General features: G+C 43.2%; 4 protein-coding genes and 1 pseudogene across 8 annotated transcripts; 1 reads left to right on the top strand and 4 right to left on the bottom strand.

Moving 5' to 3' along the window:
- The first annotated feature begins 21,739 nt into the window (after positions 1–21,739).
- LOC115169544 (CCN family member 1-like) lies at positions 21,740–25,271 on the top strand (annotated as a pseudogene).
- Positions 25,272–32,412: 7,141 nt separating this feature from the next.
- LOC115169543 (outer dense fiber protein 2) lies at positions 32,413–51,462 on the bottom strand. 4 transcript variants are annotated; one of them, XM_029725255.1, is made up of 17 exons: positions 51,264–51,462; positions 50,515–50,666; positions 50,281–50,410; positions 50,004–50,135; positions 49,697–49,771; positions 49,086–49,157; positions 47,565–47,681; positions 47,000–47,185; positions 41,443–41,552; positions 41,138–41,273; positions 39,657–39,767; positions 39,420–39,524; positions 36,349–36,507; positions 35,641–35,741; positions 35,210–35,372; positions 34,550–34,675; positions 32,413–32,827 (listed from the first exon to the last, which is right to left on the bottom strand). In XM_029725255.1, the coding sequence occupies exons 2-17, from the start codon at positions 50,637–50,639 to the stop codon at positions 32,648–32,650; spliced, it is 2,028 nt and encodes a 675-aa protein (XP_029581115.1). In that variant the 5' UTR covers positions 50,640–50,666; positions 51,264–51,462; the 3' UTR covers positions 32,413–32,647. The 4 variants fall into 4 exon arrangements, with proteins under 4 accessions (XP_029581115.1, XP_029581117.1, XP_029581116.1 ...); XM_029725257.1 differs by having other exon boundaries at positions 50,515–50,662; XM_029725256.1 differs by having other exon boundaries at positions 50,515–50,643.
- Positions 51,463–95,291: 43,829 nt separating this feature from the next.
- LOC115169542 (phospholipid phosphatase 3-like) lies at positions 95,292–115,820 on the bottom strand. The gene is made up of 6 exons (XM_029725253.1): positions 115,320–115,820; positions 103,186–103,343; positions 99,884–100,164; positions 99,579–99,636; positions 99,287–99,463; positions 95,292–96,920 (listed from the first exon to the last, which is right to left on the bottom strand). The coding sequence occupies exons 1-6, from the start codon at positions 115,459–115,461 to the stop codon at positions 96,792–96,794; spliced, it is 945 nt and encodes a 314-aa protein (XP_029581113.1). The 5' UTR covers positions 115,462–115,820; the 3' UTR covers positions 95,292–96,791.
- A 14,812-nt stretch (positions 115,821–130,632) lies between these two features.
- Positions 130,633–137,855, bottom strand: c8b (complement component 8, beta polypeptide). Its single transcript, XM_029725252.1, has 12 exons — positions 137,695–137,855; positions 136,801–136,948; positions 136,274–136,427; positions 135,827–135,968; positions 135,562–135,694; positions 133,989–134,186; positions 133,484–133,724; positions 133,208–133,336; positions 132,901–133,064; positions 131,186–131,339; positions 130,978–131,046; positions 130,633–130,840 (listed from the first exon to the last, which is right to left on the bottom strand). Exons 1-12 carry the CDS (start codon positions 137,775–137,777, stop codon positions 130,686–130,688), a joined length of 1,770 nt encoding a protein of 589 aa, XP_029581112.1. The 5' UTR covers positions 137,778–137,855; the 3' UTR covers positions 130,633–130,685.
- Positions 137,856–139,733: 1,878 nt separating this feature from the next.
- LOC115169539 (disabled homolog 1) lies at positions 139,734–203,450 on the bottom strand. Of its 2 annotated transcripts, XM_029725250.1 has the most exons (15): positions 203,027–203,450; positions 166,286–168,126; positions 156,563–156,702; positions 155,088–155,186; positions 150,189–150,320; positions 149,759–149,878; positions 148,982–149,020; positions 147,900–147,965; positions 146,764–146,832; positions 144,182–144,229; positions 142,630–143,446; positions 142,095–142,222; positions 141,313–141,422; positions 140,750–140,812; positions 139,734–140,718 (listed from the first exon to the last, which is right to left on the bottom strand). In XM_029725250.1, exons 2-13 carry the CDS (start codon positions 166,374–166,376, stop codon positions 141,330–141,332), a joined length of 1,842 nt encoding a protein of 613 aa, XP_029581110.1. In that variant the 5' UTR covers positions 166,377–168,126; positions 203,027–203,450; the 3' UTR covers positions 139,734–140,718; positions 140,750–140,812; positions 141,313–141,329. The 2 variants fall into 2 exon arrangements, with proteins under 2 accessions (XP_029581110.1, XP_029581111.1); XM_029725251.1 differs by lacking the exons at positions 146,764–146,832; positions 147,900–147,965.
- Between the last annotated feature and the right edge of the window lie 70,106 nt (positions 203,451–273,556).

The raw sequence follows: 273,556 nt of genomic DNA, 5'->3' as shown, positions 1-273,556 counted from the left end.
TTTGAGGGGAAAATGGGTTGCAACTCAGTATTAGGAATGTGTTCCTAATGTTTGTATACTCAGTGTATATTAGTACTGGTATCTTTATTGTAGAGTAGTCTGCTGCACCTTGCAATATTGCAGTCATCACGTCACCATTATACTTCTACTTATGTATTGCATAATCATGTGTAATACATGCATAATGAATTAAGTCTTAGTTAATGTGGTTAATAAATGTATATTTACTCCTGTTGGGTTCAGTTGCTGAGAGGGTGTCTGCCTTTATTAATGTTGATGTAGTTAGGATGACACAGAGTGCCTGAGGTCTAATATCAAAAATGCTGCTCTACATGTTATGAGGAGATTCTACATTTTCTGAGGCTATCCTAGGGCTATGAGAACACGTCTAGGCTATGTATATTTCTAATTTGCCTTGGCAACCTGAAAACACATGTCATATTGAATAAGGAATCATGTAGAAGAGATCATTTGTGTTCAAGTATCCATTACAGTACATAACGAAAAAGTGATAGAATTGTTTACTATAGGGCCCACAAAGAGTGGGTAAGGTACAGCCCTGACCAGGTTAAAGTAAGCCAACAAGAGCAAGTATTGGCGGAGGACGGTGAAGTTTCCTCTACTCTTATTGCCAGGTTAACCGCTTTGCATGAGAAGGCAAACATAACATTCCAGAAGGCAAAAAATACATTCAAAATTGGTACAACTTGTGCCTTCTCAGTTTTCAGTTTAATCATGATATTACAGGACTCCTTTGAAGACTGATTGCTTCCCTGAAGTTATTGTTGTTATGCTTGTTGGGTCATACTGTGCCCTGAAATGTAAAAATGGTGTTGTTTAGGAGGAGTGCAAGGGCGAATTGAGTTATTGCACACACGGACTTCACAGAGTAGGTGTTCCCTAATGGAAATACGCAAATACATGCTAGGACGCGCCAATAGACTCACGCTAGCTCGTGCTTGGCTCTGCCCAGCTCCTTGCTTGTTCTGCATGCTAGGATTAATTTACTCCCATTGGAAACAACAGACCATGGTCTATCTTGGGTTAGTTATAAAAAGTATTTGGTTGAGCCATTCCGATAGTGAAAATGAATGGGGAAAGAGTAGTGGTTTGGGATAAACGCTGATTTTTATTTCTTTTAATTAACCTTTATTTAAACGCTGAAAATAAGGTCTGAGGTTAACACAGGCTTAGGAGATCTTATACATTTTGTTCTATGACATGTCAGTCAGTTAACATGACCTTTATGAATTATGAAGCCTTTATATGCATGTGAGGTTAGCTGATGAAGATTATCTCATAGAACAAAACGTATAAGATCTCCTAAGCCTGTGTTTACCAGAAACCTTATTTTTGGCGTTTATATATATATATATATTTTTTTTTAAATACAAAAACTCAATTCATTTTCCCATAAGCTTTGCCCAATGAACCATGGCGGAGTTAGCCTACAAAAGGACGCCATTACTATTGATCTCTATTGCTTCAAGTAGGCCTATAGATAATCTACAATTAAATAATTAAACAATTCAAATAATTAAACTTGACGTAGCAAGTTAAGCGACGTTGCCATAGACCTAATATGTTGACCTTTAGGTTATTGGTTAGGCTACATTGAAATGCGTGAGCTTTTAGATATAAGCCTAATAGATATGAACATTTAAGCGGCTCAGATGTAGCCAAATGGCTTAATTATAGGTAGGTCTATTGATTGTACATACAGTGCCTTCAGAAAGTATTCACACCCCTTTACTTTTTCCAAATGTTGTTGTGTTACAGCCTGCATTTAAAATGGATTAAAGAGAATTGTATTGTCACTGGCCTACACACAATACCCCATAATGTCAAAGTGGAATTATGTTTTTAGAAATGTTTACAAATGAATTAAAAATGAAACGCTGAAATGTCTTGAGTCGATACGTATTCAACCCAATAAAACTTGAAACTTATTAAAACTCTAGGTACAGTAAAGGCCTGTACAGTAAGTCCCAGATGCTTAGGTATGAGAATGTGTTCCTCCATGACATGACAGCAGTAGGAACAGTCCAGGCAATGGTTATAAAACGTGAACAAAATCAACTCCCTCGAAACACAGCTAGTTCTCTTCTCCCTGTTAGGAAACAGCCAAAAGACCGGACTGTATTGTGATTAGCAGCATGTGTTTAGCAGCAGGTCATACAGTGTTTAATGCCGAGTCAGCAATGGGGAATGTCAGATGAACACTATGTTCCTGTTCTGAATGCCCATGGCATGCAGCGAAAGGAAAGGGACCCAAATTGAGGAAACAAATGTATAGAAATTGTGTAAGAACTGGATTTGCAATCACATCTTGAAAATGGACGCAAAGCCACTACAGACATTCCTGTGTACCTCATAAAACCTGTCAGTCAGACCCATAAAAACATACAGTATGTTCAAACCATCTTCTCACTAGATGTACTACTTACTCTACAACATTAATAAATCATGTGCCTTTTGGTGGGATACTAAACTTATTTTGCAAAGGCGTATCTACCAATTACACAGTGAATATCCTAAAAGAAAATGGAATTGATTGACTTCAATCCTGTTTACGAAACACACAACACAGAAAAATGACAGTCACACAGAGACAGTGTGTGTGGGGGGGGGGGGTTACAGGTACAATATTAATGTCAATTTACACAGTTTATACCACATGTATATTCATAGGCTGACACTAAACAAATTAAATAATAATAATAATAATAATAATAATAATACATACATACATACATACATACATACATACATACATACATACATACATACATACATACATACATACATACATACATACATACATACATACATACATACATACATACATACATACATACAGAGAAATGATCATATTGATCACACAGGATTTTGTAATTATACCTTTGTTAGGTAAAGAAATGAGAAACAAAAAGTGGTGGGCTTACACTCCCGACTCCCCATCCAATTCCTCCAAGCCCAACATGTCTCAGTCTAATACCCCCGCATCCTCCCCCCACCCGGATCCACCCCTTCCCACCCCACCTAGCAACACGGGTTGGTTGTCAGTCCCCACCCCCCCATATCACTATATACCCACCTGGCCCCCACACCCTCTACCTCCTAAACAGCCATGGTTTCTTATCAACTGAGGATACTTTTACATCCACCCTCCTGCCCCCCTGTCCTGGCGACTAGAGAAAACCCTCCTCATACCACCCCTTCCCTTTGGGAAAGAAAGTGAAAAAAGTAAATATATACAGTGCATTTGGTAAGTATTCAGACGCCTTGACTTTTTCCACATTTTGTTATGTTACAGCCTTATTCTAAAATTGATTAAATCGTTTTTTTCCTCTCATCAATATGCATAATATACCCCATAATCACAAAGCAAAAACAGGTTTTTAGAAATGTTTGCAAATGTATTAAAAATAAAAACCTTAAATGGCACATTTACATAAGTATTCAGACCCTTTACTCAGTACATTTACATTTACATTTAAGTCATTTAGCAGACGCTCTTATCCAGAGCGACTTACAAATTGGTGCATTCACCTTATGATATCCAGTGGAACAACCACTTTAAAATAGTGCATCTAAATCTTTTAGGGGGGGGGGGATTAGAAGGATTACTTTATCCTATCCTAGGTATTCCTTAAAGAGGTGGGGTTTCAGGTGTCTCCGGAAGGTGGTGATTGATTCCGCTGTCCTGGCGTCGTGAGGGAGCTTGTTCCACCATAGGGGTGCCAGAGCAGCGAACAGTTTTGACTGGGCTGAGTACTTTGCTGAAGCACCTTTGGAAGCGATTACAGCCTCAAGTCTTCTTGGGTATGACGCTACAATCTTGGCACACTTGTATTTGGGGAGTTTGTCCCATTCTTCTCTGCATATCCTCTCAAGCTCTGTCAGGTTGGATGGGAGAGCATTGCTACATGTTCGATCGGGTTCAGGTCCGGGCTCTGGCTTGGCCACTCAAGGACATTCAGAGACTTGTCCCGAAGCCGCTCCTGCATTGGCTTGGCCGTGTGCTTAGGGTCGTTGTCCTGTTGGAAGGTGAAACTTCGCCCCCAGTCTGAGGTCCTGAGCGCTCTGGAGCAAGTTTTCATCAAGGATCTCTCTGTAATTTGCTCCGTTCATCTTTCCCTCGATCCTGACTAGTCTCCCAGTCCCTGCCGCTGAAAAACATCCCCACAGCATGATGCTGCCACCACCATGCTTCACCGTAGGTATGGTATTGGCCAGGTGATGAGCGGTGCGTGGTTTCCTCCAGATGTGGCACTTGTCATATAGGCCAAAGAGTTCAATCTTGGTTTCATCAGACCAGAGAATCTTGTTTTTCATGGTCTGAGAGTATTTTATGTGCCTTTTGGCAAACTCCAAGAGGGCTGTCATGTGCCTTTTACTGAGGAGTGGCTTCCATCTGGCCACTCTACCATAAAGACCTGATTGGTTGAGTGCTGCAGAAATGGTGGTTCTTCTGGAAGGTTCTCTCATCTCCACAGAGGAACTCTGGAGCTCTGTCAGAGTGACCATCGGGATCTTGGTCACCTCCCTGACCAAGGCCCTTCTCCACCTATTGCTCAGTTTGGCTGGGCAGCCAGCTCCATGAAGTCTTGGTGGTTCCAAACTTCTTCCATTTAAGAATGATGGAGGCCACTGTGTTCTTGGGGATCTTCAATGCTGCAGAAATGTTTTGGTACCCTTCCCCAGATATGTGCCTCGACACAATCCTGTCTCGGAGCTCTACGGACAATTCCTTCGACATCATGGCTTGGTTTTTGCTCTGACATGCACTGTCAACTGTGGGACCTTCTGTAGAAAGTTGTGTGCCTTTCCTAATAATGTCCAATCAATTGAATTTACCAAAGGAGGACTTTAATCAAGTTGTAGAAACATCTCAAGGATGATCAATAGAAATAGGATGCACCTGAGCTCAATTTCGAGTCTCATAGCAAAGGGTCTGACTTATGTAAATACATTTTATACATTTGCAAAAATGTAATCTATTTTAGAATAAGGTTGTAACCTAAGGAACTGTGGAAAAAGTGAAGGGGTCTGAATCCTTTCTGAATGCACTGCACATGAAGTGGGTAAAACAGTATGTAATAATATTTAAGTGACCACTGTTATATTATTACTGTTTTGACCAGTGTTACATGTCTATGTACCTAGGCAGCAGCCTCTAAGGTGCAGGGTTGAGTAACCGGGTGGTCGCCGGCAAGTGACAGTGACGAAAGTTCAGGGCAGGGTACTGGGCGGAGGCCGGCTAGTGGTGACTATTTAACAGTCTGATGGCCTTGAGATGGAAGCTGTTTTTCAGTCTCTCGTCCCAACTTTGATGCGTAGGGGTGAACAGGCTGTGGCTTGGGTGGCTAAGGTCCTTGATGATCTTTTTGACCTTCCTGTGACACCGGTGCTATAGATGTCCTGGAGGGCAGGCAGTGTACCCCCATTGGAGAGCACTGCGGTTGCGGACGATGCATTTCCCGTACCAGGCGGTGATACAGCCCGACAGGATGCTCTCAATGGTGCATCTGTAAAAGTTTGTGAGGGTCTTGGGGGCCAAGCTGAATTTCTTCAGCCTCCTGAGTTTGGAGAGGCGCATTTGCATCTTCTTCACCACTGTCTGTGTGGGTCAACCATTTCAGATTGTCAGTGATGTGTACGCTGAGGAACTTTAAGCTTTTCACCTTCTCCAATGCGGCCCAATTGATGTGGATGGGGGCGTGCTCCCTCTGCTGTCTCCTGAAGTCCACAATCAGCTCCTTCAGTTTGTTTACGTTGAGGGAGAGGTTATTTTCCTGGCACCAATCCTCCAGGGCCCTCACCTCCTCCCTGTAGTCTTTCTTGTCATTGTTGGGAATCAGGCCTACCACTGTGTCGTCTGCAAACTTGATGATTGAGTTGGAGACATGCGTGGCCACGCAGTCATGGGTGAATAGGGAGTACAGGAGGGGGCTGAGCACGCACCCTTGTGGGGCTCCTGTGTTGAGGATTAGCGTAGTGGAGGTGTTGTTGCCTACCTTCACCACCTGGGGAGGCCCGTCATGAAGTCCAGTACTCAGTTGCACAGGGCAGGGTTTAGATCCAGGTTCATAGACTAATGCTGAGCTATAGTCTATGAACAACATTCTTACATAGGTATTCCTCTTGTCCAGATGGGAGAGGGCAGTGTGGTGGCGATTGCGTCTTCCGTGGCTCTATTGCAGTGGGTCTAGGTTGTCGGGTAAGGTGGAGGTGATATGGTCCTTAACTAACTTCTCAAAGCACTTCATGATGACACTAGTGAGTGCTACGGGGCGATAGTCATTTATACTGAATACAAATATAAACGCAACATGCAACAACTTCAATGATTTTATTGACTTACAGTTCATAAGGAAATCAGTCAATTTAAATAAATTCATTAGGCCCGAATATATGGATTTCACATGACAGGGCTTAGGCACAGCCATGGGTGGGCCGGGGAGGATATAGGCCCACCAACATGGGAGCCAGGCCCACCCACTAGGGAGCTAGGCCTGCCAATCAGAATTAGTTTTACCCCACAAAGGGACTTTATTACAGACATAAAGACTCTTTAGTTTCATCAGCTATCCGTGTGGCTGGTCTCGGATGATCCCGCAGGTGAAGAAGCCGGATGTGGAGGTCTTGAGCTGGCGTGGTTACTTGTGGTCTGAAGTTTAGAGGCCGATTGGACATACTGCCAATTGACTTTGGAGGCGGCTTATGGTAGCGAAATTAACATTCAATTCTCTGGCAACAGCACTGGTGGACATTCCTGCATTCAGCATGCCTTTTGCACACTCCTTCAAAACTTTACACATCTGTGGCATTGTGTTGTGTGACAAAACTGTACATTTTAGAGTGGTCTTTTATTATCCCCAGCACAATGTACACCTGTGTAATGATCATGCTGTTTAATCAGCTTACTGATATGCCACACCTGTCAGGTGGATGGATTATCTTGGCAAAGGAGAAATGCTCACTATCATTTCTGCACAACATTTGAGAGAAATAAGCTTTTTGTGCATACAGAACATTTCTGGGAACTTTCATTTCAGCTCATGAAACATGGGACCAACACTTTACATGTTGCGTTTATATTTTTGTTCGGTATAGTTCAGTTACCTTCGCTTTCTTGGGTACAGGAACAATGGTGGATATTTTGAAGCAAGTGGGGACAGAAGACTGGGATAGGGAGAGATTGAATATGTAAGTAAACACTCCAGCAAGCCGGTCTGCACATGCTCTGAGGACGCGGCTAGGGATGCGTTCTGGGCCAGCAGCCTTGCGAGGGTTAACATGCTTAAAGGTCTAATTCACGTCGGCCACAGAGAACAAGAGCTCACAGTCCTCGGAAACGACGGTTGCCCATGACACTGTGTTTTCCTCAAAGCGGGCGAAGGAGGTGTTTAGCTTGTCCAGTAGCAAGACGTCCATGTTTCCGGCTGGTTTTCCCTTTATAATTCATGATTGTCTGAAGTCCCTGCCACATACGTCTCGCGCTTGAGCTGTTGAATTGTGAATCTTTGTCTCTGTATTGACATTTTGCCTGTTTGATTGCAGTACGGAGGACATAACGACTGTTTGGACTCAACCATATTCCGAGTCACCTTGTGGTTAAACATGGTGTTTGCTCTTTCAGTTTTGACCAAATGCTGCCATCTATCCACAGTTTTTGGTTTGGATAGATTTGAATTGTCATGGTGGGAATAACATCCCCTATGCACTTCCTGATAAACTCAGCCACTGTGTCAGTGTATACGTCAATGTTATTCTCAGAGGCAACCCAGAACATATCCCAGTCATGTGTTCGTGAGTTAATTTCACCATACCAGTCAAACCCCCAGTCCAATCCTGATCCAGCCACCTGTTGAATCTGTTCATTCCTATACTTACAACATGTGCTAAGTTAAGATATTATACTGAATGAAATCAACCAGACTCAGTGGTAAACTTCAACATGTCTTTACTCCATCACTGTCCGTGTAACAAACCCCACATTCCTTTACTGTCGTGGTGACGTCATATCAGCACGTCACATCAATACACGACATCCCCCCCTCACTTGGATATGAACTTCAATGTCAACCTGACTTACACAACACTGATTCTTTACCTGTATAGCAACCTTTGTGTTACCAATAAACAAACTGAAATCTGTTCAATGTCTTATTATTTCTGTTATCCTAAAGGACTTTTCTTTTTAAGCTTACTTCTAAGCAAAACAAAAGAGTATTATTATTAATATATTTTTTTTTAGGGTAACAAAACCTGCACCTTTTTCACAACATAACTCAAACAGTCAGTCTTCGCATTAGTCCTTTGTACTTGTCATTTTTGAGTTTATACTGGTTTGCTTTACCCCTTGCAGAACAGGATAATTATTTAATGACAAAGTCTGTTAACTTTAATTTGTCTGTGAGGCCTGACTGGCTTGGGTGTCCGTGGTCTTTGTGGTGATCCCTCACAGATAGTCTCTGGTTTGGACTCTATGTCTAGTCTCAGAGTAGGATTGTTCCACAGTCTCTTTCAGTTGTGTGGTGTGCTTTGGTTGTGTATCTGGCTCCTCAATTGTATACCTCTTTACGAATGTTGTATAACTTGAATACCTGGCTGCGGTTGGAGATTGAACAACCACATTGTTTCCTTCTTTATTGATCACAGCGTGTGGTATCTTGTTGAAAGTTGTTGTGAACTTGTCTGTTTTGTCCTGTTTTAGGAGAACCTGGTCTCCGATGTCCACGTCAGAGTGTTTGGCTCTGCTATGGTTGTAGATCTTGGATTTCCCTTTCTGCTCAACATCATAGTGTCTCCAGGTCACTCTGGTGTAGCTACAGTTGTGGTCGGAAGTTTACATACACGTAGGTTGGAGTCATTAAAACTCATTTTTCAACCACTCCACAAATGTCTTGTTAACAAACTATAGTTTTGACAAGTCGGTTAGGACATCTACTTTGTGCATGACACAAGTCATTTTTCCAACAATTGTTTACAGACAGATTATTTCACGTATAATTCACTGTATCACAATTCCAGTGGGTCAGAAGTTTACATACACTAAGTTGACTGTGCCTTTAAACAGCTTGGAAAATTCCAGAAAATGATTTCATGGCTTTGGGAAGCTTCTGATGGGCTGATTGACATCATTTGAGTCAATTGGAGGTGTACCTGTGGATGTATTTCAAGGCCTACCTTCAAACTCAGTTCCTCTTTGCTTGACATCATGGGAAAATCAAAAGAAATCAGCCAAGACCTCAGAAAAAAAGTTGTAGACCTCCACAAGTCTGGTTCATCCTTGGGAGCAATTTCCAAACGCCTGAAGATACCACATTCATCTGTACAAACAATAGTACGCAAGCATAAACACCATGGGACCACGCAGCCGTCATACCACTCAGGAAGGAGATGCGTTCTGTCTCCTAGAGATGAACGTACTTTGGTGCGAAAAGTGCAAATCAATCCCAGAACAACAGCAAAGGACCTTGTGAAGATGCTGGAGGAAACGGGTACAAAAGTATCTATATCCACAGTAAAACGAGTCCTATATCGACATAACCTGAAAGGCCGCTCAGCAAGGAAGAAGCCACTGCTCCAAAACCACCATAAACAAGCCAGACTACGGTTTGCAACTGCACATGGGGACAAAGATTGTACTTTTTGGAGAAATGTCCTCTGGTCTGATGAAACAAAAATAGAACTGTTTTGTTATGTTTGGAGGAAAAAGGGGGAGTCTTGCAAGCCGAAGAACACCATCCCAACTGTGAAGCACGGGGGTGGCAGCATCATGTTGTGGGAGTGCTTTACTGCAGGGACTGGTGCACTTCACAAAATAGATGGCATCATGAGGATGGAAAATTATGTGGATATATTGAAGCAACATCTCAAGACATCAGTCAGGAAGTTAAAGCTTGGTCGCAAATGGGTCTTCCAAATGGACAATGACCTCAAAGTTGTGGCAAAATGGCTTAAGGACAACAAAGTCAAGGTAATGGAGTGGCCATCACAAAGCCCTGACCTCAATCACATAGAACATTTGTGGGCAGAACTGAAAAAGTGTCTGCGAGCAAAGAGGCCTACAAACCTGACCCAGTTACACCAGCTCTGTCAAGAGGAATGGGCCAAAATTCACCCAACTTATTGTGGGAAGCTTGTGGAAGGCTACCTGAAACGTTTGACCCAAGTTAAACAATTTAAAGGCAATGCTACCAAATACTAATTGAGTGTATGTAAACTTCTGACCCACTGGGAATGTGATGAAATAAATAAAAGCTGAAACAAATCATTCTCTCTGCTATTATTCTGACATTTCACATTCTTAAAATAAAGTGGTGATCCTAACTGACCTAAGACAGGGCATTTTTACTAGGATTAAATGTCAGGAATTGTGAAAAACTGAGTTTGAATGTATTTGGCTAAGGTGTATGTAAACTTCCGACTTCAACTGTATATCCAGATGCGAGTGCACAGCTTTGAGCGAGGACTGTAAAAATTCTTCTAACGTCTTATGATCAGGGATTAGATCAAATTCCCTGCCATATACAAAAGGGTGAAGACTTTCACAAGCCCAAACCAATGCAAGGGCATCATGCTCAGTTTGTGAATATTTTCGTTCACACTGACAGACTCCTGCTCACATAACAGACTGGAACCATTTCTCTGTGTTGTTCTTGCACGAGCACAGTTCCTAGGACCACAGGTCCTGCATCTGCTATTACTTTTGTGGGAGTGTCTTTGTCAAAGTACGCGAGTGTCCCGGCTTCAGACAGTTTCTCTTTTAATGTCTGAAATGCCTTCTGTTTCAGTCCGAAGTGGAATGTTGTGTCCTTCTTGGTCAATTTCCGCAGAGGCTCTGAGAGTGTAGAGAACTGGGGAACGAACCTACTGCTGTAGCCCACTGAGCCTAGAAAGCTAGGAACCTCTGATGCCGTCTCAGGCTGCCTGGTCTCAACCACTGCTCTCACTGTTTCAGCTATTGGCCCAATGCCCTTCTGTGAGAGTAACATGCCCATAAACACCAATTTGTCTATGTTGAACTGACATTTCTTTGAGTTGAGAGTCAGCCCACAGTTCTCCAGCCTATTGAGGACAGCATGTAGCCTCTGGTAATGGGTCTCCTTGTCTGGGGCAGGGACGATGATGTCATCCGATATGTTCTCCACCCCCTTGATGCCTGCCAGTGCTGTTGCGATTTCATGTTAATACTGCTCGCTCGCCGATTAAACTCCAAATATGAGTCTTTTACATCTGTATATCCCATTATGCACTGAAAACCTTGTTATGCCTCCCGACTTTGGTGTTGGCTCCAATTGATGATAGCCGCATTTAAGATCCAGTTTACTGAACATGACAGACCAATTCATTCCTTGCAAAAATTCATCTACTGTGGGGATTTGGTACCTGCCACGTATGATTGCTGTGTTCACTTGTCTCATGTCCAGACTCGCGTACTTTTCGCGACACTCGTGTACATGTCCAGTCTTGTGTCACCGTCCGGTTTTGGCACTACCACTACCGGATTCACCCATGGTGTGGCACCATCCACTCTCTCCATTAAGTTTTGTAGTTCCTCTATCTTTTTCTCCATAGCTTCTCTCAGGTGGTATGGTTTACGCCTAAGTGCCTGTGCTACTGGTGTCACATTTTTATCAACATGCAGGTTGATCTGCTTTGTGTTTAGCTTAACCAACCCTCCAAACAACTTGGGGTATTGCTGATTTATCTGTGTTTTTACATTTGTCACTGCTGCTATGTCATCACCCACTTTTAGCACACCCAATTTGATGGCAGTCTCTTTACCTAGCAACGGTTACCTTACAATTAACTAAGCCTGTGTGCTGCGCTTGCCTGTCTTTATTTGGCATGTGAAAAACCATTTTACTGGTAATGACTCGCTTGATGAGTATGCATATAGCTTTTTATCAGTCAGTGATGAACACCACCTGAGTTCTTTGGCTTTCAACATTTCCCATGTGCTCTCATCTACTATGTTACTCGTGGCTCCAGAGTCAATTAACGTGAATACATTGACCCCTCCCACTGAGGACGTGATCCTGTCTGAGTTACTGTTCTCATTTACCACAAATGCATAGTCTCGGTTTTGTTCCTCTGAAATAACATATTTCACAGTCTGTTTCGAGTAACCTTTGGTTGTCACGGCTGTCGAAAGGAGAAGAGGACCAAAGTGCAGCATATGTGTGTCGTTCCACATTTTATTTATACTGTGAAACTATGCAATACATAAATACACTGAATGAAAAAAAAAACGTGACGCAGGGATGAACACATACACAACTCAAAATTAATCACCCACAAAACCCAGGTGGAAAAACCCCTACTTAAGTATGATTCCCAATTAGAGACAACGAGGACCAGCTGCCTCTAATTGGAGATCATCCCAAACAAAACCCCAACATAGAAATACAAAACTAGAACCTAAACATAGAAAATAGAAAACATAGAGAAAAAAAACCCTGTCACGCCCTGACCTACTCTACCATAGAAAATAACATCTTTCCATGGTCAGGACGTGACAGTACCCCCCCCAAAGGTGCGGACTCCGACCGCACCTAGCCAAAACAACAACAACACCCCCCCACCCCCCCAAAAAAGGGAGAGCAGGGTGGGGAACTTGTCTATGGCAGCTCTGGTGCAGTACCCAGAACCCTATCATCCAGCAGATCCTCCCACAGAGGAGGCGGCTCCGGTTCGGGGCGTAACCCCCGCTCCGCCCGCTGATCCCTCTGCTTCAGTACCACTGGACCGTGGATCGTCATCGGAGGAACCGGACTGTAGATCATCGCCGGAGGTTCCGGGCTGCAGGCCGCCGCCGGAGGTTCCGGGCTGCAGGCCGCCGCCGGAGGTTCCGGGCTGCAGGCCGCCGCCGGAGGTTCCGGGCTGCAGGCCGTCTCCGGAGGTTCCGGGCTGCAGGCCGTCTCCGGAGGCTCCGGGCTGCAGGCCGTCTCAGGAGGTTCCGGGCTGTAGGCCGTCTCAGGAGGTTCCGGGCTGCAGGCCGTCTCAGGAGGTTCCGGGCTGCAGGCCGTCTCAGGAGGTTCCGGGCTGTAGAACGTCGCCAGAAGCTCTGGACTGGGAACTGTCGCTGGACGCCAGACTAGTAACACGCACCTCAGGGCGAGTGCGGGGAGCAGGAACAGGACACCCTGGACTGGGCAGGCGCACTGGAGGCCTGATGTGTGGGCGTGGCACAGGTGGCGCCAGACTGGTGACACGCACCTCAGGGCAAGTGCGAGGTGCAGGCACAGGACGTACCAGGCTGGATAGACTCACTGGAGGCCGGGTACGTGGGGCAGGCACATGATATACTGGGCCGTGGAGGCGCACCGGAGGTCTCGAACGTATAGCTGGCACAACCCGTCCTGGCTGGATGCTTACTTTCGCCTAGCAAACGCGGGGAGCTGGCACAGGACGAACTGGGCTGTGAACACGCACTGGCGACACAGTGCGCCGCGCCGGCGCAGGATATCCTGGACTGAGAAGGCGAACTGGAGACCAGGAGCGCTGAGCTGGCACCACCCTTCCTGGCTGAATGCTCAACCTAGCACGACAAATGCGGGGCGCGGGCACAGATCGCACCGGGCTGTGAATGCGCACTGGCGACACAGTGCGCATCACCGCATAACACGGTGCTTGCTTCTTCACTCGCTCCCCATGGTAAGCACGGGGAGTTGGCTCAGGTCTGACCACCCTGACTCTGCCAATCTCCCCATGTGCCCCCCCCAAAAAATGTTTTGGGCCTGCCTCTCGCACTTGCCTCGTGGTTGGTATAATGCCTCGTAGTATCGCCGCTCCGCGCTTGCTGCCTCGATTTCTTCTTTCGGACGGCAATACTCCCCAGCCTGACTCCAGGGTCCTTTCCCGTCCAGAATTTCATCCCAAGTCCATTCCTGTTTCTCCTGGGCACGCTGCTTGGTCCTTTGGTGGTGGGTGATTCAGTCATGCCTGTCGAAAGGAGAAGAGGACCAAAGTGCAGCGTGTGTGTCATTCCACATTTTATTTATACTGTGAAACTATGCAATACATAAATACACTGAATGAAAAAACAACAAACTGTGACGCAGAGATTAACACATACACAACTCAAAATTAATCACCCACAAAACCCAGGTGGAAAAACCCCTACTTAAGTATGATCTCCAATTAGAGACAACGAGGCCTCTAATTGGAGATCATCCCAAACAAAATCCCAACATAAAAATACAAAACTAGAACCTAAACATAGAAAATAGAAAACATAGGGAAAAAAACCCTGTCACGCCCTGACCTACTCTACCATAGAAAATAACATCTTTATATGGTCAGGACGTGACATTGGTCTTGCACATTTTTGCAAAATTGTCCTTCCCATTACATTTCTTGCAGGTCTGCCCACGTGCTGGACAAGCAGGGTCCTTTGCAAAATTATCTGTATGTCCACAACAATATCACACCTTCTCTGATTTGTCTTTTCCTTCCGCATTCTGTTTCCGCCTCTTTTTGTGATATTTACCCTCCTTTTTGAAAACATCTTTAGCATCTGTACTCACATGCATTGCGGACATTTGCACTTCAATTCTTTCACATTGTGCTACTAGCTCTAGTGACCGCGCTAATGTTAGCCCAGCGCCCTCCTCCAGTAGTTTTCTGCGCACATATTCCGTATTACACTTGCTCAGTATAGCATCTCTTTATCTCCAGTGAAGACACAGTCTTTAGCTGCTTGTCTAAGACGAGTAACAAATTGCTAAACTTCTCAGCAGTTTTCTGTGTCAGTTGATAAAAGGTCTGTCTCGCGAACACTGTGTTCACCTGTGGCAGGAAGTATGCATTTAACGCAGCCACAGCCCTGACGTTGTCCGTTGGTTCTCCGGTGTCCTGCACATCTGTCCCAGCATGATGTACAAAGCTCTCTTCCGTTGTTTTGTAACTGCATCAACTTCACCGGGTAGTATTAATCCTTTACCATCCATGAACAGCACAAACGCCATCAACCACCTTGTCCAGCGTGGACCAAGCGTAGCACGCTCACTGTAGCAGTCAAACTTTGGTAGTGTTTTCCATCTTGACGACACAAACTCACTTTTCAGATTGAACTATAATTTTCAAACGTTATCCTCGTCGCCATTGTTCAATCCTATACTAACAACTTGTGCTAAGTACTGAATGAAATCAACCAGACTCAGTGGTAAACTTCAACATGTCTTTACTCCATCACTGTCCGTGTAACAAACCCCACATTTCTTTACTGATTTTGGTGACTTCCTATATCGGTACGTCACATCAATACACTAATCCACTGGTCAAAACCCACAGTATATCAGCTTTTACTTATTACCTAACATGGTTCCATAAAAATCATTCAACAATGCGTGGGAAGTGGGGCTATGTAGGAAAAAGTTCTACTCAAAACCACAAATTCAGCAATTTTATTGTTCAGAGCTTTGTGACGCATGCTCCTCAAATATTAGGTCTGCCGTTCAGCTGTTGGCCTGGATTTGACTCGACTGACCCATATGCACTCTCAAGTTAGACAAGGACTAAATGAAAAGGTATGCCAGTCTGTTTTGCTAAGTTCCCTACTCACGCAAGTCATCCTGAAGTAAAGGACAGGAATGAAGGGTGGAAAGTATTTTCCCACCTCATAATTGCTGTTGTTCTTTGATGTGGGTATAAGGGTATATTTCCAAAGGCACCTGCCAGGTTCATCCTGAATGGAATGTTCCTTCAGGCATTCCTCAAGTACATTCTGGAATGTCCTTAGTCTTCTCTCAATCCGGACTCACTCTGGCTGAACAAAGAATTCCAGGAGGGGTCAAACATTCCAAACTCTCTTAGCCAAAGTACTCCTCTTGTTTAGAAAGACATTTGGGTTAGACATACATTTACTAATCCATCCACACCCAGATGGGTGACTGACAGGCATTTCAAATATGACTAGAGATAATAATAATAATAGTAATAATAACTTTTCAATTCAAATAAAAATCATTTAAAAACAAAGAAAAAAACAGTAGGAAGGAGAATGAAAATAAAAGATCTGAGATATAAGATGGGGCTAAACCAGGCCTTAAATGTGATTAATAACATTTTGAAATCTATTCTAAAGGGGACTGGTAGCCAGTGTAGAGAAGCTAAATAGGTGTGATATGGTTAAGTTTTCTGGTGCCGAGCTGCAGCATTTTGAACTAACTGTAGACGACGGAGTGATTTATGACTGAGACATATTCAAAGAGTTACGGTAATATAGATGGGAGGAAATAAAAACACATATAACTTTCTCTAGATCAGTGACTGAAATAAAATACATGACTAGATATATTTCTTGAATGTTAAAAGCAGGACTTGGCTTCTTTACATGCAGCTCAAGGTTTAGGTCAAAGTCAACGAAATCACCAAGGTTTCTGGCCATAGACTTTACATTGGTGGACAAATGACCAAGATTATTCACAATCTGGGTTCTAGCAAGGTGGGGGCCAAATAAAATAAAAACAACTCTGATTTATTATAATTGAGCTCGAAAACTTGTGAAGGCTAGCTAAGCTAGCTTGGTCACTGAGTCTGATCGGTAAATAAAGCTGTGTGTCATCCGCATAGCAGTGAAACTGAATGTTATGCTTGCGGATGATGTCACCAAGGGGAAGCAAGTACAGGGAAAAAGGATGGGGCCAAGAATTGACCCCTGAGGGACACCATAGTGAATAGGTGCTGGGGACGATACTGAATCACCCATGCTCACTGAGAAACACCAGCCACATGAATATGACCTAAACCAGTCAAGGGCAATGCTGGAGATTCCCAACCACCTCTCCAGTCGGTCAACGAGGATGTTATGATCAATAGTATCAAATGCGGCACTGAGAACCAAAATAACTAGAATAGAGCATTCACTGGCATCAGCAGCCAACATGAGGTGATTACTGTCTTTCAATAAAGCAGTTTCCGTACTGTGAAGTTTACAGAAGCCTGACTGGAATTTTTCCGAATACGTTGTTTATATTCAAATAAGCCACCAATTGCTTGAAAACAACTTTTTCAAAAAAATGAAGTTTTGAGATAGTGCCTTCAGAAGCCAGCAGCATACCACCCTGCATCCCAGTGCTGGCCTGCTTCTGTAACTAAGCAGGGTTGGTACTGGTCGGTCCCTGGATGGGAGACCAGACGCTGCTGGAAGTGGTGTTGGAGGGCCAGTAGGAGGCCCTTTCCTCTGGTCTAAAAAAATATCCCAATGATTGGGGTAAACTTTTTTTGCTATTTTTATTTAACCTGTATTTCACTAGGCAAGTCAGTTAAGAACAAATTCTTATTTACAATGATGGCCTAAACTGGCCAAACCCGGACGACACTGGGCCAATTGTGCGCCGCCCTATGGGACTCCCAATCACTGCCTGGATTCTAACCAGGGTGTCTGTAGTGACGCCTCTAGCACTGAGATGCAGTGCCTTAGACCACTGCACCACTCGGGTGCCCTGTGTAGCGTGCTGTCTTTCAGATGGGACGTGACTCTCTGTGGTCACTAAAGATCCCGTGGCACTTATTGTAAGAGTAGGGGTGTTAACCCTGGTGTCCTGGCTAAATTCACAATCTTGACCTCATACCATCACAGTCACCTAATCATCCCCAGCTTAAAATTGGCTCATTCATCCTCCTCTTCCCTGTAACTATTCCCCAGGTCGTTGCTGTGAATGTGTTCTCAGTCAACTTACCTGGTTAAAGAAACAATTATTCCACATATTGTTATGTTACAGCAAGGTGAGACTCTGGCAGACAGTTTATTATTGGTTTTAACTGGTACCACTGAGTCTAAAGTAGCCTAACATATGTCATTAAAACTGTTCAGCAACTCATCGGCGTGACGACAAAGAACAAGAACATCAGTAGAGGATACTGAAAGCCATAAATGTTCTAGCAGTTGTGGAGTTAAGGATGCGAGGGCGAGTGGTGACAGATATTTGTAGGAGGAGGAGAAAGCATATTAATAGTTCTAAGCCCTTAGATCGCAATATCTATTTACTAAGTGAACATATGGAATTGTTTTAAGATGGTCGCAAAATTGATCCTTTAGCCACTTGATTTTGAATTTTAGGACCCCATACGTATAAAAACAAAAAATAGTTGATGAAACATTGAATTTGGCCTTTGCTGCTTTAGCCCATCGAAATGCATTGAATAACACATTCATAAATGGCAAAACGGAAAGTCCAAAAATAAATAACAAGGAACAAGGTTTTGAACTGTCTGTCCTATATCTGAGATAAGTAAACGGAGTATTATTATACTGATGTACAGCCCGGTACTGGGTTGGTTACCTTCAGATGACTCTCCTGAAGCTTGTGTGCGTCATAGAGCAGAACAATCGACACCTTTGTGTTCATGAGCGTCTCCTCTGTCGATATTGGTGTCATATGGTTCAGTCCCAACGGTCGGTTTTGTGAGAAGACCTCTTCGAAATGAAGACGTTCAAGATAGAGAGTTCAGACAACTGCCATAAAGCTTGTGGATGTCATAGAGCCAAACACCCGTGAGAGTCTCCCCTTTCGATATTGGTGACATACTAATTTGTAGCTCACACAGTTCTGGTTTTACAGACAATTTTGTGACTATTTTCTTGTCCGGATCCTCTCATGTGTAGAAAAAGGCAGCTTTCACAAGCCCCATGTTATGAAATAGGCGCAAACTTTATATTGGCAGAAAGAGTGGATTGAGCTGCAGCCACTACAGTAAGGCTCCAGCATAATCCAACACATAATCACACAGGTGTGTCAATCAACTCTAGGTTTTTTTTTTTTTACTATACTGAGATGGTCATAGACACACACATCAATAGTTTACAAGTTATCAGCATTCAGACCATAGGACAGCACGAGATCAAGAGTATAGCCTTTGTTGTGTATAGGCCCTGTGGCATGTAGAATAAAGTTAAAGGACTCTAACAGGTTAAGAAACTCCCCAACAAGTGCATTATTTGGATAACACACATTGTTTAGATCTCCAAGAATAATAAGCCTGTCATATTTAGCATAGCAAAAGATAGCAGGTCAGAGAATTCTGCAATGAACAAACTATTTTGTTTAGGAGGCCAGTACACTAAAATATACAAAGTGGGCTGTTTCTTGTTCAAGCTAAAGATAAGGCTCTAATACTAGGAATATTTGACACATGACACAGTGCATTTCAAAAGTATTCAGACCCATTCCTTTTTTCCACATTTTAAAATTGATTAAATTATTTTTTACCCCTCATCAATCTACACACCATACCCCATAATCAAAGTGAAAACAGTTTTTTGAAATGTTTACAAATGCATTAAAAATAAAAAACAGATACCTTATTTACATAAGTATTCAGACCCTTTGCTATGAGACTCTAAATTGAGCTCAGGTACATCCTGTTTCCATTGATCATCCTTGAGATGTTTCAACAACTTGATTGGACTCCACCTGTGGTAAATTCAATTGATTGGACTTGATTTGGAAAGGCCCACACCTGTCTATATAAGGACCCAGAGTTGACAATGCATGTCAGAGCAAAAACCAACTAGAGCTCTGAGACAGGATTCTGTCGAGGCATAGATCTGGGGAAGGGTAACAAAAAATGTCTGCGGTATTGAAAGTCCCCAAGAACACAATGGCCTCCATCATTCTTTAATGGGAGAAGTTTGGAACCACCAAGACTCTTCCTAGAGCTGGCCGCTGTACAATCAGGGGAGAAGGGCCTTGGTCAAGGAGGTTACAAAGAACCCGAGGGTCACTCTGACAGAGCTCTACAGTTCGTCTGCGGACAAGGACCTTCCAGAAGGACCACCATCTCTGCAGCACTCCACCAATCAGGCCTTTATGGTAGAGTGGCCAGATGGAAGCCACTCCTCAGTACAAGGCACATGACAGCCCCCTATGAGTTTGCCAAAAGGCACCTAAAGACTCTCAGACCATAAGAAACAAGATTCTCTGGTCTGATGAAACCAAGATTGAACTCTTTGTCCTGAATGCCAAGCATCACATCTGGAGGAGACCTGGCACCATCCCTACGGTGAAGCATGGTGGTGGCAGCATCATACTGTAGGGATGTCTTCCAGTAGCCGGGACTGGGAGACTAGTCAGGATCGAGGCAAAGATGAACGGAGCAAAGTACAGAAAGAGCCTTGATAAAAACATGTTCCAGAGCGCCCAGGACCTCAGACTGGGGCAACGACCCTAAGCACACAGCCAAGACAATGCAGGAGTGGCTTCGGGACAAGTCTCTGAATGTCCTTGAGTGGCCCAGCCAGAGCCTGGACTTGAACGTGATCAAACATCTCTGGAGAGACCTGAAAATAGCTGTGCAGCGACGCTCCCCATCCAACCTGACAGCTTGAGAGGATCTGCAGAGAAGAATGGGACACAAATACAGGTGTGCCAAGCTTGTGGCGTCATGCCCAAGAAGAGTCGAGGCTGTAATCGCTGCCAAAAGTGCTTCAACAAAGTACTGAGTAAAGAGTTTGAATAAAGTTTTTTTATTTTTAATATATTTGCACCAAAAAAACAGTTTTTTATTTGTTAATAATATGGGGTATGTTAATTGATGACGGAAAAAAACGATTTCATCCATTTTAGAATAAGGCTGTAACTTAATATATTTTTGAAAACGTCTAGGGGCCTGAATACTTTCCGAAGGCACTTGTCTCTATGAATGACGGCTACCCCACCACCTTAGCCAGACGGCCTGAATTTCTGTAGATAAGAAAAGGCTGGAGGAGTAGTTTCATTTAGAGAACTAAAATCCTTTGGTTTAATTCAGGTTTCAGTAAGCATGTCATTGGAAATAATAAGATCATTGAACAACTTATTATTTAGATTACATTACATTTACTAAACCGATCTTGACAAGAATAGCTTGCCAGATTAACAGAGGTATTCAGTGGAGTTAGAGGAACATAAATTAGGTTACTTACATTAACCGCACTACGGGACATAGTATGCTGTCTAGGTTGCTAATTATGACAGGGAGGACTGGAGCACTACCAGACCAAGACAGCAATAATAAGGGAATTCATTTAAAAACAAACACTGACCATAGCTTGAGGGCAATATTCTAAACACCTGGGCTGGCCTGATCCTAGGGAGACAGATTTTTTTCCATTCAGTTAGCCATAGAAATATGTAGCTCATCTTTTAATGTTTAGGCTTACTTTCTGCCTAGCTCTCTAAGGAAATGGTTCGAGTGCTGAGCCATTACATTTAGCACCTCCCAGGGCATTGCATAGTCTCATAGTGTCATCTGATGAGCTGTTTACATCATGAACATGAACAAATAAAAAGTATCAGTTCCCCAGGGATCACAGATATCTTTATACAGGTACTTTGATACTAATTGTGCATTTATTCCTCTTCATTATCTTTCTATTATTTTTCTTTCTGCATTGTTGGGAAGTGCCCAAGCGTTTCACTGTTAGTCTACACCATGTTGTTTACAAGGCATGTGACAATTACAATTTGGGCCCCACTTTAGGACAGGAAAGACAACACATAAATATCTTAAAATAAATAGCCTAGTTTCCGACATGAAATAGCCTATAACATGGTCATGGAATCCCTGTAAGAATGAAAGTAGACAGGGTGGTATTAGGCTTGAATGGAGAAAGCATTGGGAGACATTTCTCGCATAGTTTTGGAACGGTTCACCCGTCAGCTAAAGCACACGTCAGATCTCTTCCGGATATAAAAGAGGAGAGGGGGACACCAGAGAACCCAGTAAGTCAGTAGGTAGTTTACATTGCGCATTCCGTGTTTAAACGCGTGGGACTGACCAATCTAAATTAGCCTCTTATCTTTACTAAAGTTGTATCAATACTATGTCAATAGACATGAAGATTTTGGCGCTTTCCTTTGTTGTTTTCCTCTATTGGAGTTTAAATTCGGTAAGGAAACATATAGCCTAATTTATGAATTCATTATCATTCATAGCCTACAAGAATATGCGTGATTGATTGGAGGGTGGGTGGTGCTTGATGGCGATTAGGATCGTCACCCCCATCCTACAGTCTAATATTTTTTCGGAGAAATCACAAATGCAGTCAACATTTCTCTTATAACATGTTTCTGGTATTTTAGGCATCAGCATCTTGTCCCTCCGAATGTTCGTGTCCTCGTGAGGTAGGCCTACCCAGGTGCGCACCAGGAATCAGCCTTGTGCCAGACGGCTGTGGATGCTGCAAAGTTTGCGCGCGGCAGCTCAATGAAGACTGCAGCAAGACAGAGCCATGCGACCACGTCAAGGGACTGGAGTGCAATCTTGGGGCTGCTTATGGCACAGCTAAAGGCATCTGTCGTGGTATGATAAAGTTGTATAGGAAACAATAATTCTGATACCCTGCTGTGGTCATTGATAGTCTATAACTTCTACAAATCTAACTCCTATGGGTTTGGATGTAGAGATGTATTTTTTTTTTACTTGTTTATTACAACGTTTTAAATGAGGCATTATGCTTTTGGTTTATTTACGGAGCATTCTCTATAATTATAATATTACACTTGACTAGGGTTGCAAAGCTACCGGTAATTTACCAACGTTAGCAGAATCTTCAGTGATGGTGGTAATTAACAGGTAATATTCTCGAATAACTTATAAAATATATATTCATATATAGCATTCATTTTTATATCTGTGTCCATAGTGTCGATGTTTCTAGTGGATAGACCATATGGTTTAAGAGAAAATAGCCTAATTAATGAAAAAAGCATCTAATCAACAATGTCATTATATTTTACTTAACTTTGCAACTAATGACTATTTTCACAACTGCCACAAATTTGGTGCCAAAACAAAGACATATTAAAATAAATACAATTGTGTAAAAATTATATTTTATGCTGAAACCCTCATTAAACACCAATGGTATTCACTAAGTTGATGGTTTATATTTAGGATAATGTTTTACAGCTTTGTCATTCTAATTTATATTTAAAAATCTTATTTTATTATTTGATATATTATACATGTAATAAGACTACACAGAGAGCCAGAGATAATTACAGACACCTGTGATAATCTGAAGTACCCAAAAAGGCCACTCGATCTCATCTGATAAAATTCCCCAAAATACTTGAAAGTTAACACAATTCTGGTTATTTTACTGGTAAACTTCGAAAGTTTCCAGTAATATACCCTGCATTTGTAACCCTGCGCTTGACTCACATAGTAACAGTCTCCCCATCTGCTTCTCCTAACAGCCAAAACAGATGGAAGACCCTGCGAGTACAACAGCAAGATCTACCAGAATGGAGAGAGCTTCCTTTCCAACTGCAAGCACCAGTGTACGTGCATGGATGGTGCCGTGGGGTGTATGCCCCTGTGTCCCCAGCAGCTCTCCCTGACCAAACTGGGCTGTGCCAAACCCAAGCTGGTCAAAGTGCCTGGTTGCTACTGTGAGGAGCTAGTCTGCCCTGAGGAGGGGAACGTGTTGGGCTCAGCCTCAGCAGACAAGGTCAGAAAAGATGGCCGCAAGGATAAACATTCCGAAGATCACCTCACGAACAAGAACGAGCTGGTGTCTGTTGTCAGAGGAGGACTCAAGTCTTTACCTGGTGAGTCAATTGAACTCTGTTTATTCCAGTGATTCGGTTAGTGGATTTATTGAGCGCCAATAGATGTTCAGCCTCAGTTAACATCCAGACGGAGTTTAAATGGAAAATCCATTCATCAACAATCTATGTATCATCCAGGGGTTTAACCAGAAATTCGTTGGGGGTGGGCCTGCAGAAATTTGGATGGGCCAAGTAGTATTTTTGTAAAAATAATGTATCATTGTTTTTCTTTTGCTCAATCTGATTGGGTGGGCCTGGCTACCCAGTGGGTGGGCTTGTGTCCACCCAGGCCCACCCGTGCCTTTGCCCCTGTTATCATCTCACATTAGATTTAAACCAGTAGAGGATGCTGAGGGGAGAACGGCTCATAGTAACGGCTGGAACGGAGTGAATGGAACGGCATCAAACCATGTGTTTGATGTATTTGTTTCCATTCAACTTATTCTGTTCCAGCCAATACCACACGCTTGTCCTCCTCAATTAAGGTGCCACCAACCTCCTGTGATTTAAACTCATGTCCAATTTGCTTGAAGTTTTGTGGGACCTGGCCTCCGTTGCACATTGAATAATTGTCTGGCCATCTTTCCCCCACAGCTTTCAGGGGTAAGCCTGAGAGTCGCCTGATGTCCAAGGGGAACAAGAGGTGTGTGACTCAGACCACAGCCTGGTCCCCCTGTGCTAAGTCCTGTGGCACAGGAGTATCCTCCCGGCTCACCAACAACAACAGCCAGTGCAAGCTGGTGAAGGAGACTCGTCTCTGTGAGGTCCGCCTTGCTCCCAGTCAGCCTACTCCAGCCTCAAGGTACACATCACATCAAACCGACAATGCCATGCCATTACCTGGGTGACGCTGAATCATAAGGACATGTATGTCTAGTCCATCGACATTCTGATCACACATTGTTCTTCTTCTCCTCTCACCAACAGAAGGGTAAGAAGTGCAGTCGTATTGAAAAGGCCAGCCCTCCATTGAAACTGACCTACGCAGATTGTGAGCAGTGTGAATAAGTTCCGTCCCAGGTACTGTGATTCCTGTCTGGACGGGCGCTGCTGCACCTCTCAGCAGACCCAGACTATGACGGTCAGCTTCAAGGACGGAGACACCTTCAGCAAGGATGTTATAGTCAGAGTCCTGTTCATGTGACTTTAACTGTTCCCATAGCAACAAGAGGCCCTGTGTGTTCTACAGGCTCTCCAATGATATCCGCAAGTCCAGAGACTCTGGGGGAAGTGAAGGTTGAGGGAATAAAAGTGTGGGAGATGAGAGAGTTAGGTTAACTCCATATGTGCACCGTTATGCCGGAGACATTTATTCAGAGGATTTTTTTTAATGAATTGCTTCGTAATACTGGAGCGTTATTGGTTGCTTCGATATGGAGCATTATGCTATGTTGAAATATTTCACTTCACTGACAACTTATGTTTTGTTTATTCAAACAAGGCATGAGATGCACTAGAGTTTTGAATGCATGCCTCTGTTTTTGTGTATCTGTAAAAAAAAAAGGTACATTCAACATGAAAACATTGAAAAGACAGTGTAGCTTCTTTGTGGCATCTACTAAAATTGTTCATTTTTAATATCACAATATTAGTCATATTTATCTATAGCATTTTTACGTTTTATTAAGATATGATAGGCCATAATGGAAAATTATATTTGAGCATTTATTTTGTTTTATGTATGTTATTAATAAAATATATGTATGTATGGAACCTGATGCTCTGTCGTGAATGAGTAGATATCACAGAATCCTATTATGGCGCCGGAAGAGATAGCTACCGTTTCCCCGACTTTTAACCAATTGTGCATGTTTTTTCTGCGTTATTTGTAACTTATTTTGTACATAATGTTTCTGCCACCGTCTCTTATGACCGAAAAGAGCTTCAGGATATCAGAACAGAGATTTCTCGCCTCGTACTGGACGAAGATTTTTACTTTAACGAGTCGGACGCAAAGGATTTACTTCAGACGTTGGATAAGGCCCAAATCCCCGTCATTCGCATTAAGAAGAGATGGAGATATAGGGGTCGTAGGTTGGGGTGCCTTGTAAGAATCCGACGGCGAGTGGGTAACCCGCCTCTACCATCAGTCCTATTAGCCAACATGCAATAACTGGATAATAAACGTGATGAGCTCCGATCAAGACTATCCTACCAACGGGACATTAAAAACTGTAATATCTTATGCTTCACTGAGTCGTGGCTGAACGACGACATGGATAACATACAGCTGGCTGGGTTTTCCGTGCATCGGCAAGATAGAACAGCTGCCTCCGGTAAGACAAGGGGTGGCGGTCTGTGTCTATTTGTCAATAACAGCTGGTGCACGAAATCAAATATTAATGAAGTCTCAAGGTTTGCTAGCCTGAGGTTGAGTATCTCATGATAAGCTGTAGACCACACTATTTACCAAGAGAGTTTTCATCTATATTTTAGCTCTCTAATTTCCACCACAAACTGATGCTGGCACGAAGACTGCGCTCAACGAGCTGTATAAGGCCATAAGCAAACATGGAAATGTTCATCCAGAGGCGGTGCTCCTAGTGGCCGGGGACTTTAATACAGGAAACTTAAATCCATTTTACCCCATTTCTACCAGCATGTTACATGTGCAACCGGGAAAAAAACTCTATATCGCCTTTACTCCACACACAGAGACGTGTACAAAGCTCTCCCTCGCCCTCCATTTGGCAAATCTGACCATAACTCTATCCTCCTCATTCCTGCTAACAAGCAAAAACTAAAGCAGGAATTACCAGTGACTCACTCAATACGGAAGTGGTCAGATGACGCAGATGCTAAGTTTCAGGACTGTTTTGCTAGCACAGACAGGAATATGTTCAGGGATTCTTCCGATGGCACTGTGGAGTAGACCACATTGGTCACTGGCTTCATCAATAAGTGCATCAATGACATCGTCCCACAGTGACCGTATGTACCCAAACCAGAAGCCATGGATTACTTGCAACATCTGGACTGAGCTAAATGCCGCTTTCAAGAAGCGGGACTCTAACCCAGACGCTTATAAGAAATCCCGCTATGTCCTCCGACGAACCATCAAACAGGCAAAGAGTGAATAAAGGTCTAAGATTGAATCCTACCACACTGGCTCTGACGCTCGTCGGATGTGGTAGGGATTGCAAACTATTATGGATTACAAAGGGAAGCACAGCCGTGAGCTTCCCAGTGACACGAGCCTACCAGATGAGCTAAATTACTTCTATGCTCACTTCGTGGCAAGTAACACTGAAACATGCATGAGAGCATCAGCTGTTCCAGACGACTGTGTGATCATGCTCTCCGTAACCGATGTGAGTAACACCTTTAAACAGGTCAACATTCACAAGGCGCAGGGCCAGACAGATTACCAGGACGTGTACTCCGAGCATGCGCTGACTAACTGGCAAGTGTCTTCACTGACATTTTCAACCTGTCCCTGACTGAGTCTGTAATACCAACACGCAGACCACCATAGTCCCTGTGCCCAAGAACACCAAGGTAACCTGCCTAAATGACTACCGACCTGTTGCACTCATGTCTGTTATCATGAAATGCTTTGAAATGCTGGTCATGGCTCACATCAACACCATTATCCCAGAAATCCTAGACCCACTCTAATTTGCATACAGCCCCAACAGATCCAGAGATGACGCAATCTCGATTGCACTCCACACTGCCCTTTCCCATCTGGACAAAAGGAACACCAACGTGAGAATGCTATTCATTGACTACAACTCAGCATTCAACACCATAGTTCCCACAAAGCTCATCACTAAGCTAAGGACCCTGGGATTAAACACCTCTCTCTGCAAGTGGATCATAGACTTCCTAACGGGCCGCCTCCCAGGTGGTAAGGGTTGGTAACAACACATCTGCCACGCTGATCCTCAAAACAGGGGTCCCTCAGGGGTTTGTGCTCAGTCCCCTCCTGTACTCCTTGTTCACCCATGACTGCATGGCCAAGCACGACTCCAACACAATCATTAAATTTGCCGATGACACAACAGTGGTAGGCCTGCTCACCGACAATGATGAAACAGCCTATAGGGAAGAGGTCAGAGACCTGGCAGTGTGGTGCCAGGATAACAACCTCTACCACAATGTGATCAAGACAAAGGAGATGATCATGGACTACAGGAAAAGGAGGGCCGAGCACGCCCGCATTCTCATCAAAGGGGCTGTAGTGGAGCAGGTTGAGAGCTTCAAGTTCCTTGGTGTCCACATCACCAACGAACTGTCATGGTCCAAACACACCAAGACAGTTGTGAAGAGGGTACGACAAAGCCTATTCGCCCTCAGGAGACTGAAAAGATTTGGCATGGGCCCTCAGATCCTCAAAAAGTTCTACAGCTGCACCATCGAGAGCATCCTGACTGGTTGCATCACCGCCTGGTATGGCAACTTCTCGGCCGCCGACTGCCAGGCGCTACAGAGGGTAGTGCATATGGCCCAGTACATCACTGGGACCGAGCTTCCTGCTATCCAGTACCTCTATACCAGGCGATGTCAGAAGGCGTCCCTAAAAATTGCCAAAGACTATAGCCACCCAAGTCACAGACTGTTCTCTCTGCTACTGCACGGCCAGCTGTACCGGAGCGTCAAGTCTAGGTCCAAAAGGCTTCTACCCTCAGGCCATAAGACTCCTGAACATCTAACCAAATGGCTACACGGACTATTTGCATTGACCCCCGCACCCCATTTTTACGCTGCTGCTACTCTCTATTTATTATCTATGCATAGTCACTTTACCTCTACCTACATGTACACATTACCTCAATTACCTCGACTAACCGGTGCCCCCGCACATTGACTCTGTACCGGTTCCCTCTGTATATTGCCTCGTTACTGTTATTTTATTGTAGGTCTTTAATTTTTTTTCTTCTATTTTCTTATTTTTTCATTTATTTATTGTTTTCTTCAGTTTATTTAGTAAATACTTTCTTAACACTTATCATTTTCTTAAAACTGCATTGCTGGTTAAGGGCTTGTAAGTAAGCATTACACTGTAAGGCCTACACCTGTTGTATTCGGCGCATGTGACAAATACAACGTGATTTGATCAAAGTGGTTTAGTGTTTGGTACCCGTTGGACAGTAGCTCTAACTTAGTTCTATTGGCATGGATTTCCCTAGTTTAATCTATCCTCTATCCAGTTATTTTAGAATATGGTCCCCAACAGCTTGTATGACTCCATACTTAGGCAAGGGATACCTGCCCTGCTGTGTTTCTGGCTGACCCACTTCTGAGGGGATCTAGATTTGAATGGATGGATCAAATGTGTACATTTCTTTCATTTAGTAGTTTGTGTTGGTAAATCACATAGTACCATCTAATCCAGCTCCTACATTACACTCAGTGTCCACAAACATCAAACCCTCATAAAACCTCTGTATACATCCATGACTGACATCAAGTCTATTTTCATACAGCAGGTGTCTATAAACAGATATGTGGGTCAGAATCCAACTGCTGAGGAGACTGGTAGGCACATAAGATGAGGGACTGCCAAACCTGATGTACTGTGTGTGTGTGTGTGTGTGTGTGTGTGTGTGTGTGTGTGTGTGTGTGTGTGTGTGTGTGTACAATACCTTCCCTTCTGCTCAACATGTCAGGCATCACCATGAAAGCGAGAATATATTCCAGTAAATAGATGAGTGTGTGTGTGTGTGTGTGTGTGTGTGTGTGTGTGTGTGTGTGTGTGTGTGTGTGTGTGTGTGTGTGAGTGAGAGATGCATTCACCCAAGCATGACTTACAGTATAAAATAAACAAGTTCTGACTTGGACTGGGGGGGGGGGATTAGGGCATTGACGCACACAGAAGTGAAATACGTCCATCTTGTGTCTGAGGAGTACAATGGAGCTTTGTCTGTGAACACTTGAGGAGGGATGCCTGCTTTGTGGAAGAGGTCCACATCTGAGCTTTGCAGAATTCCATACTCTTCCTTGGACAGCCTCCAAGGTCTATTTCAAGTTCACGTCTACTGATTCTAACAGCATATTCATTAGCTAAGAGCCGACTAGTGAGGTTTTGGTCAATTTAATTTCAATCAATTCAAAAAGAAAACAAATTGGAATTTCATATTTATTTCCTAATTTGAAATGGAACTGACCCCAACCCTGTGAGGCAGAGAACTTGACTGGCATTAGTAGCCTCTTCCCTATACCCTAGGGTTTAATGAGTTTACATAATATCAACTCACCGCCAGACAAATCCAGGCAGGATTATGACTCAAACCAACATTTAACAGTCCCATAATCATGACTTAACCAAACGGTGGCCCAGTACACCGGGTATTCTGTACAACTAATCAATTGCAGTTTTTCTTCTCTTCTTGGTCAAGGCAGTCAAAGCGTAAGCATTGACGTGTTTCCGATACTCACCACAAAACCTCTTCTGTGAATGCTGTAAAAGAGAGGTTTGAAACACAGATCCAGGATTTCTAAATTACAGCCAGAGACCGGAGAGACTGTAATTTAGAAATCCTGGATCTGTGCCTTTAACGATGAATGGCAAAGACGAATAGAATGAAGTCATCATCACACACTTTGGTCCAACTTATGACTTCCAGCTAATACACCCTAACAAAGAATGTATGGCTATCTAATAGTCAGTGAAAGGCAACACGGTGATTAGGGCCAGTGGGAATGGCACTGTCCATCTCTGACTGTCACAAAGAGGAACAAATGTTCCTGGATGTCATCACACATGTCAAGTCAAGCTTACGTAACAAAGCAATGAGATGTGCCAAGGTTCCTGTTGGTAGGCCAGTCTAGTTGAGTGCAAGTTACTAAAACTGGAGGCCTTTCAGTATACCCCAAAAACCTCTACAACTCAATATCCTGGTTCACATAAACACATCAAAAGTGAAACAGAAAGAGGCCAAGAGGGGAAGTAAAGAAGCATCCTGTGATTTACGTTGCTGCTACATTTTTTTATTTTTTTTATTGTCTTTTACATACAGTACCAGTCAAAAGTTTGGATATACCTACTTATTCAAGGGCTTTTCTTTATTTTCACTATTTTCTACATTGTAAAATAATAGTGAAGACATCAACACTATGGAATAACACATGGAATCATGTAGTAACCAAAAAAGTGTTCATATATTTTAGATTTTAGATTCTTCAAAGTAGCCACCCTATGCCGTTTCTTTTTGGGATAGCTATGCTTCTCGTCTCTCCCTGTGGAATTGTCAGCTGACGTTCCTGAGTATGTTAAACATGGAGATGTCATCATGACAGCCTTGATGACAGCTTTTCACACTCTTGGCATTCTCTCAACCAGCTTCACCTGGAATGCTTTTCCAACAGTCTTGAAGGAGTTCCCACATATGCTGAGCACTTATTGGCTGCTTTTCCTTCACTCTGCGGTCCAACTCATCCCAAACCATTTCAATTGGGTTGAGGTCGGGTGATTGTGGAGGCCAGGTCATCTGATGCAGCACTCTGATGCAATCATTCTCCTTCTTGGTCAAATAGCCCTTCCACAGCCTTGGTGTGTGTTGGGTCATTGTTCTGTTGAAAAAAATGATAGTCCCACTAACCGCAAACCAGATGGGATGGCGTATCACTGCAGAATGCTGTGGTAGCCATGCTGGTTAAGTGTGCCTTGAATTATAAATAAATCACAGTGTCACCAGCAAAGCACCCCAACACCATCACACCTCCTCCTCCATGCTACACCGTCGGAACCACACATGCGGAGATCATCCGTTCACCTACTCTGCGTCTCACAAAGACAGCGGTTGGAACCAAAAATCTCAAATTTGGACTCAGACCAAAGGACAGATTTCCACCGGTCTAATGTCCATTGCTCGTGTTTCTTGGCCCAAGCAAGTCACTTCTTATTGGTGTCCTTTAGTAGTAGTTTCTTTGCAGCAATTCGACCATGAAGGCCTGATACATGCAGGCTCCTCCGAACAGTTGATGTTGGGCTGTGTCTGTTTCTTGAACTCTGAAGCATTTATTTGGGCTGCAATCGGAGGTGGAGTTAACTCTAATGAACTTACCCTCTGCAGCAGAAGTAACTCTGGGTCTTCCTTCCCTGTGGCGGTCCTCATGAGAGCCAGTTTCATCATAGCGCTTGGTTTTTGCGACTGCATTTGAAGAGACTTTCAAAGTTTTGACATTTTCCATATTGACTGACCTTCATGTCTTAAAGTAATGATGGACAGTAGTTTCTCTTTACTTATTTGAGCTGTTCTTGCCATAATATGGACTTGGCCTTTTACCAAATAGGGCTCTTTTGTATACCACCCCTACCTTGGCACACCACAACTGATTGGCTCAAACGCATTAAGGAAAGAAATTCCACAAATTAAGTTAAGGTTTACTTGTTAATTGAAATGCATTCCAGCTGACTACCTCATGAAGCTGGTTGAGAGAATTCCAAGAGTGTGCAAAGCAGTCATCAAGGCAAAGGGTAGCTACTTTAAAGAATCTCAAATCTCAAATATATTTTTATTTAACACTTTTTTGGTTACTACATGACTCCATGTGTGTTATTTCATAGTTTTGATGTCTTCACTATTATTCTACAATGTAGAAAATAGTAAATACATCTGGAGATCCTGTGATGAAACCAGGCCTGACAACTGAAGCAACTGTACCTTGTTTTCAGATGTTGGCATTACATCAGATTGCATAACGTTAGGAGGAGAGGAAACAAAGTGTTGACAGACTACTCCTGAGCAAAACCCTGGATACAGTGAAATCCCAAACAGGCCATGAAACTGGCTCTCAGAGGCTCCCACATCCTGCACAGCACGAAGAGTGATATACAAACTTAAGACTAGAGAAAAACACATTGGCTGTGGCGGTTCTGTCATTTGATTCTGTGATGAAAACAGTCTGTACAATATGCCATTATAAACTTTATTGAAATTCTATTCATAAATGGACAAAAAAAGTATTAGCTGATCTATATAAACATTTACATGGACTTCTTTATCGAACATAAAATGTATATGTACCGATTCATTGCTTCTCCAAAAACACATTATTCTTAAATAATGCTCATATATTGTACATGATTGAACCAACAACACACATTACACATAACATACCGCAAAACACACATACCAGAGTAATCATCATTTTAAAAAGTAGGACGATCCAAAACTAGACGGTGCCTGTGGTAGTCCCTCGTCAAACATGGTGGCGTAAGAGTTTTTGAGGAAGTCTACGTAGTTCTGAATGCTCTGTTTGTGGCTTTTTGACTGGTCCAGGCTGAGCTGCAGGTCCTTTAGACGCACCTCAAACTGCTTCTCAGCCTGCAGAGCAAACACAACCAATCAATCTCTTTATTGTCCAAATTTGGACATTTGTAGTGCAGTCAAGGTAAAAACAACAGTCTGATAAAATATGCTCATACACATAGGACAATAAGGCTTCACGCTCAAACTCAAAACGACAGTTATTACTATCAACACTTTCAACATGATTTCATTCATCAAGGAATCAATCCATTGACCTGACAAATGTACAGTATGTACTACTATGCTTTAAAATAGTAAACTGGTCTGATTCATTGCGTATTGTATGGCACCAAAAAAAGTAATGTACTGTGTTCTCATTAGCTTTGAGGGATATGGGGGAAAATGTCACATGGTTTGCAGTAGGCTATCGTAGCTACAATATCCCCACTCTACACACAATACCCTGTAATGACAAAGTGAAAGCATGTTTTATGAAATTTTTGCAAATGTACTCAAAATGAAATCCCATTTACATAAGTATTCACACCCCTGAGTCAATACTTGTAAATATTGGTTGTTGATCATTACTAGAGAACCATTTTCAGGTCTTGCCATACATTTTTTACTTAAATCTACTTGAAAATCTAACTCGGGCACTCAGGAACATTCACTGTCTTCTTGGTAAGCAACTCCTTTGTAGATTTGGCCTTGTGTTTTATGTTATTGTCCTGCTGAAATGTGAATTCACCTCCCAGTGTCTGGTGGAAAGCAGACTGAAACAGGTTTTTGCCTGTGCTTAGCTCCATTCCGTTTCTTTTTATCCTGAAAAACTCCCCAGTCCTTAACGATTACAATAACATGATGCAGCCACCACTATGCTTGATAATATGGAGAGTGGTACTCATTAATGTGTTGTATTGGATTTTCCCCAAACATAACACTTTGTGTTCAGGACAAAAAGTGTATTGCTTTGCCACATACGTTTTTGCAGTATTACTTTAGTGCCGTGTTGCAAACAGGATGCATGTTTTGGAATCTTTTTATTCTGTACAGACTTCCTTCTTTTCACTCTGTCAATTAGCTTAGCATTGTGGAGTAACTACAATGTTGTTGATCCATCCTCAGTTTTCCCCTATCACAGCCATTAAACTCAAACTGTTTTAAAGTCACCATTGGCCTCATGGTGAAATCACTGAGCAGTTTCCTTCCTCTCTGGCATCCGAATTAGGAAGGAAGCCTGTATCTTTGTAGTGACTGGGTGTATTGATACACCATCCAAAGTGGAATTAATAACTTCACCATGCTCAAAATGATATTCAATGTCTGCTTTTTTTAAAAACTTTTTACCAATCTACCAATAGGTGCCCTTCTTTGTGAGGCATTGGAAATCCTCCCTGGTCTTTGGTTGAATCTGTGTTTGAAATTCACTGCTCGACTGAGGGACCTCACAGATAATTGTATGTGTGCGGTACAAAAAAAAAATTGTTAAAAACTATTATTACAGAGTCCATGCAACTTATTATGGGACTTGGTAAAGCCCATTTCTACTCCTTAATTTATTTAGGCTTGCCATAAAAAAGAGGTTCAATACTTACTCAAGACATTTCAGCCTTTCATTTTATTTGTAAAAATGTCGAAAAACATAATTCCACTGACAATATGGGGTATTGTGTGTAGGCTAGTCACAAAAAAACTTAATACACTTTAAATTCGTCTGTAACGCAACAAAATGTGGTAAAAGTCAAGGGATGTGAATTCTTTCTGAAGGCACTGTATGTGATTGTGTCTGGTACTTACTGACTGCTTGCTTTGTTTCATATGTTTCAGCTCATTCTCTCTTCTGCTCTTCTCAGCCTCCAGCTCCAGGATTCTGGTCTGAAGGGAACTTTCTCTGGAGACGGCTTTGTCTTTTACTTTGGAAACCTTGGCATGACAGAAATAAAGATGATGAGATGTGTCAAAAAGAAAAACCACACAATCGACAGAAACTCATCCCCTAATAAACACCATCTTCAATTCGCTTCCGTGCCTTTCCATTCCCGTCGGGGAACATTGGTTCCACTTAATATGAACCTTTATTCTGAGCATTTGAATTTGCTTCTATATACACATACAACAGATTTGAATAAAATCATATGCTGAGTGTATGAGCATTAAATACTGTCCACATGCACACATTAAATATCCTATCCAGGAGCTATCATACAGTAACCTAGGGGTTAAAGCAAAAAATGATCCCATGACGGAAACTTAGGCCGATCTCAGATACATAGTCAGGGGCCAGGTTAACCTGCATAATGAACATCATGCTTTTAAGGAAATAGGATCATTTTGTACATGTTTTAAACTCCAAGTTTGACCAATTCCAGTCCTTTTCAATATATATATATATATATATATTTTTTTATTTACGAGGAAAATCCGTCGCAGTGACGGAGAACTTTAACCCCCGAGTACCTGTTGCCTGACATCGGCCACTGCTGCCTCCAGTTGTCTGTTGAGAGCCTGGCAGTCTGCTGAGCGCTGTTCTAGCTGCCTGCTGCTGTAGTGTAGCGCCTCCTCCTGTCCTGCCAGCCTACGGACCAGCTCCTGGTTCTCCCCATGAAGCTCCTCCATCTGCCTGGGATACATCATCGCCAATACATAAGGAACACATTCATAACACATTCGTAACCCATACCCAGTCATAAGCAGTGCATTAACGTTTCAGAACATTTCAGAATTCACCCAGGGCAGGCTTAAAAACGTATAAAAAAAACAATACAATATATGTTCAATGTCACTAATGTACTTTGACATGAGAAGTACAGAGGAATCTAGTTTGAAAACCAAAAAGCAAATGGAAGAAGGTATTAATTCTTTCAAAAGAGAAAGTAATAAAATGTTACTTTTGAAGAGCATCCAATTTTTGCCGTAGCTGTGAGTTGGCTTCATGGATAGACTCCTTCATGTCCATCGACGACCTCATCTTCTCCCCTTGTCTCTCCACCTGGACGCACAATAATCATACCGTGTGGTTAGGCAAAGAAAATGTAGCTGGACTATGACTCCATGATATCATAGATGCTGAATGTATGTTCAGTTGAATAGTCTTGACTAAATGGGGACTTGAACGTGGGTTCAAACATATACAGTACAACACCAGAAAGAGTTGCACCATGCAATTACTGAAATTACATTGGCTTATCAAGTCATCAACACAGCACACAACACTGTGCAACGGTGATATGAGCAACATTCAAAAAGGCAAGCGTTGATTGAACAGTGCTGAAACATCCATAGAAGCACATTTTAAAACAGTTTAAGGTGACCATCACAGCTTTACGAACACACAAACTACAAAAGGGGCACGTAAGGGCTTTCGACCTAACTTTATTTTACTGCAATCCAAGTACATCCAATCACAAACCTCAACACCAACTCAAAGCAGGACCGGGGGATGCACTATAATAACATTGAGATATAATTCTAATAGTATAGTGGGAAACCATACATAGGGTTTGACTGACATCTGGTGGTAGATACTGTGCTTCACCACCTCAGTGCTTACTTATCCATCTACAAAATGACATTTGGTCTTACTGCTATACGCACACCTTAACCTGCAGTTGTCTAATGGCCTCTGCCTTGTCTGCACATCTCTTCTCTGAGCGCCTCAGGTTGTCCTGGCACTCCGCCAGACTCTGCTCCGCGGTGCTCAGTAACTCGGGGTACTCTTCCAGCTCCCTCACGCGCCCCTCCAGCTCCAGCCTCACCTGGGGTCCCGGGGGAGGGGCGTGCAGGCCGGCAAGGCAGGGGAGCAGAGAAATGTTAATGACTGATTGGCTGCACCTCTCTAAGTAGCTTTCACCGACTGGACCCTGACTGGTTACTGAAGCATAGGTAATGTATGCGGAAGCAGGGCATGGCCATTCACCACTGATGTGGGGTTTTTTTTTCCTCAGAGAGAATCTTTTGAAGGCTTTCAGCAAAATGTGGTTTAATCAGAAGCAGCAGTTAAGTTCCAGCCCTGTTAAACTGACGTGTCGATAGTTGAACCATAGTTAGGATGCAGACTAGGGAACCTCAGTGATCACTGAATTCTAAATGACAGCATACGTTGGTTTTTACGCCGAGGATAAATGTGAAGCTGTACACAGTGCACTTTGAAATTGTTAACAGCATAGGCAAAGCCTTTAGGAAGCAATGCGTGGGTACCAGAAAGACCAGAAACAACTACAAACGTTAGTAAACAAATATCAAAACACACAGGATATCACATTCATTTGAATTTTACTGAACCAAGTAGTGTTTGTGTTTCAAACTATTTCAAGCAATTTGATATTCTATTCTGTTGAGTGAGCCCTCTCTGCTTTCATTTTGAAGGACGCAAACCAATTTAAAGAGATACTTCGGGATTTTTGGCAACGAGGCCCTTTATCTACTTCCCTAGAGTCAGATGAACTTGTAGATACCATTTTTATGTCTCGGTGTCCAGTATGAAGGAAGTTAGAGGTAGTGTTGCGAGCCAATGCTAGCTAGCTTTAGCGCAATGACTGGAAGTCTATGGTTATCTACTAGCATGCCAGCTCATTGCCAAAATCCAGAATTATCCCTTTAAGACAAAGCTGCTGCTACTCTCGGTTTATCATATACAGTGAGGGAAAAAAGTATTTGATCCCCTGCTGATTTTGTACGTTTGCCTACTGACAAAGAAATGATCAGTCTATAATTTTAATGGTAGGTTTATTTGAACAGTGAGAGAGACTAACAACAAAAAAATCCAGAAAAACGCATGTCAAAAATGTTATAAATTGATTTGCATTTTAATGAGGGAAATAAGTATTTGACCCCCTCTCAATCAGAAAGATTTCTGGCTCCCAGGTGTCTTTTATACAGGTAACGAGCTGAGATTAGGAGCACACTCTTAAAGGGAGTGCTCCTAATCTCAGTTTGTTACCTGTATAAAAGACACCTGTCCACAGAAGCAATCAATCAATTAGATTCTAAACTCTCCACCATGGCCAAGACCAAAGAGCTCTCTAAGAATGTCAGGGACAAGATTGTAGACCTACACAAGGCTGGAATGGGCTACAAGACCATCGCCAAGCAGCTTGGTGAGAAGGTGACAACAGTTGGTGCGATTATTCACAAATGGAAGAAACACAAAAGAACTGTCAATATCCCTCGGCCTGGGGCTCCATGCAAGATCTCACCTCGTGGAGTTGCAATGATCATGAGAACTGTGAGGAATCAGCCCAGAACTACACGGGAGGATCTTGTCAATGATCTCAAGGCAGCTGGGACCATAGTCACCAAGAAAACAATTGGTAACACACTACGCCATGAAGGACTGAAATCCTGCAGCGCCCGCAAGGTCCCCCTGCTCAAAGAAAGTACATATACATGACTGTCTGAAGTTTGCCAATGAACATCTGAATGATTCAGAGGACAACTGGGTGAAAGTGTTGTGGTCAGATGAGACCAAAATGGAGCTCTTTGGCATCAACTCAACTCGCCGTGTTTGGAGGAGGAGGAATGCTGCCTATGACCCCAAGAACACCATCTCCACTGTCAAACATGGAGGTGGAAACATTATGCTTTGGGGTGTTTTTCTGCTAAGGGAACAGGACAACTTCACCGCATCAAAGGGACGATGGACAGGGCCATGTACCGTCAAATCTTGGGTGAGAACATCCTTCCCTCAGCCAGGGCATTGAAAATGGGTCGTGGATGGGTATTCCAGCATGACAATGACCCAAAACACACGGCCAAGGCAACAAAGGAGTGGCTCAAGAAGAAGCACATTAAGGTCCTGGAGTGGCCTAGCCAGTCTCCAGACCTTAACCCCATAGAAAATCTGTGGAGGGAGCTGAAGGTTCGAGTTGCCAAACGTCAGCCTCAAAACCTTAATGACTTGGAGAAGATCTGCAAAGAGGAGTGGGCCAAAATCCCTCCTGAGATGTGTGCAAACCTGGTGGCCATCTACAAGAAACGTCTGACCTCTGTGATTGCCAACAAGGGTTTTGCCACCAAGTACTAAGTCATGTTTTGCAGAGGGGTCAAATACTTATTTCCCTCATTAAAATGCAAATCATTTTATAACATTTTTGACATGCTTTTTTCTGGATTTTTTTGTTGTTATTCTGTCGCAGACTGTTCAACTTAACCTACTATTAAAATTATAGACTGATCATTTCTTTGTCAGTGGGCAAACGTACAAAATCAGCAGGGGATCAAATACTTTTTTTCCCTCACTGTATGCATAGTCACTTTAACTATACATTCATGTACATACTACCTCAATTGGCCCGACCAACCAGTGCCCCCGCACATTGACTAACCGGGCTATCTGCATTGTGTCCCGCCACCCACCACCCCCTCTTTTACGCTACTGCTACTCTCTGTTTATCAGATATGCATAGTCAATTTAACCATATCCGCATGTACATACTACCTCAATCAGCCTGACTAACCGGTGCCTGTATGTAGCCTCGCTACTGTTATTTTTCACTGTCTTTTTACTGTTGTTTTTATTTCTTTACTTACCTATTGTTCACCTAATACCTTTTTTGCACTTTTGGTTAGAGTTTGTAAGTAAGCATTTCACTGCAAGGTCTACACCTGTTGTATTCGGCGCACGTGACAAAGAAACTTCGATTTTAATGTAGCCACAAGAAGACTTTACCTTCTTCACTTCCGCATCTCTTCCTTCTCTGATGTTCTCTGCTTCCCTCAGAAAACTCTCCAACTTTATTTTCAGATCCTCCACCTCCACTTGAAGCTCTGCCACCTGAGAGATGTGAGGCAATAAGAGGTGAATAAAACAGACAGCCGCTGCCTTACCTTTTAGTCTCTCAATACATTTGTATCGGATTTAGTAAGTATGGGAACTTGGAAGTGTGGTGGGGCGCCGGATCCATGCCTGACTCTGATACTGTTCTGCTTGGTCTTTCCTCTCCTGTGAGACGGTGCTCTCCTCTTTCAGCGCTGCTTTAGAATGGACCAGCTGCAGCTCCAACTCAACGATGGACGCCTGGAACCAGAGATAAATACACAAAATAGAATCCTGAACATGGTGGGAACAAACCACATACTAATAATCATACATACACTCCCCCTCCATATGTGTTCGGACAGTGAAGCTGACATTTTAAAATGTGGCTCTGGGTTCCAGCATTTTAGACTTGAGATCAGGCGACATTTTATTTGAGTGTATTCTCATACATATCTGTTTTACTGTTTGGAAATGGAAGCACTTTATGTATCTAGTCCCCCCATTTGAAGAAGTCGTAAGTATTTGGACAAATTCCCGTGATGAATTTACTAAAGTGATCAAAGGTGTAGTATTTGGTCCGGCATTCCTGCCACACAATGACTATGTCAAGCTTGTGAGACTGTTGTAGTTGTGTTTTAGATCATGTTTTGCCTAATAGGAACTGCATGATGAGTAATTCCATCTAAGTGAGTAGGTAAGATGTTACTGAACACATGTAAATGAATCCTGATAATGCCGTGATTAAGAAAAATCAAGAATGAATCATGAATAATGATGAGTGAGAAGGTCACAACAAAACATGCTAACCATGCTAACCTCTCATCATTACCAATAACAGGGAAGGTTAGCATTTTCAGAGGGTATGCTATTTCTACCTCTGTAAGCCTTACTACTCATGATTATTCACCGATTCATTCATGATTATCCATGATCATAGTAGCATGCACATTCATGTAGAAGTGTTCAGAAACATCTTCTATTCTTACCTTCACCATTCAGTTCCTATTGGGTAAAATATAACCCGAAACACAACCAAAACAAACTGCAAATGCATGCAACAAGTTTGTAGTCACAAGCTTGATGTAGTCAATGAGAGCAAGGAATATGGGACCAAACACTAAACTTTTTACTACACTATATGTGAATTTGTCCAAATACTTATGACTTCTTCAAATGGGTGGACTAGACATATAAAGTGTTTTCAATTCTAAATGGTAAAACATACATGAAAAAACACTCAAATAAAAAAGGTGAGATTCTGTACTGTCGCCTCATATGAAACATTTGATCAAAAATCCAAAATGCAAATGTAAAATGCAAAATGCAAATGTAAAATGTTAGCGTCACTGTCCAAATACATATAGAGGGGAGTGAATAAACATATCATCATGTATTAAGGTGGGAAGAAATTTGACATGCTAGAATAAACAGAAAAGGTACACAAATGAAAAAGCAGTAGAGGTAGGTTTGTTATCTAAGCAATTAGATGTAATAGTTTACATTTGTTTCCAGATGTGGTAGTTTAGATAATTTGGGGCTAATCTATGGCTCAAGGTGAAGTAAATCAATCGTTTTTGGTTGGTGCACACACAACTTAAAAGGTCTATATTGGTGTTTAATTGTCCTACCTTGAGGGTTGCGTTCTCAAGGCCAATGTCTCCGTTTTCAGCGTTGAGTTTTTCCACTTTTAGCAGTAAGACCTCGTTTGCAGCAGTGAATTCCTCCCTCTTCTTCTGTAGCTTTGCAGTAATGTCTGCTATTTGGCTGTAACGAAACATCAATAAGCAATTGCCACTTGCCCACTTCTACTTTCTGTGAGGAGAAAATCTGAAAAGCTTTAAAAATTAAAAGAACAACATTGATTGCCTCAAAGACCTGGATTAACAATATGCCAGGCTTTTTTGTGTCCAGGTCAAAATGAGAAACGACATACCCTTTCAGGAGTCCTATCTGTGCATCAAGTAGAATTCTCGCGTTTGTCTTCTGCTCCTGTTGTCTCCTCCATGTGTCCCTCTCTGAACAAGCCTCCGCCAGCTGAACATCCTACATGTCATCATGCCACATAACAGAAATCAGTTTGCTGTCACTGGCAAGGAACAACGGAATACCTGGGTCGCGTTCAGTAGGGAACACCGTAGCAAAAGTTAAAAAAAGCCTTCCATCTTCATTTTGTATATGGTAGCAGTTGCCAGACGCACCGGTTTGAGTGTGTCAAGAACTACAACACTGCTGGGTTTTTCATGCTCAACAGTTTCCCTTGTGTATCAAGAATGGTCCACCACCCAAAGGACATCCAGACAACTTGACAACTGTGGGAAGCATTGGAGTCAACATGGGCCAGCATCCCTGTGGAATGCTTTTCACACCTTATAGAGTCCATGCCCCGACGAATTGAGGCTGTTTTGAGGGCAAAAGGGAAGGTGTTCCTAATGTTTTGTACACTCAGTGTATAACAAACAATCAGAAAATACAACGTCTACAGATCGATCAGGAAGAACACAACTTAGCAATGTACGCAGACAATGTGAGGCTCTACTGAGCAAACCTACCAGTCAGTTCCCACCGCTACGGATGAAGTACAACAAGTGTCGTATCTCAGTACAGACTAAATACAGTGAAATCAGACAGAATGACGGTAGATCAACCAATATCCCAAGACATCAAAACTAAGTTTAAACTTAAATGGGATCAAAATAAACTGAAATACCAAGATCTGATGAAACTATATCAGTATAACTTAGGAACACTGGTAACTCAGCATAAACAGGACCTACAAAGATGGAAATTAGTACCTTTAACAATAAACAGGAAGAATTGAAAACTATTCAAATTAACGTTCTCCTTAGATGTGTATTCCTGTTCCAGAATCAAACCAATAACTATTACTCCAAACACTTTTAAACGGTGGGACACATTCCTGAGGAAATTCATCTGGGGAGCAAGAAAAGCCTGTGTCAAACTTACAACAATCAAACATACAACAAGCAGGGGGACTAGGCCGACCAACTAAAATCAATTATTGTATGGATGAACCCAGCATCAACCGCTAAATGGAGACAGACGGAAATCCAACAAATGACAAAACCAAAAGGTGCTACTATATTTATGAAAACAATCAACACACACACTAGGAAGATTGAAAAATACCTGTATAAATAACATAAAGGTCTGGACAAAGAACACCAAAACAAAAAGCATCCAAACAGACCTGTTCTACCTGCAAGAAATTGTAATGGCCAGAGACTTTAAACCAAGTATAATTGGTGATACATTTAAATGATGGGCTGAAAAAAGACTGACCAGGTATCAGATGTTCACAGATAAGGGGATAGATACATTTGAGAATCTATCAAAAAAGTACAACCTTCAGAACTGTTTTACAAGTAAGAAGTTCTTACTAAAGCAGTGGCACCTAAGAAAACTCTTAATGATATACAGTGCCTTCAGAAAGTATTCAGAACCCTTGACTTTTTCCACATTTTGTTACGTTACAGCCTTATTCTAAAAATTATTAAATAGTTTTTTTCTCTCAATCTACACACAATACCCCATAATGACAAAGCTAATATGCTAATTTATATATATATATATATATATATATATATATATATATATATATATATATATATATATATATATATATATATATATATATATATATATATATATATATATATAAACTGAAATATTAAATGTACATAAGTATTCAGACCCTTTACTCAGTAATTTGTTGAAGCATCTTTGGCAGTGATTACAGCATCGAGTCTCCTTGACCAAGGCCCTTCTCCCCCGACTGCTCAGTTTTCCTAGGCGGCCAGCTCTAGGTGGTTCCAAAAGAGTCTTGGTGGTTCCAAACTTCTTCCATTTAAGAATGATGGAGGCCACTGTGTTCTTGGGGACCTTCAATGCTGGAAGAAATATTTTGGTACCCATCTGTTCCTCGACACAATCCTGTCTCGGAGCACTACGGACAATTCCTTCGACTTTATGGCTTGGTTTTTGCTCTGACATGCACTGTCAACTGTGGGACCTTATATAGACAGGTGTGTGCCTTTCCAAATCATGTCCAATCAATTTAAATTTACCACAGGTGGACTCTAATGAAGTTGTAGAAACGTCTAAAAGATGTTCAATGGAAACAGGATGCACCTGAGGTCAATTTCGAGTCTCATAGCAAAGGGTCTGAATACTTATGTAAATAAGGTATCTGTTTTTAATTTTTAATACATTTGCAAACATTTCTAAAAACCTGTTTTCGCTTTGTCATTATGGCGTATTGTGTGTGGATTGCTTCGATTTTTTATTTATTTATTTTAGGGATGCACGATATATCGGTAAGCATTTTGGAATCGGCCGACATTAGCTAGAAATGCCAAATCGGCATGGGCCCGATGTCTAGTTTAACGCCGATGTGCAAAACCGATGTCAAAGCTGATGTGCCTACCTACAGTGGTTCTTCCTGTAAAAGTTGCGACATACTGCAGCACACTTTGCAGTCTGCCTCAGAATTCTATGCCACGTTAGATAAGTGTCAGCCATTGTTGCCATTAATGCTAGTTAGACCACCACAGGGCATCTTCGAGAAGCATTACACTTTTTGTATATTGGCTGTACTAGAGAATTTAAAACCTTTTTTTGTAAGAACATAGTATATGGGATTGATTTGAAGAAATGTAGCTTAATTACTTGGATTAATATTATGGTGTTTCTATTCCTAGAAAAACGAAAAATATGATGATGTACAATGTGACCTGTCAGGAGAAGGCTATTAAGAGCAAAATAATCCTAACATTTCCACACCCTAATTGTAGGCTAACAAAAACCCAAATGGAGATTCAGTTAAAATAAAAAAAACTCATGATTTATCAAGACCAGTCCCTGTGCTTGTCTCAGAGCAGCGCAAAACGGTGCTGAAATAGTTGACCACACGCGGGTAGGCTATTGCTTTGTTGGGGCAAATCTGGTTTTAGAGTACTTAAGCATCGAATACATTGCAAGTTTGCCCATTTTGGCCTTTAGTGTACACTTTACAATAGGACAAATATATGATTTAATTAGAACATTTTTAGTTGTTGTTGAAAACAATGCATTTGGTGGACTCGGTAAGATGGACTCACTGATGGTTGAAGATGATGAGCGATCGGTAAAAGGCAATCAACATCGCTCTAATCACATCACAGAAGGTAGTTGAATAAACTTCTGTGGACTATGTGTATATACACTACCGTTCAAAAGTTTGGGGTCACTTAGATTTGTTTTTGAAAGAAAAGCACATTTGTGGTCCATTAAAATAACATCAAATTGATCAGAAATACAGTGTAGACATTGTTAATGTTGTAAATGACTATTGTAGCTGGAAACGGCAGATTTTTTTATGGAATATCTACATAGGCGTACAGAGGCCCATTATCAGCAACCATCACTCCTGTGTTCCAATGGCACGTTGTGTTAGCTAATCCAAGTTTTTAATTTTAAAAGGCTAATTGATCCTTAGAAAACCCTTTTGCAATGTTAGCACAGCTGAAAACTGTTGTCCTGATTAAAGAAGCAATAAAACTGGCCTTTAGACTAGTTGAGTATCTGGAGCATCAGCATTTGTGGGTTCAATTACAGGCTCAAAATGGCCAGAAACAAAGGACTTTCTTCAGAAACTCGTCAGTCTATTCTTGTTATGAGAAATTAAGGCTATTCCATGCGAGAAATTGCCAAGAAACTGAAGTAAGCGCGCACCACCGCATACTAACTAGCCATTTCACATCGGTTACACTGACATAATTGCAAAAGGGTTTTCTAATGATCAATTAGCCTTTTAAAATGAACAACTTGGATTAGCTAACACAACGTGCCATTGGAACACAGGAGTGAAGGTTGCTGATAATGGGCCTCTGTACGCCTATGTAGATAATCATATATATTTTTTTAAATCAGCCGTTTCCAGCTACAATAGTCATTTACAACATTAACAATGTCTACACTGTATTTATGATCAATTTGATGTTATTTTAATGGACAAAAAAACGTGCTTTTCTTTCAAAAACAAGGACATTTCTAAGTGACCCCAAACTTTTGAATTGTAGTGTACGCAAATGCCAACAAAATAACTTTTTGGTCAGTGTGTGTGTCTCAAGTATTTAACTGTACTATAATACTTAAAAGGCTGCTAAAATTTGAAATATCGGTATCGGGTTTTTTGGCAAGGAAAATATCAGATATCGGTATCAGGCAAAAATGTCATATCGGTGCATCCCTAATTTAATCAATTGTAGAATAAGGCTGTAACGTAACAAAATGTGGAAAAAGTCAAGGGGTCTGAAAACCTTCCGAAGGCACTCTACATCCTTTAATTAGATATATAGCAAAGACATTAAGAAAGTAAATGCCAAGAATGTGCTGGGGCACAAAATTATCGAAGAAGAAACAAAAGATGAGAATGTTACAGTGAAAACCAATTGGGAAGACAAGCTGCAAATAGTAATAACCGCAGAGGACTGGGAGGACATATCTAGAAGAACAAGTCCAAGACAACTAACTCTCTACTCTGTAGGGAATACTCTTGGAAAATTCAGTCAAGATGTTTCATAACTCCTATAATACAACAACAATACAACTGTGACATCACACCAAATTGCTGGCATAACCGTGGGGAGAGCAAGGCTAATCACATCCACATACTATATTCCTGCCCAGTCCTCAATCATTTCTGGACCGAAGTATATAAAGTACTGGATGATACGCTTGAACACTCATGTTCTCTAAATCCAGAACACATGTTCCTAGGGAGAACCCCTCATACACTGGTCCTCCAATATGATAAGTACCTTTTCAGAATTCTGAGAATAACAGCACTTAAACAGATTACTAGAAACTGGCTTAAACCCCTGGCACCACAAATAAGCAATTGGAAAGAAACAATTAATGAAATCTATAGTGTGGTAAATGATAACTCATAGAATAAGAAACCAAATGACTATTTGAGATACGATGGGAAGAAGTATAGAAAACGGACATTATATTGTCAAATATTTATAGATAAAATGTATAGATAAAATTGTATAGATAAAATGTACATGTTTTAAACAGACGGGTGTGGGTGGACACGTGTGTGTGTGTGTACCGGTGGATGTGTGTGACAATGGGTGCATGTATGCGACTGTAGAAATGCAAATGTGTGTATGCATGTGTGGGTGTGTGTCCGCGTGCCATTATATCATTTTATGAAGTGCTGATTGTTGGCCTGTTTAGGTGAATTATTACCTTTTCAGGTTGGGGGGGTGGGGGGGGGGTAAATGTGTATATCCTTGTTGTGATTCTGTTGTGATCTATAACCAATAAATAAAAAGTATTACAAAAATACAATTAAAAAAGCTGTGGTATTATTGGCAAAAGTTCATGTAGTTTCTCCTGGTTTCAAAACATGTTCTCCAGCCTGAACAGAACCCTGGTGAAGAGAAAATGATGACCACCAAACCGACTCCCAACATTACCCATACCTTCTCCCTCAGCTGAGTGTAACATTTATCCACAGCAGCTTCGAACCTCTCGGCCCTCTGTTTTTGGGCACGGGTGGCCTTCTTCAGGCCCTCTTTCTCCTGTTCTGCCTTCTCAGACACACTGGAGATCTCCCCCCTCAGACCATCTATCTCCAGCTTCTGCTCAGTCAGCTGCCTCTCCAAACCCTGGGAGAAAGAAAGACAGGGAACAAACACTGACTGTTTAAGCTTTCAACATATCTAAATACTTATCTCTAGCCTGGTGAAAACAAATAGGATTTCACTCATGGACAACGTCCGTCTTGAATGGGTTGTAGAAGACTATTGCCCACTATTCTTTGTGAAACAGAAATGTCTACTTTTTGCTGTCTTCCTTCCCAACTGTCCCAGACATCACACACACAGGCTGGAAGCATAATACTGACCGCAAACTACGTCCATTACTTTACCTGTGTCTTATTCCACAGACAGAAGGGTTAAGGCTTAGAAATACACCTTTCCCAACTCGGACAATATAGTGATTGATTGACTGACTAATAGACTGATGCCTGAACTTGTGCGTTACCCGGAGCTGCGCGGTGAGACGGTTGTTGTCGGCCTCTTTGCTGTGTAGCTGGCCCTGCAGGTGAGCACGTGTGGTCTCCACAGACTTGGTGGCATGGACCGCATTCTCTGTGTTCTCCTGTGGAGCATCAAAGCAGAAAGAGATGGTGTGAGGGCACTGCTTTTGTACAGTATGATTTATACCTTTGTCAATGTGTTTTATCATGCACAAAATGCAGTCACATCCAAAATGATTGGCACGCTTGATGAAGATGAGCAAAAAACACTGTATACAATAAATACAAAGACCGAGATACTATATTTATTGTATGCTCATATAACATTTTTATTATATTATTTTACATTAATAGAATTGCTTGCAAGGATAAGGGTGGTTGGCCCTTTTCTATAATGTCTTATGATATTGAAGAACACATTGGGAGGGATCTTAGACCAACCATTCCTTCATATAGAATCTTTCCAGTTCCTCGATATCCTTCAGTCTGCGCTTATGAACTGCCTTCAATTCAAACCACAGGTTTTCAATGAAAAATGTCCATTGCAAAATGTTGATTTTGTGGTAAGAGAGGCAACCAGGTTTTTGGCTAAAATGACCTACTACTTGGTAGAGTTCATGATGCCGTTGACAAGGGCCCCAGAACCACTGGAAGCAAAACAGCCCCATAACATCAAAGATCCACCACCATATCTTACAGAAGGTATGAGGTTATTTTCTGCATATGCATCCTTCTTTAGAGGCCAAACCCACCACCGGTGTGCGAGTCCAAAGAGCTTTATTTTTGTCTGACCATAACACTGCTTCCAATCCAAGTGCCAATGACGTTTAGCAAACTCCAGGCATTTACATTTGTTGGTTTCTCTCAATGAAGGCTCTTTTTATGGCAACCCTTCCAGACTATTGGCATGGAGGTGGTGTCTAATTGTAGATTTGGAGACTTTGTGACTCCACAATGCGTTCTGTAATTCTCCAACACTGGCCCTTGGACTTCTTTTGCCTCCCGAACCATCTTCCCCACTGAGCGTGGGGACAAGATGCACTTGGGTCCTCTAGAAGGCAAATTTACCACTGTTCCAGTAGTTTTAAACTTCTTAATTGTTGCCCTAATAGTGATATCTTAGTTTTTCCAGTAGTTTTTTTGTACCTATTGCCTGATTGCAATACTTTTTCTCTTTTCATTTGTGAGTGCTTTGCCTGTCCCCTTGGTGATGGATGACAAATGGATTTTACATGTGTGTTACCTAATTTTTATACCCCAGTGAAACAGGAAGCCATGAAAGGCCACAATACAGTTCCTTAAGCTGAGATTGACTTAAAAAGTAGAACGTTAATGCATATGATAATTATTTATTTTTTGTATTGTATTGCAATTGTATAAAATAATATAATTTCCCAATTTTTTGGAGCATAAAATATAGCTCGGTATTATTTATTTTATACAGTAATTTTTGCTAATCTTTATCAAGGGTGTCAATAATTTCAGATGTGACTGTATTTCACGTGAAATTAAAGGCCAAAGCTTACCATTTCTTTCTTCCGCAAACTCATCAGTTCATCCACCATTTTTTCTTTATCATTCAAATTTCTTTTCAAATGCTGGTGAAAAAACAACAAAAACATTTTATCTTACTCACAGTACAACTGTAAAATGACAAATGTGTATAGTGAACAGGAGCAGATGCTTTTCTATCCCAAGTGTCTTACAAAGTTAGCACACAAGTTCAGTACATGTGGCCCACGCAGGTTTGAATCAAATCCCCAACCTTAATCTAGCTAGCACCATGTTTCAACCCAGTGAGCCATCTGAACTACTGCACTGAATTACCCTACCCTCTAGACGGCAGGTAGCCCAGCAGTTAAGAGCGTTGGGCCAGTAACCGAAAGGTTGCTGGTTACAATCCCCGAGCCGACTAGGTGAAAAATCTGTCCTTGAGCAAGGCACTTAACCCTAATTGCTCCTGTAAATCGCTCTGGATAAGAGTGTCTGCTAAATGACTAAAATGTAAAATGTATATCATGTTGGCAGACCATATAAAATCTTCAGCCTTGGCACAGCTGTCAACTTTTCAGTGTTTAAATACAGGTCTGGAGTGTCTGCAGTTCTCTTTTTTTTACCCAAATGAGGAGCAATTTACCAGATTATCACACTCAGCCTGCGTAAGCTTCTTTAGTAAGAGATCAATGTGTTTGTCCGTCTCCATTCGAGATGCCTAATAAAAAGGAGACAAAAAGAGGTAGTCAAATCATGTTATTTCAAGCAACAGTTAAAAAGACAAAGTTGCAGTTGACTTTAGTCCACAAGTACAGTTTAATGCATTATGTTGCTGTTATAATGCATTGTAAAACTTGTCATAAGCATGACCCCCTTATAAATTGCCACCTGACAGTCCTCCAAAGTAGTAGTCATTAGCCATCAGATTCTAACTGGTTGATAAAACCAACCTCTGCATCCTGCAGGTCTTTGAGTTGCTGTCGAACAGACTTGTTAATCCCTTTAAAAACCTCCAACTTCTCCAGCAGAAGGCCTCTCTGCCTTGACATCCGCCGGTTATCAGAGGCAGAGTGTCTCGAGTCCTTTATAATAGAAGGATGAATTCAATTCGGCTTTGGACACATTAACAATTGTTAACGAATTAAATATTTTTGATGTCATGTTGTGCATCTCAAAATAAAAGACAGGTACACCGTAAGCACATCAATTACAAAGGACGTCACATACGGCAAAATCATCCTCCAGAGTCTCCTTGAACGACATGAGCTGTACGGCTGCAGAGTTGGCCGCTGCTTCTGCATCCATCAATGTTTTCATCAGGGGACTTTTGCCCCCGGTGGCGCCATAGTCTCCATAACTAAGTATAACGACAAAAGAGAGAAGATTAGAAATCAGTTGGATCCACACTGAAAGCTGTTTGTGGGCTAGTGTGTGTGTGTGTGTGTGTCTCATGGACCTCACCAGTTACTCTCCATCTCTGGGGTTTTGGTGTAGACACTGCTGCGTATCCTGCTCCCTCTCCCAGGCTCTGAGAAGCCGTCAAGATCATCATCTAGAGAGTCCTGGAAGGGATCCTCAGAAGACATGGCTCTGGTGGATCACTGGTGGACTGGCTATATGGTTAGGCTTATAGGACTACTTTTCCATGACTGCTTGCCTATAACAATCCCATTCTTATTTTCTAATAAAATACACTAGACAACTGTAATGGCAAGCAAATTACGAAAAATATTGGTGCATAGACAGCATACGATAAGATAGACACAGACAACATCAGTGTACAATATAATGCACGTATTGCTACAGTAGAATTGTATTTAACTAACCGGTCCAAGGCAACATTTAACTGTTTCATTTGTCTCAATCAATGACTAGCTATTTATTCTAATACTATGTATTGTCAGGCTACAAACAGTGCGTGTTCTTTTTACCATTAGCTTCTAGCTGAGCTGATCCATTCTGACCTTCACATCAGAGTTAAAGAACAGTAGCTAGATAACGTTAGCAACACAACCTTTGGTATCTACAGTATGCTAGCAAGCGGAACAGAACAAGTTCAAGTTAGCTACTGTACCTAGCTAATTTGGCCAGGTAGTTAGAATTGCGAAGATGGAATGCAAATTCAAACCCAAGACACATATCCTATCATCAAGAAGTATCTAGCTAAATTGGTATGGTGAGATTTCGAATTAAATGTTTGTTTTTTTTACCTTCATTCACTACCGTGCCTTTTGTTTTGTGCTACTGCTATTCAACAGCTGATGCTCTCTGTTGAAAACTGTTGTCACTAGTTACCACAGCCACAGAGTGGCTAAATCGTAAAAATGTATGAAAATAAAAATTAGCTTTTTGGTGTTAATTTAAATTTAGGGTTAGGCATACAGTTAGCAGTGTGGTTAGGTTTAAAATCAGATTTTAATAAGATACATTGTCGAAATAGGTGGAGTTTATGACTTTCTGTTTGTGGTAATTAGTGACGACCGTAAGAAACGAATGGCGTTCGTTGCATCCATTGGTTGATTTGAGTCCCGCCTACTTGTTCTGCGATTCATGATTGGCTAGGGCATTGGACGTATGGACGTAACGTAAACAAACCCAACAAGACTAGAGCGTGATTGTTGTTAGCAAACCAAATGAACGTTGGAGGTTGATTTAACCCATCCACATGGATTTTCTGTGTTAAAATATTTCGAGTCAAACCGAATGAAAGCTGCACGGGATTCAAATGCTAGTACTCAGTTTGAGTACTCTGTGCTAGTACAGCGAAGTCAAGTGGCATCCAAGTTTGGAGGGGACCATAGAGGACTCATCTTTGTATAGGTGCCGTAATAAGGTCCATAACAGCATGGGCAGCGCCATTGAGGCTCTCTCCATTTTGAAGTAGTCCATTTTCTTCACGATTGGCTGAACCCTCCTGATGACCTGGTTGAACATGACTCCAACAGGGTCACCAGGAGGGATCAGTCAATGAAGTTGGAAGTTCCACCCAGTTGACTACATTAAAATGGTGGAAGCCGTCAATGGTAGTCTGGGTACTAGTCTTATTAGCTAACATCCCACTCCTGCCATTTGCCAAAGTAAATGGCCTTTATGTAATCACAACATTCGATATGCAGCTGGATTTATGGTGCAGTTTCTGATTAGTAGCTAGAAATAACATTAATATATTCCATTCCAACGTTATGGAACATAGGGTGTAAAGCAAATTTGGCGCAATATAGAATCAGAATTTTAAGAATGACAACAAACAATACCGTTACGTTACCTGCTGCGGTCATTCCCTTGTGAGATGGTAGTGTCAGTGTAAAATAATAGTCCCAACACCTTACCACTGCTACACCTGGCTATCAGCGGAGCCTTGTCTGACAGCGAAACAGTTAATTCAGACTCATTTACTTCCTTTTTAAAAAACATAGCTGATATGGCTGACTTGTTTAAACAAATGTGGTTTCTACTGACAATTGAGTAGTGGTGGGAAAAGTACCCAATTGTCATACTTGAGTAAAAGTAAAGATACATTAATAGATAATGACTCAAGTAAAAGTGAATGTCACCCCGTAAAATACTATTTGAGTAAAAGTCCAAAAGTATTTGGTTTAAAATATACTTAAGTGTCAAAAGTAAATGTAATTGCTAAAATATACTTAATTATCAAAAGTAAAAGTTAAAGTATAAATCACTTCACATTCCTTATATTAAGCAAACCAGACAGCACCATTTTCTTTTTTTTAAGGATATCCAGGGGCACACTCCAACACTCAGACATAATTTACAAATTAAGCATTTGTGTTTAGTGAGTCTGCCAGATCAGAGGCAGTAGGGTGACCAGGGATGTTCTCTTGATAAGTGTGTGAATTGGACCAGTTTCCTGTCTTGTTAAGCATTCAAAATGTAACGAGTACTTTTGGGTGTCAGGGGAACTGTATGGAGTAGTAAGTACATTATTTTGTAAAAATATATAAATAGTAAAGTACAGATACCCCAAAAAACTACTTAAGTTGTACTTTAAAGTATTTTTACTTGAATACTTTACACCACTGCAATTGAGATGTACAAACTATGGCATAAGGGAACGACGAGCGGATAAGAGGCAATCCGTAATTTCGATTAAGACATTAATGAGCGAGCTAGGACGGACAGTGTCAATATAACCATTCACTTTTGAAATGTACAGCGACAGAATTCAGAACATGGGCCGTTCTTACAGTATTCTCCCTGTACACCAAGTCAGAACCGTAGGATAAATAATGGGGGCAAATAAGCAGACAATGAAAGCTCTTACATTATTCGTTGATTACATTTCTCTAAAACAGGCTATAGGCTACACGTGCACATGCACCAACAAATCAGAACAGTAGGCGAAATTAAGAGGGGAAAAGGGACCAAATTATTAGCGTGAGGCTCATGGGCTACTAACAGCTTACTACACAACATACACTTAGTATTACTTTCTTAGCTACAGTATACACATCTCCCTGGCATATTACATAATTTATGCAGCAGCATACAAGACATTTTTGGACTCACCTTGTTGTGCTGTGCTCACTTCCTTCCAAACCACTCATTGTTGAATTTGAGATTTCCAAATTGTTGTGTAATGTTTATGTCCAATGGCCGATGAGCACTGATACGTTTTATCTATCGATCTAATTATTTATCTTCATATGACAAGGATTGAAAAGGATTTGCCAGTTTGACATCATTTTATCTGTGGTCAATGACCTTGAGACTTCTTGGATGGGCACTTCAAATCAATTCATCATCAAATCAAATTGTATTGGTCACATAGACATGGTTAACAGATGTTAATGCGAGTGTAGCGAAATCCTTGTGCTTCTAGTTTCGACAGTGCAGTAATATCTAACAGGTAATCTAACAATTTCACAACAACTACCTAATACACACAAATGTAAAGGGATGGAATGAGAATATGTACATTTCAATATATGGATGAGTGATGGCCGAGCGGCATAGGCAAAATGCAATAGATGGTATAAAATACAGTTTATACATATGAGATGAGTAATGCAAGATATGTAAACATTATTAAAGTGGCATTTTTTAAAGTGACTAGTGATCCATTTATTAAAGTAGCTAATGATTTGACTCTGTATGTAGGCAGCAGCCTCTCTGTGTTAGTGATGGCTGTTTAACAGTCTGATGGCCTTGAGATAGAAGCTTTTCAGTCTCTCGGTCCCAGCTTTCATGCACCTGTACTGACCTTGTCTTCTGGATGGCAGCGGGGTGAACAGGCAGTGGCTTGGGTGGTTGTTGTCCTTGATGAATTGTTTGGCCTTCCTGTGACATCGGGTGCTGTAGGTGTCCTGGAGGGCAGGTAGGTTGCCCCTGGTGATGCATTGTGCAGACTGCACCACCCTCTGGAGAGCCCTGCGGTTGAGGGCGGTGCAGTTGTCGTACCAGGCGGTGATACAGCCCGACAGGATCCTCTCAATTGTGCATCTGTAAAAGTTTGTGAGGGTTTAAAGGAAGCCAAATTTCTTCAGCCTCCTAAGGTTGAAGAGGCACTGTTGCGCCTTCTTCACCACACTGTCTGTGTGGGTGGATCATTTCAGTTTGACCGTGATGTGTACGCCGAGGAACTTAAAATGTTCCACCTTCTCCACTACTGTCCCGTCGATGTGGATAGGGGGGTGCTCCCTCTGCTATTTCCTGAAGTCCACGATCATCTCCTTTGTTTTGTTGACGTTGAGTGAGAGGTTGTTTTCCTGACACCACACTCTGAGTGCCCTCACCTCCTCCGTGTAGGCTGTCTTGTCGTTGTTGGTAATCAAGCCCACTACTGTTGTGTCATCTGCAAACTTAATGATTGAGTTGGAGGCATGCATAGCCGTGCAGTCATGGGTGAACAGAGAGTACAGAAGGGGGCTGAGCACGCACCCTTGTGGGGCCCCAGTGTTGAGGATCAGCGAAGTGGAGATGTTGTTTCCTACCTTCACCACCTGGGGGCGGTTTGTCAGAAAGTCCAGGACCCAAATGCACAGGGCGGGGTTGAGACCCAGGGCCTCAAGCTTAATGATGAGCTTTGAGGGTACTATGGTGTTGAATGGTGAGCTGTAGTCAATAAACAGCATTCTTACATAGGTATTCCTCTTGCCCAGATGGGATAGGGCAGTGTGCAGTGTGATGGCGATTGCATCGTCTGTGGACCTGTTGGTGCGGTATGCAAACTGAAGTGGGTCTAGGGTGGCAGGTAAGTTGGAGGTGATTTGATCCTTTACTAGTCTCTCAAAGCACTTCATGATGACAGAAGTGAGTGCTACGGGGCAATAGTCATTTAGTTAAGTTATCTTTGCTTTCTTGGGTACAGGAACAATGGTGGCCATCTTGAAGCATGTGGGGACAGCAGAGTAAGGTAGGGAGCGATTGAATATGTCCGTAAACACACCAGCCAGCTGGTCTGTGCATGCTCTTAGGACGTAGCTAGGGGTGCCATCTGGGCCAGCAGCCTTGCGAGGGTTAACACATTTAAATATCTTACGTCGGCCACGGAGAAGGAGAGGGGGGGTCCGCAGACCTTGGTAGCGGGCCGCGTCGATGGCACTGTATTATCCTCAAAGCGGGCAAAGAAGGTGTTTAGTTTGTCTGGAAGCAAGGCGTCGGTGTCCGTGACGTGGCTGGTTTTCTTTTTGTAGTCTGTAATTGCCTGTAGACCCTGCCACATACGTCTCATGTCTGGGCCATTGAATTGTGACTCCACTTTGTCCCTATACCGACATTTCGCATGTTTGATGGCCTTGCGGAGGGAATAACTACACTGTAGAAGGGAGGGCGGGGTAGGGCCTTGTATGCATTGCGGAAGTTAGAGTAGCAGTGGCCCAGTGTATTTCCTGCATGCGTGCTACAGTCAATGTGCTGATAGAATTTAGGTAGCCTTGTTCTCAAATTGGCTTTGTTAGAATCCCCAGCTACAATAAAAGCAGCTCAGGATATTTGGTTTCCAGTTTAGATAGAGTCCAGTGAAGTTCCTTGAGGACCATCGTGGTATCTGCTAGGGGGGGGGGGGATATACACGGCTGTGACTATAATCTAAGAGAATTCTCTTGGGAGCTAATGTGGTCGGCATTTGATTGTAAGGAATTCTAGGTCAGGTGAACAAAAATACTTGAGTTCATGTATGTTGTTATGATTACACCATGAATCATGAAGCATACACCTCCACCCTTCTTCTTCTCAGAGAGATGTTTATTTCTGTTGGTGCGATGCATGAAGAAACCCGGTGGCTGTACCGACTCTGACAACATATCCCGAGAGAGCCATGTTACCGTGAGCCAGAGAATGTTACAATCTCTGATGTCTCTCTGGAAGGCAACCCTTGCCCTAATTTCGTCCACCTTGTTGGCTAGAGACTGGACATTGGGGAATAATATACTCGGAAGCGGTGGGTGGTGTGCACGCCTCCGAAGTCTGACCAGGAGGCCGCTCCATCTACCCCTTCTGTGGCTACATTGTTTTGGGTCAGCCTCTGGGATTAGATCCAATGTCCTGGGTGGTTGTCCGAACAAAGGATCCGCTTCGGGAAGGTCGTATTCCTGGTCGTAATGTTGGTAAGTTGATGTTGCTCCTATATCCAATAGTTATTCCCAGATGTAAACTCAGCAAAAAACTTAACATGTGTAAATATTTGTATGAACATAACAAGATTCAACAACTGAGGCATAAACTGAACAAGTTCCACAGACATGTGACTAACAGAAATGGGATAATGTGTCCCTGAACAAAGGGGGGTGGGGGGGGGGGGGTCGGGTCAAAATCAAAAGTAACAGTCAGTATCTGGTGTGGCCACCAGCTGCATTAAGTACTGCAGTGCATCTCTTCCTCATGGAGTGCACCATATTTGCCAGTTATTGCTGTGAGATGTTACCCCACTCTTCCACAAAGGCACCTGCAAGTTCCCGGACATTTTTGGGGGGAATGGCCCTAGCCCTCACCCACCGATCCAACAGGTCCCAGACGTGCTCAATGGGATTGAGATCCGGGCTCTTTGCTGGCCATGGCAGAACACGGACATTCCTGATTGCAGGAAATCACGCATAGAACGAGCAGTATGGCTGGTGGCATTGTCATGCTGGAGGGTCATGTCAGGATGAGCCTGCAGGAAGGGTACCACATGAGGTAGGAGGATGTCTTCCCTGTAATGCACAGCGTTGAGATTGCCTGCAATGACAAGAAGCTCAGTCCGATGATGCTGTGACACACCGCCCCAGACCATGACGGACCCTCCACCTCCAAATCGATCCCGCACCAGGGTTTTGTTCAGGCTGGAGAACATGTTTTGAAACCAGGAGAAACTACATGAAGTTTTCCAATAATACCACAGCTTTTTTAATAGTATTTTTGTAATACTTTTTATTTATTGGTTATAGATCACAACAGAATCACAAGTGTCACGTCCTGACCAGTATAGAGGATTATTTGTTATTGTAGTTTGGTCAGGACGTGGCAGAGGGTAGTTAGTTTATGTATTCCGGGGTTTGGGGTTTCTTTTCTATGTTTGTGTTTCTATGGGTTTTCTATCTGTTCTGTTTCTATGTTAGTTAATTGGGGTATGGACTCTCAATTGAAGGCAGGTGTTTTCTAGTTGCCTTTGATTGGGAGTCCTATATATTAGGGTGTGTTTGGTCTTGTTTTTTGTGGGTAGTTGTTTTAGCAGTGCTATACGTGTGTAGCCTGCTATACTGTTCCTGGCGGTCATTGTTTTCTTGTTTTGTTCGTGGTGTTCACATTATAATAAATTATGATGAGCACGCAATCCGCTGCATATTGGTCCACTTTGTCCGACAGCGATTTCAACATATCTTCTGACGAAGAGGAACGTGACAGAACTACCCACCTTAAAAGGACCAAGCAGCGGAGGAAATCTGGTGAGGACCGGGGAACACGGCTGGTAAGGGAGCCCGAGAGGCAGCCCCAATAATTTTTTTGGGGGGGCACAAGGGTAGTTTGGCTGGGTGAGGATGGAGCCCCAGGCCAGCTCCCCGTACCCTTTTTGGGCAGAGACCTACTGGACAGGTCCCGTGCTTTGGGGTGATGGGTGCTGTGGCGAGGTCCGGTATTTTCAGGCCGGTACGCGCAGTACCAGCGCCCCGCATGTGCCAGGGGAAAGTGGGCATCCAGCCAGTAGGGGTGATGCCAGTCCTGCGCTCGAGACCGCCAGTGCGCCTCTACGGTCCAGTGTTTCCCGCTACACGCACTAGCCTTGAGGTGCGTGTCTCCAGGCTGGCACGTCCAGTACCAGCCCCACGCATCAGGCTTCTAGTGCGTCAGCCCAGCCTCGCCAGTCTGGAGCCGCCAGAGCCGCCCGCCAGTCTGGAGCCGCCAGAGCCGCCCGCCAGTCTGGAGCCGCCAGAGCCGCCCGCCAGTCTGGAGCCGCCAGAGCTGCCCGCCAGTCTGGAGCCGCCAGAGCCGCCCGCCAGCCGGGCGCAGCAGGAATCGCCCGCCAGCCGGGCGCAGTCAGGGTCGCCCACCAGTCCTCCGACGCGGCCAGGGGCGCCACCTAAGTGGGCGACGCCGAGGGTGGAGCGGAGTCCACGTCCCGCACCTGACACGTCCCGCACCAATATAGATGGGTTGGGGAGGGGGGGTGTAGCACAGGTGCCGTCGTTGACGGCAGCCACCCTCCCTTCCCTCCCTTTAGTTTAGGGGGATTTTCTGTTTGTTTTGGGGGATTACTGGGTTTTGTGTAAGGTGCATCCGGGGTCTGCACCTTTGGGGGGGGGGGTACTGTCACGTCCTGACCAGTATAGAGGATTAGTTTGGTCAGGACGTGGCAGAGGGTAGTTAGTTTATGTATTCCGGGGTTTGGGGTTTCTTTTCTATGTTTGTGTTTCTATGGGTTTTCTATCTGTTCTGTTTCTATGTTAGTTAATTGGGGTATGGACTCTCAATTGAAGGCAGGTGTTTTCTAGTTGCCTTTGATTGGGAGTCCTATATATTAGGGTGTGTTTGGTCTTGTTTTTTGTGGGTAGTTGTTTTAGCAGTGCTATACGTGTGTAGCCTGCTATACTGTTCCTGGCGGTCATTGTTTTCTTGTTTAGTTCGTGGTGTTCACATTATGATGAGCACGCAATCCGCTGCATATTGGTCCACTTTGTCCGACAGCGATTTCAACATATCTTCTGACGAAGAGGAACGTGACAACAAGAGATATACATGCACCCATACTCACACACATCCACCGGCACACACACAGACACGTGTCCACGACACCCGTCTGTTTAAAACATGTACATTTTATCTCCTGTTAGGGCCTATAAATATTTGACAATATAATGTCTGTTTTCTATACTTCTTCCCATCGTATCTCAAATAGTAATTTGGTTTCTTATTCTATGAGTTATCATTTACCATACTATAGATTTCATTAATTGTTTCTTTCCAATTGCTTATTTGTGGTGCCAGGGATTTAAGCCAGTTTCTAGTAATCTGTTTAAGTGCTGTTATTCTCAGAATTCTGAAAAGGTACATATTGGAGGACCAGTGTATGAGGGGTTCTCCCTAGGAACATGTGTTCTGGATTTAGAGAACATGAGTGTTCAAGCGTATCATCCAGTACTTTATATACTTCGGTCCAGAAATGATTGAGGACTGGGCAGGAATATAGTATGTGGATGTGATTAGCCTTGCTCTCCCCACGGTTATGCCAGCAATTTGGTGTGATGTCACAGTTGTATTGCTGTTATATTATAGGAGTTATGAAACATCTTGACTGAATTTTCCAAGAGTATTCCCTACAGAGTAGAGAGTTAGTTGTCTTGGACTTGTTCTTCTAGATATGTCCTCCCAGTCCTCTGCGGTTGTTACTATTTGCAGCTCGTCTTCCCAATTGGTTTTCACTGTAACATTCTCATCTTTTGTTTTTTCTTCGATAATTTTGTGCCCCAGCACATTCTTGGCATTTACTTTCTTAGATGTCTTTGCTATATATCTAATTAAAGGATGTACAGTGCCTTCGGAAGGTTTTCAGACCCCTTGACTTTTTCCACATTTTGTTACGTTACAGCCTTATTCTACAATTGATTAAATTAGGGATGCACCGATATGACATTTTTGCCTGATACCGATATCTGATATTTTCCTTGCCAAAAAACCCGATACCGATATTTCAAATTTAGTAGCCTTTTAAGTATTATAGTACAGTTAAATATTTGAGACACACACACACTGACCAAAAAGTTATTTTGTTGGCATTTGCGTACACTACCGTTCAAAAGTTTGGGGTCACTAAGATGTGTCCTTGTTTTTGAAAGAAAAGCACATCTTAAGTCCATTAAAATAACATGAAGTTGATCAGAAATACAGTGTAGACATTGTTAATGTTGTAAATGACTATTGTAGCTGGAAACGGCTGATTTTTTTATGGAATATCTACATAGGCGTACAGAGGCCCATTATCAGCAACCATCACTCCTGTGTTCCAATGGCACGTTGTGTTAGCTAATCCAAGTTGATCATTTTAAAAGGCTAATTGATCATTAGAAAACCCTTTTGCAATTATGTTAGCACAGCTGAAAACTGTTGTCCTGATTAAAGAAGCAATAAAACTGGCCTTCTTTAGAACTTTCTGCTGAAACTTGTCAGTCTGTTCTTGTTCTGAGAAATGAAGGCTATTCCATGTGAGAAATTGACAAGAAACTGAAGATCTCGAACAACCCTGTGTACTACTCCCTTCACAGAACAGCGCAAACTGACTCTAACCAGAATAGAGAGAGGAGTGGGAGGCCCCAGTGCAGTTCTGAGCAAGAGGACAAGTACATTAGAGTGTCTAATTTGAGAAACAGTCCCAACGTCAACAGTGAAGAGGTGACTCCGGGATGCTGGCCTTCTAGGTAGAGTTGCAAAGAAAAAGCCGTATCTCAGACTGGCCAATACATTTTTTTTATTAAGATGGGCAAAAGAACAAAGGCATTGGACAGAGGAACTCTGCCTAGATTGCCATCATCCCAGAGTCGCCTCTTCACAGACCCGTCTTTTACGATGCTGCTACTCTCGGCTTATTATCTATGGATAGTCACTTTAACTCTACCTACATGTACATATTACCTCAATTACCTCGACTAACCGCTGCCCCCGCACATTGACTCTGTACCGGTACCCCCTGTATATAGCCTTGTTATTGTTATTTTCGTGCTGCTCTTTAATTATTTGTTACTTGTCTTTTTTTTATGTTTTACTTATCTATTTTTTACTGAACACTTATTTTTCTTAAAACTGCATTGTTGGTTAAGGGCTTGTAAGTAAGCATTTCACTGTAAGGTCTACACCTGTTGTATTCAGCGCATGTCACAAATACAATTTGATTTGATTTGATAAATCTGAGCTGATATGGCACTATAAGGCTGTGACTGGATGGTTCCATTGTAACTAATGATAAGCTGTTCCAAGACCTGGAAAACCATGACTGGCCCAGGGATGTATGACATCCAGGACTTCACTGAGAACCGGGAGAAGAAGCCATGCACTGTGAGATGTGTGACAGCAGTAAGGTTTAATGACTTCATGAAGGTACTGCGGGATCCTACCACTAGAGAGAGACACATACTCATATACAAGGCATTGTTTACCTCTGTGAAAGGAGGCATGTGATCATTGGGAATCAAATTTTAATCAATCAACTAATAAAATATTTACAGTATTTAGTACCCTTTTACTAGAACATTTGCAAGATTGGGGAGTAACGGATTACAACAAACCGGTGACTGAAATCGTTACATTACCAGCAAAAATATTGTAATCAGATTACAGATACTTTTGAAAAACTAGATGATTACTTCGAGGATTACTTTTAAATTCAGAAAAACAATCTTTGACACTTCAAATCAGCTTTGAAAAAAGGCGTAAGTTTATGTTTGTTCCACCTGAGCGAGTCTGACCCCAAGTCAGTAACCACTATGATGACACACGAAATGTGTTTGATGCGTCTCAGGAAAGAGCAGGAATAGGCTTTTGTAGGCTACAGTCCAAGCTATGTCTTCCAATTGTGCAACTGCTGTCGGCATCCAAAGATTATCCAACTTGAATAAACGCTTGGAGGTAAGGATGACAGCAGTGGTGTAGTCTACGGTGATATGGATATCTCTTATTACTGATATCTACATAGCACATTGATGTGAATCACACTCCTGCTTTCTCATTTAGCTATTTCGGCCTTACGGATTGTGGTTTGTTGTTGATGGCTGATCACGAATCTAAATGTGTATTTGAACCCAATAATGGTTCAATTCAAGAAGTTTAAGCTGCCTTTCAATCATTGTTTTTGAAACCAGTGGACAGCCAGTGAAAAATGCACCACTTCTTAATGCGGAACCAAGCCTATGGAATACAATTGGGGCTTTTTCTTTTCTTCTTTAGTAGTGCTCAAAGCATGCCATTCCATGAGCGCAGCATTTATTTTTCAACTCGAATCAATGAGCCCAATCAGTCCTCCATGACAACAAAATAATAAACAACAGAGTAGGGCTGGCTAATAAGTCCTTAGTTTTGGGGTCATGCTCAGGTAAAACAATTTGGCTAATCTATACTTCCATATTTCAAAGTCCTATTTTTGAAGATCAAGGGGTATAACATTTATTGGAATGACTGGAATTTTTTATGTAAAGATATCATTTAACCATATTATTATATGTATTAGAAAGTGATGGGTTAAAAGAAGTCTACATAACCATAAAGTAACATTTAACATCCATATATGGCCAGCTATGTAAACTTTAACATTGATTTATCCTGCAATAGATGTCGTTCAATTGGTAACATACATTTTGGTCTTCTTCTAATGCCTCTTAAAAGGAAAGTCATCTAAAAGTAACGGAATGTAATCAGATTACATTACTGAGTTTGGGTAATCCAAAAGTTACGTTACTGATGACAATTTTGGACAGGTAACTAGTAACTGATTACATTTAGAAAGTAACCTACCCAACCCTGAACATTTGTCAAGTGCTTTACAGTAACCCAGCCTAGACCCCAAAGGAGCAAGCAGTAGCACAGTGGCATGGAAAAACTCCCTAGAAGAAAACTTGAGAGGAACCAGTTTCCGTTTGCTCCACTGGTAAGAAGATTGTTGATTATTATACACTGCTCAAAAAAATAAAGGGAACACTAAAATAACACATCCTAGATCTGAATGAATTAAATAATCTTATGAAATACTTTTTTCTTTACATAGTTGAATGTGCTGACATCAAAATCACACAAAAATAATCAATGGAAATCCAATTTATCAACCCATGGAGTCACACTCAAAATTAAAGTGGAAAACCACACTACAGGCTGATCCAACTTTGATGTAATGTCCTTAAAACAAGTCAAAATGAGGCTCAGTAGTGTTTGTGGCCTCCACGTGCCTGTATGACCTCCCTACAACGCCTGGGCATGCTCCTGATGAGGTGGCGGATAGTCTCCTGAGGGATCTCCTCCCAGACCTGGACTAAAGCATCCACCAACTCCTGGACAGTCTGTGGTGCAACGTGGCGAATTTGCCAATCTTGGTGTTCTCTGGCAAATGCCAAACGTCCTGCACGGTGTTGGGCTGTAAGCACAACCCCCACCTGTGGACGTCGGGCCCTCATACCACCCTCATGGAGTCTGTTTCTGACCGTTTGAGCAGACACATGCACATTTGTGGCCTGCTGGAGGTCATTTTGCAGGGCTCTGGCAGTGCTCCTCCTGCTCCTCCTTGCACAAAGGCGGAGGTAGCGGTCCTGCTGCTGGGTTGTTGCCCTCCTACGGCCTCCTCCACGTCTCCTGATGTACTGGCCTGTTTCCTGGTAGCGCCTCCATGCTCTGGACACTACACTAACAGACACAGCAAACCTTCCTGCCACAGCTCGCATTGATGTGCCATCCTGGATGAGCTGCACTACCTGAGCCACTTGTGTGGGTTGTAGACTCCGTCTCATGCTACCACTAGAGTGAAAGCACCGCCAGCTTTCAAAAGTGACCAAAACATCAGCCAGGAAGTATAGGAACTGAGAAGTGGTCTATGGTTACCACCTGCAGAACCACTCCTTTATTGGGGGTGTCTTGCTAATTGCCTATAATGTCCACCTGTTGTCTATTCCATTTGCACAACAGCATGTGAAATTTATTGACAATCAGTGTTGCTTCCTAAGTGGACAGTTTGATTTCACAGAAGTGTGATTGACTTGGAGTTACATTGTGTAGTTTAAGTGTTCCCTTTATTTTTTTGAGCAGTATAGTAATGCTATTACTGCAATTTCTCAATTGACAGAAGCAGACTACTCCAGGCCCAGGGGCTTATGGGAATGGGAGCATCCCGTCTTGGCTGCTGGATGAGAGGGGGAGGAAGCCGATTGGCTCCTGTCCACGATGGACTGGAATGCTTCCTGGAGCTCATAGTGATCAGTTAGTAGTCCCAAAAAACAATACTTACAGTTGAAGTCGGAAGTTTACATACATTTCGGTTGGAGTCATTAAAACTTGTTTTTCAACCACTCCACAAATATCTTGTTAACAAACTATAGTTTTGGCAAGTCGGTTAGGACATCTACTTTGTGCATGACACAAGTAATTTTTCCAACAATTGTTTACAGACAGATTATTTCACTTATAATTTACTGTATCACAATTCCAGTGGGTCAGAAGTTTACATACACTAAGTTGACTGTGCCTTTAAACAGCTTGGAAAATTCCAGAAAATTATGTCATGGCTTTGGGAAGCTTCGGATAGGCTAATTGACATCATTTGAGTCAATTGGAGGTGTACCTGTGGATGTATTTCAAGACCTACCTTCAAACTCAGTGCCTCTTTGCTTGACATCATGGGAAAATCAAAAGAAATCAGCCAAGACCGCAGATTTGGTTTTTAAACCTCCACAAGTCTGGTTCATCCTTGGGAGCAATTTCCAAATGCGTGAAGGTACCATGTTCATCTGTACAAACAATAGTACGCAAGTATAAACACCATGGGACCACGCAGCCGTCATACCGCTCAGAAAGGAGATGCGTTCTGTCTCCTAGAGATGAACGTACTTTGGTGCAAAAAGTGCAAATCAATCCCAGAACAACAGCAAAGGACCTTGTGAAAATGCTGGAGGAAACAGGTACAAAAGTATCTATATCCACAGTAAAACGAGTCCTATATCAACATAGCCTGAAAGGCCGCTCAGCAAGGAGGAAGCCACTGCTTCAAAAACACCATAAATAAGCCAGACTACGGTTTGCAACTGTACATGGGGACAAAGATCATACTTTTTGGAGAAATGTCCTCTGGTCTGATGAAACAAAAATAGAACTGTTTCGTTATGTTTGGAGGAAAAAGGGTAGGCTTGCAAGCCGAAGAACACCATCCCAACCGTGAAGCATGGGGGTGGCAGCATCATGTTGTGGGGGTGCTTTGCTGCACGAGTGACTGGTGCACTTCACAAAATAGATGGCATCATGAGGATGGAAAATGATGTGGATATATTGAAGCAACATCTCAAGACATCAGTCAGGAAGTTAAAGCTTGGTCGCAAATGGGTCTTCCAAATGGATAATGACCCCAAGCATACTTCCAAAGTTGTGGCAAAATGGCTTAAGGACAACAAAGTCAAGGTATTGGAGTGGCCATCACAAAGCCCTGAACTCAATCCCATAGAACATTTGTGGGCAGAACTGAAAAAGTGTGTGCGAGCAAGGAGGCCTACAAACCTGACTCAGTTACACCAGCTCTGTCAGGAGGAATGGGCCAAAATTCACCCAATTTATTGTGGGAAGCTTGTGGAAGGCTACCCGAAACATTTAACCCAAGTTAAACAATTTAAAGGCAATGCTACCAAATACTAATTGAGTGTATGTAAACTTCTGACCCACTGGGAATGTGATGAAAGAAATAAAAGCTGAAACAAATCATTCTCTGTACTATTATTCTGACATTTCACATTCTTAAAATAAAGTGGTGATCCTAACTGACCTAAAACAGGGCATTTTTACTAGGATTAAATGTCAGGAATTGTGAAACTGAGTTTAAATGTATTTGGCTAAGGTGTATGTAAACTTCCAACTTCAACTGTATATGATTAGCTACACACAGGGGAGGCATAACTTAAGAATTAATTAAATAATGTTATTGATCCCTATAACAGGACATATGGTTGTTTGACTTTTCCCTCTCTCTGTGTCCAGGATTCTGGTTTATGCCCTGGCACCTAGAACCTTCACTGAGGTGCTCCTCAGTAAGCAAGGACCCTATGACCTCTTCACTGGCCGACGAGAAAAGCCAATCACCTTCAGATATTTTGCTGCCCCGGTAACTGCACTATTAATTAAATTAAATTAAGATTGCAGTCAGAGTGCATTATAACTGCAGTTAGAGTGCAGTGTAACTGCCGTTAGAGTGCAGTCTAACTGCAGTTATACTGCAGTGTACTGCAGTTATACTGCAGTGTACTGCAGTTATAATGTACTCTGACTGCAATATTTTTTCGTAAGGTTAAATACACTACAGTTATTCTGCAATTACTGCATCCAAAATACCACAGTCAACTGCAGTTACTGCACTTTTACTGCAGTTTCAAAACTGCAATCTTTTTTTGTAAGGGGAGATTTTATGTAAATGAGAATAACCCCTTGTAAAAAAAAAGGTTAAATGAAGAAATATAAATGAGAAATAAGAACTGTCAGATTTGGATAATTGAGATTTCAAAGTGTGTCATCCTGACCCACTGTGAAGATTGATAATAGATTTTTTTCCATCATGAACGTTTAAATGATCCTTTTTGTGCTACATTATGTTCAACCATTTTCTTTCCTTTCTGATAAGCAGTTGAAAAAGGAAATTGGATGATACACAATTAGCTATGCACTTTAAGGCATGTTTGATGTGTAATTCAACCTAACACCCTGCTTGCATCCCTGCCTTAAGGACATCCTTTCACATGCTATTTCTGAATAACTGGGTTATTTTGCTTCCTTCCTGCCCTAGAAAAAAGCAAATCTGAATCTGGGTACATTCGTCAAGCCGGCTAAGGTCTTGTATGAGGGCCTTCTGCGGCCAGAGAAAAGACACTCCGGCACGATTGGCACTGTGGACCACTGCCCTTCCCTCCCTACCGAACGTATATATGTGGGTTCCCTGCCCCAATACCCCCGCCAAGAGGTCAGTACTACGGTTTAATAGAGGTAACCGGGTTACAGAGATTTACATAGATTTCCCGCCCCCCGGGATAAATACAGTGCCTTTAGAAACGATATATACCCTTTGACTTATTTCACATTTTGTTGAGTTAAAGCCTGAATTCAAAATGGATGAAATAGATTGTTTTTCTCACCCATTTACACACAATACTCCATAATGACAAAGTGAAAACAAGCTTTTAGAGATTTTTGCAAATTTATTAAAAATGAAATATAGAAATATACAATTTACATAAATATTCACACCCCTGAGTCAATACCTTGTAGAATACCTTGGGTATGTCTGTATTAGCTTTGCACATCTGGATTTGGGCATTTTCTCCCATTCTTCCTTGCTGATTTTCTCAAGCTCTGTTAAATCTTTCTACAGATTTCCAATGGGATTCACATCTGGGCATTGGCTGGGCCATTCAAGGACTTTCACATTCTTATTCGGACACCATTCCAGCGTTGTTTTGGCTGTACGCTTTGGGTCATTGTCCTGTTGGAATGTAAATCTTCGCCCCATTTTAAGGTCGTTTGCATCAAGGATTTGCCTGTATTTGGTTCCATTCATTGTTCCCTCGATCCTTACCAGTCTCCCAGTCCCTGCTGCTGAAAAGCATCCCCATAGCATGATGCTGCCACCATTCTTCACAGTAGACATGGTGTTAGATGGATGATGAGCTGTGCCTGTTTTTTTTCCAGACATAGCGCTTTGAATTCAGGCCAAAGAGTTAAATTTTTTATCTCATCAGACCACACAATCTTTTGCCTTATGCTCTGAGTCTTTCATGTGCGTTTTTGCAAACTCCAGGCATGCTGTCATGTGCCTTTTTCTTAGGAGTGGCTTCAGTCTGGCCACTCTCCCATAAAGCCCAGATTGGTGAAGTGCTGTAGAGACTGTTGTCCTTCTGGCAGGTTCTCCCATCTCAGCCAAATAACTATGTAGTTATGTCAGTGGTCATTGGGTTCTTGGTTACCTCCCTGACCAAGGTCCTTCTTGCCCGGTTGTTCAGTTTGGTCGGACGGCCAGCTCTAGGCAGAGTCTGGTTAGTTCCTTATTTTTTAAATGTCCCAATGATGGAGACCACTGTGCTCTTGAAATTGTTTCATACCCTTCCTAAGATATACAGTATGCTTCATCACAATTCTATCTCAGAGATCTACGGACAGTTCCTTGGACTTCATGGTATAGTTTCTGCCTTGACATGCGCTTTCAACTGTGGGACCTTATATAGACAGGTGTGTTTCTTTATAAATCATGTCCAATCAATTGCATTTACCACAGGTGGACTCCCATCAAGGATTATCAAAGGAAAGAGCTCAATTTGGAGTGTCATAGCAAAGGGGTGTGAATACTTATGTAAATTAGATATTTCTGCATTTCATTTTCAATACAATATCAAACATTTCTAAAAAAATGTTTTCACTTTGTCATTATTGGGTATTGTGTGTGCTAGCTGTGCCACTAGAGATCCTGATTCGAGTCCAGGCTCTGTCGTAGCCGGCCGCGACCGGGAGACCCATGGGGTGGCACACAATTGGCCCAACGTCGTCTGAGTTAGGGGAGGGTTTGGCCGGCAGGGATGTCCTTGTCCCATCGCACTCTAGCGACTCCTGTGGCGGGCCAGGTGCATGCACGCTGACACGGTTGCCAGGTGTACGGTGTTTCCTCTGACACATTGGTGTGGCTGGCTTCTGGGTTAAGCGGGCATTGTGTCAAGAAGCAGTGCAGCTTGGTTGGGTCGTGTTTCGGGGGACGCACGGCTCTCGAGCTAGTCAGCATGGGAGTTGCAGCGATGAGACAAGACTGTAACTACCAATTGGACACCATGAAATTGGGAAGAAAAAGGGGTAAAAAAAGGCAAGGGCTGTAGCTTTCAAATGATATGTTATTTTCTGACCCAACATTGTTTTTGGAGGGGGGGGGCCCTCAAACTCGCCGGACCATGTACAGGTTCCAAAACAACAAACAACAATTACATGATATGGTATGGATATGAGGAAGCACTGTGCTTCCCTGTTTATTGACTTATTGAAGGCTTTAGATACTGTTGACCACTCTTTATTGATTCAAAGATTGTCTGCAATTGGTATGGGTCAGGCGTCATGTAATCTGTTTGAAAATTACTTGACAGACAGGGCACAATCTGTTTTTCTTGATATAGTGTTTTTCTTGATCAAGGTTTCCTTGATATTACGAGAGGTGTCCCATAGGGATCGATTTTAAGCCCTGTACTTTTTACTGTCTATAAACAATGTGGATCTTTCTGCATTTTCTTCTTTACATACACCTGTATTAGTGGAGGCTCCAGAGGGGAGGACGGCTCATAATAAAGGCTGTCAGATAGAGCCAATGGAATGGTATCAAATACATCAAAGATGTGGTTTCCATGTGGTTGATACCACTCCATTGACTCCATTCCAGCCATTATTAGGAGCCGTCCTCCGCTCAGCAGCTCCCACTGACCTGTGTGCAAATGAAACTGTTGTGTATGCTATTGCACCCATGGTTGACCTGGGCTCGGTTTCCCGATAGCGACGGAACTTAGGCTCACAAGTGTTTTAACAATGCAGCTTTCCTACAACGGCCAAAGATGTAACATGCCTTTCCCGAAACATCACATAGAGTACGTTCGTTGAGGCCTGTGTTGATATTGATAGGATCTACATCTTACCTTAACATTAGAATTATTCCACAATACTGATCACGGATCAGCACCTAGACAGATATCATCACCCATGGCTACAAATATTGAGGCGGCTTATTCTAATGCTTACCCCATAAGATTTGGCACGTTACACGTCATGAAATATATGAATGCAAAAATTATAGACAGAAGGCTAACGTACAAATAGCTATATAAAACTAAATTGAATTACTGTGAAATTGATTTCAATCAGTGGAGGCTCCTCAGAGGAGGAAGGGGAGGACCATCCTTCTCAGTGAATTTCTGAAAAATGGAAATAGTGAAACATTAAAAAAGTGATCCTTTTTAGATTAAACTATACTAAATATATTCAAGTCACCAAATAATTTAGTAAAACACACTGTTTTGCAATGAAGGTCTACAGTAGCCTCAACAGCACTCTGTAGGGTAGCACCATGGGTTACCCGGAGGACAGCTAGTTTCCATCCTTCTCTGGATACATTGACTTCAAACCTAAGAGGCTCATGGTTATCATCCCCTTCCATTCACTTACACAGTAAATATGACAACTTCTGGAGGATGTCCTCCAACCTATCAGAGCTCTTGCAGCATGAACGGACATGTTGTCCACCAAATCAAAGGATCAGAGAATGAATCTAGTACTGAATGCACAAGCTACATCTAGCTAGCACTACAGTGCATAAAATGTGATGAGTATGGAGGATGGCTTTCACTTCAGCAGTAATAAATTTATGAACTTTTTTGAGGAAAAGATCATGATCATTAGAAAGCAAATTACGGACTCCTCTTTAAATCTGGGTATTCCTCCAGGGCTTCATTGTCCAGAGTCTGCACAACTCTGCCAGGACCTTGGCTCAAGGGAGATACTAAAGTGTTTTAGTACTATATCTCTTGACACAATGATGAAAATAATCATGGCCTCCAAACCCTCAAGCTGCATACTGGACCCTATTCCAACTAAACTACTGAAAGAGCTGCTTCCTGTGCTTGGCCCTCCTATGTTGAACATAATAAACGGCTCTCTATCCACCGGATGTGTACCAAGCTCACTAAAAGTGGCAGTAATAAAGCCTCTCTTGAAAAAGCCGAATCTTGACCCAGAAATTATAAAAAACTATCGGCCTATATCGAATCTTCCATTCCACTCAAAAATTTTAGAAAAAGTTGTTGCGCAGCAACTCACTGCCTTCCTGAAGACAAACAATGTATACGAAACGCTTCAGTCTGGTTTTAGACCCCATCATAGCACTGAGACTGCACTTGTGAAGGTGGTAAATGACCTTTTAATGACGTCAGACCGAGGCTCTGCATCTGTCCTCGTGCTCCTAGATCTTAGTGCCGCTTTTGATACCATCGATCACCACATTCTTTTGGAGAGATTGGAAACCCAAATTGGTCTACATGGACAAGTTCTGGCCTGGTTTAGATCTTATCTGTCGGAAAGATATCAGTTTGTCTCTGTGAATGGTTCGTCCTCTGACAAATCAATTGTAAATTTCGGTGTTCCTCAAGGTTCCGTTCTAGGACCACTATTGTTTTCACTATATATTTTACCTCTTGGGGATGTCATTCGAAAACATAATGTTAAATTTCACTGCTATGCGGACGACACACAGCTGTACATTTCAATGAAACATGGTGAAGCCCCAAAATTGCCCTCGCTAGAAGCCTGTGTTTCAGACATAAGGAAGTGGATGGCTGCAAATTTTCTACTTTTAAACTCGGACAAAACAGAGATGCTTGTCCTAGGTCCCAAGAAACAAAGAGATCTTCTGTTGAATCTGACAATTAATCTGGATGGTTGTACAGTCGTCTCAAATAAAACTGTGAAGGACCTCGGCGTTACTCTGGACCCTGATCTCTCTTTTGAAGAACATATCAAGACTGCTTCAAGGACAGCTTTTTTCCATCTACGTAACATTGCAAAAATCAGAAACTTTCTGTCCAAAAATGACGCAGAAAAATTAATCCATGCTTTTGTTACTTCTAGGCTCGACTACTGCAATGCTCTACTTTCCGGCTACCCGGATAAAGCACTAAACAAACTTCAGTTAGTGCTAAATACGGCTGCTAGAATCCTGACTAGAACCAAAAAATTTGATCATATTACTCCAGTGCTAGCTTCCCTACACTGGCTTCCTGTTAAGGCAAGGGCTGATTTCAAGGTTTTACTGCTAACCTACAAAGCATTACATGGGCTTGCTCCTACCTATCTTTCCGATTTGGTCCTGCCGTACATACCTACACGTACGCTACGGTCACAAGACGCAGGCCTCCTAATTGTCCCTAGAATTTCTAAGCAAACGGCTGGAGGTAGGGCTTTCTCCTATAGAGCTCCATTTTTATGGAATGGTCTGCCTACCCATGTGAGAGACGCAGACTCAGTCTCAACCTTTAAGTCTTTACTGAAGACTTATCTCTTCAGTAGGTCCTATGATTAAGTATAGTCTGGCCCAGGAGTGTGAAGGTGAACGGAAAGGCTGGAGCAACGAACCGCCCTTGCTGTCTCTGCCTTGTCGGTTCCCCTCTTCCCACTGGGATTCTCTGCATCTAACCCTTTTACAGGGGCTGAGTCACTGACTTACTGGTGTTCTTCCATGCCGTCCATGGGAGGGGTGCGTCACTTGACGGGGCTAGGGTCAGTCTGTTACATCTGGAGTATTCTCTTGTCTTATCCGGTGTCCTGTGTGAATGTAAATATGCTCTCTCTAATTCTCTCTTTCTTTCTTTCTTTCTCTCGGAGGACCTGAGCCCTAGGACTACCTGGCATGATGACTCCTTGCTGTCCCCAGTCCACCTGGCCATGCTGCTGCTCCAGTTTCAACTGTTCTGCCTGCGGCTACGGAACCCTGACCTGTTCACCGGACGTGCTTGTTGCACCCTCGACAATTACTATGATTATTATTATTTGACCATGCTGGTCATTTACGAACATTTTAACATCTTGACCATGTTCTGTTATAATATCCACCCGGCACAGCCAGAAGAGGACTGGCCACCCCTCATAGCCTGGTTCCTCTCTAGGTTTCTTCCTAGGTTTTTGGCCTTTCTCAGGAGTTTTTCCTAGGGAGTTTTTCCCAGCCACCGTGCTTCTTTCACATGCATTGCTTGCTGTTTGGGGTTTTAGGCTGGGTTTCTGTACAGCACTTTGAGATTTCAGCTGATGTACAAAGGGCTATATAAATAAATTTGATTTGATTTGATTTGAGTTGACTCAAAGAGAGAGAAAGACAATAGTTGAACAGTTTGGAACAAATTCATTTCTTTAACAGTGAAGGCGACGCAAGAGAGTGAGAGAGATAACTAGTTATATTTCTAATCAGCATTCTAAAAAAAATCCCCAACAAAATCCAACTGTTTAAATTAGATATCTGTTTTTTTTCATGGGCTGCATCTCAATTCACCTTATCCACCGATGTCGGCCTTCCGCATCTGTGGTGGAAGGTGGCAGAGCTACTGCGGTGTTTTTCAGTCCAGGAGACATCCCGAATATCAGTCTTCTCATGAAAACGTCTGTAGCGCTGCAAACTAATATGACCCCTCTATGGAAAGATGAGACTCTCACGAACAGGAGGGTGTTCTCCATTTTCCTCTACAACTCACAGGCATCACGGGACCCGTCTGAAGTCAGTACCACCAATCTGCCAACTTCTGTCAGTAGCGTCCGAACAGTTCGGGCTACACACTAATGACCCCACCGTTGAAAGGTGAGACTCGCACGAACACTCACGAACACATGCTTGTCAGTTGTTTTGCTCTAGGATGCCCACAAACCTCATAATTCTCGTCTGAAGGTAGCCTGGTACCAGTTAAAACATTTTATAAAGTACCAGTCAAAAAAAAAATTTGTTTACTATTTTCTACATTGTAGAATAATAGTGAAGACATCAAAACTATGAAATAACACATATGGAATCATATAAAAGTGTTGAACTTGAGATTCTTCAAAGTAGCCACCCTTTGCCTTGATGACAGCTTTGCACACTCTTGGCATTTTCTCCACCAGCTTAATGAGGTAGTCACTTGGAATGCGTTTCAATTAACCTGTTAGGGTTGGTGGGCAGTATTTACACTGCCGGATAAAAAACGTACCCGATTTAATCTGGTTACTACTCCTGCCCAGTAACTAGAATATGCATATCATTATTGGCTTTGGATAGAAAACACCCTAAAGTTTCTAAAACTGTTTGAATGGTGTCTGTGAGTATAACAGAACTCATATGGCAGGCAAAAACCTGAGAAGATTTCATGCAGGAAGTGGCCTGTCTGACAAGGTGTTGTTGTTCTTGCCTCTGTTTATTGAAGACTCAGGATCTTAGCTGTAACGTGACACTTCCTACGGCTCCCATAGGCTCTCAGAGCCCGGGAAAAAGCTGAACGATATCGAGGCAGCCTCTGGCTGAAACACATTATCGCCTTTGCCAAGTGGCCGATCAGAGGACAAAGGGCTTAGGCGCGTGCCCGAGTCGACCCCATGCTGTATTTTCTTTCGTCTGTTTACCTAATTGCAGATTCCCGGTCGGAATATTATCGCTTTTTTACGAGAAAAATGGCATAAAAATTGATTTTAAACAGCGGTTGACATGCTTCGAAGTACGGTAATGAAATATTTAGAAATCTTTTGTCACGAAATGCGCCGTGCGCGTGACCCTTATTTACCATTCGGATAGTGTCTTGAACGCACGAACAAAACGCCGCTGTTGGAACATAACTATGGATTATTTGGGACCAAACCAACATTTGTTATTGAAGTAGAAGTCCTGGGAGTGCATTCTGACGAAGAACAGGAAAGGTAATCAAACTTTTCTAATAGTAAATCGGAGTTTGGTGAAGGCTAAACTTGCTGGGTGTCTAAATAGCTAGCCCTGTGATGCCTGGCTATCTACTTAGAATATTGCAAAATGTGCTTTCACCGAAAAGCTATTTTAAAATCGGACATATCGAGTGCATAGAGGAGTTCTGTATCTATAATTCTTAAAATAATTGTTATGCTTTTTGTGAACGTTTATCGTGAGTAATTTAGTAAATTGTTAGTAGATTCGCCGGAAGTTTGCGGGGGGTATGCTAGTTCTGAACGTCACATGCTAATGTAAAAAGCTGGTTTTTGATATAAATATGAACTTGATTGAACAAAACATGCATGTATTGTATAACATAATGTCCTAGGTGTGTCATCTAATGAAGATCATCAAAGGTTAGTGCTGCATTTAGCTGTCTTCTGGGTTTTTGTGACATTATATGCTAGCTTGAAAAATGGGTGTCTGATTATTTCTGGCTGGGTACTCTGCTGACATAATCTAATGTTTCGCTTTCGTTGTAAAGCCTTTTTGAAATCGGATAGTGTGGTTAGATTAACGAGAGTCTTGTCTTTAAAATGCTGTAAAATAGTCATATGTTTGAGAAATTGAAGTAATAGCATTTCTAAGGTATTTGAATATCGCGCCACAGAATTCAACTGGCTGTTACGTAGGTGCGACGATTTGGTGCCACCTGCCCTAGAGAGGTTAACAGGTGTGCCTTGTTAAAAGTTAATTTGTGGATTTTCTTTCCTTCTTAATGCGTTTGAGACAATCATTTGTGTTGTGACAAGGTATGGTTGGTATACAGAAGATAGCCCTAATTGGTAAAATACCAAATCCATATTATGGCAAGAACAGCTCAATGAAGCAAAGAAAAACGACAGTTCATCATTACTTTAAGACATGAAGGTCAGTCAATTCGGAAAATGTAAAGAACTTTTGAAGTTTCTTCAAGTGCAGTCGCAAAAACCATCAAGCGCTATGATGAAACTAGCTCTCATGTGGACCGTCACAAGCAAGGAAGACCCAGAGTTACCTCTGGTGTAAAGGATATTTTCATTAGAGGTAACTGCACCTCAGATTGCAGCCCAAATAAATGTTTCACAGAGTTCAAGTAACAGACACATCTCAACATCAACTGTTCAGAGACTGTGTGTATCAGGCATTCATGATCAAATTGCTGCAAAGAAACCACTACTAAAGGACACCAATAATAATAAGAGACTTGCTTGGGCCAAGAAACACGAGCAATGGACATTAGACCTGTTGAAATCTGTCGTTTGGTCTGATGAGTCCAAATTTGAGATTTTTGGTTCCAACCGCTGTGTTTTTGTGAGATGCAGAGTAGGTGAACGGATGATCTCTGCATGAGTAGTTCCCACCGGGAAGAATGGAGGAGGAGGTGTGATGGTGTGGGGGTGCTTTGCTGGTGATACTGTCAGTGATTTATTTAGAAGTCAAAGCACACTTAACCAGCATGGCTACCACAGCAATACGCCATCCCATCATATTTTGATTTGACACTTTTTTGGTTACTACGTGGCTCCATATGTGTTATTTCATAGTTGTAGAAAATTGTAAAAATAAATAAAAACCCTTGAATGTGTAGGTGTGTCCAAACTTTTGACTGGTACTGTATATATTGTATGAAAGTAGTTTAGTGCCCAAAAAAATAGGTTCAATATAGGACATACACTTCAAAACAAACTTCCTTTTGATACATTTTTTACTGTCTGTTTTGCCATGTACTGTATGCATATATTTTCATGTGATTTGAAGCATAACACCAATGTATGTTCAACAAAGGCTTTCTTTCTGTAAAACAATGAAGATTGAAGGTCCAAAGGTGAAGATTGAAGGTTTCCCAAAACCACCGTTACTGAAGTTGCTGTTGAAAATGCTCGTTATTTAACGACTGCCTCAGACCACTCGAAGAACAGATAAGTGCATCGTCAGTAGCTTTATTGCACTTCCGTATCACTTTATACACAGACGATCTCTCCTAAACACAAAATCAATATGTTTATCTGTCTTTCTGTGAATGCTGATAACTTCAGAACAAATGTGACAGTGACAACAAATACAAAGTTGCCCATTTCTTTGCATAACAAGCAAAGAATATAAAGACGCTTCAAACTAAAACTGAGATGACTGTATTAAAAACATAAATACAGTGCAGGCGACATATCCCTATATATTTGAATAATACTGTAATCAGTGGCGGTCGGTGCCATTTAAGATGAGGGAGGACTATCATTTTTTTCATGAGCATGGCCTTATTTTTATTACAGCGTATTGGATATCCTTCATTCATATTCCATTCACCCAGCTCAATGTAACATCAACAGGTTTAGGCTACTACATGATATTCAAATGTTCCTATACTCATCATTAGTTTGCTACAACCTAGGCTAAGAATGGTGACACACAGTGGCACATTCAAAACTGCATTGCACACTCTTGCCTGCATCTAGCTGATCTAGGGTGTAATCATTAGTCCAACAGTTGCAAACAAGAGTTTCTATTGGACAACGTCAGGTATGTTTATCCCTGTTTCGTTTGCTTCCGTTTAAGAAAGGTTTTTCAACAGATTCAGCAGAATGAATATACCCCTGATCACACAAACACAGTTCACCTTCATAGCAGCCACATACGTACAAACACCATGATCACTTTGCTCGTTGTATGATTCCTTCTCTCATCTATGCGCTCTCCTCCTCTCACCTTTTCCCTTCACCTGTGGACTTCAGTGCACAACACATCAGCTGTCTGTGACCAGGCTAAAAAACCTTTCCAAGCCAAACCTTCATATCATAACCGCTAACTGCTACACACAGCCTACACCGTTGCCACAATATTAGCTAACGTCATAGTCAACAGAGTTACTAGATCTAACGCATTAGTAAGCCCACTACAATCATGCAGTACAGTCAGCAAGCAGTTACACCAGCGGCAATAAATGAATACACCCAAAAGCTTACCTTGACTTGGAAGAGTTCCAGTGTTGGATAGCCATAGCCAGCTAGCTAACATAGCATCCCTCTCTGTTTGAGCCGGGTGTTTGAGTAGGCTAAACTAGCTAGCGAATTGTCTTTCTCTCTCTTTGAGTTAACTACTCACCACATTTTATACACTACAGTGCTAGCTAGCTGTAGCTTATGCTTTCAGTACTAGATTAATTCTCTGATCCTTTGATTTCATGGACAACATGTCAGTTCACGCTGCAATAGCTCTGATAGTTTGGAGGATAATGATCAAATCAAATCAAATCAAATTTATTTATATAGCCCTTCGTACATCAGCTGAAATCTCAAAGTGCTGTACAGAAACCCAGCCTAAAACCCCAAACAGCAAGCAATGCATGTGAAAGAAGCACGGTGGCTGGGAAAAACTCCCTAGGAAAAACTCCTGAGAAAGGCCAAAAACCTAGGAAGAAACCTAGAGAGGAACCAGGCTATGAGGGGTGGCCAGTCCTCTTCTGGCTGTGCCGGGTGGATATTATAACAGAACATGGTCAAGATGTTAAAATGTTCGTAAATGACCAGCATGGTCAAATAATAATAATCATAGTAATTGTCGAGGGTGCAACAAGCACGTCCGGTGAACAGGTCAGGGTTCCGTAGCCGCAGGCAGAACAGTTGAAACTGGAGCAGCAGCATGGCCAGGTGGACTGGGGACAGCAAGGAGTCATCATGCCAGGTAGTCCTGAGGCATGGTCCTAGGGCTCAGGTCCTCCGAGAGAAAGAAAGAAAGAGAGAAAGAGAGAATTAGAGAGAGCATATTTACATTCACACAGGACACCGGATAAGACAAGAGAATACTCCAGATGTAACAGACTGACCCTAGCCCCCCGACACATAAACTACTGCAGCATAAATACTGGAGGCTGAGACAGGAGGGATCAGAAGACACTGTGGCCCCATCCGATGATACCCCCGGACAGGGCCAAACAGGCAGGATATAACCCCACCCACTTTGCCAAAGCACAGCCCCCACACCACTAGAGGGATATCTACAACCACCAACTTACCGTCCGAAGACAAGGCCGAGTATAGCCCACAAAGATCTCCGCCACGGCACAACCCAAGGGGGGGGCGCCAACCCAGACAGGAAGACCACGTCAGTGGCTCAACCTACTCAAGTGACGCACCCCTCCCATGGACGGCATGGAAGAACACCAGTAAGTCAGTGACTCAGCCCCTGTAAAAGGGTTAGAGGCAGAGAATCCCAGTGGGAAGAGGGGAACCGACAAGGCAGAGACAGCAAGGGCGGTTCGTTGCTCCAGCCTTTCCGTTCACCTTCACACTCCTGGGCCAGACTATACTTAATCATAGGACCTACTAAAGAGATAAGTCTTCAGTAAAGACTTAAAGGTTGAGACTGAGTCTGCGTCTCTCACATGGGTAGGCAGACCATTCCATAAAAATGGAGCTCTATAGGAGAAAGTACTACCTCCAGCCGTTTGCTTAGAAATTCTAGGGACAATTAGGAGGCCTGCGTCTTGTGACCGTAGCGTACGTGTAGGTATGTACGGCAGGACCAAATCGGAAAGATAGGTAGGAGCAAGCCCATGTAATGCTTTGTAGGTTAGCAGTAAAACCTTGAAATCAGCCCTTGCCTTAACAGGAAGCCAGTGTAGGGAGGCTAGCACTGGAGTAATATGATCAAATTTTTTGGTTCTAGTCAGGATTCTAGCAGCCGTATTTAGCACTAACTGAAGTTTGTTTAGTGCTTTATCCGGGTAGCCGGAAAGTAGAGCATTGCAGTAGTCGAGCCTAGAAGTAACAAAAGCATGGATTAATTTTTCTGCGTCATTTTTGGACAGAAAGTTTCTGATTTTTGCAATGTTACGTAGATGGAAAAAAGCTGTCCTTGAAGCAGTCTTGATATGTTCTTCAAAAGAGAGATCAGGGTCCAGAGTAACACCGAGGTCCTTCACAGTTTTATTTGAGACGACTGTACAACCATCCAGATTAATTGTCAGATTCAACAGAAGATCTCTTTGTTTCTTGGGACCTAGGACAAGCATCTCTGTTTTGTCCGAGTTTAAAAGTAGAACATTTGCAGCCATCCACTTCCTTATGTCTGAAACACAGGCTTCTAGCGAGGGCAATTTTGGGGCTTCACCATGTTTCATTGAAATGTACAGCTGTGTGTCGTCCGCATAGCAGTGAAATTTAACATTATGTTTTCGAATGACATCCCCAAGAGGTAAAATATATAGTGAAAACAATAGTGGTCCTAGAACGGAACCTTGAGGAACACCGAAATTTACAATTGATTTGTCAGAGGACGAACCATTCACAGAGACAAACTGATATCTTTCCGACAGATAAGATCTAAACCAGGCCAGCACTTGTCCATGTAGACCAATTTGGGTTTCCAATCTCTCCAAAAGAATGTGGTGATCGATGGTATCAAAAGCGGCACTAAGATCTAGGAGCATGAGGACAGATGCAGAGCCTCGGTCTGACGTCATTAAAAGGTCATTTACCACCTTCACAAGTGCAGTCTCAGTGCTATGATGGGGTCTAAAACCAGACTGAAGCGTTTCGTATACATTGTTTGTCTTCAGGAAGGCAGTGAGTTGCTGCGCAACAACTTTTTCTAAAATTTTTGAGAGGAATGGAAGATTCGATATAGGCCGATAGTTTTTTTATAATTTCTGGGTCAAGATTCGGCTTTTTCAAGAGAGGCTTCATTACTGCCACTTTTAGTGAGCTTGGTACACATCCGGTGGATAGAGAGCCGTTTATTATGTTCAACATAGGAGGGCCAAGCACATGATGATGATAATTACTGTGTAAGTCTATAGAAGGTTTTGTATTGAAGTCAATGTACTCAGAGGTATACCATGGTGCTACCCTACAGAGTGCTGTTAAGGCTACTGTAGACCTTCATTGCAAAACATTGTTTTAATCAGTTATTTGGTGACGTGAATATACAGTGCATTTGGAAAGTATTCAGACCCCTTGACTTTTTCTACATTTTGTTATGTTACAGCCTTATTCTAAAATGGATTAATTAAAAAATGTTCCTCATGAATCTAAACACAATACCCCATAATGACAAAGCGAAAACAGTTTTTTTTAAATGTTTGCAATTTTATTACAAATAATAAACATTATTTTCCACAGAGCACCTTATTTACACAAGTATTCAGACCCTTTGCTATGAGATTCGAAATGGAGCTCAGGTGCATCCTGTTTCCATTGATCATCCTTGAGATGTTTTTACAAATTGTTGACAGTGTATGTCAGAGCAAAAACAAAGCCAGGAGGTCTAAGAATTATCCACAGAGCTCCGAGACAGGATTGTGTCGAGGCACAGATTTGGGGAAGGGTCTGCAGCATTGAAGGTCCCCAAGAACAGACTCTTCCTAGAGCTGGACACCCGGCCAAACTGAGCAATCAGGGGATAAGGGCCTTGGTCAGGGAGATGACCATGATCCCGATGGGCACTCTGACAGAGCTCCAAAGTATCCCTCTGTGGAGATGGTAGAACCTTCCAGAAGGACCACCATCTCTGCAGCACTCCACCAATCAGGCCTTTTATGGTAGTGTCCAGGCGGAAGCCAATCCTCAGTAAAAGGCACGACAGCCCGCTTGGAGTTTGCCAAAAGGCACCTAAAGGACTCTCAGACCATGAGAAACAAGCTTTTCTGGTCTGATGAAACCAAGATTGAACTCTTTGGCCTGAATGCCAAGCATCACGTCTAGAGGAAACTTGGCACCATCTCTACGGTGAAGCCTGGTGGTGGCAGCATCATGCTGTGGGGATTTTTTTCATCGCCAGGGACTGGGAGACTAGTCAGGATTGTGGGAAAGATGAACGGAGCAAAGTACAGAGATCCTTGATGAAAACCTGCTCCAGTGCGCACAGGACCTCAGACTGGGATGAAGGTTCACCTTCCATCAGGACAACGACCCTAATCACACAGCCAAGACAACGCAGGAGTGGCTTCAGGACAGGTCTCTGGATGTCCTGGAGTGGCACACCCAAAACCCGGAATTGAAACCGATCGAACATCTCTGGAGAGACCTGAAAATAGCTGTGCAGAAACGTTCCCCATCCAACCTGACAGAGCTTGAGAGGATCTGCAGAGAAGAATGGGAGAAACTCCCCAAATACAGGTGTGCAAAGCTTGTAGCGTCATACCCAAGAAGGCTCGAGGCTGTAATCGCTGCCAAAGGTGCTTCAACAAAGTACTAAGTAAAGGGTCTGAATACTTCTGTAACATTTTTTTTATAAATTTGCAAAACAAATCTAAAAACAATTTTTTTCTGATAGGGTATTATTTTGTGTAGATTGAGGTTAATAAAAAAAATAAAAAAGACATTTAAGAATAAGGCTGTAACGTAACCAAATGTGGAAAAAGTCAAGGGGTCTGAAAACTTTCCCGAATGCACTGTATTTAGTGTCGTTTTATCTTAAAATTATAACTTTTTTAATGTCTCACTATTTACATTTTTTCTGAAATTCACTGAGGAGGATGTTCCTCCCCTTTCTCCTTTGAGGGGCCTCCACTGATAGATTTTTGAACATTCATTTGATATTGGAGTTATAGGCAATATTACTGTATGTAACAGAAATATGGATCTCTCTCCCTCATAAAAATACTGTTACTTTTGATACTTATTTGTTGACCTGTGGTAAGTTCGTCTTGAATTTTACCCCACTTCGACATCATCTGTAACCATTCGGCCCATGCTGACACATGTTAAATCCCAATCGTATGTGATCTTACAGGGAGAGTCTGAAACCCATCAATGTTCCCCCACATACGGTGTCCTATTATCAGCCTCCAGGTGAGGTTTTGGCCAGCGCAGCTCCACACTCCTCAGGTTGAGGAATAAGGAAAACAGAGTTCGATGACTACTTGAGGGCGTACAGCAACGTGTTGACACAACATTCTTCAAAGATTGAGAGAAAAAGGAGGTTAGTCAGGAGTGGAGCTAGTGGATATACAAATGAGGTTACTAGTGCTACAGGGGGCAGTAAAATATTAGCCTCTCCTTAGGGTCAGCATTACATGAGGTAGATGGTGTCCAATAAAATATTGCACACAGAAAAGGTTATGTTGATTTTTTTACGACTCCGGCAGCTGACTTCAACTTTAAGGGAAATCGTTAAGTTAAACAAACAGCAGAAATGCGGTCTAGATGTGGATGTCATTGAAAGGCCACCATTATAAGCAGATAAGGTTTTACTATAGCTGTCAGTGCAATTGACTGTGATTTATTATTTATGAATCATAAAATGGGTGTGTGGGTTATTTGGGGAGTAACCCTGGTTTTCTGCCAACCCAGTTGAGGCATGAAGCAGTGAACTGCTCTGAGAAATGGACATGCAATAAAACCACAACCAGAAAGACTCTGTTGAGTCCAAGATGATGATGTCAAAGCATGGCGTTTAAGTTTATGTGTTTGCGACCGGTGAGTCGAGGGTCAGAAAAACACTGTGTTACAAAATAGGCCACTGGGCAAGGCAAGGAAGGAAATCCTCCTGGGTCACAGGATTTGTGGAAGGGCCTCGACCACTGAGGTATGAACTTGCAAACAAAAGCCAGTTGGGGGTGGGTGAGGGAGCTTTATGGACTTTTATAGCACAGAATTAGTCAAGAAAACATTTAAACTCTACGGGCAGTTTAAGTTTCTTGAAGAAAAAATAAAAACTCAAGTGTTGAGGTCTCAACATATCCATGTCAGAAACTACAGTATCCACAAGGAATTTGAGAATTGCTCAATTCTCCTCAGGGGAAGTTTGGTACACAACTTTAACTGAGGCATAATGGGGAAAGAGGGGAAAATTCAGAGGAGGAAATCAGCAAGGAAAAGCGTTGTTTATACATACTGTAGCTCTGCCTCATGCATATTTATTTGGATGACTCAGGCCAGGGATATACAGCTGGTTTCAGTCAGGAGCCTACAGAGAGATTTAAGTGATAGTAAAAACTTCATGGATTACGTGTAGAGAGAACCTCACATTTGTAATTGTGTTGCGTTTTGGGTCTTTTGCTGTATCATACCATAAAGAGCAGTGGAGCCAGCTGATAGACACTCCCCAAACAAGATAATTGAGAGGCGAGGTGAGATATGAAAAAGAAGACATGCACTTGTAAATATTTACAGTGGAGCGTACCCAAGATATACCCAAGTCCTCCTGAATCTCTAACCAGACATGAGTGCAAGAGCAAAACAATAACCCAAAGATAGCATGACCATTTTTGGGTTATCATCAGTTTTGCAACAACATTAATGTTAGCCCACCATCTATTCTAGAGCCTTTGATGAGATCTGATGATGTCATGGACAAAGGCATAAAACTATAATGACCGTGCGCCTTTAAAACAACCATCATTCAGATAGACGGCACCATAACAGAATCCTTTTGCATCATTGTTGTTGGTTAAATAGAAGGACCCCAACCAGAGAGACGGTACTCCGTATCGGCTGCCTGATAGGAAAGCCTTAAGGATCACTCCTCCATGTCAGGCCACAATAAGGGCCATGAATGCAGATTCTAAGCACATTAACATTCCTGATGAAATAAACCCAGGGAATATAATTCCGTATGAGATATCTCCAGTCCAGTCCAAAGCCCAAGGTTAGGCGCTAGGGCCAGGGGTGAATTCAGATTGCAGACAGACATTGCAGATATAAATGTAACAAATATAATCAACTCACAATGCCATATTCATCTTCAGACAAACTTATATGTTCGACGCAATGCATTTCTATTTGAATGTTCTGTAACATTGGACTCTCCTGAACAGGCCCCAGGTCTCCCAGCACTGCATGCCACAGCCAGGACCAGCTTGATGGTTTTCTCTCTCTTGCATTTTGGACTCTGTGTCCCTGGATAAAAATGGATAGCTAATCACCATGATGTAGCAGTACACAGAGGGTAAGAACATCCCTATTTTCTCTGGACCGTTAGACAATAGCATTAGCAAACCCCTGCAGTTTGAGATGCAGAGGGTGCAGAGGAGAGCATTGACAGAATTCCGCTGGATCAGATAGGGATTCTGAATTCTGATAGTACAGCTTGGTCCTCCAGCTTAGTCCTCTCTAGATAGGAGGACATCTCTTGTCTTTCAGCAGCCAAATCCCCCCCATCTCCCTATGAATCACACATTCCTGGTGGTGCAAGTCAGTGCCATGGGACCTCTCATGTTTCACAGAGGAGCTCCATGATGAATAGATGAAATATGGCCATAGATGATTGGTCTTTCCCCTCGGCCCTATAAAGTTTGCGTGTGTGTGTTTGAGCTTTATAATATTTGATAATACTCCAGGGGCTCATTGCCTAGGGAACAGTGTTACAGCTTGCTGAATGATGCTGCAGAGAAAAGTGAATGAGGTCACATACCTCTGGGCGTTAGCCAAGAAAAAACAATGTTTCAGTAGAGAATGAGAGTGGTACAGTGGTACTTGAAACTAAAGGTAATCTAAACACTGAAGATTTTTTCTCTGTCTTTTCCTTTCCCATTTGTCTGTCTCAGGTCTCTTGTTTCACCCCACTCTGTGCTCTGGTTTCAGGTTCAGAACATGACGGGCCCAACCAGGGGTCATGGTCTCCAAATGTTTAGGGTCTACCAGTCTTCATTAAATAGTCGAGGACGTTATTTCAGTTGTTTCTGATCATGTGGCACAGACTTTTGTAACATTCAAACCTTGTTGTGTACTGAATTCTACATCTGTTGGTGTTTTACTCTCCCTTTGTTTTCTGCTTTGTTAAAGACATTGTTCCCCCACAACGTTCTAAAGAAACCCACACTGACATACCGATCGATGTGTAACTGGAGTCACTGACAACGCACATCAGCCTCTCTATCTCAGATGCTGTATGTAGGCTCAACCTGGTCTCAGAGCATTTTGTATTATTCTATATGTAAATACAAAACACTCTATTTGGTATGATATGTTAAGAATTACAATTTGTATTATATGTTACGAATTTGCAAAACGTACAATATAATACACATTTGCAAAACGTATGATATGTTTTGAATTCTAGCTTGGTGGCTAGCTGGATAACGTTAGCTAGGCTAGAGGTTAGGGTTAGGGGTTAGGCTTAATGTTATGCTTAAGTTTAGGAGTTAGGTTAAAGGTTTAAAGTTAGGGTTAGGGTTAGGGGCAGGGTTAGCTAACAAGTAGTTGCAAAGTAGCTAAAAAGTAGGAAATAGCTTAACTTCTTTGGGATAGGGGGTGGTATTTTGACGTCCGGATGAAAAGCGTGCCCAAAGTAAACTGCCTGCTACTCAGGCCCAGAAGCTAGGATATGCATATATAATAATTGGTCGATTTGGATAGAAAACACTCTAAAGTTTCTAAAACTGTTAAAATAATGTCTGTGAGTATAACAGAACTGAAATGGCAGGCAAAACCCCGAGGACAAACCATCCCAAAAAAAAAACATTTTCATCCTACCACTGATTTCAGTGGCTGGCACTTTTATAATAGGGCGAAATCTTGTCCAATTGCAGTTCCTAGGGCTTCCACTAGATGTAGAAAGAGTTTCAGGTTGGTTTTAGAAAAATTAGCCAGAAATTGTAGATTTTCTAGGTGGCTCCCATTTTGGCTGTAGTGTTTCCAAGCGCGTGAATGAGAGCGCATTCTTTGGTATTTTTCTCCGGTAAAGACAATAACGATTCTCCATCTTAAATGTTATAGTTTATTTGCGTATTAGGGTACCTATTGTTTGATTATAAACGTTGATTGACTTGTTTGGATAAGTTTATTGGTAACGTTTGGGATTAATTTTGAATGCATTTTGAAGGAGGGAAACCGAGTGGATTATTGACTGAAGCGCGCCAGCTAAACTGAGTTTTTAATGGATATAAAGAAGGACATTATCGAACAAAAGTACCATTTGTAATGTAACTGGGACCTTTTGGAGTGCCAACAGAAGAAGATATTCAAAGGTAAGGCATATATTATATCGCTATTTCTGACTTTCGTGTCGCAACTCCCTGGTTGAAAATGATTTGTTATGCATTTGTGTGCTGGGCGCTGTCCTCAGATCATCGCATGGTTTGCTTTCGCCGTAAAGCCTTTTTGAAATCTGACATGGCGGCTGGGTTAACAACAAGTTAAGCTTTATTTTGATGTATTGCACTTGTGATTTCATGAGTTTAATATTTATAGTAATTTAATTTGAATTTGGCGCTCTGCAATTTCACTGGAAATTGTCGCAATGGGACGGTAGTGTCCCACTAATCCGCAAGAAGTTAAGTTGCTAATTAGCTAAAATTATAAAGTTGTCTGTGATGAGATTTGAACTCGCAACATTTGGGTTGCTAGACATTTGCATTATACGCCCACCCGTCTATCCGGACCAACCACCCTACTTTCATTTTTGCCTTAAGTTGCTAACTATTTGTCTTATGTAACCATACCAAACATGACATATCATACTACTTTGTTTTTCGGGTTTGTTTACTATGTTACGTTTAGTCTATGAGACCAAGCTAGTAGGCTATATACAGTTGAAGTCGGAAGTTTACATACACTTAGGTTGGAATCATTAAAACTCGTTTTTCAACCACTCCACAAATGTCTTGTTAACAAACTATAGTTTTGGCAAATCGGTTAGGACATCTACTTTGTGCATGACACAAGTAATTTTTCCAACAATTGTTTACAGACAGATTTCACTTATAATTCACTGTATCACAATTCCAGTGGGTCAGAAGTTCACATACACTAAGTTGACTGTGCTTCTAAACAGCTTGGAAAATTCCAGAAAAAAATGTAATGGCTTTAGAAGCTTCTGATAGGCTAATTGACATAATTTGAGTTAATTGGAGGTGTACCTGTGGATGTATTCCAAGGCCTATCTTCAAACTCAGTGCCTCTTTGTTTGACATCATGGGGAAATCAAAAGAAATCAGTCCTCAGAAAAAAAGACCACAAGGCTGGTTCATTCTTGGGAGCAATTTCCAAATGCCTGAAGGTACCACGTTCATCTGTACAAACAATATTATGCAAGTATAAACAGCATGAGACCACACAGCTGCCATACCGCTCAGGAAGGAGCCGCGTTCTGTCTCCTAGAGATGAACGTACTATGGTGCGAAAAGTGCAAATCAATCCCAGAACAACAGCAAAGGACCTTGTGAAAATGCTGGAGGAAACAGGTAGAAAAGTATCTATGTCCACAGTAAAACGAGTCCTATATTGACATAACCTGAAGGGCCGCTCAGCAAAGAAGAAGTCACTGCTCCAAAACTGCCATAAAAAAGCCAGACTACGGTTTGATGAAACAAAAATAGAACTCTTTGGCCATAATGACCATCGTTATGCAAGCCGAAGAACACCATCCCAACCGTGAAGCACGGGGGTGGCAACATCATGTTGTGGGGGTGCTTTGCTGCTGGAGGGACTGGTGAACTTCACAAAATAGATGGCATCATGAGGCAGGTTATTATGTGGATATATTGAAGCAACATCTCAAGACATCAGTCAGGAAGTTAAAGCTTGGTCGCAAATGGCTCTTCCAAATGGACAATGACCCAAGCATACTTACAAAGTTGTGGCAAAATGGCTTAAGGACAACAAAGTCAAGGTATTGGAGTGGCCATCTCAAAGCCTTGAACTCAGTCCTATAGAAAATTTGTGGGCAGAACTGAAAAAGCATGTGCGAGCAAGGAGGTCTACAAACCTGACTCAGTTACACCAGCTCTGTCAGGAGGAATGGGACAAAATTCACCCAACTTGTTGTGGGAAGCTTGTGGAAGGCTACCAGAAACGTTTGACCCAAGTTTAAACATTTTAAAGGCAATGCTACCAAATACTAATTGAGTGTATGTAAACTTCTGACCCACTGGGAATGTGATGAAAGAAATAAAAGCTGAAATAAATCATTCTCTCTACTATTATTCTGACATTTCACATTCTTAAAATAAAGTGGTGATCCTAACTGACCTAAAACAGGGAATTTTTACTAGGATTAAATGTCGGGAATTGTGAAAATCTGAGTTTAAATGTACTTGGCTAAGGTGTATGTAAACTTCTGACTTCAACTGTATATGGGATGGATCACTGGGATGGTAAGATAGATAAACCACCCAGTGAAGTGACCAACGTACGTGAGGTCCCTTCTGTCAGTGTCTGTGAATGGCAGGCCGGTGTCAGGTGACCATACGGAGAACATCAGAGTTCGCTGTTTGATGAAGTCAATGTTTGTGTTCAGTCAGCAATATATTCTTCTTGGCTTCTACTCTTGGGGATTCTTCACACACATATGGAGGTAATTTGGGATTTGGGTTTAGAAGTCTCCTAGAGGGGCTAGGGGGAGATTTGTGTCTCTGGAAGGTTGAGAGGAGTACTGTATGAAATAGTTTCAAAAGGTTTAGAATGAAATGTTACAGTATACATAGTGAAAGCCTATGTAGCTGTTACTAAATGACTAGACTGCATCATCCAATGAAGGGAAAAGTACAACACTGACCAGCACGTATAATAATGTATCTACTGACAATTATACAGTCACGATGACTGTATAGAAACCAATGGTGGTCTGGATGGTGACAACCCACCAGGATACATCTGTAGCCAAGCTGTGACATGTGCTTAGTTGGTTTTAGTCACAGTGGTGATTAGTGACAGACAAACCATATGTGGCAGACGGTTGAGCGGTGCAGTGTACATTAAACTAGACCTATGGACAGCTCCACTCCCAATATCCTCCAAGTATGGTAAACAGTGTAAAGAAAGTTTACCATTACAATCAAACCATCCTGATCATGGTTATTCTTCGCTCTCATTGTACTTTTGGCAGTTTGGCTTTTGAGTAGTGGCCTGGGTTAACAATGGGCCTGGAGGGTTCAGATTGAAATGTAGAACAGATATGATTGTCTGTCATGTAGCCTTCTTAAGTTTTTGAGTTAATGCCTAAACTTAACCCGAACCTTACACATTTGGAGTTAATGCCAAAAACGTGACCTTAAACACTTAGAAATTTGACGTTTGGAAGAACTTCAAAAATGTGATGTATGAGAAAAATGGATGAACGTCTAATTCTGATGTGACTGTGAGAGCTGGTTGGACTTACAGCTGTGGCCCTCAAACCGCAAGTCCTCCTTGATTTAGAGCTTTAGGACGGCACAAATGGATAATCATGCTGTGCATGGGAGTGAGTGCATAGATAGAGGCAATGTGTGTGTTTGTACTGTACGTGTGTGTGTGTGCATGTGCGTGTGTAGATCTGTGAGGGACAGTAAAGACTCTTACATAACCACTTGATCCTTGATTCTCCTCACCCACGTGCCCAGTGTGTGTTCCAGACCTTTCAAATAAAACATATAACGAGGAACAAATGCTCTTGTTAAAACAAGAAGGTTATGAAGATGGAAAGAAGTGTAAAGTGTGTGTGTGTGTGTGTGTCATGTGTGTGAGAACACACACATGATGGTTGGTGTCTCATGGGTGAAGGCCTGTGATTCGTGCCAAGTGAAGGACATGTTTAGTAAAGACCCATGTTGTAATGAGGCTGTGTGTGTGCGTGTCTGCGTGCGGTCGCGCACCGTGCCTGAGCGAGTGTGTGTGTGGGTGCGCCTCATTTCCTATCAACCCCCAATCTGTCAGGGAAAGGAGGGATGGAGGAATGACTTCGCAGGTTAACGTTTAATGGGATGAGACTTGTCCTTCAGGTAGAGCTGAGCGATTTCCTCTGCGAAGCCAAAAGTTTGTTATGCTCACTATCAGTGGACATGTTACTTCTAATGGTTGCCATGTGTTTTTCCACATTCTACGTTTATAAGACCTCAGATCAAAAACACAGCCAAAACAACAGCTCAAGTGTTGTAAAAACCAGATCAGAAAAAATGTAGCAGAGCCCCCTCAGCAAATCTCCTCATTTGTTTGTGTGATAAAAACAAGCTACTTCAGTCATTTTAATTGATAACATTTCTCATTTGGTTCAATGTTGACGTTTCTAGAGCAGAGAGGGCCCTTTTGAATAAACAAACGAGAAAAAGAACATTTTGGAACATGACTTAAGGACAACCACAACAGTTCCACAGAGTTAACTGCATGTGAAGAATGCAGTAAGGGCAACACACAACACAAAAATGTAATCCAACACATAATAAGGGTTCAATTGCTGTGGGAAAATAAAAGCAACAGATTTATGTTTAAAGACCACATCTAAGAGATATCAGTATTAGTATGCAGTACTGGTGATGAAGAAATCATTCTTTCTCTCAATTTAAAAAAAAGAAGAGAATTCTCTCAATGAATTCCAAATGAGAATTCCCGGTAATGGCATGTCTGTCGTTGCAATATATCGGTCTAAAGAGCACTTTGTATACAACCTCAAGCCAAACATTTCATTCCCGATCGTTGCAACACATACATTTTATAAGAAAACCTTCACCAAAAAAGGCTTTTATTTACCATAACTGAAACAATAAAAACAATTGGTCAAAAAAAGGAAAACCTTTACCATACAACCTCAAGCCAAACATTTCACTCCAAATCATTTCAACACATACATGTTTCTCAAACTGGCACACAGAATGATTTCTGAAACATCTATAAAGGCCTTATAAAGTTGTAGATTGAACTTTACAAGTTGTAGATTGCTCAAAGTAGGACTCGTATAAAACCTTTATCATCTGACCCCAACCAAGGGGTGCGAGAATGCTTCCCATCTCATTTCTGAATATCTATTAGACTTGGCCACTGTCTTCATCAGACAAGGACATTTCTTCATGGAGAAATAGAGTCCAGACTTACTGTACATTTCTTCAGAATCTTCCTCTAACTATTATGACTGCTATGGCAGTCCTTCAAAAAAAATCTAAGATAAACATATGGCCATGTTGTGCGTCAATAGTGTTTTCAACTCTCAGAAGTAAAAACTCCATGTTTGGTTTGTGAAACTTTCACCGGCGTTGTTTATCGGAGGACAAAACACGCTTTGAGGTTTTCAGACGCTGTTAGTGCTCAGGCCTCTCCGTCCTCTGGTGTGCCAAGTATCTACTCAGGAGGATGATGGGAGGGTAAATACCGTAACTGGCAAGAGGATAAAAATTCCAGACCATGTACACACCAGACTTCTTTAGGGAGTTCTCTCTTTGATACGGGCTTGCTAGACAACGCACAAATCAGGAAATAGTTGTGGTTGAGTCATAACTAGAGTAAGCACGTTTTCCAGCTTATAGACTCCTTGCTGACACACTGTCAAATCTACAGTTACAGCTTTTTCTCTCAGACATATACAGTACTGTGCAAAAGTTATAGCCAGGTGTGAAAAAATGCTGTGAAGTAAGAACGCTTTCAAAAATAGAAAGACAAATCTAAATCAAATCCATATTTGGTGTGACTACACTTTGCCTTCAAAACAGCATCAATTCTTGTAGGTACACTTGCACAAAGTCAGGGATTTTGTAGGCATATAGTCAGGTGAATGATTAAACAATTTTACCAAACAGGTGCTAATGATCATCCATCCAATATGTAGGTTGAAACACAATCATTAACTGAAACAGAAACAGCTGTGTAGGAGGAATAAAACTGGGTGAGGAACAGCCAAACTCAGCTAACAAGGTGAGGTTGCTGAAGACCGTTTACTGTCAAAAGTCATACACCATGGCAAGACTGAGCACAGCAACAAGACACAAGGTAGTTATACTGCATCAGCAAGGTCTCTCCCAGGCTGAAATTTCAAGGCAGACGGGTTTCCAGGTGTGCTGTCCAAGCTCTTTTGAAGAAGCACAAAGAAATGGGCAATGTTGAGGACCGTAGAGGCAGTGGTCAGCCAAGGAAACTTACTGCAGCAGATGAAAGACACATCACACTTACTTCCCTTTGCAATTGGAAGATGCCCAGGAGTGCCATCAGCTCAGAATTGGCAGAAAACAGTGGGACCCTGGTACACCCATCTACTGTCCGGAGAAGTCTGGTCAGAAGTGGCCTTCATGGAAGACTTGCAGCCAAAAAGCCATACCTCCGACGTGGAAACAAGGCCAAGCGACTCAACTATGCACGAAAACACAGGAACTGGGGGTGCAGAAAAATGGCAGCACGTGCTCTGGACTGATGAGTCAAATTTTGAAATATCTGGCTGTAGCAGAAGGCAGTTTGTTCGCCGAAGGGCTGGACAGCAGTACACGAATGAGTGTCTCCAGGCAACAGTGAAGCATGGTGGAGGTTCCTTGCAAGTTTGGGTCTACATTTCTGCAAATGGAGTTGGGGATTTGGTCAGAATTAATGGTCTCCTCAATGATGAAAAGTACAGGCTGATACTTATCCATCATGCAATACCATCAGAGAGGCATCTGATTGGCCCCACATGTATTCTGCAGAATGACAACGACCCCAAACATACAGCGAAAGACATTAAGAACTATCTTCAGCGTAAAGAAGAACAAGGAGTCCTGGAAGTGATGGTTTGGCCCCCACAGAGCCCTGATCTCAACATCATCGAGTCTGTCTGGGATCACATGAAGAGAGAGAAGCACCTGAGGCTGCCTAAATCCATAGACGAACTGTGGTTAGTTCTCCAAGATGTTTGGGCCAACCTACCCGCCGAGTTCCTTCAAAAACTGTGTGCAAGAATTGATGCTGTTTTGAAGGCAAAGGGTGGTCACACCAAATATTGATTTGATGTAGATTTTTCTTCTGTTCACTCACTTTGCATTTTGTTAATTGATAAATATAAACTATTAACATGTCTATTTTTGAAAGCATTCTTACTTTACATTCTTACTTTATTTTTTCACACCTGCCTAAAACTTTTGCACAGTAGTGTATATACAGTCCCAGTCAAAGGTTTGGACACACATACTCATTCAAGGGTTTTTCTTTATTTTTACTATTTTCAACATTGTAGAATAATAGTGAAGACGTCAAAACTATGAAATAACACATATGGAATCATGTAGTAACCAAAAAAGTGTTAAACAAATCAAAATACAGTACAAGTTAAACGTTTGGAAACACCTACTCATTCCAGGTTTTTTTTATTAAATTTTTTTTCTACATTGTACAATAATAGTGAAGACATCAAAATGATGAAATAACACATATGGAATCATGTAGTAACCAAAAAAGTGTTAAACGGCTTTGCACACCCATGGCATTCTCACAACCAGTTGTCACCTGAAATACATTTCATTTAACAGGTGTGCCTTGTTAACAGTTAATTTGTGTAATTTCTTTCCTTCTTAATGCGTTGGAGCCAATCAGTTGTGTTGTGACAAGGTAGGGGTGGTATACAGAAGAAGGGCACCCTAAAAATTACTTTTCACTATTCATGATTCAATCAGGATTATCCGTAATCATGTTAGCATCCACATTAATGTAGAAGTGCTTATAAACATATTCTATTCTTATTTACATTATAAGTGACTCCAAAATGACACAATACATTATTTAGCATTAACATCTATTGGGCACAAAATAATCTGAAACACAACCAAAACAAACAACAAATGCATCCAACAAATATATAGAGTCATATCCTTGATGTAGTCATTGCATGTTATGAATATGCGACCAATTCTTAACTTTTTACTACATTAATACAAATATAAGTGAATTTGTCCCAATATCTTTGGTCCCCTAAAGTTGGGTGACTATGTACACAAAGTGCTGTAATTTCTAAACGGTTCACCCGATATGCATGGAAATACCCTCAAATAAAATCTGACAGTCTGCACTTTAACCTCATAGTCATTGCATAATTGCACTCACTGTCGCAATAATTTTGGAATAATTTTGGAACGCACTGTACATTATTCATCCATTTACCATGTTAAATGTGGGAATTGTCAACCTTGATAAAGATGAGCAAAAATGACTGCTCTATTTTAATGTCATCAACAAATGTTAACGACTGGAGTTTGCTAAACGGCATTGGCACTTGGATTGGAACCGGTGCATTGGTCAGATGACATGAAAATAGAGCTCTTAGGCCACGGACAGCAGTCATGGGTTTGGCATCGAAATGAGAATGCATAATCACAAAAGAACCCCATACCTACTGTAAAATATGGTAGTGGATCTTTGATATTATGGGCATATTTTGCTTCCTCTGGTCCTGGGTCCTTTGTTAAGGTCAACGGCATCATGAACTTTACCCAGTACCAGGACATTAAGCCCAAAACCTGGTGAAAGTTGGGATTTTTCAGCCACTCTGAACCTATGACCAGAAACACATGAACCTGTTTCTCATTTGAGTATGGATTCTTGAAAGATTGAATACTAGCATATGGAACAATCTACAGATGAGGCATTTTTTTCAATTAATAGGAATTGTAACATGGAGCTCTATCAGCCCAGCAAAGGGCTAGTCTTCCAAGAGTCACATTCTCATATGGGAATGTACTAATTTGCCACTGGGGCATACTCACCAAGTATGTTCTATATTATTCCAGTATACCACTCGGGATATGGGTTAAAACCTGGAATGCACACTATTTCCCCTTCAGGAAGTAAAGCACGGAACGGAACTCCACCATAGAGTCTAGAACCTACGCCCAGATCTCACCTTCGCACGCAAAGTCAGAGAGAGAGCTGCTCAGCTTCATTATCAACTGCCTGTCATTTTTTTATTTTATCCAGTCAAAGTTTTATTTTGTCCCAGTCAAAGTGAGGAAGGACACAAAAAAAAGCACAAACACTTTTAAAATAATTAGTTTTTATTATTACAAAGCACATCATCTATAATATATTTACAGTATATGGCTTATATTTTCATTGTACAATATACAAAAAAAAAGGACAATACAAAAATAAGGTATTTTAATATAAAGCTGTCTTCTTGAAAGCTATTTCACAAAAGTTTGAATACTCACAACACAAATTGTCATTTCACTGAATGACTTTTGTCAATCACTGCTTATTTAAGCAGCACTTACACAATTACACAGGTATCGACACGTCAACATTCATAGTGGATATTTCATGAAAACGTAGGTAAATGATATTGTACATAATTCTATGATACAAAAATGTTCTTTACATTACAAAAATAAAACAGATATTGCTGTTTGGTTGCAAGGACATGGTAGGACAGAGCATACTATAGTGTCACAGGGAAGGGGTTCTTTTATCTGAAGTTGGCACAGTTTATGTGAATCACTAGAAAATGTATCACACAGCTAGTCTATGAAAGTATAATTCCACAGATTTCCTGTTTTTAATATAAACGTCTGTTGAAGCAGCCTTACGTTTCCACACACACACACACACACACACACACACACACACACACACACACACACACACACACACACAGTATAGACATGACATTCAGATACTTGCACACTGACAGACACATACATACACACACATGCACACACACTCTGACCTAATACTTGTGATCAGTCATCTGGCATACACAGTCACTTCATTACAGGGCTCAGTGGAGGCTCGTCCCAACCAGCAAAAAGAGGCCCAAATCCCTCCCTCTGTAGTCTCCATCTACAGTGTATATATTTCTATACAAACTACATTTCAGGAGACCTAAAAGCTGGTTTTAATACAAAGCTTTACAGAAAAGCTTCACTTCAGTCATTCAAGTGGTGACAATTAAATTAAATATTGAGTTTGAATATAGTGCTATAGCTCGAACTTATAACGAAGGTTATTTATAAAAGAAAAAACATCCTTCCTGTAATCAAGGAATTTGTTCCTGTTCATGAGTTTGTATCTCATATGCACAAAGTATGTGTGTGATGGTATTATTAGCCAGTCTCCATGGTGCCTGAAGCCAAGCAGACATTATCACGTTCCACAGCTGTTCGTTTCCTTCTCTCCTTCCTTCGTGATTCTGTCTGTCAATCTTCCTTGTCTGCAGGTCCAGATAAAGTTACTCTGCAAAGCACCAGGTTTGATATAGAGACCTTGGGTAATTAAAGCAAAATATGAATTCTCTCCCCACACTCTTCCACATTCACATGTCAGATGAGATGGTGAGAAACATGGATGTTGCTGGCTGTTCAAACGGCGTGTGTGTGTGTTGTTTGTGTCTCTTCTCTTCTTTCCAAAGTAAGTTCTCCATAGCTCATTATTTCTCTGTGCGTTGCAGACATGTCAGTCTTGCTGCTTTGGTTGTTTAACATATCCAGTACAGACCAGTAGGTGAAATAAGGGATATTTAAAACCTAGAGTGGTCTCTACTATGCCATGGTGATGTGGTTGCTCCTCTCTCTGATGTCTGCCGTGGGGTTGTTGGGGTTCTTTAATGGTGTCACTGGTAGAGCTGAACTTCTGCCTTTGGGCTTGAACAGGTCAGATACGAAAAACACCTGAGGGATTGGAAAGAAGAAGAAAAAAAAGGTCAATATCGTCAATAATAAATTATATAGTAAAAACCGGTCAGACATGTTAATGATACAGACTGCATAACTGCATTATACATGCAGTACTATACCATGTTTTACAGCGCTTTCGTAAAGTATTCAGACCCCGTGACTTTTTCAATATTTTGTAATTCTAAAATTTATTAAATAAATAAAAAAATCCTCATCAATCTAGACACAATACCCCACAATAACAAAGGGAAAACTGATTTTTTGAAATCTTTGCAAATGTATTCAAAATAAAAAACTGAAAGAACTAATTTACATAAGTATTCAGTATGTTGCCACCCCCGTGCTTCACGGTTGGGATGGTCTTCTTGGGCTTGCAAGAATCCCCCCTTTTCCTCCAAACATAACGATGGTTATTATGGCCAAAGAGTTCTATTTTTGTTTCATCAGACCAGAGGACATTTCTCCAAAAAGTACTATCTTTGTCCCCATGTGCAGTTGCAAACCGTAGTCTGTCTTTTCTTATCGCGGTTTTGGAGCAGTGGCTTCTTCCTTGCTGAGCGGCCTTTCAGGTTATGTCGATATAGGACTCGTTTTACTGTGGATATAGATACTTTTGTACCTGTTTCATCCAGCATCTTCACAAGGTCCTTTGCTGTGGTCTGGGATTGATTTGTACTTTTCGACCAAAAGTACGTTAATCTCTAGGAGACAGAACGCATCCCCTTCCTGAGCGGTATGACGGCTGCGTGGTCCCATGGTGTTTATACTTGCGTACTATTGTTTGAACAGATGAACGTGGTACCTTCAGGCGTTTGGAAATTGCTCCCAAGAATGGACCTTTTTTCTGAGGTCTTGACTGATTTCTTTTGATTTTCCCATGATGTCAAGTGCCTTGAAGGTAGGCCTTGAAATACATCCACAGGTACACCTCCAATTGACTCAAATTATGTCAATTAGCCTATCAGAAGCTTCTAAAGCCATGACATAATTTTCTGGAATTTTCCAAGCTGTTTAAAGGCACAGTCAACTTAGTGTATGTAAACTTCTGACCCACTGGAATTGTGATACAGTGAATTATAAGTGAAATAATCTGTCTGTAAACAATTGTTGGAAAAATCACTTGTGTCATGCACAAAGTAGATGTCCTAACCGACTTGTCAAAACTATAGTTTGTTAACAAGAAATTTGTGAAGTGGTTGAAAAATGAGTTTTAATGACTCCAACCTACGTGTATGTAAACTTCCGACTTCAACTGTAAAGTCCCACAGTTGACAGTGCATGTCAGAGCAAAAACCAAGCCATGAGGTCGAAAGAATAGTCCGTAGACCTCCGAGACAGGATTGTGTCGAGGCACAGATCTGGGGAAGGGTACCAAACAACTTCTGCAGCATTGAAGGTCCCAAAGAACACAATGGCCTCCATCATTCTTAAATGGAAGAAGTTTGGAACCACCAAGACTGCCCGCCTGGCCAAACTGTGCAATCGGTGGAGAAGGGCCGTGGTGAGGGAGGTGACCAAGAACCCAATGGTCATTCTGACAGAGCTCCAGAGTTCCTCTGTGGAGATAGGAGAACCTTCCAGAAGGACAACCATCTCCGCAGCATTCCACCAATCAGGTCTTTATGGTAGAGTGGCCAGACGGAAGCCACACCTAAGTAAAAGGCACATGACAGCTTAAAGTTTGCAAAAAGGCACCTAAAGGACTCTCAGACCATGGGAAACAAGATTCTCTGGTCTGATGAAACCAAGATTTAACTGAATGCCAAGTGTCACGTCTGGAGGAAACCTGGCACTATCCCTAAGGTGAAGTATGGTGGTGACAGCATCATACTGTGGGGATGTTTGTCAGCGACAGGGACTGGGAGACCAGTCAGGATTGTGGGAAAGAAGAACGGAGCAAAGTATAGAGAGATCCTTGATGACAATCTGCTCCAGAGGAGCTCAGGACCTCAGATTGGGGCGAAGGTTCACCTTACAACAGGACAATGACCCTAAGCACACAGCCAAGACAATGCAGGAGCGGCTTCGGGACAAGTCTCTGAATGTCCTTGAGTGGCCCCAGCCAGAGCCTGGACTTGAGCCCAATCGAACATCTCTGGAGAGACCTGAAAATAGCTGTGCAGTGACGCTGCTGTAGATTGATGAGGGGGGAAAAAAATGTAATACATTTTAAAATAAGGCTGTAACGTAACAAAATGTGGAAAAAGTCAAGGGGTCTGAATACTTTCCAAATGCACTGTATATGCAGTACTATATCATCCTATCTAGTAAATCATAGCTATTGTACATACTATGCATTAAATGCAGTAAAGTACTATGTAGTTATGGGGACATAGTAAAGACTAAGTCCAAATACTCACTATGCTGTAGGCCACCAGGGCTCCCTGTGCGAAGCCAGCCAGGACGTCGGTGGGATGGTGCTTGTGGTCGGAGACGCGGGACAGGCCGGTGTAGAAGGACATCATGATGAGGGTGAACTGGGTCAGGGGGCGCAGGAGACGGGCTCCACGCCATGTGAACCTGGACTGCAGGTAGAACTGGGAGATTGGGAGAGATGGGTAATGAATCAACACAGGGCGACAGCTAGAGTGTGTGTGTGTGTGTGTGTGTGTGTGTGTGTGTGTGAGGTTAAGACACATAACTGTAACTCACCACCAAATACAGCATGGTGTACATGGAAAAGGACGCATGGCCAGAGAAGAACGACTTCCTGAAAAGGGGAAATACAATGTTGTTACTATAGCAATTAGAAGATTACTGCACAGGTAAGACCAATGCAATGCCTTTCGCCTGGATATTGAACAAAGCATTCACTTTGTATGAAATCAAATATCTGGTACCACTTCAAATGAAACATAACTTATAGGCTACGTTTCTTTATAGAGCATTCATAAAGTCTTCATAAACACCACATAGATGCTTCACAATCACAATGGAGTAATCTCAGAGTAATGTACCTGGCTTCCTGGACTTTGCTCTCGGGTCCATTACACTGGTAGTCTGTGATGTAGCCCAAAGAACAGTTGATGGTGGACCAGTCGGGCCTACACACGTCCAGGAAGTGGGGTCGCATGCGGCCCACCGATACCTTGGCAATGTCCGTGAACGATTGACTGACGGCGCAGCCAAAGATGAACACGCCCACCTGCTTGTAGAGGGCGGAGATGTAGGGGTTCCCTACGAAGGACTTAGAGCCCTCGTTCAGGTAGTAGATCATGTAGCTCTCACCAATGATGATCTGATGGGGGAAGGAACAAGGAGAGGATACAGTCATGTCATCTACAGCACAAAGATGGGCACTGTGGCAGTCAAATGATGATTGGTGGAACCGGAGTCTACAGCGGCCATCTTTACAGATGACATGACTATATCTCTTAGAGATGATGATCTGGCAAGAGGGATAAAGGAGAGGTTACAGTCATGCAGAAGCAGAAATGCACATCTCTATATGTACTGTATATATGGCTCAGTAGTCATGTCATCTACAAGGATGGCCACTGAAATTATATTGTTACTGTTATGTAGTTCCTAATTACTGTCAGAGTAAATATCAGTACTTCATTGTTATTATGTCTCATTTCAACAAAACTGAACTGCTTATTCATTTCCTTAATGATAGAGTATCAGACATCTGGTTTTCCAATATATATTTGGAATTCAGTTAAACACATCAGTAAAACAGCAGAGACTGATCAGAGAGTATAGAGCGACAATACTAGGAGTAATCAGAGTATAATATTACAACGATACTATGAGCTGAGGGAAAAAATACTTACATCAAAGATTTTCAAATATTTGACTCTATTTTGGTTAGCACCACTAATATCAAAGACAAATTGCATAACGTTCAGTGTAGCTATGTTGAGGGTGAGGGTGAGTGAGTATGTGAGTTGTGGAAAGCACATGCAGAGGTTTTCAGTAAGTGGGTAAATAAACAAACGTATAAAACCGATGATTGACGTGCCGGACATACTTAGGGCCGGGGGACGTGGACCGGACTCCAATAACTCGCTACAGCTGTTCAAGCTCGAATGCCTTTCCCTTCCCCACCCCCCTCTAGTCCACCTCCTGGCCACAGATAAATGGGAGAGAGGGAGTGAGTGAGGAGAGAAGGAGAAAGAGCTGGAGGTTTTATAGAGGGAGGGAGTGAGAAGAAGAGGGAGGGAGAGTGAAGAGAGGGAGGGAGAAAAAGAGTGAGGGAGAGGAGGGAGAGAAGGAGGGAGCGACGGAGGGAGTCAATGGGGAGAGACAAAGAGAGAGGGGCAGAGTGAGAGAGGGAGGAAAAGAGCCAGGGAGAAATGAGAGGGAATGAAAAGGGAGAGAGAAAGGGAGGGACAGCGAGGGGGAGGGCAGGGGCAGTACTTCTGGTTTCAACCGGGAGAAACGCTGAGCTAGGCGACATGTCAGATTTTTTGGTGGCCAGACTCTGCCAGAGCAGACACACATTGGGGGCACGTTTGTTTTCCACCGCGCCAGCTCACTCGTTTTCGCAGGGCTCTGATTTCACAAGGGGATGTCTGGGTGTTTTCTTGTTAGCATCTCGGTTTCATTGAGAAATTCTTGTCAGGGCAGAAAAACGTCTCATTTCGATAAAAACACGTTTGGGGGAAGGTCCTATAGGGAGATTGAACAAGCTGATAACATGTATGTTTTTCTTTTTTCATTTCTCTCTCGCCACCATGGAGCCCTTTAGAGCCTGGTTGATCCAACCCAGCTGCTTCATGGGAGAGAAAAGAACACATCTGTTTCTCATTGTGTAAGAACTGAGAATATATCAACTCTGTGAATGAATGAAACGGCTTTGTATTAACTTTGTGTAACTGTTAAAGTTGTAACCTCAGAGATATTCAAAGGGGGGAAGAGGTTGTCTCGTGCCTTGTCTCATAAATGTCTAGTCGTCACACAAATTATACAATTATAAAATGTTAACTCCATCACTCCCAGAGTTGTTTTTTTTGTTGTTGCAGAGATTTATTTTAAGACCCTTGGTCTATGGGGAAACATGGAATTTAGCGTCACATTCAGAAGAAGAAAAATGGGCCTATAGCTCTTCTCCTGTGCCATCCACCACATTTATAGCCCTGTGAATTACAGTGTTTGTAATCGTCAAGTCAATAATTAATATATTGGCTTCATTGATATGTTGGCTTTATGTTGACAAAAGTCATATTGAATTGTGTTTGGTTGACAATGCAACCCAATCTCAACATTTAAAGAAGATGTATCTATTGATTGGATAGTTTAATCTCAGGCACTGGCTTAATCCTATTCTTTAACTATTATTTTTGGTTTAGTTGGAGCTAACAATCAAACATGTAATTTGTTAACTTGTCTACAAGTTAATAATCAATTTACTATATTGCAAAAGTGATATTGAATCGTGTTTGGTGTGCAATGCAACCAAATATCAACATTTAAAGGAAATGTATCTTTTGTGCCATTGACTTAGTCTGGCTTTAGTTCCAAGTTCTCAAGAAATGTATAATTGATATGTTGGCTTTTCCGTCTCCATCTCAACCAAAAATCTAAGTTAAAGTATATGACTAAATCAAATCACTTTATTTAGTCTACATAACTTAGATTTTGAAAAATATATGGCAAATATAAATCCAAAATGGATAGTGTTAAGATATAGATGGGAGGGGATGAATGGAGCTGAAGGGTGGGACTAATAACAACAAAATAACCAATGTAAAACATACAGGGTCTGTAAAATGTATATAGGTTCAGAAATGTTGTGATATAGCACAGTTACAAATAGAAATCAAACTGGATGGACATCAGAAATAGAGGAAGGCTAGGACTAAAAACAAAATATAACTATTGTAAAATAGATTGTGTCTGTAAAATGTGTATAGTATGTATAGTATAGTATAGTATAGTATGTATGGTTAATAGCATAGTGATAACACATTAGGAATTCAACAAACTTCTGGCTGTCTTTTTGAGTGGGTGAATAAAATCTCACTGATCAACGTCTCAACCAAATATTACCCAAATGCCCATGTTGAAATGACGCCCAGTGGGAACCCCACAACTGCCAGGACAGTGGGCAGCGTGCTGTATCATTTAGTAGACACACAGTACAGTAAGTGTTGATGGTGCTGCACATTGCTGAGGTGGAAAGTGAGATGAACATAGCCTGAATCACAGATCTGTTTGTGCTGCCTTGCCAACTCCTATGGCAACTCATATACATATGAGTTGGCAAGACAGCGTAAACTGATCTGGGACTAATTCGTGAGGTATAGTGACTTACAGAAAGGATGGTGATAAGAATGCCAGCAGCAGAAAGCACAGCGTCGCTTATGGTGTCTCCGTGTTTGGCCGGGTACTTGATGGACTCATCGTTGCAGTAAAAGCCTCGGCGGTAGGGCTGTACAGCACTAGTTTCTATGATCAGGAAAGGCAGGCCGGCTATGTACACACAGCAGTGGTGAGGCAGAGAGAGAGAGAGAGAGAGAGAGAGGGAGAGGGATAGATGAAGAGAGAGAGATAGAGGAGAGAGGGTCAATAAGGGGCTCCTAAAGGAGTGTCCACAGGTAGATGGCACAGCGATGGCTGGACAGGGAACATGGGGGTCTCACTTTTCACTCACATCTTTCCAGACTTGTTGTCTTAACTCAGATAGTTCTCAACCTAAAACCAATTACTAGGAAATAGTGGTTTAGGTCTCAATTCAGTATTGATGAGCCGAGTAGGAGTTAATTTTGTACCAATAGGGTTTGTATACTAGCCTTGGTGCCTGTCTGTTTCTGATTTCCCACAACTCCTTTGTGGTTGTCATACCAACGTGTTTGGAAAATGTTTATAGACAGACCGACACCAAGGCTAATCCCATACTACTTCTAGGTTCATGAATGCAATCAATTGAATATAGATCACCAACTGCTACATTTGTGAGGTGGCCTCGGCATATAGCCACATTCAGTGAATCTCTGGATGGAGTGAATCAGAGTCCCCTGGATGCGTTTCCTGTCCCTCCTGCTGCTGAACCATACTAAAGATTTATGGAGATGATGGGCACAGGGAACCCCACAACTACCAGGACAGCGGTGGGCAGAGTGCTGTTCTTATAGGACAGGCTGATTCTGCTGTCATTGCAGAACAAGCCCCTCCGCAGGGGTGTGATGGGAAACTTGTGCAGAAAGACGGCAAGGAGCATCACTGCATGTAATCTGTAATCTGCCCAAGTAATCTGACTGGCATACAAACATACACACATCGCAAACACAACCTGTATTGCTGCAGTTAACCCACAACACCCACACACAGCTCTGGCAAGAACAAACAAACAAACACAGAAAGACACCCACACACTTACCTGGGGCGCTTACCTGGAAGGTGACTGTTATGCAGTTCTCATCATAACAACATTGATAAACACTCTCGTCACACAAATCTGAGCTGATAACATGTTACATTCATGTAATATCATGATACAGTGCTCAAAATGTATCATGTACCTGTAGCATGTTCAGTTTGAGGAAAATATGTAGGCTACAGCAAATAATCTACCGAATATCCATTGAAGTGATACAGCCTCTATTTTTTACTATCAGATAACATTGATGTCCATAATATATCTGCAGTAATTGTGGAATGAGAGTGTTTCATCGTATTACTTACCCACCAGTGGTGTGATTGGCTATAATATTCGCCTATTGATATCTCCCGCCGGAGCGGCATCTGTTGTCAAAATGGTGTTCTGACTTTGTGACTGTGTTATCTAGTGGAAATCGCTCTGTCATTTCCTGATTGCTAAAATGTTAACCTTTTCAGTTTATGCACTGAATAGTGTAGGGAATCAGAATTTTAGCAACCAGGATATGACAGAGCCCTTTCCACTAGATAAAACAGCCACAAAGTCAGAAGAGCTTTCCCATTTTGACAACAGGTGCCACCCCGGCAGGAGAAATCAATAGGTGAGTAGTACTGTGAAACACTATCATTCCACTATTACTGCAGATATATTATGGACATTTTCTGAAATCACAATGCAAAAATACAATTTGAATCGTATGCGTAGCAACTTTACAGGGAAAATTTCTGCTCAAAAGCTATATTTTGGTCTTTTTTTCATTAGTCCACTGTTGGTATAGTCCCAAAAGGTTTTGCATGTAAGCAGTGAAGTTTTCAAGATATTGGACTTTCAGGAAGCAGTGTCACTGGCCATATCATCAAGATGATGAAAAATGACTTGACTGCTGACATCCTTACATTTTGGGACTGTATCAACAGTCCCAAAATGAGGAAAAATATATATATATTGTTTTTGGAGTGGATATTCCCTTTTATGACAGCAACTCCCGAAAAATCGAATAAACAAAATGAAGTGCACTGACTTGGCAGCCAAGAAAGGGGAAAATCGATCATTGTTAGAATCTGTATCGTCCATCATACTATGAATAACCAACGTCAAACGGGGGCAGCTAGTACTAAAAAGGCTGAATGGTATCCATCGCAGATAACTGATGTGGAAGGCTGAGACAAATGTGACTGAAAGGTGTTTTTGTCCAATCGAATTAGTGTATTTCACCACTTTTAGAGGTAAAACCACTTATCTAAAAAAATAACAACAAACATATTGCATGAGAAAATATAATGCAGGCCAAGAGGACCAGTCATTTCCCTGAACTGGAGAGGAACTTTTACAGATGAAGGGGAAAAGTAGTACCCAGGAGAGGACTCTCCAAACCCTTGACAGAATTGGAAAGCTTACTCTCTCGATCACATCCAAGTGGACCTTTAACTGATGTTTGAAGCTTTGAAGTGAACCCCTTGAATTATTTTGAAATGTATGAATACAAAGAAAGTCAAACATTTGATCTCTCTCTCTCTCTCATCCATCCCTACCCCCTTTTCTCTCTGGGTAAAGGCAGAGGATGGGGTGAGGGTTGGGCGGAAGAGGTCAAACTGGGGGTGCTGGCCTGGGTCCTGGGTACTGCAGAGCTGAGGCAGGGGGTTTGATGTCTTCAAACCCAAATGTCAACACACGCCTTAGTGTGTTTGGCTCCCCTCGCCCTGCTCCCCTGCTCCAAGCTGCCTGGGCTTTGAAATCCCAGCTGGGAGAGGCTCATGTTACAGGCCAGTCTTTCTGCCTGATGGGAACCCCAGACCAGACCCTAAACACTCCTCCACTGGCCTCCCTCCCTCCCTCTCTCCCTCAAATCCAAGATTCATCAGTATTCACATTATTACCATTACTGTTTTTACTATTTATATTCAAGCCATTTGAAGCTTGGGGTTTTCAGCGGTGTTAGAGCTCTAGTAGAGAGAAAACACACTTTAAGTACCGCCCGATCTTAACTGTGTGATCTGTCAGGCTTTTTCATTGCCCTTATGATGGGAGGGAATCAGCAGGCATTTCTCTCACAGCACAGTGCTTGGCAGCTTAGGGCTGCTGCTTGCTGATGTAGGGCAATGGAAAGAAAAGAGGGCCCTGGCCGCTGGGCTCAACACTGCTATGAATGTGAAAAGCATTAATCCCGGTGTTTTGACCTCCCTGGCTGCCTTTATGCACATTAACAGATCCAAGACTCAGGCGGGCCGGAGAGTACAAAAGAGAGGAAGTTAAATACAAGTAAAAGATGTCTGACTCTCTCTCTCTCTGAGCTCATTAAGGAGCAGAAACGCCACAGTCGGGTCCTGACCCCGAAACAGGTGACAGGAACAAACATGGAGTGAGTCATTTAAGATGTTACCAAGTCTGTTCTTCCCATGTTTCAGCTGTGTTGTCTTGCCTCCGAGGCCCTCCACACACCCCCATGCCACCAGACAGTGCAGAATCAGCATTCTTCAAGGCATCTTGGGATTTCCCGTCTTCCTCCCTTCCCGCTTCGCACAAGCGAGGGGAAAACCAGTGCCCCACTAGTTGCCAACAACAACATCAGCCAAGAGGCATACGTCTAATGTATTAGCTACACTGACGCAAAGAAAACATAAAGCACTCCCTAATTGAAAATGGCATGAGTGAGCATGTAGGATTTTATTTTACCAATATCAACAGGGTGGTTTATTTCCCATTTGGCTTTTCTATCATCGTAGCGATCCCTATAAAGCCCCAGTAAGGTATAACCAAACAACTTCCTGGAAGTGAGGAGTTAGTACTCAAACACAGGTCTGCTTTGCTTCCTCTCATGGAAACATTGGAAGCGAGAAACATTTACCTTGAGCTTATTGGATTATAACAATTCTTAAGCACGCCCATAGGATTAATTAGAGAGTTTCAGTTTGGGCATTCAATTCCACTATGGAAAACACAATCAATGTTTGGGACAGGCAAATGGCAGCTTGCATTGAATGAATTAAATTCCAGCATATTTTGGGGCATTTCACATAACACCAGTTGCTGTAGCTAAAATAAACAGATACACATTTTCCACTTGCTGCCATTACTCTCCCACTGGCATAGAAATGTAGACTGCATGTGTGAGGGAGTTGTGCTGCTGTATACACAGATGCAGTTGTGTTTTTACTTGTACCCTTGTGTGCATGGCAGTCAAGAGCCCCCACACAAACTACTCCCTGTCTGTCTGTCTCGTCGTGGTGGGGTGCAGTGGCCAAACCCTATTCCTATGCTCTCCTAGTTCCACAGGCTACTGAGAGAGAGGAGAAGAGGGGAAAAGATCACATTTGCGTTGAATTGTGGTTTGCCAAAAATATTGGTGAAACGCTTAAAGAATCTGAGCTCCATGTAGTCTCAACATGTTACCGATTAAATAAAACAATAAAAAGCCAAAATAGACATCCCTGTAAAAGTGTTTTTTCCCCCCATTTGTCTCATTGAATAGTTAGTGATGTTTAACAGTCACGGTATAGCTGATTAAGCCCCCTTGAGCTTTCTGATGAGCTACGGCCAGGCAGCAGCAAATGGGGACATTATAAGGTGATTAGAAAACGTAAAACCCCACCTGCAACAACTTACTGTTCAACTAACCCCATTTAGCTACACACTTAACCCAGGGTTCAGCCTTGCACTGGGCCAGTGTTGGCCAAAACACAGTTGATTCAGTTCAATCTACAGGGAATAAAGCTAAAGTTTGGTTACACTTTATAATAGCCAAGTACCTCAACTCCACAATGATTTCATCCATGTATTTGAGCGCAGACTAGACTTTTTTTTATTAACCTCTGACTCCTTCGAGTCGCTATGCAGTCGAAACATAAAAAATTGTAATTCTTAAATCCTTACCGTGTACCTATGTTTGTCCTTTGTTGTTGCGTGCCTTTCTTTGTTTATTGAAATCCATACATTTTAATAAAACGTTAATCAAATACAACTACAGACTGTTTCCTCATTGCTGTTGCTATAAGATGCTCTAAGATGTGCCAATTGAATCTCAACAAAGAAACAGTCTGTAGATTACCTTTTTTTTGTATGGGATGACAGGCCGTCATTGTAAATAAGAATTTGTTCTTAATTGACTCCCCTGGATAAAAAAAAGGTTAAATAAAAAAATAGTGACTCGAACGACTAAAAAACTCTAGCCTGCACTCAACTCCGTGGATGAAATCATTGTGGAGTTGAGGCACTTGGCAAACTTTATAATAATTTTGAATGAATAAGCCATTATAAATACTTTACAAATGCTTTATAAATTATACTTGTTAATTAATAGGATTATGAAGTGTTACCTAAAGTCCTGCCTGTTTAAAGTAATGCTATTTTGGCTATGATAGTCTTGGGGTATTCAAACACTGAGAGCAGGTCTGGACTCCGGCCTGGTCCTATAGTGTATGTATGACAATAATATGACAACAATAAAAGTGTTGGTTACAGCACATACAGTATGGGACCAGGCCAGAACCTTATTGAGATCTAAATATAAAACTCTGGATAGGCTGCTGAGATTTGGGTCTGTAATCGTAAACTGTCTCAGAGTATTAGTGCTGATCTAGGATCAGGTCCCTCATGTCCGTATAATCTTATTCATTATCATCTAAAATGCAAAACTGATCTTATATCAGCACTCGTACTCTGAGACACTTTATGAATACGGGCCCTGATTGTAAGCTGAGAGGAAAGTCCTTCTGGTCTGGAGATGTTGGAACTCCAGTCAGAGTCACAGTGAGAATGGAAGCTGGCCAGTAATTGCAAGTGTGCTTCCACCATTTCCTCCTTGCGGTCCCTCCCCTCAAACCACATCTTTAGACAGCTAAACACTGTTGGTTTGTTGACAGGCGTTTTCTGTGGGCAGGTACAAACACAGAGTGGGCAAAACTTACCCTCCTCCTCGTAAGAAAAAATATATATATTCCCGCATTTGCAGGGCAATAGCGAGAAGGAGAAGTTTGTTGACAGAACCTCTACTGACCCGTGATAACCTTATCAGAGACTATTTCAAACAAACAGTTGTGAGGTAAGAAGTGGCCATAGATGTCCCATTGGACACAGTCAACTCAAGTCAGTGACCCTGTAGAACTTGAATACATACGTCTTCACCCCAGACTAGTAAATTCCACCTCTTTTCCACCTTCATCTATTATACATTTCAACAGGTCAAAGGATTAATACTTTCAAACTGTGAAGGGATAAAAAAATGACTGGTCTCTGAAATACATACAAAATCATATCACATGTTATTATTTATTTGTCACATACACTAAGGCGGTGTATGTGTAGGGGGCCTCCTGAGTGGCGCAGCAGTCGAAGGCACTGCATTGCAGTGCTAGAGGTGTCACAACAGACCCGGGTTTGATCCCGGGCTCTATCACAACCAGCCGTGATCGGGAGTCCCATAGGGCGGCGCACAATTGTCCCAGCGTCTTCCGTGTTAGGGGAGGGTTTGGCTGAGGGGGCTTTACAAGTAGGCCGTCATTGTAAATAAGAATTTTGTTCTTAACTGACTTTTTTTTCTCCACATTTTAAAACAGTACATTTATATTTTCCAACGGGGCTATACATTTGGGTGAGGTTTTTTTCTCGCCTGAGTAGCCTCTCTTCACTGCCAAAAACCAAATTTAAACATCTAGTGTTCAGTGAAATAACAACACAATGTCAAATACAGGTAGCCTAGTCAAATAATTAACATCCAATCACATTAACCGGTACTCTCTCGCGGGAATTCCACTAACGGTCCGTATGTAGCCAAACGTAGCTGCTGCTCATTCCATTTGCTCGAAAATTGATAAATGGTTAAACAAAGTAAGGCCTGCGTCCATAGAGACACATACCAGCTCTACTGGTAATACTGCTACTACCAGCAGTACTACACCTGTCTACAACACAAGTTGTTCTGCTTCCACGAGCACATCCAATGCTAGCATCAGTAATTCTACATTTGTTGTTAGCCCAGATAGCATGGACACTGACAGTTGTGAATATGATGCAGTCGAAGAGCTACTGCCCCTTACCCGGGAAAGCACCGAACAACAGACAGGGACGTTGGACAACCGAAGAGGTGCAAACATGATGAGAACTAAGATTAAATCGTACTACACAGTCTCTGACGCTTGTCGGATGTGGCAGGGCTTGCAAACATTACAGACTACAAAGGGAAGCACAGCCAAGAGCTGCCCAGTGACACGAGCCTACCAGATGAGCTAAACTACTTCTATGCTCGCTTCGAGGCAAATAACACTGAAACATGCATGAGAGCATCAGCTGTTCCAGAAGACTGTAATCACGCTCTCCGCAGCCGATGTGAGTAAGACCTTTAAACAGGTCAACATTCGCAAGGCCGGCGGGCCAGACAGATTTCCAGGATGTGTACTGCGAGCATGCGCTGACCAACTGGCAAGTGTCTTCACTGACATTTTCAACCTCTCCCTGTCCGAGTATGTAATACCAATATGTTTCAAGCAGACCACCATATTGCCTGTGCCCAAGAACACAAAGGTAACCTGCCTAAATGACTACTGACCCATAGCACTCACGTCTGTAGCCGTGAAGTGCTTTGAAAGGCTGGTCATGGCTCACATCAACACTATTATCCCAGAAACCCTAGATGCACTCCAATTTGCATACCGCCCCAACAGATCCACAGATGATGCAATCTCTATTGCACTCCACACTGCCCTATTCCCACCTGGACAAAAGGAACACCTATGTGAGAATGCTATTCATTGACTTTAGCTCAGCGTTCAACACCATAGTGCCCTCAAAGCTCATCAATAAGCTAAGGACCCTTGGACTAAACACCTCCCTCTGCAACTGGATCCTGGACTTCTTGCCGGGCCACCCCCAGGTGGTAAGGGAGGTAACAACGCATCCGCCATGCTGATCCTCAACACAAGGGCCCCTCAGGGCTGCATGCTCAGTCCCCTCCTGTACTCCCTGTTCACTCATGACTGCACGGCCAGGCACGAGTCCAACACCATCATTACATTTGCCGATGACACAACAGTGGTAGGCCTGATCACCGACAACAACAACGACGAGACAGCCTATAGGGAGGAGGTCCGAGACCTGGCCATGTGGTGCCAAGACAACAACCTCTCCCTCAACGTGATCAAGACAAAGGAGATGATTGTGGACTACAGGAAAAAGAGGACCAAGCACGCCCCCATTCTCATCGATGGGGAAGCAGTGGAGCAGGTTGAGAGCTTCCAGTTCCTTGGTGTCCACATCACCAACAAACTAACATGGTCCAAGCACACCAAGACAGTTGTGAAGAGCATGACAAAACCTATTCCCCCTCAGGAGATTGAAAAGATTTGGCATGGGTCCTGAGATCCTCAAAAGGTTCTACAGCTGCACCATCGAGAGCATCCTGACTGGTTGCATCACTGCCTGGTATGGCAACTGCTCGGCCTCTGACCGCAAGGCACTACAGAGGGTAGTGCGAATGGCCCAGTATATCACTGGAGCCAAGCTTCCTGCCATCCAGGACCTCTATACCAGGCGGTGTCAGAGGAAGGCCCTAAAAATTGTCAAAGACTCCAGCCACCCTAGTCATATACTGTTCTCTCTGCTACCACACGGCAAGTGGTACCGGACTGCCAAGTCTAGGTCCAAGAGGCTTCTAAACAGCTTCTACCCCCAAGCCATAAGAATCCTGAATATCTAATCAAATGGCTACCCAGACTATTTGCATTGCCCCCCTCTTTACACCGCTGGTACTCTCAATAACTCTACCAACATTTACATACTACCTCAACTAATCGGTGCCCCCGCACATTGACTCTGTACCGGTACCCCCATGTATATAGTCTCACTATTGTTGTTTTACTGTTGCTCTTTAATTACTTGTTACTTTTATCTCTTATTCTTATCCGTATTTTTTTAAATTGCATTGTTGGTTGGGGGCTCGTATGTAAGCATTTCACTGAGAGAAGAGCTTAATACCTGTTGTATTCGGCGCATGTGACTAATAAACATTTGAATTGATTTGAGCTACATTGATTTGGGGTTCACTTATATTGGGAGTAGTGACTTTCTTCAGCCACAGTGTGTTATATGTGCAAAAGTACTATCTCATAACTCAAAGAAACCTTCACTCTTGCGCAGACATTCAGAAACAAAACATGCCAATTTGAAAAATAAGCCACAGGAGTTTTTTGAGCCAGAATTAAGACGACTTTCGAGTAGTAAGACATTTATAAAAGCAACAGATACCATTAATAAGAAGGGGCTAGAAGTGTCTTATATGGTGAGCTACCGAGTGGCTAGGACAGGCAAGCCCCATACTATTGTGGAGGACTTAATTCTTCCTGCTGCTGCGGATATGGCTTGGACAATGCTGGGGGAAAAGGCCCAAAAAACTATACAGACAATGACTTCATCAAACAACACTGTTTCACGACGCATCAGTGACATGGCAGGAGATGTTTTGAAACAATTACTGCTTCGCATACAAGCCAGTGAATTCTATGCGTTACAGCTGTTTGAGCCAACAGACATGGCGGGCCTGGCACAGCTCCTACTAAATGTCCGTTACGTTTATGGGGGGTCAATTAAGGAAGACATCCTCTTCTGCAAACCACTAGAAACCAGGACAACAGGTGAGGATATTTTTAAAGTACTGGACAGCTTTGTGACATCAGATGGACTTTGGTGGTCAAGATGTGCTGGTATCTGTACTGATGGCGCAAAAGCCATGACAGGGAAAAATAATGGAGTGGTAATGCGCGTGCAAGCAGTTGCTCCCGACGCCACTTGGGTACACTGCAGCATCCACTGAGAGACTCTTGCTGCCAAGGGAATGCCTGACAGCTTGAAAGACGTTTTGAACACTACAGTGAAAATGATTAACTTTGTTAAAGCAAGGCCCCTGAACTCTCGTGTATTTTCTGCATTATACAGCGACCATGTAGTGCTTTTACAACATACAGAAGTGCTCTGGTTATCAAGGGGCAAAGTATTGACACATTTTTTTAAATTGAGAGACGAACTTAAAGTTTTCTTTACTGACCATAATTTTCACTTGTTTGACCGCTTGCATGATGACGAGTTTCTCACACGTCTGGCCTATCTGGGTGATGTTTTTCCTCGCCTGAATTATCTGAATCTAGGATTACAGGTACTCTCCGCAACTATATTCAATGTGCGGGGCAAAATTGAGGCTATGATTAAGAATTTGGAGCTCTTACAGGTCTTTCCATCATTGTATGATTGTTTGTGTACAAATGAACTCAAGCTTACAGACCATGTCAAATGTGATATAGCAAAGCACCTGAGTGAGCTGGGTGCGCAATTACGCAGGTACTGTCCCGAAACAGATGACACTAACAACTGGATTCATTATCTCTTTCATGCCCTGCTTCCAGTCCACTTACTAATAAATAAAGTGCAAAATTATCGATTATTATTATATTATTATTTGTGCCTGGTCCTATAAGAGCTCTTTGTCACTTCCCACGAGCCGGGTTGTGACAAAAACTCACACTCATTCTTATGTTTAATAAATGTATCGTATAGTGTGTGTGTGGCAGGCTCACAATGATGGCAAAAAACATTTCAGAGTGCGCTGACCCTGGTGCTAGAGGGGGCACACAGCTGGAGGTTGAATGTTTGAAGGGATACGGGACTATAAAACGTTTGGGAACCACTGCTGTATATCATCACAATATATAATGTAGTTGTGTTAAGTCACCAGCAGACCAAAGACTATTAGACCTTGGACCAGAATACTTATTAGGGTCTTTGAGTTTGAAGTCTTTCTTGGAATGACTGATTCAGTCACCTTTGAAACTATTTGACAGTTCACCGCCCTAGTGTTTCTGAGTCTGGTGAGGAATCACTCACTCTAAGCTCAGTCAAAGAGTGAGAGAAACAGAAATAGAGAAATAGAAAGAGAGACACACAGAGAGAGAGAGAGAGAGAGAGAGAGAGAGAGAGAGAGAAAGAGAGAGGCAGAAAGAGAGAGAGATTCAGAGAGAGAGATTCAGAGAGAGAGAGAAAGAGAGAGAGAGACAGAGAGAGACAAAGAGAGAGAGACAGAGAGACAAAGAGAGAGAGACAAAGAGAGAGAGAGAGAGAGAGAGAGAGAGAGAGAGAGAGAGAGACAAAGAGAGAGAGAGAGAGAGAGAGAGAGAGAGAGAGAGAGAGAGAGAGAGAGAGAGAGAGAGAGAGAGAGATGCTACTCAGTACATTAGCTGAACATATGGCTGACCTTCTCACCACTTTCCTTTAATTACACACACACACACACCACACTCACATATACACACACCAAATATATTATGCCAGATGTCACTTCAAGAGAATTCCTGGTTTGATTGCCAGTGTGGGATGTGAGACATTATGGAAAATATTAAAACAGGCCAAATGAGTGCAACAGGAATGGGCGGACACCAAAGAAATATAGCCCTCTTGGAGCAATTGATCAATTGGCTTTTCCCCTTTGCCAGCAGAATATACTGCTGTACTGTGGGCGTGGGGCTTCACTGGGAACTCTGGCAAAATACTGTCATGATAAATCCTTGTCTTTCTGAGGAGGAACATCTTTTCAACTATTTTTGCTGTCTTGTATTAAAAATGGACGAAGGGGAAATGGAACCAGGAGTCAACAGAAAATGACAATAAAAAGAAGAAAACAAAGAAATGTGAAAGGAAATGAAACAAACCCTTAAATCACCTTTATGTTGACTGACATTGCTCTGATATTGGATTGTTTGGATTAATTATTATTATTATTACACTGACATTTGCATGAGTAGTTTCTGCCTTTGACATAATGATAGCATAAACACTCTAGCTCATCAATGATGATAATACATAAACCAACAAGTCATATAACATTATGATGCTGTGTTAATCAACATGAATAAAATAATAAACAAAAACACAATACAGCAAACATACCATAACAGATAACCAGATTTTATGCAAATGTGAAACGGTGGACTATTTATATAAGAAAAATGTACTGCAATGTCAGACAATGTGACCTAATAATATAGCCGAATTTCTTGTCATATGTATAGAATGAAAAGGCCCGAAACACTCACCTAAAAACAAGCAGAAGAGATCCACACCGACCAGGAACTTTTTCCTGCTGTTGTCTTTACTGTTGTTGTTATTCAGGGAAGAACTTCCTCCGTTCCTTGTCTCTGGTGCCATTGTCTTCTCATATATTAAACAGCGTTGCATTTATAGGCCACTTCAATTATTTTCCGAATAAAACAAGTAAAGAGTGGCGAAGTTGCAGCTGCAGTCGCGTTAAATTCTCGTAAATTGAACTCGAAAGCGAAGCAGAGTGAGTTCTATAGTTAGTTTACCATCAGCTGAGGGATGATTCTGAATATTTTCCCATATATTGTGCTGATAAATTCAATTGAGATGTGACGATTGCCTTTAAGTTAACTGCAAGGGTTTATTTCGTTCCCGTGTATTCTGCTCACTCACCCTGTGACTTTCGTTGTTGACTGTTGAGCTATTTCTAAGTTACTCCTAATAATCATTGAGGAGCACCGAAGTTTAGTTGCGCTCCCACCTCCCGTGTCCGCCTCCTAAAGACCCACCTCCCCCTATAGTCCGGGGCCTTAGCTTTGAAAAAAATTATGAAACTATAAGGAGGCGGATACAAGCATGACATTTGGTAGAGATGCTCTTTGGGATGTTGAAATTGATACTAGAAGCAGGGGCGGTCCTGGGGGGAGGGGGGGGGGGCAGTGCCCCTGTGACAACAATTATGGACCCCCTTGTGGCCCCCCTAAATGTGGAGTATGAAATAATTTTTACATAACTAATTTTTGCTATCGTTCTTTTTTTACATCTGTTATTAGACAGTGGCAACGCTGAACACTAATGATTATGAACATGGTCTTTTGCCTGCTAATGCTTGCAATGCAGTGAAGAAAACGATATGACAACAATAACGTCTAATGTAACTGACCCCAGCTTGCCCCCCCCAGTTGAAATGGTCTAGAACCGCCCCTGACTAGAAGGGGTGGCCAAAACATTGGGGCATGGCACTCCTTTTATTTTATTTTTCTACATAATCCAATATGGCCACCAAAACAGAATCAGGTTTTGGAAAGGTGATATTACTGTTGGATTTTTGTTGCGATATATAATAATAAAAATATTGTGTATTTGTGAGTAGTGGACCAGCCTTTTACAATATTCCATGATATTTCATAAGCAATCAGCCTAAAGTGGCAGAAATGTCCTGGAAACACCAGCAATCAATCTGTAAGCTAAACCACTCAAATTGTGTTGAACTACATGAATCACCCCAACAAATGTATTTAAAAAGGTTAAAAACACCATGTTATCAAGCTTACAAATTGTCAACACACCCTAGGAGTTACATTGTGTAGCTCATTTATTGAGAACATGGGTAATTTACTCTGAATATGACCTACAATTTATGTAATTTCATCTTGATATGAAACCATTATGCTGATTTGGAAAGGTGATATTACTGTTTATGTTTGTTGCCATATATAATACATATATAGTATATTTGTGAGTGGTGGACCAGTCTTCAACAATATGCCATGATATTTCATAAGCAACCTGCCTGAAGTGGCAAAAAACGTCCTGCCTGAAGTGGCAGAATTGGCCGGGAAACAACAGAAATCTACCTGTAAACCACTCGAATGACCTTAAAAACATGGTCTCAAGCTTAGAAATTGCCAACACATACTAGGAGTTACATTATGTAGCTAATTTATTGAGACCATGGGCAACAATAGTCAACATATAATATTTATTGTAGCTAGCTACCCAGCTAACAAAAGGAAGTCCTGAGGGAAAATGGTAAGGGACCAACAGGGAACGTTGCGCCAAGATGTCCCCTATTAGTTGGGAAGCTAGCTGGGAAATTCCAACCATTTTGTAAATACCAATACTAGCCTACATTACATAGCTAGCTATCTAGCTAGCAACTAACCAAACATTCACCCAATGGAAAATGTTGCTAGTTCCAACCTGTGGGAAATAAGCTTTTAATACCTAAAGTAGATCAACCTGCTGGGCTAGCTGGCAATCTAAACAAAACATTTTCTTCACTCCTGGCCATAACCCTGTGATGGCTTTCAACAAACCACTGTTTGCTCTTGCAAAGTTTGGTGGACTGCACATAGAGATGGGCCTAAGGCACACAATAGGAAAGCTTGTGGATGGCTCAGATTGGACAGCTGCCTTGTGTGATGCTGGGGTGACAACGTCAGGGACAGCAGACTCATTCTTGAAGGTAGCACACTTGACTAAAACCAGGGAAAGTCATCAAGTTACTTTGCCTTCATTGTCAAAACTCCTTTAAGATGCTTGGCTGTTGGAGTCCACATGCACTTCTTTTGTTACATGGAAAGTTTCAAGTTTTAATGTCACATGCACAAGAACAGTGAAATGTTTCTTGTGAGCTCTAAACCCAACATTGCAAAGCTTACATTTCCTTCTCATTTAACTTCTCAAAGTATTGCCATACAGGACTTTGCTGCTGTTGCTTGACTTTCTCTGCAATTTTTTCAAAGTTAATGACGATGAGGTAGTGGGGGAGAGTCGACTCCAAAATAATTGATTCCTCGACTCCTTGCACGTCGACTTCCGGTGTCGACTTCCATTTCTGAGTGTCAAGATGTAATTCCGCAAGCAATCGACTCCTAAGATTCAGTATTTTTGTAATGGAGACTGATTATTTGCCTACTTCCGAGAACACAAACAATCATCTGTCATAGGGAGCTAGCGAGGGACGGAGAGAGAGGGGAGGGGCACAATATAGGCAGGTCATCCACCAGGCAGGCAGTCAGAATCGTGCACTGTATCTCATAATGGAATGCTCTATCTTGCAATTTCTTGGCTTGCAATGTCTCGCAACTTCAGTAAAGCGGGGCCTATCATAAATGAATAGGCTAAGATATTCTACACACAACAGACTGAAGACTGAACACACACACGCATTGTTAGTGAAGAGAAAGAGCAGGAGAGACAGCGTGAGGAAGAGAGAGGAGTGGGCAGGCAGAAAGAATGTCTTTCTAATCTGTTTCTCGCAATGTCTTGTCTTGTATGCCTCACAAATTCACCAAAGCAGCCTAAAGTTCGCCCCTTCCTCTCTAGATTTATTAAAATGACTTAGGCCGAACTCTATGTGCAGTCCATCAATTACTATATACCGTCTATTACCGTCTTGTTAAGCAATAACAAGGAAAAAAATGTTTTCTGATAATTGTACTGTTTTTAAAATTTTGTGGGGGAAAAGGGATTTTTCGGTTCTGGACTTTTCTTAACGTTAAGGATCCCAACTTCGTTTAAACGTTTGAATGTTTAAACATTCACACCCCTAGTGGAAAAGAACACATCCATCCATCAGAACATTAACACCAGGCCCCCAGGGTCCGATCTGGAGTGTAAAGTCATGAGCTCTGCTGAGCTCTGCTGGTCGGCTACTGCGTAGCAACCTAGTGGTGCCAAAATCCCTGGTCTGCCCTAGAAAGACCATGTAAATTACAATAACCAGAACGCCCCCCCCCCCAACCAAAAAAAAATCACGTGGGGATTGAAAAGTTCAATCCCCACTGTGAATACTTTTAAAGTTCACTACAAATTGAGATACTTAATTAAATAGTGATCCATTCGGACTACAACAGTTGTCATCACACAGACCACTCATGGGCCGGCAGGCTAGAAGGGGGATCCCGCCCTCATGTACTCTCTTTGCACGTGCACCAAAGGGGGTGTAGTGTGTTATCTAGATGAGAGCACGAAGTCAACGAGCCTGTGGTTGACTCGCTCAGGCAGGATGCAAACGACTACATTGACCATCATTCTATGATCCTGATTCCTGCATACAAGAAAAAACTAAAGTAGGAAGCACCACTTACTCGGTCAATAAAAAAGGGGTCAGATGAAGCAGATGCTAAGCTACAGGACTGCTTTGCTAGCACAGACTGGAATTATGTTCCGAGATTCTTCCGATATAATTGAGGAGTACACCACATCAGTCACTGGCTTCATCAATAAGTGCATCGATGATGTCATCCCCACAGTGACTGTACGTACATACCCCAACCAGAAGCCATGGATTACAGGCAACATCCGCACTGAGCTAAAGGGTAAGGCTGCCGCTTTCAAGGAGCGGAACTCTAACCTGGAAGCTTAAGGAAATCCCGCTATGCCCTTCAATGAACCATCAAATAGGCAAAGCGTCAATACAGGACTAAGATCGAATCGTACTACCCCCGGCTCCGACGCTCGTCGGGTGTGGCAGGGCTTGCAAATTATGACAGACTACAATGGGAAGCACAGCCACGAGCTGCCCAGTGATGAGTTTACCAGATGAGCTAAATTACTTCTATGCTCGCTTCGAGGCAAGTAACACTGAAACATGCGTGAGAGCATCAGCTGTTCCAGACGACTGTGTGATCACGCTCTCCGTAACCGATGTGAGTAAGACCTTCAAACAGGTCAACATTCACATTCACCGCAGGGCCAGACAGATTACCAGGATGTGTACTCCGAGCATTCGTTGACCAACTGTCAAGTGTCTTCATTGACAATTTTCAACCTCTCCCTGTCTGAGTCTGTAATACCAACATGTTTCAAGCAGACCACCATAGTCCCTGTGCCCAAGAACACTAAGGTAACCTGCCTAAATGACTAATGACCCGTAGCGCTCATTTCTGTAGCCATGAAGTGCTTTGAAAGGCTGGTCATGGCTCACATCAACACCATTATCCCAGAAACCCTAGACCCACTCCAATTTGCATACTGCACCATCAGATCCACAGATGCACTCCACACTGCTCTTTCACACCTGGACAAAAGAAACACCTATGTGAGAATGCTATTCATTGACTACAGCTCAGCGTTCAACACCATAGTGCCCTCAAAGCTCATCACTAAGCACCTCCCTCTGCAACTGGATCCTGGACTTCCTGACGTGCTGCCCCCAGGTGGTAAGGGTAGGTAACAACACATCCACCATGCTGATCCTCAACAAGGGGCCCCTCAGGGGTGAGTGTTCAGTCCACTCCTGTACTCCCTGTTCACCCAGGCACCATCATTAAGTTTGCTGATGGCACAATAGTAGTAGGCCTGATCACCGACAACGATGAGACTGCCTATAGGGAGGACGTCAGAGACCTGGCCATATGGTTCCAGGACAACACCCTCTCCCTCAACGTGATCAAGACAAAGGAGATGATTGTGGAATACAGGAAAAGGAGGACTGAGCACAAGGCAAGGCACTACAGAGGGTAGAGTGTACCGCCCAGTACATCACTGGGGCCAAGCTTCCTGCCATCCAGGACCTATAGGAATATGTGGATGACGTCAGGGATATCACTATCTACTAGTTTTAATGTCTAGTATTAACACTAAAACCGTTGGGCCTTGAGGAACCCCCCTTCGAGCTAATGAGCAGTCATTCTGACTGCAATATTCTAACAGTGTAATAAATACATTTCATATATGCTATTGCAAAAATAATAATGTGTTTGTGTTTATTAAGGTCTTATGTAACATTAGAATACGAATAAAAAATATATTTCAAATAACACAATAGCATTTTCATTAGTTTATGTTACTATAGGCTAAGTAAAAAGTAAACATAAAATAAATACAAATGCAATCAATTTTATTCGTGAAGTGCCTTTGTTATAACTATGAAACAGAAAGCATATGTGTTGGAAGGTGAAAACAGCTTCTTATACAGCGACAAAATAAAATACCCCAAACATGAAGACGCACCGTCAGCAAGACGCGTGTCGGATGTCACATAAACAACGAAAGTTGGTGAGCGCGTTGCCGATGTTGTTTTTTGCTTGATATGTAGGGCCTGCTCTCTCAGGGATACGTTATGTGATGATAATCGGCCCATAGCATTGTCACCGGCTTGATTATTCAAACAGTGCCATCCCTTCCACTCTCCTGTCTCACAGCGCACCGGCGCAGTGAGCACCGCCATTTTTGCTCTCAGGCCTCTGAAGTGTAGGCTCAGGCTGAGGCTCAGAATCAGAAGAATAGCCATCAGAGATGTCAAGATTCATTTGTACCCCACCATCTGAATCATTTTCATTCAGATTTTGTAGCAACGCTAATACAGCGCATCCATTTGTCTTGGTCTTCTTGCCATTGTAAATTATGCACACTCAATGTGCACTCCAAGTAGGCCAGAGTAGACTGATAAAACTGCTTGGATTCGGTGGACTGATATACAATATTGAGATTATAATTAATATAGATCTATACAATAGAATGGCCCGCCCTGTTCTTCATTGACCATTAATGATTACATAATTATGCATCGTTCACTTCTCCTTGCTCATCAACTCACCCATTCTCCCCCTTTCTCCCATATCATACTTTTATATGTTTAAATTTGGGTTTTTCCACATTTTGTTACATTACAGCATAATTCTAAAATTGATTCAAATGTTTTTCCCCCTCATCAATCTACACACAATACGCCATAATGACAAAGCAAAAATAGGATTTTATAAAAAAATGTCAAAATCTATTTCAAATAAAAAACTGAAAAATAGACATTAACATAAGTATTCACACCATTTACTCAGTACTTTGTTGAAGCATCTTTGGCAGTGATTACAGCCTCAAGTCTTCTTGGGTATGACGGTACAAGGTTGGCACACCTGTATTTGGGGAGTTTCTCCCATTCTTCTCTGCAGATCCTCTCAAGCTCTGTCAGGTTGGATGGGGAGCATAGTAGTACAGCTATTTCAGCTCTCCAGAGATGTTCGATCGGGTTCTAGTCCAGGCTCTGGCTGGGCTACTCAAGGACATTCAGAGACTTGTTCCAAAGCCACTCCTGTATTGTCTTGGCTGTGTGCTTAAGGTCGTTGTCCTTTTGTAAGGTGAACCTTCACCCCAGTCTGAGGTCTTGAGTGCTCTGGAGCAGGTTACCATCAAGGATCTCTCCCTACTTTGCTCCGTTCATCTTTCCCACAATCTTGACTAGTCTCCCAGTCCCTGCCTCTGAAAAACATCCCCACAGCATGATGCTGCCACCTCCATGCTTCACTATAGGGATGGTGCCAGGTTTCTTCCAGTCGTGACACTTGGCATTCAGGCCAAAGAGTTCAATCTTGGTTTCATCAGTCCAGAAAATCTTGGGTCAGTGTCCAACGGCCTGGGCTGGGCAGAGGGATTCTGACTAGTGGCCTGACACTGGGCTTGGTGAGGCAGATGGGGATCCAGGGGCAGCTCAGGTAAGTAGCATTCCCGTGTCTCACAGAGCCTTGAGGGCTTGAAGAGTAAGGCCATTAGGGTTGGAGGTCGAGGAGGTGCAGCTAAGTGTTCCACAGGCTCATTCCTTGCACAATGGGGCACAGTTGAGGTGTACGGCCTTAGGCAGTTGTAGTGGATTACTTGGGTCTCGGTAGTCTGGTCCAGCAGGTACCTGATCCTGTAGGTTACACCAGGATCCTCTTCTGTAGATCCAATGCACTCAGTGTGGTGAAAGCTTGTGACGTGCTGTCATAGGGCTGTTAAGCCACACAAGGTCTCCTGGTTTGTAGGGGATGTGCCTGACATTTTTGTCGTAGTTGTGTTTTTGTTGTGAGTGAGCATGTTCTCTCACTTCTCGACCATGTGTCAAAAAGAAGGGGCTGAAACCAGTTGTAGAGTGAGTGCTGCTGTTGTAGGCCAGGGCAACTTGGTTGAGTGACTCGTCCACTCACCAGGCTGTTGGGGCAGTGTCTTGGCCAGCTGATTGATAAGTGTCCTATTAAATCTTTCCACCACCCCATCACATTGTGGATGATAGGGGCTGGTCCTGGGGCCTCATTTATAAAACGGGCTTACGATCAAGTTTGATCTTAAGTATGACTTACGCAGAAAAGTAGGTATTTATAAAACCTTACTTTGACGTGGAAATTATCTTCTCTCTAACCTACACAGAGTCTAGACTTAACGTAAGTGATTTTCCTGCTGGTTATGTAGGGGTATTGCCGTTTGGGATGCACATGCGTCCAAGCCTGTGGTGAACTTTACATTAGCTTTATGAACTATTTGTTAGGAATTATCAATTAAAGGTGTGAGGAATTAATTGCCAGACAAGGTGTTTTGAATTAAAAACAGGATACAATGTTCTATGAATAGTGTGTCAAATTAGAAAAAAGTAACCATGGCTGTTCTTGCGTTATTGGAAGACATTGAAAACCATGCTTTTAGAAGGGAGAGAGTTTTCAGAGACCGGAATGACTTTTTTGTGCATGATGATCCATGGCTTATAAATCGCTATCGTCTCCCAATAAATGTTCTGTTAGATTAATGTGCGGATTTAGCCCCTAATCTGGAAAGGAAGACACGCTGTAATCATGCCATACCCGTATCTGTCCAAGTACTGTCCACTCTGGGTTTCCTCGCTACTGGGACATTCCAGAGGGAAATGAGGGACAGGTCGGGTATATCAGAGCCATCATCCAGCTGCATCCTGCCACAAGTGATCGAGGCGATTCTACACGTATTGTCCACGAGATACATTAGTTTCGCATTTACAGCCGACGAACAGGCGCGCGTCAAAGCCGAGTTTGTCTGCTCATTTAATTTCCCAGGGGTCATAGGTGCAGCTGACTGCACGCATATTGCCATATGCGCACCGTCTGTAGATTAACATGTATATGTTAACAGGAAGAATTTCCATTCACTGCATGTTCAGATCATCTGCAATGACCGTATGCAACTACTCAATGTATGCTCCAAGTGGCCAGGGTCTATGCACGACTCATTCATTCTGCACCACAGCAGAGTAGACCTGCATCTAAAAGCTGGTGAGGATGGAGGTGGGTGGCTTCTCTGTGAGTTATTTTTTTCAGTGTATAATAGCCTATTAACCGTGCAAAATAATGTAACACAACGGTTTTACCCTATTAGGTGACCGGGGCTATCCACGGAAAACATGGCTTCTCACTCCCTTTGCCGATCCCCAAACAGCAGAGAAAATGCGGTTGTCAGAGCAAGGTCGGTTGTGGTGAAGGGCAGGTGTCGTCAATTTTAAGGTAATTTGAGATTTATAGATCACAGGTGCGTAAGTTACAAATGGGCTTCTTAGAAACTGCGTAAGAAAGGTTTTTTATGCTCAGTAAATGACGCCCCATGTCTTTTTAACTCCCAGCAACTGGCAAAGACTCGGACAATGTCAGCCTTGAACTGACGTTCTTGGTCAGTGTGCAATGTCTCTGGTATGCCGTGTTCCCTGACAAAGTTCTCGAAAAGACACTTGGCCACAGTTGTAGGGCGCTAGTCTTTCATGGCGTAGAGGTTGATGTACTTAGAAAAGTAATCCTATACCACAAGCACATATCTGTTGCCTTGGCTGGTGATCGGCAGTTCCAGAATGACAGCCGCAACTTTCTGAAATGGCTTGGTTGCTACCACTGTCTTCATAGGTGCTTTTAGGTGTAGTGTAGGAGCCCTCCTGGTGTCACATGGGATGCACTGCTTACACCATTCCCGTATGTCATACAACATGAAAGGCCAGTAGGGAGTTGGTGAGCATGTTGCAAGACCTTGTCAGCTGACAGATGGCCTGCCAAAGGGTTACAGTGAAGGAGTTGGAGTACATCTTCCAGTATGGATTGAGGCACAATGACCTGATAGATGACTGACTTTGAGGCAGGGTGGTAGATTTTTCAGCAGAGCTGACCATCGTTGAATATCAGTCTATGGAATTCGTGTCAGAGTGCTTTCTATGCTGGCCTGCGATGATTCATCTGCCAATGAGGCGGTTTCTGACCTTTTGTTCTCCAACTTCAGCCAGGATGGTGTCCTGCTGCTGCTCTTCCCATAGGTCCTATCCCGTATTGGAGATTTTGTGGACAAAGATAGAGGAAGCTTCCACCTGAGGTGTATCCGGTACTTGGCGGTACTCTGGAGAGGCAGGACGGTACTGGCGGTCGTTCAGGTGAGTAGTAGGCTTGTGATGGATGTTGAGCTTGACGGCTGCTGAGAAGCCACATACTCCTCTTGCAGAATTATTGGATGGGATGGAGGTCCTGTTGGCCTAGAAGCCCAAACGTTCTGTGAGGTTCTGTTTTTCCCCCTGTAGCTGGCGTACCTCATTCATCAGGCCATTCACAGTGAGCGTCAGCAGTTCCACAGCATGAAGGAACTTCTCATTTGTGTCATTAGAACGAACCATAGCAACCTGGTCTGGGGCCGGTGCCACTGATGGGTTCTCAGCATGTAGTTGGAGAGCTGCACGTGCTCTTTCACAACGACTTGCGACGAGCAGGGCCTCTGATCCATTTTCAGGAATTTTCACCTGCAAGGTAAGGTCCAATCCGGCCACAAAGCAGCAAAACTTCTCCCCTTCTTGTGCTTTGTGGTCATAGTCTGGGAAGGCCTCCAGAACCAGACAAGTGATGTCAGCACTGTACACATCCAAGCTCTCACCAGGCTTCCTAGGGTGAGCATTCACAAATGTCTGAAAGAATGGAAGAGTGCCTGGGGCCAAAGACTTCCTTCCATTTGGTCTTGACAACAGTGTAGGTCTTCTGAACGATTGGTGAAAGGCTGTCCCAATAAAGGAATGCTGCATCAGCTAAGCGTGTGGGTAATACTGATGCTAGCACAGGGTCCAACTCCACATCTGGCAGATTGTACATAGCTTGTACAGCCACTTCAAGGTGACGAGACCAGCTAGCAAATGACTCAGTGCCATCTCCCTGAAAAGCAGGTGGTAGGTTAATTTTCAGGGGCCCTGAGAGGTGTTGTGGGGCTACAGAGTCATTAGCATTGTCCAAAGGTCCAGCTCCATTAGCATTGGCCCAAGATTCAGGATCATTGTTAGCATTGTTCAAAGATTCAGTTTCCGAGTCAGACATGCTGTTCCAAGAAATTAGCAAAAAGTTGCAAAAGTGATTTTGTTTGGGGGGGTGGTTTTGTGTTTTTGCTGGTTATTTTTCCATGGACATTGTGGATACCTTCACCAGCTAGCACTAAGATAAAGTACTTGTCTGGACAGCTGGTAAGAGATAGCTATTTGCTTTTTCTGAGAGATTTTGAGGATGACTGGAGTTTTTGTCACTTTTGCCACATTCCAATAAATACCATCGGTGTAAAGTACTTAAGTAAAAATACTTGAAAGTACTACTTAAGTAGTTTTTTGGGATATCTGTACTTTACTTTACTATTTATATTTTTGACAACTTTTACTTTTACTTCACTACATTCCTGAAGAAAATTATGTACTTTTTACTCCATACATTTTCCCAGACACCCAAAAGTAAAGTACTTGTTGCATTTTGAATGCTTAGCAGGACAGGACAATTATCTAATGCACACACTTATCAAGAAAACATCCCTGGTCATCCCTACTGCCTCTGATCTGGCGGACTCACTAAACACAAGCTTCGTTTGTAAATTATGTCTGAGTGTTGGAGCGTGCCCCTGGCTATCTGTAAAAAAATTAAAATAATATCAAATATGCTTAATATCAAATAAAATAAAATAAAAAAATGGTCACATGCGCCAAATACAACAGGTGTCGACCTTACCTTGAAATGCTTACTTACAAGCCCTTAACCAACAATGCAGTTCAAGAAATAGAGTTAATAAAATATTTACTAAATAAACTAAAGTAAAAAAAATCGAATCAATCTAAAAGTAATACAATACATAACAATAACGAGGCTATATACAGGGGGTACCGGTACCGAGTCAATGTGCGGGGATACAGGTTGGTTGAGGTAATTTGTAAAGTGACTATGCATGGGGGGGGGGGGCAATGTAAATAGCCCGGGTGGCCATTTGATTCAGCTGTCTTATGGCTTGGGGGTAGACACTGTTAAGGAGCCTTTTGGTCCTCGACTTGGCGCTCCGGCACGTAAGGAATTTGAAAGGATTTATACTTTTACTTTTGATACTTAAGTACATTTTAGCAATTATATTTACCTTGATACCTAAGTATATTTAAAAGCAAAAACTTTTAGACTTTTACTCAAGTAGGATTTTCTTGGGTTACTTTCACTTTTACTTGAGTTTCTATCAAGGTATCTTTACTTTTACTCAAGTATGAAAATTGTGTACTTTTTTCACCACTGATAAATATCGAGGGTGTGATTCTGGTGACATGACGATCTATGCTTGACTGCCGTTTGACTGCCGCAGATACATAATAATCTCATCATGTAAACTAAACAACCGGCACAGCATACCCACACTGTATCTGCGAGCTATTGGCTAGAGGGCAGGTCTCAAGACCAGAGTAGGCACATTTGCTATTTATCTCAACAGTTTTTGTGCCAAAACTATCAGTAGAGTTGAAAATGCATTGGAAACACATTTAACTTTAGATTTTTATTCGGTATATCAAAATTTAAGCGAAAAAGTACATTTTGTGTGCCGTACCTCATCACACAGTGATTTTTTTATCCGCAACAAGTCCTTTCGGTGGAAACATACCACTGATGGGAAAATGCACATATAGAATATTTGCTTGAAATTCTGGTGCCAATTGGATGGAAACCTAGGGTGGGGACTCATCTTTGTATCTGTGCTGTTATAGCATCTGTGACAGCATGGGCAGCACCATTGACGATATCTCGATGGTGCTTCTTCACAGTTGGCTGATCCTCCCCCTGATGACCTGTTTGGACATGACTCCAACCGGGTCATCAGGAGGGATCAGCCAATGAAGTTGGAAGTCCCAGCCAGTTGACTACATAAAATGTGTTGTCACTAGTTACCACAGCTAAAGATTCAAATGTGTCTATTTCATAAAAATTCATGAAAACTAAAATGTGCTTTTTTAAAAACTTTTAAAACAACAGTCGGACATCTTGGACGCAGTCACCAGTTCTTATTATACCTGTGGTTTGCATACGCCGTTTCATGGTTGCCTCCATCTTGCTAGTTACGGTTTTACTTCGACTACTCCACCTGTGCACTATTAATGAGCAGGGGCGCAAGGAACAATGGCATTACAAGCATGAGCAGCAGGAGGCTTTTGGGCATTCTGCCAGTGTTGCAGGGAAGTGGCTCTGCTTGGCTGCAACTAGTTGTGGGTGGGGGAAAAATCTGTTTTTGCACTACCACTACCATCTGTTTTTGCACTACCACCAGTGGGGAGGGGAAATCTGCAGGCACCACAGTGACCACAACCGCAAGAAACATGAAAAGTAATGTTATGCGTGCAGCTGTATGCAAGTAACTTGTTGAGGACCAGGGGTTGAATCCAGTTCAGTGAACAGAACCGAAAACATTAAATAACAGGAATGAAAGTGATCCATACTGTTCCTGAACAGAACCGTTATTTCAAAGGCATTGGGAACCTGTTAATAACGTTATTTTACGTTCCAGGCATTTATTTCTAGTCCCACAAAAAAAACGCAACCAAGAGCCTATGCAAAGCCCACACTCTGTCACTCAGAAACGTATTCCGGTGTCTGCCTGCAAGCTGGAAATCTTTGCCTGTACGTGTTTAGGGTACCTGCCCCACCCCCCTCCGAAGCATAGGCTACTGTACTGACATTACAAGGGTGATTCAGAAGATGGGGAGAGAGATTTTGAATTAGCTAGAGAAGAATGGATTAACATTTTTAATGCTAGTTTACTTCCCTGGGCAAGCGTCCCACCCTAGTCAACAGCCAGTGGAATCGCGTGGCGCGAAATACAAATACCTCAAAAATGCTATAACTTAAATTTCTCAAACATATGACTATTTTACACCATTTTAATGAGATAAATGTAAAAAAACTGTTGATTTCACAGGTAAACAACAGATGAAGACTAACAGTGAAATGCTAACTTACAGGCCCTTCCCAACAATGCAGAGATAAAGTAATAGAAAAGTAAAACACGTCATAAAAGTAATAATAAATACACAATGAGTAATGATAACTTTTAGTTTCTATGTACGTCACCAACCTCAAGCCAAGCGTACAATCTGTTGAGTCGTATGTCTCCAAATGTTTAATGTGGTTTTCATGTGGGTTTGTGTGTGTGTGTCTGTGTGTGACGCTGCTTGTCCTTCTTGGCCTTCTCCAGCTCCTCATACCGCTTGATGTCGTAGATGAGTGTGAAGAGGTCATGCAAGTCATTATCAGGGGCTCTGCCTGCCAGGGAGGGAGGAAGGAAGGGAGGGAGGGATGTGAAGGAAAGGGAGCACACACCTTCATCATCTTCCAGATGAGACACACGTAGTTCACAAACACTTGTGTCGCAATCCCAACTGTGGTATTCCTCCTTCCCAGAGGCGTAGTCGAAGGCCCGGTGGTAGTCAAAGGCCTGGGTATCCTTGGCGATATCGGAGATCTCATCCACCGAGTGGTGATGCAGCAGAACTTGAACACACAGGGAGGAAGTGACATAAGTTAGAGTTAGGAAGTGATGTAGTAGATCTGAGAAACAGGGACGAGGAAGTGACAGGTCAGGACGAGGAAATGGACCATACAAAATGGAGGGGGCTTGGAGACCCATGTTGGATACTGTAGGGTTAAGGTCCTGATTTTATAGTTTAGTTAGATCCGGGAGTTTTTTCAGACATGTGACCTGTCTAGGAAAATTCCTGACTCTACTCTATACATTTCTATGAATTTCATGAATTCTTGAAATACTGTTTTGTTTCAAAATAAGGGAGTGAACTGGGAGTTCACGGTAAGTAGGCAAGCAGACTTCGATGACCAGCCTGATGGGACAAGTGTTCAACGCTCCTACCCATCCCTGGAGTTGGCCGCGGCACTCAGGGTTAAGCAGAGGTCAGGGGTCATCAACAGTCATGATAAGTGGGAACAACAGGATGCATCTGACACACACAGACACACAGAATAAAAGTGGTTATTGTTTGTGCTGCACACACACACACACACACACACACACACAATAACAGTACTTACAGTTAACCGGGGCAGCTCTAGCAGGGCAGACATTTGAAGAACTGACTTGTTAGAAAGGTGGCATCCTATGACAGTGCCACATTGAAGGTCACTGAGCTCTTCAGTAAGGACATTCTACTGGAGTTGCTGGGGCGCGTGGTCTACCTGTCAGTCAGGAAATAAGACACGCAGACGGTGATGTGATAACCCCCGGCCAGACAGGGGCTCCGTCTGCCTTGGCTCCTCCTCTCAGAACCAACGCTGCTGATGTCATAAGAAAAACGGGACGCAATAGGTTTAAGCACTACAGCAGGAAGTGGGAGTCAATACCAATGATGTATGTTTAAGGGGTAAAGAATGATACCAAATCTGTCTTCTGATCTGATGAGAAAGACGAAAATGTTTGTGTTTAGAAAGAAAAACAAAATCATTCTCTGTTATGCTTGATCACCTCGGTTTTTCTCAATTGGCTTACACACATTTGTGTAATAGATCATTTTGGTCATAAGAGAGTCAAGAATGCAAACATATCACAGGCACATTTCCAAGGGTGACATGAATTATCTTTATTTCAATCAAGATTCCGGGACAATATCAGAAACAATCAGTAGTTTCCATCTGGAGTCCTCTGCAGGCTATGCCTCCGCTGCTAGGTGCAGGGTTGTTACACTGACGGCTCCGTGTCTTAGACCGCTCCGTGCAGGGTGACCACGAACCCCAGCAGCTCCAGCTGCCGTCTATGCCTATATCTATTTGGGACAAAGCTCAAAAGGTTAAACCTCCCCAATAGCATGGAAATGGCAATATTGTGGAAATGAAATAGAGATGTCAAAGCTACAGGTGAAGGCTTTATCGTGTAGGTTTGTGTTTTTATTAAGAGAATGACCTGGTCGTTGGGTGATCTCACAACCCAGTCCACTGTAGCCAGATGGACACACACACTCACACCTGGTGCCTGAGGGGGGAGAGGAAGACATAATCCTCATCATCACTATCATCATCATTATCATCTTTCATAGTTTCATAAATCTACAAAGTATAGCTGGATCGGGGAGGAAGTCATTTAATCAGGGGGCTGGAGGGAGGGTGTTTACCTTTGAGAACAGCCAGTCCGTTGTTGTGGCAGGGGGCACAGCGGCAAGAGCTGTTCTCCTCCAGGTATTCAGCCAGGGCTCTCCTCAGGTTCTTTTTCAGGGAGTTAGCGCTGGAGAAGTCTCTGGCGGTCACCAGTTCATATAGTGGCCGCGTCTGTCACACAGACAACAACAACAATACTTTAACATCATCACAACCAGCTCAGGGCTGGAGTCTGACAGACTGGTAGAGGACACCTATAGAGGAACCTTTGGGAAATGTGAATGACAGAGAGTGAGAGAGAGTGAGAGAGAGTGAGAGAGAGAGAGTGAGAGAGTGAGAGAGTAAGAGAGAGAGAGAGAGAGAGAGAGAGAGAGGGTGAGAGAGAGAGAGAGAGAGAGAGAGATGAAGAGAGAGAGAGATGAAGAGAGAGATGAAGAGAGATAGGGAAGGAGATGAAGAGTAAAATAGGGAGTGAGATAAATAGAAAGGACAAGTCCCAGCTTACTAAAGAGAAGTGAAAGAGAATAGAACAAAAATACTAAATTGTACTATAGAATACTACAGTACTTTCTATAGAATTCTGTAGAAAACTATACTACACACTGTAGTATACCTCAATCATGTGTAGTACTTAATATATCATTTTGTAGTATATTGTACTATACTAAATACTACATTATACTACAGATTGCAAAAACAAAACAGTAAATACTACAGTATTGTCCGCAAAACACTATAGTACGCAAAAACACAACAGTAAATACTATAGTAATGTCTGTAAAAACACTACAGTAATTACTGTAGTATATACTACACTACAGTATTACATTTGCATATACCCTGTCCATTCCCCTCCCCATAACCCAACTTGTGCCACCCGTAAGTGAAAAAACGAAGTATAGACAATATACTGTGTTCCCTACAGGTTATAAAAAAGAGTAGAAGCTCTGAACTATCCATTTAGACCTCAGTTCTACCTACCTACTTACTTACTTACCTATCTATCTACTTACAAGTTATGGAACATTTTCTCTTTCAGTATTTTGTCCAGTACTTTTCTTTAAGGAAAAAAACCCCACAGTTTTGCCAAAGATTTACATTTTAGTCATTTAGCAGACGCTCTTATCCAGAGCGACTTACAGTAGTGAATGCATACATTTCATACATTTTTTTTTTTTGTACTGGCCCCCCGTGGGAATCGAACCCACAAGCCTGGCATTGCACACACCATGCTGGCGTTGCAAACACCATGCTCTATCAACTGAGCCACAGGGAAGACCTAGTAAATACTATAGTAATGTCTGCAAAAACCCTACAATAAATACTACTGTACAGTATAAACACTACAGTAAATACTACTGTACAGTATAAACCCTACAATAAATACTACTGTACAGTATAAACACTACAGTAAATACTATAGCACATACAAAAAAAATATATACCATAGTAAACTGTAAAAACTACAGTATACTACAGTCATGTCTGCAACACTGCAGTAAATACTACAGCATTAACTGTAGTGTTTTTGCAGACTTTAGACTAAAGTCTGAAAAAATGCTACAGTGAATACTACAGTAAAGTCTTCAAAAACACTACAGTGAATACTATAGTATTTAACCATAGTAAACTATAGTATTTTTTCATGTGGGTGTAGAATGAGAGGGAGTGTATACCAAAGAGACCGAGATAAATGGCGAGAACAGAGAGAATGGAGAGAGAGTATTCCCACCACGCTGCGGATGAAGTCAGGGTTGTAATGCACGGCTTCTCCCCACAGTCTCATCAGTTGTGGCGTGGGCAGCTTCTTGGCAGCCAGCCAGGTGATGGACTCACTGTCACCCCCTCGAACCACCGCGACAAAGTCCTCCACCATGCTGCCTTTCACTGTGTCCTCTAGAGGAGGAGGGGGAGAGGAGACGGCGTGGAGAGAGAGGAGCATAGAGACAGTTAAAGAGAAGTTGGAAATGGCTATTTGTTCTACAGTACGAGACAGAAAGAGAGACCCGTGTTGCCGGTGATCTAGATCCACTCCTCACCTCCCATTTCATTGAGCAGACCATCACAACCACCTCCCTCGACCCCCACAGTCACATACACTCCCTTGATGTTGGCCCCCACCTTCAGACCTATCTGCAAACAGTTCTTGTAGGCTTCCAGAGAATAATCTAAAATGGGAGTGGAGATAGAGGAGAGTATTACTACTGCCATTGTGATATGGTACTTTATTTCAATTGTCCATGGGTAGCTGCTGTGAAGTGAAATGTCACCCTAAGGCCCCGTAGTGCATGGAATAGCAAAGCATCGTCAGTCACCTGTCTTCTCCAGCTTTTCCTTGTCCAGGATGACCGTGTACTCGTAGTCTCCTCCCAGGGTAGCCTCTGTGATGTAATGGGTGCCATAGTCTCTGTAGATCTGTCTGTACTCCCCATAGTTGTAGGACTGGGGCAAGGCACGAAGACGCAGGAAGAACTCCGGGTGCAGCATCAGATCCTCTGACTTCAGGATGTATCGGGCCAGTTGCAGCTCTGCCTTGGCCTGGACAAAGCTGCTTTCCTGTGGAGGGGTGGCGGGCAAAGGGGCGTGTCAGGAGGGCTTGGTTACTCTACTGAATGTGAATGACCCAAAACGTTGATTTTGGGGTGAATTGTGCCTTTGTGTTGTTCAGAACATTGCAGATAGAAATGTAATAAATAGAGCTGGCTCAGTTCCCTATTCTACATGACAGACAATCATATCTGTTCTACACAATATATTTCTATCGGGAACATTCTGTAACGATGCTCTCTTCCGAACAGACCCCTGATGAACAACTCTCACCTTCCTAGAGGCGCGGCGTATTTTCTTCTCTGACTTGGAGTATTTGGAGTCAGCGTAGTTGAAGCCGAACTCGGCCACGCCCGGCACGGCAAAGCCAATGGACACCGTGGTCTTGGAACTGCGCTCCGTCATGGTGTAATGGACAAACTCAGAGTATGACTCGAAAGACTGCAGCTTGAAGTCGTACGTGCCTTTGGTCTGTGGCAGACAAACAAGAGAAAAGTAATGTTTACATTCATTACAGGTCACAGTCACATACGTACTGTAGCAGCAACCCAGTTATGAATAAATGTATCCTCTGTACTGCTCTTAAAAGACCTGAAATCATTAACCATATTGCTGAGGCAACATGTCTGTATTGTCCAGTTATATTAATCATTAGAAATGTGATGTAGAAGAAGATGCATTTTAAGAATATTCAATTACGGCCCTTGCTAATGCTATAGGTTATAAGGCTTCCTACTTCCAGTGTGTACGGCTGCAGGTTATAAGGCTTCCTACCTCCAGTGTGTACTGCTGCAGGTTATAAGTCTTCCTACCTCCAGTGTGTACCGCTGCAGGCTATAAGTCTTCCTACCTCCAGTGTGTACTGCTACAGGTTATAAGGCTTCCTACCTCCAGTGTGTACCGCTGCAGGCTATAAGGCTTCCTACCTCCAGTGTGTACTGCTGTAGGTTATAAGGCTTCCTACCTCCAGTGTGTACTGCTGTAGGTTATAAGGCTTCCTACCTCCAGTGTGTACTGCTGCAGGTTATAAGGCTTCCTACCTTCAGTGTGTACTGCTGCAGGTTATAAGGCTTCCTACCTCCAGTGTGTACTGCTACAGGTTATAAGTCTTCCTACCTTCAGTGTGTACTGCTGCAGGTTATAAGGCTTCCTACCTCCAGTGTGTGCTGCTGTAGGTTATAAGGCTTCCTACCTCCAGTGTGTGCTGCTGTAGGTTATAAGGCTTCCTACCTCCAGTGTGTTCTGCTGCAGGTTATAAGGCTTCCTACCTCCAGTGTGTACTGCTACAGGTTATAAGGCTTCCTACCTCCAGTGTGTACTGCTACAGGTTATAAGGCTTCCTACCTCCAGTGTGTACTGCTGCAGGTTATAAGGCTTCCTACCTGCAGTGTGTACTGCTGCACTGCTGCAGGTTATAAGGCTTCCTACCTCCAGTGTGTACTGCTGTAGGTTATAAGGCTTCCTACCACCAGTGTGTACTGCTGCAGGTTATAAAGCTTCCTACCTACAGTGTGTACTGTTGTAGGTTATAAGGCTTCCTACCACCAGTGTGTACTGCTGCAGGTTATAAGGCTTCCTACCTCCAGTGTGTACTGCTACAGGTTATAAGTCTTCCTACCTCCAGTGTGTACTGCTGTAGGTTATAAGGCTTCCTACCTCCAGTGTGTACCGCTACAGGTTATAAGTCTTCCTACCTCCAGTGTGTACTGCTGTAGGTTATAAGGCTTCCTACCTCCAGTGTGTACCGCTACAGGTTATAAGTCTTCCTACCTCCAGTGTGTACTGCTGTAGGTTATAAGGCTTCCTACCTCCAGTGTGTACTGCTACAGGTTATAAGTCTTCCTACCTCCAGTGTGTACTGCTGCAGGTTATAAGGCTTCCTGAACCTGACGTCCTGGATGTAGTGAGGCAAGCAACTGCCTGCGTAGTATCTGTTGTCAATGACCACTCCCTCTAAGTTACTGTTCAGTATGTTGATTCTACAGGAGAGAGAAAGGGATTTACTTTCACATATTTCATGCACTGATGTCAATGGCAGATTTGTGTAAAAAAAAAAATGCTTGTGTACGCAGAGCTCAAGTTTTTACTCGGCCACAGTGAATATGCCTCACCCTTTGGCCAGGTTCTCGATGCCATGGTACTCCTGTGCCTCCTGCTTGCAGGCCTTGTTCACTTTCTGACAGCCCTTCTCATCTGACCAGTCCCCACAGTCATCATCCCCGTTACAGCGCAGGTCTATAGGCACACAGCGCCCTGGGAAGACACACAGGTCACATCTCAAATCACACCATATTCCCTATGTGCTCCACTAGTTTTGTTCAGAGCCATATACTGGCAGTGCACTATGTGGAGTAAAACTTTTCATTTGATATGCAGCACTTTTTTTATTCAATTTTTTTTATATCCACACAGACATCTGGAAGACATGCATGGGACTAAGCAGTGTAGAAATAGCAGGCATATCGTTTTGAGATCAGAGGAGAGAATACCCGTGGTTAGGATTACTGGAATCAGGCTTAACGTTAGAGTTAAGTTGGTGGATTGTGTGGAAGGAATACCTGTGTAAGTGCAGAGGAAGCCTTCACACAGAGGTGTTTCTTCATGTGTACAGTCGAAGCGAGATGGAGGGCTACAGGGCTCTATCTCTTTGCCCTGGACATGACAGGGCTCCCCGCCAAACTGAGATGGCTGGACAAGCTTAGCATAACGATACTGGGGGAAGGGCGATGGAGAGGGGAGGGAGAGAGAGAGAGAATAAAAGACAATTGAAAACAATTCGAATGCTACAGTACAGCACATCTTTACCTAAGTGCCCACTTACTGTAAAGCTATTAGTCACAGAAAGGCTGCATTACCCAGTCTGTGCACAGAATGTGAAGTACATCCCATGTCCGTTATGATATCAGAACTATCTTTTCACTCTCTTGTCAAGGGTAGCTACTCCCCTTGTCTTTATCCGTGTCAAGTGGATTACAAACAGCAACCTGTGTACCTTACGCTATACTCTCCACTAACAGGTTTTATCTACCATCCTCCTCCTCCTCATCATCATCATCCATTTCTTCCTCCTCCTGCTAATATTCACCCTCTTCTTCCTGCAGACATCGCAGCGTGTCCAGGAGGACCACTCTGATTGTACACAGTCCACCGGCTGCACGGCGACCTGAGCCCCCGCAGACCGAGCCTCACGGGCGCCACTGGGCTCCTCGCCACTGCCGGCTATGGCGACATCACTGAAACATAGGTCACCATAACTCACAGCTCACCGCACTGCATCAGCCTCTTATATTAGTCAGGCAGGGTTAGACGGGAGGAATCCTCTATGTGTTGATGTGATAGAAAATCATTATGGTTTCAAAAAGGTGGACTTCTTTGAAGAAATATGCACACACACGCACACGCACACACGCATGCGCACGCGCACACACGCACACACACTCCTTGTGGGGACACACAATTCAGTCACATTCAAAATCATATTTTCCCTAACCGTAAACCTAACCCGAACCTTAACCCTAACCTTAACCCGAAAACCTAACCTTAACCTTAAACCGAACTCTAGCTCCTAACCACAACCCTAAAACTAACCCTAGCTCCTAACTCTAATTCTAACTTTAACCCTAAACCCCCTAGAGATAGCATTTGACCTTGTGGGGACTAAGAAAATGGCCCCAGTTGGTGACATTTTTGTTAGTTTACTATTCTGGTGTGGACTTCTGCATGCACACACACCATTTTCTATTCTCAATGGACTTTTGCATTGATTGAAACAGCCAACAATTTAAATCCAGAATAATGTTCCCTCCCGTTGTACAAGGCCTCCATCTAAAACCTTAACCATCGGGAGTAAGTGTACTGCAATGAACCTCACATTAAGTCATACAATGTCTGGCTACTGTATAGAGTATTGACGCTTGTAGAGGACAGCCATTGCCCTTGAATCTCTATCTTCCACACACAGACTGAATTAAGGTCTTACCGGAGTAGGAGCAAGCACAATGCAGCACAGAGGAGGCAGTAGCCTGGGCTGACTGTAGGCTTCAACATGGACACAGAGAGCATGGTAGCTGTGGTGGATCTGAAAAATCTCCAATAAGACGGACTCACAGACCTGACGAGACAACAGTGTGTTCCGCTGTGTGTGTGTGTGTGTGTGTTCAGGTATCTCTGTTTGTGTGTAAACACACACTGATCAATACAAGCGGGGGCATGGACTCAATGTTAGGTTCAGACCGTGAGTCTGTTACGGGAATCTCCACTTTCATAAGTCAGGTATTAGGAAACACAAAGCACACAGACGGTGTTCGGTGTACAGTACGTTATGTTTTTGGGGAGATCTCCCAGACTGTTTGTTTACCTTCATTGACCTTAATCAAATGACCCTTGACAGAAACATCAGATCCACTCCACACAATATGGAACGATTGCTTGTAAATGTAAAAACAAAAAGCTATTTGAAATGTAGATTGAGATCAACTTCAGTTAAAATGCTTCACGTAGGTTTGTGTTGATGGATATATGCCCTGAACAACACAAAATGACAGAGTCATGTACGGTTGACAGAAACATGGTAGAAAACCTTTTAAAATTGAGGAGGTACTATCTCAACAGCACTAAGAATGACCTCGTTTCCATTCTCCATTTCAAAAAGCTTTCTTCTGCATGTGCTGACTGGACAGGGCCCAGGTAATAGCAAGAACACAGCCCCCTCCACTGGATCCATTGAGGTGGAACAAAATACATGCAGGACTTATTTAAGGGTAGCTGAAATGACCAGGTGTTTTCTTAGAAAGTACACAGTGAAATGGTAATTCGACTGCAATATCCTATGAATGACCTTTTTTTGTTGCAGTACCCATTATTACAAATGGCTGATGCAACATACAACGTTCAGGAGAAAACTGTGAATCACATGATCTTTTATTTGTGACTGAACAGTGGGCATGAGTAGTACAGTAAATGGGAAGAAAGATACGTACAAAAGTCCTTTTTCTCTTTTCAAGACCGTTTGGAATTCATAAATAAAATGGACCATTTCGCTTAGCTTTTTCTTATACGAGCAGGGTTACAGGTATTATCATCATAGTCTAGAAGTAAATAGTAATAATATTTATATTATTTCATAGTCGTATAAAGTCTCCACGTTTTGGCCATTTGTAACTCTGTGAAGCAGACAGACCTACAATATGCCCCGAACCTTTAGTTGCATCAATCAATTGTGTTACTGTAATACAATGACAGGACGATGTAACAGTGACAGGGCAACAGAACCTGTACAACTGATAGTAATAAGGCATAGTAATGCACTCTGGAGTCTGCAGCTGGCTGGGCCATCTCAACTAGCTTATTGGTTTGGTTCCTAGAAACCACCTAGATATGTCTAGCAGACCTGGGTTCAAATACTATTTGAAATCATTTCAAATTGTTTAGCTGTGAGTGATTGAGCTTGCCTGTCGCAATGGGACCAATAGAAAATTCCCAAAATGCAAACCCCGCCCACCTGGCACTAGAGGCAGGCTAAAACAAATGCTCAAGTATTTAAATAGTATTTGAACCCAGGTCTGGAAGCAGTAGAGTAGATCAACATTGAGTTTGAAAGAAAACATTGAAGTATGAGTAGTACACCTGTCTGAAAGTCTAAAACAGCTAAAAAAAACAAGGTTATACAGGAGATCCTCCCTTCCTCCCTCCCTCCCCTCCCTTCCTCCCCTTCCCTTCCTACCCTCCCTTCCTCCCCTCCCTTCTTCCCCTCCCTTCCTCCCCTTCCCTCCCCCCCTCCCTTCCTCCCCTCCCTTCTTCCCTTCCCTTCCTCCCCTCCCTTCCTCCCCTTCCTCCCCTCCCTTCTTCCCCTCCCTCCCCTCCCCTCCTCCCCTTCCCTCCCCTCCCTTCTTCCCCTCCCTTCCTCCCCTTCCCTCCCCCCAGGTAAAAGTGACAGTGACTTTATTAAGAAATGAGCCTGTGGATATTTTGTTGTTGTCGTGTGACTTCATTTTACAAAAGAGTGAGTTACGTCACACGTAGGTAACAGGCATCGTCGCTTTGATTCAATGGCTATGTAACACAGATGCACAGTTCATACGTCACAGACCGACCAAACCCAACAGACAAACCGAAAGAACAAAAAATAACAAAAAAGAAATTGCCAACAAAAGCAAAGCAAACATCCAGATGATAGAGACAGAGGTGCTGGTAGGGCATTGCTTTAGAGTTGAGAGTCACAGGTAGGTAGTGTCAGAGAGGCAGATGACAGACCTATCTTATGGCACAGAGATTCAGGTGTACAGTAGGGGCCTTGAGGAAATCTTATTTACAAAATAGAAGTTTGGCAAACAGGATTTTTATTTCGGCCGATGCCTCAAACATTTTTTTGTCATCCTAAAAACTCTCATAAGCGTCAAGTCAGTAGTCGCAGCTTACAAATGACAAATTATATTTTTATCTTTTAGCGTGGAAAAGGAAGCTACGGAGCTACGGAGAACAGTTGTCTTGCAGTCGCTGCTGCGTTTCGCTGGATCCACAATACAAAGTCTGTTCATGCAAATGGAACAAGTCAGTTCTTTGAAAACATTTGGGAAATCCATCTGTTCTGCCCAATGAGTCCTTGCAGGGTACAATCCCAAAGGACACCATTCCTCATCAAAATACCTAAAAAATCATCAGAATCCATAGAACCCATTAGAATCCTCTTTCTGAACTTGCAGTTTGATTGGTGCTTGCAGGTCACATGATAGATTGGACGTCTCCACCCACTGACCTGTGGCAGAACATTGTCATGGCAACGACCTGCTGCTACAGTTTCAAAGGTCACTTCCTGGGAGAAAAACCTTCCAATTGGCAAAGGGGGAAAAAAAGACAAGGTTTGTCCATTATGAGGAGTGTGTTGTGTTGTCCGTCTCAGGAGAGAAGCCAGTCCTATGGTACTGCTACTTTAGGCTGCCAATATTAACAGTGATCAGTGTAATCCAGCTATGTGGAGAGACACAGGAGTCTAGAGTCTCTCCTCCTCTCCCTCTCAGTCCGCTGTCCTTCTCCTCCTCCTCCTCTCTTCTCATCTCCTCTTGTTGGTCATATCTCTGGGCATAGAGAGGGTTCTTCTCCTGGAGAGGGAGGGAGCAGCATTAGAACACATACACTTGTGTGAAATATGTGCAATTATGAGCCTATGGACAGCAGGTGGCAGTATTGTTCCTTACTTTGATCATACTGAATCAATGCAGCAATGTTCCATTTGACAACGTACTACAGAGCCATAATAAAATGAACCTTAAACGAAAACCACGGCTCTTCCATTATTGGCTGAGGACCATTTAGCTGCAAGGACACAGAGAGAGAGACTAAAAGACAAACAAGAGATCTGTGCCTCTGAAAAGACACCAGACAGACGGACAATAAGAACTGAGCGGTCGAGTGCTGTTAGACCAATCAATAAAACAGAGATGTTTTAAGCAGCCTTAAGGGGATACAAAACGTTAGAGAATAGAACGGGAGAGGACTGAAGAGAGGGAGAGGGGTGGGATGAGGAGATGAGAGGGAAGGGGAGGAGAGGAGAGAACGGGGTGATAGAGGAGAGTGGTAGGAGAGTAGAGAAGAGACCCACCCAGAGCCCAGTGTTCTCTAGCTGTCTTCCTGTGGACAGGTCTGGGTCTGTGGACAGTCAGCTGGAGCATCACTGGAAGGACGGGGAGACAGAGCCCTGGTGCATGAGCCCTAAGTGGAAAGAGGGAGAGACAGAGAAAGAAAGAGAGCGAGAGAGAGTGGGAGAATGGTTAATATCAGTATTCGCCCATTAACACAAGTGCTGAGGCAGTAATTTTGACTGCATATGAATGTAACGTTTATATATCTCTGCCATGCCCCCTTCCGTCCTTGACTTTTCCTAAACACGTTTATTCAACACATGTACGTTGTCAGAATTTCGATATCACTAACAGAATATGTGTTATAAGAGGACATCATTTTTATCTGGAGCACCAGAAAGGGACTTTTTCAAATCCTCCTACAGAGTCACATGCAGGTAAGGTGTTTTGATTTCTAAAACACTTCCCTTTGACAAATAACTCTCAAAATTGAAGAGATTAGCTCTATTTCCAAATATCACTTTTTCCAAGAATAACCACATGTGAGCGCGCGGTAGCAGATAGCCTACAGTAGCATAAAGTCCTGAAAATGCTATTGGATTCTTTGAAATACATGTTTTCGAATTATAACGTTACCCAAGACCTTTATAAATACAACCAAAGGACTTTTTCCCTCTTAGCATATATCAACTGTCTTTATTAGAGTGTTGCAGTCAAAATGGCAGGTGAAGTGATAAAACAACCATCTACCAACAGTTTGATAGATCGTTATATCATTATGACCAGATTAGCTGAGACTCACCGAGTCATCCTCCCTGGTGCTGGGGTGTGTGGCCTCTGTTTCGATGGGGGAGTGGTCTGTGGGGGGATCACTAGTCTGGGACGGGGCGGAGTCTGAGGACGAGCCAGGTTGGGGGGCTGGGGTGGACGCTGCAGAGACAGAGTTGGTTGTTGGGTGTACTGTACTCCTTTTTTTCATTTTAACCGTGTCTTAAAGCATTGTACATTATCCAGATGGGTAGAGTTAGGGTTTGCTTAAAGGGAAACTTGACAAAAAAACAATATTTTGGTATTTTTTTCATTTGTCCACTTTTGATACAGTCCCAAAATGTTTTGCATGTCAGCGGTCAAGTTTTCAAGATATTGGACATTCAAGAAGCAAAGTGCCACTGACCATATTATCATGACATGCAAAATGATGCATTTTGTATCATCATGAAGATGTGGCCGGTGGATTTTCCCTTTAAGGTTTGGGTTGGGAAACTTATTTGTTCTGTATGAGTATGTGCAACTATCTAGTGTGAATGTAGGAAAAACTGGCTATAGGTAGAGTTTACCTGAGTCAGTGGAGGGCGAGGTGGACGTGCCTGGACTCAAGGTCATCCGAGAGAGGTCAAGGTCACTACAGCTGCCTTCCTCTTCCTGGGCTGCGGCAGATGATGACCCCAGGCCCAGCTGGCTACAGACCAGGGTGTCAGGGGGCACGTTCACTAGACCGGGCGTCTCACACCTCGCCATCATGACAAGGCCAACGGGCGTCTCACACCTGCTCACGGCACCAAGACCCATTGAAGTAGGGCTCATCGGCCTGGGTGTGCCACACCTGCTGCCCACCATGACAAGGCCCAACGAAGAGGGGCCTTCACCTCCGTCAGAGTCCCCACCGATGCTATGCTGCTGCTGGAGCAGGACGGGGTCCATCGTCTGATGCTGGGGGCTGGCGATGGCCGAGGAGGGGGTGGAGGAGAGGTCACCGTGGGGCCCCTGGGGGCTGGGGCATACGGTGGTGATGGGCACCATCATGGGGATGTGGTGGCCCCCCACGCCCACAGCCTGGGCAGGCATGTAGGCAGCCATGGCGGCCCACTGCTGCTGGGTGGCAGGGAAGATGTTGGCCTGGCTCCAGATGACGGGCTGGCCCCCCGGGAGGACCTGGGTCACCTGGAGGGGCCCTTGCACCCCGAAGGCCAGGGTCTGGGCCTGGCCAGCGAAGGGTCCCTGCTGGGCCCACTGGGCTGCCTGGACTGGCCCCATAGTCATGTACCCTGAGGGGACAGAGGTGGGGCTGAAGGGGCCGGTGAACATCTCTGGGGGGTGCTGAGGCTGGCGGTGGCTCCTGCTGGGGTCCAGAGTGTTGGCCGGGGACGGGGGAATCTGGGGGGACATCATCCACATACACGTCTGAACCAGGCACCTATCCTTTCACTGGGGTCATTGTGATTATTCGTTTATTGGCTTTTTCTATTTGGGGGTCAATTGAACCATCTGTTCACATAGAAATCAGAATACAAAATGTCTTCCAATCTCTTACTGGTCTTTAACGGTTGTCTTGACTGTGAGTTTCTCTACTTTCCACACAGTAGTTTGACTGCATAACAACGCATTAAAATGTTGACACACGGACCTCCCGAGTGGCGCAGCGGTCTAAGGCACTGCATCGCAGTGCTAGAGATGTTACTACAAACCCGGGTTCATTTCCGGGCTGGGCAACAACCGGCCGTGGCCGGGAGTCCCATAGGACGGTGCACATTTGGTCCAGTGTCACCCCGCTTAGGGGAGGGTTTTGGCTGTGGGGCTTTACGTGGCTCACCGCACTTTTGGGACCTCTTTGTGGCGGACCGGGTGCCTGCACTCTTGGGTCCCCGGTCGCCAGTTTAACGGTGTTTCCTCCGACACATTGGTGCGGCTGGCTTCCGGGTTAAGCTGGCGGGTGTTAAGGAGCGCGGTTAGGCGGGTCATGTGTCGGAGGATGCATGACTCAACCTTCGCCTCTCCCAAGCCCGTTGGGGAGTTGCAGCGACGTTGACGCATAATATTTCAGCACCATCATTGCAGACATGGTTAAACGGTCAGAGTCTGTCTAAGCAATCGGGAAGGACAGTTACTCACCGAGGGTGGAGTGGACATATCTCCGAACAGATCAAAGTGGTTGATGTTCTGTGGTGGGGCAGAGGAACAGGGACAGAGAGGGAGAACAGTGACATTTCACGACAAAACAAAGGCAGACTTTCTAAGTCATAACACATTATATTACTCTAATAGGGTGTGTGTGTGTGTGTGTGTGCATGCGTGATTGCGTGTGAAGAGAATTGTACTGAAGATGCCAAGAAAGAACTAGGTCTCCTCTCATTTCATTATCAGAAGATGGATCTAAAATGAATCTCTCACGGTGCTCTATAATTGGCTATTCAGTCCAATCAAAAGAACACTGATTAGATATTATTATGTCCGTCTCTGCCTATCAAATCAGCCCCAGTAGTCCCACAATGCATAACCATTGTGATTCCTCTCAAACACAAGATAATATTATATGATTAGGTAGGATTTGGACGGTATACAATATACAGGTAACTGCCAAAATAAAGGAAACACCAACATAAAATCTTTAGAGGGCATTGGGCAATACCACAAGCTGCCAGAACAGCTTCAATACGCCTTGGCATAGATTCTACAAGCGTCTGGAACTGGAGGGATGCAACACCTTTCTTCCACATGAAATTCCATCATTTGGTGTTTTGTTGATGGTGGTGGAAAATGCTGTCTCAGGCACCACTCCAGAATCTCAGATAAGTATTCAATTGGGTTGAGATCTGGGGACTAACACAGACACACACACACTTTACACCCCTTATGCTCCTTTGAGACCCCTCTTTCAAAGTCACTGAGATCTCTTCTTCTAACCATGGTAGCCAAAATAATGGGCAACTGGGACATTTTAATACATGATCCCTTGCACGATGGAATGTTGGTTGATGGGATGTGAATTGCTTAATTATCTGACCTGCTTTCAATATACTTTGTATCCCTCGTTTACTCAAGTGTTTCCTTTATTTTGGCAGTTACCTGTACATTCACCGCTGTGTTTCTTGAACCCAATGAATATATATACTTCTATATATTTACCCACCGAGACAATGTAACTACCTGACCCATATTGCAGACGTGACCGTTCCTACCGCTACTCTCATATCTCATCCCCCCCTGGCCATATAAGTGCAGCGCTCGAACAGTACAATTACAATTCAGAGGAAGTAGGAAGGAAGGACATAGGTTCTACAACTAGACTATGAAATGGGTAAGTCGCATGAAATGTATGTCCTAGACTGCAGGGGCCATGCACAAGCAGACGATGTATCATCACGGGAACACACAGGGGAATTGCATGCTATAAATAAAGACACACACACACACACACACACGAAAAAGAAGAGCGAAAATGAGAGGAAAACAGCAATCAGTGTTGGTGAAGGGAGGGGGGGTAACATAATATTGTCTATGTCCTGTTTGAAGTGTGTGGGGGGGGGGGGAAATCTGATCATATACGGTACATATTGTTCTTATACATTATGGCTTGCTCTTACAGTCCTATGTATCCGTTAGGAGCAAGAGGGAGGTACAATAGTTTGTAAAAGGTGGGCAGACATAGGTTATAGTTATACTGGGCCTTCACCTCAGGCAGACAGGCAGGCAGAGTGACACACATCAAGCTATGGAGGATCTCTCAGTTGAGCTCCAACTGAATGCACAGACAAGCAGTAACTCTTAGAGATACGGAAGCAGCTATTGATACAACACCAGCTAGCATGATGTGTTTTGGGGAGAGATAGCAAGGGGGACAGTGTAGCTATCATGCCGAGTTGATTTGCTGCTGAACTACCAGCACAGAGAGAGGATGCGAAGCGAGAAAGAAAAGCCCACTTTCTTCGAGAGTTTGTTTCAGAAGCCAGGCGGACGTTTTCCTCTCGCTCCATGTAAATGTACTGACTATTGCATCTGACACGGCGAAAGGACAGAAAGAGATATATTTCCAGTTTTGCGCAACCAAAAAGTGAATCCCATGATATGTCTATTGGTTGTGGTCAAAAGTGAACCTTGCTGTAGAAAGTAAATTGGTGAAAGTGGAAATGACAAAGCGTTCTGTCTTTATTGGAGAAAAGACGCCTCTTCGACGTCTGACAGTCCTCTATATTTAAAATCCCGTGGAGGATTTGAAGCGGAGACACATCTCCATCTCCACTGGATTTATCTTAACAACTGATGTCACATCTTAGCTAGATGGACCAATCGTGTATCTGTTGGGGCAGGCTATGCATAACAATACAATATACCACATATACAGAACAATATATATTGCAATATACAATATCATTGCATCTTTATAACCTTAGATACTGTAAGAATATACTTAGGCCTGACGCTTGGTCATTTCTTGCCCGAGAAAACTGATATCAGACTGCACAGGCAGGCAACCACTACCTCGAGACACACTGCTGATAACCAGTCTGTGGGTGTATACGACCATGTCTACGTGTGTCGGCGAGGTGGTTAGGGGTCCAATAATTCCACAAGGTCACACAGACAGGGGTTCATAAATGGACACTAAAGAAGAGGGGAGGTTTCCTTAGTGAGGGAATGAGAGGTTTGCCAGTGGAGGGAGTGGACGAACAAAAAACAAAAACAAAAGCACCTACAGTCATGAAATGGCGTTTTGGGACGTCATAGATCCCTTCTCCCTTCTGCTGACTGGTAGCGGTAGGGACCTGTGTTGGAGGTCGAGTCAAAATGAAAGAATAAAGTGAGCTTTGAGCAACACCATTTTACCAAGGTTGAGTAAGAAGCAAAAAAAAACGTATTGATTATTAAATGAATCCTTTCTACTGCTGCAGCTGAAACACTCATCATTTCAGAAGGTGTCTCTGGTCTACAAATGGTTTAAAGGAAAATGTTATGCAAATTCTACCGTTGCACAGCTCTTGAATCAACTCTATTTAAATCCATATTGATTGTAATGCTGTAGGATTGTGTGTGCTACTTCTTTGTTTTGACATTAAGACGGCACAATTGTTTTCTCCATTTGGATCACGTTCAGCTAGAGATTTAAATCTATGGAAACTGACAACGCTGGAGCGCTTGCCCTCTCCTCTCTTTTGTATATTTTCCTCACATTAATCTATTAACCGTAGTGAACAATATGGCCTCTCTCTCTCGCTTTCGGCTGGCTGACTTGGAGTTGGGCGGAATTTTCTTCTCGCCTATTGATCTTGTTTCATTTGGAGTTCAAATGGCATGGCAAATGATTCATTTCAACTCATCTTTCATCTTCAGAAAGGAAGAGGAGGAGGAGGGATGAGGAGGAGGGAGGGCAGGGAGGAGGGAGGAGTTGGAAGGAGGAGGGGGACGAGGGTGGAGGGAGGGAGGGGGAGGTGGACGGAGAAGGGAAGAGGGGTAAAGGAGGAGGGGCAAGGGAGGTGGGGTGAGGGAGTAGAGAGGTGGTGGAGGGAGGAGGGGGACCAGATTAAATCACACTCTAGGTCCCTAGAGGCTCCTGTTGGTCTCTTGAACTGAGCTGGAAGGTCATACCTCTGGATGTCTGCAAGGAGCCCACATAGACTCTAGAGAAGCCTGGATGAATTGGTCTGCCAAAATAACTGGCCATGACTGCACTTGAGATGTTATTCTAATTTACATTTGGAACATTGTGAGTATACTTTTTTACCCAGAGTGTACTGCCCTGCTCTCTAACAAACAGAAATATTCTAATGTAACACAACGCTCTGGGTTGACTACTCTACAAAAGGTATGGAAGGGGCGGGGCTTGGTATTGTACCTGGTAAACGCTCTCCTCTGATTGGTGGCCACGGAGGGGCTCATGTCCAGCCTCAAACACAATGTACTACAACAGAGGTAGCGGGCGGGGCCAAGAGGGATGGAGCATGACGAGATTAACGGAAAGAGAGAGAGAGAGCGATCGAAAGAAAGAGAGAGAGAGAGAGAGAGAGAGAAAGAGAGACAAAATACGGAGAAAGAGAAAGAGAGAAAAAAGAGTGTGAGAGAGACAAACAAGGAAAGAAAGAGAGAGAGAGAGACGATAGAGTGAAGAAGGAAGAGGAGAGAGCACAGTAATTGGTCAGGCAGTAGTTCCAGGTACTGAAGAGGTCCCTTCACCAACTTCAGCAAAATACTGCTCCACCTCTCCACTACCACCTAGACACAGAAGGGCCAATCCTGACTTGAGATCCGCGTTTGTAACTTAGATGATTTACGCGAAAGTCTGAGTTAGTTACACGCACGGATCCCAAGTTTGGATTCTGCCCACAGTCATTGGACTCTTGTATTCGAAACAAAACAAAACGAGAACAGTCACTACTACTACAGAATTGTAAAAAAAATGTTTTTTTGGGGTGGGCATACAGTAGAAAAAGCTAAAGGCGCAAACAACAGAAATTTGGAAGGGGTTGGGGCATAACCCCTGAACATAAGCGTTCAGAGTAAGGGTTAGTGCTGTCTGTATTCAGTGTGAGCAACAGAGTAGAGTATCAGGTTCAGCCAAAAGCAAAAGGGGAGAACAACCAGTCAGGGTCAGATAGGTCTTTAGAAGAAAATCAGAACATATACACAGATCAACTGAAAAGATATGGTTTAACAACACTGGCAATGGGAGAGTCGAATGGTTGAACAAAACCCTCTACTATGATGGTTGGTCTACTGCGTATTACTGAGATGGTTTGGATATCATGAATCATTAATTCAAGCAGATCAGCGGCAGATATTTACATTAAGGATTAATTCTTTCATATTCCATAGAATGAATCACATGAAAACACTGTCGTCAGTAGAAGCTAGGGCGTTAAAGATCCCATGGGGTTTCATCGCTAGTTCTGATTGGCCGCGTGTTGTGTGGCGACGTACCTGGTAAACTGGATCGTCCACCTCGTCCTCCAGAATGGTCTGCGTGATGGTTGAAGAGAAGGAACGTTTTACATAACAAGAAGAAGACGGATAGAGAGGAGAATAGAGCAAGACCATGGATAGACGAATAGAAGTACAGAGAGAAGAAAAGAGAGAGAACAAAAGAGCGTGCAAGGGCGTCAGGTGTGAGCAATCAGCCATTGGCTTAGGGGAAAACAGGCGTTTTCTATTAGGAACTCAGGAGAGAGTGCCTAGTCTTAACCTATTGTGCCTAGTCTTGACCTATTGTGTGTAGTCTTAACCTATTGTGCATAGTCTTAACCTGATGTCTGAGTTACTGTATTCATTTTCCAACATAATAATATATACCATTGTGGACACAGTTATACATTACATTAAGCCTTTTACATTGACAGGAGTCTTTCGATGCACGAAAGTCACGTTTCAGGATAAAAAAAATAGCGGCATTATATCATCCCTCAAAACACCTTCAATAAATTGCATTGCAGTCACAGCCCAAGCAGAGATCAGGACTAGTTCTCAAAGCGCGTGAAGCAGTCGTCTCCGCCTGCTGGTCGCTAGGCTACGCGAGAAAGCATGCTTACGCAAGAGGGGGGAACGCTCACTTTGACGGACATGAACCCATTTTATCAATGGGAAAATGTGGATACGCGTCATCACCCTTCCTCTAATATCTCTCACTATACTCATGAGTACACTTAAAATGGCATAACGGTCATGGTAACAGTTCTGTTGTTGTTTGTTGTTGTTATTTACCTGGTAGACGGCCTGCTCACAATGCTTGTCCTTCTGGGCCTTCTTCTCCATCTCCTCGCGCTGCTTGATGTCGTAGATGAGTGTGAAGAGGTCACGCAAGTCAATGATCAGGGGCTCTGCCTGCCAGGGAGGGACGGAGGGAGGGAGGGATGTGAAGGAAGAGGAGCACACACTTTCATCATCTTCCAGACGACACACACGTTGTTCACACACACTTACCTCGCCATCCCAACTACACAGTGCTGCAAATATCTAAAAGGATAAAAGCAGAGTCCTTCCCATTGGACAATCTTTCGACCTTGTTACAAATGGTTGCTCCCTTGTTGCAACACTATGTATTGTATTTGAAATGTGTTGATTGATTGTAACTTTGGCTGTAACGCTCTTTCTGACAACTACACCTCATTAGGATCTCAGGTCCTGTACTTACCGACTGGCCGGACTTGATGGCCACGAACCGGTGGTGTCCCTCCTTCCCGCAGACGTAGCCGAAGGCCCGGTGGTCCCGGGTATCCTTGGCGATATAGGAGATCTCATGCACCGAGTGGTGATGCAGCAGAACCTGAACACAGGGAGGAAGTGACATAAGTTAGAGTTTGGAAGTGATGTAGTAGATCTGAGAAACAGGGAAGAAGAAGTGACAGATCAGGACGAGGAAATGGACCATACAAAATGGAGGGGGCTTGGAGACCCATGTTGGATACTGTAGGGTTAAGCTCCTGATTTTATAGTTTAGTTAAATCCGGGAGTTTTTTCAGACATGTGACCTGTCTAGGAAAACTCCTGGCTCTACTCTATACATTTCTATGAATTTCATGAATTCTTGAAAGAATGTTTTGTTTCAAAATGAGGGAGTGAACTGGGAGTTCACGGTAAATAGGCTACAGCTTCTTACTAATTCTAATACTACGGCAATATTGTGCTCCAGATTCACCGCAGCAGTGAACGAGGGAAAGCAAATGTAAATGCATTAGTCTTCCTTTGTCTAACTGTTGACAGGGAATAGTCTTGACAAGAATAACTACCACTTATGCCATTCTTCCCTTTTTCTCCTCATTTCCAGCTCTCACATGTCTCAGTGGGATTCGAGACGCAACGCATTTACTGCTTGAACAACGGCAGATCAGGGTGTGTGTGTCCGTGTGTGTATGTGCGTGCTTGTGCGTGTGCGTGTGTATGTGCGCAGATCAGACAACCCCTTTTCACTTATTTGGAAGATTTCTCTAACCTGGGGGGAGTGATGTTGTTGTGTATTGTGCAATATGCAAAAAGATGCGTCGTCAACAGAGCGTGGGCAGCCCTGAACACCTGGTTCAAAACTACAACTGACACACAGACACACACGTGCTCAAGGGTAGTTGGGCTGTCACTCATCTACTCCCACCTGCTGCTCCACTAACAGCGTTGATAAGCTTTGAGCAACGGGGATGAGCTACTAAGAAATTAAACCAGGGCTTATTCAGTGGGGTGCACTGATAAGAACATGGCAGAGAGAAATAGAACATACTAGAGCTGACAATATTCTATAGTCTAGTTGACAGTAAACGGTGTCTTTTCTACATGACACATTTCTATCCGAATGTTCTGCAACGCCTCGTCCTGCTGAAAGAGCCCCGTATTTGACCATTGCGATTGTTGGGTAAATGAAGTGCTGCTGGGGGAATCAGTTTATAAAATAAAAGGGCATTAGGGGGGACGATGATTCTCAAACAAAATTACAGAAGCCGCATGTGGTGATGAGCGTCAGAGGGCAGGGCTTACACACACACGCGCACACAGACAGGCAGGCAGGCAGGCAGGCAGGCAGGCAGGCAGGCAGGCAGGCAGGCAGACAGACAGACAGACAGACAGACAGACAGACAGACAGACAGACAGACAGACAGACAGACAGACAGACAGACAGACAGACAGACAGACAGACAGACAGACAGACAGACAGACAGACAGACAGACACTATGGGGCTCTATGAGGGGTATTATCTAGTTGTTGTTGATAAATGACAGGGCTGGTGGTAAATAACGGGTGGTGCCAGTATCCACCGAAAATACAAATGGAAGTCATCAAATATCAAACCATGAGTTGTGGGTCTTGTGGGTCTATATACAGTATTGCGTAATGATCTTTTTCCCCTTTAATGACAGTTGAAGTGGAGCTATGGGACAATTAGGCTAGTAGTTAGCAATGATGATGATTAAGGGTGGAACTGTGGGCTAATTAGCCTAGTGGATAGTGGATAGCGGTGATGAATGGGGGGGGGGGGGGGCAGCAGGTCTCTGGGCCCCCAGGGGAGGTGAGGAGGGGGAAGGGGATAAAATCATATCACTCATATACACACTGTCATTATAACAGACAGGTCTTTATCATCAGACAGTAGCCATCATACAGCAGGCCAGGCCCAGGTTAAGTGAAAGCAGTTTACTCATTCTACATTCCAAATCAACCCTTAGCCCCTACTCCCTAGACACTGATGTTGCTATATCTACTATCATGACGTGCCCTTGGGGGGATCATAGTCCCCGCCCCCCTCTCTCTCTCTCTCTCTCTCTACAGTTTAATGATGGTCATAAATACCTGCAGGAAAACTCTCTCTCTTAGTCTCCGAAAAGAACTTTAAATCCCTTTGTTACCACAGAGAGAGACGTTGCAGTACGGTAACATCAAACGGTTGAATAATTAAACCGTATTTCTGTATTCCATACATTTGGAATGGTCCGTGGGTATTTAAAGAACAATCCTGTGGAATTTGTTAATAATTTGTGATGTAACTAAAGACGGTAGGACAACATAACTGTATCTCTGAATGTATATATCTCCCAGTTGTCAGGGTCACATCCAAATGTGGGGGAACGTATATGAGTAAATATGAAACTATTTGTGAGAAGCTGTAATGTGATGTTAGCCTTCTAAATGAGAGAATTGTTTTTCATATGAAGTCTAAACCAAGTCAATGGCCACGCCCACGTGAGCACAGACATTACATCGGCGTCATGGAACGCCCCCTTTTCCCAGAAGTATATAAAACCCACTTCCGACAAAATGTACGTTAGACCAGTTACGTGCAGCGCCAGCTGAATACGTTACAAATGGTTAAGAAATCTACCACGCTATAGACCGAGCAGACCAAGGCGTGAACCGGACATCACAAAAGGTTAAGAAATCTACAAAACTAAAGACTACACATTCAGTCTGCAGCTGTTTAAGTACTTTAGTCTGGTAAATGCGACCGATCGAACGACTGAATGGTACTCCATTCGGGAGAACATTTCCCTATTGAACGAACATTGGTACGCCTGACGTATCCATTATAACAAGCTACAACTACGAAAGACTTTGATCTCTGGTGGACAAACCAGAGACTCTCTGTCGACTGACTCTCCAGCAGACGGACCGGCGATTACAGAGAGAGACAACAAAGGCCTACACTCGTAAATATGTAAATTGCTTTCGAATGAGTGGCTGTTCATGTGCAATGTATTAGTATTTCCATGAGCATAGTTATTGTGTGTACGATATTGTAGTTCTTTGTCTTTTCTCCCGCTCTTTCTTACTTGCCCCTCCCTTTTAATTTGGTGTAACAAGCCATCATGTCAGTTTAGTCCACTAGGGTCTTTTCATTGTATCATGTTAGTAACCAATGTATAACCTATCCTGTGTGTGTTTGTGTACTTCTGTGTGATTATTTAATTAGTTAGTAAATAAATAATTTAGCCAATTGGTATATCGCTAGGGTTCGTGCAGATATCCAAGAGTTTGCGATATTCAGAATATGACTGATGAGGTAATACATTAATAAGTGACTGTAATCGATAAGATATGAAAATATCTGAAGAGAGTTAAATTCCGGGAAATAGTAACTCTTTAAACAACATTTTCCTGTGGTGCCCCGACTTCCTAGGTAATTAATGTTTACGTGAATAGTTTAATCACATAATAATTACACCAAGAGAATTGATTTGATAATATAACAGTCTTCACATTAATGATAGTCCAAAAGACATGACCCTACACAGGATAATAGATCTAAGGATTGCAGGGGTGGAAGCAATGTTGTGACATTTCCACCTAGCCAATTAGAAGGCTTGATAACATTTTTAACATAATGTAGAGTATCCTTCCACTCTAAGTGGGTGAAAAAGCGCATTGGTGATGAAATGTCACATCATTATGTTCTAAAATACATTTTACCAAGACAAATATGATTCTTCATGTTCTGAATTGTTCAGTGAGGTCTTTCTCTAACATGTCATTAACATTATATCCAAGAAGTCAGATTTTGTAGCATAAAACATCCGATAATAAGTACTGGGCTCTGTTGACAGAGCAGTGCCGCTTTCTCGTAGCAACTTGAGGATTGTACATGTTGTGGTGGTCAGTGCAAAGTTGTTTTCACGGGTCGCAAAAATCTAAATTAGCATGATACGAGCTTGCTATATGCTCAGTGCTCCGTTTGTCACGACTTCCGCCGAGGTCGGGTCCTCTCCTTGTTCGAGCGGCGCTCGGCGGCCGGCGGCGCCGGTCTTCTAGCCATCATCGATCCACTTTTCATTTTCCATGTGTTTTGTCTTGTTTTTCCTCACACCTGGTTTCAATTCCCTCAATCACTTGTTGTGTATTTAACCCTCTGTTCACCCCATGTCTTTGTGTGGGATTGTTTATTGTAAGTGCTTGTGCACGTGTTGATTGGTGCGCGACGGGTTTTTGTACCCATATCTTGTTATTTTTATGCCGTTGGTTTTGCGATTAAACTGCTCCGGCTATTACCAAGCTCTGCTCTCCTGCTGTCTGACTTCCCTGCCACCGGTTACGCACCCCTTACACCATTGACATTTCACAGACATAGGCTACACTTGTTTTTGTGAGAAATCTTTAAAAGAAATAACACTAATTTCGCATTTATATGAAAAGCGTATACTAAAGTATGAAAACATTACATGTCATGTCTCAAACTCGATATTAATCTTACCCCTATATTGTTTTATGTAGCCTATTTTCCAGATTTTTTACTACATTTTTCCTCTGGCCTCCATTTGGATGATTGGTTTTCTTAGAGGAGTATCTATTTCACCCATTGGTCAAAAGAAGCATTTTTGATTGGACACCCTACATAATGTTTATATCTGCTTTTGTTGTATTTGCTGGCATGTCAACTGCACCATATGGCAGGTAGGCGCACAAGATGGCTGCCCTTTTTCTACATGACTGTGATTGAACTTCAATGTCCTATCAATGTTCAGAGCAGCTGGGGCTGGGCCTGGCTGCGTAACTCAGCTCAGCCGACGGGCAGGCCCGGCGGCGCAGCTACGCAGTGGAGCCTCATCACTCACTCACCCCTGATCTCTCATCGTAAATCTTGATCCCCCCGAAGGAGATGGTGAGGAAGACTCTCTGCTTGTGCTCTCCTTTGGAGCGCGCCGACGTAGCCATTCCCTGCAGGAGAGGAAGATACACAGGGAGATGAAGGGAAATACGCTCAGCATGAAAGACAGCAGCGTACCGCCGACCCACGACTCAGGTAAGTATGACAGGGGGGAGAAGGAGAGGAGGAGAGGGGGAAGAGGGAAGGGAAGAGGGTGGCAGCTGTTACATAAGGTGCAATAGGACAGAACGTTCTTTCACGTTGCTCCTTTTGAACCTTTATTCTCTCAACACTTCAGTGTTTTTCTTTTTCATCACAGAGTCTTTTATTGTTTAGTATTTGAGAGGCTGGTTTCTTAAGTAGGCTGCTGTTGCCTGCACGAGTTTGAGTTGTGCTGACTGAACGTATTCTGCTGACCGACCATGGCCTACACCTCGCTGGAACACTTCCGTCACGTCTTGCTGACTGAACAACCACAGAGCCTTTGAAGTCGATGTTCCCATGCATCTTAGCTGCTTTTTCCCCCTTACAAAAACAATTAACATTTCCTGCATGTTCCTCAGACTTACACCGAGGCACGACCCTCCCTCGCTAGCGCACGCCTGACATGTCTTTCATGTAAAGAAGCTGTGTGAGAAGAGAAAGAAGAAGACAGAACCTCATTGTGAACGCTGAACACGTCTGACAACCCTGGAACCCAAGTCACGTTGAGGAGGGTTGAGCGAGCGACCCTCTACGCTACCAGTACACTATATCCCCCCCCCCCTCCTCTTTTCAACCTCAGGATAAGCTCGGAGCCTCAGCCCTTAACACAGAGACGCTTTGAAAACATCAACCATCAAACTCTCTCCCTCCCCATTCTCCAGAGTGGGAAACAAAGAGCGATCTGATGAATAGTGGAGAGAGGGGAGTCTATGGCCGTCGTCCATCGACAATCGGCTTCCCCATTTGGTGGATTAAGTCCTCAAGCTTAGAGAAGGCAGCTCGATAGAGACCCCATCCCCTCCTCTATTCCATCCCTCCATCCCCCTCCTCTGCCTGTCTAGATAACAGCGTGCCTGTATTGACATAAGAGCATTGACTGTAACTAGCAGTGACTGCTGGATATGGGAGTCATAGGCAGGTCACTGTTCAAATGTCACAGCGCGGATCTACAAGACTCCTGCTTGTTGTGTTATTGGACATGTGGAGCAACTCACACTACATCTGATATGAGAGGATCAGAGCAGGAGATGGATTTGCCTGTTGGCTGTGCGGGAATGCTACTATGTCTCCAGCATGGTTTAAATCGTCCAGAAGAGATGTATTATAACTGGCACAAACTGGTTGAATCAACGCTGTTTCAATGCATTTTGTCAAATGTATTGTGACGTGAACGCCACCACCCTCTCCTAAGTTCAAGGCACTGTCCTCGTTATCAGACGCTCACGCGTGCGCACGCGCACACCTTGAGCTTCATCATGGAGTCCTGGCACAGCTTGTCCCCGCGCGCCGCTGTCACCTCATCAATCCCAATCAGCTTGGCCTTGTAGCGCACGCCATCACCACGGAAACGCTTAATCAGCCCCGCCTCACTGCGGTCCTGACCTGCAGAGGGAGAGAGAGAGAAGGACAGGGTGAGGGGGGGGGGGGTACAGAGAGAGAGAGGGAGAGAGAGAAGGATAGGGAGAGAGAGAGGGGGGGTACAGAGAGAGGGAGGGGGGTACAGAGAGAGGGAGAGGGGGCGTACAGAGAGAGGGAGAGGGGGGGTACAGAGGGAGAGAGGGAGAGAGAGGGGGGGTACAGAGAGAGGGAGAGGGGGGGTACAGAGAGAGGGAGAGGGGGGTACAGAGGGAGAGAGAGAGAAGGACAGAGAGCGAGAGAGAGGGAGGGGGTACAGAGAGAGGGAGAGGGGGGTACAGAGAGAGGGGAGAGGGAGAGGGGGGTACAGAGGGAGAGAGAGAAGGACAGAGAGAGAGAGGGAGAGAGGGGTACAGAGAGAGGGAGGGGGGTACAGAGAGAGGGAGAGCGAGTGAGAGAGGAGGAAGGAGAGAAATGATAAATCACAGGTACTGTAGCAGGGACATGTCAGTTCAACTGATTTTAGCAGCTCAGAGGTGTGTGTGTCTGTGTCTACGTCTGTGCATGCGAAGGTAGAGGGGTGCTGTAGGTGGGAAAATACATATTTATGGAATATTAATATGAAACGTCTCAGGAGAAAACGAGAGCATCATCCTGTCTCCCTGACGAAGGCTATGACGCCGAAACACATCAGGGGCTTCTTAGAATCTGGTCTCCTGAACAACATGCCACAGCAACAAAGGACGTTTTATATCATGAAGAGGGTCTTGATCCTCCTTGTTTTCTGACTGAGTGAAAAAAAAGACATTTGAAATAGAAAAATGCAATCTAAGGACTAATATGCCAAATCTAAATAGCCTACTGTAGGGCTAAACCAAATTAGATAACAACTTGACAACTGAACAATCCAGCACCACCTATCCCGGCAGGACATTCCGGAAGCTCGGGAGTGGGCTGACGGGGAGGCAGCGGGTCAGAAGGTGGTCACTGCACCCCCCCCCTCTGTTCCCATGGGAGCTGTTGGCTGGTGATAAACAGCATGAAAGGCTGCTATTGAGAAGAATCATCTCGGTCCAACGCACGCCCACAATCCCATAAGCCCCCCATGGGTGATGGATGGATGGGAAAAGAGGAGGGAGAGAGGGAAGAGAGAGGCAGAGGGGGAGAGAGAGAGTGAGGTGTGGGAGATGGAGGAAGTATATTTGTCTGGCTAGCTACAGGCTCTTTTGGTACACACACAAATGTATATGTGGACACCCCTTGAAATGAGTGGATTCGGCTATAATCGAGCACACAGCCATGCAATCTCCATAGACAAACATTGGCAGTAGAATGGCCTTACTGAAGAGCTCAGTGACTTTCAATGCGGAACCGTCGTAGGATGCCACCTTTCCAACAAGTAATTTCCTCAAATTTCTGCCCTGCTAGAGCTGTCCCAGTCAACTGTAAGTGCTGTTATTGTGAAGTGGAAACCTCTTGGAGCAACAACGGCTCAGCCATAAAGTGGTAGGCCACACAAGCTCATAGAACGGGACAGCCGAATGCTGAACCACGTTGCGCATAAAAATCATCTGTCCTCGGTTGAAACACTCACTACCGAGTTCCAAACTCCTTCTGTAAGAAACGTCAGAACAAGATCTAATCGTCGGGAGCTTCATGAAATGGGTTTTCATGGCTGAGCAGCCACACACAAGCCTAAGATCACCATGCGCAATGCCAAGCGTCAGCTGGAGTGATGTAAAGCTCGCTGCCATTGGACTCTGGAGCAGTGGAAATACATTCTCTGGAGTGATGAATCACGTTTCATCATCTGGCAGTCCGACGGACGAATCTGGGTTTGGTGGATGCCAGGAGAACGCTACCTGGCCCAATGCACAGTACCAACTGCAAAGTTTGGTGGAGGAGGAATAATGGTCTGGGGCTGTTTTCCATGATTCGGGCTAGGCTCCTTAGTTCCAGTGAAGGGAAATCTAGACAATTCTGTGCTTCCAACTTTGTGTCAACAGTTTGAGGAAGGCCCTTTCCTGTTTCAGCATGACAATGCCCCCATGCACATAGTGAGGTCCATACAGAAATGGTTTGTTGAGATCGGTATGGAAGAACTTGACTGGCATGCACAGAGCCCTTACCTCAACCCCATCGAACACCTTTGGGATGAACTGGCACGAACTGGGAGCCAGGCCTAATCACCCAACATCAGTGCTCGACCTCACTAATACTCTTGTGGCTGAATGGAAACAAGTCCCTGCAGCAATGTTCCAACATCTGGTGTAAAGCCTTCCCAGAAGAGTGGAGGATGTTATAGCAGCAAAGGGGGACCAACTCCATATTAATGTCCATGATTTTGGAATGAGATGTTCGACGAGCAGGTGTCCACTTACTTTTGGTCATGTAGTGTTCGTCCGGTCTCTCTGTCGGTCTCTCCTGTCATCGTCCTCCCCCACCTAACCATCGCCTCGACACCGAAATGTTTCTCATTTTGTCTTCCCCTCCGCATTTTGATTACGTTGGCCCAAACCATCCACTTGTCTGTGTCTGTGAGTAACCTGTCTCTACATAACCTGTAGGTGGTTTGTCAGTGTTAACCATCTGTCACTGCTGAGACACACACACGCACACACACCGCTGACACACAGGGATAGTGGTATTTCAAATCAAGGTCGACGGCACCTTGGAGAGTTTAGACTATTTCAGGCCCCGCTTTGCCTCACTATTATAGGTCAAGGGACTATACAGTACATCACGTCAGTTAGCAGGGCATTTTAAACAGGTTGCGTGGCTAAGGTCTGTGAAACAAAAGCAGGGCAGCCTTTACTATCCCTAACAAAAAAACGTCAAGCTGCACACTAAGACCATACTAACACCAAATGAGCTCATTCCACCGCTGAAAACATATGCCGTCCACATGCCATATCTTACAGGAATGTAATTTGAGTTACCCCTCCTCGCACTGAATGTTTCAGTGAAATAGTATGTCAGTGTTTATATTCCCCCGGGAAGTAGAAATAAAAATAGGATGAGAAAAAAGGTCAAATGAAGTGGCCCTGCGAATGAAGGTGGAGAGCCTTTCGTCATCTCGGAGACGACCGCCTCATAGTAATACCTGGGACGGAATTCACGGAACGGTATCGACCACGTCAATCACATGGTTTCCATCTGATTGATAGGATTCCATTCACTCCATTCCAGCCATTGATATGAGCCGTCCCCTCATCAGCCTCCTGTGATGCACAGTCGCTCACTAATTCATGAGGCCTCAACTCTCTAAAGGGGGAGAGGGCTTGAAGATGCTTAAGTCATTAAACTCTCCAAGTAGGTGAATGTCACATCTAATTCTTGTTTCTCTGCTAGAGGATAGGCCTAGAAAATGAGGCTCATATAGTCACTGAGCGTTGGAGGCCAGTCTAGTGCGTTATCAGCTGGCACGCACGATCTACAAGGGAGAAACCACATAAAACACACGTTTTTGTTTTTGTTTTTGTGCTGTTCATTTGAAAGCTCATCCCTTCCGTATATTCGTTCTTCACAAAATGGGTTTTGACTGTACCGTATCGTCACCTCAAATCTAGTCACATTTCCCACACTGCGAGTCACGTTGAATTGGTATTATAGCGTGCATCTTGATGTGTTCCATCATACACTTTAACATACTGAATGCTGCATCGTAAAACAGCATCATAAAGTGCATCATATCATATATCATCAAGTCTTACCAAAATATATTGTACTACTACAGTACTGTATCATCCGCCCCCCCCCCCCCCCCATCTGTGTCCCCTAAACAGATTGCTGCTTTACACTGTACTCTATGCCAACTGTGTAATCACACTTGATGAGAAATTTAGTAGATTTATGTAAAGATCCAGAAAAACCCCAAGCAGCCCTCCCTGCATAGGAAACGCTAGCACCAGAGTCTCTAGATACAGCATGGTAACCCCTGCAGTATATGCTCAGGGTTCACATCACGGTGAGCGCACCACAATAGACTTGAGAACCAACCGCTGCAGCGAATGAGGATGTTGATTGCATGATGCTTCCAGCTTTGGGAAGAAGCACGATATGACTCACACCCTCTTGGCTCCTGGAAGAGTTTACAAAAAGGTTGAGCAAGTCCCTACTCCCTATTTTGTGTTTTTTTTTTGAAGTCTCAGAGTCAAAATGTACAGAGTAGCTTGCTAGGCTAGACACATGAAAGTATAGCAGGCACTGCCAGAACCCTGTTTTTGTAATAGTGGAACTGTAAACAGGTTTCTAGAGCAGTTCAGACTAAAGCACTCCAGTTACCCACCTGAGACGAAAATACCTCAACCTACTGAGAGGACGATTACCGCTAGCCCTGCTCTATTCCAGTTCGGAAGTAGAGTCAGTGGACTAGCTAGCTGTGAGAAGATAGTGGCTGTGCCCCCCCCCCCCCCTCCTCAGTAAAATGGGGACGAGGAAAGGACAGATGGCACGATGGCACCAGATGGAGAGTCATAAGTGGCCCTCCAGATACGAGACGTTGGCAACAGGAACTTTGGTTTCGGGAGCCCAGCACCTAAGGAAGCTTAACCTTTGAACTTTACAGAGGCTATTACCCAACTACAGTATCTATGCATCAGTGTCTATTTATAATATGAATGTATGCATTGCTACAACATGTTTTTATGTATGTATGGATGCATCCATACATGCAGCCATCCATCCATCCATCCATCTGTCTTTTCGTCTGTCTGTTCATTCATAACTCAGCTTTAGACAGTCTTACAGAATGTTCTCCTGTCAAGTCTCTGCTTCTAGTCTGCTGAGGCTGGGTGTGAAGGCCTGTCTAGAGTAGATTAGGGCAAATCTGTCTGCACCATCTGCCACCCCTTCCCTTTACCTTCCCTTTACCTTCCCATCCCCTGCGTGTGTGGATGAAGTAACATTCACAAGCCTCATCACACTCACACACACACACGCACACACACACACACACACACACACACACACACACACACACACACATGCGCACACGCACGCACACACACACACACACACACACACGCGCACACGCGCACACACACACACACACACACACACACACACACACACACACACACACACACACACACACACACACACACACACGTTTACTAAACTATATACACACACTCCCTGACCCAATGCACACAGACTTGGAATTAGAATACAACATTAGGGCAGAGTACCGATTCTCCACCCTTCTCCCACTTGCACACTTTCTGGCATAGATTTAACAATGGCTGAAACTCCCCCCAGCCAATGCTTCCACGCATGCTTTTAAATCCATGAGGGTGGAGTGCGCAGGTGCACACCTCTGGAGAAGGGTGGAGAATGGAGACGTAGCCTGGGTCTACACCGTGTAGAAGTGCAGACGAGACGGCGGGGTGCCTCTTGAATGAATCGCTAAACCAATTAGTGAGTTAACGAAGGGTATTTTGCACATCGTCAATGCAGTGGATAGTACACTGATCACATCAGTTACACAAACATATTGATGTGCTTTAGCTGGGTAGTCATGGTCAAATGACTCTTTAGCAGGGGGCAAATGACAGAATCATTACGGCGATGATTGCAACAGTATGATCATGTGCCCCCCAATTTGATACTCTTCAAAGATAAATATATAGAATATAGATGATATTCTTGACAGGACGAATCTGGGTTTGGCGGATACCAGGAGAATGCTACCTGCCCCAATGCATAGTGCCAACTGTAACGTTTGGTGGAGGAATCATGGTCTGGGGTTGTTTTTCATGATTTGGACTACGCCCCTTAGTTCCAGTGAAGGGAAATCTTAGCGCTACAGCATGCAATGACATTCTAAACGATTCTGTGCTTCCAACTTTGCTGCAACAGTTTAGGGAAGGCCCTTTCCTGTTTCAGTATTACAATGCACCCGTGCGCAAAGTGAGGTCCATACAGAAATGGTTTGTTGAGTACGGGGTGGAAGAACTTGACTGGCCTGCACAGAGCCCTGACCTCAACCCCATCGAACACCTTTGGGATGAATTGGAACGCCGACTGCGAGCCCGACCTAATCGCCCAACATCAGTGCCCGACCTCACTAATGCTCTTGTGGCTGAATGGAAGCAAGTCCCCGCAGCAATGCTCCAACATCTTCCCAGAAGAATGGAGGCGGTTATAGCAGCAAAGGGGGGGACCAACTCCATATTAATGCCCATGATTTTGGAAGGAGGTGTTCGACGAGCAGGTGTCCACACACTTTTGTACATGTAGTGTATATGGAATTTGAGTGCCTCTCAAAATCAAATGTCAGTGCATGACACCTCTGAGTAGCCGACGATGGTATAGTCAGACTTCTGATGATAAATTGGTTAACTAGAGGGAGTTTTATGGTGGCACCATTACCTAACTGTGATTGGAATAGAAGATACATCGGAGCTGAAATGCATGCGACCATAATGTTATTTGATTTCTAGGGCATCTCAACCCTGCCAGGTCAATACACATGAAAGAGGTTACTGACTGTAGATTTCCGCTTTTTCTTTTTTAAGTGAGTCATTTTATTTGCACAGATTACAGTTGGCGAGCAACTGTTGCTATGGAGATTGAGTGAAGTGATTCCATCGAAGGGCAGAGGGGAGGCTTGCTTTTACCGTCACAGGCAAACACATACACACACTGCAGTGAGGGTGAGATTTGTTTAATGTCTGGTCTGGCTATAGAGAACACCAGGGATCAAAATCCCTCAAACAAAAAAGGCTCAAATCTAAAAGGCTAAAAGGATTTGTCCTCTTGTGTGCGTGGTTTGTACCTCTTTTCATTCTTAAATATTATGACTGATTTATTTTTTAACAACGAAAATCATTGGGAGAAATTACAGGAAAGCACAATGAGAGAAATAACCAAATTGCCACTGAAAACACGCTTACAGTAACCTACTCTATAACCACCTAGACAAACAAACGCAGGCTTTGTCTTAAACTCTGCCATCCATCCATCCATCCATCCATCCATCCATCCATCCATCCATCCATCTAGGCCCTGCAAATACACCTTGAGAGGGTCCCTCACCCAACCCCAGTGAGTCACCTCTCTGAGCCCAGCGCTGTCTGACAGTGTGTATCAATCTCCATGCTAACACCATTTGCATTTCTATGAATCTAAATGGCATATCCAGTGATAGCTACAACTGCCCTGCAGCAGCAGCACAGCTGATTTAACATGCTAAAGCCTGCGCTGATAGCCTCTCCAGTCTCTCTCCGCCAATGGCCCTGTGCATCGCATGACCACGTGCGTAATAGACCTTCTCGCTCCCCTCATCCACTTAACTCAAATCCTCCAGCCCGGCCATTTATCTGGTGTGATCCGACGGACGGACCCAGTGAAACGGCCACAGAGGACCTGGCCCCGGAACCCTGCTGCTGACGCCTCTGTTCTAGGAGAAGCCAGATTTACTGTACGGCTGGAGTGGCTTTATTTATGGCCGCAGAGATGGGAGGGAGGGATGAAAGGAGAGAAGGAGAGGGACAGAGAGAGACAAGCATGAGCCATTTCTCTTACTTTCTTTCTCTCCTTCTGTGCCTCATTTGCTCTCGCTCTCACTCCTTCTCTCCCTCTGCTCTCTCTTTACTCTCCCTCTCAGCCAATTCAATCCCATTTCAATCTCACTGTGATTTTTCCGAGGCTGCCTTGTCCTATTACATCACTTATGCTGTTGATCAAAGCGACAGGGTGTGAGTTCCCCCGTCCATGACACCTAAATCATGACACTACCAGCCCCCAGGCTCCAGCCAATAGCTGCTCTGGATCTGCTGCATCTGGATGAATCCCTGGGTGGAGCAGCACAGCTCTGGAGTCGTGCTCTCTCTCTCTCTCTCTCTCTCTCTCTCTCTCTCTCTCTCTCTCTCTCTCTCTCTCTCTCTCTCTCTCTCTCTCTCTCTCTTCTGGCTGTCTCTCTCTGTGTCTCTTTCTCTGGCTGTCTCTCTCTCTCTGTCTCTCTCTCTCTCTCTCTCTCTCTCTCTCTCTCTCTCTCTCTCTCTCTCTCTCTCTCTCTCTCTCTCTCTCTCTGTGTCTCCCTCTCTCTGTGTCTGTCGCTCTGTCTCTATCTCTCTTTCTCTGTCTCTCCCCCTTCCTCTATGTATCTCTCTGTTTCTCTTTCTCACATTCTCTCTCTGTCTTTCTCTGTCTCTCTCTCTCCTCCCCTCTCTCTTTGTCTGTCGCTCTCTCTCTCTTTATCTGTCTATATCCCTTCTTCTATGTATTTCTCTCTCTCGCTTCCTCTCTCCCCCTCTGTCTGTGTCTGTCACTGTCTCTATCTCTCTTTCTCTGTCTCTCTCCCTTCCTCTATGTCTCTCTTTCTCTCTCATATTCTCTCTCTGTCTATGTCTGTCTCTCTCTCTCTTCTCGCTCTCTCCCAATCTCTCTCTGGCTGTCTCTCTCCCCCTGTCTCTCGTTGTCTCTTGTCTTCTCTGTGACTGAAGGCTGACTGAAGGTTTCTCTGATAGGGGGAATGATATTTATCCACATCCACAATGATGTTGCTTTCACACACAATGCAAATGCTAAGCACACTTTTGCAAAACAGTAAACAGAACTCTCTACAAAAGACGCAAAACTCATTTTGAGTAAATCATGACAAACAAAATGAAAACATTTGGTCACAGCTGACACAAATTACTCCCGTGAATGTGAACCTCTTTTGCCCGCGTGCAAACTTCTTTGCACAATTGTTCAATCAGCAATCAGTCCATGTTCATGCATAAAAGAGGTCAACTCTGAGCTGCTGTTTGCAAGAATGGACCAAGTAAGAGGCCGAGGGCAAGGACAAAGGAGACGTAGAGGGGCCCATAGAGGAAAATAGTTCAGCTCTCAGTTAAAATGGAAAAGGTCAAATAAAGCCTTTTGTTTTGGGATATTCATGCTCTTCAGTGACATCCTTTCTGCATCGGTCATCTTTGGTAAAAAAAACATTTTAGGAAAAAAGAATACAGCCTATGCTGTGATAATATGATTTCTAGCCTTTTATGGTGCATATTATAATTATATTATCAACAAATGGCCCAGACATATAAAAGAGGGTTCACCATGTTAGGGTTTATTGATTGTTGGAGTTAGTATTTATTGGGCCATTATGTAACAATTGACTGAAAATAACTTTTCATTAGATAACAAGTTGTATGTTTTGATGGAGGTAGTTGATTTGTGTCATGTATTTAATGTTTTGAGAGTCTTAATGCGTTTTGACCAACGTGTTTCAGTTTGGGGCAAGGTGTTCTTTGTTTTGAAAAGGTGAATTCCGTTTGGACAAATGTGCACAAGCAATGGAGAAAAACTGCAATACAGACAGAAGCTTGTCTCTGGTTACTGCCAAACATACAAGCGTCTATCTTTTCATTTCGTCTAGAAATGTGTGTGTGGGTGATGGGGATGTGGTGTGTATTCTGTGAGAATACAGTGTACATTTTGTGGGTTGGTGAAACGTGTAACACACGTACAGTACACTGTGTATGTTCCCGTTTGCTGTGACGATGGGTTAGAATTCTATCAAATAGAACAACTGTATTTGTGTGTTCACATGAGTGGGGGCGTTTGCATTGCATACAATACATCCAAGTAGTTCTGTGTTTGTATCTAGAATGTTTACCTTTAGTCCTCCTGGACTCCCGTCTCAGAGTGCTGGTTTTGACACCTGCTTGGAGCTCCGAGCTGGCTGACTCTCCACCGGCTGATGACATCCTCCCGGGTCCTTCCTGTCCTCAGTCCTCCTCACAGCAGATCCACCATGGGGTTATCACTCCTCTGCTACCTCCTATGGACTAGTCCCCTATCCCCTAATCCAGGATGGTTATCACACCCCCCCTACCTCCTATGGACTGGCCCACTACCTCACTGCCCCCTACCCACTGTCCCCTACTCTAAGTCTAAGATGGAGCCCACTATTCCCTATACTCCAGGTCTAGGACAGAGCCCACTATTCCCTATACTCCAGGTCTAGGACGGAGCCCACTATTCCCTATACTCCAGGTCTAGGACGGAGCCCACTATTCCCTATACTCCAGGTCTAGGACGGAGCCCACTATTCCCTATACTCCAGGTCTAGGACGGAGCCCACTATTCCCTATACTCCAGGTCTAGGACGGAGCCCACTATTCCCTATACTCCAGGTCTAGGACGGAGCCCACTATTCCCTATACTCCAGGTCTAGGACGGAGCCCACTATTCCCTATACTCCAGGTCTAGGACAGAGCCCACTATTCCCTATACTCCAGGTCTAGGACAGAGTCCACTATTCCCTATACTCCAGGTCTAGGACAGAGTCCACTATTCCCTATACTCCAGGTCTAGGACGGAGTCCACTATTCCCTATACTCCAGGTCTAGGACGGAGCCCACTATTCCCTATACTCCAGGTCTAGGACGGAGTCCACTATTCCCTATACTCCAGGTCTAGGACAGAGTCCACTATTCCCTATACTCCAGGTCTAGGACGGAGTCCACTATTCCCTATACTCCAGGTCTAGGACGGAGTCTACTATTCCCTATACTCCAGGTCTAGGACGGAGCCCACTATTCCCTATACTCCAGGTCTAGGACGGAGCCCACTATTCCCTATACTCCAGGTCTAGGACGGAGCCCACTATTCCCTATACTCCAGGTCTAGGACGGAGCCCACTATTCCCTATACTCCAGGTCTAGGACGGAGCCCACTATTCCCTATACTCCAGGTCTAGGACAGAACCCACTACTCCCTCTACTCCAGGTCTAGGACGGAGCCACTACTCCCTCTACTCCAGGTCTAGGACAGAGCCACTACTCCCTCTACTCCAGGTCTAGGACAGAGCCACTACTCCCTCTACTCCAGGTCTAGGACAGAGCCACTACTCCCTATACTCCAGGTCTAGGACGGAGTCCACTATTCCCTATACTCCAGGTCTAGGACGGAGTCTACTATTCCCTATACTCCAGGTCTAGGACGGAGTCCACTATTCCCTATACTCCAGGTCTAGGACGGAGCCCACTATTCCCTATACTCCAGGTCTAGGACGGAGCCCACTATTTCCTATACTCCAGGTCTAGGACGGAGCTCTCCTCCATGTCCATTGTGGGAAGTGTGATGGTATTTAGTGAAGAAAGCCATGGGTTCTGATCTCCTTCAGTGTAGGCTCATCCTGGGAGTGTCTGAGTGATCTCTCAGAGCTGATGAAGGGGCAGATCTTGGAGTGGCCCTCTCGAATGCTTTAGACTAGTTCTAACATGGCGGCTAAAATTTCCCTCAAAGAAGGTCAAGTATTACATGGTCCCTCTATTGCTCTTTAGTGCAGTTCCCGCCTAGTGATTGGTGAATACTTCCTCCCAAAGGAAACGCATGGGTTGTGGGGGTACTGTTATATTCCTTAGGCCAGGTTGAGTAGGGGCATGCCTCTTTGGTAGGATACTTCAGAGATTGTCCTCATGTTGTATATCTCTGTCCCTCCTTCGAGTAGCACTGGAAGTCAAAGAGACAGGGAAGACATTTAGCATTAGCTAACATGTGTGTATTAGCCACTGGTAAGTAACATGACAAACACATTCCCGCATTAGTCTTTATTATAATGAATTCAAACATGGAAATGGCTGATACCAATTCATCACTAAACTAGGTAGTCATTATCTTGTCTAGCTATCACGTTTTGGCTTATGTTTACATCGCCAAGGTTATTTCCATTCTTAAAGGTACAATCTGTGATTTTCCTGAAAAACTAATCCCAGATTGAAGCTGAAAGCAAACAATACTGTATTACAAACGTATACACCCTACATAGGGTCAGTGCCAGTGGAGGCTGGTGGGAGGAGGTATAGGAAGACAGACTCATTGTAATGGTTGGAATGGACTAAACGGAACGGTATCATACACATCAAGGATACGGAAAACACATGTTTGACTCCCTTCCATTTATTCCATTCCAGCCATTACAATGAGTCCGTCTTCCTACCACCAGCCTCCACTGGTCAGTGCTTTTTATAATTTGCTATTTACTATAGAAGAAAGGGAAGGAAGCTGCAAGCAGAGCAGATTAATTTCTAGGGCAGAACTGTGGAGAGAGAGGATCTTGGCATTGGGAGCATTGGAATTGGAACACAAAAACACACACAAACACACGCAAACACATACACGCACACACTCACACAAACACTTTGAATTGGAAGCCCCGGCGCGCTTAATGCCCTTGAATTATCCACTTCTAACATAGGGGCAGTGCCAAGGCAAAATCTGGCACAGAGAACAGCAATGTGGTTGGCATGGTGATGGTTCATTGTCGGAAGAGTAGACCTCTACTCCACTGTGTCTGCCCTCAAAAAGAGCAGCTCTGCTCAGTTGTTCATGTGGCATTGTGCACGTGTGTGCTGTGACATTGTGTGACATTGTACTTTTGTATGTGTGGGTGTGTGCGAAAGAGAGCGTGGGTGTGATATAGATATAGAGCGAAAGAGAGCCAAACAGATACACCGAGAGAGACAGAGAGAGACAAACCAAAAGAGACAGAGAGACAGAGAGACAGCGAGAGATAAACTGAGAGAGAGAGAGATAGACAGAGAGAGATAAACCGAGACAGGAGAGAGAGACAGAGAGAGAGACAGAGAGAGGGACAGCGAAAGAGAGACAGAGACAAACCGAGAGAGACAGCGAGAGGGACAGAGAGAGATAAATCGAGAGAGACAGAGAGAGAGAAAGAGAGAGACAGCAAACTTGGGACAATCCTATGCATTATCATTCACAGCAGACTCGTACATTTCCTCAGTGAAAACAATGTACTGAGAAAATGTCAAATTGGCTTTTTACCAAATTATCGTACGACAGACCACGTATTCACCCTGCACATCCTAATTGACAAACAAACAAACCAAAACAACGGCAAAGTCTTCTCATGTTTGTTGATTTCAAAAAAGCCTTCGACTCAATTTGGCATGAGAGTCTGCTATACAAATTGATGGAAAGTGGTGTTGGGGGAAAAACATACAACATTATAAAATCCATGTACACAAACAACAAGTCTGCGGTTAAAATAGGCACGACTCCAACACCATCATTAAGTTTGCAGACAACACAACAGTGGTAGGCCTCCTTATCACCGACAACAATGAGACAGCCTATAGGGAGGAGGTCAGAGACCTGGCCGGGTGGTGCCAGAATAACAACCTATGCCTCAACGTAACCAAGACTAAGGAGATGATTGTGGACTACAGGAAAAGGAGGACCGAGCATGCTCCCATTCTCATCGACGGGTCTGTAGTGGAGCAGGTTGAGAGCTTCAAGTTCCTTGGTGTCCACATCACCAACAAACTAGAATGGTCCAAACACATTAAGACAGTCGTAAAGAGGGCACGACAAAGCCTATTCCCCCCCAGGAAACTAAAAAGATTTGGCATGGGTACTGAGATCCTCAAAAAGTTCTACAGCTGCAACATCGAGAGCATCCTGACTGGTTGCATCACTGCCTGGTATGGCAATTGCTTGGCCTCTGACCGCAAGGCACTACAGAGGGTAGTGCGTACGGCCCAGTACATCACTGGGGCTAAGAAGCCCCAAATACCCCAACCACCCCAGTCATAGACTGTTCTCTCTACAACCGCATGGCAAGCAGTACTGGAGTGCCAAGTCTAGGACAAAAAGGCTTCTCAACAGTTTTTACCCCCAAGCCATAAGACTCCTGAACAGGTAATTAAATGGTTACCTGGACTATTTACATTGTGTGCCCCCCCACCCAAACCCCTCTTTTACGCTGCTGCTACTCTGTTTATCATATATGCATAGTCACTTTAACTATACATTCATGTACATACTACCTCAATTGGGCCGAACAACCAGTGCCCCCGCACATTAGCTAACCGGGCTATCTGCATTGTGTCCCACCCACCACACGCCAACCCCTCTTTTACGCTACTGCTACTCTCTGTTCATCATATATGCATAGTCACTTTAACCATATCTACATGTGCCCGACTAACCGGTGCCTGTATGTAGCCTCGCTACTTTTATAGCCTCGCTACTGTATACAGCCTGTCTTTTTACTGTTGTTTTATTTCTTTACTTACCTATTGTTCACCTAATACCTTTTTTGAACTATTGGTTAGACCCTGTAAGTAAGCATTTCACTGTAAGGTGAAACACCTGTTGTATTCGGCGCATGTGACAAATACACTTTGATTTGATTTGAAATAGGCAAAAAAACACACATTTCTTCCCACAGGGCCGTGGGGTGAGACAGGGATGCAGATTAAGCCCCACCCTCTTCACCATATATATCAACGAATTGGCGAGGGCACTAGAACAGTCTGCAGCACCTGGCCTCACCCTACTAGAATCTGAAGTCAAATGTCTACTGTTTGCTGATGATCTGGTGCTTCTGTCACCAAACAAGGAGGGCCTACAGCAGCACCTAGATCTTCTGCACAGATTCTGCCAGACCAGGGCCCTGACAGTAAATCTCAGAAAGACCAAAATAATGGTGTTCCAAAAAGTTTCCAGTCGCCAGGACCACAAATACAAATTCCATCTAGACACTGTTGCCCTAGAACACACAAATAACTATACATACCTTGGCCTAAATATCAGCACCACAGGTAACTTCCACAAAGCTGTGAACGATCTGAGAAACAAGACAAGAAGGGCATTCTATCCGATCAAAAGGAACATAAAATTCGACATACCAATTAGGATCTGGCAAAAAATACTTGAATCAGTTATAGAACCCATTGCCCTTTATGGTTGTGAGGTCTGGGGTTCGCTCACCAACCAATCATTCACAAAATGGGACAAACACCAAATTGAGACTCTGCATGCAGAATTCTGCAAAAATATCCTGAGTGTACAACATAAAACACCAAATAATGCATGCAGAGCAGAATTAGGCCGATACCTGCTCATTATCAAAATCCAGAAAAGAGACGTTAAATTCTACAACCACCTAAAAGGAAGCGATTCCCAAACCTTCCATAACAAAGCCATCACCTACAGAGAGATGAACCTGGAGAAGAGTCCCGTAGGCAAGCTGGTCCTGGGGCTCTGTTCACAAACACAAACAGACCCCACAGAGCCCCAGCAACACAATTAGACCCAACCAAATCATGAGAAAACAAAAAGATAATTACACATTGAAAATCATTAACAAAACAGAGCATACTAGAATGCTATTTGGCCCTAAACAGAGAGTATACAGTGGTTGAATACCTGACTACTGTGACTAACCCAAACTTAAGGAAAGCTTTGACTATGTACAGACTCAATGAGCATAGCCTTGCTATTGAGAAAGGTCACCGTAGGCAGCGCTGACTTTCAAGAGAAGACAGGCTATGTGCACACTGCCCACAAAATAAGGTGGAAACTGAGCTGCACTTCCTAACCTGCCAAATGTATGACCATATTAGAGACACATATTTCCCTCAAATTAAACAGATCCACAAAGAATTCGAAAACAAACCCGATTTTGATAAACTTCCATATCTACTGGGTGAAATACCACAGTGTGCCATAACAGCAGCAAGATTTGTGACCTGTTTCCACAAGAAAATGGCAACCAGTGAAGAACAAACACCAGTGTAAATACAACCTATATTTATGTTTATTTATTTTCCCTTTTGTACTTTAGCCATTTGCACATCGTTACAACACTGTATATATACATAATATGACATTTGTAATGTCTTTATTCTTGGGAAACTTCAATGAGTGTATTGTTTTCTGTTCATTTTTATTGTTTATTTCACTTTTGTATATTATCTACTTCACTTGTTTTGGCAATGTTAACATGTGTTTCCCATGCCAATAAAGCCTCTTTGAAGTGAAGTTGAATTGAGAGACAGAGAGACATTGCTTTTAAATTTCTTAACTTGGGTCAAACGTTTCGGGTAGCCTTCCACAAGAATCCCACAATAAGTTGGGTGAATTTTGGCCCATTCCTCCTGACAGAGCTGGTGTAACTGAGTCAGGTTTGCAGGCCTCCTTGCGCGCACACGCTATTTCCGTTCGGCCCACAAATTTTCTATAGGCTTGAGGTCAGGGCTTTGGGATGGCCACTCCAATGCCTTGACTTTGTTGTCCTTAAGCCATTTTGCCCCAACTTTGGAAGTATGCTTGGGGTCATTGTCAATTTGGAAGACCCATTTGCAACCAAGCTTTAACTTCCAGACTGATGTCTTGAGATGTTGCTTCAATATATCCACATAATTTTCCATCCTCATGATGCCATCTATTTTGTGAAGTGCACCAATACCTCCTGCAGCAAAGCACCCCCACAACATGATGCTACCACCCCTGTGCTTCATGGTTGGGATGGTGTTCTTCGGCTTGCAAGCCTCCCCCTTTTTCCTCCAAACATAACGATGGTCATTATGGCCAAACAGTTCTATTTTTGTTTAATCAGACCAGAGGACATTTCTCCAAAAAGTATGATCTTTGTCCCCAATGTGCAGTTGCAAACCGTAGTCTGGCTTTTTTATGGCGGTTTTGGAGCAGTGGTTTCTTCCTTGCTGAGCGGCCTTTCAGGTTATATTGATATAGGAATTGTTTTACTGTGAATATAGATACTTTTGTACCTGTTTCCTCCAGCATCTTCACAGGGTCCTTTGCTGTTGTTCTGGGATTGATTTGCACTTTTCGCACCAAAGTACGTTCATCTCTAGGAAACAGAACGCGTCTCCTTCCTGAGCGGTATGACGGCTGCGTGGTCCCATGGTGTTTATACTTGCATACTATTGTTTGTACAGATGAACGTGGTACCTTCAGGTATTTGGAAATTGCTCCCAAGGATGAACCAGACTTGTGGAGGTCTCCAATTTTTTTCAGAGGTCTTGGCTGATTTCTTTTGATTTTCCCATGATGTCAAGCAGAGGCACTGAGTTTGAAGGTAGGCCTTGAAATACATCCACAGGTACACAAATGATGTCAATTAGCCTATCAGAAGCTTCTAAAGCCATGACATCACTTTCTGGAGTTTTCCAAGCTGTTTAAAGGCACAGCCAATTTAGCGTATGTAAACTTCTGACCCACTGGAATTGTGATCCAGTGAATTATAAATTAAATAATCTGTCTGTAAACAATTGTTGAAAAAATTACTTGTGTCATGCACAAAGTATGTCCTAACCGACTTGCCAAAACTATAGTTTGTTAATGTGGAGTGGTTGAAAAACAAGTTTTAATGACTCCAACCTAAGTGCATGTAAACTTCCGACTTCAACTGTATCTATCCTGTTTCCTAGTCACTTTACCACTACTATATGTACAGTACATAGCTACCTCAATTACCTCATACCCCTGCACATCGACTCGTTGCTGGTTATTTTTACTCCTTATTGTTATTCGTTATTCACTGTGTATTTATTCCTTGTGTCAGTATTTCTATCTCTTGTTTTATTTGTATTTTTTAAATCTATGTTTAGCTCTGCATTGTTGGAAAAGGACCCGTAATTAAGCATTCCACTGTTAGTCTACACCTGTTGCTTACAAAGCAGGTGACAAATGACATTTGATTCGATTAGCTCCTCTCCTCCATCTCTACAGGTGAGTCTTCAGCCCTACTATTACTCAAACACAGGAGACACATCACATTACATTTCCCAGAACAACAGGTGATTGCAACCCGTCTAGTCATTACTGTTTCTCTGCGTGTGAGTACGTAAATGTCTGGCCCTGTGTGTCGCCCTGCCTGCAAGCATTTCACCAGGGGAATGATTCAAGTGCGCTTATAATGTCACGGCAGATAATGTCACGTCGCCTGATCCGAGTGGGAGGCCAATATACATATAAGTACTTCTCTGACAAAACCCTCCGAGTGTCAGAGAAGACAAGGGAAGGCAATTTCCTTCCCCGTCACAAAGACCCTTATTGGGATGTAATTTTCAATGTATTAGTAAGTTAGAGGATGGAAGAGCAATTCAATGTGATATATGACTGCTTTTCTAAACCAGTGGTATGTAGGTCACACACACACACACACACACAAAGGCACACATGCACGCACCCACCCACCCACCCACCCACACACGCGCACATACACCCCCCCCCCCCCCCCACACACACACAATCTGCTCTGTGTTTTAACAGCTTCCAGTCTTATGATTTGGGTCAGAGTTAACGAGCGATGGAGCGTCATGCGTTGGTGTGTGTTCATCACAGCTTCTCCTCTCACACTGAGCTGTTAAGAGTCAGTCTGTCAAAGCCTGGAGACAAAAGTCCTGACTTTCTTTTATTTATCTGGATCATTTATATCTCTCATGTGAGGGGTTGAGGGAACACTTCCTTATGGAAGTAAGTCTATTTAATGTCCATGTCTATTCCACACCTCCAGCTCATGTCTTTACTCAGTTTAGGAGACGAGAGAGAGAGAGAGAGAGAGAGAGAGAGAGAGAGAGAGAGAGAGAGAGAGAGAGAGAGAGAGAATTTAAGCAAAATATATTTTCAGCCCCCACCGACCCCTCCATTGCTCCCGTCCAAAAATCCGCCGCTGCCGTCAAAAACGGGATTAGCTAACAAATACAGCCTCTTGCCGTGTGGGGAAGGAAGCCTGATGAAATATGACAACTCTCTCCTCTTAACACTGAGAACATCAATCACTGAGTAAGCCATTGATTTTTGGGGAGGGAGTCAGAGCACACACCTTCGCATGGCAAAGTCAGACCCTTTGGGTATCGGGTATATATAACCTGTCACTCAGCAGAAATGTGCTCAGAATATTTTTATCAAAGAGAGGAAATCAATTTGCTTTTTTGTTTTGCAGACGTTCAATATGACACACACTATTACAATTTTTCCAGTTAACATTGGAACTGATTTAACGTTCTTTCGATTGCGTTTTTAGATGATGTTGCCAATATGTTGTCAATATGGTGAAATATGAATGTATCTTTAACCGGCTCCCTGGACATACTGAGGATTGATTCCACTTCAGACGTTGCTGTTTATTTGTAACTGACTGAATCCCCTGATACTGAATACTGAGACATGTCAAACACAACTGATGTTCTGAATTTCACCAAAGGAAACATTCAAATCCCATTAAAAAAAACTAAATTAGAAATAAATATTTTCAATATTAAATATTAAATTCAACCTTAAGTCTTCATCATTACATTAAAGCTTCATTTATGTGTAGTCATTCATGTTAACCAGCATCACTAGTCACACTAAGCACAAAACGAATTAGAGGTCTGAGTGAAGGCAAACATCACATCATTCTATTTCCTGTTTATCTGTAATTGTATCTCCTAATAGAGGCAGCATTTAAAACACAATCTTAATGTACCATTAGGCTCAGATGGTAAGATTAGTCCCTAGCTACCATACAGATGGGTAACAAAGGTTGAAAGGTCATCCATAACCAGCCACGGCCTATTACATCTGTATTCATACCAGCCTCAGCAGACACTCCAGCATGTGTGTGTGTGTCCGTGTGAGCGTGTGTGTGTGTGTGTGGCTGACATGTCTGTCGACTAGCAGGCCAGGCATGTCCCTAGATTATCTGTGTGGGTTGCTGTGGTGCCAATGCTGGCGTGGCCTGTGGGTGGTGGGGCCATTTGTTTGACAGACTGGCTTTGGCACCTAGTGCTGTTCATCTTTGTTACAAAATGCCCGCCAGCTTATGGATGGGGACAGGACTGTCACAACCTGCCTGAGCTAGCTTCAGTTCCAGCCCCGTGCCTGCGAGGCTCACCCTACTGTTTCTACCTTGTGTCACCTAGGATAGTCCCAGGCAACATGTCCTCTCTGCAGTACTTCAAGGCCTAACATACTTTTTTATGTACCAAATAATATCAGCCCGAAGGGTTTGTTCTTCGGGCTTGAAAGAGAATTCTACTCATTTAGGGAGCTGTCTCCATGGATTCAGCAATTGTTATCAAGCCCTCACAATAAATGATCATCTCTCATCTCTGGTGGCCTAACAAGCACCCGATAGCCCTCCAATATGAGATGACACATATTTGCTGCTAGTGGATATCTAATTAGCTACTTGTAATTGGTTTACAGCTCTATACTGCAATTTATTACTGTTTGCAGGCTACCAATTAATTGCGTTATTACATCTGTGTGCCCAAACAACAAGGTTTTACAGTGCCAGGTCTGGGTGGAAATAGTATTTGGTATTTTGTGGTGGCCTAATTAGGCTTACTTGAAATAATTCATGAATAAAATTGGTAATTAAATTGGCTTATAATTACTTATTCTGTTACCATGTAGTTTCCATATTAATTACCAGATCATTATGGGCCCATAAATTAAATTGTTACTTTTGTTTTCTCTCAAATACTAGGTGTGCTCACTGCTTTAATTAGCTTGCATGGCATTATAAAACCATTGGAATAGTCCCAAAATTGCAAATCCACTTCACATATTCTACCGATAAGCTATATCAAGCGCACCCCACTTCCTAATATAAGGAAAGCAATTACTATTTAAACCCAGGCGTTAACAGTGAAACTGATAAGAGACAGCCACATTAATAGTGCTGGACAGAGCCAAAGAAAGACAGTCCAACAAAATATTGATTTCCCCCTGTTCTACTTAACAGCGCCACTGACTGGAAAGAGCCACATTGCTGGATGGAACCCAAAAGGAAAGAGTTTTTTTCTAATTTTTTTCCTCCTATTCTCTGAGATCCACAGTGAGCGTCTGGTCTGGACTTCCAAAAGGACTGATGGCCTCTGATATCAGACTGGTCCTTCACGCTCCATTAGTTAACCTCATTTCTAGCAAGATGGAAGAGCTCTCAGCCTGCCCCCCCCCCCCCCCCCCCCCCGAAACGACACAACGGTCAAAGTGAGGGGAGTAGGGAAAGAAAGCCGCATAATAACACTGTTCTGTTCTGTTCATGCGTTGATTTGGAGCAGCAGCAGCATACTCATTTGCCTCCTGATAGATACTAGAGGCTTCAGGTTCACTGGATATAGCTGGTAAACGAAATTAGTATTTGCAGCGCAATTGGCTTCTTTGCCGCATGGAGTTTATGTCAAAATAAACCTTGGAGCAGTGCACTCACTTAGCCACAGCTCCAACAGGGCCAGGCATGGGTGGGCACAGGGTTAGAGAGGGTCTGTCCTCTAAAACGCTCCTACATCAGCCTACCAGTTCAGCTTCCAGCACAAAGGATTACAATTTAATTGGGAGAGGAGGACGTGAACTTCAAGTCTGAGACGTGACATAAATAAGAAAACACACGCAGCATCCACGCACTGTTCACAGAATGTGAGTCTTACTAAGGTTTCTGTGAACTATATTACAGTCGTTGTATATCGCTGAGGTTGATGATACAATGGCGTAGCATCAATTACATATTTATGCTTAGGATTGAGTGCAGCAACTACCTTGCACTGTGACAGTAATAAATCAAGCAAATCCTGTAAATCCACATGTTATGTTCTATACGTCTTGTCTCATTCTATAGGTCTGGTCTCCTAACGTGGCTTCTAAGTATCTAGAAATACAGGCAGCACGCATGCTGCTGTGCGTGAGGCTGTGTGAGGAGAGGCTGGACCCGGTCAGCCTGGGATGAGTAATTGGGCAGTAGGAATCTCCAACCGCCTCCGATGTCTCTCTATGGCTTCCCTGAGGAGTCTTTAATTTACTGTTGATTTGCTCTGTTGTTGTGCTCTGTCTCAGTGTCTAAACATTGTGTTCAAACAGCCTATTTAGCACATTCAGTGGGAGAGAACTGGGACGGCTCCAGGAGAGGAGGCCTGGAGGAACACTCAACGACCTCGAATGCAGCCAAGACACATCTCTCTGGCTCATTTCCTCTCTCTCTCTATCTTTGTCTCACACTCTCTCTTTCTCAGTTTTTCTGAGTCTCTTTCTTGTTTCTCTGTATCTTTGTCCCAGCCTCTCTTCATTTAAATCCTCTCTCTCTCTCTCTCTCTCTCTCTCTCTCTCTCTCTCTCTCTCTCTCTCTCTCTCTCTCTCTCTCTCTCTCTCTCTCTCTCTCTCTCTCTCTCTCTCTCTCTCTCTCTCTCTCTCTCTCTCTCTCTCTCTCTCTCTCTCTCTCTCTCTCTCTCTCTCTCTCTCTCTCACCTCTGTACTTTTCTGTCATCCTTTTTTTCTCCTTCCTACTGCCTCCCTCCATCTTCCTAGTTGTGAAAAGAGAGTTGAGGCGAGTTTTTTGTGAAGACTTTCCTTTGAACATTACAAAAGACCACAGAGTAGCTCAGTGTGGTCATTATTTCATGCAGCCAGTAATTAATGAGACCACTTTCACTTTGAACTAAATAAATAGCTGAGAGGTGACTCCCATAATTGCAAAAGGGTCATGGATACAATTAAAAATGTGTGAGCTGAGCCAACACTATCTCATCTCAACTGTGACCTGAATATTTTTTCATTACAGCATTGTTTATTATAGCTTTAATGGGCTTTAATACACAAATGTCTTATTTGTAAAGTAATGTAGTCGTGTGGTTTGACCGTCAAACACCCTAACAAACCTATTCTGTGAGATGAAAAATAACAACAATTCTTGATGCACAAAGTGGCTGGAGAAACCATTGGCCTTGCCAGGTAGCCTGCTCTGTTGACTTGAGGTCGACCGATTAATCGGCATGGCCGATTAATTAGGGCCGATTTCAAGTTTTCATAACAATCGGTAATCAGCATTTTTTGCCGATTACATTGCAATCCCCGAGGAGACTGCGTGGCAGGCTGACCACCTGTTACGCGAGTGCAGCAAGGAGCCAAGGTAAGTTGCTAGCTAGCATTAAACTTATCTTATAAAAAACAATCAATCTTAACATAATCACTAGTTAACTACACATGGTTGATGATATTTCTAGTTTAACTAGCTTGTCCTGCGTTGCACATAATCAAGCCTGTTAATTTATCATCAGATCACAGCCTACTTCGCCAAACGGGTGATTATTTAACAAAAGCGCAATATTAACTAGGGAAATTGTGTCACTTCTCTTGCGTTCTGTGCAAGCAGAGTCAGGGTATATGCAGCAGTTTGGGCCACCTGGCTCGTTGCGAACTGTGTGAAGACCATTTCTTCCTAACAAAGACAGTAATTAATTTGCCAGAATGTTACATAATTATGACATAACATTGAAGGTTGTGCAATGTAACAGCAATATTTAGACTTAGGGTTGCCACCCATTCAATAAAATACGGAACGGTTCTGTATTTCACTGAAAGAATAAAAGTTTTGTTTCGAAATGATAGTTTCCGGATTTGACCATATTAATGACCTAAGGCTCGTATTTTTGTGTGTTTATTATATTATAATTAAGTCTATGATTTGATATTTTATAGAGCAGTCTGACTGAGCGGTGGTAGGCAGTAGCAGGCTTGTAAGCATTCATTCAAACATTACTTTCCTGCGTTTGCCAGCAGCTCTTCCCAATACTTGAAGCACAGCGCTGTTTATGACTTCAAGCCTATCAACTCCCGAGATTGGCAATACTATAGTGCCTATAAGAACATCCAATATTCAAAGGTATATGAAATACAAATGGTATAGAGAGAAATAGTCCTATAAATTCCTATAATAGCTACAACCTAAAACGTCAAATATTGAAGACTCATGTTAAAAGGAACCACCAGCTTTCATATGTTCTCATGTTCTGAGCAAGGAACTTAAACGTTAGCTTTTTTACATGACACATATTGCACTTTTACTTTCTTCTCCAACACTGTGTTTTTGCATTATTTAAACCAAATTGAACATTTCATTTATGTATTATATTAAGTTAAAATAAAAGTGTTCATTCAGTATTGTTGTAATTGTCATTATTACAAATATATATATAAAAATCGTCTGATTAATCCGTATCGGCTTTTTATGGTCCTCCAATATTCGGTATCGGTATCGGCGTTGAAAATCATAATCGGTCGACCTCTACTGTTGACTAACTGAAAGGTCATCTGAAGCATTAGAAACATGCTTTGCATACCCACCAGGGAGACATTGGTTGAGTGTCAAAGTTATTTTACTATGCCTTATTATTAATGTAATCACATTGAATTAACATGGCTTTCTGATTGAATTAGCCAAAAACCATCAACATATATACTGTTACATTTTTACATCGCTTCTTTTCTTGTCTTCTTTTCTCTAAGAAAGCAGCTCCAGCAAACACAGAAAATCATGCAGTCAAGAAACATACAATTGTTCTCGTCTTAAATGAACCCAGGTTTCAATTCAAAATCTTTTCAAGGTTTGGTTGGCTTCGCAAAGAATTTACACTCACAAACTCAATGAAATATTAATCAAGTATGGAAGATGAGCTGACGTTGTTGCCCAAAGGGTAGGCTGGTATCTCTTTAACATGTTCACTAATTACATGCCAGATATTGATGTAGTGGTGATGACGGCGTACTTTACACACACACACACACACACACACACACACACACACACACACACACACACACACACACACACATACACACACACACACACACAGACAGACACAGACACTCTCTCTCTCTCAATCTTCGCCCTTCCCGCTTATTGCAGTGCTGTCTGTCAGCTATAGTAATTAGTCGTGCTGCCACCACACCTCAACGTCTCCTCAATGTCGCTTATTAATCTCACATGAGTGATTAGGCCGCGCCACACCACGACGTATGGAGCTGCCACAGTGGGAGCCTGGGAGGGAGGTGTGAAACTGAGTGTGAAACTGTTGCCATCTCATATGTTATCACACTCAGGAGATTAGTTAGGGATTTAACCACAGCACAGCCCATTGGCAGCTAATCATGCGGCTAATGATAAGTGAAATATTTTTGCCGTCGTTACAATGGCAACCGCCAAGGTCACGAACTCACATAACGCCGATTCGACTACTGCCTTTATAAATATGACATTTAGTTAGCTATCAACACAATATGCAATGTGCAGTTCAAGGTTTTAAGTAGAAGGGTCTCCAAGTCCTACTCTAAGAATAAAGCAACTCAGGGAAGAAGTGCTGATCTAGGATCAGGTTGACCTTTAAGATCATAATGAATATGATTATATGGACTACATGGACAGGGGGTCTGATCATAGATCAACCCTCCTACTCCGAGACGCTTCATGAATGAGAGCCCTGGAGAATATTGTCTTAAGTGCTGGGCTGGAACAAATGCCTGCACACCCAGGCAAGTAGCCAGAGCGCTTCTTTAAAATAGAATTGCCTAACAATTGGCTAAAGCAAAAACTTGACCAGGACTTCAGAAGGAGCGATTTTAAGATCTCTATAACAGCTGGAGTCAGACGTGCGACAGAGATTTGACTGGCTATGCACCATTATGCGACTGTGCTCTATGCACCATATTGCGAGAGAGAGCAAGTCCTATCCCCCTGGATCTGACCTCGGCAGCTGTCTGGAAAACTGGATGACTTCTGCTCCACCGATAACGCCACCCAACAATGAAATCTGACCAAATGAAATCAACACAGTTGAGGAAACAGAGTTGTGTAAACGAGGCATTCCATTGAGCTTTAATTACAACACAACACTAAGTCAATATGTCATTTTCAGCCGTTTTTTCCAATCCACTCCACATCATATAGCTACAAAATTGACTTTTGTGCATGTTCAACAAAACAAATCTGATTAAAGCATTTTTCAATTTAATGCAGGAGCAATGGTTGTTGCTGGTAAAGGATGAGTTAAGCTGTTTGTTTGGCAACATTTGATAGCTTTTTGCCTATAATTTGACCCCTGCATAGATTTTAAAAACACGCACACACACATCACATTATCTAGCGACTACTACTCCTGCCACATGATTCAAACCATCAACCATGTGGTACTACTCTAGCCTGAGGGGGGTTAGTATCAAGGGGCGAAATGATGAAACTGAAGAGAACTTACTACTATAATGTGATGAATGCTCTGCCACTGACTGAGCCTCCTCTAGACGTCTAGCTCTAGTGCATCTGTGAGAGCAGATGAATGGGGAGGAGTGTTTGATAAATTGGGTCACACGAACATGGGGATTCTGGGTAATGTGGTGAAAGCGCTTGAGGAGTTGCAGTTGGAACGGTACGAACCCTGTCTTCCTTTATATTCTTTATTTATTTTAGGAGGTAGATCAGCTTTAATACTGTGGAAAGATTGTAGCTTCCATCAATGTAATTTTCTCAATCATTTCCAATCCCCCATATATTTTGGGGGTAAATATGTATATTTATATATATACAGATGAAGTCGGAAGTTTACATACACTTAGGTTGGAGTCATTAAAACTCGTTTTTCAACCACTCCACAAATTTCTTGTCAACAAACTATAGTTTTGGCAAGTCGGTTAGGACATCTACTTTGTGCATTACACAAGTCATTTTTCCAAAAATTGTTTACAGACAGATTATTTCACTTATAATTCACTGTATCACAATTCCAGTGGGTCAGAAGTTTACATACGCTAAGTTGACTGTGCCTTTAAACAGCTTGGAAAATTCCAGAAAATTATGTCATGGCTTTAGAAGCTTCTGATAGGCTAATTGACATCATTTGAGTCAATAGGAGGTGCACCTGTGGATATATTTCAAGGCCTACCTTCAAACTCAGTGCCTCTCGCTTGACATCATGGGAAAATCAAAAGAAATCAGCCAAAACATCAGAAAATAAATTGTAGACTTCCACAAGTCTGGTTCATCCTTGGGAGCAATTTCCAAACGCCTGAAGGTACCATGTTCATTTGTACAAACAATAGTACTGTCACGTCCTGACCAGTAATAGGGGTTATTTGTTATTGTAGTTTGGTCAGGACGTGGCAGAGGGTATTTGTTTTATGTGGTTCGGGGTGGTTGTGTGTTTAGTGGTGTGTTTGATTTATTATTCCGGGTTTTGGGCACTGGTCTATGTTTAGTCTAGTTCTTTTTATTTCTATGTTTAGTTAATTGGGGATTGAACTCTCAATTGGAGGCAGGTGTTTTCTAGTTGCCTCTGATTGAGGGTCCTATATATAGGTATGTGTTTGTTTTTGTGTTTTTGTGGGAGATTGTGCTGTGTATAGCTCTGTGCCTTACTGGCCTGTTATTTGTCGTTGTGTTTTTTGTGTACGTATTTATTTTGGTTTACCTTCTTTGTCCGTTTAAAATAAAAGAAGATGAGTGCACATTTCCCCGCTGCGTCCTGGTCCGCTTTACCCTACGACAACCGTGACAAGTACGCAAGTATAAACACCATGAGACCACGCAGCCGTCATACTGCTCAGGAAGGAGACGTGTTCTGTCTCCTAGAGAGGAACGTACTTTGGTGCGAAAAGGGCAAATCAATATCAGAACAACAGCAAAGGACCTTGTGAAGATGCTGGAGGAAACAGGTACAAAAGTATCTATGTCCACAGTAAAACGAGTCCTATATCGACATAACCTGAAAGGCCGCTCAGCAAGGAAGAAGCCACTGCTCCAAAACCGCCATAAAAAAGCCCGACTACGGTTTGCAACTGCACATGGGGACAAAGATCATACTTTTTGGAGAAATGTCCTCTGGTCTGATTAAACAAAAATAGAACTGTTTGGCCATAATGACCACCGTTATGTTTGGAGGAAAAAAAGGGAAGCTTGCAAGCCGAAGAACACAATACCAACCGTGAAACACGGGGGTGGCAGCATCATGTTGCGGGGATGCTTTGCTGCAGGAGGGACTGGTGCACTTCACAAAATAGATGGCATCATGAGGCAGGAAAATTATGTGGATATATTGAAGCAACATCTCAAGACATCAGTCAGGAAATTAAAGCTTGGTCGCAAATGGGTCTTCCAAATGGACAATGACCCCAAGCATACTTCCAAAGTTGTGGCAAAATGGCTTAAGGACAACAAATTCATGGTATTGGAGTGGCCATCACAAAACTCTGACCTCAATCCTATAGAAAATTTGTGGGCAGAACGGAAAAAGCGTATGCGAGCAAGGAGGCCTACAAACCTGACTCAGTTACACCAGCTCTGTCAGGAGGAATGGGCCAAAATTCACCCAACTTATTGTGGGAATCTTGTGGAAGGCTACCCAAAATGTTTGACCCATGTTAAACAATTTAAAGGCAATGCGACATTGCGACATTGTTGCCGGTGATGTCTGGTGAGGACCTGCCTTACAACAGGCCTACAAGCCCTCAGTCCAACCTCTCTCAGCCGATTGCGGACAGTCTGAACACTGATGGAGGGATTGTGCATTCCTGGTGTAACTCGGGCAGTTGTTGTTGCCATCCTGTACCTGTCCCGCAGGTGTGATGTTCGGATGTACTGATCCTGTGCAGGTGTTGTTACACATGGTCTGCCACTGTGAGGACGATCAGCTGTCCGTCCTGTCTCCCTGTAGCGCTGTCTTAGGCGTCTCACAGTACGGACATTGAAATGTATTGCCCGGGCCACATCTGCAGTCCTCATGCCTCCTCGCAGCATGCCTAATGTACGTTCACGCAGATGAGCAGGGACCCTGGGCATCTTTCTTTTGGTGTTTTTCAGAGGTAGTAGAAAGGCCTCTTTAATGTCCTAAGTTTTCATAACTGTGACCTTAACTGCCTACCATCTGTAAGCTGTTAGTGTCTTAACGACCGTTCCACAGGTGCATGTTCCTTAATTGTTTATGGTTCATTGAACAAGCATGGGAAACAGCGTTTAAACCATTTACAATGAAGATCTGTGAAGTTATTTGGATTTTTACGAATAATCTTTGAAAGACACCGTCCTGAAGAAAAGTTTATTGTTTTGCTGGGTTTACATTACACATATATATATATATATATATACACACATATTTTCCTTTATTATTTCCTGCAAAACCCTACCACCTCTCCCCTAATTGGAGTAAACTAATAAACAATAACACTTAGGCTTCTACTTCCAGCTTATACATACTACATACATTTTACGGACACAATCTATTTTACAATAGTTATATTTTGTTTGTTTTACGTCCTGGCCTTCCTCTAAAGTCCATCTCTCCCATCTATTTCTGATGGCCATCCAGTTTGATTTCTATTTGCTATATCACTGTCTTCCTGCTTAACTGTTCTCAGGTGACCCCCACTCGGTTAAAGGGAAACTCCACCACTTTTCAACCTCATTTTCATTATCTCCAGCAAAACACCAATGTCTACATATGTGAAAACGGCGCATTTAAACGTTTTGTAGAAAAACATATTAAGTAAAAAAAATGCTACTCGATGACATCATCAAAACGCTGTTTTTCAAACACTCTTGAGATTCGTGGAGCAAGAAAATACGTGCCCGCTTCACGACTGTCATGGTGGCTAGAAACTCATCGCAGGTTTTGAAAATCCCCGCTTTTTCTTTTTTTCTTTTCATCCTACCCTGTGATGTCACAGAGATGCATTTTCTAGGATCTTATCTTTTTAACCACAGATCATAGAAACGTGCTGTTTTAACATATGTAAACACTGGTTTGGTTGTTTGCTTGCTCAGCCCCCTCCTGTACTCCCTGTTCACTCATGACTGCACGGCCAGGCACAACTCCAACACCATCATTCAATTTGCTGATGACACAACAGCGGTAGGCCTGATCACCGACAACAACGAGACAGCCTATAGGGAGGAGGTCAAAGACCTGGCCGTGCGGTGCCAGGACAACAACCTCTCCATCAACGTGATTAAAACAAAGGAGATGATTGTGGACTACAGGAAAAAGAGGACAGAGCATGCCCCCATTCTCATCGACGGGGCTGCAGTGGAGCAGATTGAGAGCTCCTTGGTGTCCACATCACCAACAAACTATCATGGTCCAAGCACACCATGACAGTCGTGAAGCGGGCACGACAAAACCTATTCCCCCCTCAGGAGACTGAATGGGTCCTCAGATCCTCAAAAGGTTCTACAGCTGCACCATCAAGAGCATCCTGACTGGTTCCATCACTGCCTGGTATGGCAACTGTTCAGCCTCCGACCACAAGGCACTACAGATGGTAGTGCGAACGACCCAGTACATAAGTCTCCTGAACATCTAATCAAATGGCTACCCAGACTATTCGCATTGCCCCCCCCCCCCCCCTCCACACCACTGCCACTCTCTGTTTTCATCTATGCATAGTCACTTTAATTAACTCTACCTACATGTACATACTACCTCAACTAACCGGTGCCCCCGCACATTGACTCTGTACCGGCACCCCCCTGTATATATTGTTAATACATTTTTTACTGCTGCTCTTTAACTTCTTGTTACTTTTATCTCTTATTCTTATATTTTTTTAAACTGCACTGTTGGTTAGGGGCTCGTAAGTAAGCATTTCACTGTAAGGTCTACACCTGTTGTATTCGGCGCATGTGACTAATAAAATTTGATTTGATTTGAAGATAATGAATATTATGCTCCCGAGTGGCACAGCGGTCTAAGGCACTGCAACTCAGTGCTGTAGGCATCACTACAGACCCTGGTTCGATTCCAGGCTGTATCACAACCGGCCGTGATTGAGAGTCCCATAGGACGGCGCACAATTGGCCCAGCGTGGTTACGGTTTGGCTGGGGTAGGCCTTCATTGTAAATAAGAATTTGTTCTTAACTGACTTGCATAGTTAAATTATTATAATTTTTTTGAATATGAGGATGAAAAGTGGCAGAATTTCTTTTTTTAAATTGCAGAACGTAGGACCACAGCTCTTGTCCTTTGTGTTGAATGTTTTGAGAACGCTCTCTTTAGACATTGCTCCATTTTCCTCATGCTCTCTCAGAAGTCCTCTGACCAAAACTGGAATGAAGTAGTCATCACGTCTTGCTGACAATTTTGCCTCAATGTTTCTCAGAATTGCAGCTGACTCCACAGCATAGCGGTCCTGGCCTTCAAGCATCTTGATCGTGTCACTGAATACGCTCAAGTTTCCATGGACAAAGGCCAGCCAAAGTTCAGTCAGTGGATCTTCGAACATTGTTTGCAGGACAACAGGGCTTTTGTCTTCAGAAATAAAAAAGGATTTCAATGACACATACATTTTCAGCACTCTTTCTAGAGCAGGGAGCATGGACAGCCAGCGAACATTGCTGTGTCCTAAAATGTTATGGTACTCCTGGCCAAGAAACTCACAAAAGCTCTTCAGTCTTTCTACTCTGATGGTGAAAATATCTTTGTGAGCAGGTACTCAGCATCAAGGGGAATCATATCCAAAGCTGTTCTGGCCGTGTTATGAATGATGTGGGCAGGACAACCTAAGCCAATCACCTCCGGCTGCAGAGCATTTTTAACTTTGGTATGGACATTGACCCTCCCCAGCCTATTCAGTCCTCCAAAGTTGGTATTTGTGTTGTCGGCAGAGAATGCCATGACTTTGTTTTCCAGGTTACATTTTTGGATGACCACCAGGACCTCAGCTGCAATCTCCTCTGCTGTTTCTCCTTTCAATTCAACAAAATCAAGCAGTTTTGTTTCCACAGATGTGTTGCCATCATATATCTTACAATATCTGACTACTATTGGCAGCAGCTTTACATGTCCATGATTAGACGCATCAATGGACAGGGACACAAATTCAACCTGGTCTAGGTCCCGTGTTACCAAAGTAGTTGCCCATGGTGCTAACATGTTACTCGCTATGGCTTCACATTTTGTCCTAGCACATGTAAACTTCGGCACATAAAGCTTCCATGTCAGTTGTTCTGTGCAGTCCATAGATCTGTAACTATGATTTATCTTCAAAAATACACAATACTGGTGTCTTCACCCAAGAAATTGGTGACCATTCCCCAATTGTTTGTGTTAGAGATGTGAGAATACAAAAATCTAAGCCTAGTGTCATCACAAAGAGGACTTTAAAAACTTCAGCGAAGTTTTTTTTACATGATCTTTAATTCAGTGACCTTGATTGTATTTCAGCTATCCCTGAACCTGATTTAGCTTTCAGCATTTTTGCAGATGTCTTCAATACTATTGTGTGTAATCATGCTCCCTTCAAAAAATTAAGGGTTAAAGGTACACTGAACAAAAACATGAATGCCACATGCAACAATTTCAAAGATTTTAATGAGTTACAGTTCATATAAGGAAATCAGTCAATTTAATAAATTCATTAGGACCTCATTTATGGATTTCACATGACTAGGAACACAGATATGCATCTGTTGGTCACAGCTTTTTTTTTTTAAAGTAGGGGCGTGGATCAGAAAACCAGTCAGTATCTGGTGTGAGCACCATTTGCCTAATGCAGCGCGACACATCTCCTTTACATAGAGTTGATCAGGCTGTTGATTGTGGAATGTTGAATGATGTCCCACTCCCCTTTAATGGCTGTGCGAAGTTGCTGGATATTGGCAGGAACTGGAACATGCATCTTAAACGTGCTCAATGGGTGACATGTCTGGTGAGTATGCAGAACATGGAAGAACTGGGACATTTTCAGCTTCCAGGAATTGTGTACAGATCCTTGCGACATGGGGCCATGCATTATCATGCTGAAACATGAGGTGATGGCGGCGGATGAATGGCACGACAATGGGCCTCAGGATCTTGTCACAGTATGTCTGTGCATTCAAATTGCCTTTGATAAAATTCAATTGTGTGAGCCTCCCGAGTGGCGCAGCGGTCTAAGGCACTGCATCACAGTGCAAGAGGTGTCACTGCAGACCTGGGTTTGATCCCAGGCTGTGTCGCAGCCAGCCGCCACCTGGAGACCCATGAGGCGGCACACAAATTGGCGCACAATTGGCCCAGCGTCGTTCAGGTTAGGGGAGGATTTGGTTGGCTGGGATGTCCTTGTCCCATCACGCTCTAGCAACTCCTGTGGCGGGCCGGGTGCATGCACGCTGACTTCGGTTGTACAGTGTTTCCTCCAACACGTTGGTGTGGGTGGCTTCCAGGTTAAGTAAACAGTGTGTCAAGCAGCAGTGCGACTTGGCAGGGCTGTGTTTTGGAGGACGCATGGCTCTTGACCTTCGCCTCTCCTAAGTCTGTACGGGAGTTGCAGCGATGGGACTACACTGTAACATCCATTTAAAAAAAAAAAGTGCAATTGTGTTCATTGTCCGTAGCTTATGCCTGCCCATACCATAACCCCATCGCCACCATGGGGCACTCTGTTCACAACTTTGGCATCAGCAAATCGCTCGCCCACACGATGCAATACACATCGTCTGTCTGGTACAGTTGAAACCGGGATTCATCCATGAAGAGCACCCTTGTCCAGTGTGCCAGTGGCCACCGAAGGTGAGCATTTGCCCACTGAAGTCAGTTACGACGTCAAACTGCAGTCAGGTCAAGACACTGGTGAGGAAGACAAGCACACAGATGAGCTTCCCTGAGACGGTTTCTGACGGTTTGTACAGAAATTATTTGATTGTGCAAACCCACAGTTTTATCAGCTGTCCAGGTGGCTGGTCTCAGACGATCCTGCAGGTGAAGAAGCCGGATGTGGACATCCTGGGCTGGCATGGTTACACGTGGTCTGCGGTTGTGAGGCAGGTTGGACGTACTGCCAAATTCTCTAAAACGACATTGGAGGCAGCTTATGGTAGAAAAATGAGCATTCAATTTTCTGGCAACAGCTCTGGTGGACATTCTTGCAGTCAGCATGCCAATTGCACACACCCTCAAAACTTGAGACACCTGTGGCATTGTGTTGTGTGACAAAACTGCACATTTTAGAGTGGACTTTTATTGTCCCCAGCACAAGGTGCACCTGTGTAATGATTATGCTGTTTAATAAGCTTCTTGATATGCCACACCTGTCACGTGGATGGATTATCTTGGCAAAGGATAAATGCTCATTAACAGGGATGTAAACAAATATGTGCACAAAATTTGAGAGAAATGTTTTTTGTGCATATGGAACATTTCTGGGATCTTTTATTTCAGCTCATGAAACATGGGACCAACTCTTTACATGTTGCGTTTTATATTTTTGTTCAGTGTAGATCGAATGCCTGGTACACTCTGGAATTATCATAAGTCATTCATAAAAGAGATGATGCTTGGATCAAGGCCAGGAACACAGGCCCCAGATTGGCACGCTTTTAAGGAATCATTGTGTAAGACACATCAGAGGCTAAATCTGATTATTATATAACCGCTCTCTCTTCCACAACAAATTCATTCAGACACTGGCCTTATTACAGAAGAAATGCCATCATTGATGCATTTCATCAACATTTTATTTCAGCGGGCTATCTCTTTGAAATAACTTCTAAGCCTATTCACAATGATATTGGGCTGGATGCTGATAGGGGAAACTTGGTGAATGATCAGAGAAATTATAGTCAAAGCTTTTCTTTTAAGCCATTTTCTGAAAAATAAGTCCTGTATGCTTTGCTAGCAATAGACAACAAGAAGTCAACAGGGGTCAACCAAATGGACCCCAGTCTCCTTAAGTGTGCAGTGCCTATCATTGTTTGCTCATTAACCCACATGTTTTATTTAACATTGTTATCAGGACATATTCCAAAAGTATGGAAATAAGCTCTTGTGCAGCCACTCCATAAGGGTGGGGATAGTAGACATTTGTAAAAGAGACCTAGGTCTCAATATGTCTTTCCTGTTAAAATAAATAAATAATAATTTGGTGACCCAGTCCACGAGACAGCCTAAAACAGGCTAGCTAACGCGGCAAGGCTGGCTGTACCACTGCCAACCTAGGCTAGGCGAAACGCTCATGCGGCCTACCTCAGCTAGCACCACTAGCTTAGCTCTCTTGCATAGTCCACTTACTTAACCGACCCCACCTACTATGTTCTCCTGTCCAAGAGACTACAAAACAGGTCAGCTACAACATCAAGGATAGCCTTGCCACCACCTGCCCCACAAACCCAGGTATTGTGGCAACCCGGTCTCCCCTTTTACAAGACAAGGCTCCGCAGCAAGGAGAGGGCAGTTCTTTAGCGGCAGTGCTAACTGAGCGACCTGCAACGCAGCAGGCTGCAAACCCACAGTCCAAATCCCAGGACAGAGGCAGATAGACGGGGAAGTGGTCCTTCACTGTGGTCGCATCGAGGTCCCGCCCAGTGATTCCCCTGGAGGGAAGAAGGGGCGGTCCATCCCCAGCAGCAGAGAGGGGCAGCCATTCACACTGTGACATGGCCAGTCCCCTCTCAGGTGGAGCACAGACTTTCTGCCACCATCACAATGGGGCAGAGGCACATCTGTGCTCCTAAAACCCTACATACAATGCAGCGGCTTATTCCTATGCGTCCCTTTACAGGGAAGACGGAGGGGGCTCACTCGACCCCCAAGTTACAAATTGCCACCATCACCACCAAGCACTGTCCCAAAATCCCTGTGGTTTTTACACGGCTTTCTTTAATAAAACGGGCGACTCTCCATAAATGCTGCTAGAGGGCACTTCAGTGTCACTGGTGAGCGAAAGTCTTCTATCTTGTGTGCGACTCACCGCAAGGGCAGGGAACTGGCACGCCTGCGCCGTCCAGCCCTGGGTCTTGTCGGCAATTACAAAGGGGTACAGACTGCAGTTTCCTATGAAGCCACCCGTTTTCAATGGGATTCTGCCATCAGTAGCAAGTGGCGACTCAGCTTGCATAGTAGAGCAGGAAATCTCCTTCATTAAGCAAATGGGGGGTGTGCCCCATTCTGGGCCTACGGGTCCTCAACAGCCATCTGAGAAGGTTCCCGTTCCGTATGGTTACGCTCATTGTGCCGTCTCGCTCTATTCGTTGAGGGGAATGGTTCACTTCAGTAGACCTACAGGATCCTTATCCTGCTTATACACAGGATGTTCCTCAGGTTTGCCTTTTCTAGGGCGAAGCCTCCGTATACCTCGCTGTCCCCTCCGGGCTAGTACTAACTCCCAGGACATTCAGCAAGTGCGTGGAGGCGGCTCTAGCATCCCTGAGAATCAGGGGACTAAGAGTCTACGCCTACATAGACGATTACCTGCTTTGCTCCTCGACACAAGAGCAAGCAGTGCGAGACACGGCTTCTCCACCGTTTATATTCAGTACACCCTTTGCGCATTTACTTGGATTGAATGAGAGCTTTACGGAAGAGTGACCAACTCTTCATTTCTTGGGCGCCTCCCTGCAAGGGTAGGCCTTCGCTCGTCAAAAGCTATCCCATTGGATAGTGGAGGCTATTACATTGGCTTATAATAGCAAGGGTTTACAGCCCCCAGGGGGCCTGAGGGTTTATTCCACCAGAGGTATGGCTACCTTATGGGCAATGTTCAAAGGCATCTCTTTACAAGAGATTTGCAATGCGGCATGTTGTGCCTCCCCTCATACATTTATGAGGTTTTATCTTTGGCGCATACTGTCCACAGTGTCGGCGCCTCTGAGGGACGAAATCCTAATGTTGGGACTACCCTGGCTTCAGAGAGCATGTCTGTAGCTATGGGAGAGCATGTCTGTGATATGGGAGTTGGCCATATCCCAATGTGATGAACGGAAACAAGTATTTCAAAGAGAACTTCTCATAATATGAGTGAGACGTATCACAGCATGTCCCTGCTCGCAAGAGCGCAAGGAAGAGAGGCATGCTTGAGAATGACCAGAGGGCAGGCAAATGGCACCTTATAAGAAGGGAGGGAGGGGCTCACCTCATTCGCCACTCAGCCTGTCTGTCGCCGACAGACGCTGTGTGATTGGTTCTTCCTAGTAGTGATTCCCAGAGCGAATCCCAATGTGATACATCGCACTCATATTATCAGAGAACTGGGCTACGACAGTAACCCTAAGTTTCACCTCAGTTCACTCTCACATACACACACACAAACACCCATACTTTTACACACACACGCAAACACACACAGACACACAGACACACAGACACAAACACACACACAGATATATAGCTATTGCAACCCATGGACTGTGTTGTATTATTCTTACTTGATGTATACAGTACAGTATTTCATTTGTGCTTCAATGGCACTTCTCTATCTCCGTCTCCTTCATTTTACTTGGTGAGTGAGTCTGTTACCTTGGCACTGATAAGGCAAACTAGATTTGTGGATGAATAGATCTCTGCAACCACATGGTGCCTCTCCTTGGCAGTGAGGAGTGAAGTCCCTTTTGAAGCGGATACAGAGGGGAAAAAAAATGCTCTTTCTCTGCCTCCGCCCTGGTGAAAAAAAAACATAGACCAGCATAGGCTGGTGACCAGCCTTCGTTGTGTTTTCGCTGATGACCGGCCTTTGTGAACAGATAGCTAAACCTAGGGTATGGCAAAGTGGGGTGTGTAGAAATACGCCCACCAGTTGAAGCTCATTTCCTGTACTTCTACACAAAGTCTAAAATGCTATTTGGAGAAACAGCAAAAACAAAGCAAAATTTCCCCCAGACATTATCTCCGCAATATTAGGTTTATATTAGGTTTAAAGGTCTGTGGAATGGTGTGTACAATGTACAATATTCAGATACCTTAACTTTTTCCACATTTTGTTACGTTACAGCCTTATTCTAAAATGGATTAAAAATGAAATCCTCAATCTACACACAATGCCCATAATGACAAAGCGAAAACAGATTTAATTTTTTACAATTTTTGCAAATTTGTTACAAATAACAAACAGAAATATCTTATTTACTTAAGTATTCAGACCGTTTGCTATTAGACTCAAAATTGAGTAAAGGATTGATCATCCTTGAGATGTTTCTACAACTTAATTGGAGTCCACCTGTGGTAAATTCAATTGATTAGACATGATTTGGAAAGGCACACACCTGTCTATATAAGGTCCCACAGTTGACTGCATGTCAGAGCAAAAACCAAGCCACGAGGTCAAAGGAATTGTCCGTAGAGCTCCGAGACAGGATTGTGTCGAGGCACAGATCTGGGAAAGGGTACCAAAAAATGTCTGCAGAATTGAAGGTCCCCAAGAACACAGAGGCCTTGATCATTCTTAAATGGAAAAAGTTTGGAACCACCAAGACTCTTCCTAGAGCTGGCTGGCCACTCCGTCCAAACTAAGCCATCGGGGGAGGCCTTGGTCAGGGAGGTGACCAAGAACCTAATGGTCACTATGGCAGAGCTCCAGAGTTCCTCTGTGGAGATGGGAGAACTTTCCAGAAGGACAACCATCTCTGCAGCACTCCACCAATCAGGCCTTTATGGTAGAAGGAAGCCACTCCTCAGTAAAAGGCACATGACAGCCCACTTGGAGTTTGCCGAAAGGCACCTAAAAGACTCTCAGACCATGAGAAACAAGATTCTCTGGTCTGATGAAACCAAGATTGAACTCTTTGGCCTGAATGCCAAGCGTCACGTCTGGAGGAAACCCGGCACCATCCCTACGGTGAAGCATGATGGTGGCAGCATTATGCTGTGGGGATGTTTGTCTGTGGCAGGGACTGGGAGACTAGTCAGGATAGAGGGAAAAATGAACAGAGCAAAGTACAGAGAGATCCTTGATGAAAACCTGCTCCAGAGAGCTCAGGACCTCAGACCTTAAGCACAGAGCCAAGACAACGCAGGAGTGGCTTCGGGACAAGTCTCTGAATGTCCTTGCGTGGCCCAGCCAGAGCCCGGACTTGAAGCCAATCGAACATCTCTGGAGAGACCTGAAAATAGCTATGCAGTGACGCTCCCCATTCAACCTGACAGAGCTTGAGAGGATCTGCAGAGAAGAATGGGAGAAACTCCCCAAATACAGGTGTGCCAAGCTTGTAGTATCATACCCAAGAAGACTCGAGGCTGTAATCGCTTCCAAAGGTGCTTCCAAAAAGTACTGAGTAAAGGGTCTGAATACTTATGTAAATGTGATATTGAATATTTTAAATGTTAATACATTTGCTAAAATTTCTAAAAACCTGTTATTGCTTTGTCATTATGGGGTACTGTGTGTAGATTGATGAGGGGGAAAACACAACTGAATCCATTTTAGAATAAGGCTGTAACTAAATAAAATATTGAAGTCAAGGGTCTGAATACTTTCCGAATGGACTGCACTACTCAACCTCATCATACATAGGTTACATTGACTAATTTAGCCTACTTGTGGAACAGTGCAACATGAAATAGATGTATAATACACGCTATCAAGGCCGACTTAAAATACCTGACATCAATGTGAAAGCATAAAACAGCTGACTGTGAATGTGAACTATGCCAGATAAATCCTACATATGCATTGAAATAAAAAGGCATACGCCAATGGAATTACTTAGGCCTACAATCGACAAGGACGCATAAAGACAAAAACTCAACCAAGGAATGAAGAAAAATCTACTCATTAAGGCTGCGACCGTGATTCAGCACCGCTGAATGGACAGCGCCTTGGTACAGGTAGACATAGGGGAGATCTGTGGGGTGTGGATGAATGGACAGTGTCTGTCTAGTAGCCAGCTAGAATTAGGCTATTCAGTTTATGGGCAGTTAGAAATTTTCTGGGTACAGTTGAGCAGCTTACAATGCTTATATGAAAATCAGAATTGGCACGCAGATCTTTAGAAATTCTAGGATCAATTGTAAATTGTCACTCATATGAAAAGTTTGCCGACCCCCTGCTCTAGGCTATCTGAAGTCAGTGTCCTTGTCTCGTGCTCTTCCCACCAAAATTGTTGCTCCGCATTCAGATATGTTCCTTATATTGTGTGCTCAGCTCATTTTTGTACTTGCCTGTCTGCATTATTCACCAGGGAAGGGAAACATTCAACAAATATTGAAGCATTGCATCAACAAGGTGTTTCTGAGAATATTTCAACATCTTGTATCAACAAGACTGCTCCGAGGATTTTGATATTGCAACATTGTAGCCGACGCCGAGGTGGCCAGCGAACATTTTTCTCTGTCTGATAGTACTGTGTTGCCTACGCAGCATCTGGGTGCTCATTATATCCCCCAAAAACAGCCCTACATCCACACTGTAGGTAAATAACATAGCAATATTTAATGACGTTTTGCCAGCCAGATTGATCTGTTGGAATATCAAATTATATTCAGGAAGATGGATAAGCAAGATTGATAGAGTGAGAGGTGGAAAAATGCATTATACCAGAGTCAGGTAGGCTATAGATAGGGATGCAGGTAGGCTACTGATAGGGATGCAGGTAGGCAACAGATAGGGATGCAGGCAGAGGATGATGATGAAGTATGCCTACGGCAATAAGTTTAAAAAGTTAGCCCAACTAGGTAATCATTAATCATTTGCATTATCTCAATTATCATTCTGTCACTTCATGACAATGCACATTTGTTATAACCTCCAATTCTTATTGACTTTGAAGCCAAAAACAAGACATGGTATTTAGGGGAAATGCTCTAAATAGCATGTTGTTCTGTAGTTCATTTTCATTCCAATAGGCCTACACGAAACCAAAAGTTGCAGTAGCCTACTCAGCGAATAAATGAAAATAAGAATTAACGGTAGGCTTAGTTATCGCAACCTATATTTTAATAGCAATAAAACAGCTTTTGGTTTTGAATGGTCACCGAAAAGGAGGGCTACCCACCACCATATTCCCAGTTAAATTAACACCTAGCTATCAGATTACATCTAGGCTTACAAATCCAAGTTCAAATGCCAATATCAAATGCAAAGCAATCGGCGCACTGCTTAAACAGCTGACAGGCAAAGCAAATGGCACTGTTTCTACCCTCTGCTTTCTAAAAGTGACAGCAATGCAATTACGGTAAACAGTCATTGCATTTTAATCAGGATTTGACTTGATGCTGGTTTTGCTTTAGCTTATGCTGGTGTCCAAAATACAGCAAAGGCTGGTCACCAGCAAAAACACAACGAAGGCTGGTCACCAGCGAAAAACAAAACAAAGGCTGGTCTGCCAGCATAACCAGCGAGACCATGTTGGTCAGACCAGCCTCCGACCCGCATTGACCAGCCTAGACCAGCATTGACCAGCATAGACCAGTATAGACCAGCTTGACATGTATGCTGATCTATGCTGTTTTTTTCAGCAGGGCCTCCCTCTACCTCTTCAGATTTATATGCGGCTCCACGGCCAGATACTTCAATAGATGGATGACTATTGCATATGGTGCCAACTGGCCCTACATGAGTTGAGCTGAAGGTCACAGTGACTCATTTCAGTATAGACTGGGCTGGGCGGCTCATTACAATAGTACAGAGACTGGGCAGATTTTTACTTCTATTGACTTCTTTTAATTTGCATAATACAGAAAATGGATTGAAAAACATCAAAACACACTAGTGAGGTGGATTATGGTTTATATCAGCCTTAAATTCACAGATGTAGGCTATAGCACAGATGGACACTGATACTACACCAACTATAGTTGATTGTACAGCGCAGTATAAAAACTCTGGTACAGATTGTGTTGGAACCTGGAGGCATATGGCAGGTCGCCCCACACCTCCCAGGCAATTGAGTCTTAATGATTCATTGGTTTGGCATGCTACATCTCCCCAGTGATGGTGGGTGTCAGTGATGCACTGAAGATGCCATGCAGTCCCTTGGAAGTGGAGCAGGTCGACTGATGGCTGTTCTGGCTGTTTTGGCTCAGTGTCCAGGCCAGACGCTGTGGTCTGACTCTGTGGTTCACACACCCACCGACAAACTCCACTCTCTCACTCACTCATCACCAGATGTTTCAGGTCGGGTCAGTCCCCAAGATCATGTGATGATGCTTATCAACAGATGTTTCAGGTCGGGTCAGTCACCAGGATCATGTGATGATGCTTATCACCAGATGTTTCAGGTCAAGTCAGTCACCAGGATCATGTGATGATGCTTATCACCAGATGTTTCAGGTCAAGTCAGTCACCAGGATCATGTGATGATGCTTATTAATCACCGGATGTTTCAGGTCAAGTCAGTTACCAGGATCATGTGATGATGCTTATTAATCACCGGATGTTTCAGGTCAAGTCAGTCACCAGGATCATGTGATGATGCTTATTAATCACCGGATGTTTCAGGTCAAGTCAGTCACCAGGATCATGTGATGATGCTTATTAATCACCGGATGTTTCAGGTCAAGTCAGTCACCAGGATCATGTGATGATGCTTATTAATCACCGGATGTTTCAGGTCAAGTCAGTCACCAGGATCATGTGATGATGCTTATTAATCACCGGATGTTTCAGGTCAAGTCAGTCACCAGGATCATGTGATGACGTCTATTATTCTGTCTACACAATAAAAAATATCCTTAAAATAATTGCAAATCTCAAGATGTTTTCACCACACAATTTTTTATATATCCCATTATGTCACTATGTTACTTCTTCTGTCCAGTGAGTCCCATCAAACTTTTATTAGAGGACGGATGCACCTGTGATGATATAATGCCAACCAACCACCTGCCTGCAACAAACTCCCACAATACACTTCATCTGAACAAACTCCTGCATTGTCCCTAATCTAAGATGGCCGCCTCCAATTCCCCCATAACCTGCACCTGTCCTCTTGACTAACATCTTCTTTCATGGTGACAAGCAAAGTCGGGAGAGGGATACAAGCACAATGAAAGTTCAGTCTTAATTGGGCTAGCTCACTTATAAAAGATTTAGGCCACTGCAGCGACGACGTTCTTCTATACAGCCCTACATTTTCGAATCTATGTTTGCATTGCTCTTGAAGATGTAGCACCTCAGGGCCTTACGGGAGGAGTCCTGTGGGAGTTCAGTTTGAGGTAATGCTTGGTAGAGAAAACAACAGATTTAAGAAAGCTTTCGGTGGGACAAAGGTAGAATAACATCACTTGCGGAAAGTGGAATGTTATAAAAACAAGCAAGCATTGGGAGAATGCATAGCAGAGGAAGAACCAGCAGTATAGGCTATGTTGTTTTTTTCTTGTATCATCAGATTTCAGGGAAACAACATGAAACGTGAAAAGAGAACATCCTATTTCAGCCTTCATTTTACAGTATTTGCAGAATGGGGAAAAGGCATTATAATCTTAATCCGTTAACAGGCCTCCAATACTCCCTCCATGGTTCTGCTGCCTGGCCATCAGGAGTTGAATTAAGAATTTATATTCCACCGGGAGAAGAATAAAGAGATGCTTGCTGCAGAAGTTAATGCTCTTTAATGTTTTTGTGCCGTATACCATCTAAGCCTCACAACCCACCAGAAGACTGCAAGGAACTGTCATGGGACTGCTGCATTCAATGGAAGAGAACAGAAAGTGTGTGTGTGTTCACACAGTACTTCAGTTTTTTAAGGAGATTACCTAGTTTGGCAGATTAGAGAGGAAAAGGAAGGCACCCCTCAACTCTGCCACTCGGCCCCATGCAGTGTTGCACCACTGACACTGGTCTTTGTGGAGCCACACCACAAACAGGGCCTTCAGGCCTCAAAACCAATCAATCACTATGTTGTTCACATTATTAGCTGCTATTATCTTCTGGGTTCAGTCTGTGCCACTACCAATAGTCTGGAGCAGTCTGATACCAGCCAGCCGCCCATTCTGATCCCGAGTGGAGCAGCGGTCTAAGGCACTGCATCTCAGTACTAGAGGCGTCACTACATACACCCTGCTTCGAATCCAGACTGAATCACAACCTGCCGTGATTGGGAGTCCCATAGGGCGGCACACAATTGGCCCAGCGTCGTCCGGGTTTGGCCGGTGTAGGCCGTCATTGTAAATAAGAATTTGTTCTTATGACTTGCTAAATAAAAGTTAAATAAAGGTTAAATAATGTTTTTTTAAATTAAAAGTCATCCCTTGTTCTTATCTTGAAGTCATTGCTGGTTAAACCGTTGGTTAAGCCACTCCTTCATTTGACCCGGTTCCTCCAGACACCACAGAGCATCATACTGTACATATGGTTCAATTCTACGGTCTCATCCATGTGGGAACTGATTATAGATACTCCAATGCCTTCAGAAAGTATTGATACCCCTTGACTTATTCCATATTTTGCTGTGTTACAGCCTGAATTTCGGCTGTAATGTGTGCTAATTTATTGAAAATTAAATACAGAAATATCTGATTTACATAAGTATTCACACACCTAAATCAATACTTTGTAAAATCACCTTTGGCAGCAATTACAGCAGTGAGTCTTTCTGGGTAGGTCTCTAAGAGCTTTCCACACCTGGATTGTGCAACATTTGCCCCATTATTCTTTTCAAAATTCTTCAAGTTGTGTCAAATTGGTTGTTGATCATTGCTAGACAAAATGTTCAGGTCTTGCCATAGATTATCAAGTAGATTTAAGTCAAAACTGTAACTCGGCCACTCAGGAACATTCACTGATTTCTTGGTAAGAAACTCCAGTGTATATTTAAGGTTATTGTCCCGCTGAAGGTGAAATCTCCCAGTGTCTGGTGGAAAATACACTGAACCAGATTTTCCTCTAGGATTTTGTCTGTGCTCAGCTCCATTCCAATTATTTTATATCCTGAAAAACTCCCCAGTTCATAACAATAACAAGCATACCCATAACATGAGGCAGCCACCACTATACTTGAAAATATGGAGAGTGGCACTCAGTGATTTGCCCCAAACACAACAAAAAGTTACTTGCTTTGTGACATTTTTTGCATTATTACTTTAGTGCCTTGTTGCAAACAAGATGCATGTTTTGTAATATTTTTTATTCTGTACAGGCTTCCTTCTTTTCATGCTGTCATTTAGGTTAGTATTGTGGAGTAACTATAATGTTGTTGATCAATCCTCAGTTTTCTCCTATCACAGCCATTAAACTCTGTAACTGTTTTAAAGTCACCATTGGCCTCATTGTGAAATCCCTGAGCGGTTTCCTTCCTCTCCAGCAACTGAGTTAGGAAGCACGCCTGTATCTTTGTAGTGACTGGGGAACCATAAACCATCCAAAGTGTAATCAACAACTTCACCATGCTCAAAGGGATATTCAATGTCTGCTTTTTGTTGTTGTTTCCCATCTACCAATAGGTGCCTTTCTTTGCGATGCATTGGAAAACCTCCCTGGTCTTTGTGGTTGAATCTGTGTTTGAAATTCACTGCTCGACTGAGGGACCTTACAGAGAATTGTATGTGTGGGGTACAGAGATGACGTAGTCAATCAAAAAACATGTTAAACACTATTATTGCACACAGAGTGAGTTCATGCAACTTATTATGTGAATTGTTAAGCACATTTTTACTCCTGAACTTATTTAGGTTTGTCAAAACAAAGGGGTTGAATACTTATTGACTCAAGACATTGCAGTTTTTCATTTTTTTTAAATTAATTTGCAAAAATGTCTACACACATAACTACACTTTGACATTATCGGGTATTGTGTGTAGGCCAATGATAAAATCAACTAAATGTAATCCATTTTAAATTCAGGCTGTAACACAACAAAACGTGAAAAAAGTCAAGGGGTGTGAATACTTTCTGAAGGCACTGAGCTCACTGTTCATTTACTGCCCAGTGCCAGCCAGAAGGATGGGTGGGTGGGTTGGTTGCTCTTTCTTCCTCAAGAAAATGTCTGGTTGAGTCTGGTTCCACTCAATGTCTCCTCCATTGCATATAAATGGGATATTAATAAATATGAAATCATTAAAATGTCTGGTCAAAGGCATGAGGAAATTCTGGTTAATTATATTTGAACAGAATCTAAATAGAACATCTCGACTCCACACGGTATACACAGTACACACAGTACACACAGTAGCCTATACAACTCCACACAGTACACACAGTAGACTATACAACTCCACACAGCCCACCCCCACCCCCTCTCTAGGACAAGACATAAGCTGTGCTAGACCAGAAACTGAGGGGTGCGATTTGACACAGTGACGCAGTCGACACCCCCACGCGCACATCAAAGCTCCTCCAGCTCCAGCCACCAATATTCTTCACCCTAATGAACCATAAACCATTAACTTGAACCACATTTATATTCTCTGATTTCGACATGTCACATAGCCTACCGCCACTGAGCGCCTTGGTACCATCCACAAGTAGCCTACCGCACGCAGACTCCCAATTCAAGCTGATGCATTCAAAGACCGGTATGGGCTGGTGTGCATATTGTCCGAGACCCAAAGCTTGAATTGCAACAAGGGTAACGTATCTATCATTACGTTCAACACAAGCCTTCTGTCAAATGCCTTTTCATTTCGAATTTCTATACCCTATTCACATATCCAACGGGAAAACGTTCCCGGTGAGGCGTTTGGAGAGCTTGATGACCTGTCCATGAAGGGGACTTTTAATTCCGACAGGGGACCTTGGACGGGGCTGGTGTGTGTGGTCCCCCTGAAACTGAAGCCTACCCTTAAAATAACCCTCGGTCATACTGCAACATACTATGAGTCAGACAACTTTTAAACGAAATATGATGATAGACTAATTAGGAAATGTGTCTGTGCGCAATTTTACACCTGCCAACTGGCACCAGTTTAGAGAGAATCTAGGCCTATGCTACAGTAATAAAACATTCGATTCCACAAAAAACATTACGATAAAGCTTCATCTCTGAAATTGAATTAGGCTGTCATTCGATCACCAAAATAGGCAGTTCTACAAACCACAATGATAAATCAAGGATAAAAAAAACGTGTTGGCGAGCTTTTTTGCATCAAATAACATATCCCTTACTTAATTGTAAAATACAATTCAAAACATCTTCACTACAGATCTGACACTTACCCTTTCATATGTCGGCTATTCTGGAATGCCCAATTCAACCGTTTTAATCCAAATCAGGTTCCCGTTCATTTTCGCGCTCTGTTTTACCTTCTAAGAAAAGAAATCCACTCGTTAATTCCATTTGCCAGCCACGCACGGTTAACAAATCACATTGGGTCACCTCTCAATTTTCGACAATGTTACAATTTCGGCGCTTCATGGACCATATCTTCTTTTCTTCTTTTTTTTTTTACTGCCGTTGAAGTTGCCTAGTTACCCCTGTTTCTCATTCAAGGTGGCTCAAACGCTGTGTATAGCAGCCAATCATATAGAAGCAGCTCCGGATTAACTATTTCTTGGCTACACTATTCTGGTTTCAAGAGAAAATGAGGGGAGTGGGCGCGGAAAGTGGGCCCCCGTGACAGAAAAAAATGTAAATGCAAAGAGAATAATGTAGAAAGGGGGATCCGTTAGAGTCGAATGTGTGGAGTGGAGGGGGGAGGGGAGGGGAGGGGAAGAGGATTAAATATTTCACAAAAATAAAAAAGGGGAGGTGGCAGAGGGAAACCAGTTGCCCATGGACTTGAACTTCTCACAAGAGAGGGACCTAGCAGGCAGATCAGCTAGAACATCTGAAGTAAAAGATTCCAGCCTGATATTATTATGTAGACTGCAGCCAGCCAGGGCAGATACATTTCTCACCTTACCTTCTAAATACGAGGAGGAGGTAAATGCTCTTATGCTCTTTTGAGAGTCAAAGATCTGGCTCATATCTGGAAATCCCAAAGACCAATCCATCAGCGCAATTGATCAGGCTCTTTAACCAGACATCCATGAAGACCACCCCCCTCCTCAATCACTCCTCCAGCCCTATCGAGTCTCCTCATCATAGGCCATGTTGATTTCAATTTCTCCCTTCAGTGGTGGGGTGAAAGGTGTAGGGTAGCCAGTCGGCTTCAATCACTGTTACACGGCACGTGGGGCCACAATGACCTCCCACCTCTACTGCCTGTTGGTGTGTGGAGTGGGGGGTAGGGGGGATCAGAGGAAAGGATGCGTCCAGGTCAAGACAGGTCAAGCCCCACACACACACACACTTATACAGGTCAACACACACACACACACACATGCACTTATACACACATACACACCGTACTCCCTCATCACTGACTTGAGTTGGCAAGCCCCAAAGGGGAACAGGTCAGCTGCATTATAGATGAGCAGTTGAGGATCAAAATCAAATAACATTTCATTGGTCACATACACGTTTTTAGCAGATGTTCATGCGGGTGTAGCGAAATGCTTGTGCTCCTAGCTCCAACAGTGCAGTAGTATCTAACAATTCACAACAATATACCCAAATCTAAAAGTAAAATAATGTAATTAAGAAATATATAATATTAGGACGAGCAATGTCGGAGTGGCATTGACTAAATAAAATACAGTATATACTGTCCATATGAGATGAGTAAAGCAGTATGACTATTGTTCCATTATTAAAGTGGCCAGTGATTCCATGTCTATGTATATAGGGCAGCAGCCTCTAAGGTGCAGGGATAAGTAACCGTGGGGTAGCCGGCTAGTGATGGCTATTTAATAGTCTGATGTCCTTGAGATAGAAACTGCTTTTCAGTCCCTCGGTCCCAGCTTTGATGCACCTGAACTGACCTCGCCTTCTGGGTGATAGTGGGGTGAACAGGCCGTGGCTCGGGTGGTTGATGTCCTTGATGATCTTTTTGGTCTTCCTGTGACATCCCGGGGCTGTAGGTGTCCTGGAGGGCAGGCAGTGTACCCCCGGTGATGCGTTGGGCAGACCGCACCACCCTCTGGAGAGCACTGTGGTTGCAGGCGGTGCAGTTGCAGTACCAGGCGGTGATACAGCCCAACAGGATGTTCTCAAATGTGCATCTGTAAAAGTTTGTGAGGGTCTTAGGGGCCAAGCCAAATGTCTTCAGCCTCATCACCAGACTGTTTGTGTCGGTGGACCATTTCAAACTGTCAGTGATGTGTACGCCGAGGAACTTGAAGCTTTCCACCTTCTCCACTGCAGTACCGTCGATGTGGGGTGCTCCATCTGCTGTTTTCTGAAGTCTACGATCAGCTCCTTTCGTTTTGTTGACGTTGAGGGAGAGGTTATTTTCCTGGCACCACTCCGCCTGGGCCCTCACATCCTCCCTGTAGAATGTCTTGTCATTGTTGGTAATCAGGCCTACTACTGTTGTGTTGTCTACAAACTTAATGATTGAGTTGGAGGTGTGCATGGCCATGCAGTCATGGGTGAACAGGGAGTACAGGAGGGGCCTGAGCACGCACCCTTGTGGGGCCCCTGTATTGAGGATCAGCAAAGTTGAGGTCTTGTTTCCTATCTTCACCACCTGGGGGCGGCCCATCAGGAAGTCCAGGACCCAGTTGCACAGGGCGGGGTTCAGACCCAGGGCCCCAAGCTTAATGATGAGCTTGGAGGCTATTATGGTGTTGAGAGCTATAGTCAATGAACAGCATTCTTACATAGGTATTCCTCTTGTCAAGATGGGATAGGGCAGTGTGCAGTGCAATGGCAATTGCGTTGTCTATGGATCTATTGGGGTGGTAAGCAAATTGAAGTGGGTCTAGGGTGACAGGTAAGGTATAGGGGATAAGATTCTTAACTAGCCTCTCAAAGCACTTCATGATGACAAAAGTGAGAGCTATGGGGCGATAGTCATTTAGTTCAGTTACCTTTGCTTTCTTTGGTACAGGAACAATGGTGGACATCTTGAAGCAAGTGGGGACAGTAGACTGGGATAGGGAGAGATTGAATATGTCCGTAAACACACCATCCAGCTGGTCTGCGCATGCTCTGAGGACGCGGCTAGGAATGCCGTCTGGGCCGGCAGCCTTGCAAAGGTTACCACTCCACAGAGAACGAGAGCCCACAGTTCTTGGGAGTGGGTTGCGTCAGTGGCACTGTGATACCCTCAATGCGGGCGAAGTAGGTGTTTAGCTTGTCTGGAAGCAAGACGTCGGTAGCTGCGACGTGGCTGGTTTTCCCTTTGTAGTCCGTGATTGTCTGTAGCCCCTGCCACATACGTCTCGTGTCTGAGCCGTTGAATTGCGACTCCTCTTTGTCTCTGTACTGACGTTTTGCCTTACGAAGGGAATAACTACACTGTGTGTATTCTAACATATTCAGAGTCACCTTGCCATGGTTAAATGCGGTGGTTCGCGCTTTCAGTTTTGCACGAATGCGGCCATCTATTCACGGTTTCAGGTTCGGGTAAGTTTTAATAGACACAGTGGGAACAACATCCCCTATACACTTCCTTATAAACTCAGTCACCGTGTCTGTGTATACGTCAATGTCATTCTCAGAGGTTACCCGGAACATATCCCAGTCCGCGTGATAGGAAGGGAGAAGCAAAATGGAATCGTGATCTGAATTGCCGAAGGGAGGGCGGGGGAGGGCCTTGTATGCATTTCGAAAGGGGGAGTAGCAGTAATCGAGTGTTTTACCAGAGCGAGTACTACAGTCAATGTGGTCATAGAACTTCGGTAGCCTTTTTCTCAAATTTGCTTTGTTAAAATCCCTAGCTACAATAGATGCGGACTCAGAATATGTGGTTTCCAATTTGCACAAAGTCCAGTGTAATTCAGTGTAATTCCTTCAGGGCTGTCGTGGTATCGGCTTGAGGGGGAATATACACGCCTGAGGAGAACCGAGGAGAATTCTCTTGCAAGGTAATACAGTCTGCATTTGATTGTGAGGTATTCTAGGTCGGATGAACAAAAGCACTTCAGTTTCTGTATGTTATCACAATCACATCATGATAGTTATCATGAAACATATACCACCGCCCTTCTTCTTCCCAGAGAGTTCTTTATTCCTGTCTGCGCGATGTACTGAGAACCCAGCTGACTGTATGAACGAGGACAGATTATCCCGAGAGAGCCATGATTCCGTGAAATAGAGTATGTTATATAGTCCATGATGTCTCTCTGGAAGGAGATCCTCACCTTGAGCTCGTCTACTTTATTGTCCAGAGACTGAACATTAGCGAGTAAAATACTTGGAATCGGTGGATGGTGTGCACACCTCCTGAGTCGGACTAGAAGTCCACTCCGAATACCTCTTCTCCACCGGCGGCGTCTTGGAGCAGCATCTGGAATAAGTTCAATTGCCCTGGGGGGTATGAACGAACGATCCAATTTGGGAAAGTTGTATTCCTGGTTGTAATGCTGGTGAGTTACCGCCGCTCTGATATCCAAAAGTTCTTTCCGGCTGTATGTAATAACACAAAAACATTCTAGGCTAATAATGTAAGAAATAACACACAAAAAAAATGAAATCCTACAAAGTTGCTTAGGAGCTGGAAGTAGAGCTGCCATGTCTGTCGGCACCATCTTGCCATGTCTGTGTGTGTCTGTGTGTGTCAGGGGCGTAGGCACAGATGGTTCTGGGTGACCCACTGGGGAGCCAGGCCCACCCAATCAGATAATGTTCTTTACTTGTCAGTGATCCAAACAGGACATTTTTTGTCTTTTTACCTAGAAATGCAAACACCATTAGATATAATTCATAGCAAGCAGTGCACTGGGTTCATCAGATTTGATTAAATATAACAGAAGAGATGAACTGGAATGACATTCAGTCTCACGGGATGGGTTGCCAGAAAGAACTAACTGAAAGCCACACTGCCATTAAGCCACAAATATGACTGCATTGAGGTATATATATGTGACTGTGCTTCTATGGCTAATGTACATGCACCATACCACTGCCCACTTCTTTTGTTCATTTAGCCAACAAGACAGCTCATAATCCAGTGCCTTCATCACCGTCAACACACATATATTTTAGCTTTAATTATCTTAAAAATTGCAACATTGTCCTCTCAGCCCAATGGCAAAATGTATACAATTATTGCCGGAAGTTAGCTGCTGTGTGTGTGTGTGTGTGTGTGTGTGTGTGTGTGTGTGTGTGTGTGTGTGTGTGTGTGTGTGTGTGTGTGTGTGTGTGTGTGCGTGTGTGTGTGTGCAATATTAATTAGATATCAATGTCTAATCTACGTCTAAATTACATTAATTTAAACCATCAGCAGGATCGATTTTGTAAGAGGGAAAAGTTTTCAATTAGTCTTCACGCCTTTGTGTATACAATGACTTCGGAAAGTATTCAGACCACTTGACTTTATTCTAAAATGGATTTCAAAAAAATCCTCATCAATCTACACACAATACCCCATAATGACAAAGCAAAAACAGGTTTTTAGAGATTTTTGCAAATGTATAACAAATCAATTATTACCTTATTTACATAGGGCGGCGCACAATTGACCCAGCATCGTCCGGGTTTGGCCGGGATAGGTCGCAATTGTAAATAAGAATTTGTTCTTAACTGACTTGCCTAGTTAAATAAAGGTCAAATAAAAAACATTTTTAAAACATACAGTATTCAGACTCTTCGCTTTGAGACTCGAAATTCAGCTCAGGTGCATCCTGCATCAATTGATCATCCTTAAGATGTTTCTACAACTTGATTGGAGTCCACCTGTGGTAAATTCAAATGATTGGACATGATTTGAAAAGGCACACACCTGTCTATATAAGGTCCAACAGTTGACAATGCATGTCAGAGCAAAAACCAAGCCATGTTCGAAGGAAGGAAATGTCCATAAGGGTACCAAAAAATGTCTGCAGAATTGAAGATCCCCAAGAACACAGTGGCCTCCATCATTCTTAAATGGAAGAAGTTTGGAACCACCAAGACTCATCCTAGGGCTGGCCGCCCAGCCAAACTGAGCAATCGTGGGAGAAGGACCTCGGTCAGGGAGATGACCGTGAACCCGTTGGTCACTCTGACAGAGCTCCAGAGTTCCTCTGTGGAGATAGGAGAACCTTCCAGAAGGACAACCATCTCTACAGCACTTCACAAATCAGACCTTTATAGTAGAGTGACCAGACGGAAGCCACTCCTCAATAAAAGGGACGATAGCCCGCTTGGAGTTTGCCAAAAGGCACCTAAAGACTCTCAGACCAGAAACAAGATTCTCTGGTCTGATGAAACCAAAAGCAAATTAAAGAGAGATCCTTGATGAAACCTGCTCCAGAGTGCTCAGGACCTTAGACTGGGGTGAAGGTTCACCTTCCAACAGGACAACGATCCTAAGCAAACATCCAAGACAATGCAGGGGTGGCTTTGGCACAAGTCTCTGAATGTCCTTGAGTGGCCCAGCCAGAGCCCGGACTTGAACCCGATCGAACATCTCTGGAGAGACCTGAAAATGGCTGTGCAGCGACACTCTCCATCTAACCTGACAGAGCTTGAGAGGATCTGCAGAGAAGAATGGGAGAAACTCAGCGAAGTAGAGGTGTGCCAAGCTTGTAGTGTCATACCCAAGAAGACTCGAGGTTGTAATTGCTGCCAAAGGTGCTTCAACAAAGTACTGAGTAAAGGGTCTAAATACTTATATATATTTTTTTAATACATTTTTAATAAAATGTAAAAACCTGTTTTTTCTTTGTTGTTATGGGGTATTGTGTGTAGATAGATGTTCATCCATGTTTCTCAAATTTCAAAGTGGTTCCAAACGTTAAGTTTAGGCATTAACTCTGAATTTTTAAGTTTAGGCATTCATTTGGAACGCTTAACGTAAGGGTTAGGGTTTGGGATAGGCTTAAAACAAAAATATAAATGACTTTACATTGCTGGATTTGAACGTTGCTTACAAAAATCAGAGGCAGACGCTTATACCCGTCCGCCATCCCCGTCCACAACGCCCCAAGTTTCCCGTTTCCACTTCATCTCCCGACGTCCTTCGACATGGATGGACGTCGAATACTGGCTTGTATCACAGTTGACCTGCCTGATATGTCTCTCACTCGTACACACACACACACATATATTGATTGGCATGTCACTCTTTGCTTGCCCACACAGTAATCCCAGGGCTTTTCACAGATGGACTCTGTCTTTCCCTTTTTGTCTGGTGTTGCCAGCAGCAATCTCCGTGTTTCATACACACATGCACGTTGTTTATCAAGAGCTAAACATACACACACACACAAAACCCCTCTTGCACACACCACTTTGTTTATCATTCAGAACCCGCTGTGTGGCTTCCTAATCCCCTCTAACCCCTTCTCCCACCTCCCTCTCTCTTCCTTCTCTCCCCACATTCTCCCCGCTCTCTCTTCCCTCTCCCCCCGCTCTCCTCCCCCTCTCCTGCCTCTCTCCCCCTCTCCTCCCTCTCTCTTCCCTCTCTCTTCCCTCTCTCCTCCCTCTCTCCTCCCTTTGCCAGTAAACTCCAGCATCGCCCATCCTACTGTATGTCCCTGAGATACTACAGTTCCATTCTGCCATTAACAACAAAACAGGTCAGTGTCATCACTGGGATCAGGCAGCTGGGTCCTGTGAGGCGACAACTAATCCTTAGTGTCCAACACACAGACAAAGGAACCACCACCTGGTAAATCAAATGTTTAGAGAGGCGGGAGGCCACATGACTTACACGTGGCCCACATTGTTATCGTTCCACCCTAACATGTTCACGCTATCCCATCCATGTAGGCTATGTCTACCTTCACAGGGTACTGTGTTATGTTTGTTCTCAGTAATGGGTCGTGCCTGTGCCTTTATTATGAGCGAAGCGTTTAGAGGATAAATGAAGGAGTTTCTTTCTTCTAATCTTGTTCCCACATCTGCACATCCATCGGCTTTGATTTCCATGTAGATGGGACTCCATTGATAGTGGGGGGAATCACCCTGGAGAGACGAGGCAGAGCAATGAGATAGCAATACCCCACAGATTAGGTGGAGATGTGAACAAAGAAAGAGATAGAGGCCGAGAGAGTCATCATCTAGCTGCTGTTGTTAATCTCCATACAATCCAAGATTAGCGAGAACCCAAATCCCCGTCATCACCCTCATACTACTGCTTGTGGCCATATTCTCAGGAAAGAGATCGCTAATCAATGGCCACAGGCAGTAGTATGACGGTGATGACCGGGATTTGGGTTCTCGCTTATCTTGGACTGTATGGAGATTAAGAACAGGCAGCTAGACGATGTCTCTCTCTCTCTCTTTGTCTTTGTTCACGTCTCCGTCTGATCTGTGGGGTATCGCTACCTCATTCGCTCTGCCTCATTCTGTTGCAAAGCCCCACAGGAAACCCCATAGGGGATGAGATCAATAAATATTTCCTGGTGACACAATCACATGGTTAGCAGCGTCTTTGGGAACATTACACAACACGTGCTCCGACGCGTATAGAAATGTTATTAGACATGAATGTACGTTGCTGATTTGCTCTTATGATCTCTCACACAAATTTGAAAGACGCTCTGTTTTTTTTCACAGCGTCCTTCTGTGGGGCGGAGGACGCTAGGGCCTCATCATTGTTCGATGATTCCAATGTGCTCATGACACCCAGACAGTCCAAGTGACTGACGGAGGGTCGTCTCTCTTAGAGGGGTCTCTCTGGATCAGGAGATGAGGGGGTGTTTTTTAAAGTTGTATGTTCTACACATTGAACTCTATGATAATGGACTAGATTAATCAAGTCAAAAAACGAATTTCATTGTAACCACTAGTTGTTGAGGGAGAATAGTGAGCATCATTAGCATTCAGATTAGCTTCGATGAGAAAGCTGACGTTGATAAATGACTTATGACCTTTGACCCTTTGGCTCTCAGTGCCAAAGTTGCTCCCACACTGCCTGCCTAACCCTCACTCCCATCCATTAGCATTTAGAAGTTAGCATGACTAGCTAATACATAATGAAAACTCCCACAGGCATCGCTTAACTAAGACTTGAGGCTATATTGAGGAGAAGACCACACACTGAGCTACCAGTGAGTGTAACATGGTCTTTCAGGTTACAGAGAGTGAGGTTATATAGAGTGAAGTACAGGGGTCATGCCAGCCTCACCCACTTAGCAACTCACATAGAACACATAGAGATTAACTGGCTACCATGGCAACATGCTGCCCCTCATTAATGCTCAATTTGTCAAAGAGGCATTTTATTTTAGTAGGTGTAGTGGGTGTTTGAAACCTCCGGCACACACACATAAACACAGTTGCACAAACACACGCAATTTGGACAAACACACACTTTTACACACACATATGCATGCATACACATGCAATCACACACACGCACACGCACGCGCATGCGCACGCACACGCGCACACGCACACGCACACACACAGAGCCTCTCTCTCCCCAAAGAGAGCATCTTTGTTATGTAGGACACTTCTGTCAGAAAGGTCACTATGGGATTTAGTATGCAGATAAAAGTTTAAAGGTGTCATCCCAACTTTGTAACCAATCAGAGAAAGTAACAGTGAAAAATGTATGCATGCGATGCGGCAGGCAGAGAGACAGTTGACGATGACAAGTCAAGGACAAACATCACTTAATTACTAATTTGGGAAGTGATTAATTTGAAATTCAAGTCATTTAATTAAAATATGCAAATTGACAGCCATCATTATAACCATAGAATAAACTTGCCAGGGGAAAGAAGCATAACTTCTGTTGGGAGTTCACTCACAATACACACATTAAACATTATAATGGCCCCATAGGGGTGATTGGGACAAGTTCGGCCAAAACATGCACACCATCGCCTTCAATTTTCTATTGAATAGAATTGATTTAGAGAACACACTGAGGCCAAGCAATGAAGATTCAAGCTGGCTCTTTTAAAGAAGTGGAAGAGTTGAAAGCCATTACAGACATAATTGGATTTCATTTCAACCATGTGAAGCAAAACTGCTTGTCACAACCTCAGAAAAGGGTTGTCAAAATGCAATCAGAGTGTTTTTCTGCACGATACACTGAGAGGACAAAACATTAGGAACATTAGCTCTTTCCATGACATAGACTGACCAGGTCAATCCAGGTGAAAGCTATGATCCTCTATATATGTCACTTGTTAAATTCACTTCAATCATTGTAGCTGAAGGAGAGGAGACAGATTGAAGAATAATTATCAAGCCTTGAGACAACTAAGACATGGACTGTGTATGTGTGCCATTCACAGGGTGAATGGGCAAAACAAAATATTTTTGTGCCTTTGAATGGGGTACGGTAGTAGGTGCCAGGCGCACTGGTTTGTGTCAAGACCTGCAATGCTGGTTGGTTTTTCACTCTCAATAGTTTCGTATGTGTATTGACGCAACTGTGTGAAGCCAGCATCCCTGTGGAACGCTTTTTCGACACCTTGTAAAGTCCACGCCCGAGGAATTGAGGCTGTTCTGAGGGTGCAGGGGGGGGGGGGGGTTGCAACTCAATATTAGGAAGGTGTTCTTAATGTTTTGTACCCTCAGTGTATCGCCCTTCTCTCTCTTTCTCTCTCTCCCCTTCACTCCCTCCCTTTCTCAATTTCTCTCTCTCTCAATCCATCTCTATTTCTTTCTGTCTCACTCTCTTTCTATTTCTCTCTCTCACTCCCTCCCTCTATACCTGGAATTTATTTTCTCTCCATTCCTCATCGGTCATAAAAAAAGGGGGAACAACACAGCTTTAATATTGCAGATAGGTTGTGGCTTCGGTCAATGTAATTGTCTGCATCATTTCCAATCCCGCATATATTTTTTGGTACTGTATATATATATACAGTACCAGTCAAAATTTGGACACACCCACTCATTCAAGGGTTTCTCTTTATTTCTACTATTTTCTACATTGTAACACATATGGAATCATGTAGTAACCAAAAAAGTGTTAAACAAATCTAAATATATTTAATATTTTACATTCTTCAAAGTAGCCACCCTTTGCCTTGTTGACAAATGTGCACAATCTTTGCATTCTCTCAAACAGCTTCATGAGGTAGTTACCTGAAATGCATTTCAATTAACAGGTGTGCCTTGTTAAAAGTTAATTTGTGGAATTTCTTTCCTTCTTAATGTGTTTGAGCCAATCAGTTGTGTTGTGACAAGGTAGGGTTGGTATACATAAGATAGTCCTATTTGGTAAAAGACCAAGTCCATATTATGGCAAGAACAGCTCAAATAAGCAAAGAGAAAAGACAGTCCATCATTACATTAAGACATGAAGGTCAGTCAATCTGGAAAATTTCAAGAACTTTGAAAGTTTCTTCAAGTGCAGTCGCAAAAACCATCAAACACTATGATGAAACTGGCTCTCATGAGGACTGCCACAGGAAAGGAAGACCCAGAGTTACCTCTGCTGCAGAAGATAAGTTAATTACAGTTAACTGCACCTCAGATTGCAGCCCAAATAAATGCTTCACAGAGTCAAGTAACAGACACATCTCAAAATCAACTGTTCAAAGCATACTGCGTGAATCAGGCCTTCATGGTCGAATTGCTGCAAAGTAACCACTACTAAAGGACACCAATAATAAGAAGAGACTTGCTTAGGCCAAGAAACAGAAGCAATGGACATGAGTCCTTTGGTCCGATGAGGAAAAATTAGAGATTTTTGGTTTCAACCGCTGTGTCTTTGTGAGATGCAGAGTAGGTGAACGGATGATCTACGCATGTGTGGTTCCCACCGTGAAGCATGGAGGAGGAGGTGTGATGGTGTGGGGTTGCTTTGCTGGTGACACTGTCGGTGACTTATTTAGAATTCAAGGCCCACTTAACCAGAATGGTTACTACACCATTCTGCAGCGATACGCCATCCCATCTGGTTTGCACTTAGTGGGACTATCATTGATGGAGTCCAGCATCAGATGATCTGGCCTCCACAATCACCTGACCTCAACCCAATTGAGATGGTTTGGGATGAGTTGGACTGCAGAGCGAAGGAAAAGCAGCCAACAAGTGCTCAGCATTTGTGGGAACTCCTTCCAGACTGTTGGAAAAGCATTCCAGGTGAAGCTAGCTGTGAGAATGCCAAGAGTTTGCAAAGCTGTCATCAAGTCAAAGGGTGGCTACTTTGAAGAATGTAAAATATAAAACATATTTTGATTTGTTTAACACTTTTTTGGTTACTACATGATTCCATATGTGTTATTTCTTGGATTTGATGTCTTTACTATTATTCTACAATGTAATAAATAGTACAAATAAAGAAAAGCCCTTGAATGAGTAGGTGTGTCCAAACTTTTGACTGGTACTGTATATATATTTTTAGCTTCCCTCCCCTAATTGGAGTAAATTAATAGACAACAACACTTAGGCTTCTACTTCCAGCGTATACATACTATATACATTTACGGACAGTATATTTTGCAATAGTTATCTTTTGTTTGTTTTTAGTCCCATCCTTCAGCTCCACTCAACCCCTCCCACTGAACACCATCTATTTGCTATATATTTTTACACAGTGCTGTGATGTTTCCCAAAAGTTCTGAAACTTTCTTTTCTCATAGATTCTACATATTGTAAATGAATTTTTTTTTTTTGCTAAGAGTATTATTATATTATTGTTGATTGACTATGCCTTTTTAAATCACTCAGCAGTGCTATTTGTAGAGGGAGACATAACATTGTATGGGGTCTGTGGGTCCTCCCATTTTTGGGGGGCATCCAAACCACATTTCCTGTATTTCTACACAATCTAATATGACCCATGTCCCTTCTAGCCGCCTCTATTTAGAACAACAAAAAGTAAGCAAAAATGCCCACAGTCATCAAGCTAGGTAAGAAATGATTAAATATTTAAGTGATTGATAAGACTGAACTAGATCCATGATAATTTAATAATCAATATTGTGTTGCACCTTTAACCAATAGCCTAACAAATGAACAACTCCTACAAATAAAATACAAAGACAACTTTTTATTGTCTTTAAGACATCCTCTATATCAAATTTCAGCCAGACCACCCAGCCAACCCGAGCACACCTACACGCCCAACCCCCACCAGTCTTTCAATAACTCAACTATCTCCCCAACACAACTTCCTTCCCATCTTCTTTTTGATGTCTCAAGGGAAAGGTTTGGAAAACAAAAGTTTAATGAAAACACACATACACCTAGACATTAACACACAGAAACAGTACACCCTCCAGGGTGGCGACCCGCCATTCAGGGCAAGTGGGGCAGGGCCCTACCTGTTTTGAGCCCCACATTTTTTTGCAAAGAAATGCATGTTATTTTGTCATTAATACATGTCACATATCATTTTGCAAACAATGTAAAAAAAAAAAAAGATTTATGTTGTTGAGTTAATAAAGCCGCATTCAAACATGGTCTCTTTTTTGTTTTCTTGAGTAAGGTAGCTCCAAAATGCAGGTGTTTCAGCCCAGCTCAGTGCTTTCTGTGGTGGTGGGGCAAACCAGCAGAAAATACGAAGCGTTGCACTGTGATTGGCTCAATGTTCTGTCACTCATGGCACACTATCCCCGCCAAGTCTAAAAGCTCTAAAATTCTAGCCCCTTGGGTCCTGCCATAGAGTTATATTAGAAGTGCCCATCCAAGAAGGCTTAATTAAGGTCATTGTTATATCTACAGTAGCTTTGATTGGACTGATCATGATGACATCATACTTTCAAAATCTTAGCTAGCAGTCATCATCATGAATCAAGTCGACAATGTAGTGGCAAATCCTATTTAGTCCTTGTCATTTGAAGATAACTAATGAAGAGAAATTATAGATAAATCGTATCGGTGCTCATCGGCCATTGGACATTAACGTTACACAACAAGTTGGAAATTGCAAATTCAACAATGAGTGGTTTGGAAGGATTCAGTGGCTAACTGCAAACATTGCAAATCAGTCATTAGCCTGCTATTCAGTGGAGTGGCTGTGGTCCCAAGTCTAAGATTAAGGGTATCTTTTCATAGTTTAAAATGATAAAAATGCAATATTGGCCATGCTGTCAATGAAGCATGATTTGTGCCATGCTCAAAACAACTGTTAACTCGGAACTGTAAAATTTGACTTTAGTGAGTTCAAGACAACTGGGAACTAGGGAAAAAACGAGCTACGACTGGGAAAATACATTTTGAACTTTCATCCAACTCGGAATTGTAAATCGGGAACTCGGGCCTCTTTCTAGAGCTACGACCTGAAGATCACTGACGTCATCATGATTCAACCTTTTTTTTTGCGAGTTCCCAGTTGTCTTGAAAGCACCATAAATCCAGAGAATGCCACACTTTGATGACAAAGTTTGATGACAACATTTGCCCACGAAGGACCGCCGCGCCACTTTCCTGTTCAAGTGAGCACAGCACAACAAGGTGAGTCCAAACATGTCTTGCATGCTGCTGCATAAGTTATGTAATATGCCAGGGAGATATGGATATTGTAGCTAAGAAAGTAATGCTAAGTGTATGTTGTGTAGTAAGCTGTTAGTAGGCCATGTGCCTCACCCTAATAATTTGGTTTATTTTCACCTCTTAATTTCGCCTACTGTTCTGACTTAGTGGTGCACATGTAGCCTATAACCTGTTTTTGAGAAATGTAATCACTGAATATTGTAAGAGCTTTCATTGTCTGCTTATATGTCCCCTTTATTTATCCTACGGTTTTGACTTGGTGTACAGGGAGAACACTATAAGAACGGCCCATGTTCTGAATTCTGTCGCTGTACATTTCAAAAGTGCTGAACCAGTAGTTATATTGACTACGTCTGTTCTAGCTCGCTAATTAATCTCTTAATCAAAAATTATGGATTGCCTCTTATGCGCTTGTTGTCCCCTTTTGCCATAGTTTGTACATCTCAATTGTCAGTAGAAACCACATTTATTTAAGCGAGTCAGCCATATCAGCTATGTTTTTTAAAAGGCAGTAAATGAGGCTGAATTAACTGTTTCGCTGCCAGACAAGGCTCCGCTGATAGCCAGGTGTAGCATTGGTATAGTGCAATTAATGTATTGTTTAGTGTTGTGTTGTGTAGTGGCTTTGCTGGCATTTATCCCCACCAAGATTTACATGCTAAAATCGCCACTGACCCTCCATATAATTCATATCATAGGCCTAATAGTACTGTAGAGTTATTTTTACTTGCACACAATATAGCTGGGTCACCCCGTCCTGCCCTTAAGGGACCACCGACCTGCAGCACCCCAACACACCACACTCAGCTTTAGGATCTTAGTGAAACGTTCATTATTGGTTTCAGGTGTGTTAGGTCAAGGCCACAGTTCAGCAGACCCCCAGGGCCAGGACTGAGCAGCCCAGCAGCTACGGATTGCCTAAATAGGTATCTCCCCTGACGTTGGGCATGTTTTTAATAAAGACTCCTTTTGTCGTACAGAATTCCATATAAGGCATCCAGCCAGACCTAATGAAAGTTGCACAGTATACCCTTAATCTTAAATCTAGTGATACTGTACATAACTTCACATTTCTTCCATACATTGTGGGAGGATAACCAACCTTCCAGTTAATGGTAATGCATTTATTAGAAACTATAAATGCTAGGTTACACAGTTTCTTCTGACAACAGTCTCCAGTATCAACATTTCCAAGCAAACAAAAACAGGGAGAAGCGTTAACCTGTAGACATGCTGAGATAAAAGAACTTAGTCTTTGCCAGAATTCAGCCAGCCTTCACAAGACCACAACATATGCACCTATGCCCCTTTTTGTGCTTTTACACCTCCAGCAGAATAATACAATTTCTGAGTGCATGATATTCAGTTTCACTGGCATATAGTACGTTCTATGGATGGTCTTAAACTGCAGTCATTTATGTCTGAGATTATATGAACCTGACTTGGCATTTTAACATATCTGTATCCATTCATCATCATCAATAGCGTCTCGCAGGTCTTCCTCACATCTTTGTTTGACATGTTTTGTGTCATCAGGAAAAGCTTCTATCAACCCTTGATACGGTTTGGAAATCAACTTTGGAGGTTTGTCAGACTGCCTTAAAATAGCGTCTGGCTTGTCCAGTGTTTGCTGGACAGGGAGAATAAAGTGTTGTATCTGGAAAAATTCACTTCACCTCTGTCACAGATGGGTCTTCCCAGACCCTGCTGAGACCCCTGTCACCATCTGATCCTCCTAAAATGAGGCATGACAAAGAATTACCTTGGTGTACATTTATACATGATATCATCCAAGAATAGAATCAATAGTTCAATAATCAAAATGACCATTATTCCCAGATCCCAGACTGTAGCTTTAAGCTTAAGCTGGTGTCCTGTAGCTTTAAGCTTAAGCTGGTGTCCTGTAGCTACTGCAAGTCTACCCATCAACTCAAGATGGAACTTTGTATCATTCACTGAATATACTGCAAAATTCACCTGAGCTCCGTAGACTGGTCTTCCCTGGCTGTCTGACCCTGCTGGGACACCTGTCACTATCTGATCCTGCTAAAACATGATGAGCATAGTGTTGTGTACTGACTGCCCTAGAGGGCTGCATTCCCACGGGAAGCCTGCAGGCGGGAGTTGGCAGTCAGACAGACGACTTTGGAATGAAAATATTTTTGTTGTCCCACAGATTATTTTGAAACGGTCCTCTTTCTGCTATGTATGTTTGTATTAAAAAGGAAAAGGCGAGCGTTGTGCCCTTTCATTTTCAAGAAGTATGGATTACCTATTGTATTAAAAGCATATATTTTTCCAATTATTCACAGACTCAGAATTCGCTGCTTCAACTTCAGTAGACTACCTCTCCTAGTTGGGCGTGAGAGTTCAAGTGCGCCTAGTATCTGTGGTCTCATTGAAATAGAGTATGCTGCCTACATGGGCGGAGAATCACGTGGCAGTTAACCTGAATATGACTAGACTGTAGTAAGTGTCTGTAAATAAATATTGATCATGAAAAAAAGTGGAGGGCGCTCAACCAACGTGAGTCGAAGTGCAATAATTTTTTTTATCATCATTAAAAAGGAAAAGGTGAGCGTTGAGCCTTTTCATTTTCAAGAAGTACGGTATACCCATTTATTTGTCTCAGCCTGCAAATTGTCCTCCTAAAAGGTAGGCTATATACTATAGGACTATACAAAATGTTGCAAGTGTCGCTGTCATCATTCTTGCTGCTTCCAGTTCAGTAGCCATACCTGTGAGATCAGGTGCACATGTGTTCTCAATTAAATAGAGTAGACTATAGCCTATGTATACATGGGCAGAGAAGCACAGGGGCAGTTATCTTTCCAAGGAAATGTACTTCCTAAATAGGTCTATGATTAAGCTATAGTTTACTGCATTGCCAAGAAATAGGCCTGAATATTGATCACCCATATTTCTGCATCTGAAAATCTCCCCACTCCTAAAAGGTAGGCTATAAAATAGCTCAAGAGAAAGTGCAAGTCTCTCCAACTCTGCTCTCTTCAAACTACATCTAGCATATTGGCTGATATAGCCCAGTAATACAACGTAAGGTCCAAGTGAGAATCTCTGATAATTTAACCTATTTCTTAAATAATTTTTGCGCATTTGATATTGCCTATAGGGCACAAAATAGTTTCAGTGTTTCATTTAGGTCTAGTTTGATTGAGGCAAAAATAATAGCTAATGTAACCCAACCTTTGGCCAGCTCTCTCTCGCTTGCCAAATTAATTTACTTATGAAACGGGACAAAACAAAGGCTACAAACATTTCCATACAAACAACTGCAGTTAGATAGTAATAACAGACACTTTATATTGCTGTCTGACAGATAACTAGAGGCTAGACCTGACCTGGCTATTGTAGCCACTCATTCATTCACCTCAGTCGAGAGGGGATGAAACATTAACCAACGTTGCATGTCAGTTACAATGCTAGCTCAGCACCGCGAATAAACAGTCGTTTAAAAAAAAAGTTAAACAGCAGTTACCTTGCCAGCTACATCAGTCAACTAAAGAGTAGCCAGTTTCTGTTTTGCTTCCTTTTACAACTCGATGAAGAGAGCGACACGTACACACTGACTGAACTATGCTCAACTGTCCTGTGCTGGTCCAGGCAGCCTCCCAGAAGCTTTGCCTTCACACAGCCTGTCAGCCCGCTCTGTGGTGTCCGCCCGGTCCTAAATCCAGTCGGGTAAACACTCCAAACTGCTTACCCTACTACTCGTAAAACTGGCGGGGGAGAAAAATTCAATTTCAGAATGTGGGGGGGACATGTCCCCACCGTCCCCAGTGAAAGTTGCGTCCCTGAATCTGTAGCTATTTTGGCTGGCCAGCACAAATGAAACTGGCCTGATTTCTATTACAGCATATTGGATGACTGTCATTCATATTCCATTCACCCAGCTCAATGTAACATAGGTTTAGGCTACTACATGACACTCGAATTTTCCCTAAAGTTTACAACGTCACTAGTCCAACAGGGTCAATCACTAGTCCAACAGGGTCATTGTCCTTTTGGAAGGTGAACCTTCACCCCAATCTGAGGTCCTGAGCGCTCTGGAGCAGGTTTTCATCAAGGATCTCTCTGTACTTCGCTCCCTTCAATACCGCATTGCACACTGTTACCTGCTTCTAGCTGATCTAGGGTGTAATCACTAGTCCAACAGTTGCAAACGAGAGTTTGTATTGGACAAATTCAGGTATCTTTATCCCCGTTTCGTTCCGTTTTTTTTCCATTTAAGAATGTTTTTAAACTGAATCGGCAGAATGAACACACCCCTGATCACATGCAAATGTTACAGCCTTATTCTAAAACTGATTAAATTGTTTTTTCCCCTCATCAATCTACACACAATACCCCACAATGTCAAAGCAAAAACAGGTTTTTAGATTTTTTTACGAATTTAAAAAGAAACAACGGAAATATCACAATTACATAAGTATTCAGAGCCTTTACTCTGTACTTTTTTGAAGCACATTTGGGTATGATGCTACAAGCTTAGCACACCTGTATCTGGGAAGTTTCTCCCATTCATCTCTGCAGATCCTCTCAAGCTCTGTCAGGTTGGATGGGGGAAGTCGCTGCACAGCTATTTTCAGGTCTCTTCAGAGATGTTAAATCAGGTTAATGTCCAGGCTCTGGCTGGGCCAATCAAGGATATTCAGAGACTTGTCCCGAAGCCACTCCTACATTGTCTTGGCTGTGTGCTTAGGGTCATTGTCCTTTTGGAAGGTGAACCTTCACCCCAGTCTGAGGTCCTGAGCGCTCTGGAGCAGGTTTTCATCAAGGATCTCTCTGTACTTCGCTCCCTTCATCTTTCCCTTAATCCTGACTAGTCTTCCAGTCCCCGTCACTGAAAAACATCCCCACAGCATGATGCTGCCACCACCATGTTTCACCGTAGGGATAGTGCCAGGTTTCCTCGAGATGTGACGCCTGGCATTCAGGCCAAGGAGTTCGATCTTGGTTTCATCAGACCAGATAATCTTGTTTCTCATGGTCTGAGAGTCCTTTAGGTGCCTTTCGGCAAACTCCAAGCAGGCTGTCATGTGCCTTTTATGAGGAGTGGCTTCCATCTGGCCACTGTACCATAAAGGCCTGATTGGTGGAGTGCTGCAGAGATGGTTGTCCTTCTGGAAGGTTCTCCCATCTCCACAGAGGAACTCTGGATTTCTGTCAGAGTGACCAATGGGTTCTTGGTCACCTCCCTGACCAAGGCCCTTCTCCCCGATTGCTCAGTTTGGTCGGGAAGAGTCTTGGTGGCTCCAAATTTCTTCCATTTAAGAATGATGGAGGCCACTGTGTTCTTGGGGACCTTCAATGCTGCAGAAATGTTTTGGTACCCTTCCCCAGATCTGTGCCTCGACACAATCCTGTCTCGGAGCTCTACAGACAATTCTTTCTACCTCATGGCTTGGTTTTTGCTCTGACATGCAGTCAACTGTTGGACCTTATATAGACAGTTGTGTGCCTTTTCAAATCATGTCCAATCGATTGAATTTACCACAGGTGGGCTCCAATCAAGTTGTAGAACCATCTCAAGGATGATCAATTGATGCAGGATGCACCTGAGCTGAATTTCGAGTCTCAAAGTGAAGAGTCTGAATACTGTATGTTTTAAAAATGTTTTTTATTTGACCTTTATTTAACCAGGCAAGTCAGTTAAGAACAAATTCTTATTTACAATTGCGGCCTACCCCGGCCAAACCCGGACGACGCTGGGTCAATTGTGCGCCGCCCTAGGTAATCATTTATTTGTTATACGTTTGCAAATTTCGAGTCTCATAGCAAAGGGTGTGAATACTTATGTAAATAAATAATTTCAGTTTTTATTTTCAATAAAATTGAAAAAAAAAAAAAAAATCCGCTTTGTCATTATGGGGTATTGTGTGCAGAGTGATGATGATTTAAAAATGTTTTCATCCATTTTAGAATAAGGCTGTAATGTAACAAAATGTGGAAAAAGGGAAGGGGTGTGAATACTTTCCAAATGCACTTTACAAACAGCATGATCACTTTGCTCATTGTATAATTTTTTCTCACATCTACACGCGCTCCTCCTTTCACCTTTTCCCTTCGCTTGTGAACTTCAGTGCACAACCCATCAGCTCTCTGTGACTAGGCGACAAAACCTTTCCAAGCCAAACATTCATATCATAACCGCTAGGCATGGACGGGATACCATATATACCGTATATCGGGGTATTTGGAAAAAGCCGCAGAATGGTTTTTTAATACCATCAATACCGTTGAAACTATTTTGTTGATGTTTTTAAATGCATTTTTATATTTTTTGCTACTTTTTAAGTAAATACATGTAATGAACTTGTGCAATATGTTAGGACATAAAGAACATTCCTTTCTTCACTTCAACTGTCACATTATTATGAAGCTTATGGTAGTCCCCAGTCACGTGTCACGTGGTGTTTGTTTACAAGCACACAACAACGATAGACCGGAGCCTTGTGAGTCACTCACTGTTGTGCAGCATGCGCCAGGTGAAAAAATTACAGTATGGAAATCACTACTAAATGTTTGCCAACTAGATATCTTATAACTAAACTCAGCAAAAAAGAAACGTCCCTTTTTCAGGACACCCCTCTTAGGACACTAAAGAGAACTTTCTACTGACTCTGAAAAACACCAAAAGAAAGATGCCCAGAATCCCTGCTCATCTGCATGAACGTGCCTTAGGCATCCTTTAAGGAGGCATGAGGACTGCAGATGTGGCCAGGGCAATAAACTGCAATGTCCATACTGTGAGACGCCTAAGACAGTGCTACAGGGAGACAAGACGGAAAGCTGATCGTCCTCGCAGTGGCAGACCATGTTTAACAACACCTGCACAGGATCAGTACATACGAACATCACACCTGCGGGACAGGTACAGGATGGCAACAACAACTGCCCGAGTTACACCAGGAACGCACAATCCCTCCATCAGTGCTCAGACTGTCCGAAATAGGCTGAGAGAGGCTGGACTGAGGGCGTGTAGGCCTGTTTTAAGGCAAGTCCTCACGAGACATCACCGGCAACTATGTCGCCTATGGGCACAAACCCACCGTCGCTGGACCAGACAGGACTGGCAAAAAGTGCTCTTCACTGGCGCGTTGCTGTTTTGTCTCACCAGGGGTGATGGTCGGATTCGCGTTTATCGTTGAAGGAATGAGCATTAAACCGAGGCCTGTACTCTGGAGCGGGATCGATTTGGAGGTGGAGGGTCCGTCATGGTCTGGGGCGGTGTGTTAAAGCATCATCAGACTGAGCTTGTTGTCATTGCAGGCAATCTCAACACTGTGCATTACAGGGAAGACATCCTCCTCTCTCATGTGGTACCCTTCCTGCAGGCTCATCATGACATGACCATCCAGCATGACAATGCCACCAGCCATACTGCTCGTTCTGTGCATGATTTCCTGCAGGACAGGAATGTCAGTGTTCTGCCATGGCCAGCGAAGAGCCCAGATCTCAATCCCATTGAGCACGTCTGCGACCTGTTGGACCTGAGGGTGAGGGCTGGGCCCATTCCCCCCAGAAATGTCCGGGAACTTGCAGGTGCCTTGGTGGAAGAGTGGGGTAACATCTCACAGCAAGAACTGGCAAATCTGGTGCAGTCTATGAGGAGGAGATGCACTGCAATACTTAATGCAGTGGGTGGCCACACCAGATACTGACTGTTACCTTTGATTTTGACCCCCCCTTTGTTCAGGGACATATTATTCAATTTCTGTTACATGTCTGTTGAACTTGTTCAGTTTATGTCTCAGTTGTTGAATCTTGTTATGTTCATACAAATATTTCCACATGTTAAGTTTGCTGAAAATAAACGCCGCTGACAGTGAGAGGATGTTTCTTTTCTTCCTGAGTTTATTAAGTTAACTGTCTAAAATGTGTTAAATGCTCTGCGGTTGTGAATTTGGTTTGCTAATTTAGTAGCTAGTTAGATATCTAACTAAGTGTTTAGCTTCTTCCAAAACCAAGCATTCGCTTGGTAACAGCATAAAATACCCTCCTGGATTGTGCAGCAAGCTGTTGGTAGAATTTTTTAGTTACTTGTATACTTGTATAGTTTAGGTCAGAAACTGTACAAAATGTTCACAATGCGCCTGTTAGCGTTTAGTTAGAATTCTTTATGGGATTTTACATTTACTTGTTAGCATTGCTAACCTTCGAATTACAGAGTATCAGTGGGGTTTGTAAACAGCACCCCTTGTGTTCAGTGCCGGTATTACCGAATATCTTGTTATGGCACAAGTTCGGTATGACAATCTAGATACCGCCCAAACCTAATAACCGCTAATCTCTACACACAGCCTTCATCGTTGTCACCATATTAGCTAACGTCATAGTCAGCATAGCTAATGGAACTAAAGCGTTTGTAAACCCGCTACAATCATGCGGTGCAGTGTACAGTCAGCAACACAGAAGGTTGGTGGCACCTTAATTGGGGAGGTTGGGCTCATAGTAATGGCTGGAATGGAATAAATAGAATGGTATTGAACTCATTAAACACATGGTTTCCATGTGTTTGATACCATTCCATTTACTCCATTCCAGCCATTATTATGAGCTGTCCTCCACTCATAGCCATAGCCAGCTAGCTAACTTAGCATTCCTCTGTTTGAGCCGGGTGTTTGAGTAGGCTAAACTAGCTAGCTGCCTTTGCTAGCTAAGTAAGTGAAAGTGAAAAAAAATTGAAGGAAATATTTAGAATTCTCTCTCTCTCACTTCACCTTCATTTTTGAAGAAACTGTCAACTACTCACCATATTTTATGCGCTGCAGTGCTAGCTAGCTGTAGCTTAAGCTTTCAGTACTAGATACATTCTCTGATCCTTAGATTGGGTGGACAACATGTCAGTTCATGCTGCAAGAGCTCTGATAGGTTGGAGGACATTGTCCGGAAGTTGTCATAATTACTGTGTAAGTCTATGGAAGGGGGTGAGAACCATGAGCCTCCTAGGCTTTGTATTGCAGTCAACGTACCCAGAGGAGGACAGAAGCTAGCTGTCCTCCCTCTACACCATGGTGCTACCCTACAGAGTGCTGTTGAGGCTAGTGTAGACCATTGCAAAACAGTGTGTTTTACTCAGTTATTTGGTGACGTGATTAAATTTAGTATCGTTTTATCTAAAAAGGATCACTTTTTTAATGTTTCACTATTTCATTTTTTCTGGAGTTCACTGAGGAGGATTGTTCCTCCCCTTCCTCCTCTGAGGAGCATCCACTGGTGTGCATGCATGCATGCGTGTGTGTGTATGCACGGATGTGTACCACATATAGCACAAAAATAAATTGCATATTTCCCAAGAGACACTCACACCACACTGAAAGAGAAGCCCTCCTTAACAAGCCTCAAAGTGGCAGGTGAAGGGAGAGAGGCTTGCTGGTCTGTGTGACAGTTCTGAGAATGAGGCTGCAGAAAGCGACAAATGGCAGATAGGCGAACCCAAGAGAAAGAAACATACCATCTTCTATGCCTCAATGCCCCTTGCTCTGGGAAATCAGCCTGCCATATTATTGTCATGTCTGTCAGCGCTCGAAACTAAATGGAGGTCATCTTTGAAGAGTGTGTCAGGATTGAGCCGGGTTTATAGGAATGGTTAAAATACTGAAAGAGGAACGAGGGTATCGCAGCTTCCACACACTTGGTCCTCTGTCATGGGGATACAGCTACTTGCAAGGTTTGCCTGACAGACTGACAGACTGACTGACACGCAAACATGCACATGTTCGCATGATCACACTCACATGCAGACAGATGGACTAAGCTGTTGTGGACCTCGATCGATGTCTCACTGATACATATAAACACTCCCACACACACACACACACACACACACACCCACACACACACACACACACACACACACACACACACACACACACACACACACACACACACACACACACACACACACACACACAGCTATCCTGACATATGGACCCTCATTGGTCTTCACTTCCCATCTTCTCCCTCCTACATTGCATTGTCTAGAGAAGGAGCCTGCAAGTAAGCATTTTGTTGGATGGTGCATACCATGTGTATCTCGTACAGGTACAACTAATACAACTTGGAACTTCATGATAATACTGCCAGTCTATTGTTTTTGGGGGAGTTATTTTCCAATAGAGTAGAGGCTTACAATACAGATAAACGCTAATGAAGCTTTTCTGACCTTGTATTTTTGAGGCACTGACCCAGTTTTAGTTTGTTCTACAGGGGGCATTACTGCATTACATCTAGTTCAAAAACCACTCCAAAGTCTAATTCATGAACAATGAAACTAGGCAGTGAATATTGCAACATATTTTTCCACCCAATGCAAACTGAATGAGGGTAGCACTGAGAGCTGCTTTGATGATGGATAGCGGAGTTTCATTTGTGCTGGCCAGACTAAAGTAGCTACCGATTTATGACCGATGACGAATGGAGAGAATAGGAATTGCAGGTAGGAGGGAGGGAGCGAGGGAAGGGGCTAGAGAGAAAGAGAGAGAGGAGAGAGATGTTGTCTGAGAGGGAGCACATGAGAGAGAGAGAAAAAATAGAGAGAGGGAGCAAGAGAGAGAGCACATGAGAGAGATAGAGAAGGAGTGCAAGGGAGCAAGAGAGAAAGCACGACAGAGAGACTTCCATTCTATTTGAGTATTCCGTTCAAATACTCCATTCCCATGTTGTGGCGCTATAAGGACTGTCACAATCATCAACAAGAGAAAAGGGATCCAGTTATATAGTGATGTAGAAGAAGAACTCAAATGTCACTTGGTAATGGCAGCCTGTTATGTTACTTTTCCACAGTCAGGAGCCTCCTTAAGGCCTAGACATCCTCAGGGTGGAGTGTCATAAAAAATAACGCAGTAAAAAAAAGTGTGTAGAAATGCAGCATGAAAAATGGCCCCCATCTGCTGTGACTCAGCCCCAGAGTCCTAGGTAGCCTACAGAGGAATACATTCACCCTCGCTCTCTCTCTTTCACTCGCTTTCTCTCGTTCTCTCGCTGGCTTGCTGTCTCTCTCTCGCTCTCTCTCTCTGTCCATGTCTCTCAAAGACACAGACGGACACATGCCGGTTCACGAAAACACACACACTGGCACACGCACGTATACACACAAGCAAGGTATAAATACATTAATCAACTCCACGTGCATACAGGTTTTCTCTCATTATGCGCAAAAATAGACATGTAAATGCAGGCACACTTCCTGAAACAATTGCCCTCTCACTTGCCTTTGTCAAATCAACCAGTACATTCCAGCTCTCCCCCTCTTGTTGACTAATCTGTTCATTCTATAGAGTCTCGGGATGAGGGAGACAATGAAGCCGATTGGCCTGAACTGTCAAATCCTCTGCTGGAGGATAGTAACATTACCTATTGTCATGGAGTGTAAATAGGGATATGTAAACATGGGCTACATGCTACTGTACAGATACCGTATGTGAGGGCGTCCGGCGATGTGAGGTGCATCCCATTTGCATAGAACCACAAAGAAAGTGTGTATTGTCTGCGCACATGGATGCACACACTCACTTACTGTACGTATGCGTACTTACTGTGTAGATATAGTAATGTGAGGCTGGCATTCATAATATAGGCCTATAGAGAAATTACATTCACTCATAACATTCTGAATAATTAATTTCCTTCCTTCCACACACACCACACACACAGACTGCATTTACACGGGCAACCCAATTATGGCCAAAAGAGTTGATCTGATTGGTCAAAAGACGCAATTGGCGAAAAAAGATCAGAATTGGGTTGACTGTGTAAACACACATGCACACACACACACTGACACACACTGACACACAAACACACACACACACTTCCCCCCTCTCTCTCTCCCACAGTTCAGGCTAGGTGCTGTGTCTTCACTCATCCATGGCCTGCTCCGATGCAGAGGTGCTCCCCACCTCGTTAACCCCCACCAATGAGAGCTGCCCTTACGCAGCTGCGCAGCCGATAGGCCTGCTCTCTTGCTTACGCTCTCTCTCACCAGGCTGCAGGCTGGCACGAGAAAAACCACTGTCATCGAGTCAACACACACCTCTACTCTCACACAACCCATACACTTCCTCACAAATACTACACACAGACAGGCATACTGTACACCAGACACATGTATATTAGAATTGATAACCAAACATAACCTTGTTCAAGGTCAGAAATAAGTACTTTCAAATAGGCATTGGGAGGGGGGTTCATGTCAATTTGATATCTCAGCTTACTCCTACAATCTTCACACCAGCACCAATTCCAACAACAGGCCATCTACCAACAAGATCTCCAAATTCAACGTATTAGGATGAACATCTATTTTGACACATTAATTCAGAGTGGTTACGGGTTTCATTCAGCGGGATTATCAGGTTAAAACAGAAACAACTCAAAAGGTTAACAGTTTAAGCATTCATTCCAAGTGGTTAAGGTTAGGGCTACGGTTCGGGGAAGACTTAAAACCTGAATAGTTAAGTCGCGCTAGGTATCATCAGTATTCATAGTATTCTCAAGGTTTGATATAGCACTGTGAACCATTGCAGCGCAGTGGTCTAAGTACTGTGCTCTGGCTCTGAGCCTCGTGAGTTGGTGCCCAGTGCTGGGGGATCTTTTGATGTGTGTTTTTTTGTGTGTGTGTGTGTGTGTGAGCGCCGAGGAAGGCATATATCAACCTACTCAGGACCTTTTCAAATGTCCGAATCCGGCCTGATGTGACTATTACCGGTGGTGGTGGTAACCATAGCAACTGCCTCTGACTAGGGAGTGGTGGGTAGGTCAGGGGTTGAGTATTGTTCAGTGGAAAATGAAATTCCCTTGCCTATCTCACACACACACACATACACACACACACACACAGAGTATCCTCTCCTCACCCAGCTGAGACGGCAACTCTGAAGATTGGCGTCCAGCAGAAGCAGGAGAGACTTGTTCTTCCTTCCTTCCCCCCGGCTCGCTGAGTGATTCTTTGCTTCTCTGACCCAGGCCTGAATCACTGCTTCAACCCCTCTAAGTGGGAGTGCATGGGCCTTTCCAATCTGGACTGGCCAGAATCTCCCTGAGGCTGGGGGTCGTTGCTGTCACCAATGCCTCCTGGGACTACCTGGGAACTGTACTAAGTGGACTCTCCTGGCTAAAAAATGATAGTAATGAAAATGCCCGATTCACACTACTATGCTGACCTGAACCACACTGTGCTGGCTCTGATATTTTCTTTCCACATTGTCCTTTCCAGATCAGTTTCAGCAAGTGTGGTGGTGGTGTAACCAGGCCAGTAGGGCTTGGTTTAGCTCAGACCAGTAGTATGAAAAGGGCAGCTCTATAAGACTTCATTCAGGACTGAGCCTGCCAAAGTAAATGATAGCTATGTTTTCTGAAATGTTTTCATTCAGTCAATATGTCAACGTCTGAAGTGGGTGCTTCCTGTAATCTTTACAACAACGGAAAACCCAACCGAACACCCACAGGTGGTCGCTTAACTTACCATCACCATGGCAACCGATCGGTGGAAATTGGAGGAGTTGAGTAGCGTTGGTCGGTGTGGAGAAGAAAAGGCCCTTTCACTTAGGTAGTGTTTTGCCTGCCTTCCTGCCTAGCCAGTGTTGTGTGTAGGCAGTTGGTTTCCTACTTAGCTAAGTGTTTTAGGGTCCTCTTTGACTCATCATTGAAGCACACAGTATCAGTGGTGTGTCTCTGTATGTATGGGAGGAAGCCACCACTGCCCAGGTGGTCATGAAGCCCTATGGGCTGGTCCACACACAGATCAGGGTTTGGGGTGGGATGTGGGGGTGAACTGAGTACTGAGGCCAGCCATCTGCCTGTCAGGGCTGCTCCATTACAGACCCTTAACAAACACACACACACACGAGAACACGCATGAACACACACACTCTCTGGCTCCAGTGTTCCCTTCCCCACCACAGATGGACAGTGACAGCCATTAGAGGGATCTACAGTATGTTAGTCACTCATGCCTGGGTCACAGTGATACATTAGTGTGAGACAAATTAAATAAAATTTTATTCATCACATTCTTCGTAAACAACAGGTGTAGACTAACAGTGAAACGCTTACTTATAGACAAAGAAAATAGAGAAATAATAGAAAAGTAATAACACGTAATAATAAAAGTCATAATAAATACAAAATAAGTAACGATAACTTGGCTAAACACGGGGTACCAGTACCGAGTCAATGTGCAGGGGTACGAGGTCATTGAGTAGAGTGACTAGGCAACGGGATAGATAATAAATAGTAACAGCAGCGTATGTGATGAGTCAAAAAAGGGTCAATGCAGATAATCCGGGAAGTCTATGACAGCCTATGACTTGGGTGGCTGGAGTCTTTGACAAATTTTAGGGCTTTCCTCTGACACCATCTGGTAAAGAGGTCCTGGATGACAGTGAGCTCGGCCCCAGTGATGTATTAGATAGTACGCACTACCCTCTGTAGTTCCTTGCGGTCGGATGCCAAGCAGTTTCTATATCTAGCGGTGATGCAGCCTGTCAAGATGCTCTCAATGGTGGAGCTGTAGAACATTTTGAGGATCTGAACGCTCTCATGGTTCAGTGTTGCTTGCCTCGAAGCGAGCATGGAAGGCATTTAGCTCATCTGGTAGGCTCGCGTCACTGGGCAGGTCGAGGCTGGCTTTCCCTTTGTAGTTCGTGTAAGTTTGCAAACTGCCACATCCGAACAGCGTCAGAGCCGGCGTAGTAGGATTCAATCTTCGTCCTGTATTAACGCTTTGCCTGTATGATGGCTCATCGGAGGTCGTAGTGGGATTTCTTATAAGGATCTGGATTAGTGTCCCGCTCCATGAAAGCGGCAGCTCTTGCCTTTTGCTCAGTGCGGATGTTACCTGTAATCCATGGCTTCCGGTTGGGATATGTACATACGGTTACTGACGTCGTCGTAGATGCACTTATTAATGAAATCGGTGGCTGATGTGATAAACTCCTCAAAGCCATCGGATGAATCCCGGAACATATTCCAGTCTGTGGTAGCGAAACAGTCCTGTAACTTAGCATCCGCTTCATCGGACCACTTCCGTATTGAGCGTGTCACTGGTACTTCCTGTTTGAGTTTTTGCTTGTAACCAGGAATCAGGAGGATAGAGATATGGTCAGATTTGTCAAATGGAGGCTGAGCTTTGTATGCGTTTCTGTGTGTGGAGTAAAGGTGATCTAGAGTTTTTTCTCTCTAGTTGCACAGGTGACATGGTAGACATGGTAGCTGGTAGAAATTAGGTAAGATGCTAAGTTTCCCTGCACCCTCCAGGGCCCACAGTATATCACGACAGTGTATCACCGTCTCACAGCCTATAGGCTACTACACTGCTACTGACAATAGAGCTCCTGTTTGATTGACAGGGTCTGTTTGAATAAAGCCTAAGGGGTTAAGAGGCAAAGTGAAAATGTCAATAAGTGATATTTACACAGAGCACAAAGAGGAAGGCCCTCTGGAAATAAGATACATGTCTTGCCCACTCGCTATTTTCCCTTGCATTTTGTCCTCCCTCTGTCTCGCTCTCTTTCCATCTCCCTTTTTTCCTTCAAATGATCAGTCATTCTCTTGCCTCGCATCGTATTTCTGTCAGTCTGTCTTTCCCTCTCCCCATCAGGTCTTTCCACCGGTGGTGATGGTAGCCCAGCCCTACCACATTAATCCTGTGGGAAGTGGAGTCTAGGCTCTTGTGGGGTGGCTGGGAGTGGATTTGTAACAGAAACACCAGTAAGCCTCTCTTCTCCCTGTCTTAATGGCAGATTAGAGTGTTGGTCAGAGTTAAGATCACAAACACACTGCATGGGGGGCAGGCATCTTAACAGGCAGGTACAGGAACAGGGTGGAGCAGCACAGAGCCCAGAGTAGACAATGTCCAGTTTTTTGTTTTTTATTTAACTAGGCAAGTCAGTTATGAACAAATTCTTATTTACAATGATGGCCTACCCCGGCCAAACAACAATGGGCCAAATTTGCGCCACCCTATGCACCGCCCTATGGGACGGCCGGATGCGATACAGCCTGGATTCGAACCAGGGACTGTAGTGACGCCTCTTGCACTGAGATGCGGTGCCTTAGACCTCTGCGCCACTCGGGAGCCCTTAGAAGAGAGAGGAGGGGATACAGGAGAAGTACTGTAACAGCCATAACGTAATCAGTGTTAAATGTAGCATTTTACTGTATAATTTTACTGTATTTTACTGTATACTGAATAAGCTGTTCAAAAATGAACCATGTTGTTGAACATTTTTAACTGGTAGAAGTTAAAGTAGTACTGTAGCCTTCAAAGCAATTAAATCTAATGAGAGTAATACATGTAAGAGTTGTAGTCTCTGTAGTATCAACAGCACAGGGTCCTTCTTCCTCTCCCTCTCTCTTTCCTTCTCTCTCTCAGGTTTTTATGTGACCACGTTTTCCAAAACTCTGTTAAATATCTGTTCCGAATTCAAATTCATAGATGTCTGCAGAAACAATAGGGTGTCCGCTATGACATAAAACCTTGAGTTTCAAAAAAAAAATTTGGTTATTGAACCACAGTAAGTGAAGTAGATTTACACCCGGTAACAGAATTGCGGTAACGGAATTTCATCATGGGTCCCTGATCTGTACTACACAGAAATAAATGAATGTAATTCTCTTCATGGTGATCTTTCCTAAATAGGTACACAAAGATAGAAATATGCAATAACCTCCTTTTCATAAATGGGTATTATTCTACACACTGGCTACTATTTTAATGAGCTTCGCCACCGAACGAGACCCAATTTGTCTGGTCCTGACCAGACCAAATCTGAACCAATCATAGGCATCTACGTTTCACAAGTTTGGACATCACAGCACAGCACAGTAGAGCTCGGTAGGTTACAGTAAAGTACAGGATCTACATGGTAGAGCTCAGTCGGTTACAGTAGAGTACAGTAGAGCTCAGTACAGTACATTACGTCTATGTTTGGGTCAAATGAAGGCCGGTCCATCTGTGGACGTTGAAGTCAAGGCCAGGGTGGACTGACCAAATTTCAACTGCTTTTCAACTTCCATGGATATCCGGTGTCGATCAGATCTCAGTGGGTGTGGATTCTGGTTACAGTAAATGGAAAGAGAGGGGGCTCATGGGTAGGTGTCAGTAAGAGCTGGGAGAGGTGACATTAACTGAAGAGAAGAGAGAGAGCAAGAGAGAGAGAGAGAGGTTGTCCAGACTGTTTTAACACTCTCGCTTTGACCTCCAGACAATAGAAAGAGAAAGAAAACAGTTATGAGCTGAACATAACAGTATGCCAGAAGAGGGTAGGACAGTAGCAGGTGACCCAACGGTGGTTTGTGAATACTATGAATTCCCATTGTAGCCAATTCAATTGCAGAAATTTCATTAACAATTTTCTGAAATTCTGTTACCGATTTGTTTCCTCTTGTCCTCTCTCTCCCTCTCACTCTTACCAATTTGGTTACTCTTGTACCCTCTCTCCCTCTCCCTCTCTCTCTGTCTCTCTCTTTTTCTCTCTCTGTTACTGATTTAGTTCATCTTGTTCTCTCTCTCCCTCTCCCTCTCACTCTTACCAATTTGGTTCCTCTTTTCCTCTCTCTCCCTCTCCCTCTCTCTGTTACAGATTTGGTTCCTCTTGTCCTCTCTCTCCCTCTCTCTCTCTTACCAATTTGGTTACTCTTGTCCCCCCCTCTCTCTGTGTGTCTCTGTCACACACACTCCCACATTTGCATCCTTTTTCAGACTATGGACAAGGGGACTTTTTCTGGTAGATGTTTTCTAAGACCCCTTTTCCATCTGTTTGACAAGGAAGCAAAGCCTTTGCTTATTCCAAATGTATATGCCTTCATTTCACAAAAATATAGACTCCTTGCTTTCATTTGACACTCAACTTGACATGCTCATGGAAATGGAAATGAACTCATTCCTTGTCAGGCCAAACACATGTTGCCATGATGAATGATAGAAAATAGAGTTGGCTGCAGCACATACCAAATGGAACCAGGCTAGTGTGAAGAGAACCTGTGCTTATATCTCATCCAATGACCTACATCGAACACATTCCTTGTAGCTCGCGACATAACGTGTCCCAATGGGATCCAGTGGGCCCTGAGTGAGACTACATGTTCTGTCTGTGTCCAAAATGGCAGCCTATTCCCAAACACACTGCTTTTGTTCAGCGCTCTGTTGCGTCACCAGCACCTGACGGGGCTCTGGCCAGAATAAGCGCATAGGGTGCAATTTGGGACACAGCCATGGAGTAAGAGGCAACCACCGTATGTATCACATGATGTGAGAAGTGTCATATGTAGGGCACTGGGCATCTCTCCACCCATAATTTGTAGACTGACTTGTCTGTAAAGGTGTACAGTATGCCGTTTGACTGCTGATGCTCTTCCCCAGTGAACCTCTCTCCTGATACGTGGGCCAGTCACATCTTCCTACATAGAGAGACTAGAGGAAGACCTGGACATGGCTGGACTGAACACACACAGATGCATGTACACACACACACACACACACACACACACACACACATACAGAGAGACACACGCAAGCATGCACAGTGCACAGATACGCAACAAATACTCACGTGCACAAACACAAGACACGCATGCATGCACACATCAACAGATACACAGAGACGCACAAACGGGCACACACTCAATCACAATGCAGACCTTTTCACGCTATCTGGACAGCCTATTAGTGGGGACAAAAGCATGTTTCCCTATTCAGTTAAAAAAGACCGGTGGATTTGCACAAATTCTGCCCAATTTAGACATTTCAAACAAAGCTTTCCTCTCTTTTCTCTCTTCCTCTTGTCCTTTCTCTCTCTCCCTCTCTCTCTCTCTGTCTCTCTGTCTCTCTGTCTCTCGGTCACACACACATTCAGACATTTGCATCTTCTTTCAGGCTATGGGGGTTCTCATCCAAAAACCAGAGCTGGGAGAAAAGGGGATTTGAGAGAGGGAGGCAGAGAAACAGAACCAGAGGGATGGGGGAGGCGGGGGAGAGGGGGAAGCAGAGGGGCGCGTTGCGCTGGTGGTGGGGGGGGGGTGTTCTTCCCTAGAAGCTTAAGGCTGTTCTGTTTGAAAAAGCTTTGATCCCACTCTGCAGCCACACACCCAAGGGTTAACACAGCCACACAGTCTCTGCTGCTTTATTAAGGACCTCTCTCTCTCAACTTAAATTAGCAATTCAGATGGAGGCTATTTGGCGATGCTCGCCCGGCTTCCTCCCCTCTGCTTTCCAGGCAGTTTGACAATATTTTTGTTAAGCCCCATTTCCCCCTTACACAAATGTAGCGGAGGGGATGGCGAGGGAAGGAGGGGCGGAGGGGTGATGCAGTGGTGTGCAAGGGGGTGTGGGAAGGTCAAACAGGAGATAGAGTGGCCTCTCAGCAGCTAGCTAATACTTGGACGAAGCTCATCGGAATGAATAAGGACCTGATCTGTTTATTTATTTGTGTATAGCGAAGCAGCGTGGCTTTCTCTCATCTATTTGGTTTCTGCCACCTGGAATGAGATGGGGAAAAAATGCTATACGGACAATTTTGTTGATTGAGAAAATAATTGGGCCAAATAGGGCCAGCTACGTAGGTAAGTAAGGGGAAATACAGCTATAATATATTATACCGTAAAGTGTAAACAGTGACACAGTCCTGTTATTTCCATGAGAGTAGAGCATCTTTATTATCCCCCAGGGACAATTAGCTTTAAAATACAGCACTTACAAACAGCATTTTGACATAAATAGTCAAATCCAATATTGCACAGTACCTCTTGAAACAAAATGGTACTACTACTGATGCATTTCATAGGACTCGTACGTATTGTGGCCAACGCCTCATATAAGGTAGGCATCATTATCCCATATAGTGGTGATGCCACCAAGACTGTGTGAAATATGTCACCACCATAAACTTTGCAATGACTTTCCTCCTGCAGCATGGTGGTGTGAGATTCATTTGCCTGATATAGGCTTTGGTCAGTTCCCATTTACTAACCAATTACACTTCATATTTCCTCAGGTGATTGGGTCAGGAAGAGAGGATGATGGTGATGGTAGTCAGCTAGGATTTTTGATGGATTCATCTGCAGTGCCAGATCAGGCTTAATTAACGTTGAGATTAAAGGTACTTCCAGGAGAAGAGCAAACTTAAACCTACACACACACACACACACACACACACACACACACACACACACACACACACACACACACACACACACACACACACACACACACACACACACACACTTCCATCTAGAGGACTGGATCAGCCCAGATTAAATATCCATTATTTCCTCTCTTCCTTCTATCTGCCTTACTCCCTCTCTCGCTCTGCCTTGTGAGATCTGTGAATATGACAACAACGGCTAATGAGCCTGGTGCTGTAATATCTCCCTCCATGTGTGGCCTCAGCCTGGCCCTCATATCAAACCCAGCGAGAGAGAAGATCTGTGCTCCGGTCACTGAGAACAGCCCATCTCATTTAAGTATAATTGGATTCTCTGTTTACACAATGGTATCCTAAACACATAAAGGAGGAACTGACATACCACACACACACACACACACACACACACACACACACACACACACACACACACACACACACACACACGTGCGCACACACACGCACACTCCATCCCTCTCTCTCTCTGTCAATCATGTCCAAATGATTAGTAGCATTTGTTCGTCTAAATGTATTGTATCAACTCCTTGCCAAAATATAATGGTGCTCCTTTCATGCATGGTGGTGGGGACAGTCTGTAGCACATCGCTAAGTCAGCTCCCTGGCTATTAAATAAGTCCTTTTCATTAAACAAGCTTTTCATTAAACATTAATTCATTCGCTCATCCTCATTTGCATTTTTTCATCATAAAAGCATTGATTAAACATTCATTTGTTCACTTGTTCTCATTTGCATCTGTTCAAGTGTATTCTTAGAAGAGTTTAGATTTGAATAGGACGAAATGGAGAGAGGGTGAGAGGGGAGAGAGAGGGGAGAGGACAGAGGGGGAGAGGGAGAGAGAGAGAGAAGGGGAGAGAGAGAGATGAGGGAGAGGTGAGAGAGAGACAGAGAGAAGAAGAATAAATAAATAATAGGATAGTTAATATAATAGACTATAGAGGATATGTCACGTCCTGACCAGTAATAGGGGTTATTTGTTATTATAGTTTGGTCAGGACGTGGCAGGGGGTATTTGTTTTATATGGTTTGGGGGTTATGTGTATTTAGAGGGGTATTGTATTTATGTGTTCCGGGGGTTTTGATATATGTTCTGGTGTTGGTGTTCTAGGTTTTTCTAGTTTGTGTATTTCTTTGTTGGCCTGGTGTGGCTCTCAATCAGGAACAGCTGTACATCGTTGTTCCTGATTGAGAGTCATATTTAGGGAGCTTGTTTTCACCTGTCTGATTGTGGGTAGTTGTTTTTGCATTGCTTATAGTCTAGCCTGCAAAACTGTTTACTGTCGTGTTTCTCTGTTTTCCCGTGTTATTATGATAGACTATGAAGGATAGTTATTATGATAGACTATGAAGGATAGTTATTATGATAGACTATAGAGGATAGTTATTATGATAGACTATAGAGGATAGTTATTATGATAGACTATAGAGGATAGTTATTATGATAGACTATAGAGGATAGTTATTATGATAGACTATGAAGGATAGTTATTATGATAGACTATAGAGGATAGTTATTATGATAGACTATAGAGGATAGTTATTATGATAGACTATAGAGGATAGCTATTATGATAGACTACAGAGGATAGTTATTATGATAGACTACAGAAAATAGTTATTATTATAGACTACAGAGGATAGTAATTATTCCATTTCAGCAGAATGACCAGAAAATGAAAGTAGAAATGAGATTGCATGTTTCTCCACATCATTATGTAGACCCACTCACCATGAAAAGAATAGCATGTTGCACAATACTGTACCACAGTATTTCACTTTGGATACCAGAGCATTTAACTGTAAATCTTTTGATACTTGATGAACTAAAGAAATATACAGGGGGAACAAAATAAACAAGGAACCTCGTGATATTTAAGATAAATAAAGCAATATGATGACAGTAACGATTATATTGTTCCTTATAACAACGTTAACTCACCTTAACTTTAAATCTGTTCCATTGGCCCTCTGCATGACTGTGCTATTTTATATACACTCATATAGAACTCAATGAAGAAAAGAACAGGTTTGGTCTACAGCAGAGCTCAGGGGTATGTCTCCCTGTATGTGTGGGTATGAGTAAGTGTGTGTGCGCATCTGGGTGTGATGAATTGAATACTGATGGAGCGGTCGTCTCTAACCGTGGGAGTGTTACTTTCTTTTTCCTCCCCTCTCCCTGGGAGTGTAACGTTCTTTTCCCTCCCCTCTTCAGACACCGTCAGGGGACACAGCAATTTCTTTGACCGGAGAGAGAGGGATGACAGAGAGGGAGGGAAGAAGAGCGAGAGGTAGAGGAAAAGAGGGAAAGAGGGAGCAATGACAGCATAAATATCCCTCTGAAACCACAGTGGACATGGAGCAGGTATGACCACGGTTCTTCACACATGACCGCAGCTTGAACGCACAAAGAACCATCAGTAAGGCTTAGTCGCAGAAGCCTGAGCCATCATAGCCACTGTCAATACAGTCGGTGTGGCATCCTCACACTCACATTGGGGCATGCAGGCAGACACGGAAATGTATATTCAGCGAGTATGGTGCATTTGGTTTGGCTGAAGGTGTGTATGTTCAAGTGCATGTGTATACATGTCAGTCATACATACAATCATGACCTCCAACTGCAATGATGCCCCTCATCCATCATGGAGAAATACTTATTTTTATAGCCACTGGTCAGTTCCCATTCAAATAGGCTAGAACAGTCATTTTTGTTATTTTTTTTTATTTCACCTTGATTTAACCAGGTAGGCAAGTTGAGAACAAGTTCTCATTTGCAACTGTGACCTGGCCAAGATAAAGCGTAGCAATTCGACACATACAACAACACAGAGTTACACATGGAATAAACAAAACATACAGTCAATAATACAGTAGAACAAAATAAAACAAAAAGTCTATATACAGTGAGTGCAAATGAGGTAAGTTAAGGCAATAAATAGGCCATGGTGGCGAAGTAATTACAATATAGCAATTAAACACTGGAATGGTAGATGTGCAAAAGATGAATGTGCAAGTAGAGATACTGGGATGCAATGGAGCAAGATAAATAAATAAATACAGTATGGGGATAAGGTAGGTAGATAGATGGTCTCTTTACAGATGGGCTATGTACAGGTGCAGTGATCTGTGAGCTGCTCCGACAGCTGGTGCTTAAAGCTAGTGAGGGAGATATGAGTCTACAGCTTCAGAGATTTTTGCAGTTCGTTCCAGTCATTGGCAGCAGAGAACTGGAAGGAAAGGTGGCCAAAGGAGGAATTGGCTTTGGGGGTAACCAGAGAGATATACCTGCTGGAGCGCATGCTACGAGTGGGTGCTGCTATGGTGACCAGTGAGCTGAGATAAGGCGGGGCTTTACATAACAGAGACTTGTAGATAACCTGTAGCCAGTGGGTTTGGCGATGAGTATGAGGCGAGGGCCAACCAACGAGAGCGTACAGGTCGCAATGGTGGGTAGTGTATGGGGCTTTGGTGACAAAACGGATGGCACTGTGATAGACTGCATCCAGTTTGTTGTGTAGAGTGTTGGAGGCTATTTTATAGATGACATCACCGAAGTCGAGGATCGGTAGGATGGTCAGTTTTACGAGGTTGTGTTTGGCAGCATGCGTGAAGGATGCTTTATTGAGATATAGGAAGCTGATTCTAGATTTAATTTTGGATTGGAGATGCTTAATGTGAGTCTGGAAGGAGAGTTTACAGTCTAACCAGACACCCAGGTATTTTTAGTTGTCCACGTACGGGCGAGCAGGTGCGGGCAGTGATCGATTGAATAGCATGCATTTAGTTTTACCTGCGTTTAAGAGCAGTTGGAGGCCTCGGAAGGAAAGTTGTATGGCATTGAAGCTCATCTGGAGGGTTGTTAACACAGTGTCCAAAGAGGGGCCAGAAGTATACAGAATGGTGTCGTCTGCGTAGAGGTGGATCAAAGAATCACCAGCAGCAAGAGCAACATCATTGATGTATACAGAGAAGAGAGTCGGCCCGAGAATTGAACCCTGTGGCACACCCATAGAGACTGCCAGAGGTCCGGACAACAGGCCCTCCGATTTGACACACTGAACTCTATCAGAGAAGTAGTTGGTAAACCAGGCGAGGCAATCATTTGAGAAACCAAGGCTGTCGAGTCTGCCAATAAGAATGTGGTGATTGACAGAGTCGAAAGCCTTGGCCAGGTCGATGAATACGACTGCACAGTAATGTCTCTTATCGATGGCGGTTATGATGTCGTTTAGGACCTTGAGCGTGGCTGAGGTGCACCCATGACCAGCTCTGAAACCAGATTGCATAGCGGAGAAGGTACGGTGGGATTCGAAATGGTCGGTAATCTGTTTGTTAACTTGGCTTTCGAAGACCTTAGAAAGACAGGGTAGGATAGATATAGGTCTGTAGCAGTTTGGATCTAGCGTGTCACCCCCTTTGAAGAGGGGGATGACCGCGGCAGCTTTCCAATCTTTGGGTACCTCAGACGATACAAAAGAGAGGTTGAACAGGCTAGTGATATGGGTTGCAACAATTTCGGCAGATAATTTTAAAAAGAGAGGGTCCAGATTGTCTAGTCCGGCTGATTTGTATGGGTCCAGATTTTACAGCTCTTTCAGAACATCGGCTATCTGGATTTGGGTGAAGGAGAAATGGTGGGGGCTTTGGCAGGTTGCTGTGGAGGGTGCCGAGCAGTTGACCGGGGTACGGGTAGCCAGGTGGAAATCATGGCCAGCCGTAGAGAAATGCTTATTGAAATTCTCAATTATAGTGGATTTATCGGTGGCAACACTGTTTCCTAGCCTCAGAGCAGTGGGCAGCTGGGAGGAGGTGCTCTTATTCTCCATGGACTTTACAGTGTCCCAGAACTTTTTGGAGTTAGTACTACAGGATGCAAATTTCTGTTTGAAAAAGCTAGCCTTAGCTTTTCTAACTGCCTGTGTATATTTGTTCCTAACTTCCCTGAAAAGTTGCATATCACGGGGGCTATTCGATGCTAATGCAGAACGCCACAAGATGTTTTTGTGCTGGTCAAGGGCAGACAGGTCTGGAGTGAACCAAGGACTATATCTATTTCTAGTTCTACATTTTTTGAGTGGGGCATGCTTATTTAAGATGGTGAGGAAGGCACTTTTAAAGAATAGCCAGGCATCATCTACTGATGGGATGAGGTCAATGTCATTCCAGGATACCCCGGCCAGGTCGATTAGAAAGGCCTGCTCACAGAAGTGGTTTAGGGAGCGTTTGACAGTGATGAGTGGAGGTCGTTTGACCGCTGACCCATTACGGATGCAGGCAATGAGGCAGTGATCGCTGAGATCTTGATTGAAAACAGCAGAAGTGTATTTGGAGGGCGAGTTAGTTAGGATGACATCTATGAGGGTGCCCGTGTTTACGGATTTGGGGTGGTACCTGGTAGGTTCATTTATAATTTGTGTGAGAATGATGGCATCAAGCTTAGATTGTAGGATGGCCGGGGTGTTAAGCATGTCCCGGTTTAGGTCACCTAGCATCACGAGCTCAGAAGATAGATGGGGGGCAATCAATTCACATATGGTATTGAGGGCACAGCTGGGGGCAGAGGGAGGTCTATAGCAAGCGGCAACAGTGAGAGACTTGTTTCTGGAAAGGTGCATTTTTAGAAGTAGAAGCTCGAATTGTTTGGGTACAGACTTGGATAGTAATACAGAACTCTGCAGGCTATCTTTGCAGTAGATTGCAACACCGCCCCCTTTGGCAGTTCTATCTTGGCGGAAAATGTTATAGTTAGCGATGGAGATTTCAGGGTTTTTGGTTGTTTTCCTAAGCCAGGATTCAGACACGGCTAAGACATCCGGGTTGGCAGAGTGCGCTAAAGCAGTGAGTAAAACAAACTTAGGGAGTAGGCTTCTAATGTTAACATGCATGAAACCAAGGCTTTTACGGTTACAGAAGTCAACAAATGAGAGCACCTGGGGAGTGGGAGTGGAGCTAGGCACTGCAGGACCTGGATTAACCTCCACATCACCAGAGGAGCAGAGGAGAAGTAGGATAAGGTAGGATAAGCTAAAGGCTATACGAACTGGCCGTCTGGCACGTTTGGAACAGAGAGTAAAAGAGCAGGTTTCTGGGCACGATAGCATAGATTCAAGGCATAGTGTACAGACAAAGGTAAAGTAGGATGAGAGTACATTGGAGGTAAACCTAGGCATTGAGTAATGATGAGAGAGATATAGTCTCTAGAGACGTTTAATATGTAGGAGGTGGAACAACATGGTTGGTTAAGGCATATTGAGCAGGGCTAGAGGCTCTACAGTGAAATAAGACAGTAATCACTAACCAGGACAGTAATGGACGAGGCATATTGATATTAGAGAGAGGCAGGGTTGTTCCACCTCCAAAAGCACAAGAAATAGGATTTCAACACTTACCATCTCAGATTGTTCTGAAATTGTTTCTGTTGTTAGAAACAGATAAGATTCCTGCAACATTACTTTGTTGAAATATAATTTAAGCTAATTGATTGCACCCAAATTGACAATTTTGATTTATAGGATTCATATAATATTCTATAAATATAGCACTTAACATCTTATTTGGACCAAACTTTTTTCTAACAGTGAGTTAGACATGAGTAATCCAAAGAAATTGTCAAAAGCCACCCACGAATCACCCACACCTATGCCAATCCCACCCCAGATACAAATATATAGTATAGAAAAAGTTAGCATTTGAAACAGTGGCCAGGTAAACAAACCAAAAGCATGGGTTGCTGTCATACCTGGTCCATAGACTGCTTACAGGGTAAAGAAAAGAATGTACTTTTGTAATTTGGGTAAACTATCCCTTTAACAATGGGAGGAGGGAATTCTTTAAAAGAATTCACCTAATAGCAGGAACAACACCATCTTAGTGGTCAGAAACTGGTAATATTAGGATGCAGGATGGTACATAAACTAAACAATTTCAATGACTAAATGCTCTGAATGGGGGGAGGGGACTTCACCAAATTCTATGAGAATACATTACACAGGATAAATAAACAATACTCAATTCTACTTGTCAAACATAGAGAGCTGATACTATAAACTCATAGTTTTTTTTACCAAGATTCCTCATGTCTTACTCATAGAGAAAGGTTTGCTCCATATCCGATGTTAGGTACTTTAAATACTGAATATCATATGAATCCTATTTAAAATGGCCAATTTGGGTGCAATCAATTTGCTTAATTTCTCAGAGATCAAATTATACTGTCTTATCTTATTTCTTTCTAACTACAGAAATGATTTCAGAACAATCTCCTGAAATGACATGAACCAACCCTGCACATAATAACCACTGAACACACAAGTTCAGCCACATAAACACACACCTCACACACACAGACTCCATACACTCTCCCAGCCATGCAAACACACAACCCACAAAAGCTATGCTTTCTTTTAGACCTGCAGGTTCCAGAGCGCTAGAGAGGGCTGGAGGGGTCAGGGATCTATAGAAGATGGCGCAGACAGATATGGCAACTCTACTTCCAGCTCCTAAGCAACTTTGTAGTATTTTGTTTTTTCTGTGTGTTATTTCTTACATTATTAGCCCAGAATGTTTTTTGTGTTATTACATACAGCCGGAAATAACTTTTGGATATCAGAGCGGCGGTAACTCACCAGCATTACGACCAGGAATACTACTTTCCGGAATTGGATAGTTTGTTCGTACCCCCCAGGGCAATTGAACTAATTCCAGATGCTGCTCCAAAACACTGCAGGCGGAAAAGAGGTATTCAGAGTGGACTTCTAGTCTGACTTAGGTGTGCACACCATCCACCACTTTCGAGTATATTACTCGCTAATGTTCAGTCTCTGGATAATAAAGTAGATGAGCTCAGGGCGAGGATCTCCTTCCATAGAGACATCATGGATTGTAACATACTCTGTTTCAAGGAAACATGACTCTCTCGGGATATACTGTCCCTGTCCATACAGCCAGCTGGGTTCTCAGGACATTGCGCAGACAGGAATAAAGAACTCTCCGGGGAGAAGAAAGGCGGGGGTGTATACTTTACAATTAACTACTCATGGTGTAATTATGATAACATACAGAAACTCAAGTCCTTTTGTTCACCCGACCTAGAACACCTAAACATCAAATGTCGACCGTATTACCTCCCAAGAAAATTCTCTTCGGTTATAGTCACAGCTGTGTATATTCCCCCTCAAGCCGATACCACGACGGCCCTCAAAGAACTACACTGGACTTTATTCAAACTGGAAACCACATATCCTGAGGCCACATTTATTGTAGCTGGGGATTTTAACAAAGCAAATTTGAGGTAAAACTTCTTAGTGTTTTCCAACACATTGACTGTAGTACTCACGCTGGAAAAATTGTAATCCAATCGGAATCCATGCTTCAAGATTGTTTTGATCACGCGGACTTGGATATGTTCCGGGTAGCCTCTGAGAATAACATAGACGAATACACAGATACGGTGACTGAGTTCATCAGGAAGTGTATGGGAGATATTGTACCCACTGTGACTAATAAAACCTACCCAAACCAGAAACTGTGGATAGATGGCAGCATTGGCGCAAACTGAAAGCACAAAACACCACATTTAACCATGGCAAGGTGACTGGGAGTATGGCCAAATAAAAACAGTGTAGTTATTCCCTCCGTAAGGCAATCAAACAGGGAAAACGACAGTACAGAGACAAAGTCACAATTCAACGGCTCAGCCATGACACATATGTGGCAGAGTCTACAGACTATCACGGACTACAAAAGGAAAACCAGCCACGTTGTGGACATGACGTCTTTATTCCAAAGAAGCTAAACACCTTCTTCGCCCACTTTGAGAATAACACAGTGCCACCAACACGGCTCCCTACCAAGGACTGTAGGCTCTCCTCCGTGGCCGACGTGAGTCAGACATTTAAGTGTGTTAACCCTCACAAGGCTGCCAGCCCAGACGGCATCCCTTGCCGCGTCCTCAGAGCATGCGCAGACCAGCTGGCTGGTGTGTTTACGGATATATTCAATCTCTCCCTATCCCAGTCTACTGTCCCCACTTGCTTGAGGATGTCCACCATTGTTCCTGTACCCAAGAAAGCAAAGGTAACTGAAGAAAATGTCTATCGCCCCGTAGCACTCACTTCTGTCATCATGAAGTGCTTTGAGAGGCTAGTTAAGGATCATATCACCTCTACCTTACCTGACACCCTAGACCCACTTCAATTTGCTTACCGCCCCAATAGATCCACAGACAAGTCAATCGCCATCGCACTGCACACTGCCCTATCCCATCTGGACAAGAGGAATACCTATGAAAGAATGCTGTTTATTAACTATAGCTCAGCATTCAACACCACAGTACCCTCCAAGCTCATCATTAAGCTCTGAGTCTGAACCCCGCCCTGTGCAACTGGGTCCTGGACTTCCTGACAGGCTGCCCCCAGGTGGTGAAGGTAGGAAACAACACCTACACTTCGCTGGTCCTCAACACAGGGGCCCCACAAGGGTGCGTGCTCAGCTCCCTCCTGTACTACCTGATCACCTATGACTGCATAGCCACGCACGCCTCCAACTCAATCATCAAGTTTGCAGACAACACAACAGTAGTAGGCCTGATTACCAATAATGACGAGACAGTATACAGGGAGGAGGTGAGGGCCCTGGGAGAGTGGTGCCAGGAAAATAACCTCTCACTCAACATCAATAAAACAAAGGAGCTGATTGTGGACTTCAGGAAACAGCAGACGGAGCACGCCCCTATCCACATCAATGGGACCACAGTGGAGAAGGTGGAAAGCTTCAAGTTCCTCTGTGTACACATCACTGTGCCTCTTCAACCTCAGGAGGTTGAAGAAATTTAGCTTGGCCCTTAAAACCCTCACAAACTTTTACAGATGCACAATTGAGAGCATCCTGTTGGGCTGTATCACCACCTGGTACTGCAACTGCACTGCCCCGCAACTGCAGGGCTCTCCAGAGGGTCGTGCAGTCTGCCCAATGCATCACCAGGGACAAACTACCTGCCCTCCAGCACACCTACAGCACCCGATGTCACAGGAAGGTCAAAAAGATCATCAAGGACATTACCACCCGAACCACGGCCTGTTCATCCTGTTATCATCCAGAAGGTGAGGTCAGTACAGGTGCATCAAAGCTGGGACCGAGAGACTGGAAGACATCTTCTATCTCAAGGCCATCAGACTGTTAAATAGCCATCACTAGCCGGCTACCACCCAGTTACGCAAGCCTACACCTTAGAGGCTGCTGCCCTAGATATATATATAGACATGGAATCACTGGCCACTTTAGTAATGGAACACTAGTCATTTTAATAATATTAAACAATGTTTACATACTGCTTTACTCATCTCATATGTATATACTGTAAATTCCGGACTATAAGCCACAACTTCTTTCCCAGCTTTGAACCTCGCGGCTTAAACAATGACGCGGCTAATATATGGATTTTTCCCGCTTTCAATTTTGTTTTCTCCAAAAAAACACATTCTGTGACGTGCTCAGTTTTTTGGCAGCATGAAGCTTTCATTAGACCAATGAAATTGCCGAATGGGTTAATTAAGGTCAAACAACTTTTTTGTTTACTGTTTAGATTAAATCGAGCGCTCTCAAACTTCCCATCATTCTGATTACGGTAGTCATTTTGTCACCCTCATCATGGCAAAGACACGGAGAAATGCATATGATGCAGCTTTCAAATTGAAGGTGATTGATCTGGCTGTTGGAAAAGGAAATAGAGCTGCTGCATGGGAACTTGGTCTTAATGAGTCGATGATAAGACGTTGGAAACAGCAGCGTGAGGAATTGACTCAGTGCAAAAAGACAACTAAAGCTTACTGCAAATTTTTTATTTTTTGTTACAAGCCGTGTTTCGTTAAAGCCTATTTATTTTTGTTACAAGCCGTGTTTCGTTAAAGCCTATTTATTTTTGTTACAAGCCGTGTTTCGTTAAAGCCTATTTATTTTTGTTACAAGCCGTGTTTCGTTAAAGCCTGTGTAAAGTTAATTTGTTTCAATGTACCGGTAGGCACCTGCGGCTTATTTATTTTCAAAATAATATATATTTTTTAATTCAGTAGGTGCGGCTTATATTCAGGTGCGCTTAATAGTCCGGAAATTACGGTACTGTATTCTATTCTGCTGTATTTTAGTCAATGTCACTAGTCAATCTAATATTTATGCATTTCTTAATTCCTTTTACTTTTAGATTTGTGTGTATTGTATCACTACACCCACAATAACATCTGCTAAGTCTGTGTATGTGACCAATAACATTTGATTTGATTTGATCGAGTGCCCAAATCCCATAGTGGAGGAAGTGATCCCATGAGGTCACAGGATTGGTGCCCTAGTACCACAGCAGGCCAGAATACAGGACATGGGGGCCAGCAGGGCCAGCTCGATGCTCAGTACTCATTACACACATGCACACACACGGAAACACACACAGACACACACAGACACGCGTGCGCACACACACACACACACACACTACCCACTACTCACAGTAAGCTAGACAACGAGCTACAGCTAGAGCAGCTGCAGCGTATTACTCTGAATTCTGCTCTGTGGGATGTTATTAAAGATTACAGGATATAATCACAGCGGTATCATGCAGGATGCCAGGATCAGCAGCCACGACATCATCATGTGCAGAATTTTGGACTTGGCCGCCGTGGAATATCAGTGCTGTCGCTACCGCCCTGTCCCGTCTGTGTTGAAACAGACACAGCTAAGAGATAAGAGTACTAGGGAAAGGGGTTATAGGATTTAACTGGACTGGATATGGAAATGCAGTAGCTGGAGAAGCGTGTATACACACACATACACATGCACACACACATTCTCGCACTTTCTTGCGCACTCATACACACACACACACACAATTTGTTAGCTGAGAGCCAAAGGAGACCAATCCCTCCCACACCACCAACACTCCGAACAGTAGTCTCTGTCCCTTAGTCCAATAGCATCACATCATACAATCTCCCTTCCCAGAATCTTGAACAGAACATCCTTCAACAACCGTCCGTCCCATATATAACTAAGAACTCGTAATGAAAACGTGCCAGTGGGAGCATCTCTACCTCTATATGAGCTCAGTGACTGGTTATCAGGGCTATCATTATCTGAGCATGGCCATCGGCTGCTGCTCTGACTGCAGAGAGAGAGAGAGAGAGAGAGAGAGAGAGAGAGAGAGAGAGAGAGATGCACACAGGGAGCGGAGAGGTGCCCACTGGAATACTGATCAGGCTCATAATGCTACTATCACTCAGCCTCCTCCCCTGTGACTGTAGGTAAACTGACACACAGGGGCATATCCATGTAAAAGGACCCAGGAGCACCAACAGGTGAAGTTCATAGGAGCATATCAAATTGGGTGTCAAATGAAAGTCAAGAGTAAAAAAATATAAAACATATTCAGGCATATATACATTTTCCAAACATTTTTCGTCCTAAAAATGTGGAATAAGCTAAGACTTTGATTTCTGGTCAAACAGATGGAAAAGGGGTCTTAGACAACATCTACCAGAAAAGTCTTAGAAATACATCAAAACACAATAATGTTGAAGTAGAGACACCTGACAACTAATATCAACACTTTTACTGAACAAAAATATAAATGCAACATGCAACCATTTCAAAGATTTTACTGAGTTACAGTTCATATGAGGAAATCAGTCAATTTAAATAAATTCATTAGGCCCTAATCTATGGATTTCACATGACAATCTGTTGGTCACAGATACCTTAAAAAAAAATGGGTCTCACAAAGGGCCTCAGGATCTCGTCAAGGTATTTCTGTGCATTCAAATTGCCATCGATAAAATGCAATTGTGTTTGATGTGCATAGCTTATGCCTACCCACACCATAACCTCACCGCCACCATTGTTCACTCTTTCACAACGATGACATCAGCAAACCGCTCGCCCACACGACGACATACAAGTGGACTGTGGCTGTGAGGCAAGTTGGACGTACTGCCAAATTCTCTAAAACGATGTTGGAGGCGGCTTATGGTAGAGAAATTAACATTTCATTCTCTGGTGGACATTCCTGCAGTCAGCATGCCAATTGCACGCTCCTTCAAAACTTGAGACGTCTGTAGCATTGTGTTGTGTGACAAAACTACACATTTTAGAGTGGCCTTTTATTGTCCCCAGCACAATGTGCACCTGCATAATGATCATGCTGTTTAATCAGCTTATTGATATGCCACACATAAAACATGGGGCCAACACTTTACATGTAACATTTAAAGTGTTGGTCCCATGTGTCATGAGCTGAAATAAAACATCTCAGAAATGTTCCATTCGCACAAAAGTGTATTTCTCTCAAATTGTGTGCACAAATTTGTTTATATCCCTGTCATTGAGCATTTGTCCTTTGTCAAGATAATCCATCCACCTGACAGGTGTGGTATATCAAGAAGCCATTACCAAAAACCCACATACACTACCGTTCAAATGTTTGGGGTCACTTAGAAATGTCCTTGTTTTTGAAAGAAAAGCAATTTTTTTTTGTCCATTAAAGTAACATCAAATTGATTAGAAATACAGTGTAGACATTGTTAATGTTGTAAATGACTATTGTAGCTGGAAAAGGGTGATTTGTAGAGTGTCTAGTTTGAGTACATTAGTGTGCCTAGTTTAAGAAACATCGCCTCACAAGTCCTCAACTGTAAGCTTCTGTCACGTCCTGGCCAGTATAAGGGTTAATTGTTATTGTAGTTTGGTCAGGACGTGGCAGTTTGTTTGATTTATTATTTCCGGGTTTTGGTTTATGTTCTATGTTTAGGTATTTCTATGTTTAGTCGAGTGAGTGTATTTCTATGTTAGGTTAATGGGGGGGTTGGGACTCTCAATTGGAGGCAGGTGCTTCCTCGTTGCCTCTGATTGAGAGTCCTATATATGGGTAATTGTTTGGTGTAGGTTTTGTGGGAGATTGTTTCTTGTCTAGCGTGTGTGAGCCTGAGAAGATGTTTCGTTGATCGTGAGTTCGTTTTGTTATTTTGGTGTTCATTTTGAGTTAATAAAAGTTCAAGATGAGCAACCACATACCTGCTGCATTTTGGTCCTCCTTTCCCAACGACAACCGTGACAGCTTCATTAAATAGTACCCGCAAAACACCAGTCTCAACGTCAACAGTGAAGAAGCGACTCCGAGATGCTGGCCTTCTAGGCATTGTTCCTCTGTCCAGTGTCTGTGTTCTTTTGCCCATCTTAATCTTTTCTTTTTATTGGCCTGTCTGAGATATGGCTTTTTCTTTGCAACTCTACCTAGAAGGCCAGCATCCCAGAGTCGCCTCTTCACTGTTGACGTTGAGACTGGTGTTTTGCAGGTACTATTTAATGAAGCTGCCAGTTGAGGACTTGTGAGGCGTCGGTTTCTCAAACTAGACACTCTAATGTACTTGTCCTCTTGCTCAGTTGTGCACCGGGGCCTCCCACTCCTCTTTCTATTCTGGTTAGAGCCAGTTTGCGCTGTTCTGTGGAGGGATTAGTACACAGCGTTGTACGAGATCTTCAGCTTCTTGGCAATTTCTCGCATGGAATAGCCTTCATTTCTCAGAACAAGAATAGACTGACGAGTTTCAGAAGAAAGTTATTTGTTTCTGGCCATTTTGAGCCTGTAATTGAACCCACAAATACCAATGCTCCAGATGCTCAACTAGTCAAAAGAAGGCCAGTTTTATTGCTTCTTTAATCAGAACAACAGTTTTCAGCTGTGCTAACACAATTGCAAAAGTGTTTTCTAATAATCAATTAGCCTTTAAAAATTATAAACTTGGATTAGCTAACACAACATGCCATTGGAATACAGGAGTGATGCTTGCTGATAATGGGCCTCTGTACGCCTATGTAGATATTCCATAAAACATTTCCAGCTGCAATATTCATTTACAACATTAACAATGTCTACACTGTATTTCTGATCAATGTGATGTTATTTTAATGGACAAAAAATTGGCTTTTCTTTCAAAAACAAGGAAATTCCTAAGTGACCGCAAACTTTTGAACGGTAGTGTATTTTTAAGATATTTTCTAATTTCTCACCCTCATAAGGGAGGATAATGAAAGTTCACAGAAGTAACAAGTAATGGTAGACCTACCAATTAGTTATAGTGTTTTAACTAATATAACGTTTGTTTATGAGTTATTAAGTGATTCAAACGTATAATTCTGTTACCAAATTGATTGAATTGGCTACAATGAGAAACCATAGTAGTCATAAACCACAGTTGGGTCACCTGCTACTGTCCTCCCTTCCACTGGGATACAGTTATGTTGAGCTCATAAGTCATTTTTTTCTCTTTCTGTCATCTGGTGGTGAAAGCAAAACTGTGAAAACAGTATGGACAACCCCTCTCTCTCACTCTCCCTCTTTCTCTCTCTCTCTCTCTCTCTCTCTCTGCCGCTCTCTCACTCTCGCTCTCACTCTCACTCAATTCAATTCAATTTAAGGGCTTTCTTTGCATGGGAAACGTATGTTTACATTGCCAAAGCAAGTGAAATAGATAAACAAAAGTGAAATAAACAATAAAAAATTAACAGTAAACATAACACTTCCAAAAGTTCCAAAAGAATAAACACATTTAAAATGTCATGTTATGTATATATACAGTGTTGTAATGATGTGCAAATAGTTCAAGTACAAAAGGGAAAATAAAAAAAAACATAAATATAGGTTGTATTTACAATGGTGTATGGTTCTTCACTGGCTGCCCTTTTCTAGTGGCAACAGGTCACAAATCTTACCGCTGTGATTGCACACTGTGGTATTTCACCCAATAGATATGGGAGTTTATCAAAATTGGATTTGTTTTTGAAATCTTTGTGGGTCTATGTAATCTGAGGGAAATATGTGTTTCTAATATGGTCATACAATGGGCAGGAGGTTAGGAAGTGCAGCTCAGTTTCCACCTCATTTTGTGGGCAATGTGAACATAGCTTGTCTTCTCTTGATTGCCAGGTATGCCTATGGCTTCCTTTCTCAATAGCAAGGCTATGCTCACTGAGTCTGTACATAGTCAAAGATTTCCTTAATTTTGGGTCAGTCACAGTGGTCAGGTATTAAACCACTGTATACTCTCTGTTTAGGGCCAAATAGCCTTCTAGTTTGCTCTGTTTTTTGGTAAATTCTTTCCAATGTGTGAAGTAATTCTATTTTTGTTTTCTCATGATTTGGTTGGGTCTAATTGTATTGCTGTCCTGGGGCTCTGTGGGGTCTGTTTGTGTTTGTGAACAGAGCCCCAGGACCAGCTTGCTTAGGGGGCTCTTCTCCAGATGTATTTATCTGTAGGTGATGGCTTTGTTATGGAAGGTTTGGGAATTGCTTCCTTTTAGGTGGTTGTAGAATTTAATGGCTCTTTTCTGGATAAAAAAAATTAGCGGGTATAGGCCTAATTCTGTTCTGCATGCATTATTTGGTGTTTTACGCTGTACACTGAGAATATTTTTGCAGAATTCTGCATACAGAGTCTCAATTTGGTGTTTGTCCCATTTTCTGAATTCTTGGTTGGTGAGCGGACCCCAGACCTCACAACCATAAAGGGCAATGGGTTCTGTAACTGATTCAAGTATTTTAGCCAGATCCTAATTGGTATGTCGAATTTTATGTTCCTTTTGATGGCATAGAAAACCTTTCTTGCCTTGTCTCTCAGATCATTCACAGCTTTGTGGAAGTTACCTGTGGCGCAGATGTTTAGGCCGAGGTATGTATAGTTTTTTGTGTGCTCTAGCAGTGGTTCCCAAACTTTTTATAGTCCCGTACCCCTTGAAACATTCAACCTCCAGCTGCATACCCCCTCTAGCACCAGGGTCAGTACACTCTAAATGTTGTTTTTTGCCATCATTGTAAGCCTGCCACACACTCACTATACGATACATTTATTAAACATAAGAATGAGGCTCGTGGGAAGTGACAAAGAGCTCTTATAGGACCAGTGAACAAATAATAATATAATAATAATCAATAATTTTGCTCTTTATTTAACCATCTTACATACAAAACCTTATTTGTTCATCGAAAATTGTGAATAACTCACCACAGGTTAATCAGAAGGGTGTGCTTGAAAGGATGCACATAACTCCGCAATGATGGGTTGTATTGGAGAGAGTCTCAGTCTTAAATCATTTTCCACACACAGTCTGTGTCTGTACTTAGTTTTCATGCTAGTGAGGGCCGAGAATCCACTCTCACGTAGGTACGTGATTGCAAAGGGCATCAGTGTCTTAACAGCGAGATTTGCCAAGGCAGGATACTCTGAGCGCAGCCCAATCCAGAAATCTGGCAGTGGCTTCTGATTAAATAACATTTTCACAGAACCGCTTGTTGCAATTTCGATGAGGCTCTCTTGTTCAGATATCGGTATGTGGACTGAAGCAGGGCATGAAAGGGATAACAAATCCAGTTGTTTGTGTCGTCCGTTTCGGGAAAGTACCTGCGTAATTGCGCACCCAACTCACTCAGGTGCTTCACTATATCACATTTGACATTTTCCGTAACTTGAGTTCATTTGCACACAACAAAATCATACAGTGATGGAAAGACCTCTGTGTTGTCCTTGTTAATGCAGACCGAGGAGCTCAAACTTCTTAATCATAGCCTCAATTTTGTCCCGCACATTGAATATAGTTCCATAAAGTCCCTGTAATCCTAGATTCAGATCAGCAAGAGCCACTCGGTGGATGATGCAGTGTACCCAAGTGCCGTCGGGAGCCACTGCTTGTACACGCGTTACCACTCCACTATGTATCCCTGTCATGGCTTTTGCACCATCAGTACAGATTCCAACACCTTCACCACCGAAGTCCATTTGATGTCACAAAGCTGTCCAGGACCATTAAAAATATCCTCTCCTGTTGTCCTGGTTTCCAGTGGTTTGCAGAAGAGGATGTCTTCCTTAATTGGCTCCCCATAAATGTAACAGCTATATACCAGGAGCTGTGCCAGGCCCACCACGTCTGTTGACTAATCCAGCTGTAATGCATCTAATTCACTGGCTTGTATGTGAAGAAGCAATTGTTTCAAAACATCTCCTGCCATGTTACTGATGCGTCGTGAAACCGTGTTGTTTGATGAAGTCTTTTTGGCCTTTTCCCCCAGCATTGTCTAAGCCATATCTGAGGCAGCAGGAAGAATTAAGTCCTCCACAATAGTATGGGGCTTGCCTGTCCTAGCCACTCGGTAGCTCACCATATAAGACACTTCTAGCCCCTTCTTATTAATGGTATCTGTTGCTTTTATAAATGTCTTACTACTCGAAAGTTGTCTTAATTCTTGCTAAAAAAACTCCTGTGGCTTATTTTTCAAATTGGCATGTTTTGTTTCTAAATGTCTCCAAAAGAGTGAAGGTTTCATCGAGTTGTGAGATAGTACTTTTGCACATATAAGACACTGTGGCTGAGGAAAGTCACTAGTCTCAATATAAGAGAACCCCAAATCAATGTAGTTCTCATCATATTTGAGACTCTTCTATGATCCAACATCCCTGTCGGTTGTTCTGTGTTTTCCCGGGTAAGGGGGCAGTAGCTCTTCGGCTGCATCAGATTCACAACTGTCAGTGTCCATGCTATCTGGGCTAACAACAAATGTAGAATTACTGATGCTAGCATTGGATTTGCTTGTGGAAGCAGAACAACTTGTGTCATCAACAGGTGCAGGTGTAGTACTGCTGGTAGTAGCAGTACTACCAGAAGAGCTGGTATGTGTCTCTGCTGACTTTTTTTTAACCATTTACGTTTGGCTAGAGAGTAACGGTTAATGTGATTGGATGTTAATTATTTGACTAGGCTACCTGTATTTGACTTGGCCCAGGCGCTCTCTTTTGATGACTTTTGTGACCGTAATAGCCTTGGTTTCATGCATGTTAACAATAGAAGCCTCCTCCCTAAGTTTGTTTTATTCACTGCTTTAGCACACTCTGCCAACCCAGATGTCCTAGCCGTGTCTGAATCCTGGCTTAGGAAGTCCACCAAAAACTCTGAAATCTTCATCCCTAACTACAACATTTTTAGACAAGATAGAACGGCCAAAGGGGACGGTGTTGCAATCTACTGTAGAGATAGCCTGCAGAGTTCTGTCCTACTATCCAGGTCTGTACCCAAACAATTTGAACTTCTACTTTTAAAAATCCATCTCTCTAAAAACAAGTCTCTCACGGTTGCCGCCTGCTATAGACCACCCTCTGCCCCCAGCTGTGCTCTGGACACCATATGTGAACTGATTGCCCCTCATCTATCTTCAGAGCTCGTGCTGCTAGGTGACCTAAACTGGGACATGCTTAACACCCCAGCCATCCTACAATCTAAGCTTGATGCCCTCAATCTCACAAAAATGATCAATGAACCTACCAGGTACCACCCCAAAGTTGTAAACACGGGCACCCTCATAGATATCATCCTAACTAACTTGCCCTATAAATACACCTTTGCTGTTTTCAACCAAGATCTCAGCGATCACTGCCTCATTGCCTGTATCCGTAATGGGTCAGCAGTCAAACGACCTCCACTCATCACTGTGAAACGCTCCCTGAAACATTTCAGTGAGCAAGCCTTTCTAATCGAACTGCCGGGTACCCTGGAAGGATATTGACCTCATCCCGTCAGTAGAGGATGCCTGGTTATTTTTTTTAAATGCCTTCCTCACCATCTTAAATAAGCATGCCCCATTCAAGAAATGTAGAACCAGGAACAGATATAGCCCTTGGTTCTCTCCAGACCTGACTGCCCTTAACCAACACAAAAACATCCTGTGGTGTTCTGCATTAGCATCGAACAGCCCCCGTGATATGCAACTTTTCAGGGAAGTTAGAAACCAATATAAACAGGCAGTTAGAAAAGCCAAGGCTAGCTTTCTCAAGCAGAAATTTGCTTCCTGCAACACAAACTCAAAAAAGTTCTGGGACACTGTAAAGTCCATGGAGAATAAGAACACCTCCTCCCAGCTGCCCACTGCACTGAGGATAGGAAACTCTGCCACCTCTGATAAATCCACTATGATTGAGAATTTCAAGAAGCATTTTTCTACGGCTGGCCATGCGTTCCACCTGGCTACCCCTACCGCGGTCAACAGCACTGCACCCCCCACAGCTACTCGCCCAAGCCTTCCCCATTTCTCCTTCTCCCAAATCCAGTCAGCTGATGTTCTGAAAGAGCTGCAAAATCTGGACCCCTACAAATCAGCCGGCTAGACAATCTGGACCCCTTCTTTCTAAAATTATCTGCCGAAATTGTTGCAACCCCTATTACTAGCGTGTTCAACCTCTCTTTTGTGTTGTCTGAGATTCCAAAAGATTGGAAAGCAGCTGCTGTCATCCCCCTCTTCAAAGGAGGGGACACTCTTGTCCCAAACTGCTACAGACCTATATCTATCCTACCCTGCCTTTCTAAGGTCTTCGAAAGCCAAGTCAACAAACAGATTACCGACCATTTCTAATCCCTCCACTATGCAATCTGGTTTCAGAGATGGTCATGGGTGCACCTCAGCCACGCTCAAGGTCCTAAACAATATCGTAATGCCATCGATAAGAAACAATACTGTGCTGCCGTATTCATCGACCTGACCAAGGCTTTCGACTATGTCAATCGTCACATCCTCATCGGCAGACTCAATAGCCTTGGTTTCTCAAATGATTGCCTCGCCTGGTTCACCAACTACTTCTCTGATAGAGTTAAATGTGTCAAATCGGATGGCCTGTTGTCCGGGCCTCTGGCAGTCTCTATGGGGGTGCCACAGGGTTCAATTCTTGGGCCAACTCTTTTCTCTGTATACATCAATGATGTCGCTCTTGCTGCTGGTGAGTCTCTGATCCACCTCTACGCAGATGACACCATTCTGTATACTTCTGGCCCTTCTTTGGACACTGTGTTAACAACCCTCCAGACGAGCTTCAATGCCATACAACTCTCCTTCCGTGGCCTCCAACTGCTCTTAAATACAAGTAAAACGAAATGCATGCTCTTCAACCGATCGCTGCCTGCACCTGCCCGCCCGTCCAGCATCACTACTCTGGACGGTTCTGACTTAGAATACGTGGACAACTACAAATACCTAGGTGTCTGGTTAGACTGTAAGCTCTCCTTCCAGACTCACATCAAACATCTCCAATCCAAAGTTAAATCTAGAATCGGCTTCCTATTTCGCAACAAAGCATCCTTCACTCATGCTGCCAAACATATCCTCGTAAAACTGACCATACTACCGATCCTCGACTTCGGCGATGTCATTTACAAAATAGGCTCCAATACCCTACTCAATAAACTGGATGCAGTCTATCACAGTGCCATCCGTTTTGTCACCAAAGCCCCATACACTACCCACCACTGTGACCTGTACGCTCTCGTTGGCTGGCCCTTGCTTCATACTCGTCGCCAAACCCACTGGCTCCAGGTCATCTACAAGACCCTACTAGGTAAAGTCCCCCCTTATCCCTGCTCACTGGTCACCATAGCAGCACCCACCTGTAGCACGCGCTCCAGCAGGTATATCTCTCTGGTCACCCCCAAAGCCAATTCCTCCTTTGGCCGTCTCTCCTTCCAGTTCTCTGCTGCCAATGACTGGGACGAACTACAAAAATCTCTGAAACTGGAAACACTTATCTCCCTCACTAGCTTTAAGCACCAGCTGTCAGAGCAGCTCACAGATCACTGCACCTGTACATAGCCCATCTATAATTTAGCCCATACAACTACCTCTTCCCCTACTGTATTTATTTATTTATTTATTTATTTTGCTCCTTTGCACCCCATTATTTATATTTCTACTTTGCACTTTCTTCCACTGCAAATCTACCATTCCAGTGTTTTACTTGCTATATTGTATTTACTTTGCCACCATGGCCTTTTTTGCCTTTACTCCATGTGTAACTCTGTGTTGTTGTATGTGTCGAACTGCTTTGCTTTATCTTGGCCAGGTCGCAATTGTAAATGAGAACTTGTTCTCAACTTGCCTACCTGGTTAAATAAAGGTGAAATAAACAACAACAAAAAACAAATGGACATTGTGTTGTTATTTCGCTTAACACTCGATGGTTTACTTTTATTTTTGGCAGTGAAACGAGGCTACTCAGGCGAGTAGCCTCCCAACCAACACCAGACATCCATGGATGTTGAAAAGCAGCTGGCCGGACCAAATCTGAACCAATTAAAGTAATCTGTGTTTCACATGTTTGGACAGCACAGTACAGTAGAGTAGAGTTGTAGAGTTCAGTACAGTACAGTACACTAGAGTACAGTATAATGTACTGTAATGTACTGAACATATCTACTTTACTGTACAGTACTGTATTCTACTTTGCTGTGATGTCCAAACTTGTGGAACATAGACGTCTATGATTCTTTCAGATTTGGTCTGGCCCGGACCAACCAACTTTGGTCTTGTTTGGGGGCGGAACTCATTATAAAAATAGCCAGTGTATAGAATAATACCCAAATTTGCAAAAGAAGGATATTGCATATTTATACCTTTGTGTAGATATTCAGGATACATCACCATGAAAATAATCATATTAATATCCATAATTACGCATTTCTATGACCCATGATGTAATTCCGTTACCATAATTCCATTACCGGATGTAAATCCACTTCCCCTATTTTAGTTCAATAACGAAAATATTTTAAACCCAAGGTGTCATGTCATAGTTGACACCCCATTGTTACTGTAGACATCTTTGAATCTTAATTCGGAGCAGATATTTAACAGAGTTTTGGGAAAACGTGGTCGCATAAAAAACAGAGAGATTTTACCGTAATTCTTTCACCAAACTTTGCATCTGCACAGTTCTTCCAGTAAATGTGTTTTTGTGGAATTGTTTGTGTAAATTGTTCAAAGTAGTCCTTGTGTATAGCGTTGTATGGCTTGTTAAACTTTGAAATCCATGGTTTGTGTTTGGCATACATTTTAAAGTGAAAAAATCTGAGTCAAAGCATAATGCTGTATCCGTGGAATTGCCCACAGTCAACCTGGTTTTGTTAGCTAGTTTACTCCCAAAATCCCCAAATAAGCAATAATCCAATAATAATCCAAACAAAAAATTGTCTACAGAGAAAAGGTCTTGCCTTAGAAATAGCCTTGAACACTGTGTCCTTAGAAGTCAACGGTCTAGTCCACAAAAGAACACGTTTAATAATCAATAACCCTTACAAGTGTTTGAGAAAGTTTTCACTTAAAAAAAGAGGCTTTCTTAAAGTGTTAACCGTTTCCTAGTCACAAACATTTCTGACCACACACGCACACAGGCCTATACACATCTCAAGAAACCATGGAACCTTGTGTGTGTGTGTGTGTGTGTGTGTGTGTGTGTGTGCGCGTGCGTATTGGGAAAACAGCAGGACTAAGAGAGAGAGAGTGAATGCGGGAGAGAGAGAAAGAGAGAGAGTCACAGCGAGAAAGAGAGACAGAGAGAGCATCCAGAGAGCATCCAGAGTTCTTCTAGCCTGGATTCACACTCAGCAAGCTTTTCGCTGGGTTACGTAACTGGTTGCGTCTGACTCAAGCTCGGAAATGTCTAATTAGATTTCTCTTTTCCACTCGGAGCAAGGTCATTCCTTTAGTCATTTCCTAACAACCTTCAACTCAAATCATGGCAGGAGGGCTGAAGCAGTCTGTGTGAGGAGAGGGTTAGTAATAATTTGTATGGGTTGAAAGCCACACGTTTTCTATGACCTACTCGCTTTGAACACAAATCTCCTGTACACCAGAAGACTGTTAGACCTTTGAGCTAAAGCGTAGGTTTTCAGGTGTCAGGCAAGGTTTTTTTTTTTATCACACCATTAACCACCTTCATACATTTCGTCATCCTAGGCTAGCTACTTCGGGAATAAACTATAAGCCTACAGTGCCTTCAGAAAGTATTCATACCACTTGACTTATTCCACATTTTGTTGTGTTACAGTCTGAATTTAAAATAGATGAAATATTATTTATTTTTACCCATCTACACATAATACCCCATAATGACAAAGTGGATGTTGTTGTCGTTGTTGAAATTTTAACAAATGTATTGAAAATGAAATACAAAAATATCTCATTTACATAAGTATTCACACCCCTGAGTCAATACATGTTCGAATCACCTTTGGCAGCAATTACAGCGTTGAGTCGTTCTGGGTAAGTCTCTAAGAGCTTTGCACACCTGGATTGTACAATATTTGCACATTATTGTTTTTAAAATTCTTCAAGCTCTATCAAGTTGTTGATCATTGCTAGAAAGCCATTTTCAACTCTTGCCGATTCAAATCAAAACTGTAACTAGGCCACTCAGGAACATTCAATATCATCTTGGTAAGCAACTTTTGTTTTAGATTATTGTCTTGCTGAATGCTGAATTTGTCTCCCAGTGTCTGGTGGAAAGCAAACTGAATCAGGTTTTCCTTTAGGATTTTGCCTGTGCTTCGCTCTAATTCATTTATTTTCGTCCTAAAACAAACCTCCCTAAATCTTGCCGATGACAAGCACACCCATAACATGATGCAGCCACCACCATGCTTGAAAATATGAAGAGTGGTACTCAGTGACGTGTTGTGTTGGATTTGCCCCAAACAAAACGTGTTGTATTCAGGAGATAAAGTTAATTTCTTTGCCACATTTTTTGCAGTTTTACTTTAGTGCCTTATGCACAGGATGCATGTTTTGTCATATTTGTATTCTGTACAGGCTTTTCGCTCTGTGATTTAGGTTACTATTGTGGAGTAAGTACAATGTTGTTGATCCATCCTCAATTTTCTCCTATCACAGCCATTAAACTCTAACTTTTTTAAAGTCACCATTGGCCTCATGGTGAAATCCCCTGAGCGGTTTCCTTCCTCTCTGGAAACTGAGTTAGGAAGGAAGTCTGTATCTTTGTAGTGACTGAGTGTATTGATACACCATCCAAAGTGTAATTAATAAGTTCACCATGCTCAAACGGATATTCAATGTCTGCTTTTTAAAAAAAACAATCTACCGATAGCTGCCCTTCTTTGCGAAGCATTGGAGAACCTCACTGGTCTTTGTGGTTGAATCTGTTTGAAATTCACTGCTCGACATAGGGAACTTACAGATAATTGTATGTGTGGGGTACAGAGATGAGGTAGGCAATCAAAAAACATGTTAAACACTATTATTGCATACAGAGTGAGTCCATGCAACGTATGTGACTTGTTAAGCACATCTCCTGAAGTTATTTAGGCTTGCCATAAAGGGGTTGAATACTTATTGACTCAAAACATTTCAGCTTTTCATTTTTAATGAATTTGCAAAAATCTCTAAAAACATAACTCCACTTTGACATTATCGGGTATTGTGAGAAGGCCAATGACCAACAAACCCCCCCCCCCCCCCCATAATTGAATCAATTTTAAATTCAGGCTGTAACACATAAAAGTCAAGGGGAGGGGTGTGAATACTTTCTGAAGGCACCTCTATTATTTTTTTTCGCCTCGATGCACCACCACCAATACAAATATACAAACTGCTTCACCATCTACAGTAACAGACACATATTGTCATAAATTATGTATGAGAATTAGATATATTTCTTTCCTGATGGCGTGGGCACCTGTCGTATACAAAACATCGTCGGTACTATATGATAATTATACTCTCCAACATGCATTTCAATTTCAAAGTGAATACATTCCCTCCTCCACAGAGTCACTTGATCAAACATGTTGGATGTGGCGACGGATCAGTGACCACGGATCAGTGACCACGCTGCCATGCTGATGCCATGCTGTAGTCAGACTCCTGGGGGAGAACTGGGCTTCCCTCCCCATCACTTCATCACAGCCATTGATTGAATGTGAACTTGGACCATCTGGTCACCGTTAATTGCACACGTGCTGTACAGTATGCAGCTAGCCAATCGGGTGGGTTGGGCAGTGAGAACTAAGAAGATAGATAAGAGACAAGCAGGGGGAGCAAGAGCAAAAGAAAATGCCGTTTTCTGACTGTCTTTCTTCAGCTCATGATCTTGGGTTGGATGGGCGTTGGTCTGTCCTTAGCCACTCAAACGGTTAATGGGTTTTCAGTGATTTGCCCTCAGATCACAGCCTGGAATCCAAGATGAACAGGGATATTATTCCATTTGGATTCCAGGCTAAACATATCCACCACACACCAAAAAAAGCTACTTCTAATTCAAACCGAGAAGTAGAAGTTTTAGCAGGCATGTACAGTACCTCTAGATTTTTGCTTCTTGTTCAATTTCAACTGAAAGCGCCTTATTTCCTGAAACCTACATCTTTATTCACAGGGTTCAGTTTGGAGGACGCAGCGATGGAGGAGGATTTGAGAGTTTGTGAATAATAATAAGTGGCTAAAGGGGAGATTTAGCCAAACCACATTAATCTCGCTGGGCTGGCTAGGCTGTGTGTGACATCGCTTTCCCTCTCTCGCTCTTCAATCTCTATCCTCTCTCCCTCGTAATTTCTGTCCTCTTTTGCGCCCTGTCTCTTGCCTCCTCTTTCCCCCTCTTTGTCTCTCTCCTCCTCGGTTTCCGCCCGGAGAAGCTCCTCCTGGAAACAGCAGGCCTGCCCCCTTTGACTTTAATATTACATGGTTGACATGAAAGGAACACAGGGCAAGAGCGTACGGCGAGAAACAGAAAGAGAGAGAGAGGGAGAAACAGAGAACAATGGCCCCAGTCATCTCGCAGTCTTGATAGGTGTCATGTCATGTTCGTGGGAGCCTGATGTAGCCGCTCTGACATCCATAGTGGCTCAGGCGAACTGAAACCCCAACAAAAATGTGTTACTACTCCAGTGCATTCTCCTCTCTCTTGGTGCGTCACTGAAAGCACACCGTCACAACAGTAACACGTTAGCGCATTATTATGGCCATTTGCCACAGTAGAGAAAAGATGCAAGGTCGGGTCCTCCAGAGAAACAATTAGCCGAGGAACTTCAGAGGAGAACAATCGTTGATTAGCATCTGTTTACGGCATACAGGCAGACAGGATTGGAGGAGAGGAGAGCAGGGAGCTGTAGGGCTTGTCACACTAGCTGCAGCCTATGGATTTGCTTACATAATGAAGCAATGCAGAATTGTTTAACGCACCCCTCCTTGTAATCGACGCGCACGCACGCACACACATCCTTTTTTTTCCCTTCACTGCAATAACCTCATTTGGACCATTGGACTAATTACAGACTCAGTTTGCACACCATATTCCCAACCTGCCATATGATCTCTACCCCCAACAGTAACTCAAGTGTCACAACGTGAACTGTCAGATTTAGCTGCTGGGCCAAAACTAAGATCATCCCCCCCCCCCCCCCCCCACATTTTAAAACTCGTATCTGTTAAACTGTTCACCTCATCGGCCTCCTGCAGACTAACTAACACTAACAGTCTAGTTATGATTTGTGGTATATGAAGGACTAGTAGTAACTAGGCTATACACAGTATACTGCATTATCACTACTATCACTACCACTCGTGAGAACAGAAAACCCAGTTGTCCTCCTCGTCCTGCAGAAACCTATAACCCCAAAGGTCTATTGTCTATCTGAAGGTGTAACAGTATTACCATCGCCACTACCGCTGCTATCATTACTATCCGCTGAACACTGATAACAACAACCACAGACAATAACGTAAGCTGAGGAATATGAGTCACAGTACTGTACATCTCTTTTGTATAGGGGGATATACGTCGTGAATAGCTAGAATCTTTTTGAGCGCCATACATGAAGCGAGCCACTGAACCCTCTTTGGTTCGACATAGCTGCTGTAGCGCCATTTCTTGTTACAGTGTAGTGTACGTTATGAGAATGATAAGAATAAAGAAAGGGGCTTTTCATAAACTGTATGTGGAGTCTAAAGTAGAGAACAGTAATTCGGGCCATAGGCCCCTGGGCAAAGTCTAAGCAATCCAGATTTTTTTTTAAAAGAGAGGGCATGGGGACTGAGTCCTGTATTTGGTGTTCTATATCAAAGAGCGTTTCAAGCATTTTGTTTGAGGGAGAGACACGAGACACATTTTTTCAATCCTCTATATTCAATATTCTCTTTTGATTGGAAACGTCTGGGGTCTCCCTGCCCAGAACAAAGACTGTGGTTCTCCACTGCTCCGCACGGTATTTGATTCGTTCCAACTCCTTGAGGCAATCTTCCAGTTGGTTTTAGTAGGAGCAATGGATATAGCAACCGTGTTGATTCTCACAGAAAAACGGTTCAGACAGCAGTTCCCAAACACTCAACCCCAGGTCCATGCTCTCCATGCTCCCTTTAATGCGTAACGTAGAACTAGAAGAGCATTTGACATAGAACAGAAGCCTTACGAGAGACATGGGGCTCGTGTCCGAAGCTACCTCTCGCTGGGCGCCTTGCCTGACTCCGAGGCCTGTGTGTTAAGCATGGCAGAACTGTCTCTCGCCGGAGCAAAATGCCCCCCATCAGATCAGACAGATCTAATTGTCCCCCTTGGGTAAGGCTATTCATTATATCAGCTAGTGTTGTGGCCTCCTCCACCACGTCCAGTCAAGGAGGGTTAGAGATACAGGCAAGATGCCAGACAGACCAGGCATGCACACACACACACACACACACACACACACACACACACACACACACACACACACACACACACACACACACACACACACACACACACACACACACACACACACACACACACACACACACGGTCGGTGGTGCCTCAGTAAACCACCACTGAACACTAACCCTCCAACCACTCACTTCCACCCAGCCCTAGCCTAGCTAATTAGGACACAACTGCATGGTTCTGTAGCGCTATCTCCCTCTGAACCAACACACGGCCCCTTATGAGAAAAGACCGGCAAATCTAGGAGGCATTCTTCACATCCTTCTTTCTTCTGATGAGAGAGTTCTCCCATTTAGCCTGGCATGAACTCTAAGTAGCTGACTAACTGCAAGCAATGATGTTCTTATGCTAAATGGGAAAACACTTGTATACTGTAAAAAGTGCTTCCCCAATTTAAATGACCAAAGAGGACCACATAATCTGCAATAAAAACCTTTCAAAGAAAGCGAGTCAGTGGTAAAGGAAGTCATTTGGAAGTGAATTGGTTGTGTATATTTGGACTGCTTATAGCAGGGTGTGATTAGCTTACATTAGCTTTGTGTGAGTGTGTGTATGTATGTGTGTGTCTGTGTGTACGTGCTCCAGCTCTCGGGGCTCAATCTCTTTGTAAGAGCACAATAAACACATCAGCCTGCCCTGCCCTTAGAGAAATAACGGCCTTCCAAAACGCGTGTCTTTATTCCAGCTCTACAATAGACCCCGACGGGATTAACTATTGTGTGTTGCTGTCTAGGGATGGAACATCGCAGGAAGCACAACTGCTCTGCATAAACCGAAACAACACCTGGTGTCATGTTGCAGAAATGCCACCTTGACTTGGCAAGATGCCCACCGAGGAGCAGTGATACACCACAGCAGGAGGAGGATAATCAACCGAAGGACTCCAGACGATTACAGAGACCCTCTGGAGATAACGGAGACAAACAGCCAGAGGAAGAGAAATAGAAATGTTACCGTAGAACAACAAGCGGATGAGGGAGAGGATGTTGTTTGTAACGTGTCCAAACGATGCCCAACCGCCAGTAGACTGCTGTCCTGTCGCGCTGAGGCAGGGGGGCGTTAGAAAAGGGCACGGTGAGGATACCGCATCCAGCGGTCCCACACCGGCACAATAAACGTGACACATTACAATCAACTGACAAACAAGTGTAACATCAGCCAGTGACAGTGTCATAACACCATGTTGACGGTCTGAGCCTGCGAGAAGAGGACCCTGTGAACCAGGCTATGAACCAGGTCCCATGCCAGACAGCATCTCCGAGGCAGTCTGTCACACACATACACACAGGGGGTTTAGGGGCCTCTGTCTGAGCAGGGGACGCGAGAGTGGAAGATAGGGGAGGCCACAGGATAGAGACACACTGAGTCACTCTCCTCCAGCCTCCAAACACAGAGAGCGTGAGAGAAAGAGAGAAGGGGGGGGTTATGGGACAGAGAGTCACTCATCACCATGCTACGTCCTCATGCCCACTTCCTTGTACTGCCCGTACTGTAAACATCACCCCTTCCGCTGCAGACGCCACCCACTGCAATAAGCACCAGCCAGCTACACACGCACACAGACGCGCGCCCACTTATAGCACTAGTAGAGAGGAGTAGCTCCTATATATCAGACTAGTAGAAGCAGCTTAACTATAATGGAGAGAGCAGCCAGAAGCTTTAACATAACACTCATCCACAGTTACAGATGTAGGATCTTAATTTGAGACAGTTTTCTACAGCATGAAAATAATCCTGCGGCAACAGGAATTATTATATGGATTATGATTAATGGAAAAAAAAATTGTAGGGGTTGATACATTTTTCGTTTGTGCAAATCAAGTCAGACATTTAAAATGGAAATGACAAACTTTAGAAGCTTTTTAAAACCTAGAATACATTACATGTTTGCATTTCCTGGTCTGCAGGAAAACTACATATGTATAGGATATGGGATATAATGCTGCTCAAATAAAGAGCAGTCTTTCAATAAATCTCAAATGTGGTTAAAATCATTTGCAAATCTAGTAATTTTAGATTGTGTGTCACACCATGTACTGTATGCTCTCTGAATCCCCTTGGTGTTGGACACATTTTACAGGGTCTTGATTTAGTACGAAAAAGAATGATGAGCGATTAACCGAAATGTATGTTTTTCTTCTGTTTTTTTTTAATCAATTAATTGACAGAAGTCTTTTCAATAATTTGAATTGCATGTTGTTCACCTTTTTTTTCAGTGAGCTCAATGCCGCACATTGCACAGTTCTCTAGAGATAAACCAGATTAAGGCCGAACTGTGTGATGTAGTAGGCAGTTGTAGTTTCCAACAGGCCAATATTCTACCTAGTTTAGTGTAGAAAACGTGGTAATTAACTACAATGACCATAATCTATTGTGCGCCTACTTGTCTGTCTGTGTTTCTTTTATGCCTGCTACATTAGTTCAGTGTGGGGAAGACACTGAGTGAGTGCGTGAGTGTGAGAGAGAGAGAGAGAGAGAGAGAGAGAGAGAGAGAGAGAGAGAGAGAGAGAGAGAGAGGTATAGAGAGCAGAACAGTTGCTTCGTGAGGTATGTCATGATCTAAGTGATTGATAGTTGGTATTCAGCAGTCATAAAATTATGCCTTATTTACTTTGAAGACCTATTAAAATAGTGATTTTGTCAGACAGCATATGCAGCACTTCTATGGAGATGAGATGATAACTTGGAATGAAATAATAAAGTAATCAAATAGAACAAATGTAATATACAAAACAACTGAAATATTTTATTAAAGTCAAGTTGGTTAATAATTGATAAGCAGTACTGGGCAGTCACTACAATCATGGGACTTCAAATCAAATCAAATGTATTTGTCACATACACATGGTTAGCAGGTGTTAATGCGAGTGTAGCGAAATGCTTGTGCTTCTAGTTCCGACCATGTAGTAATATCTAACAAGTAATATAACCTAACAATTCCACAACAACTACCTTATACACACAAGTGTAAAGGAATGAATACGAATATGTACATAAAAATATATAAATGAGTGACGGCCGAACGGCATAGGCAAGATGTAGTAGATGGTATAGAGTACAGTATATACATATGAGATGAGTATTGTAGGGTATGAAAACATATAAAGCAGCATTGTTTAAAGTGGCCAGTGATACATTACATCAGGATGGCAAGATGCAGTAGATGATATAGAGTACAGTATATATACTGCTCAAAAAAATAAAGGGAACACTTAAACAACACATCCTAGATCTGAATGAAAGAAATAATTTATTAAATACTTTTTTCTTTACATAGTTGAATGTGCTGACAACAAAATCACACAAAAATAATCAATGGAAATCCAATTTATCAACCCATGGAGGTCTGGATTTGGAGTCACACTCAAAATTAAAGTGGAAAACCACACTACAGGCTGATCCAACTTTGATGTAATGTCCTTAAAACAAGTCAAAATGAGGCTCAGGAGGGTGTGTGGCCTCCACGTGCCTGTATGACCTTCCTACAACGCCTGGGCATGCTCCTGATGAGGTGGCGGATGGTCTCCTGAGGGATCTCCTCCCAGACCTGGACTAAAGCATCCGCCAACTCCTGGACAGTCTGTGGTGCAACGTGGCGTTGGTGGATGGAGCGAGACATGATGTCCCAGATGTGCTCAATTGGATTCAGGTCTGGGGAACGGGCGGGCCAGTCCATAGCATCAATGCCTTCCTCTTGCAGGAACTGCTGACACACTCCAGCCACATGAGGTCTAGCATTGTCTTGCATTAGGAGGAGCCCAGGGCCAACCGCACCAGCATATGGTCTCACAAGGGGTCTGAGGATCTCATCTCGGTACCTAATGGCAGTCAGGCTACCTCTGGCGAGCACATGGAGGGCTGTGCGGCCCCCCAAAGAAATGTCACCCCACACCATAACTGACCCACCGCCAAACCGGTCATGCTGGAGGATGTTGCAGGCAGCAGAACGTTCTCCACGGCATCTCCAGACTCTGTCACGTCTGTCACGTGCTCAGTATGAACCTGCTTTCATCTGTGAAGAGCACAGGGCGCCAGTGGCGAATTTGCCAATCTTGATGTTCTCTGGCAAATGCCAAACGTCCTGCACGGTGTTGGGCTGTAAGCACAACCCCCACCTGTGGACGTCGGGCCATCATACCACCCTCATGGAGTCTGTTTCTGACCGTTTGAGCAGACACATGCACATTTGTGGCCTGCTGGAGGTCATTTTGCAGGGCTCTGGCAGTGCTTCTCCTGCTCCTCCTTGCACAAAGGCGGAGGTAGCGGTCCTGCTGCTGGGTTGTTGCACTCCTACGGCCTCCTCCACGTCTCCTGATGTACTGGCCTGTCTCCTGGTAGCGCCTCCATGCTCTGGACACTACGCTGACAGACACAACAAACCTTCTTGCCTCAGCTCGCATTGATATGCCATCCTGGATGAGCTGCACTACCTGAGCCACTTGTGTGTGTTGTAGACTCCGTTTCATGCTACCACTAGAGTGAAAGCACCGCCAGCATTCAAAAGTGACCAAAACATCAGCCAGGAAGCATAGGAACTGAGAAGTGGTCTGTGGTCCCCACCTGCAGAACCACTCCTTTATTGGGGGTGTCTTGCTAATTGCCTATAATTTCCACCTGTTGTCTATTCCATTTGCACAACTGCATGTGAAATGTATTTTCAATCAGTGTTGCTTCCTAAGTGGACAGTTTGATTTCACAGAAGTGTGATTGACTTGGAGTTACATTGTGTTGTTTAAGTGTTCCCTTTATTTTTTTGAGCAGTGTACATATGAGATGAGAAATATAGGGTATGAAAACATTATATAAAGTTGCATTGTTTAAAGTGGCTAGTGATACATCTAATTACATCAAGATGGCAAAATGCAGTAGATGGTATAGCGTACAGTGCATACATATGAGATGAGTAATGTAGGGTAAGTAAACATTATATATATATATATATAAAGTGGCTATTGATAAAGTGATTACATACATTTTTCCATTATTAAAGTGGCTGTTGTTGAGTCAGTATGTTGGCAGCAGCCACTCAATATTAGTGATGGCTGTTTAACAGTCTGATGGCCTTGAGATAGAAGCTGTTTTTCAGTCTCTCGGTTCCAGCTTTGATGCACCTGTACTGACCTCGCCTTCTGGATGTTAGCGGGGTGAACAGGCAGTGGCTCGGGTGGTTGTTGTCCTTGATAATCTTTTTGGCCTTCCTGTGACAGGAAGGCCACATAACATTCAACCCACATAATGCATAGTGCATTTAACATTTCAAACCGTGATTATCTTTTAATAGTCAAACCGAAACCGAACCAACCTCAAAAAGCACTAATGTCTCAGCAATAACAAAAAATGAAAACAATTGAAAGCCATTTGTTCAGTATTAGATTTTGTTTGGCCGTGTGGGGAGCAGCCTGCATGTGAGGACAACTGTCGGTGCCAGAAATGTCAAAAGCCGTGTGCTGCAGCAGAGTAAAGAATTATAAAACACTTTGAAATCTAACGTGCCTGGAGTATATAGTAGTGACTGTCTGATGCTGCTATGCAGGCTTATCCAACACACAGATAAAAAGGCTTTCACAAGCAATTACTAAATTAGTGGAGAAATGTATTTCAACCCAGTGAACTAACACAGAAACACACTGAACTACTAATCTGGGAGCAGAAGGGCTAAAATACCCCTGGAATTGAAAGTTGAATGGCTTAATTGATGTCAGGGCTCTCAAGTGTATACGAATGAGGAAGCACAGCTCTGGAGGAATTACTGTTGATATGGAGGATGTCAGTCAGAAAAGCAAACCTAAAGATGGCCTCATGCCTCGTAGCGTGCGGTGGCTTCATGCAGACCCGGGTTCTAATCACTGGCAGGCTTATCATTAGGCAGAAGCGGCAATGGCCTCAGGCCTCACCTCATCAAGGGGCCTCATGAGCTGGGCATAAAAATATATAAAAAAAATCTTTCAATAATTTCCCCGCTTGAGCCCCCCCCTCCATGCTTTGCTAGAGGCATAAAAAAATGAATAAAGAAATCTCCATCAAAATCTGTCTGCTTAAACTAGAGATATGTTATCTCTATTTTGCATGGGCTGCGTCTCAATCGTCCGCATCCTCCGATGTAGGCTTTCCACATCTGTTGGGGAGGGTGGCAGAGCTACAGTGGTGTTTGTCAGACCAGGAGACATATCAAAAATCTGTCTTCTCTTGCAAACGTCTGTAGCGTCCAAATGGTTTGGCCTACAAATGAATATGACCCATCTATGGAAAGATGAGAGACTTGCGAACACGATGGTGGTATCCCTTTTGCGACGTGTCTGAAGGTAACCCAGTACCGGGCCGAAAAATGAATGGAAGTGAACGGCGCTTTTCAATGTCAAAGATAATCCGGCTAATTCCAAGTAAAAAACTTGTTTTCAATTTTTTATTTGGAGCTTTCTTATATTTCTCAGATATAGGACAGACACTTCAAAACATACTTCTTATTTATTAACATTTTTACTATTTGTTTTTCCATGTATGAATCTGTTATTCAATGCGTTGGGCTAATAGCAGTAAAGCACTAAATTCAATGTTTCATCAAATATATATTTTTTCTACAGGGGTCCTAAAATTCAATATCAAATATCTAAATGATCCTTCGTGTGACCATATTAAAACAATTCCATATGTTAGCTTAGTAGTAGTCTCGCATTGCCATATCTCCAAATCACGTAGCTGTCACGCCTCTCTTGGGGGTCTGGAGAATTCTGTATTGCAAAACGGTTTGAATGGTCCGGCTGAGATTTCGATTGGATGTTACATTTCAAGAACCCTCTCCCTACATGCCCGTTGGTGCTACGTGTTATGTTCGTCACTGTTTTCAGACTGGGAAGGACCCATTTTGCAGAGTTGTTCCGAATGCTACTTTGCAACATTAATCAGCTCATTTCCCAGCCATCCTCACCATAGACTGTAAAAACAATCGTCATGTACTGTTGCACCTATGCCACTAATCTAGTGACCACTATTGGAGCACTGCCCAAGCAAGGCATTTGATTGGTTTGACATGTAGTGAGGCGTCAGTGATTTACACCGGGTCTCCACTCCTATTTAGCAATTTTTCTGCCATGAACTTCCACAGGCTTACCCGTATTAGAGAAGCCTGGTTCTTGATGAGGCTAGCTTAGTAGCCCTTAGACTCTAGGCGGACACATTACACATTTCTTTAGTAAAAAGACAGGTGCTGCTGACAATACTGCCATCGTCGTTGAGGCAGAAGCGATGTACATGTAGCCCATGTATCTGATGCTGTCTGGCAATAAAGAGTATGGCATGTCATACAAGTTTCGGGCCAGACAGCATCAGATACATGGGCTACATAGAGTAAGACAGAGGGTTGCTGTTTCGCTTGCTCCGATGCTTTCTCTGGTGAGATCGTTTCAACCACTTGCGAACTGAAGGAAAGTTGGCGGGTGCACATTGCACTGTTCGGATGCTGGAGTAATTTGGATGAACATGCAGAGAGGTAGCCTACCTTTTGAAGTGATTTGTTTGACAATCTGATGAAAACGTCATGATTGGTTGTATTCATGGCACATTAAAATGTAATACATTTTTGCATTTTTACTATAAAACCCACATAGGAAGGGCGGGGAGGGCCTCAGACAGGCCTCCGCCTGG

This window comes from Salmo trutta, chromosome 31 (genome assembly GCF_901001165.1).
Source record: "Salmo trutta chromosome 31, fSalTru1.1, whole genome shotgun sequence".
In the NCBI taxonomy this organism is placed as follows: Eukaryota; Metazoa; Chordata; class Actinopteri; order Salmoniformes; family Salmonidae; genus Salmo; species Salmo trutta.
The sequence above is the reverse complement of the archived record's forward strand: the minus strand, read 5'-3'. Positions and strand labels throughout refer to the sequence as shown.

Bases quoted from the DNA above. Each gene is read 5' to 3' on its own strand.
- LOC115169539 (XM_029725250.1), bottom strand. From the start codon at position 166,376: ATGTCATCAGCCGGTGGAGAGTCAGCCAGCTCGGAGCTCCAAGCAGGT. The intron at 146,833-147,899 runs GTACAATACCAA...CCTCCAACACAG, and splicing joins CAGAGGAGAGCGTTTACCAG to GTCCCTACCGCTACCAGTCA. The intron at 142,223-142,629 runs GTAAACTCTACC...CTGTCTCTGCAG, and splicing joins CTCGCCCTCCACTGACTCAG to CGTCCACCCCAGCCCCCCAA.
- LOC115169543 (XM_029725255.1), bottom strand. From the start codon at position 50,639: ATGTCTTCTGAGGATCCCTTCCAGGACTCTCTAGATGATGATCTTGAC. The intron at 41,274-41,442 runs GTATGTCGTTTC...GTTTCGTTACAG, and splicing joins CAGATAGGACTCCTGAAAGG to CCAAATAGCAGACATTACTG. The intron at 39,768-41,137 runs GTAGGACAATTA...CTCTGGTTCCAG, and splicing joins TTGAGAACGCAACCCTCAAG to GCGTCCATCGTTGAGTTGGA.
- LOC115169542 (XM_029725253.1), bottom strand. From the start codon at position 115,461: ATGCAACGCTGTTTAATATATGAGAAGACAATGGCACCAGAGACAAGG. The intron at 103,344-115,319 runs GTGAGTGTTTCG...GTGTGTACATAG, and splicing joins TCTCTTCTGCTTGTTTTTAG to CCGGCCTGCCTTTCCTGATC. The intron at 96,921-99,286 runs GTGAGTATTTGG...CCAATCCCTCAG, and splicing joins CCCTGGTGGCCTACAGCATA to GTGTTTTTCGTATCTGACCT.
- c8b (XM_029725252.1), bottom strand. From the start codon at position 137,777: ATGCTCTCTGTGTCCATGTTGAAGCCTACAGTCAGCCCAGGCTACTGC. The intron at 133,725-133,988 runs GTGAGAGTTGTT...ACCCCTCCACAG, and splicing joins TACGCCGCGCCTCTAGGAAG to GAAAGCAGCTTTGTCCAGGC. The intron at 133,337-133,483 runs GTGACTGACGAT...CTCCCATTTTAG, and splicing joins GGAAAAGCTGGAGAAGACAG to ATTATTCTCTGGAAGCCTAC.